General features: G+C 45.7%; 1 protein-coding gene across 1 annotated transcript; it reads left to right on the forward strand.

Annotated features, from left to right (window-relative positions):
- Window positions 1–16,642: 16,642 nt before the first annotated feature.
- Window positions 16,643–195,507, forward strand: LOC138510690 (vomeronasal type-2 receptor 26-like). The gene is made up of 4 exons (XM_069626465.1): window positions 16,643–17,026; window positions 62,433–62,669; window positions 140,105–140,228; window positions 194,603–195,507. The coding sequence occupies exons 1-4, from the start codon at window positions 16,643–16,645 to the stop codon at window positions 195,505–195,507; spliced, it is 1,650 nt and encodes a 549-aa protein (XP_069482566.1).
- The last annotated feature ends 92,851 nt before the right edge of the window (window positions 195,508–288,358 follow it).

A 288,358-nucleotide genomic window follows, 5' to 3' on the forward strand; every position in this document is an offset into this window, starting at 1 on the left:
AGGCTTACCATCCTGAATCCAGTCTTCAGCAACACCTATAAAGACAAGAAAGAACAGGTTAGCATTCCGGCATCTGAAAGGCAAAGGCTTACCTACTCTTCGTGCGCTCCGGAGGTCTTCATACTGCATTCCGGCATCTGAAAGACAAAAGCTTACCAACTCTTTGCACGCTCCGGAGGCCTTCGGCGCTGCATCCGCATCTGAAAGACAAAACAAGGTGCGTTTAAAGACATTGGGGAACTTTAATACTCACGTGCCATTACTCCTTTCCACATCTAATCCAGTGGGTATTCCGGCACCCTGCAGCCGCTCCGAACTCGTACCTGCAAAATAAAAAGACAGTTAGAGCGCATCGTGAAACAGGCAACAAGCGCTTACTCACGTGCTTCCAGGCGCTTCTATTCATCACACGGGCTCCATCTTCAACTCACTTCAGCCCGTCATCCGCCATCGCCGGAACCCTGCAAAACAAGAGACATCATTACTAAAGACTTTAAAAAGACATTTGAATGACTCGAAACTTACCGTTCGTGCAGTAAACGACGGACAGCAGTCCTCTGAAGTCAAGAGGCCTGTGCTACCTATCCAGTGAAGAAACTGGCTACAGCACCCTGCCCCGAGGCAGATGGAGAGCTTGGCATTCACTTACCTAAGGTGAGAGCGTTAACCTTTGGGGGTCTACAGGAGAGGAGAAGAGGAAAGAGATAGGGACACCCCAATAACCCCAGTTCATTAACCCCATATTTTCTATCTGCAGACATCTTACTCTACACGTCAGGCATACAGTGCACAGAGGTCCAGCCCAAAGAGCCAACCGGGTGCTACACATCACCTTTGAAGATACGGTAGTCGCCCAGTCAAGACCGGCGCCTCTGCGAGAATCAGGTGAGCGTTACAGAACGCAAAGCCTACCGCAAAACTCTCACCCAGGCGCTATGGAAACCTCGGATACTGACCCCCTAGCCCGGTTACTTGGGGAACTAAGGGCAGAAGTGCATGCAACTCGTCAGGAAACGAATGCTCTAAGAAGGGAACTAATTATTTCCAAGGAGAGAACAGACAATCTTGCTAGACAAGTGCTACAGTCACAAGCCGGACAGACCCCGTTACCCGCATCAGGGGCAAATCTTCCTTCAACATCCTCTATGAATCCAGTGCAGATCAACCTACCTGGGAATGTACCTCTGGCCCCGCCCGAGCGATTTTCTGGTGACCCAAAGAGGTTTGCAGTATTTATCAATCAGTGCCGGTTGCACTTCTTATGCCGGCCAGCAGCCTTTCCAACTGATCAAGCTAAAGTAGCTTTTGTACTTTCGTACCTTAGTGGCAATGCGGCAGACTGGTCGATCCCTCTAGTTAATCAAGATGATCCGGTTCTCCATGATTTTCAAGCCTTTCAGCTTAGTATGGAAAAACTGTTCGCAAGACATTCACAGGGGCAGGCCTTGGACAATGAGCTTCTTTCGTTGCGACAGGGTAATGAAGACCTTTTGGCTTATATTGCATCTTTCAATAGACTAATAGTGGAAACTCAATGGCCTGAGGACAAAAGGATTACGCTGTTTTATAGAGGTCTACGTGGAGAGCTCAAAGACGTTTTAGCCCAAGTAGTGAATCCCCCACAAGACTGTTCGGATTACATAGACTTGGTTGTTCAAATAGATCACAGGCTGCAGAACAGGAAGGCCGATCGTTCCAAGTTTGATGCTCGAGTATTTTCCAAACCGCCAACTCCTTCCAAAGGAGTAGACTCCGGGGAACCCATGCAAATAGGGGGTCTGAAAGGTCCTCTAACACAACGGGAGCGGGAAAGGAGGAAACAGTTGCAATTATGCCTATATTGCGGAAACTCAGGGCACTTTCTTCGAGACTGTCCGGTGAAACCTGCCAAGAAGGCAGTAGGAGCTGCAGTTACCAAAGTTACAAACTCTGAGCAGGGAAACGACCTCGCCCGACAAGAATAGAGGTCCTCTTGCCGAGCGTAAAAACCAGTTCCGTGACCTCGCATTTCGTGATACCTATGGTCCTCATGAGCCCTGATAATCCGGATCGATTACATGCAATTGAAGCTTACGTCGACAGCGGTGCCATCGGCAATTATGTGGATCATGAAATGGTTTTGAGAATGAATCTAACTCTTTGTCCCAATGGCTGTAAAGGACGTCATTACTACGGTGGATGGTACGGAGATAGCCTCCGGGCCAGTAACGCATACCACTCAAGAAGTGACGCTAGTAAGTCAAGATGGACACCATGAGAAGATCGTGTTCGATGTGATCAAGGCCCCTCAGTTTCAGATTATTCTAGGAATACCTTGGTTAGAGAAACACAATCCTCTGATCGATTGGCGAGCAAGAACGGTCCAGTTTCCAGAATGTGTCTCTACTTGTCACCCTCCACCTGGTGTTGCACTGGCCGCAATTTCTTCAGAGACTCCCCAGTTACCTCCCGAATACCTAGAATACCAAGCTGTTTTCCGGAAGGATCAGGCTAACTCTCTACCTCCTCATAGGTCTTATGACTGCCAGATAGACCTGATACCTGGATCTACTCCTCCTTGTAGTAGAATTTATGCCCTCACCGAGCCTGAGAACCTTCACCTTCGACAATACCTGGATCAATACCTGGCAAATGGGTTTATTCGTCCTTCCAAGTCCCCTGCTTCTTCAGCTTTGTTCTTCGTTCCAAAAAAGGAAGGAGACCTTAGAACTTGTATCGATTATCGCTCCCTGAACCAGATCACCGTTAAGAATAGATATCCGTTACCTTTGATCCCTGAACTCCTGGACCAAGTCAGAAAAGCATGCATATATACAAAGCTGGATCTTAGAGGAGCTTACCACTTGGTACGAGTAAAAGAGGGCGATGAATGGAAGACGGCCTTCCGCACCAAGTATGGGCTATTTGAATATCAGGTCATGCCCTTCAGACTTTGCAATGCCCCGGCCGCCTTTCAATATTTTATGAACGATGTCCTCAGAGAGCTCATAGATGTATGTGTTGTTGTTTACATTGACGACATCCTCGTTTATTCTTCATCGGAATCTGAACATCGGAAACACGTGAAAATGGTCCTCGAAAGATTGCGTCAACACAAACTTTTCGCTAAGTTGGAAAAATGTGTTTTCAACGTGACTGAAGTTGAATTCTTGGGATTCATATTATCACCTGGCGGAGTGCGTATGGATTCAAAGAAGGTCGATGCAGTTCTCAAATGGCCATCACCATCCTCCGTAAAAGGTGTGCAAAGCATGTTAGGCTTCGCTAACTTTTACCGCAGGTTTATCCCCGAGTTCTCTCGAATAGTCCAGCCCATCACTGCCTTGTTAAAGAAAAACAAACGTTTTGAATGGTCTACCGAGGCGGAACAAGCTTTCCAGGATTTGAAGACTAAATTTATCTCTGCACCAATCTTAAAACACCCTCGCCCCGAACTCCCCTACATCGTGGAAACTGATGCTTCAAGCCTTGCCATGGGGGCAGTTCTATCACAAAAGGACCCGGTAACCAATCAGTTGCATCCCGTGGCATTTTGGTCCCGCAAATTCTCGCCTCCTGAAGTCAATTACACGATTACTGACAAGGAACTTCTGGCTATCAAGTCTGCCTTTAAGGCTTGGCGGCATTATCTGCTGGGGGCCCGACACACCGTTACTGTGATTACGGATCACCGAAACCTGCAATATTTGAAAACCGCAAAAGCCCAATCCTCTAGACAACTCCGTTGGGCATTATTCTTTGCCGAGTTTGACTTCATAATTACCTATCGACCTGGTACAAAGAACGGTAAAGCCGATGCCCTTTCTCGGATGGGAGTGGAAGAACACTTGATCAACCCTAAACCTGTACCAATCATTCCTGAACAAAGAATTCTGGGTGTAATCGCCACAGAATCCATAGAGGAAGTTAAGGATAAAGCCAGGCAACTTGTAATTCCAGCAGATATACAGAATTGGCATCTGCAGGGAAAGGACTTTGCAGTAAAGGACAACTTATTGTATTTCCAAGAACGATTATACCTACCCAGCACAGATTTACAGAAAAAAGTAATCTCTTGTTATCACGACTCTTTAATGGAAGGTCATCCCGGTATAGCCAAGACCTCAGAAAAGATCAAGCGCTACTTCTGGTGGCCGTCTTGGAAAAAAGATATCAGAGACTTTATAATGTCCTGTGGAGTATGCGCCCAAAACAAGAGTCAAAAGGAAAGACCAGCAGGCCTCTTACGCCCTATTGACATCCCACCTCGCCCTTGGCATACGCTTTCTATGGACTTCATCACCGATCTACCTCCATGCTCCGGATACAATACGATTCTAGTAATCGTGGACTTATTCTCCAAGATGGCGCATTTCATTCCGCTCAAAGGCTTGCCAACAGCAGCAACTCTGGCCCGAGAATTTCTCGAAAACATCGTCCGACTGCACGGTTTTCCTTCGGTTCTAATTTCGGATCGAGGTAGTCAATTTATTTCTCATTTTTGGCGAAGTTGCTGTCGGTCGGCTCAAATTGATGTGAGACTATCGACCAGTCACCACCCTCAGACCGACGGACAAACCGAGAGGACCAATCAAACTCTGGAACAGTATTTACGCTGCATGCTGCAACAAACTGAAAAAACTTGGAAAGATATCCTTTGGATAGCCGAGTATGCCTACAATAACTCTGTCCATTCGGGAACTGGGAAAACCCCGTTTTTTCTTTTGTACGGCAGTCACCCTCGAACCTCGGAGTTGGATCCCCTCCAAGATCTTGAAACACCAGCAGTAGACTACCTGCATTCTACAATCACCCAAGCCTTTAAGGAAGCTGTTTCTCACCTTCAAAGGGCTAAAGAACAATACAAGAAAGGAGCAGATCAACATCGGAAGGAAGCCCCTCACTATCAAGTAGGGGATCAAGTCTGGTTATCCACCAAATATCTATCTCTAAAAGGGCCACGCACATTCAACCCAAGATACCTTGGTCCCTATTCCATCACTACCATAGTAAACCCAGTAGCGGTCAAGTTGGACTTGCCCCCGCACATGAAGATACATCCGGTCTTCCACGTCTCTCTATTAAAACCCGTGCAACCTCAAACCCGACTAACCAAATCTCCAAAACCTATCCTAGTGGATGGAGAACTCGAGTTTGAAGTCAAAAGCATTCTGGACTCCAAGATCTCCAAATCTAAACTATTCTACCTAATTGACTGGAAAGGCTACGGCCCCCAAGAGAGATCCTGGGAACCTGCTGAATATGTCCACGCTCCTCGCCTAATCAAAAGATTTCACCGAACATTTCCTGACAAGCCAAAACCCCCGGAGAAGCCCGGTTTGGGAGGGGCCTTGAGGGGGGGTACTGTCATGGTCTCTGCTTCCAAAAGGTCAGGGTTTTCCCAACTCCCTTGGAAGCAGATCCATAACCCAGGTTCCGAGTGCCAACCAGTCCCAATTGGGACCTTTTGGACCCAGTCCTGGCGCCAGTGGCACCAGGCTCATAAATATGCCCAGTCCCAGCGCTGGAAGCGCCGGGCTCATAATGCTTGGGTGGACTTACCTTCAGCAGACCATGCTGCTTACTTGCCTGCCAGTTGAGCCTCTGATCCTCTTCTGTTTGGAACTACTTTTCCTGTTGGGTGAGGCTGGAGCCACTCCCTAGATTCAGAACACTGGAACTCTTCTGGAAGGCAGGAACTCTTTTCTTACCAGGAACTCTTTTCTTACTTAGGCGTGGCTGTGGAAGGAGACACCTAAGCACTACAGGAGGCTATTTAAACCACACCCGGTGGATGAATCTTGCTTTGCGTTATTCTGCAACCTCTGCAGCAGAACGCTCATCGTGTCTTCTGCATCCGGTCCTGGGCCTAAGGAAAAAGGCTTACCATCCTGAATCCAGTCTTCAGCAACACCTATAAAGACAAGAAAGAACAGGTTAGCATTCCGGCATCTGAAAGGCAAAGGCTTACCATCCTGAATCCAGTCTTCAGCAACACCTATAAAGACAAGAAAGAACAGGTTAGCATTCCGGCATCTGAAAGGCAAAGGCTTACCTACTCTTCGTGCGCTCCGGAGGTCTTCATACTGCATTCCGGCATCTGAAAGACAAAAGCTTACCAACTCTTCGCACGCTCCGGAGGCCTTCGGCGCTGCATCCGCATCTGAAAGACAAAACAAGGTGCGTTTAAAGACATTGGGGAACTTTAATACTCACGTGCCATTACTCCTTTCCACATCTAATCCAGTGGGTATTCCGGCACCCTGCAGCCGCTCCGAACTCGTACCTGCAAAATAAAAAGACAGTTAGAGCGCATCGTGAAACAGGCAACAAGCGCTTACTCACGTGCTTCCAGGCGCTTCTATTCATCACACGGGCTCCATCTTCAACTCACTTCAGCCCGTCATCCGCCATCGCCGGAACCCTGCAAAACAAGAGACATCATTACTAAAGACTTTAAAAAGACATTTGAATGACTCGAAACTTACCGTTCGTGCAGTAAACGACGGACAGCAGTCCTCTGAAGTCAAGAGGCCTGTGCTACCTATCCAGTGAAGAAACTGGCTACAGCACCCTGCCCCGAGGCAGATGGAGAGCTTGGCATTCACTTACCTAAGGTGAGAGCGTTAACCTTTGGGGGTCTACAGGAGAGGAGAAGAGGAAAGAGATAGGGACACCCCAATAACCCCAGTTCATTAACCCCATATTTTCTATCTGCAGACATCTTACTCTACACGTCAGGCATACAGTGCACAGAGGTCCAGCCCAAAGAGCCAACCGGGTGCTACACATCACCTTTGAAGATACGGTAGTCGCCCAGTCAAGACCGGCGCCTCTGCGAGAATCAGGTGAGCGTTACAACTGCTGATTGCTTAAAAGTATTGTGTAGACATAAGAATCTCTCTGAGAAGGGCAAGAAAATGGAACTTATAGAAAGATTGTTAGAAAACCAAAGTCTGGGTGGTACAGAGGAATCTACCCCCCCCCCCCCAGCAAATGTAGAAAATAGTGATGGCATTGATCTGAATCAAAGTCTTGATAATGAGTCAGAAGAGGAAAGTGAACCTAATGAAGTTAGCCACTCTGAGCCTCTGTCTGCCTTACCTACTGTACCTACTGGGCCTATACCAGGTCCTACATGTAACCCTGCTTATTTTGAACTTGAAAAAATGAAGCTTGAATTAGAGTACAAACGTTTTATTGCTCAATCTGAAAGAAACCAAGAGCTAGAGTTCAGAAGAATGAATGCCCAGGCTGAGCAGAACCAAGCTGAGTTAAGACTCAGAGAAATAGAGCTTAATCATGAACTAGAAATGAAAAACTTGTCTGTGGAAAATGGTTCTCTCTCCTCTGGTTCCTCTAGGAGTTCCAGTCCCAAAAGACCCCGGATGCCTAAGGAATTAGTGGGTATGTATGAACCTAAGTTGGATGTGTTGGATTGGTTAAAAATGTTTGAGTATAATCATGGGCTCCAGGACATCACAGGGAATGAGTTACTTCCCTGGTTGTTCTCTAGGCTTCCCCCTGTTGCAACTGATGTGATAATGGAGTTGGGGGAGGTGGATAATAAGGATTATGAATATGTGAAACTAGCTTTGATAGCTAGATTTGGGAAGACCCCTTGCCAGTACCTTAAGAGGTTTAGGACCCTCAAAAAGAATGATGGTATCCCTTGGGCTACCTGGGTGAGTGAGTGTTTGAAAAACTTAGAGGGATGGATTAAGGGTTACAAGGTTAACACTTATAAGGGAATGAGAAATCTTGTAATGTTGGAGTCAATTTATGATGCCTGCTCTCCTGAGCTCAGACAGCACTTGGCTGATTCAAAGGAATTATATCCTAGAGGGCTAGCTAAGGCTGCTGACTTGTAGGTTGCCAACAGGGCTACTCACAAGGATTCAGGGGTCACTCAGAAAAAGGATGAGGGAAAGCAGCCACCAAAAGGGAACCAAGAGATTTCTAATACCTCCCAACCCAAAGAGTGCCCCAAACAACAAAATAACCAGGGTAAGCCCCAGGGTAAACCACAACAGGCTAGTGTACCTTCTGGTCACAAACCAGAAGGAGGTCAGGCCAAGCCACCCTTCCAGAGAAGATTTGGAACATGCTATCTCTGTGGGTCAACTGACCACATCAAAGGAGATCCCAGATGTAAGGGTAAACCTACAGGGATCATCACAGTCTCCTTAGCCTTCACTCCTGAAGTCCAAATGGCTAGTGCTCACTTTGAAGTATTTGCTGAAGAACCTTTGTGTCTTCAAGCAAGTGTAACAGTAGAGTCCATGGGTCTGGTTAGTGTTCAGAATAGGAGTGTTTATAACTCCATACCAGAAAACTCTAAAGTTTATTATATGGACAGTGTTCTTGTCAATGGTCAGGATACCCCTGCCAGGCGAGACTCTGGGGCCAGCAGAACAGTAGTGGATGAAAGCTTTTTCAGTCCTGAGGATGTTGCTAAGACACCCAAAGGTCCCACTAAGATGTCTGGAGGCCCTGTCCAAATGGTTCCAATTCTACCAGCCCTCATTCAGTGTAATGACATGACAGTGTTGATTCCTGAGTGTTCAGACTGAGGTGCCTGGGAGAGTCCTGTTGGGGAATGGTCTAAGAACTCTAGGAGTAGTATCCAGTACCCCCAGGCCTCCCAGTATGGAGACCCAGAACCAAACCAAATTGGCTAGAGAGGCCACCTTAAGGAGCCACTCTAAGCCTGTGGGAACCTCTATTGAGAACCCCACTACAAGCCCTGGTGTTGGTAAGTTGACCTCTGACCCAGGCAAATTTCAGGCTAACATGTTAGGGAAATGGGAGCTCCAACCAAGCTCCACCATTGTTCCCCCAGTTATAGAGTCTGTGATTCCCCCTGCTCCTGAGGAAGAGGTGGATAGACCTACTGGAACCCTAACTAGGCCTAAGAGACCTGGTAATTCTCAGTGCTGGTGGAAAACCAGAAAAGAAAAGTCTAAGGCCAAAAACCTTCAGACTGTTGGACCTTCCACAGAAGACTCCAACCCAATTCCTAGTCTTAAGGGGGAAACTCCTACAGTAGGTAAAGGTAGATCTAAGAGGAAGGGGAAGCATGCACCTTGCTTATGTCCATCCCCTCCAACCAAGAGGCCTAAAACCCAACCTTCTCCCAACAGAGAGGTGGTGAGGACCTCTGGAGGCCCCTCTAGATCTAAGGGAATCCTTTATCAGGACCCCTTGAAAAAGCCTAACGCAGGTTCAGAAGTTGTAACAACTTCTAAGGGACTGGTCAACCAGATCCCCTATAACTTTAAAAAGACTGATGTTCCTCAAAGGGTTTGTAGGTCATATAGCTTACAAAGGAAAACCTTTGATTTGACCATAGAACATAGGTCAGGGTGTCACCACCAAAATGCTGATAGTCTCTCTACGATGTATGTCATCGACTAGAGGTATAAAATTCATCCAGGAGTGGATTAAATCCTCCTGTCCCTTAGTCTGGGTGGGGGGGGAGAGTGTTAGGGAGAATTCTCTCTTTAGGCTGAATTTCCTGACCTACTGAGTCCCCCAGCAGCTTTGCTGGATTTCTGCAGTTTCCTTCAAGGTTGATAACAGTGTCTTAATAACGTTAGTAACAAAATGAGTGTCCTGAACACTGTTAAAGCACACATGTATTCCGACTCTAGGCACAAACTCACAAATCAGTATTTTTGCCACTGTCACAGTATCTGCTTTTCTACAAGGATAAGACTCTACCCACCCAGAAAATACATCAACCACCACAGGTAAGTACTGCCAATGATTGCACTGTGGCAATTTGGGGAAGTTTATTTGTAGATCTACAAATATTCCATAAGGGGGAGGGTATGTTATTTTATGGTATATTTATAAAGCCAACCAGGGCATCATGTCGCTAAAAGCAAGAATGAGGTGGGGAGAGACTAAAAGAGATATGTTTTCAACAAGTGCTGAAACAAGTAGTGCACTTCAATAGTTCTCAAGTGCGGGGAATAGAATTCCATAGCTGAGCCACAGCCACTGAGAAGGAATGGCCTCAATACGAGAGTCCTTCAAATGAGGCACAGAAACTAGACAAGAATCAGCAGACGGAGCTGATCCTGACCCTGGGGGTGGTATTCTGTGGGTGGATCACATGGGAGGGGACTCGGGTCAGGAAAACTGGGAGAACCCTCTGACCAATGTCCCTAATGATCCCTTTGTCCTAATGACCTATTGTAAAATGTAAGCCTTTGATATAAAAAAAGAACAAACCATTGGGAACTTTAAGTCCCATAATGCTGTAGGTACTGGAGCGAGGAAGAAGTCGTGCACTTCAATAGTTCTCAAGTGCGGGGAATAGAATTTCATAGCTGAGCCACAGCCACTGAGAAGGAATGGCCTCAATACGAGAGTCCTTCAAATGAGACACAGAAACTAGACAAGAATCAGCAGACGGAGCTGATCCTGACCCTGGGGGTGGTATTCTGTGGGTGGATCACATGGGAGGGGACTCGGGTCAGGAAAACTGGGAGAACCCTCTGACCAATGTCCCTAATGATCCCTTTGTCCTAATGACCTATTGTAAAATGTAAGCCTTTGATATAAAAAAAGAACAAACCATTGGGAACTTTAAGTCCCATAATGCTGTAGGTACTGGAGCGAGGAAAAGAAGCTCAGAGGTGCAGAACTGAAATGTGCAGTCTACTGTAAAACATGACATCCTAGGCATGCACCTAAAAAACGAAGCACATTTATCACCAGAAGCGAACGCCTGGGTGGCCTCCTTCCTAAAAGGAAGACTCATGAAAATCTTCTCGGACACTGCATCTGCCTCCCCACCACCATCCACTGTGGCGTCCCCCACACTCTACAATATATTCGCCCTCCCGCTCTTCAATGACCTTGACGGTCGCAACATAGCGTACACCAATTATGCTGACGACACACAGGTACTACTCCCACTAACTGGGACCTATGAAGAAGATGCAGCAGCTCTAACCAAAATGTATTCAGCCATCCAGACCTGGATGCATGCCAATGGCCTTTGCCTAAACAGAGACAAAACTGAGATCCTCCTAGTAGGTACTAGCAAAACTCTCAATAAGCTACCACCTCAATACAAAACCTTCAACATTGACAACTCCACCATTCCAGTCTCCTCGACTGTTAAAACCATAGACTCCTCACTATCCATGTCTCGACAGGTTAACACCATAAGCCCTTTCTCTCCACCGAAAATTGCCTATCCATCGCCAGAGCAACAGTAGGTACCAAACTGGACTACTGCAATGCCCTATTCCTAGGCACCTCTGCAAAAAACCTGAATAAACTTCAAGACACCCAAAACAATGCCCTCAGGGCAGCCCTGAGCATTCCCAAAAGGAAACACATCTCTCAAGCTAGGAAAGATACCCACTGGCTACCGGTTAAGGAATGCATACTATTAAAATGCATGGCCATCACACACAGATGCCTCTCATTAGATGCACCACCCTACCTATCCGAAATGATCACACTCACCTCCTCCAACAGCCCCACCAGAACCCACCTCTCCAATCAGATCTGTGTACCCACTGTCAAAAGATCGAAAGCAGGGGGTCCAGTTTTCAGCACTTCACACCAAAAAATTGGAATGCCCTGCCCACCACACTTAGAAAGGAAAATTCCTACTCCACCTTCCGGAAAACACTAAAAACCCTACTTTTCTCCTAAATGTCACTAACCAACCTGGGTATACATGCTGTTTCCTTGTAACCCCAGCAACAGCCCAATGTATGCTCTTTTTTTCTGCATCTAGCTCTTACATCTGTTTTATCCTATGTCCTCCCTACTGTTATGTTACCTATGTAAGCTAAGCAATCTGTAACAGTGCCACGATTCCCCAGGGACGCTTGTGCGCTTTATAAATGCAAATAAATAAATAAATAAAACTGTTTCTAATGAAGTCCTTTCTGTCAAACTAGCACTGATCAACCCCCAGACCCTCAACATCCACTTGATCTACCGCCCCCAAGGCCCAATCGGGACTTTTGAGGAAGACATCCACACCATATTCTCCAGCAACCTCAAAAATTCCACGCAAGTACTACTACATGGGGATCTCAACCTAGGATTCAATGACCCATCGGATCAATCTGCCTTAGAAACGGCAAACATCCTATCAGAATATGGCCTCACCCAAAGAAGCAAAACCCCACCCATAACAAAGGGAGAATACTAAATTGGGTAGCAGACTATAAGTGCCATGCCAATATCCTCTCCACCTCACCTCTACCATGGACCGACCATTACCTTCTCTCATTCACGTTATCGACCGACAGACCCCCCCCATACCAACCTCTAGGCCCCCACCCACCCAACTCTAGGACCCCACCCACCCCACACCCACCCTAACTAGAAATAAAAAGAACATGACTGCGGATAGGCTCATCCCCGCGATTCTGCCCACCCTCATCTCACTCCCTAACAACACCGATCCGGAAAGCATGGTCAATGAATACAACAAACTCATGACCTCCTCCTTAGATCAGATTGCCCCTCTCAAACCAAGACTAAGTAAGCCAAAAAAAGCACTTAAAGAAATGGTTTACTCCTTTCCTAAAAGACCTAAGGCAACAAAAAAGAAACTGTGAAGCTGCATGGAAACTACTATCATCGGAAGCCAACAAACTCAAACTCCCAAAACTCCCTTCACTCTACAAAAAAGAAATCTGCTTAGCCAAACAGGAATCCTACGACACCCGCATCTCCCAAGCTAACTCCAATATGAAAGAATTATTTACCATTCTTCAAGAACTAGAGTCTCCCATTGCAATACCTGACACCTGCACCAAAGATAAAAAATGGTGTTCAGAGATCAAAACTTGAAAACAACAGGGAAAGCTTAGAAAGCTAGAGTGCACGGTACAACCATGATCATCCTTTTAACCGTTAATGAGGGAAACGTATGGTTTTTCTAGGAAGGCAGGTATTCAAGGAGCATCATGAGTATGCTAACAAAGACACTTTTTGTTTTATGTTTAACACATGCTCCAGTATCAGGGCGTGTATTCCTCCCCAGCACCCAGAATTGTAATAAAATTTCTCTAAATAGTTATTTAGTTTTTGAGTAATTAGGTGTGCTCTGATAGATACTTCTTTTTAAAATCTCCCCTTCGGGCAGTTCCTGCGCTATAGAAGGCTGTGCACACAGACTCCTGACTATACTAGACAGTCCAAACAACTCCAAACACAACTCGCCGAGAGAGGCCATCTGAGGAGGATTATTAAAGATACATGCAAAAGAGCCAGGAACATTCCATGTTCCATCACCCTACAGCAGCATGCCAAACCTAGCGAGTCTAACACCTTCACAGCTGTGTTCAGCTTTTCACCCCTTCTCAATAAAATCAAAAGGGAAGTCAAAAAACTTTGGCCTATACTCAACACAGGTGCCTCCGACATCCCAGTCCCACGTTTCGCCCTTAAGAGACGTAACAACGTTAGAGATAAGGTTGTCAAACCCTTGATACCTAGCACATCCAGGGAAGAATCCACCCAGGGGGCCCTTTGGAATATTCCACCCATCAAGGGACACGCGCCCTGTGGCAACTGCTCCATGTGCGCTCAGACCTCCAGAACTACACAGATAGAGATTGGATGGAAAACACCATGGATACAGAACACATTCACTAACTGTAACACCAAGGGCGTTATCTATATGATAACTTGTCCTTGCAATTTGAGGTACATTGGCATGACCATTAGGCCAGTTCGCACCCGAATGACTGAACACAGATCATGTATAAGAACGAACAAACTTACTGCACCTTTAGTGTCCCATTTTTCAGCCAAAGGACACACTGCGGAGCAGTTTACGTGAACCATCATTGAGAAAGTCACACCACCCCGCAGAGGCGGCAACTACAACAATATGCTGTTCAAGAAAGAACAAATGTGGATTTATAGACTCAACACCTATTCTGAAGGATTGAATGAACAAATTCAATGGCACGAATTAGCAGTACTGTCCTGAATCTACACTCCGTACAGTACCATCAGTGCCCTGTTCCTTGATCATCTCCTTGCTCACCCCCTCTTTGTTTGAGTCTCCTTTTGAGCCTCCTTTTTTGAGCCTTGGTTTTTTCCATGAGTTCACGAGTTGTTGATGATCCTTTCATGTTCCCCTTTTCACTCTCCCCCTTTCATGGTCCCCTTTTTCACTCAACCCCCCCCCTTTTTTCACATGGTTTATACTATATTACTATTTTCGTTAATTGTTTCATTAAATATATAATTAATATATATTTTTTATATTTTTTATTCATTCACTCCTCTGCCCCTCCTCCCGTTGCCATTTGTCTGCCCCTTCACCTAGCCCTTCCCCTTGTGATCAGGCACATTGCAATAGCACCAATTGAGTCCTGCAACCTGCCGGACCATTGGCAGCCCGAGCGCGCTCCCCTTTGTTCTTGAGAGGCACTCGGGCCCTTTTTTCCGCTGCCTCCACACGCCCGAGGCGTTTCTATGGAGCCAGCTGCGTCATTACGACACTAACGCGAGCCCGTTTGACTGTGTTTTTGTGCTCTTTTTATAGGCGATGGGCCTTACTTTGCCAGAATCGTCAGTCCGGACCTGTACAGCCAGATACAGCACACGGACCACCCAGAGGCGAGCAGCAGCCCTCTTGCAGGTACGGCCCACACCCAGGCCACACAGCTTTGTCTCCACATAGCCTCTGCCATGTTTGTTTGCAGGCCACCTTACCCTCATTTGTGTTCTTTAACAGGTACGCTTGACCTGTGAGTTCGATTGCCGCTTTTTTGCATCGCCTCCTGCCTCCTACTTTGGACGCTGGCCCAGAGGTAAGGGCTCTCTAGCTCTTTATATTGGCACAACAAAACTGCACCTGCCTGGGTGTTTTACCACATAGGGGCTCACATTTTTTGCCCCCTTGGCACTCCTTACACCAATACTGTGCATGGTGCACTCACCCCACTGTTTTGACCACCATTCCTTCCCCTCGTGACCCATTCATGCACTTCCCCTCCTCTCTCCAGCGGTGAGACCCCTCACAGGTGCCCAGGCATCCTCACCTCTCCTGTAATAAATGACCCTTACAGCTCCTGCTCCACATGCTCACCCAAATGCATTAAGAGCTCCACCCCTACGCTTGCACTGATTTGTAGTTGCCAGTGTCCCTCACAAGCCCTGATTGCTTTTCCCTCTCTCCCCCCCCCCTTTTCTTTTTGTCTCCCTACAGGAGACACCAGCAATTCTCGATCTCGTTCAGCTTTTCTCTGAACCCTGCCAACCCAGTTTGAATTTACAATCACGGTCCTGATGAAGATGGCACGAATCCCTAACGACATTGAAACCGGTCGACCCCTTTCGGTCATGAGGGCTCTCATGACCCACCTCTGATCTCTTCCATACCAACAGAGAGACTTTTTTCTGAATAATATTTGCTGTAGCACACTCATCACCATCGAGTGAGCTAAACATTTTTATAAGAGCCAATTTTTAGTCCTCCAGCCCTTCGGCTGTGTTTTACTGCTCTACCCACCAGTGGTTTCTCCAGTTAAACTGTTTTTCCATCACATCCTCAGTGACCCACGGGCACCATTAAAGTTATACACTTTGGAAGGTATACAAACAGTTGACCTGCCCCGCAGGCTGTACCCACACCTCAGATCGAGCAGCCCTAAGATCTAATCCACAGCTTTGTTGAATATTGCTCAACCTTCTGGAGAATACCATTTGTTATCCTTTTTCTTTTTGGACGATCTGTGTCTGCCAACAGACACTGCCACCAGTATAGAAGGTTGAGGGACAGTACTCTCCTCTATATCTCACGCGCTACCCAGGGACAGGCACCCCAGCCAGGGCTAGGGTGTTCTTCCTTAGGGATAGGTACGCCGAATCGGGTGGCCTCCCTTTTTTTCGTGTTTGAGTGTGAGCACTCCAATTGATCCATTTGTTAGCATACTCATGATGCTCCTTGAATACCTGCCTTCCTAGAAAAACCGTTGTTGTTGTGCTACCGTTCAGAGATCAAACACGCACTAGCCAACAAAGTATCCACACTACAAAATAAAATATTCCCAAAAAAAGAATCTCTAAATGCCACACCAACACCTAAATTATCAGTGAACACCACAGAAAATCATCCCATCCGGTGTAACTTCTCTAAAGTCTCTATCCTAGAGGTGGAAAGAATTATCCTCGCCCTCAAACCAACCAATTGCCCGGGTGATCCCTGCCCAGCACAACTCATTAACTATGCGGCTCGCGACCAGTCACCTTTCATATCCAAACTCATCAACGCATCCTTTGCTACCGGCACCATCCCCACAAACATCAAAGAATCGTGGGTACTCCCACTACTAAAAAAAAAAGCACTCTTGAACCATTAAATCCCACCAACTACAGGCCAATCACTACAGTCCCGTTCCTTCTAAAAATTCTAGACAAAGTGTTAGGAGCCAGACAGTCAGGCTTCCACCCACAACATGGAACTGAGACCGCCCTCATCGATCTAAAAGCCCAAATCAAGGAGCTTAGAGACAATGGCAAATCAGCTCTACTGTAACTCCTGGACCTCTCAGCTGCTTTCGATTTGGTAGACCATACAATCCTATGTAACCTTCTCGACACAACAGCACACTTCTCTAAAGATGCCATTACATGGATCAGATCTTTCCTAAGCGGCAGAACAATGAGGGTCTTCTCGCCCTCATCAGCGGCATATCTCTTTCCTATCACCTGTGGGGTACCACAGGGGTCCTACGTCTCGCCCACACTGTACAATATCTTTACCAAGCCCCTCTTCAATGTTCTCGACCATCTTGGTATCACCTACAACAACTATGCAGATGATACTCAGATCCTCCTCGCATTTACAGGGGATTACGACAAGGATTTGGCCTTGATAAATAGAGTGTACATCATCATCCAGGCATGGATGGCCACGCACTGTCTATGCTTGAATTATGATAAAACAGAACTCATCATCCTGGGTACCCCCACTAACCTAAACAAATCAGGGCCCGCCTACACCTCCTTCTTAATTGACGGCAACCTCATTAAGGTAGCACAAGAGGTAAAAACACTAGGCTTTTACCTCGATTCCACCCTATCTTTCTCTAAACAGGTCAGCACGCTAGCATCCTCCACACCGTACACGTGCAAACTCATTAGAACCGGCAAGCCATTTCTCTCAAATAACAGCTGTACCATCCTGGCCAGAGCCCTCATCCTAACCCGCCTAGACTACTGCCGCACCCTCTACATAGGTTCCAACAAATCCATCATTACCAGAATCCAAACCCTACAAAACAACGCCCTTCAAGCAGCCTTATTTATCTCCAGAAGAGAACACATCTCTGAGAGCAGACGACAAAACAACTGGCTCCGGACTAATGACAAAATCCTACTAAAAACTGCGTCACTCACCCTAAAATCTCTTAACAATGGCGCACCCATCTACCTCTCTGAGAGGTTCTACTAACGGACATCCTTAAGACCAACTAGATCAATAAATCTGGAGTGCCTGTCCATTCCCAAATTCAACCGATCGACGATTGGTGGCAACAGCTTCCCTGCTAAAGGGGCCAAACTCGGGAATTCTATGCCTCCCTCCCTAAGAGCAGACCAACCCTATCAGAATTTCAGAACCAACACCATCTTATGGCTAAAATCCACTGACCAATAACCGCACGTCTGTCTATGTATCTGAAACACAACGCACCACACCTGCCTAATAATCACTGGACGCTAACCTCATTCTATGTATAATACCTGTAATATACTGTAAATATCTACATACCCTGCTTGTTTAATATGTATAGTGATGTATTGCTTTGTATAACTGCCTGTAACCTGTAACTTGTAACTCATTGTAATTAAGCTTTGCCTATTCTTGTACCTGCTGCACCCTGATACCCTTGGGTCTGGCGCACATTACAAATAATAAAAACAAACAAACAAACAAACAAACGCACACCTGAGCGGGACTTTACATTTTTAATGCCCCTTCAGGTGCAGGCCATGAGAAGTAGCAGACAGCAGCAATGGGTAAAGCAGAAGCAGAGTGAAGACAACGTGAGAGCCACCACTGTGTATGATGGGGGATGTAGCACAGAGAGAGTCATGTAAGTTGAAACTCAGATCTGCAGAGAACGTGCATCGGGAAGCGGTGATGTTGCAGGCTATCCCATAAGAGAGAGAAGCTCTCCTATTCTGGCATTCTACTCTGGTGTTTGTCATTAACTGGATTGTGTGAGGAGCAAGGCGGGCTACCTGTGTAGAAGACGAGGGCCGTTGGAGTGTGACTGGAGCTGTTGGGCTCCCAGGACCCGACACAAGAAGGGGCACTCTGTAATAGACCGCTGGCTGGCAGTAACCTTTTTGAATACCGAACTAATGAATTGAAGTATTTTTGCTGCAACACTAATATTGAGAGAGACCAAGGCCCTCATTCCGAGTAGGTCGGTAAGGGATACCGGGCACCGGTAAGGAGACCGGTGCCGGTAATCCCTTAGCACCCTACTACGAGGTCCCTTAGCGTGTCCCTTCCTTAAGCCTGGTCTGACCAGATGTTATGGAGGGGACCCGTTAAGGGACCTGGGTGCAAATAACTGGCTTGGCATACACCGGCCCGTTATTTGCACCCTCCCCATTCCTATTGAGCCCTAAGGGGGCTCAAATTGGAATGGGGAATGGTTCGGTGAATGGGGACTTACCGGTCCCGCCAAGGTCTGAATAGACCGGTAAATCCCCATTGCACCAAACCGGACACGGTACTGTTATTGGTGGCAGTCATGGTGCAAATAGCGCCATGAATACCCCCAACCTCGGAGTGAGGGCCCAAGTGTGGAAATGTTGTAACCAGCATTACCAAAGTAAAGAGGGGGCATGATTTGAAGAAGATAAATATAATCTTCAAAAAGGAAGATTACTTAAAATGGAAAATAACAACCAGTATTGCCTAAGCCAAAGAAAGCCAAATACAAACAAAAGAGGATACTGTTTCCCTAGTAATCTACAAAGGGGGAGACCTGAACAAGAGACATTACCAGCAGTTAATTTGTGTTGTAGAAGGCACCCAAAGATAGCAGGAGAGAAACCCTCTTTGTACAACTCATCGGGGGTGGGGGGGGGGATATAACCTGCTTTGCATGTGGCAAACAAATTAGTGGAACAATCAACATCAATGTGTATTGTATCCTAATGGAAGAAGGTTTTAACCCCACCTTATTTGTATCCTAATGGAAGAAGGTTTTACCCCCACCTTATTGTTGAAAGTGTAATACTTATTAAAGAAGCAGATTTCTTCTTTACTTTCCACATTGAGGATCTAAGCGAGGAAAGTCTGAAGCAGCGTAAACCTCAACACATGCTTGTAGTAGTGCTAGGAGTTTTATCGTGGCAGGCGTGTATACCAGGAAAGGGGCTATTAGTGGTTAGTCCTGGCAGGTTAGTGGACCAGGAAGATGATAAATGAAATACTGCAGTATGGTGGAGGGTTGTGGTGGAAAGAAATTGGCAAGTCCACTAATGTGTAATGATGAACAGTGTTGTAACCATCCTGACAAGATATTATTATTTATGAAGCTGAAATGTGAAAGTGCTCATTCTTAAAAGAAGATAAGTCATATTGAATTCTAACAAAAAGTGTGCAGAAAAAGTTATTTAGTCTTTTTAAGTAAGAGTTTGTGTAAACTTTGGACAATCATTTTGAAAAGTGATAAAACCTGTTGACCAATACTACCATCCAAATGCCAAGTAAAGGACTCAGGGAATGAAGTTTGTGTGACATTTGGAAATTGGCCATTGAAAAGAACTTTCTTGAGCAGAAATGTTATTTTTGAAAATGCTGCATTAATCCTTGGGAAGAGGATACGACCCTGGTTACAAGCATATTTGCTTGCAAAGTTTTATGTTTACATATAACTGTTATTTTGTGCTGTTAGAAGGGCCATCTAATACCTGTGTAATGGTTGTATGTATAAGTGTGAGGGGCAATATTTGAGTGTTTTCCTTCAGTCTTTGTTGGACAGGCAGGGAATTCCGTGTTATTTCATGGAAAAGTGAGGCGTTTATTTCACCCATATTGTTTAATAAAATGGCTACTTGTGAAAAAATGATCTACTTGTCTGTCTTGCATTTCTGATCCCTCACAATGCTCTTAACAACAGGTAGCCAGTGTACTTGGCGGGTACAGGAGAGATCTGGGCACACCTAGACATAAAGGTGGCAACTCTTGCTGCAGTATTCTGCAAGACCTCGAGGCGCTGCCAAAAATACACCAAAAATAAACAAGAGAGGATACACCGGAGCTCTAAATTGGGAAGTAATATAGGTGAGAATCTTATGCATAACTTTAAGTTGGAAATACCTATTCTGGAAGATTGCAATTATCTGGAGTTGGCAGAAAAAAACTCAGATATTTCTGCTCCAAGATCTTTCACAGATGAAACAGGAGAAGGAAAAGGGCCCAAACCAGGTGGCCAGAAGGCAGTAGTACAGAAAGCAGCGGCAAATGTGGCCCCACTACCAGCACCTCCGTTTTCTCCACATTCATTATAAGCCAGTTGTTACACATCCATTCTCCGGCGGCGTCAAGAAGAGACAGATCTAAACAAATCAAGATTTGGGTATCATCAGCATGGGACTAGAAGATGAGCTTGGTCGGATATAGCAATTGAACAAAACAGGGGAGAGGGCCGAATGCTCAGGGACACTGCAAGGGATTGAGTCCTATATGAAAGGAAGGATAAAAACCAAGATACAACAATACCAGAAAGGGCCGCCCTACCAGATGATCGACTAGGACGATGTGGTCAATTATATTAAACTCAGTGGCGAGGAGCACGCCGCGCCCACATGTTACCTTCCTGGTTGTTGGTCTTTTTCGCGTCTTAAGGAGCTCTCCAGCCGCTTTTCCTTTGCAGATGAGGAGCAAGTGCAAGTGGATCTTGGTCACCTGGCTTAAGACCTGCCCACTTGGTGCCTTCCTGGTTTCCGCTCTTGTTCCCCACTTAGCAAGCCTCGCCCACATGGTGTCTTCATGGTTGCCACTCTTTTTCCCCACTTAGGAAGCCTTACAGTCTATTTTTCTTTGCAGATGAGGAGAATGTACAAGTGGATCTTGGTCACCTGGCCTAAGCCCCGCCTACCTGGTGCCTTCCTGGTTGTCGCACTTTTTCCCCACTTAGCAAACCCCGACCACCTGGTGCCTTCCTGGCTGCCGCTCTTTTTCCCCACTTAGCACGCCCCGCTCACCTGGTGCCTTCCTGGTTGCCACTATTTTTCCCTACTTAAGGAGACCTCCAGCCTCTTTTCCTTTGCAGATGGGGAGCAGGTGCAAGTGGATCTTGGTCACCTGGCCTAAGTCCCACCCACCTGGTGCCTTCTTAGTTGCCACTCTTTTTCCCTACTTAAGGAGCCCTCCAGCCTCTTTTGCTTTGCAGATGGGGAACAGGTGCAAGTGGATCTTGGTCACCTGGCCTAAGCCCTGCCCACCTGGTGCCTTACTGGTTGCCGCTCTTTTTCCCTGCTTAAGGAGCCCTCCAGCCTCTTTAGCTTTGCACATGAGGAGTAGGTGCAAGTAGATCTTTGTCACCTTTCCCAAACCCTGCCCACCCGGTGCCTTCCTGGTTGCCGCTCTTCTTCCCCACTTAGCAAGCTCTGTCCACCTTGTGCCTTCCTTGTTGATGCTCGGTTTCTCCACTTAGCAATCGCCGCCCAACTGGTGTCTTCCGGGTTGCTGCATTTTTAACTACTTAACGAGCCCTCCAGCCTTTTTTCGTTTGCAGATGGGGAGCAGATGCAAGTTGACCTAGGTCACCTGGCTAAGCCCCGCCTACCTGATGCCTTCCTGGTTGCCGCTCTTTTTCCAATTTAGCAAGCCCCACCCACCTGGTCCCTTCCTGTTTGCCGCTTTTTTTCCCCACTTAGCAATGCCCGCCCAACTGCTGCCTTCCTGGTTGCGGCATTTTTCCCTAATTAAGGAGCCCCCAATCCTCTTTTCCTTTGCAGATGGGGAGCAGATACAAGTGGATATTGGTCACCTGGCCTAAGCCCCACCTACCTGGTGTCTTCCTGGTTGTCACTCTTTTACCCCACTTAGCAAGCTTTGCCCACCTTGTGCCTTACTGGTTGCGCTCTTTTTCCCTACTTAAGGATCCCTCCAGCCTCTTTTCCTTTGCAGATGGGGAGCAGGTGCAAGTGGATCTGGTCACCTGGCCTAAACCCTGCCGACCTGGTGCCTTCCTGTTTGCCACTCTTTTTCCCTAATTAAGGAGCCCTCCAGCCTCTTTAGCTTTGCACATGAGGAGTAGGTGCAAGTAGTTCTTGGTAGCCTAGCCTAAGCCCCGTCCACCTGGTGCCTTCATGGTTGCCGCTCTTTTTCCCCACTTAGCAAGCCCCGCCCACCTGGTGGCTTCCTGGTTGCTGCTCTTTTTCCCCACTTATCAAACCCTGCCCAACTGGTGCCTTCCTGGTTGCCACTCTTTTCCCCCACTTAGCAAGCCCTGCCCACATGGTGCCTTCCTGGTAGCCACTCTTTTTCCCTACTTAAGGAGCCCTCCAGTCTCTTTTCCTTTGCAGATGGGGAGCAGGTAGAAGTGGATCTTGGTCACCTGGTCTAAGCCCCACCTACCTGGTGTCTTCCTGGTTGCCACTCTTTTCCCCACTTAGCAAACCCTGCCGACCTGGTGCCTTCATGGTTGCCGCTCTTTTTCCCCACTTAGCAAACCCTGCCCAACTGGTGCCTTCCTGGTTGCCACTCTTTTTCCCTACTTAAGGAGCCCCCCAGTCTCTTTTCCTTTGCAGATGGGGAGCAGGTAGAAGTGGATCTTGGTCACCTGGCCCAAGCCCCGCCCACTGGTGCCTTCCTGGTTGTCACTCTTTTTCCCTAATTAAGGAGCCCTCCAGCCTCTTTAGCTTTGCACATGAAGAGTAGGTGCAAGTAGATCTTGGTCACCTAGCCTAAGCCCTGCCCACCTGGTGCCTTCCTGGTTGCCGCTCTTTCTCCCTACTTAAGGAGCCCTCCAGCCTCTTTAGCTTTGCACATGAGGAGTAGGTGCAAGTAGATTTTAGTCACTCAACCTAAGCCCGACCCACCTGGTGCCTTCCTGGTTGCCGCTCTTTTTCCCCACTGAGCAAGCCCCACCCACCTGGTGCCTTCCTGGTTGCTGCTCTTTTTCCCCACTTAGCAAGCCCTGCCCAACTGGTGCCTTCCTGGTTGCTGCATTTTTCCCTACTTAAGGAGCCCTTCAGCCTCTTTTCCTTTGCAGATGGGGAGTAGGTGCAAGTGGATCTTGGTCACCTGGCCTAAACCCTGCTCACCTAGTGTCTTCCTGTGTGTCACTCTTTATCCCCACTTAGCAAGCGCCTCCCACCTGGTGCCTTCCTGGTAGCCACTCTTTTTCTCTTCTTAGCAAGTTCCACCCTCCTGGTGCCTTCCTGGTAGCCACTTTTTTTCCCTACTTAAGGAGCCCTCCAGCCTTTTTTCCTTTGCAGATGGGGAGCAGGTGCAAGTGGATCTTGGTCACCTGGCCTAAGCCCCAGCCACCTAATGCCTTCCTGGTTGCCACTCTTTTTCCCTAATTAAGGAGCCCTCCAGCCTTTTTAGCTTTGCCCATGAGGAGTAGGTGCAAGTAGACCTTGGTCACATAGCACAGGCCTCGCCCACCTGGTGCCTCCCTGGTTGTCGCTCTTTTTCCCCACTTAGCAAGCCGCACCCACCTGGTGCCTTCCTAGTTGCTGCTCTTTTTCCCCACTTAGTAAGCCCTGTCCAACTGGTGCCTTCCTGATTGCAGCATTTTTCCCTACTTAAGGAGCCCTCCAGCCTCTTTTCCTTTGCAGATGGGGAGGAGGTGCAAGTGGATCTTGGTCACCTGGCCTAACCTCTGCCCACCTGGTGTCTTCCCGGTTGCCACTCTTTTCCCCACTTAGCAAGCCCCACCCACCTGGTGCCTTCCTGGTTGCCGCTCTTTTTCCCCACTTAGTAAGCCCTGCCCAACTGGTGCCTTCCTGGTTGCCGCATTTTTCCCTACTTAAGGAGCCCTCCAGCCTCTTTTCCTTTGCAGATGGGGAGGAGGTGCAAGTGGATCTTGGTCACCTGGCCTAACCTCTGCCCACCTGGTGTCTTCCCGGTTGCCACTCTTTTCCCCACTTAGCAAGCCCCACCCACCTGGTGCCTTCCTGGTTGCCGCTCTTTTTCCCCACTTAGTAAGCCCTGCCCAACTGGTGCCTTCCTGGTTGCCGCATTTTTCCCTACTTAAGGAGCCCTCCAGCCTCTTTTCCTTTGCAGATGGGGAGGAGGTGCAAGTGGATCTTGGTCACCTGGCCTAACCTCCGCCCACCTGGTGTCTTCCCGGTTGCCACTCTTTTCCCCGATTTAGCAAGCCCCGCCCAACTGCTGCCTTCCTGGTTGCCGCATTTTTCCCTAATTAAGGAGCCCTCCAGCCTCTTTTCCTTTGCAGATGGGGAGCAGATACAAGTGGATATTGGTCACCTGGCCTAAGCCCCACATACCTGGTGTCTTCCTGGTTGCCACTCTTTTACCCCACTTAGCAAGCTTCGCCCACCTTGTGCCTTACTGGTTGCGCTCTTTTTCCCTACTTAAGGATCCCTCCAGCCTCTTTTCCTTTGCAGATGGGGAGCAGGTGCAAGTGGATCTTGGTCACCTGGCCTAAACTCTGCCGACCTGGTGCCTTCCTGTTTGCCACTCTTTTTCCCTAATTAAGGAGCCCTCCAGCCTCTTTAGCTTTGCACATGAGGAGTAGGTGCAAGTAGTTCTTGGTCACCTAGCCTAAGCCCCGCCCACCTGGTGCCTTCATGGTTGCCGCTCTTTTTCCCCACTTAGAAAGCCCTGCCCACCTGGTGGCTTCCTGGTTGCTGCTCTTTTTCCCCACTTAGTAAACCCTGCCCAACTGGTGCCTTCCTAGTTGCCACTCTTTTACCCCACTTAGCAAGCCCTGCCAACATGGTGCCTTCCTGGTAGCCACTCTTTTTCCCTACTTAAGGAGCCCTCCAGTCTCTTTTCCTTTGCAGATGGAGAGCAGGTAGAAGTGGATCTTGGTCACCTGGCCTAAGCCCCACCTACCTGGTGTCTTCCTGGTTGCCACTCTTTTCCCCCACTTAGCAAGCTCTGCCCACCTTGTGCCTTACTGGTTGCGTTCTTTTTCCCTACTTAAGGATCCCTCCAACCTCTTTTCCTTTGCAGGTGGGGAGCAGGTGCAAGTGGATCTTGGTCACCTGGCCTAAACCCTGCCGACCTGGTGCCTTCATGGTTGCCACTCTTTTTCCCCACTTAGCAAACCCTGCCCAACTGGTGCCTTCCTGGTTGCCACTCTTTTTCCCCACTTAGCAAGCCCTGCCCACCTGGTGCCTTCCTGGTAGCCACTCTTTTTCCCTACTTAAGGAGCCCTCCAGTCTCTTTTCCTTTGCAGATGGGGAGCAGGTAGAAGTGGATCTTGGTCACCTGGCCTAAGCCCCGCCCAACTGGTGCCTTCCTGGTTGTCACTCTTTTTCCCTAATTAAGGAGCCCTCCAGCCTCTTTAGCTTTTCACATGAGGAGTAGGTGCAAGTAGATCTTGGTCACCTGGCCTAAGCCCCGCCCACCTGCTGCCTTCCTGGTTGCTGCTCTTTCTCCCTACTTAAGGAGCCCTCCAGCCTCTTTAGCTTTGCACATGAGGAGTAGGTGCAAGTAGATTTTAGTCAGTCAACCTAAGCCCGACCCACCTGGTGCCTTCCTTGTTGCCGCTCTTTTTCCCCACTGAGCAAGCCCCACCTACCTGGTGCCTTCCTGCTTGCTGCTCTTTTTCCCCACTTAGCAAGCCCTGCCCAACTGGTGCCTTCCTGGTTGCTGCATTTTTCCCTACTTAAAGAGCCCTTTGTCATGATCTCTGCTTCCAAAAGGTCAGGGTTTTCCCAACTCCCTTGGAAGCAGATCCATAACCCAGGTTCCGAGTGCCAAGCAGTCCCAATTGGGACCTTTTGGACCCAGTCCTGGCGCCAGTGGCACCAGGCTCATAAATATGCCCAGTCCCAGCGCTGGAAGCGCCGGGCTCATAATGCTTGGGTGGACTTACCTGCAGCAGACCATGCTGCTTACTTGCCTGCCAGTTGAGCCTCTGATCCTCTTCTGTTTGGAACTACTTTTCCTGTTGGGTGGGGCAGGAGCCACTCCCTAGATTCAGAACACTGGAACTCTTCTGGAAAGCAGGAACTCTTTTCTTTCCTAGGCGTGGCCGTGGAAGGAGACACCTAAGCACTACAGGAGGCTATTTAAACCACACCCGATGGATGAATCTTGCTTTGCGTTATTCTGCATCCTCTGCAGCAGAACGCTCATCGTGTCTTCTGCATCTGAGCCTGGGCCTAAGGAAAAAGGCTTACCATCCTGAATCTAGTTTTCAGCAACACCTATAAAGACAAGAAAGAACAGGTTAGCATTACGGTCTTCAGTGACAGCTCTTCACTTACCTGGTCCATCGGCTGTCACCAACGCCTCGCGCTGCATTCCGGCATCTGAAAGACAAAGGCTTACCTACTCTTCGTGCGCTCCGGAGGTCTTCACACTGCATTCCGGCATCTGAAAGACAAAAGCTTACCAACTCTTCGCACGCTCCGGAGGCCTTCGGCGCTGCATCCCGCATCTGAAAGACAAAACAAGGTGCGTTTAAAGACATTGGGGAACTTTAATACTCACGTGCCATTACTCCTTTCCACATCTAACCCAGTGGGTATTCCGGCACCCTGCAGCCGCTCCGAACTTGTACCTGCAAAATAAAAAGACAGTTAGAGCGCATCGTGAAGCAGGCAACAAGCGCTTACTTACGTGCTTCCAGGCGCTTCTATTCATCACACAGGCTCCATCTTCAACTCACTTCAGCCCGTCATCCGCCATCGCCGGAACCCTGCAAAACAAGAGACATCATTACTAAAGACTTTAAAGACATTAGAATTACTCGAAACTTACCGTTCGTGCAGTAAACGACGGACAGCAGTCCTCTGAAGTCAAGAGGCCTGCTCCCCTTATCCAGTGAAGAAACTGGTTACAGCACCCTGCCCCGAGGCAGATGGAGAGCACAGCGTTCACTTACCTAAGACATCTTACCCTTCGATGCACAGAGGTCCAGCCCAAAGAGCCAGCCGTGTGTTACACATCACCTTTGAAGATACGGTATACGCCCAGTCAAGACCGGTGCCTCTACGGGAATCAGGTGAGCGTTACAGAACGCAAAGCCTACCACAAAACTCCCGTCCAGGCGCTATGGAAACCTCGGATACCGACCAGCTAGCCCAGTTACTTGGGGAACTAAGGGCAGAAGTGCATGCAGCCTGTCAGGAAACGAACGCTCTAAGAAGGGAACTGACTATTTCCAAGGAGCGAACAGATGATCTCGCTAGACAATTGCTACAGTCACAAGCCGGACAGACCCCGTTACCCGCATCTGGGGGAAATCTTCCTTCTACATCCTCTATGAATCCAGTGCAGATCAACCTACCTGGGAATGTACCTCTGGCTCCGCCCGAACGATTTTCTGGTGACCCAAAGAGGTTTGCAGTATTTATCAATCAGTGCCGGTTGCATTTCTTATGCCGGCCAGCAGCCTTTCCAACTGATCAAGCTAAAGTAGCTTTCGTGCTTTCATACCTTAGTGGCAATGCGGCAGACTGGTCGATCCCTCTAGTAAATCAAGATGATCCGGTTCTCCATGATTTTCAAGCTTTTCAGCTCTGTATGGAAAAACTGTTCGCAAGACATTCACAGGGGCAGGCCTTGGACAATGAGCTTCTTTCGTTGCGACAAGGTAATCAAGACCTTTTGGCTTATATTGCGTCTTTCAACAAACTGATAGTGGAAACTCAATGGCCTGAGGACAAAAGGATTACGCTGTTTTATAAAGGTCTACGTGGAGAGCTCAAAGATGTGTTAGCCCAAGTAGTGAATCCCCCACAAGATTGTTCGGACTATATAGACTTAGTCGTTCAAATAGATCACAGACTGCAGAACAGGAAGGCCGATCGTTCCAAGTTTGATGCTCGAGTATTTTCCAAACCGCCAACTCCTTCCAAAGGAGTAGACTCCGGGGAACCCATGCAAATAGGGGGTCTGAAAGGTCCTCTAACACAAAAGGAGCGGGAAAGGAGAAAACAGTTGCAATTATGCCTCTATTGCGGAAACTCAGGGCACTTTCTTCGAGACTGTCCGGTGAAACCTGCCAAGAAGGCAGTAGGAGCTGCAGTTACCAAAGTTACAAACTCTGAGCAGGGAAACGACCTCGCCCGACAAGAATAGAGGTCCTCTTGCCGAGCGTGAAAACCAGTTCCGTGACCTCGCATTTCGTGATACCTATGGTCCTCATTAGCCCTGATAATCCGGATCGATTACATGCAATTGAAGCTTACGTCGACAGCGGTGCCATCGGCAATTATGTGGATCATGAAATGGTTTTGAGGATGAATCTAACTCTTTGTCCCAAGGCTGTAAAGGACGTCATTACTACGGTGGATGGTACGGAGATAGCCTCCGGGCCAGTAACGCATACCACTCAAGAGGTGACGCTAGTAAGTCAAGATGGACACCATGAGAAGATCGTGTTCGATGTGATCAAGGCCCCTCAGTTTCAGATTATTCTAGGAATACCTTGGTTAGAGAAACACAATCCTCTGATCGATTGGCGAGCAAGAACGGTCCAGTTTCCAGAATGTGTCTCTACTTGTCACCCTCCACCTGGTGTTGCACTGGCAGCAATTTCTTCAGAGACTCCCCAGTTACCTCACGAATATCTAGAATACCAAGATGTTTTCCGGAAGGATCAGGCTAACTCTCTACCTCCTCATAGGTCTTATGACTGCCAGATAGACCTGATACCTGGATCTACTCCTCCTTGTAGTAGAATTTATGCCCTCATCGAGCCTGAGAACCTTCACCTTCGACAATACCTGGATCAATACCTGGCAAATGGGCATTATTCTTTGCCGAGTTTGACTTCATAATTACCTATCGACCTGGTACAAAGAACGGTAAAGCTGATGCCCTTTCTCGGATGGGAGTGGAAGAACACTTGATCAACCCTAAACCTGTACCTATCATTCCCGAACAAAGAATTCTGGGTGTAATCGCCACAGAATCCATAGAGGAAGTTAAGGATAAAGCCAGGCAACTTGTAACTCCAGCAGACATACAGAATTGGCATCTGCAGGGAAAGGACTTTGCAGTAAAGGACAACTTATTGTATTTCCAAGAACGATTATACCTACCCAGCACAGATTTACAGAAAAAAGTAATCTCTTGTTATCACGATTCTTTAATGGAAGGACATCCCGGTATGGCCAAGACCTCAGAAAAGATCAAGCGCTACTTCTGGTGGCCGTCTTGGAAAAAAGATATCAGAGACTTTATAATGTCCTGTGGAGTATGCGCCCAAAACAAGAGTCAAAAGGAAAGACCAGCAGGCCTCTTACGCCCTCTTGACATCCCACCTCGCCCTTGGCATACGCTTTCTATGGACTTCATCACCGATCTACCTCCATGCTCCGGATACAATACGATTCTAGTAATCGTGGACTTATTCTCCAAGATGGCGCATTTCATTCCGCTCAAAGGCTTGCCAACAGCAGCAACTCTGGCCCGAGAATTTCTCGAAAACATCGTCCGACTGCACGGTTTTCCTTCGGTTCTAATTTCAGATCGAGGTAGTCAATTTATTTCTCATTTTTGGCGAAGTTGCTGTCGGTCGGCTCAAATTGATGTGAGACTATCGACCAGTCACCACCCTCAGACCGACGGACAAACCGAGAGGACCAATCAAACTCTGGAACAGTATTTACGCTGCATGCTGCAACAAACTGAAAAAACTTGGAAAGACATCCTTTGGATAGCCGAATATGCCTACAATAACTCTGTCCATTCGGGAACTGGGAAAACCCTGTTTTTTCTTTTGTACGGCAGTCACCCTCGAACCTCGGAGTTGGATCCCCTCCAAGATCTTGAAACACCAGCAGTAGACTACCTGCATTCTACAATCACCCAAGCCTTTAAGGAAGTTGTTTCTCACCTTCAAAGGGCTAAAGAACAATACAAGAAAGGAGCAGATCAACATCGGAAGGAAGCCCCTCAATATCAAGTAGGGGATCAAGTCTGGTTATCCACCAAATATCTACCTCTAAAAGGTCCACGCACATTCAACCCAAGATACCTTGGTCCCTATTCCATCACTACCATAGTAAACCCAGTAGCGGTCAAGTTGGACTTGCCCCCGCACATGAAGATACATCCGGTCTTCCACGTCTCTCTATTAAAACCCGTGCAACCTCAAACCCGACTAACTAAATCTCCAAAACCTATCCTAGTTGATGGAGAACTCGAGTTTGAAGTCAAAAGCATTCTGGACTCCAAGATCTCCAAATCTAAACTATTTTACCTAATTGACTGGAAAGGCTACGGCCCCCAAGAGAGATCCTGGGAACCTGCTGAATATGTCCACGCTCCTCGCCTAATCAAAAGATTTCACCGAACATTTCCTGACAAGCCAAAACCCCCGGAGAAGCCCGGTTTGGGAGGGGCCTTGAGGGGGGTGCTGTCATGATCTCTGCTTCCAAAAGGTCAGGGTTTTCCCAACTCCCTTGGAAGCAGATCCATAACCCAGGTTCCAAGTGCCAACCAGTCCCAATTGGGACCTTTTGGACCCAGTCCTGGCGCCAGTGGCACCAGGCTCATAAATATGCCCAGTCCCAGCGCTGGAAGCGCCGGGCTCATAATGCTTGGGTGGATTTACCTGCAGCAGACCATGCTGCTTACTTGCCTGCCAGTTGAGCCTCTGATCCTCTTCTGTTTGGAACTACTTTTCCTGTTGGGTGGGGCAGGAGCCACTCCCTAGATTCAGAACACTGGAACTCTTCTGGAAAGCAGGAACTCTTTTCTTTCCTAGGCGTGGCCGTGGAAGGAGACACCTAAGCACTACAGGAGGCTATTTAAACCACACCCGATGGATGAATCTTGCTTTGCGTTATTCTGCATCCTCTGCAGCAGAACGCTCATCGTGTCTTCTGCATCTGAGCCTGGGCCTAAGGAAAAAGGCTTACCATCCTGAATCTAGTTTTCAGCAACACCTATAAAGACAAGAAAGAACAGGTTAGCATTACGGTCTTCAGTGACAGCTCTTCACTTACCTGGTCCATCGGCTGTCACCAACGCCTCGCGCTGCATTCCGGCATCTGAAAGACAAAGGCTTACCTACTCTTCGTGCGCTCCGGAGGTCTTCACACTGCATTCCGGCATCTGAAAGACAAAAGCTTACCAACTCGTCGCACGCTCCGGAGGCCTTCGGCGCTGCATCCCGCATCTGAAAGACAAAACAAGGTGCGTTTAAAGACATTGGGGAACTTTAATACTCACGTGCCATTACTCCTTTCCACATCTAACCCAGTGGGTATTCCGGCACCCTGCAGCCGCTCCGAACTTGTACCTGCAAAATAAAAAGACAGTTAGAGCGCATCGTGAAGCAGGCAACAAGCGCTTACTTAGGTGCTTCCAGGCGCTTCTATTCATCACACGGGCTCCATCTTCAACTCACTTCAGCCCGTCATCCGCCATCGCCGGAACCCTGCAAAACAAGAGACATCATTACTAAAGACTTTAAAGACATTAGAATTACTCGAAACTTACCGTTCATGCAGTAAACGACGGACAGCAGTCCTCTGAAGTCAAGAGGCCTGCTCCCCTTATCCAGTGAAGAAACTGGTTACAGCACCCTGCCCCGAGGCAGATGGAGAGCACAGCGTTCACTTACCTAAGACATCTTACCCTTCGATGCACAGAGGTGCAGCCCAAAGAGCCAGCCGTGTGTTACACATCACCTTTGAAGATACGGTATACGCCCAGTCAAGACCGGTGCCTCTACGGGAATCAGGTGAGCGTTACACCCTTCAGCCTCTTTTCCTTTGCAGATGGGGAGTAGGTTCAAGTGGATCTTGGTCACATGGCCTAAACCCCGCTCACCTAGTGTCTTCCTGTGTGCCACTCTTTTTCCCCACTTAGCAAGCCCCTCCCAGCTGGTGCCTTCCTGGTAGCCACTCTTTTTCCCTACTTAGCAAGTTCCACCCTCCTGGTGCCTTCCTGGTAGCCACTTTTTTTCCCTACTTAAGGAGCCCTCCAGCCTCTTTTCCTTTGCAGATGGGGAGCAGGTGCAAGTGGATCTTGGTCACCTGGCCTAAGCCCCAGCCACCTGGTGCCTTCCTGTTTGCCACTCTTTTTCCCTAATTAAGGAGCCCACCAGCCTCTTTAGCTTTGCACATGAGGAGTAGGTGCAGGTAGTTCTTGGTCACCTAGCCTAAGCCCCGCCCACCTGGTGCCTTCATGGTTGCCGCTCTTTTTCCCCACTTAGCAAGCCCCGCCCACCTGGTGGCTTCCTGGTTGCTGCTCTTTTTCCCCACTTAGCAAACCCTGCCCAACTGGTGCCTTCCTGTTTTCCACTCTTTTCCCCCACTTAGCAAGCCCTTCCCACATGGTGCCTTCCTGGTAGCCACTCTTTTTCCCTACTTAAGGAGCCCTCCAGTCTCTTTTCCTTTGCAGATGGGGAGCAGGTGCAAGTGGATCTTGGTCACCTGGCCTAAGCCCCAGCCACCTGGTGCCTTCCTGTTTGCCACTCTTTTTCCCTAATTAAGGAGCCCACCAGCCTCTTTAGCTTTGCACATGAGGAGTAGGTGCAGGTAGTTCTTGGTCACCTAGCCTAAGCCCCGCCCACCTGGTGCCTTCATGGTTGCCGCTCTTTTTCCCCACTTAGCAAGCCCCGCCCACCTGGTGTCTTCCTGGTTGCCACTCTTTTCCCCCACTTAGCAAGCTCTGCCCACCTGGTGCCTTCCTGGTTGCCACTCTTTTTCCCCACTGAGCAAGCCCCACCCACCTGGTGCCTTCCTGGTTGCTGCTCTTTTTCCCCACTTAGCAAGCCCTGCCCAACTGGTGCCTTCCTGGTTGCTGCATTTTTCCCTACTTAAGGAGCCCTTCAGCCTCTTTTCCTTTGCAGATGGGGAGTAGGTGCAAGTGGATCTTGGTCACCTGGCCTAAACCCTGCTCACCTAGTGTCTTCCTGTGTGTCACTCTTTTTCCCCACTTAGCAAGCGCCTCCCACCTGGTGCCTTCCTGGTAGCCACTCTTTTTCCCTACTTAGCAAGTTCCACCCTCCTGGTGCCTTCCTGGTAGCCACTTTTTTTCCCTACTTAAGGAGCCCTCCAGCCTCTTTTCCTTTGCAGATGGGGAGCAGGTGCAAGTGGATCTTGGTCACCTGGCCTAAGCCCCAGCCACCTGGTGCCTTCCTGGTTGCCACTCTTTTTCCCTAATTAAGGAGCCCTCCAGCCTTTTTAGCTTTGCCCATGAGGAGTAGGTGCAAGTAGACCATGGTCACATAGCACAAGCCTCGCCCACCTGGTACCTTCCTGGTTGCCGCTCTTTTTCCCGACTTAGCAAGCCCCACCCACCTGGTGCCTTCCTGGTTGCTGCTCTTTTTCCCCACTTAGTAAGCCCTGCCCAACTGGTGCCTTCCTGGTTGCCGCATTTTTCCCTACTTAAGGAGCCCTCCAGCCTCTTTTCCTTTGCAGATAGGGAGCAGGTGCAAGTGGATCTTGGTCACCTGGCCTAAGCCCCAGCCACCTGGTGCCTTCCTGGTTGCCACTCTTTTTCCCTAATTAAGGAGCCCTCCAGCCTTTTTAGCTTTGCCCATGAGGAGTAGGTGCAAGTAGACCATGGTCACATAGCACAAGCCTCGCCCACCTGGTACCTTCCTGGTTGCCGCTCTTTTTCCCGACTTAGCAAGCCCCACCCACCTGGTGCCTTCCTGGTTGCTGCTCTTTTTCCCCACTTAGTAAGCCCTGCCCAACTGGTGCCTTCCTGGTTGCCGCATTTTTCCCTACTTAAGGAGCCCTCCAGCCTCTTTTCCTTTGCAGATGGGGAGAAGGTGCAAGTGGATCTTGGTCACCTGCCCTAACCTCCGCCCACCTGGTGTCTTCCCGGTTGCCACTCTTTTCTCCGATTTAGCAAGCACCGCCCACCTGGTACCTTCCTGGTTGCCGCTCTTTTTCACCACTTAGCAAGCTCTGCCCACTTGCTGCCTTCTTGGTAGGCACTCTTTTTCCCTACTTAAGGAGCCCTCCAGCCCCTTTTGCTTTGCAGATGGGGAGCAGGTGCAAGTGGATCTTGGTCACCTGGCCTAAGCCCCGCCCACCTGGTGCCTTACTGGTTGCCACTCTTTTTCCCTACTTAAGTAGCCCTCCAGCCTCTTTAGCTTTGCACATGAGGAGTAGGTGCAAGTAGATCTTTGTCACCTTTCCCAAACCCCGCCCACCTGGTGCCTTCCTGGTTGCCGCTCTTTTTCCCCACTTAACAAGCTCTGTCCACCTTGTGCCTTCCTTGTTGATGCTCTTTTTCTCCACTTAGCAATCGCCACCCAACTGGTGTCTTCCGGGTTGCCACATTTTTAACTACTTAACGAGCCCTCCAGACTTTTTTCGTTTGCAGATGGGGAGCAGATGCAAGTTGACCTAGGTCACCTGGCTAAGCCCTGCCTACCTGGTGCCTTCCTGGTTGCCGCTTTTTTTCCCCACTTAGCAATGCCCGCCCAACTGCTGCCTTCCTGGTTGCCGCATTTTTCCCTAATTAAGGAGCCCTCCAGCCTATTTTTCTTTGCAGATGGGGAGCAGATACAAGTGGATATTGGTCACCTGGCCTAAGCCCCACCTACCTGGTGTCTTCCTGGTTGCCACTCTTTTACCCCACTTAGGAAGTTTCGGCCACCTTACTGGTTGTGCTCTTTTTCCCTACTTAAGGATCCCTCCAGCCTCTTTTCCTTTGCAGATGGGGAGCAGGTGCAAGTGGATCTTGGTCACCTGGCCTAAACCCTGCCGACCTGGTGCCTTCCTGTTTGCCACTCTTTTTCCCTAATTAAGGAGCCCTCCAGCCTCTTTAGCTTTGCACATGAGGAGTAGGTGCAAGTAGTTGTTGGTCACCTAGCCTAAGCCCCGCCCACCTGGTGCCTTCATGGTTGCCGCTCTTTTTCCCCACTTAGAAAGCCCCGCCCACCTGGTGGCTTCCTGGTTGCTGCTGTTTTTACCCATTTAGCAAACCCTGCCCAACTGGTGCCTTCCTGGTTGCCACTCTTTTCCTCCACTTAGCAAGCCCTGCCCACATGGTGCCTTCCTGGTAGCCACTCTTTTTCCCTACTTAAGGAGCCCTCCAGTCTCTTTTCCTTTGCAGATGGGGAGCAGGTAGAAGTGGATCTTGGTCACCTGGCCTAAGCCCCACCTACCTGGTGTCTTCCTGGTTGCCACTCTTTTCCCCCACTTAGCGAGCTCTGCCCACCTTGTGCCTTACTGGTTGCGCTCTTTTTCTCTACTTAAGGATCCCTCCAACCTCTTTTTCTTTGCAGGTGGTGAGCAGGTGCAAGTGGATCTTGGCCACCTGGCCTAAACCCTGCCGACCTGGTGCCTTCATGGCTGCCGCTCTTTTTCCCCACTTAGCAAACCCTGCCCAACTGGTGCCTTCCTGGTTGCCACTCTTTTTCCCCACTTAGCAAGCCCTGCCCACCTGGTGCCTTCCTGATAGCCACTCTTTTTCCCTACTTAAGGAGCCCTCCAGTCTCTTTTCCTTTGCAGATGGGGAGCAGGTAGAAGTGGATCTTGGTCACCTGGCCTAAGCCCCGCCCAACTGGTGCCTTCCTGGTTGTCACTCTTTTTCCCTAATTAAGGAGCCCTCCAGCCTCTTTAGCTTTTCACATGAGGAGTAGGTGCAAGTAGATCTTGGTCACCTAGCCTAAGCCCCGCCCACCTGCTGCCTTCCTGGTTGCCGCTCTTTCTCCCTACTTAAGGAGCCCTCCAGCCTCTTTAGCTTTGCACATGAGGAGTAGGTGCAAGTAGATCTTGGTCACCTGCCCTAAGCTCCGCCCATCTGGTGTCTTCCCAGTTGCCACTATTTTTCCCTACTTAAGGAGCCCTCCAGCCTCTTTTCCTTATTAGATGGGGAGCAGATGCAAGTGGATCTTGGTCACCTGGCCTAAGCTCCGCCCACCTGGTACATTCCTGGTTGCCACTCTTTTTCCCTACTTAAGGAGCCCTCCAGCCTCTTTTCCTTCCTAGATCGGGAGCAGATGCTAGTGGATCTTGGTCACCTGGCCTAAGCCCCGCCCACCTGGTGTCTTCCCGGTTGCCACTTTTTTTCCCTACTTAAGGAGCCCTCCAGCCTCTTTTCCTTCCTAGATGGGGAGCAGATGCAAGTGGATCTTGGTCACCTGGCCTAAACTCTGCCCACCTGGTACCTTCCTGGTCGCCACTCGTTTTCCCTACTTAAGGAGCCCTCCAGCCTCTTTTCCTTCCTAGATCGGGAGCAGATGCAAGTGGATCTTGGTCACCTGGCCTAAGCCCCGCCCACCTGGTGTCTTCCTGGTTGCCACTCTTTTCCCCCACTTAGCAAGCCCCGCCCACCTGGTGCCTTCCTGGTAGCCACTCTTTTTCCCTACTTAAGGAGCCCTCCAGCCTCTTTTCCTTTGTAGATGGGGAGCAGGTGCAAGTGGATCTAGGTCACCTGGCCTAAGCACCACCCACCTTCTTAGCCCTGCCTCTTCCTTCCTGCTCTTACCACTTAGGTCAAGGGCATCTCTTGCACGGGCTTCCGAAATGAAGGGCAGTCGACGAAAAGGGACATTTCTGTTTGGACCTGTTCGGACCAGGAGGATCCAGGGCCTGAACCCCTGCTCAGACAGCAGGTAAGCATTCACCAACATGTTTTTACTCCCTCTGTCCCCAGAGGCCATCCCCACCAATATTGTCCCCTCATGATGTTCCCTTGTGACCCACCTTTTCGCACATAGGTGTTGCCTGTTTTTCTTGATTCTTACATCCTTACTGTACCTAGCAGCTACACTATGGAACACCCTACCACCTACACTCTGAGGTGAAAGCTCACACCTAGCCTTCAGAAAAGCTGCCAAAACTCTACTTTTGACCTAATCATGCCTCAATACGCTCATGCCTAAATTCCTGAATGCATAATGCTTTTTATTAATCACCTAAATCCTAAATGTAATGTACCACCACTGTAACTAAGCTGTAAACTTTCAAATAACAGCGCTGTGATGCCTAGGGGCTGCCCTGTGCGCTATATAAATGTAAAAAAAAAAAAAATACTGTTCATGGCCTGTTAGAATGTCATTGTATTTTCCCTTGTTCCCTCCCTTGCCTTGAAGCGCTTTGAAACACATTGTGTATAGGCACTACATAAATAAACTATCATATCATATCAATTTATCATATCATATCAGTGGAAAGGTCGAGTAGCAACTCTCACCCCGCCTTGCTCATACAGATGTACAAGAACAGAGACCAACACGTGTTAAGTGCCCTGACCAGGGCGAAAAACGGATAGAGATATGTGAAAGAAAGAAGACTCTTCGGGAAAAGAGCTCCGAAGAGGACCAACTAGAGTTTCAAGAACTTTTATTAGAAAAGGAAGAAGAGAGATACAACGATAGTTAGCAGCAACAGTGGGATCCAGGTAAGTTTGCCGGGATCAGCCTCATAGAGAAAGAAGTGTAACAGCAGATGTAATCAGAAGGGTAATTCGAGGGAAGATATCATTCAAGACAGCTAAAGGGTACAGGTCAATCGGGGATGTTGACTTCAACTTGAAAACAGCTGTTGAAATTTTAGCAGTAGTAAAAACAGAAACACAGACCACGAGAAAGTAGAAGGAGTGATACAAGCTGCATCATCAGGAGAAGAAGATAGAAAGCCAGAGGAGCCAATGGTTTCACATATTTTAGTAATCTTCTCAACAAAATATGATGGGAGAGAAGAATACAGAGACTGGGATGGCATGATAGGTTCGGAAGGGACTGTCGATAAAGAATGAAGAACTTTGAAAAGCTCTTTAGGCTGGTTAATGGAGAAGTAGGAGCATTTGGCATTAAAAATACCTTTATGACAGCTAGATAGAATTGAACACAAGCTAGTTTGTCAGCTGGATAACATTTCATGCAGCAGTTACGCTCTGCTTGCCTACATAAAAGGTGATGTACGCAAACTTGGTCTGTATACAGAGGTTGAGAGGTCCAGGACTTATGCTTAGAAGTGCTGAGAGGAGCGATGGAGTCCGCAGCTTAGGAGAAAGCTTGGGCAATAGTGTTAAGATCAATAACTGGGCCATCAGAGCAGCATGCCTCTAAATGGCTCGAGATTGCATCAGAAGAGACAGGGTGCCAAAAGCGGGGCATCCAGAGTAAGACTTAGCGACTGCTGAGGGGAGGGAATACTCCAGGAAAAAGGAATAGAAAAATTGTCAGAGTAAATAATAGGGAGGGGAGAAAAAGTCATGGTGCCAGGTTCAGGAGCACAAATAAGATTTAGTATATTACCCAAACAGGGGGTGGGACAAGATGAATGCAGTGAAAAGGTGAGCTCTTTCATGGCAAAAATAAGTATCTGGGTTTTTGAATGAGAAAGAACACTGAATTTCAACTTAAAATCACCAATAATTAGGAGCCAGGAATGTCGAAGATGCAGATCAGACACAAGCTCCAAAAATCTGTCACAAAATGTGGGGTTGGAACCAGGCGGGCAATAGAAAACTAGAAAGTGAATAGATAGAAAAACGGGCCAGTAGAGCCTCTATACGAATGTTATGATTCAAAGTCAATAGGATCCCACCAAAGAGGGAATTTGAAAATTATAGCCACGCCAACTCCAGCGCGAGAAGTAGCACAATCAAACTCCAGAATATTAAAATTGTTAGGCCGGAATTGGACTATAGGCGGAGCAGATGCTGCGTTAAACCAAGTTTTGGTGACACACAAAAAATCAGGTACATAATCACTTAAAATGTGATGGCAATGGGCGGTATGGGCCACAAGTGAATGGGCATGGAGGAGAAAGTACTTCAATACCTCAGAGGGAGAAGATAGGCCAACAACATCTGCATCCAGCAAAAATCCCCATGTCTGATCTTCACACTCTCCCCCACGTTATTCTGTAAGTAGATGACTCATCTTTGACAGTATTCCTGCACGAGCATGTTCATCCCATCTCTTTCAACGTATGCCTGCCCATGATACACTTTAGTAAGGTTTGATACTAGTATTTCTGGAGCCAATATCCAACCCTGTTCTTCTCGCCAAAGAGAGTCCTCATGTAACCAGCAGCCCTTTTTAATCCAATTGGCCTTTTCTCTTGATGGGGTGTTCTCCTGTATATAAGCCAACTCATCTATTGTTTTGTATGGAGTTGGCTCTAGTACTACTATGATTGGCAAGATGTAGGCATCACTGTCTGCTAATGCAGCTGTTAGCTGGGCTGTTCGATCAGCAACATCATCACAATAACTAATAGTCATCCAAAGACTGATGTGCTGCACATTTAACAATTGCAATCCATTCGGGCAACATTATAGCATCTACCAGTTTCATCACATATAGGCTATTTATTATGGGCATTACAGTTGACATTATGAAGTCGCTCTGTTTCCAGAGTTGGCCAAAGTCATGGGCTACGCGAAACGCATACTGAAAATCTGTGTAAATGATAACCTATTTCTGGTCTGCCAACCGACACGCCCTGGTAAGGGCCACCATTTCGATTACTTATGCTGACATCACATGAGCACATTTTCCACTCTGCACCATCTCTTATGGGGAACAAACCACATACTTTGCGTCAACCTGCCCAGTTTGATTTCTAAAACAGCACCCATCCACAAAATACTCAAGATCTGAATCGGGCAGTGTCACGTCAGAGAGGTTTGTGTGGGGCATCAGCAGGCAGTCATTTATGACGCACAATCATGAAGGGTGGAGTCATGTGGCTCTTCGTACTGTGGGGGAGGCAACAAGGGTGCTGGGTTCAAGGTGGAGCATCTAGTTAGGTCAATGTTTGGTGAATTTAGTAAAAGTATTTCGTATTTACTGGGTCATGATACAGACATATGCTGTGTTTTTGTTTTCAGTAATAATGATATCACAACATGTGGAACAGCCACTTACAGGAGTGACCCCAGTACTATGTTTTGATATGTTCCACTGGCAATGCAGCAGCCACCACCAAACGTAAATATGGCAGTGTTCCAGCTGCAACTGGATCTAACTCTTTGCTATAGTAGGCTATTGCTCTATGATGAATCCTGTGTTTCTGAGTAAGGAAACCCAGGGTGAAACCATTCCTCTCGTGGAAGGTGAAACCATTCCTCTTGTGGCTATACCTAGTAAATCCCTTCTTATAGTTAGGTAGTCCCAGGGCAGGCTCTTTCGCCAGACTTAACCTCTGGGGTTCACTGTAATGGTTCTTCCATGTTCAGATATGCATATAGCTGGAGTGATTGGACTATTTCTGCATATCTCATAATCCATTGTGAGCAGTAACTGGCAGCCCTAGAAAAGCCGGAATTTGTGTGACGATCTAAGGCTTGGGGATTTTATATAAAGTCTCACATCATGGGAGATTCTCAGCCAATATCCTTCCATGATACCATAACCCAAATAAGGTACTCTATGGGCGCACAACTGCAGCTTCTCCTTTGGCGCTTTGTGCCCTTTTTCTGCCAATGCGTTTAACAAAACTTTAGTGCCTTCCTTGCATGCCTCACATGATGGTGAAGCAATCAGTAAATTGTCAACATACTGTACACGCACTGATTTTCTTTGTAATTTTACATCACCTAGATCTTTCTTTGTGAAGAGGGGGGCATTCTGTATACCACTGGGGCAATCAGTTCCCGGTGTATTGGGCCCCCTATGACAATATGCAAATAGATACTGAGGACAAACACAGATCAACTACTGTGAAATGTGTGGCTTCTGGCGGAATAAAGAACATTATGCTAGTCGGGTTTGGCACCACTGGAAAGGAAGGCATCACCCATGCATGGACAGCCCTCAAGTCTTGAACAAAATGATAAACCTCCTTTCCTGTCTTTTTCACTGACAGAGTGTTACATAGGCTGCTGGTTGGAACTATAATCCCTTAGCTCAGCAATGACTCAATGACAAGGGTGATACCTGAATCTCCCTCAGGCTTCAAGGGGTATTAGGTAGAGCGGGGCAACTTCTTAAATGTGTCTATCTTCATTCTCACTGGCTCAGTGTCATTTATGTATCCAGCTTTGTTATCGTGGGTGGCCCACAACGAATTCAGTATAGAAGCAATCGACTCATGTAAATTCTCTGACCACTGTCCATCTTTCACTCCTAATCTTCTCTTACAGTTGCCATTACAGCTACAGCATTATCGGAGGGTACACTTAAAAACACCCCATCCAAGATGAAATATATGGTTCACCTCATTTTAAATAATACATCTCTCCCTAACAAATTTACAGGTGACATAGGACCAAGGAGAAAAGCATGCTGGTCCATAATGGGTCCCTAAGTAACTGTATGGGACTTGGTCACCAGGTGAACAATGGCCATGGCTATCTTCGTGGATATGGTGATATGTGGGAAAGTATCCATATTGAAAGCAGATATATTTGCCCCAGTATCCACTTGTCCTCTGCACCTGACATTGAACATACAGACCTTCCTGATCAACTGGGACCATAAGAGCTTCTAATATCCATTCCAGCTTTGTTTGTCAGAACCAAGTTGATCCTGCTTGACCCACTTTGCTCCTGGGAACGAAAGAATTAGCCTTCGGGAACAGAGGAATGACCCAAGGAGGGGAATCCTGCATCTGAACTTGTCCCCATTATTGTGGTATCTGAACATTATTGAGACCCACATTTACTGGCTGATATGGTCTGTGTGGGCTGAATGGACACTCATTCCTCCAATGACCCTCCTGTTTGAAATAATTGCAAGTTAAGACATTTGGCGCCACAGCTCTAGGAGTCAGCTGTTTCTGACACTGCACCCATCCTTGCTGATTCTGTGCTCCCCACACCTGCTGCTGATCAAACTGTTGTTATTGCTGCTGCAGTCCCATTTACCCTCCTTGCTGGTTCTGCTGTACCTGTTGCCCCATATGTCCCACAACCCTGCCCATGCTCCTTGGTTGTCCCCTCCCCCCTTTGAGCATGGTTGGCAGTGTAGTGTACCATCCCCTGGAGCTGTCCGTACATCTGTCCCTGAAGGCTATGCATTTGTAATGATATAAGTTTGTCCTCAAACGTTTCCTTCCTTCTCACCTAATGGCTTAGTCTTCCAGCCTATATACACACTTTTAAGCTGTGCCTGGAACTTCGTTAAGACTCCAAAAACAAACGAGTTTGCTATGCCCTCCTGAGAGGACCAATCTGGTTTGTGATACGAGAGTGCTGCGTGAACACTACATTCATCCTGTCTACATAAACAGCGGGAGTGTCAGGGATACAGGCAATCAGAGACATGGACAGGCTATGCACAGGGGAGTTATGGGCACTATTGTGGTAGAACAGGCTTCACATGGAAAGTTGCAACCATATTAAAGGCTGCTTTGCCCTATGTGCAGGAAAAAGGCACTAAAAACTACATTGCCTAGCAGCGGGCGCCAAAAGACTACAATACCCAGCATGCTTTGGGCCAATTCGGGCCAATCGGGGACCAGGAATGGCGCGGCAGCCCCAACGCGCATGCGCAGAGCCCCAAGCACGGGGCTTGCGCTTGAGACTCCACGACGAGAGGACGTGTGGACCGGAGCTCCAGCAAAATCACACGCGAGGGGCCCGCCCACCCGAGCAGCAGCCCGGCCCCTCGCCTTCACGAGATAAGTACAAGCTTAAGCCTCAAGGGGATCGAGGGGAAAGTGCAGGGGGCCATCGTTTGCTCATCCAGAGCCTCTGCACCATTACGAAAAGCTAAGTGGGCATAACTTCGGCGGCGTAGGCGCGGGTGGCATATTTTGGGAAGAATTAACCCGTGCTGGGGTTCGCATTGTTGTTGGGGTGTTTCCGCCTCCTGGAGACCACGAAGGCCCGCAAGGCGAAAACACTGGAGACACCTTACTAAATTGGTCGCACCAACGTTTACGAGGGTCTGCAGGAAGACCGCTCGTGCAATCCAGTGATGACTTTAATCACGTTCGCAGGGGTCTGCTTGCTACTAGTCCTAGGCTCAGTTGCACATAACTTGTTTTAGGTGCATTATTTTGCACAACCTGGGCCCAGGAGGCATAACGTGTATGTGTGTGTGTGTGTGTGTGTAAGTCGCATGGTGTGAATGCTGGCAAACTCAAAGGGCACATTTGAACGCTTGTCATTTCTTTTAGCTTGGACCATTGAAGACGTCACTTCACAGACGTGCTCAAAGACTCGACCACCCTTCAAGGACAGGACTCTGAAGACCAGAGCTAAGTCTGCATGCTAATTCTATTGTTGGAACTGTGTACTGGTCAGTTGACATAGGGTTAGGTAGCGTAAGGGTGAGCTTATGTGCAAATTGGTGCTCATGTAAAGAATAGCTATAAGAGCTGAGGACAGAGAAACAAAAGTGCGCAGCAATCAACCTCACCCTATAATCCCCCTGTCCTGTCCATAACCTCTACCTTACCCTCAACCCGGTTTACCTAACTTCCCCCTACCTGTCCAATCTTCGAGACCCTAACCCTCCTTCCCTGCTCTGGTCAAGGAAACCCGTGTAAGCTCTGACTTGCGGACTCCACGACCACAGCGGGTGGTTGGTACAACGTCGCTCCTGCGCCTTGGATCTGGGTATTGTGACAGGGAGATTCACCCATATTCTGCTCATAATTTGATATTTTGGCCCATTCCGTCTTTCTAGGACATACCTATACAACTGCCTTCAATAGTGCCTCCCTTGCCTGCAACAGAGCCTCTCCCATACCTGGTCAGCGACTGGCCAAGTCACTTGTTCTGTCAACAGCTGCCTCACCTCCGGTGGCATCACAATTCCCATAAGTTGGTTATCTGCCCAAAGTAGGTTTTAACATTGCACGAATGTCTTCAGTTCCTCCACAAATCATTGGGACTCCTTACTGAAATGAATTAACTCCTTTGCCAATGTTCTAAGTTCCACAGGTTTCCAGGGGATATGCACAGAGACAAAGCTCAGCTGTTTTTGCTCTCCGTCCTCATGGCCAGTGGCTCCTGCCTGAGATGAGCCCGAAAATGTTGATGATCCTGCTCGCACACTGTACCGCCACTTGTTGTAGAGGGAGCAAATGAGGGAGGCAGCCCCATATGTACTTCTGCTGTGGTAGATCCCTGGACACTCAGTCCTGGTGTCTTAGGCACAAAGGGAACGAGAGACGGCATCTCTATCAGGGGTGCCTATGCTTGTCCTCCCTCTGGCCTCGCTCCTGTGAGTGGTCTCATACTAGTGACAAATGTGGGTATATCTACTGATATTTCACTAGCCTGACCCTCTCATTCCACTTCCTCCTTCTCTATGTCCACCACCCCTTCGTGAGTTATCTGGGGGCACACGCGAACCGCCTGACCCATTCCCCTTCTGTTTCTCAGACATTTTATCCGTCCTGAGTCAGTCATTAAACTCCCTCAATAATCTAATTTTACCATCATTCCTCCTAGCCATTTCTTCCTCCAACCATGTGCCGACTGCTCCCCACTGCACCGCTGATATCTTAGAGCCTTCTGCCTCCAGGGTAAAAGAAAGACAAAACTAAAGTAATCACCGTTATGAAACAGGCAACTGTTACACCGCATGGCAGATACCCAGCCCAAAAAATCCATCACATTTCAGTGTACCCCCCTAATAACATCCCACACTGAGTTGTCCTTCCCCTTGTCCCACATGGGACACTTGTTTCATTTAATTAACTTGCATGCATGCTCACAAGCCCAGCTATATACCTCCTGAAACCCCCTTGGAGATTTGTCATCCTAGGTCCTCGAACTTTATGTATTGAACACTCATGGGAGTGCCCAGAGGGAGGTCTTCAGGATCTGGGGGTTTGCAGCATTGTCCAACAGTCAGACTTGTATTTCAACAAATGGACAGCATTTACCCAAGCCCAACCACCTGAGCCAACCCAACCTGACCTCAGGTTCACCTGGCCTTAGATCACCCCCGTAGTCAGACCCGCTTTAGAACAGGTCACTTCCATAATACAATAATAGGTATCTTTGTATCACACAGAAGTCTTTCCACTATCATTAGTTTATTACGGGCAGTCACATGATGTTCTTCTTCCCGATCAACGGCCTCGGTCTGACGACATCTGGTGTCCACTTCCTCAGGTGAGGGGCGTCAAGCCACCACCTTCTGATGCTAGCCACTGGGGAATAAAGCTCCATTGTGTCAACCGGTTTGGAACAGATGACTCCAAAGATGGCAGGTGGGTTGACTTCACAGAGTGCTCTCAAGAGTCTCTGAAAGCACTGCCTCAGCAGTCCTACAGCGCATGCTCATCAGATAGCCCTTGAGTGCAAGCAATGTACAAAGTCCATAGGTGTGGATTACCCTAGCGCTGTCTGCTGCGATTTAAAGAACACATTATAAACACTTGGGCTCATGATGGTTATAGATGATTCAGGCATTCCGTGTTTGGCGCCATATACCACAAGCGAACAAGACCTCTCCCTCCAAACAACATCATTCACCCACATATCAAGCTGCACATCATGTGGTGACTTTATGATACTGCAATGTTACTGATCCTCTCCCCTTCCCTGGTCGTTGTGAACGTTAACATCACCTAGCTCTTCCTCTTACACTTGGCCATTGGCGGGTTGCCAATTGGATAACTGCTGAGTTGTTCACATTAGTTTGAAGAAGAGCCTTTCATGGGATCACAGAAAAGGGGCGGTGCAGGAAGTCGTAGAACATGTCATCACCCTCTGACTGGTTCCTTTTGCCCTGAACAACCATGGAAGTGGGCAGGGTCAGTGACCAGGATAAATTGTCTTTCCAAATTAATGTCACATTATTTGTCTATCTTGATGGGTGTTCGGACACATTATTGGTTGTTTGAACTCATCCCTCACTTGTGAAAGTGAAGCCCCCAGTCTGACTCATGAGGGAACTGATTGAAGGATAAACACTTCTCTGAAATGTGGCATAATTAGGAGGGGTGGGTGTAAAAGATAGTGCTTCAACAGACTTAAAGCATTCTTAAGTACTTCCAGACCATTGGTTCCTTTTGAATGTTGATCCATTGAGTGTAACTGTTAACGTGCCAGCAATGGTCAAAATGTTTTGTACAAATCATGGATAGTAGCTAACAAGTCCTGAAAAGCTTGCAACTCTTGTTAGTCTTGGGAATAGGAATGCCGGCAATGCTCTTTATCATGGTCTCTGGTGGCTGCATATTTTCTTTTCTGACTTGCAAGTCTAGGCACTTAACCAATGACAAGACAACATGGCATTTAGTGGGATTGTCTGTGAGCCAGGCTTTGCAGAGACTTCAAACCACTAGACATAGGTATTTCACATGTGCTGATAATTTAATCTAAAAAAACACCAGTAAACACCTGATGGAGCGGAACACTCTCTTAAGTTAGCCGGAGCACCATGGAGTCTGACGGGAAGCTCAATGACGTGAAATACGACTATGGCAAAAAATGTTGTGTCAGATGGATCTCAGGAGTAGTACTAGAGGCTATCCTTTCTTTTAATGTTACATTTTGACAGGTGGCCACACTACCCAATTCTGGTTTTAGCCCCACCGCTTTTCCCGCACACTGCCCCTTTGATATCAAGCTAATGTAAAGTAGATATAAATTTGAACCCATCATTTTTTATTGCCCCCAAAATTGTTGATGTTTTCATATAAAATGTATATACATTTTAATATAATATTTGTATAAAAAATGTAATATACATTTTTATATAAAAATTAAATACAATTGTATGTACATTATTTATATATTTTTAATATCTGATATTAATATACCATTTTTAAATACATTCTGATATAAAATGAATGTACATTTTGACATCAAATTCAATATAATTGTGATATCAATGTTTTGACCCCGCAAAAATGTTAATCAACTCCCAGCATTTTTTATGTCATTTTTATATTAAATATATATGCATGCTATATTAACTGGATATCAAATCTCTATATAGTATAGATGATGTCATGGCATTCCAGACTGTTGACTGCCTATAAAAATAACCCAATAGTGTTGAGTTGACTGCCTTACCTAGTATCATCAAACTTTGATGTACTTTTTATATAGAGTATAAGTAGGTGTTGGCATGCAACCCACAACCTTTTGATGGCGGCCAAAATACCCCTATTCAAATTTTCTTTATGGGCAAAGTGTGTTTTCCCAGTGTCAATACAAAAGACTAAAACTATTGCCTTGGGCAATGCTTCTTTCTTTTAAATTAGCACAATCCATAGCCTTGCGAGAAAGGGCTGTTGTAGAGACATTGACCTGTTTTAGGATAGATTGATGATTCTACACCAGTCTTCCACAGCCACCTGGAGCCCCATGCTGTTTTAATGCGGCCAAGGCAGCTCAAGGCACATTTTATTTTTGTATTTATTTATTGTTTATTTGTATAGCGCGTATACACAGAGAAGTGCTTCAAAGTGCTCAAGGAGGGGGGATGGGGAACACTGGTAAAAAACAACAGTCATTCGGAGCCCTTGACTTTCTGAATGATACATGCCTACTCAGAGCAGGTTCAGTGCATAACTATGTACAAATAGTATGTATAACAGTGAAGATAACTCTTTCATGCCTGACACCATTCCTTCGTTTTACCTTACACAAATAGGGTAAAGTGAGTGGTTGGCAGGGAGTAGAGGCTGCAGATGGCACAACTGAATTCAATTTTGGCTGGACAAGTGAAGCAAAAAGCAACTGGGTACATCCAAATTTGATTATTGGCTGGACAGGTGAAAACACATGCGGCAACCGGGCAAAGTTAATTTAGTAGGAGTCCAGATGAAATAGGGTGAGTGGTGAGACATTCAATGTGTGAAGGGAGAGGGTCGTCGAGTTGATTCAGGGAACTAGCCTGCAGGGAAAATGTTAGTTGCTCCATTGGTATCACGTGACCAGAACATGTTGAGTTCACCTCAGCCTCGTGGGCGATGTTGGAGGGGTGCATTTGGTGACCCCCCAGACCAGAGAAGGCAACGGACAAGGACAGACAGGGGCTTTCGTTTGTGGGCCCTGGAGGTAGGCTGGCATTCGCCTGCCAGCTCGCCTGATTGGTCAGTAGGAATGAATGAGGGACCAATCCCAGGCGAGCCGGCAACAGGGCTGGCATAGCAGTGCTGCGGTAGACGGCATTGGCCATGATGTAGGAGGCCTGAAATGTGAATGAGATGGTGTTCGGAACACCATTCCAGCAGTGCTGCAATGTGCAACAATAAAGGTAAACACCAGATTAATCAAACCCATTGTTTCAAGTGACACGCAGCAATGCTGATGGTAATAAAGAGCAATTCAAGTTGGCGCCACAAGCGTATCAGTTAGGTCACAAATTCACCCAGAGGGCCTACCTTACATCTGTGGTGTGGCAGAGTTGGATCCATGGCCCCCAGGCCACAAGGTGGGAGGGAGCACCATCCTGCATCAGGGAAAGCGTGAAGTGAGGGGAAAGGGAGACACAGAGGGCCTAGTTCGTGGGCCTTGGAGGTAGGCTAGCATTCACCTGCCGGCTCACTGATTGGTCAATAGGAATGAATAAAGGACCAATCCCAGGTGAGCAGGCAACAGGGCGGGCACAGCAGCGCTGCAGTACACAACGTCGGCCATGATGTAAGAGGCCTGAATTCTGAATGAGATGGTGTTTGGAACACCATTCCTGCAGTGCTGCAGTGTGCAGCAACAAAGGTAAATACACCAGATGTATCAAACCCATTGTTTCAAGTGAAACACAGCAGTGCTCTGGGTAATAAAGAGCAATTCTGTTGCCACCACAACAGCATCAGATAGACCACAAATTCACCAATAGGGCCTACCTTACATCCGTGGTGTGGCAGAGATTAATCCATGGCCTTCAGGCCAAGAGGCAGGAGCAAGCCCCATCCTGCATCAGTGAAAGTGTGAATGGAACAGGGGTTGCTGTAGGGAGGGTTTTTGGTTCTACTAAGCTCTGAGATCATCTGACACAATACAGTGATTCATGGTCTCTGGAATAACAGGAATTCTATTGATTCACACAGGTATTTCTGCATTCTGCAGACCTCAGCAGGGATGGCAAGGCTTTTTTGTGCTTATGATAGAATGATGACAGGGTGATATGAAAGAGATAGAAAGCAGCAGCCCAGAGGGACCCAGATTATTTTTAGATTTTGCTAGAGTGACAGAGACCATTTTTCTGCAAAGCAAGCAGGAACAAAATGGGGTTAGGAAATATGAGGGGTTGGGGACCAGGGTAGATGCATTGTGCCTCTATGACCAGGAAACAGCAGGGGGTGGGTGTGGCAGCTGCATGTCTGTTAGGGAGAATTCTCTGTAAAGGCTAATTTCCCAAACCTAGTGAGTCCCCCAGCAGCTTTGCTGGATTTTTGGGGTTTATTTTTTTCTCCTGCCAAGAGTGAGACTCTTTTACTCCCACTCTTAGACATGATTTGAGGTGTTCCTTTGTTTTTCCATGTGTTTTATGGGCTATGGGGTCTTTTACTCCATAGGGTCTCATGTGTTTTTGATGTGGGTTATACAGCACCCTCTGTGCCGTAACCCAGGGGGTGTCGTAGCGACCCCAAACATAGACTCCATACCCTGGGACTGACTACTGTCTCCCAGGGCATGTAAAGTCACCATTGGCTTTGCTAGTCCCAAATTATGAACAGAAACCAGTACCAACCATCATATTGTGGATGTACTGGTCGGGGCAATTCGATTGCCCCGGGGTCTGTTGTTTGAGGGGGCACGTCTCCGTCCCCCCTGATCGAGTTTTGGCTGGTGGCAGTGGATACTACTTTTTATATTCGACCGCGAATATATTCCCATGGGATTTTCCCATTGTTCAAGGCAACCAACTTTAATTATTTAATTCCTATAGCCTCGAACATACCGCCGGTTTATTTATTTAATATTAATTCACTGGTTGGTATTTTTTGCCAGAACTCGATTCTAAAATGGCGTTTGTGTTCTCTTCTGTGACTCCAACCAAAGTCGAGCCCTTTCTTCCACTTTTTGGCGGGCTTCTCCACAGAAGCCTCCAAAAGTGATGCCACTCTGTCTGGGTACCACAGGGGGTCTGGGAGGGGGTTTAGGCACCCTGGACTGAGTTGCCTTGGCAACTCAAGTCGCACTCTTGTGTGATTGGCCCAAGTGGTGAGCCGGCCGGCTCACCACTTAGCCTGTTTGATTGACAGCTAGGCTGAATGAATGGGGGTTTGCTGCATAAAAGCAGGGCTTAGGGGACTGGAACTTCAGAAGTCACCACAGGACCTAAGAATCCGAGAAGGGAGAAGCTGAGCCGACCTGCAACGACGACACCACCGGTGGAGCCCTGCGGAACCGTCTCACCACTTTTTCCGACGACAGAGGGGATCTCCAGTCCGGAGAGTCTTCTTCCTTTGACTGGTGGGGATAACCAGTTTTGCCTTCTTTTCACCTTCCTGGAGTATCTCATGGCCGCCTTGCCCGTGCCAAGCACCCCGGAAACCGGAATACCACGGCTTACTACTACCGCGAAGAGAAGGGTAGTACCCTTTAACCGAAGAACTCCACGGCTGGCTTCTTCCATGGCAGTGCAACGACCTTAATCTTTCCTCCACGGCGAGACCTCCTCTTCCTCTGGACGAAACACCGACTTGCACCCGCTGCCAGGAACAAATGCCCCCGCTGGAGCTTCCTTCACACTTAAGGTACTGTGTCCCACCTGACTTCCCTTGCGACAGATCGTTCGGGTGACAGTAAAGCCTCGACTTTCTAACCTGGGCTGGCCTGGGACAACCTAGCTAACTTTTCCTGACTTTTATTTCATTCTTTGTGTGCAAACTATCTACAAGACTCTTTGGGCATATCCCCACTGGGTGAACCTGGACCCCTTCTGCTTGCTCTCTCCAAGAGTGGGCCTGGCAATTGACTTCCTTGCTCTCCAGTAGAACTCTGCCTATCCTGCCTTACTGTGGTTCTTTTAAAAGTATTGAAATTTGCATGCTTCCATAACTCTGCCTTTTTCCCTCCCTTTTTAATAACTTATTAGAGTGCCATCTTATGTTAAGCGCTCACCTCTGTCTGAAAATAAGTGGTGTTTCTCATTAAGACTTGTCTAATAAGTAATTAGGGTTGTATATATATAATAGTGACTGTGTGCTGAATTTACTTACCTCTTTGTTGCTAGTGTAATTTACAAGTGTGTCTTTAAATAAATAATTATATACTTTTACACCAAAGCTCTGGTCAGTGTTTGCTTGTGCTACTGTATCTCTGTACCTATTGTGTATACTCTATATACTGCCTAACTCTTCTGGAGGGAAGTCTGACTGCTCAGCCACAGTTACCAAGTGAATCTGTGTGGTACCGACTGCTACCAAGTGGGTTTACTGCCAAACACCTGTAGTTTTAAATCTTTTGCAGTGGTCCCTAAGGGAACTGCACAGGTTTCTGCCTAACAATGTCTTTAACCCTTAAAAAGGTGCACTTCTGATCGGTGTAGGGCCATCTCATGGGGCACATGTGGATGTTCACCTGGAGTTGACATTTCTGACAGCTGAGGCCTGCGTTGAGTCTCATGCTTGGTGACTAAATGAGTGGAACAGCGGTGCAGGCCCTGTGAGGAATTTGGGTTATCTGGAGTTAAGTGGATCCCTCTAGAGCTTTTGGCAGGCCTGGGGCTGAGGCCTGAAACCCCTACCGGGCATTGATTGGAAGTCAACCCTGGGTAGAAGAATCAAAGATATTACACTTCACACAGACCGGTTTCAGAGCTGCCTCTAGTACGAGCCATAATCTCAGGGTGCATGACACAATAATACGAGGCACCCTGGATACTGGGAGTCAGACGTAAATTATATTTGTCAATTCTACAGCAACGCTTGACAGTGTAGATTGGTCGAGACTTTGGGAGAAGATAAACAGTTGGGGCGGTGCCCATCATGGCTTATCAATATTTTGAAGGGTCTTCACCAGTATACCTAGGGAGGAGTTAGGCTTACGGAAGATGGTATGGTCCCTGCGATGGTAGATATTCATAACGGGTGAAACAAGGGTGTACCCTGGCCCCGACACTATGTAACCTTTATATGTCGGACTGGTGCTGTCCGAGGATTGAGGGTCGATCTCTGCCATGCGGACAACCTCATCCTATTAAATTACACCTTCCCGGGGGCAAAAGCTATGTTTACAGAATTGTGTATTTACGCATTTGAGAACAAATTAAGCATACATCTGGGGAAATCCAAAGTTCTGGTGGTGTCCTCAAAAAAAGGCATGAGACCTACTTTCAGCACACCCCTGGGGAATCTAGAATATGTTGCAACCTACCCATATTTTGGTTTGGACATAAGTAGCAGCAAATCATATATTCAGGTGGTGGACCCAAAGAAGAGCAAAGCCTTAAGGTCAACCCAGTTGATACTGACGTTTGCAAGGGATACAGCTTGTTTCTCCTTGGAAGGAATAATAATGTTGTATAAACAATGCTTCTGCCCAATGATGCTCTATGGGTTGGATGCCCTTGCATTGTCAGATCTTTCCTAGTGAGGTCCCGCTTGCCTCTACTCCTATGGAGGGTGTTGCAGAGCTGGCTCTCCTCCCTAGACTCACAGGGGAAGGCACCCCCTTGGGTAGAAGGGACAAATGCCCTTGATGTGTTACTGTCTCCAGAACCTCAAAATGAATATAACTTTGAAAAAGTAAACTGAAAGAGAAAACATAGTCAATAATAAAAGAGGAGACATCCCAATTCAAAGTGCAGCTAGCTGGGATATCACCTTCAATGTCTCCATTAAATCTAACCCGATGCCATTCTTTCATGAACTGTAAAAGCCTAGCACCATCAGTGAATTCATAAGGATACCTATCCTGTATATCATTACATTTGGCAGATACATCTGATTAAACAAATTAAGTGCAATTCAAAGCCCCTCCTACAATAACATTTTCAATGTTTTTATTGGCAAAACCAATAAAATAGAATGCCCTTAAGTTTACCAAGGAGATTAGCTTTTGCTGAGGCATTCAGGTTCCAAGAAGTATTTATGATCGGAAGGTTATCCAACTAGCAAATGTTAGTACTTTGAATTTCTAATGCTAAAGACTAGGAAAACTATTAGAAAGAAAGAACTTCGATTGAAACTGACTGCTACCAATAATTACCCAAAAGGCCTCCTTTTAAATCCTTTCTAGGGCGGTTAAACAAAGGAAGAATAACCTTCTAAATACCAACCCTTCCTTAGCCAAACTATTTGGAATAAAATAATGTGATAGTCTTTCAAATTAAAAAAGTGCTTATCATTCCTCAGCGATGTGGAGAAACCAATAGTATTCCAAAAACAATGTTTCAATATTCAGGTGTTAAACTCTAGCTTGCACAGATGTATGTACTGATGGTATCCACGCCAATCATCTAATATAAATTGCTGATTAATAGGTTTATTAGTTTTACAGATTGTCCAATTCCCTGCAACACCAACTTTGCAACACATTTTTAGCACAAGGATCTCTTGTGTCCCGATTATCTGGTATAAACAGTTCATCACCCATCATAGGAGCATACTTTTAGAGGTTCCATAAATTGCAACCAGATCTTATAATTTGTAATATATAGTAAATCCCACAATTTAGGATAATATCTTGATCAGTTTTCCAAATTAATTATCTGTACACTAGGACGATGTAGCATCAATCACTTCATCAATCACTTCATCAGGAAGAATCTATACCGAGGTGGACTCCCTGGCCAAGGGATACTAAGTGGAATCAGTTCCTAATGGTGACTCCACATCAGTCACACAAGGAGCAGCCAAATCAGGTAGATGCGATTCATTTATTTCAAAGAAACAGTAAAAACACATCCAAGTCTTGGCTTTGGTCAAGAAGAATAGAAAATTAGGAAAATTGTTTTTCATAATTGGAGAATATCAGATGTATGTATTTTCTTCAAAAATATTTCACCTAATGGAGATTTCACTGAATGCATTTCACCGAAAAACGAAATCTACTTTTTACTTTTTGTATTTGTTTTATTATGAGGGAGACCCCACGCAGTCCCCCCTCTCTTCTTTCTACCCTAACTTATACCCTTACCCCACACCCCATCTATTATGCTTACACATTTTCCATTTCCCCCACCATTTTCAGTGAAATAAATTCAGTGAAATCTCATTAGGTGAATGGTCTTCGAAGAAATCTGTGCTAACAGAGAATATCACCCTCCAGTGCAGAACTCTACTTGAGAAGAGCTCAGTTTTATTACATACAATTGCAGTTTCCCCCTTGACCGTGTCAAGTTGCTCTTGTTCTTTATGAAACAAATAGCTTCAATATCTTCATCTGTGAAAGTAACAGTTTGTGTTATCTCTTTGGGCTTATACTTAAACAATGATCTTAAGAATTTAATAGAACTATGTTTACTATTAGAACGCTTATGTTTTTAGATTCTTTAGACTTAATGACTTCTTTCTTCTTCTTTTGGAAAAAACAGATCATCTCAGGTTTTGGCAAGATAGAAAACGATGTATTGTACTCCATGATGAGAAGTCCTAGCATTCAAAGTAGATTTCTGTAGTTTCAGATTATCTTTAATTATATCACCTAATCACACAATAGAGTTTAAGACTACATTGTGTGCCAGAATCAAAGAAGCCCCCAAAGTATTAGTCCACCCAGACATTGTTAAAGATGAGATGAAGTTGGTAAATCCAGGATGCCTGAGCCTGACTGAAATTGATTTCTGTTATGTGTTTCCGAAACAGAGAACGAGATTTGTTTATTACATCGCCCGGAGAAGTATTAGGACCATAATCAGAAGAGAGACGGTACTCATGAAACATTGTAGAATTGCTGCTGAGTTCTAAAGACTATCTTAAGCAGGTGTTGTGGTAAGAAAATTGTTAATGGGTGCACTAATGGCCATTCGCCCTCTAATTGTTAATCCAAACCAAGAATACCTGACCCAGAATCCCCAACATTTTCCTCAGTAGGTATTTTATTTAAATATTCAATGATCAAGGGAAGAGTTCTGTTCATATTTGTGGAGGGAACGGGAGAGAATAGAATCAACCAGATCTGATGATTGAGCTGAATCTAGCAAAGGGGGCGGAGAAGCATGAGAAGTAGACTGAAATTTGATACTTACTAGAATTGGAAACACTCAGAACTAGCACTTAAATTCAAATGTGTAGATCTAGGAAAATTGAAAAAATAGAATGACTCCCCCTGGCCGTACCAATCCTCTGCATCCTACTGCACTTGCTGTGCACTTTTGCGTGCGATTTGCAAAGCACAAGCTTTTTGTAGGCAAGGCCTCCTCCAGCAGAAGGTACCATGCATCCTCCTCCAATCACAAGGCACAAGTTATCAAAGACGTCTATCAGGATACTTGTCACCAAGACAGCTGGCATCAGCAAAAGTGCCGTCCACACACCATAGCCACTGCTTCTAACTGCACTTTCCACATGCTTCGTGCATGTTTCACACAGTGCAAGCTTTTTGTAGGCACCACCTCCTCCAGCAGAACATACAGCGCAGCCTCGTTCAATCCAGTAGCATAAGCTAACAAATACACATCCAAGAATTCAAAAATTGTGAATAATCTTGATATCACAAAAGTGGAAAAAAGGGGCTCCATGCAAAAAAAATACATTTCATTCAACTTCTATTCTTTTCAAATTAAATCAGCAACAATAGGAATTCAAATTCATACATAATTTCTAGAACATATAAACAGCCGAGGCAGTCTGATAAAGAACTCATTGCACAGGGTCTAATGTCTGTCTTCTGCACAGAGACATGGGTTGTGAAATTTGTAACATAGAGGGTTGGCGTCACCCCATCTCATGTCATAGCATCAGACAAATGACGTTGCAACTCAAGTGCACGCATACGATAACATTGGCTCGGGAGCATAGCTCAGGAGCAACACGCTGACCTTGGAAACAAAAGTGCACAGAGCAGCACAGGTTAGATCCCCCGGTCTGCGCTTAGAAACCTCTGGGTATTAATAAATAGCCAATTATAATAATTATAACATGACAGAGGCACTGATTGTTAACTTCAGTTCTTAAGATCAGGGATCTCAAAGAACCAATAAAAAAGCCAAACAATGTTTTTTTATTTTTTTTTATTTGTTTTAGTTGTAGATTACTAATTTTTCAAAAGAAGAGAATCAATTACATTTAAATATGAGATGTTTCCAACAAACAATTTGGAGACCACATAAAATTGTTAACAAATCCAACATTATTGTTTTTTTTTAAATGTTAAAAGGATTTAAGACAATTATTTTAACAATAGTTTAAAAGTTGAATAGAGATCTGTTTGCATATGAGGTTGTAATTAAAAGACATGACAGATCTACACACAATACTTCAAGCTTTAAGGGATAAGAAAACAAATGTCTCTGCAGGAGTCGCAATTTGTTTAGATAACAACAGGATCATCATGTAGATTTAGTGGCAAAAGAAATGTGACTGTTGCAGTGTTTAATGATACAAGCGTCGCATTAAAGACATTTGACCAAATTATTTCTTTTAACATAATTCTGAATTGGCCAAATTGTTTGAAATAGTTATCGTTTTGCAATTGGACTAATGCCACACACTCGGTTACGATATGGTGTAATGTCTTCTGATTATTAATCATGTTGCAGAAACTGCATGTTACATCCTTGTTCAAAGATTTATTATAGCGGGCTGCTTGGGTCTTGGTAGGCCATAGATTTAATCAAACTCTTAAAATAAATAAGGCGTATCTAGGGTCAGGAAATGTCTCTAATATAATGACATTTTATGAAGAGATTGTATTTGAAAATCACCTGATCAAAATATAGAATACATATTGCATCTCTCTCAGGTCATACGTCAGTCACATTCCCATAGTTTTAATTTAGCTTTGTCTAGGAAATCAAGTAATAACTGTGAAGTGATGTCAGCATCTCTTAGAATGGTGGTGCAATAGATTTCCCATGCATGCAATGGGCTATTATTTTGGTCATTTAGAGTTGCCATTAGAACCGGAATGTGGGTGTTAGTGTTATTTGCGGTAGATATGCATTTTCTGTAGGAATATAACATTTGCCAAGCGACCACTGCGGACATTGATACCAAACCAAGGTCATATCTTATGATCGCAATAGGTATACTCTGCGGAAGGGATAACATTTTCTTCCAATAAATACCTTCAAGTAAGTCCTAGTTGGGATGATTAGATGGTAACTTAGCTTGTGCTCTGTAGGTAACCACTGAGATTACTTTTTGTTTATAGAAGATATTTGCTGGGTTGTGGGAGAATTTTTCAAATGTGTTTTGAATTAGTTTGCCTGAGGTATCATAAGGTTCATTTTCATTTTTAATTCATGTTTATATGGTAGGTCTGATATATGATTATTGACATTTTGCCCAAGATATTTATATTGGGTAACTTGGCAGAGTGTAGCTTTCACAGGAGCCCAGTTAAATCTATATTTAGACCTACTTGTCTTATGATGAAAGACCATGGCATTTGATTTCTGGGTATTTATGGTTAGATGGTTATCATTGGCATAGTTTTCCAAATCTGTGAGTTTCCTCTGTAAACCTATTGGTGTTAGATCAAGTAAAACAAGGTCATCTGCGGATAAAAGCCAGGATATCTCTCTCTTGCCAATTTTAGGTGGAAAAGAGCCGACGGTTTCGAGAGCCTTGTTAATATCCTTAATATAAAAATGAAATAACATAGTCGCTAAAATACAACCGTGTTTTAATCCTGAGCTGGTTGGGATTCTACTTGTGAACAAACCTTGACTAGTGAGTTTTACCTGTATGAAGGTGTCGGTATAAAATTGATGATTTAAATATAAAATATACAGTGGACATCCCATTTCTAAAAGTTTTTCCCATAAAAATCACGAGATACTGAGTCGAATGCTTGTTTAAAATCAATGAACGCTAAAAAGACAGTTTGCTTGGATAATATTGCTTGCTTTTTAACGGCTGAGAGAAGAGTTAGATTCAAAAAGGTTACGACTCCTTTGACGAATCCCGATTGATGGTCATCAAAAAGGTCAATCGAGATTTCGCAGGACAAGTCTCACAAAGATCTTCCGTGGGATATCTAAAAGGGAAAATGGCCTATAATTTGTGGGATTATTATTGTTCCCCCTTTTAAAAATGGAAATTATAATTGGTTCTTTCCATGACGTGGAGATCTGACCTGTTCTAATCACATTCGTATAAATGACCTCAAGAATGGCAGCACATTCATTTGGATGTGCTTGAAGAGTGGCAATCGCTAGGCCGTCGGGTTCTGAACTCCAGACAAGCTAAACTTTTCCATAAAGAGAGCAATATCTAGTTGATCAAAGATGAGTTTGCTCAGATCCGGGGTGGCGAAGGGTGATGAAAGTGTAATCGTTGTAGGAGCAGCAAACAAGGAAGTAAAGTGAATTGTCCAAGATTGTTTGCTTACAGAGATTAATAACAAGGAGGAAGTGGTGCATCCATTGCTTTTTTTGAGTAAATTCCAAATCTGGGAGGCCGATTTGCTTGCAATGGCCGCTAAAATCTTCTCTGCCTTTGCTTGTGTTTTAGTGACATTGATTTGTTTGATGGCGTTCTTATAGTTTGTTCTTAAGATACGCCTTTGTTGTGAATGAACAATCGGAAAGTATTTTCTCAAGGCTTGTCTCAAATTTGACTTGAGGGTTTGAATATGAGTGTCAAAAGTATATTTATTTTTAAAGATTAGTCGTATCAAGGAAGAAGAGGATTCAGTAATGAGTTTTAAGCAATTAGTATATTTTAAATTTTGCGTAAGGGAATTAGTGTGAAATCTGTGTCATTAAGGTTTTTAATTTAAAAAGGGACCAGATCAGGCGATTCCTCCCTTGATTAAGTGCAATAGGTTGGTTAAAGAATTCATGAGGAGCAATCATGCAAGGTATCCAGCTAACCTCTAAAATGTTATGGTCACTGGCTGTGGTTGAAACTACTCTAAACTATTTAACTCGTTTGATGGTGTTGGAAGAAATGAAGACATAATCAAGAGTTGCATGTGCAACATCTGTTGACCACGTTGCAGCTGGGGGAGTGTCTTCTGCTGTTGTACCACTGAACCTAGTGAAATTCTGTATTTTAATTAGAGCCATCCGCTTATCTGCTCTAAAGGAACACTGTTTGGTGGTAATTGTTATGCAATTGATATTAGAGTCTCCTGATATTAAAGATGTTTGAGTTTGGGCATCTAAAAGGATTAGACCCTACATTGCTTCAATATGGGATAAGAACAGATCTTCATTAATGGCTAATGGATTCCAATATACATTTAAAAGGGCAGACTGAGGGTAAAGTGGATGGTCAGAGTTTGATGTTGTTAATCTAACTAGCTGAATTCCCGGGTAAGTAGAGGTCCAGGGTTCAAGGTGAATTTGTAATTCAAGTTTGATTGCTACCAAAAGACTGGCTGCAGGACGGCCTTTAGCTAGTTTCATCACTGGAATCAAAGCGATTTTAAAGTTCAGCCATACATGTTACAGTGATCCACGTGTCCTGAAGTACTAAGACTTCATGTGTGGCTAGGGCTTCAGATTTTGAGGTAATCAAGGGAGAGAAGTCTCTCGTGTTCCACACAGCCATGGTACAGGAATGCATCTGCTGCTTGGAATGGCTCCATTAATTGGAGTAGCGATTGATGTCAAGTATGGCTTTAGAATGCCATGTACATTTGGACTGTGCACAGGGCATTAGATTGTGCTTGGATTGCAGTTGACAATGGGGAAGATTCTCAGTGTTGTCACATTTGCAGCAGAGATATAGGGGGTTGGGTTCTGATTCTTTGAGCTCTTGATGAATTTGTCGGTTATTATTAGTTTTGTGTGACCATGAGTCAAACGTGCTGAGATAAGTTGACAGTTAATGTGCAGTAATTCTCACACAACCACTTTACTGCCATCATTTACCTCAGCACTGACCACGCCTTTAGGTGACAAAAACACACAACATTTGGAATGACGGGACCAGGAAAGTCAATAAAAGGAGGCCAAAAAAAGGTTGAATGAGCTGTCACAGAACGAGGGATGATTTGGGGTTCTTTTACTGCAGAGGAAATGTTCAAAGGGGAAACGACCAAAGATTATTTGGTCAAAATAATCTTTGGTTGTTTCTCCTCTGAACATTCCAGATGTGTTTTTAGATAGATGGATTGTATTCTAATGGTTGCCTCATTTCTTCTTAAGATGTGTATGAAAAGTGTGTCTTAAACAGTAACACACAATTTATAAAACAAATAACACATTTACAAGTAGTAGAAGCAGTCCCATGCATGGGGCCTGTACAATAGCATAATGCTGGTGAGCTAGTTTATGAGGGTGTAACAAATGTGATATATAGTAGGGACAAACAAATGTAACAGAAAAAAATATATATAAGAAAAAAGGTGACTTACAAAGGTAACATTAATTTAAGGGGGGAGTGTGTCAACATAGAGAGGAGTACTATAGAATTATACAAAACCACATTATGAAATATCAGTGGAGTTGGTGGCAGTCAGGCAGGGAGGATGGGGGAGAAAGGCAGGGAGAGTTCTCTCTTTATCAAGTAAGTGAACTGTGAGCCAAGCTTTGAAGATGTCCAGTTGGGCTGGCTTAGATTGTGATGGGCAATGGGTACCATTGGCAAGTAGGGAGAATGAATGGAAGAGAAAGGAGGCACAGGGAGAGTCCTGGACAGTAAGTTTGAGTGCAGAGGAGGATCAGAAGGAATGAGATAGTTAGTAAACAGAGATATAATAATTGCTGAAGTCTGTCAGTACAGGAAGATTTCACTAGGGCCGGTCAACACTAGTAAGGGCCACGAGCTGACGGAAGGAATGAAAATTGGCCATGCAGGTTACAAAAGGTTCAGAGCAGGAGGGGGAGAAACAGGAGTGACCCTGTCTAGGGCAGGCAAAGGGTTAATTCTCTAGCTCTCTCATGCCAACTCCTCCTGCACCCATACACTGGCAAGATAATGTTCTTGAGTCAATATTGGGATATAGCACCCCTGAAAGCCAGCGGGTAGTCCATCACATGAAGAACGGCTTGGAAAACCCCAGAGCCCACAATTCCCTGAGAATTGGGAGGGAATGACATAAACACTGATGCATACTAAGGACTGCCACGGGCATTCAAGAGGCTGAAAAGTTTCAAGTGCCAGGGGCGACTGGGGCATACTCTGTGAGATTGGTCCCAGAGGGGGGAGGCCTGGTTAAACCAAGGTGAAGAACCATGCTGACATTGTATTTCCTGTTTCTACTTTATGTTGACTCCCTTTGTAATTATCACCCACAAATTAAAGGTTTGAACATTAGGTATATGGTCTTGTAGTATTTTCTGGTCCCAGGCACCTCTGTAACAAAGGTTAATTGCATTTGTAATTGTAATGCAATCAAATATGAGTAGTGTTGGAATCTATAAACAAAGAGAAACAAAGATGAATTACCATCCAGAGAGGGCCACCAATGGGTTACTCTGATCACGGGTAATACATGCCCATGCTGAGAGGCGACAGATAGGTATTTCAGCTCTTGTCTCCAGCCTGCTGCAGTGCCCCTCAGACAACTCATGATTTGTACACATCTGACTATATGCCCTTGGGGAAAGAAAAACTCCCAGATAGATTCAGCATCACCATTCATGCCATCACATCAGGCTTCCAAAGACCTGAAAAACAAGGTCCCATTGGCGTGTCCATTTACTAGTTGCATGGTGGCCATCTTAGTTCCAATTTCTCTACTAATATTTGTGCCCATAACATCCAAGGCAATCTGCAGATGTGCCAATTGACATATTTCTGTGTGTGTCAGGTTGTACTTGCTGGTATCACCCTGCTACCTGCATTACTCAAGTGACAGACTGTACCCACCACCTGGAAAAGCCCACCTTAGACAACATTATCATCTAGGAGTAGCTCTAAGAGTTGTGTAAAGATTAATTTCTTCTTTGACATACCATTATTTGGCAATCTCCGAGCTTGTCTAATTTCTTCTTATGTTATTTCCCTGGAAGTTGTTTCTGAATGCTTGTGGCTACATGTATGTTTAATTGTACTGTATTTTGTGTATGCCGTATACAGGAGATATCGATTGTTCACTTAACCTGCTCTGCAGAACTCACTCTTACCATTATTTTGAATTTTAATTGCCAGATGTCTCACCTTTGCTATTTGTTCCCTACCATTCTGTAATGCCTTATTATGTTTCATTTTTGATATGAGAAGTATGGTTTCTGTGCCATTTGTCAAGGCTCAAAACATGTCAAATAAATAAGTTATTGTTCACAAAATAAAAGTAGACATGGAATCTCAAATATAAGTGGAAGTCAAAAGTACAAGCCAGCACTTCCTTCATATGTTATTCTATGTTTCACAAGCACATGTATACCATGCTGTAATTTAAATGCAGAAACATATATCATTCACCAACTAAATGCACGTTGATAAAATGTATTTGTTTTTTTTTTTTTTAGTTAAATGACTTCCTCCAGAATATTCATTTTAAGACACCTGCTGGAGTTGAATTTGCTTTTGATGATACAGGGAGCGTACCTACGATATATGATATAGTAAACCATATATACTTTACTAATAAAACCCCTAGAAGCATTCTAGTTGGAGAATTTGACCCCTTGGCAACACCAGGTCATCAGCTTTTCATCAACGAAAGTGCCATCCAATGGAACTCTGTGGTGACAGACCACCAGCAGGTGAGCGCACAGACCTGTCTGGGATACACCGCCAACCGTGAGTCAGGTGTGGCCATCAATGTCCTGTACATCTGAGCACATTGCTCAACTCATGCAACAGAGGGCCCAATGTATGACTGCTCTCATCAAATAACTTTGGCAATACTCATATCAAAGCAATAAATACATCATAAAACCATCAGTTTCGTCAACAACATCCACCCAAAGAACACCCATAACATACATTTCCAAGCAGTAACATGCGCCATGTTTAAAAATAAAAGGCACATGCAGGGGTTGGACTACAAATTCCAAAGCTCAATGCACTTGTGCAATAGGACATTATTGCATAGGTATCTACGTTTAAAATAAATTCCCCCAAGAGTATGAATTAAGCAAACATTCACAGTGTGTGTTATTGTAAAAGAATCTAATGACAGCTTCCAGCATCTGCCTCACAGGGCAGTCCTGGAATTGTTCCAAACTGAATACAACTGCTCACTGGACAACAGGTAGTGAGTGATGACTCACACCAAAAGACTTCAATCCTAGGCCATCATCGCATGAATGCAGACAGGCCGATTGTGATGGGCAGGAGAGCTGTGTTACATTTAGCACTTTGTGATAATGTTTCTTTATCTGGGGGTCAACTATTCTGCCAAATCATTTCCAATATTTGAAACAAATATGTTACATAACCCACTTATTTGAAAGAAAACTAAAACATGATGTATGTAAATACTGATCAAAACAATCTAATCTTCACTATACCATGTGTTAAGAATAATAATCAGTGCATTGACGGCCATATTAGTTTTCAAGAAACATACTAAATACTGACTAGTCAAGCAGTTATTTGCCTCTACCCATCAGACGACGATAGGTTTATCCCATGGACTTTATTTTCGAGGCACAACATACCATTGGCAAACAATCAATATGTGCATATTAGTCTCGATTAAGCTATTATCAGTGAGCATCTTTTTCCCTGATTGACCAGCCACATGCAAGAAGTTGTTCATGGAGCCTGGTCATGTAGTTCCTTGACTGACCATTTGAAGCAGAACTTGAATAGTTATTTGAACTAATATTCAGAATAATTAAAGGTAGAAAGACACGGACTGAGGACTTACTTTAAGCTCCTTGACAGTGTTTTCTATTCTTTTTTCTGTTAGCAGTGTGTATAATGACAGATTTAGCCAATTTATTTAGGATTATGTGATGGTCGAAAAGACCAGTTTAAACTGATTGTCTCGTCTGAGTAATCCACTTGAAAATATGCACCTTATGAAGAGAAAGAACATATTTTACAATGTTCTGATTTGGAATGGATATTTTGTGTACCCTAGGTGAGGTGTTCTTACTAACATTCTGTCTCCAAATGGACAAAATGTGGGACTAAAAACAAGAGGACACCCTTGGGATACAAGCTTGGTAATTTCTTTTTACAGCTGGCATTCCAGCTGTAAAAAGAAATGGTTTGATCAGTGTACATCATCAGGAAAGGCGAGGCATGAAATCAGCCTGCCTCCATCTGGTGAAATCTCACATGTAAGGGAAAGATGATGATCAGCTATTTCATTTTGAAATACGTAGACCCCAAAAAGAGGCCACTCTGTGGCCCTGATGATCCCAATGGAAGATAGCAAAGAATTCAGTGTGATCTCCCATTCCTCCTGTCATTGATATCTGTGCCTATGTAGAGTTGAATACTTAGACGTAACATGGGTTACTCTGTATCCTTATAAGTGAAACTCCCCCCCACATGTGTGCACACTCTTGGAGAAATATACTTCCTATCACAGATCAGAAAGCAATTTACAGCATTACGTGGTAACCAGAACATCACCAACACTTTTGACTGCAGTACCATAGCCAGTGATTGGCTGCTCCTGCAATCACCCGCCCCTGCAGCTCACCGATAGGCGGCAGCCGAAGGGCAAGCCTAAGGGCCTGTCTGCGGCTGTCCGCATCGGGCAGCAAGGAGCTGAGCAGCCTGGTCTCTTCTGTAAGTACTCTTCTGCACTATATTCCAGTGCTACTAATCCACTTTTACTGACCCCGCCTCAGACTATTTGTGTACGGCCACCGTCACTATCTACACTCTACCCCGTGCTTTTAAGTATGCTAACAGCCATCTGTTTATATGTACTGCTCTGTCTCCATACCCTTGGATGGTCGATAACCAACTGTTATACAGTATATTAAGAAACTACCCATTGTACTGCATGCATTGTATCACACCACATATATGCCTCTTTTATGCACCACTATGCTACACGGCCCACCAAGCCTACTGTAACGTGATGTTTGCATTTCTGTCAAACTTATATGGCCGACCCGGCTTCCCAGTTGCTGCCCATGCATGCAACTTTAATTATGTCACTCTGTAACTAGGTATGCCTCTCACCCATTAAGACACTCTCAAATCTAGATGTTGTGCCTGCCAGCCATTTTGATACTCTCAACTCTAGGTGTTGTGCATTTTAGACATTGTGTTACTCTCAAATTTAGATGCTGTGCTTTTAGCCATTGTGATACTCTCAAATTCTAGGTGTTGTGCATTTTAGACATTGTGATACTCTCAAATCTAGATGCTGTGCTTTTTAGCCATTGTGACACTTTCGAACCTAGGTGTTGTGCATTTTTGCCATTGTGATATTCTTAAATTTAGGTGCTGTGCTTTTATCCATTTTGATACTCTCAACTCTAGGTGTTGTGCATTTTAGACATTGTGATATTCTCAAATCTAGGTGCTGTGCTTTTAGCCATTGTGACACTCTTAAACCTAGGCGTTGTGCATTTTCTAGCCATTGTGATACTCTCAAATCTATGTGGGCTAGATCACCTTACCTTACCACAGGAAACATCCTCCCTGCATAACCACTACCCACCTAACTGTTAACTCTGCATAATGTGTAGCCTATCTAGTTTCTACTGCATTATGGCTACTGCTACACTCCTTGCCACTTGGAATCAGGTCAGCCACACAGAGACCCCACTACATGCACTCGGACCCTTCTCACCTATTTCAACAGATATAGTTACCAACACTCATGTCTACACTGACTCAAAACACCATGCTCTGCTAGGACCATTAGCTTAGACCTCCCGGCCTAGTTCCACGCACGATAGAAACAACAAACTACGTGCTAGACTTAACAAACTTCACGAGACACCCAGACGACTCCTCCCTCCTACAATACGTGAGATGAAACATCATAATGGTAAGGAATGCAACGCTTCCAATATCACCCCAGCTTCAATGTACATACAAACATCCGAATCTAAGATAAAATCTAGTGCGAAAAGTACTCCTAATCTTACACATCCCAAAGAGGAAACCAAGGATCACTCCTATAAAGGAGCGCTTCTCAATGCCAGGTCACTAGTTGCACATGCCCTTGATATAGCTTATCTAATCACTGAGGCGAACTTGGACTTTATTGCAATAACCGAAACCTGGCTACACAAGGCAGCAGGACCATCACTTATGCTAGCCATCCCTGACGGTTACACTATATGTAGGCAAGACAGAGAGGGCACCCGCAGAGGCAGAATTGCCATCATTTCCAAATCGAGTCTTTCGCTAAGACTAGCCCCTGCCCAAACTCTACAATCTTGTGAAGCCCTCACTGCAAAACTCCTCATAAACAATAATCAATCCCTAACCATTCACCTAATCTATAGACCTCCAGGTCCGCTTGGGACTTTTGAAGAGGATCTGCACAAGCTACTAACCTTCAATGCCAAAACCACCTCACAATTGCTGGTACTAGGGGATTTTAACCTAGGATTTAATGACCAAGCAGATGCGCACGCCGCAACCATTGCCCACGCTATTAACTCCCTAGGACTCTCCCAAAAAGTCAACAACCCTACCCATACAAAAGGTAGAATACTAGACTGGGTCGCTTACTCAAACTGTACAGCAGTTATCTCATCTATCTCGGCATTATCATGGACTGACCATTCACTAGTGTCCTTCAACCTCCTAACCTCCCGACCATCCTCTACAGTCGTCCCCATGGCACTTTCATGCCCAACAAGAAATAAAAAGAATATGACAATAGACAATGTCATACCCGCTATTCTTCCAACATTAAATGCACTGCCTGACAACCTAGACCCCAGCATATTAGTGCATGAGTATAACAAAATCATGACTGATACTATGGACAAAATTGCCCCACTTAAAATGCGTACAAGCAAACCTAAAGCCCATCTAAATAAATGGTTTACTCCTGAACTCAAGGCCTTCGCCTCACCAAGAGAACCTTCCTACTCTGCCACCACCCAAGGCCACCAACAAGCCCCAGTCCAGCAAATTCTCTTTCACCAAAACCACCACACTAGAGATAGAAAAAATCATCCTCACCCTCAAACCATCGAATTGCAAAGGTGACATCTGCCCAGCACAGCTAATAAAAGACGCTGCCAGAGATTTATCACCGTTTATTTCCAAACTTGTCAACGCATCCTTCGCCACAGGCATCATCCCAGCTAATTTAAAACAATCCCGGGTGCTCCCGTTGCTCAAAAAGCAAATTCTTGACCCTCTCATCCCTACCAACTACCGTCCAATCACTACAGTTCCATTTCTGTTGAAAATCCTGGACAAAGTGGCATATACACAGATTCAAAAATACCTTGAACTGCATAAACTACTAGGATCTAGACAATCTGGCTTCCGCCCACTACATGGAACGGAAACAGCCCTTATCGACCTAAAGACCCAAATAGACGAATTGAGAGATCAAGGTAAGACAGCCCTCCTCCTCCTACTAGATCTCTCAGCTGCGTTTGACCTCTTGGACCACAAGGTCCTCTGCAGACACTTGGATTCTGCCGCTCACTTCTCCACCCAAGCTATGAGTTGGATAGAATCCTTTCTGAGTGAGAGAACTATGAGAGTTTTTTCCCCATTGGCAGCAGCAGACCCTATACCCATCACCTATGGAGTCCCTCAGGGATCCTGCGTCTCCCTGACTCTATACAATATATTCACCAAACCTCTGTTCGATGATCTGGACAATCTTGGTATCACCTACACTAACCATGCAGATGATACACAGATTCTCCTCCCACTTTCTGGGGATCATAGTAGGGACAGGGAGTTGGTGAATAGAGTGTACCTCATCATTCAGGCATGGATGGCTACTCATGGTCTCTGCCTGAATGATGATAAGACAGAGTTGATCATCCTGGGTACACAAGCCAATATTAACAAATTGGGCCCGGACTAGTCAGCTTTCAGCATAGATGGAAATGTTATCAAAGTCTCGAGGGAAGTAAAAACACTCAGTTTTTACCTCGATTCTACCCTGTCCTTCACTAAACAGGTCAACTCCCTAGCTTCCACTACTGCCTACACCTGTACATTGATAAGAGAGGGCAAGACCTTCCTGTCCAATACCAGCTGTCTAATCTTGGCTAGAGCCTTAATACTTTCCCGACTCAATTACTGTAATGCCCTATACAGTGGTGCCAATGCATTAGGCATAAAGAAGAGGGAGCATATCTCCTCTATTAGGCGGCAACACAAATGGCTATCCACGGACAATAAAATCCACCTAAAAATGATCTCCTTGACCCATAAGGCCCTAAATAATGCTGCTCCTAGTTACTTGACGGACAAAATAAAAAGAAAAACATCTATCAGACCCATGAGACTCGCCAATTCCAATTGCCTGATAGTACCCAGATTTAGACTTGCTAAAATTGGTGGTGCAAGCTTCCCTGTGAGAGCTGCCAAATTGTGGAATGCTTTGCCACCCAACCTAAGAGTAGACCAACCCTTCCCACACTTCAGAAGGAACTTCATCAAACACATTAACGCTAACAACGACTAGACACCTGTAATGAACCTTCACAAGTGTAGCCCTACTTAATGTACTCAGATGTGTGTAACCCTATGTTTATAACTGCTTACTCTGTATATTGCCAATTGTACATTCATGTAAATACTGCAACTGGTAATTGTACATTCATGTAATATTGTAATATTTTAAACTTATTCATGTAACATTGTAACATTGTAAGTCTCGCATATACTTGCTGCTGCGCCCGGTAACCTTTGGGTCTGGAGCGCATTATAAATAAATAAAAAAACAAACAAACAAACAAACAAACCACAACACCCACATTGGCTAAGTCTGTGTGCACGCTCATAATGAAGGGGAAAGAGCTGGGAAGCTTTGGAAAATGGTGTGCCACGGGAATGCAGGTATCAACTCAACTTGGGATATAACATCAATTTTGGCCCCATGAGCTGTGATACCATGCACTGACATGAGAATTAATCCAAAGATCTAAGGTGGAGTTCTTCCCATACCACCAGACAAACTATAGTCACTCCTGAAAATGCTGTAGCGTTGTGAGTGCTTGAGTAAGGGACACCAAGCTTTACCCACTGGACCAAGTGAAACATAGCTGATATCCCCTTTGATTCATGCCAGTGTTGTCTAAGTGTTTGATCATGGGCAATAATATCACAAGTCATGGAACAAGTAGTGCCTGCACGATGATAACCTGCTCATAACGTTGGCAACAGATCTCTTTCCATTCTCACTTATGGAAACTCCTGGATTCTAGCACCACTGGGAAATCTTTTCTCTCACAAGGCAGTACCTGAATTGTATAAAAAGGTTGAAGACAGGGTCCCTGGAATGCTTCTCCTCACCCCTTGAACATGAAGGCCTGAATAGTCAAAACAGCACAAATCCACTCGATATTTGGACAGTCCCCAGGAAGAGCAGTGATGTCTACATATGCAGAGAGATGGGACTCATTATGAGTCTGGCGGTAGCCATGCCGGTAAAAATGGTACGGCTGTTACCAGAGTAATTTTTTTTCTGGCACCCGGCAATGGGGCCTTACCGTAGTATTACGGTCACAGCAGTCCTGGTAATTGCCCATTGCCGGGCGCTGGAAAATATTACTCCCCATTCCCATTCAAGTCCCATTGGACTCAATGGGAATGTGGAGGACGGATGCACTGGCACCATTCATGAATGGTGCTGGTGCATCCGTCAAGGTCTGCGAGCGGGTGCCGTAGTTTACCGGCACTGTTGTTACCGGACCGGCATACTTGTAATGAAGCCCCTTCTCTTAAACATTAATTCAAACCTTATCCAGGTAATGTCATTTTGGATACAGGTGCTTCAACACTGGTCATGGAGCCAAATGCCTCGATGGATGTCATTGACTAATGCCAAGAAACCAATGTGCTGATGTCATTAGTGACACAACGACATAGCAACGTTAGTCACAAAGTACACTTGCAGCCATGCACAAAGTTATACAAACATACATGTGAACACACAAAGAACATGCTTACACAGTTCTGTAGGACATATACATACTTTCATACTGCAGAGTAAGCTTTCAGATGCTTATGGCAACTAACCCTATGGACCTACAGGATCATGTAAGGAAACTGGAAGGACCAAATACGACTAACCTATAAGAAACATAGCACAGTATAGAGATGCAGAAATCATAGTATAAGTATAATGAAGATCACATTAGGCGACAAGCCGTAGGACGAGAGACGAGGCAAAGCATAACTAGGCTGCACAGAACAGCAGGCCAGGGCTATCAGCCAAGGTCAGAGACAAACAACACTTCCAAACCTAAAACGACAAAGGGCCGTCTACAGAAAAACAGAAAAAATCCTCATAAATTGCAGACCAGAAAAGCTTGATTTCATGTTCCTGAACCACGCGATGCAGGCAAGCGAGACAATGGTTATTCACCTGCAGTGGTAAGATGGGCGGTTCTCAGCAACACAACCATGAAGGAAAACATGGAAGCATTAACAAGTTGCAACATTGTGGGCACTTTCACAGGCAAAAGTGGCACTGCTAACAGATACATTTGGAACACATAGTCATTCTCATCTCCTTGAAGAGGTGCACAGAGTGCTGAGAACAGAGCTGGGTCCCAGGCCTGGGGAGACCAGTTCCAGCCAATCAGGGAACAGAAATCCAGGGGTGGATGGCACAGGGCAAGGACCAATGGTAATCCTGCAACCCTGCAACAATGTAATAGATAGTTTCTTGGGGAAGGGGCAAGCCAGATACCTGACATGTAAGGGCCAATAACAAGGCATCTATAGGGGCAATCTATAAGGGATAACACCCAACTAAAAGGGCCTCCTAGGTTGTGATGCAAGGGGACAACAACATGGCCAGACACAGGCTCAGGAACGGTGATACTAGGAATTTTCGAATGTCCTGTATGATCCCTGTCAGTTTTTGTAATAAACAACAGTTCTAATTTGCCCTTGGCTGAGTCCCCCATGTGTTACTGTGGGAGGGTTTATGGGCCCTGGGAACTGAACTAGTTCACTCATAGTAACCCCCAGACCTCTGGCATACCTGAGCCAACAAGGTTATGGATAAAGTAAAGTACTAAAGCAGCCCAGGAGGCAAAAGGTCAATTTCACTATGGTCAGGATGACCTGTGGTCAGAGCATCAGAGGTTAGGGGAGTCTGGTGACTCACATGTTGTTGACTGCAGCACCCATTTGGAGCTACAGGGCATCAAAGGGAAATGTGAACAGATTCAGCAGGTGCTTCATGCCTACCTACTAGATGCTTTAACCATGGGAAGCAATGATGTTCTGTTAAGGTTTTGGTACAGCAAGAAGATTATCTGGTCAGCAGTAGTTGTGCGAAATGGACCTCCATCACTAAGCTGCATGCCACAAGCATGCAATCTGAGAATGTTTTAATTGCTGGTGCTATTTTCTGTAACCACAGAATATGTTTGCAGTGATGTACCCTAAACTATTCATGCTTTGTACAATTGAACAGTCACTTCTCTGCAAACACACCAGCAAGGAAGATGGTGATCAGTTTTTACTCAGTTTGTGTCAGATTATTAAAGGTGGAGGGTTTGCTTCATGATGCTGGTGGTTGGGAAAAGGAAAGGTGTAGCAGTAACTGTGAGTCTATAACCAGTCGTTGTCTTACACAAGCCAAAGCCTATTGTGCTAGCAATGTTTATTGAATCCTTTTATTTTTACATTGCCACATTGCTTGTCAAAGATTCTTATGTTTTCTCACAATGCACAGCTACCCCGTAATGTTCTTGAGTTCTTGAGTTCTCTCGCATGATACAGCCACCCACTAGCATTCTCAGGTGTCATGATTCTTATCACCTCTGCCTCACGGAGCCTTTCCTTCACCCTCAGGGGAGTATCTCAGACCCCTCACCCAATAGAGGCTATGGTAGGAATAGAGGTAGGGAAAAGCATATACCTATCACTGTGTATCAGTACAGAGAGCAGGCAACAAACCTCTATAGTGGGCAGCTAGTCTCCTTCATCCACACAGGACTGGTTTACTAATGTCAAATATATTTTATTGATGGTACACTGATCAAACCATTCCACTTACCCTTTTTAAATCAAAACATGCACCATATACAATATTTCAACACTTTAAATAGATGTCCCACGCCACAATATTTGCTTTCATGTTTCTGACAAGATTCTCAATAATGAACAGATGAACAGTCAAGGAATGCTCCTACACTCCCCTTTACAGTGTGATTTGTTTTATTATGAGAACTAATCAATAAAGAAACATTCCTGCTAATATTGTAACGACACATAACACATTTAATATGCAAAACATTATCAATGACTATGCAGTTAATATTGGCATTGCCTCTATGTCTATTTAAGACCAGACATCCATTACAGAAGCATGCAAGTCACTTAAAAAATAACTATCTACCTTAATAGTTCTCTCTCATATTTCCCAATGTGATATTAAACATTGGTAAAACAAGCCCTTATACTCACTACTGTACTAAGAGTGTAGCGAGATGAGTGCTGGATGCCTCGAGGCTTGTGGGATGCACAATCGAAACAATCCCAAAAATATCAAATCCAGTTGAAAATTCACCTATCAAAATTACTGTGGTTTCTTTTATTAAAAAACTGCCAAAATAGCAAGGAAATGACAATTGTATGTCAATAGGTTGCCATTGGTTCCAGCGTGCTGTTAGGGTCCTTCCAGCATCATCTGCCTCGTCAGCTCTGTCAGCTATGCGAATAGCCCATTGCCTTTGCCACTCCCTAAAGCGAATCTTTTATAGGATCAGAGCTTTGTTTTACTTAAGCCGTCTCCTCCCCTTCTAGCAGGTTTCAGACTCATTTCTTATCCAAGGCCCAAGCAGAGTGCCTTGAAGCAAGATTCCACCTTATCAGCTGAGCGAGTAGCAGTTTGTATCAAGATGCTGCCTCTCCCCTCCATCAGCCAGCAAGGTCAATGGCAAGTTGCCTAAACCTTTCATTGACATTCTCTCTGTTCCCCATTGTCTTCATATCCAGCCTTGCCCAGAAGCAATGTACTCTATTGTAGTTTCCTAAAACATCATTATTGTTTACAGGAACATGCCAAACAAACGGGACAATTGGAACACATCCAAAACCAGTGGAATACAGAACAGAAGTATTTTTATTGTAATTTGCTTGTGTGTTCCAAAACAATAGATAAGTCTGGCGCACAGACCAAACATTAAAAATGAATGAGGAATGCTATTCATTACTGCTAATGTATGTTCACTGAATAAATATATTGTAATGCAAATCACTATGTGCATGTCAGCATGCCTAACGTCTACATAGCTTGAGATATCGCTCAACCCTAGGGCTGAATAAAATACATGTCACAGGTTCTCCCACCAAGTGAAAGCAGCTGTTACGCTTCTTGGGTTCTTCCAATTGCTAACCCTGAATGTTCTGTGGTTCTCCCAGAGAGAAAAGGGTTACCTTTAACTTCTCAGAGTTTCTCACAGGGCACAGCCTCCAACTTACCTTTTTCAGTTCCCACACTGGGAATACCCTCCCCTTTTGTTTTTGTGATCTTTCATAGGAGGCATCCAACCAATAAATATCCTTGAATTGTTCACATAGTACAGCTGCCCACTAAAGTTCTCAAGCTCATTCACAGGGCACAACCTCCACTTCAGTTCTCAGGCTTTCCCATTGAGTATTTTTCAAAAGGGATTCAGCTCTTCCACAGGCTGCTGCTACTCTTAGTTGAAGTGTCTCCATGTGATGCTAATCCCTGCTGCATTAGTGCCTCATTCCGTTCCCCTTTTATTGCACCCTATAGGAAGGGAGGTTGGATGGAGCTCTCCATGCCTCCACAAGTTGGCTGCTACCTCAACACAGTCCTGCTCCCCTGGCTAACAGACTGCTCACAATAAAAGCAGGTGACTGCATGCTCGCGATGTAGATCATGGTTCATGCCCAAAGATCAGACACCTTTTGCAACAGGGGCCAGCTGCTGGCTGCATATATCGTTCCAATACTGATTCGGCAGGCTGTAGGGATGTTGGAACTTTGGCATGTCACACCTGACAACACACACTTGTGGCACAATGGCCCTAGGAAGTGCAGGGGCACCATCTATCCTCACCAGCGCTGAAGGGGGTGGTGTTGGGTACTAGGTTCCTATCAGGCTCTGTGGCATCACAGCTCTCATTCACTGTTAATATTTCCTTCTGTTAGTGGTGAATGTGATTCCTAATGACCCTCATACCCATGGTGGGGAGCTTGCTTTCTCTTCAGCTGCTTCTTCCCACTGCCCTGAACCATACAGAAGATCTCAGGACCATACCACCAACAGTCTTCCCTGGTAAAGGGCAACATAGTCCTACTGCCAGGACCATGTGTGCTGTGTAAGGGGTAGTAGAAACAACTCCCTGGTCCTCCTGACACCTTTGCCACATCAGCAGCAGTATGATGTTTCTCCTCCACCACCTCCTTAAGACATCTTGTTCTTCAAAATCTTCCTCCTCACCCTCAGGAAGATGCACCGCTTACTGCAATACCTCCACTAGTCTTAATACTAAGCCTACGCTTGATGGACCAACCCCTTGTCTGTAGCGGCACTCTTCCCCTTTTGGGAGGAGACAGATTCCCCTCATAGTATAGTTTCTGTGCCCACCCCTCCTTCCACATGAGTTACATGCCACATATTTGGGCATCCAATAGAGGCCCTTGCTCCACTTCCTCCATGGGGTGATCACAATAGGCTCTTTCACTCCTGCCCCGTTATTCAAGTTGTAGACACCACCAAAGTGCTGCCTCCTTCTCCTGAGCCCGCTCTCAATGCTCCAGCCTTCTATTCTAAATGAAAGGATCAGTAATAATTCATGGCATGGCTTATAAAAAGTCAGCAACATACAGCACAAAACACCTCTCCCCTCATCTGTCATGGGAGAATGATCCAGCTCCTGCAAATAGTAACACATCCTTGCCTCCTCCTATTCCCCTTCACACATTTTACTTTTCTTTTTCCAACCTTGCAGGGTAGGGTTTTGGGGAGTGTGGAAATCTGTAGCCACAACGTTTTGTGTCTTTTGGACTATGTGCTTTTTGGAAGGAAAGGCTACTGTCAACAATGAAGAACAGGGATTTGGTTGAGTTTGACAGCTGTGAGATGAATCCTTCCAATGAGGATTAGTGTTGTCTTGTTGGGTTCAGTTTGAGGTCCGCTTTTGACATCCATGTTTGGTTGGTACCCAAGTATTCACACAGGTGAGCAACGTCCTGTGGGCTACTGACCTTAAGGTACAGCTGAGTGTCATTAGCGTTCTTATATATGAATATGTTGGTGTCATTTTGCAGAGTTCCCAATGGTTCCATGTACACATTGAAGACAACTGGGAAGAGGATGGATGTTTGGGGGATTCCACATGGTCAAAAGAAGACTGACAGGAATTCATAATCATGAAGGCAAAAGTCTAAATAATGCAGGCACAAATGTACCATTGAACTACAGGATGTAGTTGGCATAACCTTTTACCTCTTCTACTGGTGGTATAGATGCGCCGCCATATAGACTGTTACAATATGATACCTATATAACAGGAAAGTTCATTCATATATCAAAATATCCTAAGAGTCTGCGATGAGTGTTTTCAACTGATAATTTGGTGATTAGATCAGCAGGCCCATTAGTAAAAGCAGGTAAAAGGGATGCACATGATTTTAAAGGTCTTTTTCTCTTGAGACCAGTTTTTTCTTTTTATATATTCAGGGGTTACCTCCCTCTTGATACCCCCATTTTTTCTCTGCACCCCTCTCTCCGACCCTCTCCCGCGGGAATTCAGCCTCAGCCCCTTTCCTCCACCCCATCCTCGGGATTTCACCCAAAGCCCCTTCCCTCCTCCCCTCACTCCCTAAACCAAAACACATACACACAACATGCACACATGCACACAAACACACTTATCCATTCCCCTCGCCCTCTGCCTCCTGGTCCTGCAGAGCCTGTTAGTCCCTGTGCGCAGTTGTGAATGACAGGGGCATGACAGTTCGATTTAGGAAGACCACTCTGTGCGGTCAAGGAGTGGTCGATCTAAATCAACCTTTCAGTGAAACGAGGGCTATCCCTCTCACTAAGTGTGGAAGGAAGAAGTTCAAGAGGGACGTCCTGGTCTCTAACCCAGGCCTCCCTATCACTGATACCTGCACCAGTGCTTCCTTCAGACACACTCTCACCAACATCCTCTTTGTCGTTCCCTCATCATACCTATGGACCCCTCACATGGTCTAGTCTCTCTCTGCTTTCTCCTTCTCTCCCATTAATGATGGCACACTATGGGAGGTCCTGTTGACCTTCTTCCACTCCTCCAAGACCATCATTAATGTCTATCTTAATGGCGCTGTCTTGGTCCAGTGGCCTCGGCCAAATCTTGTAGGCTTTTTCCATGTCTTATCAATATCCTCTCTTCTCCTGCTACTCTTAATAGCACCTATATGGCTCTTCTGCCAATCCTTCTTCTGCCATCTCTTTGGCACCTTCCTCCTCCTCTCTGGCTAACTTGCCACCACCTGTTATGACCTCTGTCCATTCTCATGCCCCTCTACCACTTCCAACGGGTGTACCTCAAGCCTGTACCCCTACCCGGAAGTCTTTCAAATGCGGCAACCTGCTCCACGTTGCTACTCTTGCTCCACTGTCAAACAATCCTCTGACATCTTCCACCTCCTTGCCTGACCTGGTTGTCCTTGCTCTCACTGAGACATGTTTCATGGCCGGCTCGGTCACAAGTTGTGACACTCTCTGCTCTGATGGCTACAAAATCCACTCTGTGCCCAGAACCAACCGATCCAGAGGGGAGAGCTTTCATCTTCCCGGAGTGGGTCCCTGCATCTGTCATTCCTACACAGGTCTACTCCTCCTTTGAATCCCTGGTCTGCAGGATCTTTATATCTCATGGCCTTTCTCTGACTATGGCCATCATCTAAAGGCCACCTTACCAGGCTGCCCTCTTCCTTTCAGAGTGGGCTGACCTCTCTACATCTCTCCTTGACACTACCTCTCAACTTCTTCGCCTTGGAGACCCTAACATCCACATGAATGCTTCTGATCCCTCCTCTGGGATCCTCTGAAACCTCTGTGACTGTCTCTCACTCTCTCTATTCTACCCTCTGGTCTGACACACACTGCCGGACACACCTTGGATGTTCTCATCTCTTCAGACATTCCTCTCTCTAACCCTCTCACTTTTCCTCTCTCTTGGACTGACCACTTTCTTCTTTCCTCTCACCTGACACTTTCTGTCCCCCAGGCTAAGCCCTCTGCAGCACTGCCACCTACCATCTCTGTCATTTGACCCATGATGTGTGTGTCAGTTGATGCCTTTGCCTCAACCTTCTCTGCTCCTCCTACTCCTGCGGCTGACCCACACCATGACACAACCCTCTCTAATCTGTATCTTGCCATTTACAACACTCCAGACATCCTTGCCCCTGCCATGAGAATCCATCTTAGCCTACCTTCAAGTGCACCTCTCGGTATTACTCTGACCTCCCCGCCGTGAAAGGCAAGCGCAAGTTGGCTGAGCGGAAGTGGAGGGCTTATGGTGCGTCCTCAGACAAACAGCCTGCTGCCTGCCCCAAAGGCAATAAAGACTCTCTGTCCTGTCCAAGAACTCACTTCACCACTAAAACTCAAGACATCCTACCCTGGTTCTCATCTTCCTCTCCCGCTACCGCCCTCAGCACCCCCCTGGCCACCTCTCCCTCTCCCCCTCCATTTTCCTCTTTCTCTCTGATAGCGCCTGACAATGTTTTTAGACAAGTCCGATCTATGAAAGTTTTGTCCAACCAGGTGCTCCGCTGCTCCTCCAGAACCATCAAGGACCACATTGACACCCTTACTCCAGCCTTGGCTGATTTTTGCAATCACTCGTTTGCCATTGGTGCTTTTGATTCTCTCCTCAAGCACTACCTTGCGCACCCCTTCCTTAAAAAACCCTCTGCTGATCCTACCTGTCAAGCTAACTATCGCCCGATCTCTATCACTCCTTTCCTAGCCAAGCTTCTGGAAAAGCTAGCCATCTCCCAGCTTACTCTCCGCAGTGAAACTGGTGGTTGTCTCCATGACCAACTGTCTGACTTCAGAGCAGCCAGAGGCAAATCTTCTCTCCTGAACACCTGTAAAGATCTGCTCTCCAATCACGACACCAGCACCCCTTCTGTCCTCATCCTCGTTGAACTTTCCTCTGTTTCAACACAGTCAGTCACGAAATCCTGATCAATTGACTCTGGGAGAACCTGGGCATCACAGATCAGGCCCTGGAGTGGCTGACCTCTTTTATTCTGGACTGAAGCTACCAGGCCCAACTTGGGTCCTTTCTCTCCACCACCTCTATCTCCAGATGTGGCATTCCCCAGGGCTCTAACATCTCACCCTGGCTCTTCAATCTCTACGTGTCCCCTTTGGCCCAAATAATCTCTACTTTCTGCTCTAACATTCAGTGTTAAGCGATTGACACGGAGCTCTCTTTCAGGCTCCCTACAGCCTCCTCTCCACTCTTGCACATTCCAGATTGTCTATCTGCGATTCAGTATTAATGGGCCTCCAATGATCTCTGCCTCAATGCCAGTAAGACAGAGATCCTTCTTATCAGGGTCCCCTGCTCCAGCTTTCCCTCTCTAACTCTGGCCTCTCCCCATGGGCCCTCTTCCTTCGTCTTCCTGAGATGCAAAAAGCCTTGGTGTCATCTTCCATCCTCTCCTTCTCTCCTCACATCACAGACCTTTCCAAGAAGGCCCATTACCAGCTGCACCTCCTTAGAGGTACTCTTCCTTTTCTCACTTTACCCAAGAAGCTCATTGTCTCCTGAGACCTGTTACTCTCTAGATTGTACTACTGAAACAGCCTCTTTCTTAATCTGCCTTCCTCTACTCTCCACCCTCTGCAACTACTCCAGAACAGGACTGCAAGACTTATCCTTGGCCTCAAGCCCAGGCACTGTATTTCTCCAGCCCTGAAATCCCTCTTCTGGTTCCTGGTGGCTGCAAGAATCAAGTTCAAGACCCTCTGCATGGTCCACCACGCTTTCTGGGGCCGGGGTTCGCAAAACATTCAACACTCAACACTCTCTTCCTAATACCTTCCATCTCGAGCCCTATGCTCCACTGCCTCCAACTCTCTGAGGGTCAGATGCTTCTCCAGGCAGAGAGTAGAGGTAGATCACTTCCCTCTGCTGTTGCCTCTCACTCGGACAGCCACACTGGTCCTCTCAAACTTCAGTCACACCACCTAACGTTCCGGAAGCAGCTCAAGGCCTTACTTTTCCCCTCTGTGTTCTCTCCCTCTCCCTCTCTCCCTCGCTAACCTACCTCTCTGCTGGGCCGACTGTTTGCTTGTTACCCTCAGAGTCTGGCGGTGGAACAGGCTCCTCTTTAACCAGTCTCCCCCTCACTGCCTCTGGGCCTTTCATGCACTAGGGGCTATAACTGTAACCTCTACTGTCCCCTGCCTCCTTGCACTTACGCAGAGCCACGCTGACCTAGCTGCACTTACTCAGAGCAATGCTGTCTTGATTGCCATTTCCCCTTCCAGCCCCCATGCACTTCCCCCTTCCCTTCCCCTGCACTTTGCATTACCATACTTGCACGATATGAATGATACAGAGCCTAGTAAGATTGTTTGTCTTGTCCTCCGTCTGTGTCCTCCCTTGTCTACAGGCACATTATAAATGACTTATCCTCTGCACAACCTATCACCTTCCACCCATAATTGATCCAGCACCTGGTCAAACTGTACACTCATTCCTGGTGAAGTATTAGTCCACCTTTCTTCCACCAACTGAGGTATCTTAATCATCTCAGCATTGGCAACACACTCGTACAGCTGCTTCGTCAAATCAACGTTTTATCACTTGTATTAGGGAGAATTCTCATCTGTGGCTAATTTCCCTCACCTAGTGAGTCCCCCAGCAGCTGTGCTGGACTTCTGGAGTTTATTTTTTTCCACTTGGTAAGAGTGAGAGCTTTTCCCCCACTCTTACCTGTGTTTTGCTATGTTGTTTCTACCTGTTTTTGTGATTGTGGACTCTGAAGTACACCACTTCAGTAGCCCTCTTCTTTGTGTGTGTCACACAGCACCTTCAGTGCCGTAGCACAGGGTTGTCTTCAAGACTTCCCTCGACTCCATTTCTGAGGCGACTATGTGTCCCCCAGAAAAGGGTAAAGTTACCATTAACTTTACTTAGTCAATCTACCACAGATCCAGTACACCCCATCTTCATGGAGTACTGGCAAGGGTTAACTTGTAACCCTTTTTATCTGTACCTCCTAGAGCATTGTTTTGCTCTTTTAACATTTAGACTTGGCTGGTGGCAGTGGTAGCTACCCTAACTTTTCTACCGCGATTATATTAGATAAACGTGGTACTGTTCTTGGCTATTATATTAGCCTCAAACATAAACCCGCTTTACCAAATCGTCTTTCTTTTTGCTCCTGTTGGGTTTATTCGCCATTTCTTTTTGTTAAAGTCCTTCTTGTGTCTTACTTTGCGCAGCAAACTAGGTTTGCCTTCTTTGTTCACTGTCTTTTGGCGGGCTTCTGCTCGGAAGTCCTCCTCAAGGTGCCTGGGTGTCTAGGTGGGCTGAATGTGAGGGAGGGGTGTAGTCTTCCCCTGCACAGGGTATCCTAGGAAACCCTAGTTGCACTTTGTGATGATTGGCCAGGGTAGTTGTCTGAGATGGACAACCCCCCTGCTGGGTGATCGACAGCCAGGTTGTGTGAATGTTTTTTTTTTTTCTTTCGCATAAAAGGCAGGTCTCCTGGGCTAGAAGTCAGAGAGTCACCACTGGAACTACAAGGAACCGAAGAGAAGCAGAGAGAACGATGGCTGCTGCAACTACCCCGTCCCGGTGAAGCCCTGCTGCAGTCCTGAGCTATCTTCCCTTCAACAATTTAGAGAAGATCCAGTCCATAGTCTTCTTCCCTTGAGCTTGGTGGGGATAACCAGCTCATCTTCTACAGCCAGAGGATCCTCTTCCTTGGTCGAAATCGCTGCACACTACTGTAGTGGTCTGGATAGCCACCTGAAGAGCCTCTCCTGTTTTTAAGAAGTGCACCTTTTATTCCTTGTCACTGCTGCCGGCTTCATCCCTGTGTGGTGCAGACCCCCTTCAGACGTCCTCCTTCACTATGAAGCTCCAGGAATCGTGGGTCTGCGGGAAACCAACAGGAACAACTGCCAGGGCACCAGCTGCACCATTGGAACAAGGTACTGTGTTCTCCTTGAGGAAACTGGGTGAATCCCTTTTCTTCATTTTCCACGGCTTGCCCTTGTCTCCCCTCCTTCTTATAACGTTTTCTTCCGAACATTGACAATATCGAAGTGCTTTTGGCTATGTGGAATCGTGAACTGCCTGACTGTGTGATCTTCGGCAACAGGCCCCGGTGTCTTCCGACCCTGGCTCCGGCCCTTTGACTTTTGAACTCCTGTCTCTGAGTGTTTCTCGATTCTGTCTGCGTAACCAAAATATTGCCTATGATTTTTGCCTCCAACACCCTCTGGGTATCTCAGGTGCTAAGTGTGTTTTTGCCCCGGTAGCATTTCATGACACGGCTACGCGTTTATTTAGTAGACCGAACTGTCAAAAAGTGATCACATTCGTATTCACGGTAACGTGTTTTGTTCCTAACACCGGTTCATTCAAACACAGGGTACTTACCTTGAAACTTACTGTACAAAGTGAATTTGTTAGTTGTAGTATATTTAACATGTGGTTTTTATTTGAGTTTAATAGAAGTGTTGTGTTAATAACGAATGGTTTAACAATAAATGTACTTATATTTTTTACCTGAAACCTTGAGTCAGCGTTTGCTTGAGTCACAGTAATTGTGGTCCATTTGAGTAATCTCTGCTACTGCTCATATACTCTTGAGATAAGCCTGGCTGCTCCGCCACTGCTACCACTCTGACATAGTAGCACAGGCTTGTACCAAAGGTAAAACTTGTATTGCCACCTGTAGTCTTAATTGTGTGTAGTGGTCCCTAAGGGCACTGCACAGGATTCTGCCTAACAACTTGCGCAATCTTTGCCCATCACTAACACAGATAATATGTCTGCACTCTCTATAGTAAGCCGAGGCAAGCAGTCCGCTACACAGTGCTTAGACTAGGTGTATACACCACTGAGAAATTGTACTCCTGTAAGGCTGAAGCCCAACAGTGTATTCTCATTGATACACACATATTCCTTACCCACTGGCTTGATCTGTCTTTATCACAAACGGCACACCCCACAACAAAATCTTTAAATGGTTCACTGCCCAATTACACGCTAAAGCCCTGCGCTCAATAGTCGAATATTTCTTCTAAACTTCCTGCAGGGTGCTCAAGGAAAAGCAATCACTACTTCGCAGCCATCTTCTTCTTACTCCACAGAACTCGCATCTGTTGTCAACACTGTCATATTAGAAGGATCAATCATGCTCAAAGTTGGAGCCCCAGATATTTTCTTTTTAATCTGCGCTAATACACTGTCATGCGTTTTCGTTCAATCAAAATGTATTTTCTTCCTTAGCAACTCTCCTAAAGGAGTACTCAAGGTTGCAAAGCCCTCCACAAATTTGGAGAAATATTCAGTGAGTCTTAGAAATGCCTGGAGCATATCTGTGTCATGAAGGACTGGTGCCTGGAACACAGCATCAAACACATTTGTTTTCAGCCTAATGCCTTGGGCATTTATAACATTCCATAAGTATGACACTTCCTGGATCTTAAATCTGCCATTTTCTTTCTTCACCATAACTGAAAGACCGGAGAGGGGTATCTGTACTTCTGCCCTCTATATTTTAGGGTAAAGGCAAAGAACACCCAATCCAAGGGCCTCAATCTGGCAGCAATCGACGAGCAGCCAGGCTTAAGCTTTCAGGAGGTGATGCAGGCTGGTTCTTAAGTACAGTGAATCCCCACTTCGACTTCAGCTTCTGAACAAATTGGTAAGTGAGAGGTCCCCAGATATAAAGATCTATCCCTCATTCACTCTGGCTGAGCCAGGCTGAGTCAGCCAATCACGCAGAAAGGCATTCATGCAGGCAGGCAGCCAATCAGGTTCACAGGCATTCAGACCATTCACTCCACCCAGACACCCATAACAGAGAATGTCGATTGGGGAAAGTGCCCAGCCTTTCAGCACACTACACAGCATTCATGTCAGTTTTAGTCAGGGCTGTGCCATTTATTGTGTCCCACACCCAGAAACCAGGCACCCACAACAGAGAATGTGAGTTGACTTCCAACTCCATTCACACACCTCCCAACCCTAGGGTGCATCTGCAACACACAGCCTCTGAGAAGGCTCCAGTCAATCTGACAGGAGCCAGCCCCAGAGCCATATATGGTATTTCCACCTAACAACCGGTCAGGGGGAAAGGGAACAGAGACATACATGGTGTTTCTGACCAACAACCACTCAGGAAGAAGGGACAGAGTCATGGTTTCCCAGGTCTTTGGGAAACAAGGTAAAAGGCAATAGAAACCAAGAGGCCACAGGGGCCATCTTGCCTGCCTGCAGGAATCCATTGATTCCTATGACAGGACTTGGGTGTCCCAAAATGGAGGACAATCAGAGCCACTGCCGAGTCAGCATGTAGCTGCCACCAGCCCATAGACTTCTCTATGGGCAACACACAGGTGCCCAGTGGTGTAGCCCCACCCATGGTTGCCATAAGGGTATGCATTGTGTGTTGTTCACCAAAGGATAATATGAAGAGCTGCACTGCCAGAGTTCCAGGCTTCTCTACCTCTCTCATACTCCAACAACGCTATTTCTGCACATTGTGGCTAGATGACCACGTTTATTACATCTGCCGCATGTCACACTGCTCACATGACAACACTCACTCGTCAATATATGATCATTGTCCCCACACGCAAATCATACAAATCTGTTCTTAATCCACTGAGACTCATTCAGGGACTGTTTACTAGTCTTCCATTGCATCCAGGCTCCCTTTTGAATATTCTCTGATTTTCTAAGCTCTCTCAGAGCCCAGGGGTTATTACTGCCAAATCAATTAACTTTCCCATTGGATGCATTAGTCAGTGTCACAGACAAAAGTTGCTGACTGTTCTGCCAGTTTCACCATTATCACATCTTGTTCTAAAGTGATTTACTATACCATCGCAATCTCTCCTGAAGCCTTTTATCAATGGTGCACCTCACTACCTGATCCTGTGTGAAACTATCTGCCAGGCTTCCAAAATCACAGTTCTCCACCAATCCGTGTAGTGCTACCACATACGCACTCACTTTTTCATTAAATCCTTTTGAGCATGAGTAAAACAGATGTTACTTCATCGCTATATTTATGCAAGAGCCAAACTGCTCTATTAGTGTGCCCTCAGTTGCTTGAGGCATATCTTGCGCACCTCCTGTTCTCTCTCCTATCTGTTACTACTGACGTCTGCAATTGTATTTGCTCTCCCCTCTTGCTTCTCCACAATTTTCGACTGCTTAGTCTCTGTTCTCTCCTCCTCTCGCTTCTCCTTTTCCTATCTCCTCCCCTTACTTTCTTCTATGTACTTACTCTATCAGAATTATCCCTGGACCTAATATGATAGCAACCTTGTCTGCTTCCTCCACCCTCCCATTACTGTTTTTTCCTCCCCACCCCCCCCCCCTCCAGCACTATCTGAAATGTCGTCAGGCCTAGTATGATAGTCGCTTGCTTTGTTCCTCTCCTCCCTTTCTCCACCCTCTCCCTCACCTTTTGTTCATGTTCATGAAGTTTCATGAAACCCCAGCAGAGGGTGTCATGAAACTTTGTGATCATGTTGCATTGTGTGTGCGCGCTCAGGGCCCCTCCCGCTTGTTGCCAGTTTTTGTGCTGCGCAACACGAATGATGATGAAAGAAGACACCAATGAGGTGCAGAGTTTAACACTGCTTTATTGGAGAGTCAGTTCCTTAATAGGAGTCGCTCCCTACCACCTCTGTTCTGTTCTGTATAACGGATACTGCTACCCCAGCCCCGTGCCAACCACAACCACAGCCCGGGTTTAACCCTGCACTGCTTCCGTCATCACGCAGGGAGGTCACCACCCACACGGTACGCGAGGCACAGACTGAGCAGCGGCTTTACTCCTGCTAGAGAGGTCTGCATACTGAAGAGCTGCCTGTCTTGGGTTGTAAAAGTTATGCATACAATTGTACCATCCAATAAGACAAACACAATTTTCCATAGCAAAAACATGCATTTGAGCTGTTTTCCTTCCCCACAATACATGGCTCTGTGGCCCTGAAGTAGAGGCGGACTTCCAGTGATGATTACTGGGTTGCACCACGGCATGTGTGACTTAGCTGAAATGGCTTAATATAATTGTATAGTCATCAGAAAGAAAATTAAGTGAAGAACATGCCAATTCAAGCAGTGGTTACCTTAAAGGGATGATGAGGGGTAGCATCACATTCTATAGACTCTACCCATAAACTGGAACTACTCAAAGAATCCAAGGAAAGAAGCCCCTCACTCATACCTTACAGCTGTACACACCCTGCGCCAGGTATCTGAGCATACTGCACTTGGAATGCTTTATGATATATTCATGATGTTATATTCTTTGAAAGTGAATCAATGATGCCTGAGGAACATCATGGATAATATATGTGTGTACAAGAATAGGGAGATTCTAAGGCACCCTTGAAGAAATTCAGGCCTTTATTCACAGAGCGTTTTCCTATGCTGTGTTGCCATTAAAAAATGCTTCTGGGAATTAGGTACTCAGAGAGCATTAGCTATGCTTAGGATATTGGGTATTTGAAAGAATGTTGAATCAAGCTTGGTCTTGCTATTGTTTGTGGTGTGGTACTAATTATTATTGCATGCGTGGATATCATCATAATATGTCTTTTATTCAACAATGAGTCATTTGCCCAAAAACACATAAAATGTAAACATTTACAATAGCAAAATGTAAAACACATCAGTTTGGTAAAACACATGAATAAAAATATGTATAAAACATTTGTAAAGTACAATTGGGCAAAATCGTCACAGGATAACAACATTATTAGTTCATTAAGTTCAAGTCCAGTCAATTTATGATCCACCTCTGGTAGGAGTGATATATCTCGCAGATATAAATACTGGCAGAGTGGCACGCCAAGGACGGGATGGGTTACTAGTTCCATTATTAACCATTACAATTTCCATCTTAGCAATACAAATTTACTAGGAGGTGCTTTAATAGGGGAACAAATTGTAAAAATGACGGAACACAAGAGCACAGTAACCTTTTTCTTATACCAATGCCTGTTGTGGGCCCTGTAGGAGCGATTTAATGGTAGGTGATGGGCGACGTAACAGTAAAAATTTTGAGTATGTTATGGAGATTTACTCCTTTGTACACTGTTGCTACGCACGCATAGCTCTCAACCTTTCATGGCCCTTGGGTGGGTGAAAACACTCCATTTTGTAATTGGCGTGTGAAAGCCCATTGATTCCTATGGGTGTTTAGGGAGCTTGGCGAGTGAGAGAGGTGCCTAAGTAGCGGGTAACACCTGCCAAAAGCATGAGAGTTGAGAGCGCACGTATAACACAGTTGGCACTGTACTGTAGAAAAAAAATGGTAATACCTACTGGGTTCTAGTGATGGGTAGCAATGCTGTTGTTTGTGAGTGCAGAACGCATAGATCATTGAACAGTACTTTCTCTTGGAGGCGCTTTTGATTTACAGGATATTTCACCTCTGTGTGTGTAATGGCTGTTATGCACTGTTCAATAGATGTGATAGCATTACATGCACAGTTCTTTGATGTAATTGGTGGATGCGTATGTAATACATTAACAGTAGCCAATCAGGTAGTCCTGCTGAAAGAGTACTTGAAAGGGAAGAAGGACTGGCCCTGCTTTACTGGACCACAGCTTTTGCGGTAGTTGGGGAAATCGTATGTGCTATATGCTGTCCTTCGTAATGTGCTTGCTATGGAAATGTGACTACGGTTTAGCGATTCATGTGTATGTTTGTTACGCTCACCTGGTATCCACTGGGACGCCACCCAGCCCTGGTTGGATGATTTGTACTCTCGAACCCTCTCCAGGTCCCTTGGTAAGGCATCTGGTTAAAGATGGGTCTGCAATATAGGAGAGCTGGATTCAATACCAGATAGTCTTTGTTTTCCAACATCCCATAACCTCAACTCCGTCCTGCCCCTTGGGCCTTCTCCTCACCTTAATATTGTAAAAGGTGGATTCTCTGTCCTGCTACTCATGGCATGGGTGCGTAGATGTGGGAGGGCGAGCAGAGACCAAGTTACTTCACTGGTGCAAGCCCCCCTGTGGGAATCCGGGCCTGCTGCGACTCCGTAGGTTTGCTGCTTTACATTCTTTATATGCAGTTCTTATGTTCCTCTTAGTTCGAATAATAATGTCTTGCTTCTTTCCTTTTAGGTATCGAAAGGTATTTTGGTATTGTCATGTAGTTTAAAGATGAGCATGGGCTGGTAGGCCAAAGCGCAGCATGCGATGCGCAGCGCTGTTTCGGCTTTTATATTGCTAACCTGTGTCTTTTCTCTCCGAGCGCCGTAATGTTCCAGTGATGATACTGACCAGGAGATGACTACCTAGGTAAGAATTGTGTGGCTTTCTTCATTCGGGAGGAAACGTGAGTTAACACTTACTAATGCTGTCTTTCTTTCTCCTCTTTCCAGGTTATGGTATTCCAGGATGCATGCGGTGCCGGATGATGGAGTTCGTACCTTCAGGTGAGTGGAACTGAAGTCGACGATCGATTGAAGACAGGATACTGTTCCAGGTAAGTTTCGTAGTGTTCTTTATCTCTCTGCAGGTCTTTGGTTTCAGGTAAGCTGGAATCAAAGAACTGGACACAGTGAGCATTGCGCTGGCCACAGCAGAATAACTCGAAGCGTGTTCTGCTGTTTGGGTGCGGTTTAAATAGTCTCAGGTGAAGCAGTCTAGGTAAAATAGTCCAAGGCCTGCCACACTCAAAGTACTCCAGGTAAAGTAGTCCCAGGCCTGCCACACTCAAAAGGTTAGATCGCATAGCTCAGTTCCTTGTAACTGAGCTATGTGTGTGCCTCCATGTTGGCTGAACCCCCCCAAGTTAAATAGTCCCAAGTAAATTGTCCCATTCTAATGTTGGTCTTCATGATTGTTATGAGCCTGTTGCCAAAGGCGCCAGGACTGACTCCAAGAGAGTCTTGGATGAGGTTTTAAGGCCTTTGACCTGGTCCTAACTAGAAGGCTGACTTACCAGTGAGGGCCAGGGGCAAGGGTCATGACAATGTTTCCCCTATTGCAACTAGTAATATGTTGCACTATATACACTATATACAATATACGCTGCAGACACACTTGTAGTAATGTACGGAGGACAAGCTGAGAGCAACCTCTAACAAGGAGCACACAAAAAGGTGTTTCTTTACATGTCCCTTTATCAAAATTAGAAAAAAAAACACTTTGCACAACTTTAACAAAGACGCAGACTTTCTATGACGCTTAAAATGTGTTTGTGCAGCCTGTACACAGGGCAATATGTTGGCAAAAGCTGTGCCTTTTGGGTGTGCACACATGCTACATCTGTGTGTTTTGAGGGTGGCTGCAATAGAAATCGGACTGTGCAGGAGTTGGGATTGGTCAATATGAATTTGTGGGTGTGGTGTGTAGCAGCAGATTATGCCAAAACGCCTGTTTGCCAATAGGAGTGGACATGGCTACGGGGGATGGGTGTGCCGTTCAGTAGGCGGACTATATGGTTGTTGGGCAACTCAAGGATACATTGAGTACAAGTTTACACAGAACGTTGTGCACTACCAGCACACCCTGATTTCCATAATGTCAATGTGCACTGGTATGGAATACGAGGGATGCAGTGGTTCCATGTGGGTACTTTTTGTGCCAGTTTGGTTACGCTTGTTCATCCTGACATTATTATTGTTCATTGTGGATGGACAGTTTAGGGCATGTTACCAGCATTTCACTGCAGTTGGCAATGAAGGGGGCATTTTGGCAACTCATGGAAATGTTTCCAAAATCACACTTCATTTTTTCTCGCTTTGCTCAGAGACAGATGTGGCTGCGTTCTTCCTTCTGTGGCCCACAAAAGGAGCAAGCGCGGTGCAATGGCTGTTTGCGCTTTTTTTGCGCAATGTTGACATGTTCTCCTTCCACAATGAAAACATTACGTTTCGTAGTAGGAAATGTTTTCGTTCAGATGGAGTTCATCTGACTTATGCTGGCAATTGCTGGCAATGAGATATTTCTGCGTAATATCCAAAAAGCCGTAGTGCGCTTCCTGCAAGTGTTGAAAGCATTTTCCCTGTGGATGTTCACCACTTTTAACGTTGAAAATACAAACAGCACAAAAAGGCTCTTTTCAGAGCCACTACTTCATTTGTAAATGCGTACAATGCTTTTGACGGTGTCCTGACGGTGTCCTGCTGCCCATTGTTGCCATCTCGGGTCGAAGCGCTTATAGAGTCACTGCATGCATGCTTGCATTCAACTTCTATTTTTGAACAGTGCAAGGTGGCTCTGAAAATAGACTTTTTGTTCCCCCACCTTCTGGGTTTGTAGCATTTGTCCTGTTGTTATAAGACACACCAGAAAAGCCAGCAGTGGAAGGGAGATTTGGCAAAGGGTACCAACCACAGGGATAATAAATCATACGTAGAGAGCAGGAGATGTGGGGTCGGCAAACATCATGCTTTGCTACTGTTGTACACTGACGGACCTTTGCAATTACAACATAAACTTTTATGTACTTACCAGGTTGCACTGACGTTCTGTTCACGGTAGTTGCAGTTTGCTCCTCTGCCTCTTCGTTCTTTGTTTGATTGTGCAGCAGGTGTGCGGTACCATTGATGAAGGGAAACGTCACTTCTCCTGTTGATGCTTTCCATTATGCTGCATAACCTATGCCTTTGTGCACTTTGTTGCGAAAGTACACATTTTGTACAGCTGCAGCATTTTCCCTTCCCATTGCCGCATTTGCTACTGTTTGTATATGTTTTTTGTGTTTGCTGCATGTTACCACTTTTTATGACCACCCCTCCTTTTCTGCCGCAGCTGTGCCCAATCTCTGCAAACAGATGCAGTATTCCCAAACTTTGTGCCTATTACTATAGAGCCTCCGGCTTCAGCATGTTGTACAGTACATCTTTACAAACTAAGCGTATCCTGTAAAAAAACGAATGCAATTCAGTCAAAGACACATTATTACAAGGACACTATGGTTCACTTGTGCACCTCAAACCCTATCACCTTTCCTCCAAAAACTATCATATACGAACGTTATCGGTAAAGTCCCCTATTAAAAACCTATGAAATTCACTAACAAAAAATGTTGTTAAAGGGACGTTATAGTTAAGTTGCACTTCTAAAAAACCTATGAAATTCAATGGAAAAAACATTGGTACAGGGACGTTATGGTTACAGATAAAACCTAAAAACCACAGAAAGGTATGGTACGATACACAACCATAACTCGCGCTACCACTGTGCACTGCAAGGACTAAAACCCAATCCAGTAACATGGCCTAAACTGTTCTGCTCTGCTATGAAGAATGATAATGTCCGGATGCTGGGACGTGACCAAATTGCCACAAAATGGGAGCAGGTCCACCCACTTCATGCCGCGCACTCCATACCACTTCACATCAACATGAGGAAAACCAAGATGTTCAGCCACTCCACACTGCTCTGCATACACATGGAACTAAAGGATTCACGAGTCCCCCAACATTCACACTCTGCCTCCTGAAAGACACAGCCATAGCCATAGCCCACTTCACTCCTCCTAGCAAACAGACCTTTCACCACTCTCCCTACTTGCATACCACACCCAGGAAACCTTATTGGCCAATACCCTGGGCTCCACAGTCCCATTTGGATGCCTGCAATCCTCAAAAGCCCCGGATAAGGCATGTGATGTCCGTGGACTACCACAGTGTCTGCAGACAGATCATCCAATTCAAGGGGGGGGGGGGTTAAAGAAATTAAATCCAATGTAAGGTATTTACGGTGGCTCTGAAAACACCTTTTTACATCCTTTTTGTGGCCATTTCTCTTTTTTTCTTTTTTTTTCTTACATACTTACATGAACCTCTTCAAAGCATGTCTTACATTATAGAGGAAAATGGCATTTCCAATGTTTGAGAAATAAATGCCACCCGCAGAAAAAAAAAAACTCTGAGAATTAATGTTCTCATTCTCAAAAGAGAACATCCCAACATTACACAAAAAATAAGATATGCCACTGTTCACAAGACACCTACCTGCTGGGGACAGAAGACATTGGGGCAGTTCCATAGTGCTCTAGGTGGTATGTGAGAAAATAGCACTTTTGTTCGTGGAAAACACAGCATTAGTGCCTTTTATCAAGTCCTTCAGTGCACTCTGCAAAGTTACTGCACTAATGTACCCCAAATGCAGTCATCCACAGTGCACCACAAAAACATCTGAAGTATTCAAATTGGCCATATCTCGACAAAGTACAACTACACCTTGCAAATTATGGCCAGGCATACCACACCACAAAGCCTTCACTCCCTGAAATCCAAGTTTGGCAGAAATGCCACTTATCTTTGCATACCTCTGCAGATCAGTCACAAAGCAATCTCCTACCATCCACTCACGGACTCTCTCCATCTCTGCAACCACAGCCATCAACACTACACACAGCAATGAAAAAAATGAAGACCCTCTCTTCCTATGAAGCACAACTAGAAGACCTGATTCGCTAAACCCCACAGTTCCTTTTCCATGCCAGGCATCCTAAAAAGCCCTGGATGTAGCACGCCCTATCCACCGACTACAACGGTGTCCGTGGACCCCATAACACATGGCAACCCTTCTTCTCTTTCCACTTCAATCTTTGAAGTACTTCCTCATTGGCTACTGTTAAGCAGTCACACACCCATCCACCAATCACATGCAAGAACTCTACATCTAACTCTGTCATCTCAGTTCAACACTTCAGATGTACTGTTGAACTCGCAGAGTACATGTCTCCTGTTACTCCCAAGCACCTGCATCAGAAACTACTTTAAAAATCTCCAAGATCCTGGTTTGCACATTTAGCCACACCTGCATCCATCAACACAAAGTACAGGTATGAATATTTTTTGAAAAGTACATTTCCAACTCTTTTACAAATGCATATAAACAGGGTTCCTGCCACTTACTCGGCATAACCTACTCAATAATGATACTCTCCTTTGTCCCATCTATTGACATCAAAAGGCAGTTACTTACAATGCTGTGTGCTTGGAAAGTTTTCTTTTAATTAGCATGTTCCTAGCAGTTTCAAAACACACATTTCCAATTTCAGCAGCACTGTTTATGTCTTTTGTGAAATAAAAGAAACCACATTTCAAACATTTCCACAGCACGTTTAATTGGCAGATCCTGCGTGAAACTTCAATATATTACCAAGACATGCATGCTTGCCCATATCACCCATTCTAAAGTGCAAACTGTTATTTTCTTCTTTCATTCTGTCACTTTTAAAACCACTTCTCAAACTAACAAAGCTGCACTGAAACTCCCATAATGCACCGTAAAAACAAAACCTGGATGTATGTTACTAAAGCATGCCACGTGCATGGATTGAAAAATGACAAAATCCAATGTGTTTAAAACTATTTATTTAAGCACCATTTGAAGGAAACCAAATAAATACATGTGTACATTTATAGCAGTGCTGTGTGTAATGTTTTAATTAATAAATTAAACAAAATGGAAACAATTACTCCAACATATTGCAATCGCATTCACGTACCAAGCATGCATGTGTGGGGAACTTAATGAAATTGCACACACTAACATTCTCCTTCCTAATCTGTACATGCTTCTTGGCTTCTCAATTTTTCTCTGCATACTAGGACTTGCAGTGCTCCATTTCTAATACAAATAGTGTAACAATAACTCTCAAACTTTCAAAACTCCAGCTCCTTAGGCTATACTTATCACGGGACCACCGGTCACATTGCCAACACTGCCGGTGCTCCCATGGCCCCATTCCCATACAGAGCTATGCAACTGCACACAAATAGAGAATAACATTTTCCACCTGACTTTCTAGGCCAAAATGACCTATAATGTCCTAGTGACACTGGGAAGCTAGCTGACAAACAATGATTAGAAATCTGGTGGCAAGCTGTATGCAGCAACAGCAGTGTTACAACCATACTCATAATCACGTGCAATGTTATTAACTATTCTCCCGAACAACTCCTCATACAGTGTAAAATAATGTGTCCTTGTACTACAATTACTTTTCCATTACCACCCACACCCATTAATTTTCTTCTTCCCCAATTGCAGTGAAGAACAGTCTCCTGAAAGACAGCAACACCCTTCCCATCCTACAAGATAAAAACCAGAAGGAAACTACTCTTCACATCCTACAAAGTAAGTGCACTAGTGTAGTATTCTTTCTGTTACTCATACAGTAACCCTTGGTTTCTACTTGGACTCTACCTTGTCTTTAAGGAAACAAGGGAACTCCCTGGCCTCATCTACTGCCTATACTGGTAAACTCATTAAAGCATGCAGACCCTTCCTCTCACCAGCTAGCTGCTTTATCCTAGCCAATGCACTGATCCTCTCAAAACTGGATTACTGCAATGCACTTTATGCAGGCGCTAACAAATACATCATCAATAAACTCCAAACCCTGCAAAACAACGCGCTCAGAATGGCCTTGAACCTCCCAGTCAGAGAGCACATCTCAAATGTGCGTAGAAACTACAACTGGCTAAACATTAGCGATAGGATCACCTTCAAAATTGTCACACTAACATTCAAATGCCTGAACAATACTGCCCGCCGCCATGCCTCAGGGACAGAATAAGAAGAAAAACCTCTGCACGACCAACCAGAACAGCCAATACTTTCTGCCTCCAAACCCCAAAATTCCGACTAAAAAAACAGGAGGCAATAGCTTCCCCGTGCAAGCGGCTCAGTACTGGAACACCCTACCAGTTGTACTAAGAAGGGACCAGTCCTACAACAGCTTCAGGCACCACACCCGCACTTGGCTCTGCTGCAATGACCTTTGAAACCTGAGACCATGTGCATTGTGTACTGATACCATACGCACCCATCTAATCTGTCATGTAAAATGTACATAATGTATCTTCTGTTTATAATATGTTACCCTCTATTTCTATATGTAAAAGTAAAGAATGTATATAATGTAATTACTGTATATAACATATGATACCAATATGTGATAACACTGTAATCTGTAACCTGTAACCAAGTTCTAAGTATTCTTGTTACTCTGCGCGCCCAGCTACCCAAGAGTTTTCTGGCACCCTATAAATAAACAAACAAACAGTGCAGTGTAGCGTATAGTAGCCTACAAAATTCTTTCCAAACCAACAGCATTCACTTCACTCTTACTCATTGCACCTCAGCAGGTACACTCTTTGTATTCTCATCTGAACACCAGTATCGTAACACCCACTAGTATCATGAAAACATTGTAATGTCCTTACTTATTCATGCACAGTACGCTATCTTACACACTAAACCAAGCCCTTCACACATCCACACACACAGCTACTCTTACAACCTTACCAACCAGAACTAACAGCCCATTGCACAATCGCACATCCCACTATTTATGCCTGCCCTGATATTCACACACTGCCAAAAATCAACTCTGTAGAAAAAAAATAAAAAATAGAGCAGATAAAACTAAAAGCATGCTAAATATTTGTCCACCTCTAGCAGAATTCATAGTAAATGTTCAAACAAAACAGCTAATGCAGTTACTCAGCAAAACTGAACCAGCTAGCAGTAAAAAACTATAGCGCATCTTTCAAAAAATAAAAATAAAAAGAAATGTATTAAGAAGAATAAAACTACATCTACCAATGTTAAAATAGCCACAGTTAAGCATTTCAAAAAATTAATTTGACAAAAAATGTTCCATCATAGAGTAATTCACAATCTTATAAAAACAGCAGAAGAATCAGGCTCAATCCTTAAAAATTAGTTCAGAAGACTAATCCTGGAAGCTCTCATTGACAGCGCAATGCTTCTCAAAAGACATTTTTTAAATTAATTTTAATCAGAATGAAACCACTGACAAAATTAATCAGTAAACTACTTTGAAACATGCGCAATGTCAACTTAGATCACTTTGCAAACTTCAGTGCAGGTGAGCGGATTCACACAAGCAGCACAGAACTATATTTCAATGAAGAGTCATATAAACAAGATCAGAAAAACCCAATTGCCATACATAGCAGTGGCCGAGGGTATGAAATGGTAGACGACCCCATTATGGCAGAAGAAACCCTAATTGAAAACATGTCCCCAACAAACTTACAATCAACTCTCCATTCCACCGAACCAATCCGTCCAGTCTACAAATGGCCCTGCACCTCAATGTGTAGTGTATGGAATCAATCCTTAAAATCTGTATGCCAATTCCTCAATCACTATGTGAAAGTAAAAGAGAAAATTAGAATAAAAACTTTGCAAACCATGGACTCCTGTCCAGTGCGCAATTACACTGGACTGTGAGGACATTCATTAGCCTGCATTTCAGCATCTGATTCCAAAAGTACCCTTCACCACATCAAAATGTTAGCAACACACCATTCCACTACATGGAATATTGTCCAGAGACTGTACTATGCAACAAGTCCTGCTTTAAAACTGGAACATTTTAATACAATTCTACTACATGGCACAGCCAAAAAACCCCATCAACAAACAGACCACATCCAAAGCAAATATTTTTGAAGTGAAGAAGAAATAGAAAAAAAATAGATTAGAAAATCCAGTAACTTTACAGACGAGTAGTGAAAACCTTACAAATGCCAATCTTCTAAATAGCAAAGTTTAAAAACAAATCTGCTGAAGTACCACGGAGCTGAGCAGTGAACCTCTATGCGTGTCTCTTCCTGTCCCACTACTTCACTCACGCTTGGGCACTATCCTTAGGTATCTTAACGTTGGGCTTTCCATCCTGCGTCTGAATGCAGGGGCGCTTTAATGTTCTTAGGCACTTTCACTGGATCTAGTTCCATCACTGATCCTATGGCCTGTAAGTGGAATCCAGACCAGATGTGACTCTGTAAGTAAGTCTTGGTATCAATTGGTTCTTGGCAACTGTTTTTGCTTAAAGTGTTTCTTCTTGTTACCAAAGTTTTCACTATTGTCCTTATTTTTTTGCAGGAGCGGTCTTGGTGATGCCTGGTCAAGCATTCCTAAATGCGACGCTGAGCAACATTCATGCAGGCAGGTGTTAGCGTGAGAGCGCAGCGTTGAAATATATCTAAATTGGTATTTTTCAATTGCGTGGCTATCCTGGTGTCTTTTTTCCCTTCCTCTGCAGGTGCAGTGATGTTCCAGAGCAGCGACCGTGTGGAACGCTTCGATGGAATCCTGAGATGTCTGATGCCTCCGGATACGTTTTTGTTCTCCTTTCTTGTAAAAAGATGAGGTTTTACAATCAAGTATTATAAATCTATTAGCAAACATGCGTGGTACTAAAGAGTAATGGTTCTGACATCATGGAGATGTACGTTGTATGATAAGAAACCTTGGCCCACCCACTTGGTTTGTTACATTAAGTTGTGCAGAATATGCATGGGAAGATTTTCATGATTTCCTACCCATATCAAACAAAAAACAAAACAAACATAAATATACTAACACCTGGAGAACTTTGTTCTCTAGATCCTGTTAATGTTTCAAGATATTTTCATCATCACTTCATTGCTATGCTACACTTTATTTGTAATAAAACTGTTCCTCCCCTCGGTGAAGTGCAACACTTCTTTTGGAGAAAAGAATGCCAGGCCAGAGGGCACCCCATATCCACATGCTTTTATGGATTAAAGATGCTCCTAAATTTGGTCAAGACAGTGATGCCACTGTGTTACAGTTTATCGTAAAATATGTTGCTTGTGAAATTCCATCGGAAGCAACAGTGATCTTCATGCACAAATTTTACAATTTCAAAGACACAAATGTGGCAAATATCGTCGTTGCAAATACAAAAACAAAGGGAAATACTACACCAAATGCCGCTTTGGTTTCCCTAGACCAGTTACAAAAAACAAGTCAAGTGAACAACTTCATGTCTTCAGTTAGACATAGTGTTAAAGGTTAATCACCTAAAAATACATATTACATAAAAAGAACAGAAGAAGAAAAATATATCAATGATTCCAATGCAATCATTGCCCTCTTATGGAATGCAAACATAGATGTGCAGTACATTGCAGACAATTCCACTGCAGTTGCACGATATGTTGCAGCATACTTAATCAAAGCAGAAAAAACAGAGCTCCAAGACCTCTGGAATGACCGTTCATCAGACAAAACACTGTCTCAGAAATTATACAGCTTGGGCATAAAAATGCTCTCCCATAGAGAATGTGGCTCCTGTGAAGCAGCAGATTGTTTAACCGGTACTGCTTTGTATGGAAAATCTGAAAATATAGTATGGCTAAGCCTTGGTCCTGCTAAATCTAGAAAAAGAGTTCTGAAATCATACGACGACATAGCCAAACATGATCCCAACAGCCAAGACATTTTCAAAAACAATTTGCTGGAAACATACTACCCAAACAGAAGTACCACTTTGAAAACCATGTGTCTATACCACATAGCCCAAAACTTCACATACAAAAATAATATAAAACCCAATGAAAAAAAAGGTAGATACAGAGTGTTAAATTGTGAAGGCAGCTTAGTAAAACTCGCCAAACCAAATTTAATTAATCATATCAAATTGTCATTAAAGACTCCTCAACATAAAGAATTATATTACATGTGCCTGCTACAACTCTTTAAACCATGGAGAAAAGAAGAAGAAATACTAGGTAACTATTTGCCTCATTACACGGAAGGCGGTAAACCATGGTGCTATTAGCACCATGGTTGCCGCCGGTACCATACCGGTACCACCATGGAGAAAAGGGGAATTATCACCCCATTCCAAGGTTGGCGGGGCGGTAATTCCCCCTTTCTCCATGGCCCTTCCCCATTCCCATTTTTGCCCCATAGGGCATAATGGGAATGGGGAAGGCGGTAATTACGGTACCGCAAATTGCGGTACCGTAATTAGCACCAAGGTCCCTTTGCGGGTCCCAACTTTAACGGCTGGTCTACACCAGGCATTAAGGTCGGGTCCTGCAAAGGGACCTCGTAGTAAGGCGGTAAGGGTTAACGGTCACCGGTACCCTTACCAGTGACCGTTAACCCTTACCGCCTTCCGTGTAATGAGGCCCAATGACTCCTACAAAGATGCTTTCAAAGCAAATGAAAGCACTATAACTGATGTAAACTTTACACACTACAAAACAATATTGCACAATGAACAGCAACACAAAGAAGAACTTCAGGGCCAACTAGATAAGGACACTCCTGACAGTGGTCAACCTTCTGTAACAGGAAGCCAAGAACCACTGGGACATCCACTAATAGCAAATGAGGCAGAATTAGCTATGACGGAGGTAGAAAACACCATGTGTCATTATGAAGATAAAGAAGACTTAACTATACTACAATCAAAACTAAACAATGAGCAGTGTAGCATTTTTCATGAAGTAACAAAAGAAATTGCACATGGTGTCCAACATGAAAATAAAGAATGCACCTGCCATAATTACAAACCTATACTACTGTACGTCAGTGGTGAAGCTGGTTCTGGCAAAACATTCTTAATCAAAATCATCAGCAAATTCCTTCAACAATTGACAAAAAACAAACTGTCAGCTGTTGTCACTGCCCCCACAGGTTTAGCTGCCTACAACATAGGCAGTGTCACTTTACACCGTTAACTACTCCTGCCAGTAGAACACCAACACAAATGAGACTATTACAAACTTTCTACAGAAGCTGCAATGGAACTACGCAGAGTATTAAAACAAATGAAAATGCTACTAATAGATGAAGTGAGCATGGTATCCAACCTAATATTGGCTTTGATTCACCTCAGATTACAAGAAGTACTCAAAACAAACTATGAAGAGCTCTTTGGAGGAAAACACATTATTGTTTTTGGAGATCTCTTTCAATTAACACCAGTGAAAGGTGCGCCTATTTTTAAAACCTTAGGACACAAACTCTGCCGTAAAACTGTTGGCAGCATAGGAAATGTCAACCTCTGGCAACATTTCCAATTCAGAGAATTAACAGAAAACATGCCGCAATCTGCAGATATCACTTATGCCAACATCTTAAAAAATATAACAGTTGGTGTACTATCTCAAGAAGCACAAGCAATATTGAAAATCCGGCACATTCATGCACTTTATAGCGATAATGCATGTGCTACAGATGTTATGGAACAATTAGCGCACAAAAATGTCAATTGTATGGCCTTAATGCCAACCCTTGCAAGCTGTTTCAAATTCAATGAAACAATGGAAAAAAGAAATGCAACCAATAATTGAAATTAGCTCCACAGACGTACATGGTATGACACTACCCATGTGTGAGCAAGCCACAACAAGACTAAATAGTTCAGAAAATTCAATCTCCAACACAGCTGGATTGGAAAAAAAAAATCAAATTATCCTTAAATTGTAGAGTAATGCTTAAACATAACCTTGATGTCGATCAAAGACTAGTTAATGGAGCACTGGGTACAGTTGTTGGCTTTCAAACATACCCACGTGACAATATCATTCAGTTTGTCAATATTCTCTTTGACAAACTTTCAGAAGTGAAAAGGATAGGACACTCAACAGCTCGATTCCTTCTCTTCAAAGACATGTATGTATGCAGAGAACCATTTTCTCTAACTCTTGCATACGCAGTCACCATTCATAAATCACAAGGTCTTACCCTAGACAAAGCATTGATAGACATTGGTAACACACAGGGTAATTCATAGAATTTCGCAGAAAAGTGTCGCAAGCGGCTGGCGCAGAGTGTCCGCGTGCGATTGTCTGCGCCAAGCACGTGCGCTAAAACCGATTTCCGCGCACAGCGCATTCATGGATTTTAGGCTCCCAAACCAGCCGTGGCGCAGAGTATCGCAGCGACCCTGCAGCAGCGCCAGTAACGCCCCCAAGAACGCCCTCACGCAAGGAAAAGCCATCAAAATCGCTAAATCATCGCAAAGGGCTGCGCTAACCCTGGACCAGTTTACAGGGCTGCCAAACAAGGAACGCAAAGCGGGTAACGTGCATATCAGGGGTACGCGTGAAGTTATACACGCGATTAGCCAGGGTACGTGTATTACAGGGGTGCGCGGGAACTTTTACACGCGATTTCAGCAGGGTACGTGTATTTCAGGGGTGCGCGGGAAGTTCCACATGCGAATAGCCTGGGCGCGTGTATTTCAGGGGTGCGCGGGAAGTGCCACACGCGAATAGCCTGGGCGCGTGTATTTCAGGGGTGCGCGGGAAGTTCCACACGCGAATAGCCTGGGCGCGTGTATTTCAGGGGTGCGCGGGAAGTTCCACACGCGAATAGCCTGGGCGCGTGTATTTCAGGGGTGCGCGGGAAGTTCCACACGCGAATAGCCTGGGCGCGTGTATTTCAGGGGTACGCGGGAATTATCACACGCGATTTGGTTGGGTACGTGTATTACAGGGGTACACGGGAAGTTTTACACGCGATTCGGCTGGGTACGTGTATTACAGGGGTGCGCGGGAATTCTCACATGCGATTTGGCCAGGTAGTGTATTAGAGGGGCGCGCAGGAATTATCACACGCGATTTGGCTTGGTACGTGTATTACAGGGGTGCATGGGAAGTTACACATGCGATTAGGCTGGGTGGGTCCTCACAGGTGTTCCCTGTACACCCTCGACGGCCCCTGCAGGCAGCCCACAAAACAGGGGACTACCCTGCACACCTGCTCATGTCCCCCTGCACCCCCACCCGCCAGCAGTGCAGGGGCAGCCTCCACCAGGCCCCCACCCATGTCTCCCACCACCCCCACCCCCCAGCAGTGCAGGGGCACCCTCCACCAGGCCCCCACTCATGTCTCCCACCACCCCCACCCCCCAGCATCCAGGGGCACTCTCCACCAGGCCCCCACTCATGTCTCCCACCACCCCCACCCCCCAGCAGTGCAGGGGCACCCTCCACCAGGCCCCCACTCATGTCTCCCACCACCCCCACCCCCCCGCCACCAGGGGCAGCCTCCACCAGGCCCCCACCCATGTCTCCCACCACCCCCACCCCCCAGCCACCAGGGGCACCCTCCACCAGGCTCCCACCCATGTCTCCCACCACCCCCACCCCCCAGCCACCAGGGGCACCCTCCACCAGGCCCCCACCCATGTCCCCTATCACCCCCACCCCCCCGCCACCAGGGGCACCCTCCACCAGGCTCCCACCCATGTCTCCCACCACCCCCACCCCCCAGCAGTGCAGGGGCAGCCTCCACCAGGCCCCCACTCATGTCCCCTATCACCCCCACCCCCCCGCCACCAGGGGCAGCCTCCACCAGGCCCCCACCCATGTCTCCCACCACCCCCACCCCCCCGCCACCAGGGGCAGCCTCCACCAGGCCCCCACCCATGTCTCCCACCACCCCCACCCCCCAGCCACCATGGGCACCCTCCACCAGGCCCCCACCCATGTCTCCCACCACCCCCACCCCCCTGCAGTGCAGGGGCAGCCTCCACCAGGCCCCCACTCATGTCCCCTATCACCCCCACTCCCCCGCCACCAGGGGCAGCCTCCACCAGGCCCCCACTCATGTCTCCCACCACCCCTACCCCCCAGCCACCAGGGGCACCCTCCACCAGGCTCCCACCCATGTCTCCCACCACCCCCACCCCCCAGCCACCATGGGCACCCTCCACCAGGCCCCCACCCATGTCTCCCACCACCCCCACCCCCCAGCAGTGCAGGGGCAGCCTCCACCAGGCCCCCACTCATGTCTCCCACCACCCCCACCCCCCAGCATCCAGGGGCACTCTCCACCAGGCCCCCACTCATGTCTCCCACCACCCCCACCCCCCAGCAGTGCAGGGGCACCCTCCACCAGGCCTCCACTCATGTCTCCCACCACCCCCACCCCCCCGCCACCAGGGGCAGCATCCACCAGGCCCCCACCCATGTCTCCCACCACCCCCACCCCCCAGCCACCAGGGGCACCCTCCACCAGGCTCCCACCCATGTCTCCCACCACCCCCACCCACCAGCCACCAGGGGCACCCTCCACCAGGCCCCCACCCATGTCTCCCACCACCCCCACCCCCCAGCCACCATGGGCACCCTCCACCAGGCCCCCACCCAGGTCTCCCACCACCCCCACCCCCCAGCCACCATGGGCACCCTCCACCAGGCCCCCACCCATGTCTCCCACCACCCCCACCCCCCAGCAGTGCAGGGGCAGCCTCCACCAGGCCCCCACCCATGTCTCCCACCACCCCCAGCCACCAGGGGCACCCTCCACCAGGCTCCCACCCATGTCTCCCACCACCCCCACCCCCCAGCCACCATGGGCACCCTCCACCAGGCCCCCACCCATGTCTCCCACCACCCCCACCCCCCAGCAGTGCAGGGGCAGCCTCCACCAGGCCCCCACTCATGTCTCCCACCACCCCCACCCCCCAGCATCCAGGGGCACTCTCCACCAGGCCCCCACTCATGTCTCCCACCACCCCCACCCCCCAGCAGTGCAAGGGCACCCTCCACCAGGCCCCCACTCATGTCTCCCACCACCCCCACCCCCCCGCCACCAGGGGCAGCCTCCACCAGGCCCCCACCCATGTCTCCCACCACCCCCACCCCCCAGCCACCATGGGCACCCTCCACCAGGCCCCCACCCATGTCTCCCACCACCCCCACCCCCCAGCAGTGCAGGGGCAGCCTCCACCAGGCCCCCACACATGTCTCCCAGCGTGCTACGTGTATTTCAGGGGTGCGCGGGAAGTTCCACACGCGAATAGCCTGGGCGCGTGTATTTCAGGGGTGCGCGGGAAGTTCCACACGCGAATAGCCTGGACGCGTGTATTTCAGGGGTGCGCGGGAAGTTCCACACGCGAATAGCCTGGGCGCGTGTATTTCAGGGGTGCGCGGGAAGTTCCACACGCGAATAGCCTGGGCGCGTGTATTTCAGGGGTGCGCGGGAAGTTCCACGCGCGAATAGCCTGGGCGTGTGTATTTCAGGGGTGCGCGGGAAGTTTCACACGCGAATAGCCTGGGCGCGTGTATTTCAGGGGTGCGCGGGAATTATCACACGCGATTTGGCTGGGTACGTGTATTACAGGGGTACACAGGAAGTTTTACACGCGATTAGGCTGGGTGGGTCCTCACAGGTGTTCCCTGTACACCCTCGACGGCCCCTGCAGGCAGCCCACAAAACAGGGGACTACCCTGCACACCTGCTCATGTCCCCCTGCACCCCCACCCCCCAGCAGTGCAGGGGCAGCCTCCACCAGGCCCCCACCCATGTCTCCCACTACCCCCACCCCCCAGCAGTGCAGGGGCAGCAGGCAGTCAGGCAGCAGCAGATGGCAGGTGGGAGCGTGCTCTGGGGGGCAGTAGTTCGGCCCTCCGGGCAGGAGCGTGGTATTCCGTGTGCTTACGCGTGGCCAGCTTGGTACGGAGTGATTTGGCACGTGAAAATCCTGCACGTCAGCGTGAAAACCGAGGAAAGGCCCTTAGCGCGTAAGCGCGTCAGCACGCATACGCGATTCTATTGGACCAAAGGCCCTCAGCGCGAAAGCGCGTCTGTGACGTGACCCGCACAGGTGTTTCCCACACAGCACGTGATGACAGAGCACACGTGGAAAGACTGCACGTCAGAGTGTAATCGCGTGTGATTGGTGGAAATGGCCCTACACGCAGAAGTGACAAAGCGTGTAATTGGTGGAAATGGCTCTAGCGCGTAAGTGACGCTGGACGTGTGGGCCTGTATAAAAGGTACGTGTAGAACACCATTTCCTTGTACGTGCTTTTCGTGGAGAGCGAGTGGGTGAATTCTGTACTTCTAGTCGTTTCACACGCGATTTACTTCACGGCGTTTCAAGTTGGTATTCCCTGTTACCTCTGACAGCTTTTTCTCTTTTTTCTCTTTTACTGGTTTACCTGGGCCTGTTCCCTCAAACAGTGTTCCCTTCTACTGTTGTCCTGTCTCCTCAGACAGCGTACAAATCTTCTTTTGGCGGGGGTGTTGCCAACCAAACGCGCTCCTTTTTCACGCTCTTTTACCTGGCAGACGGTGAGTCACGCACGTATCTAACATCTGTGCTTGCCCCGTGTGTAGCCTACCCCTTCAGAGGTCATTCTAGGCTGCGTGTGACACGCATACGTTCATTCTTGTGTTACTGGGTGCCACAGCGTAGTGCAGGTTTTTCTTTCTGCACACGTGGTCTAGGAGGGGTTGCGTGCACGTCATCTCCCTTTTTTGGGGCTCCTGTGCGTAGCGTGACCCGTCATCTTTCCCCAGGGGTTACAATCAGCCTTGCAAGAGCACTAGGGTACAATTACCATCTGGTACCCAACCCCTTTGACCCCCAATTGCCCAGGACAATATTTTACAGCCACTCCCATACGCACATTAACATCAGTGCCATGGCTGGGAGGCGAGGATTCCGTAAGGGTGGCAAAGGTGGAAGAGCCACAAGTGGTGGCCGTGGTGGATCCGGTAGGGGATGTGGTCGTTACTTGCAGGGTGAGCCTGTCCCCCCATGTGTGGAGGACCAGTCAAGGGCACCCATAATCCCCACCCCCCCTCCCGTTGAGGCTGATGTGGCTGACACCATCCATGCTCAGCCCTTGTTGGACCAGCCCATTGTGGCACCAGACCTGGCTGACTCCATGGCTGACTTCCAGGTCAGCAGGCCTATGACACGTGCGCTGGTGCACGTTGATGTCACCATGCCACGTGCATCTGGGGCAGCAAGGTCATCTGCTGCACCAAGTAGGCAGGGCGGAGAGGCTGCAGGGGCAGCTGCGGCTCCATCCACCCCAGCCCTCACACACCCAGCCCGGACAGTGTCGGTCCTAGTCCATGCTGCTGACATTCCCCCTGACACCATCACACTAGAGCCAATGCCTGCACCAACTCCCATGCTGAGTGTGCAATCCCACACTCCTGATACAGAGTCCACCAGGGCTCCTGCCCCTAGTGTCCAGAGCGGCGCAGGACACTCAGGATCACCACCACCTTCCAAGCGGAAGAGGAAGAGTGCTTGTCCGGCACAGGCTGATGCCCCAGACACGGCTACACAGTCCGGCCCATCCAGGAAGCCCAGCTTCACGGATGACGAACTGAATGCACTTGTCGAGTATGTGTCTGCACATGACAACAAGATGGTCATTGTTGCAGGATCCAAGACCACACCTGCACAACGCCAGGCACACTGGCAGACCGTTGCGGACATCGTAAGTGCCCTTGGAATCGTGAGGCGCACAGCCAATGATTGCTATAAGCGCTGGAATGACCTAAAGCGCAGGGCAAAGAGTAAGCTGGCCTCAAGTCATGCCGCAACTCTAGTGACTGGAGGTGGGTCTCCAGTAGTAGACATGGAACTCACTCCACATGAGTCAGTCGCTGGGACCTACGTCACGGAGGAACAGATCCAAGGCGTGGGAGATCTGGCTGATTACGAGGCATTGTCCGGTGAGTGCACATGCATGTGTGTGTCATCCATGTGCATGGTGTGTGTGAGGGCTTCTGTTTGTGTGACAGGTGAGAGTGTGTGCGCCTGAGTCGTATGGGTCAGCCATGTGCTTCATGCAATACATCCTGCGCAGCTGCATTTGGCCATAGCAGTATCCCTTCTGCCAACAGTAGACATCTAGCCCAACTGCACGCCAGTTGCCCTTGAAGTGTCACCTTGCCACAACATTGTAGCTTGATTTTTCATTGTTCATTTAGTCAGATTGTTTGCATTCCACCACTATTACTAGGCATGTCGCAGTCCTCTAGTCACATGTCTGACATGGCTATGGTAAAGTGGAGTGACTTTGTTACCTGGATATCATTTGTACAAACATGTCCCTGTGTAATTGCACCATTTCGGACTGGCAGCTCCAGGTGAAGAATCTGACCTGTTTGAATTAGAAAAGCTATTACATGCGGGAACTGGACTGAATGAATAGGTTCTGCCCTCCTCTCCATCTTCACTCAATAGCAATGGTACATGCCATCTGTGTGATGGCATGTGTGTTTCACCTGCCAATCACAGGCCAATGTGTGATGCCACTGGCAGGCAGCATGCAGAAAATGTGTTCATCTTCCATCTTGGTGTCATCAGTGTGTGCCATTTGCCTGCCCTTCATACGCAGTGAGGGTGCATGCATGGGAGGGTTTTAGTCATGTGGGACATGTGTCAAACAAGTACTGTTTCTCTTGCTTCTCAGCCCTCATTGTGTGCCATGGTGCTAATGCCTGTTTCCATTTCTTTGTTTTCATGTCTTTGCAGGGGAAGACGCACCTGATACTGCTGGGGTTGTGGAGATGGTGCAGACCCAGGAGGGGTCCGAGGGCCGACCAACCACCAGTGAGGGACGTGGTGTGGTGGTGGGTGAGAACCCACAACTGCTGCAGGTCGTGCTCTCAAGGGGTGTCTCTGGCTGCACCTCCCCCGAGCTGTACTCAGGTGTTGATTCGGATGAGACCTACGTGCCGTCGCAGGTGAGTGTTCCAGGGAGGGATTCTGTTCTGTCTCACCCACCTGCACCAGGGTCAGAACCCTCAATGGGGATGTCAGTGTTGGCAGCTACACCTTTGGTGGTTACGGATGCAGGGTCACACTCCGCGACATCTGATCCTGTTCCTGGGCCAGCAGATCAGAGGGGGAATGCAGTCCTGCAGCCTCAGGCAGTGCCGGCACAGCAAGGCGCAGTTCACCTTGCCCCAGACAGGTGTGGTACCCGCCGACGTGGTGACCGTACGCCACCTGGCAATACCGCATGGGAGCAATCCATTTACGGTATGGCAACCCAACAGGCAGCATCATCCGAGATGATGGCTCAGGCCATGGATAGGGTGGCCACTTCCATTGTCCCCCCTGAAAGGCTGATGGAGCGACTAGAGCAGGCAACCGACTCCATCTGCCAGTCACACAGGGAGGACATGTTGGGGTCCAACAGGGACAGGCGGGCGGCACTGGTGACTCTGCAGGAGGCCATCTCCATTGAGTCCCAGGGCCACAGGGAAGCCCTGAGGCAGGAGCTCCTTCACCTCAGGAAGACTCTTGTTGAGCTTGAGGCTTCAACACACCAAAGGACAGAACAGCAGCTGGAGCGTCTCACCCGTACGCTCTCAGCTGAGATGCAGGCAACGAGGGCGGAGGTCCGGGCATCCCGTGAGTTGTTGCATGGGGACCTCCGCACACTCATCCTCCAGAACCAGACCTACCACACCCGCATGCTTGCAGCCATGGAGGAGCAGACTAGGGCCTTGCGTGGGCTGCCTCCCATAGTGCAACCACCTCCGGATGCAGCTGCACAGGGTGATAATAGCGACAGCAGTGATACTCCCACAATAGGGTAGCCGTGTGGGCCATGAGCCCATGGAGGTGTTTTATTTTCCCAGGATCCACGCAGGTGGGTTCTGGTGTGCATCCTGTCCTCGGACCTTCTGGGTGGCCTCCCCAACCCCCCCGGGCCCTTCAATGGCCATTTTTGATTTTTTTTTTATTTTTATTTTTATTTTCATTTTTATTTATTTTATTCCCAATTTTTTTGGGACGATTTGTTGGCTTCCGTGGTTCCTGTGGGCATACGCTGCATTGTGGCTGGGCACATGCAGGCTTGTAATGTATTTGGTTCAGATGCTTGGGTTTGAGTCACACACACCCCTCCTGCTTCCCGTTTCCATGGGCTTGCAAAGGGTGTGCCCAAGTGACAGTGAATTACACAGTGACGTTGGACTCCCATGAGCTGTGTGGGCAGTCTGTAGTCAATACTGTGTATACATTCCTAGTGCATATTGCTGTTGTGTTGTACACTGCATGTTGCATTGATGTGTAACTCATCTTCTGTGTCTACCTCCCAATTTGCAGGTCCCTTCCTCATGTCTACACAAGGACCTCTAGTCTGGAGATGTGGTCCATGTTGGCAGCAGTGCACCTACAACTCTACATGGCGCCAACACTGCACAGTTGGTAGTGGTGGGAGTGCAGGCATTTCCAGGTGGTGAGACTACTAATATTTAACATTAGTGATGTCATGTTAATGGTAGTACGTGCTCAAGTTTGTTGTTGGTCCGGCATTACTGTGAGCATTTCAGGTGTTGCAAGTATCTAATAGGGACACTGTACATTGTGACACTAGTGTCATGTTGTGGGGATTACTTTGTTTACCTGCAAATAGCATGACATGGCACGGTGTGTGGTGTGGCGGTGCTGGGGTTGGGTTGGCTGACATGGCACTGTCCTCTTGTTGCATTTTGCAAGTGGGTATTCATTTTAGCTGCTTGAATGTGTAACTTCACAAAACTGCATTGGTGGTGTCTGTGTGGGTAGGGATGCACACATTGTGACACTTACAGGTGAACAATCTCAGGCTGATATGGTTTTCACGGTTCTTTCTCCAGACATTCAGGGTCAGTGTCAGGTTGAGTCATCATTGATTGTCAGATGGAATGTGCCAGGGCAGTGTGCACTCCACAGGGGTGTGATTTCTATGTGAAGTAATTAGCCACTAGCTGTGTACGGGCTGCCTCCCCCCGTGCCCTTTCCCCTCCCATGCGCAGCGGCTGTGCATGTGGTTGGGGATGGGGGGGCACCACCATGTCCACGGCCAGGCCCCGGCGTGTTGCAACGTTGTGCAGGACACATGCTGCCACTATGATCCTGCACACTACTGGGGGAGCGTACAACAGCTGCCCGCCAGAACGGTCAAGGGAGCGAAAGCGTGACTTCAGCACTCCGAATGTGCGCTCCACTATGCCCCGGGTTGTAATGTGGCCTGCGTTATATCTTACCTCGGGTGGCGTGGTGGGGTTCCGAATTGGCGTCATCATGTGGGGGCTGAGAGGGTAGGCACTGTCCCCTGTGGAGGTGGTGATTGGTATCATTGGTGGGGTTGTGACCTTGCTCAGTATCTGACATGCATGCATGTGCAGTGGCATTCATACTCACCAAGCAGCCATGTATCGCCATGCCGCCCAGCTTCTAGGTCCCGGCTTAGGGTGGACATTCGGTAAATGTAGCTGTCGTGGGTGGACCCGGGATAGTTGGCATATACTGAGGTGATGATTCCCTTGGCATTACATACTACCTGCACGTTGATGGAATGCCAGTGCTTGCGGTTCCTATAGATGTGCTCAGATGCCCTGGGGGGACGTAGAGCCACATGGGTGCAGTCGATGGCACCTAGCACTTTGGGGAATCGTGCCACAGCGTAGAAATCCAGGGCGGCAGCATGCCTTTCTGCAGGGGTTCTGGCCAGGTATATGTGCTTGCGGACTGATGGGCGTGCAGTGATGATGTTCAAGACCTGGTGTAGGCAGCGTGACTGGGTGGCCTGTGATACACCACCCACAATGGCACTTGTCCGCTGAAATGATCCAGTGGCTAAGAAGTGCAGTACATTGAGGACCTTCTCCAGGGGGCTGAGTGCTTGGGAGCACAGGGTGGGTGATGTGAGGTCATCCTCCCACTCACTCACCAGGTCCAGTATGATGTGTGGTGGAAACCTGTACCTCCCATGCACCTGGTCATCAGGCATCCCGAAAAGGCTGGTTCTGGGTGTGAATATTCTGGCCCTGACTATCCTCCTCCTCCTCCTCCTTTGGTAGGCCACGCCCACTGCTGCTAGGAACGGTATGTTCATCCTGGGTCTGAGCTATGTTATTTTTTTAGCGCGCAAATTAATGCGTTGCGCGTGTTGTAGGCGAGCGTGTGACCCGCGCAGCCCTGAAATCCAGTACCCAGTCCAATAGCGTGTGGAAATTCCCGCGCACACCGGGATACAGGTGCGCTGACGTACTTGCGTGTGTAAGTGTCCGCGCACACCTGATATACACGTACATAGGCCAATCGCGTGTACGCGCACTTTTGTCCAATTACACGCGATGACACCCTGACGTGCTGTCCAATTACACGCAATGAGACTCTGCCGTGCTGTCCAATTACACGCGATGACACCCTGACGTGCTGTCCAATTACACGCAATGAGACTCTGCCGTGCTGTCCAATTACACGCGATGACACTCTGACGTGCAGTCTTTCCACGTGTGCTCTGTCATCACGTGCTGTGTGGGAAACACCCGTGCGGGTCACGTCACAGACGCGCTTACGCGCTGAGGGCCTTTGGTCCAATAGATTTGCGTATGCGTGCTGACGCACTTACGCGCTAAGGGCCTTTCCTCGGTTTTCACGCTGACGTGCAGGATTTTCACGTGCCAAATCACTCCGTACCAAGCTGGCCACGCGTAAGCACACGGAAGACCACGCTCCTGCCCAGAAGGCCGAACTACTGCCCCCCAGAGCCCAGAGCACGCTCCCACCTGCCATATGCTGCTGCCTGACTGCCTGCTGCCCACGTGCACTGCCATTTGCTGCCTGCACATCAGCCAGGGGTGCTGTTGCTGTGACCACCCCTGCTGGAACCGAAGACTCCCGACTGGAATTCCATCGCTCCACAGCCCAGCCCCAGGACCCAGTTGCCCACCCACTCTTGCCTCTGGGGTTGTCATGTCGGGGCAAACACCATCTGTGACCACTGACAACCCCCGGCCAGAGAGGCAGAGGGGCACCAGCTTCAGTGCCACCGAAGTTGGTGTCCTGGTGGAGCAAGTCCTGGGGCAGTATGATGCCCTCTTCGGAAGTTCCCGCGGCGACAAGGAAGGACGGACTCGGATCTGGACTGACATCGTGACTGCCATCAACGCGGAGGGGGTGGCAGTCCGGGACTTACAACATGTCAGGAAGCGCTGGGAGGACTTCAGGTCCAGGACCCTGAACAAGGCCCGGCGCCTCTTGAAGGCAGCGGATGCCAAGGGGCGCCGGGGCCACTTGTCGGAAGAACAGATGGGGGTCCTGGAACGCATATCCCCAGCGCTCCACGTCCAGGTCCTAGAGAAGCAGACCCGTCTGGAGTCGAGCGGTGAGTGTACATGCATCCTGATTGTGAGCAGTGCGTGTGGTGATTATTCGGCATTGTGCCGGTTGCACATCTGTTTGTATGGGGTCGAGTATGGGTGGGGGTGTAAAGGGCCGTGGGTCTGACACATGCAAGGGCTGTAATGTGTGAGACATGGATGGTGCTTGTGTGTGTGGGCTTGCATGGCAAATGCAGTTGTGCGTGCACACATGTTTGGATGAATGTGTATGTAAGTAGACATGTCCGTGATGTCAGGCATGTATGTTGTTTTCGGCTGCATGTATGAGCACTGTGTACATGTGCATGTGTGTGTATTTGTCAAGGGTGCAACAGTGATGCAACATGGCTGCATGTGACAGCGGTATGTGGAAGCCTGATTGGCAGATGTGACATGGATGCCCGTCTGAACAGTGCAACACTTGGCAGAGGTGTAGACATGCATGCAAGTGTGGTGCTGTGTGTACATGTGTGGTGCACTTCCTGTGTTGCATGTGATGTCTGGCTCCCCTTTGGCTGCTGATGCTGTTGTATGTGTAGGGATGGTGGTGGCAGTTGCGATATGGCTGTGGTATGGCTCATGTGTGTGAGTTGCAATGACATGTGTGTTGGGGATTGTGATGACATGTCTGAGGTTTGCCAATGCCACTCATATGCAACTGTCATGCGTGTATGTGTCCATTGTACAGTGCCCTGATGCCTGTGTTTTGTTTCTACCTGTCTGCAGCATCAACTGATGAAGAGGGCGGAGAAGGTGCTGTGGAGCACAGCGGCGGGGATCCGACCGCCAGCCGGAGACGCAAGGCCCGGCTCCCCTCCCGTGTTGTCATCTCGTCGGGGAGTGAGGAGTCAGGTGCCGCGTCCCAGGCCGCAGCTGCCGGGAGGAGGTCCAAGAGGCGGAGGTTGCAGTTGGACTCCTCGGCAGCAGAAGGGGCAGCTGGGACCCCACAGGGCCCAACAGGGGAAGATGGCACGGAGTCATCCAGGTTGGTGGGGGGTTTGGTGGAGGAGGGGGCCGTGCAAGCACCAGAGACGGGGTCTGGAGGTGGGGATCCCACTGGTGCTAGTGGTGCAGTGCAGGACCAGGGACAGGAGGCAGCACAGGCAGCCGCGGAGGTACCTGTGTGCAATCCTGTCCCCGATCCTGTCCCTGCATCATCTTGCACCAGCAGGGATGCCTACGTCCAGACCCGTTTTCAGGCAGGGGATGAGCTGACGTCAACTGGCCTTCCTCTGCCTGCGGACGTGGCAATACAGGTCCGGGTTGAGCCTGTCCTGGCTGGTGTGGCGTTGCGTCAACGGGCCATGCGAGGTGACCTGCAGTCTTTTCATGGAGAGACTGCACGTCATCTCGAATGGCTCGTTGACCACGTCAGCCTGCTGGGACAGGTCACCCAGGCCGGATTCCTCCATCTGATGGGGCTTGCTCCGACCCCCTCCTCAACTGGACCCCCTACGCGCCAGTCGTCCTCTGTGCCATCTTCCCACCCATCAGTCACCTGGGTGCCCTGTGGAGCTGCCTCTGACGGTGCGGCCAGGCTGGTGGAGGAGGCATCCCTGCCACAGTCGGGAGTCGGAGGTCCAGCAGGGGTGGCCACATCAACAACTGCACCCCAGCCGGCGGAGGATGTGCAGGCAGCAGGAGGCAGTACAGGGGCAGAGGCAGAGCAGCGGCAGCAGCAACATGGTGGGAGACATGAAGGCTCGGGGCTTTCAACATCGGAGGGGCAGGCATCGGCCGGAGGGCAGGGGGACCCAGGACAGAGAGTGTCTTCCGTGTGGCAGCGGTTGGGCCACGCCTTAGGTGCGGAGCGGCGGCGGTCGGAAGAGGCGCGGCTCACAATGGTCAGGGCGGAGAACTCCATGCGGAGGTCCCTGAGGCGGGCCGAGTGCCTCGAGGCAATCCGCAGGGGGTTGGAGGAGGACACAGCGTCGTCCCTGCGGACCCTCGGGGCCATGGAACTGGACCGCCTCCGGGACATCGAACAGGAGTTCGATGATGCCCTGGCCCGGGACACCACGGAGTGAGCCGCTGGACTTGCCCGCCGCCTTTGTATATAGTTCTTTAGTTTTATGTTTCCTTTCTTTCTTATTATGATTTGGAGTCGACGGACACTGCTCCACTTTTTGTATATAGTTGATTTTTAGGTAGGTTTTTTAGTAGGTTTCCTTTGTTCAGTTGGGCTCATGGACCCTTGTTAGTTGTGTACATATTTATTTTTTGCATGGAGATTTTTTTACATTTCACTTTGGACATAATTTTTTTTTTTTTCTGATTTGCAGTTTTGTGTTTTTATACGGACATGCAGCTCTTTTTTCTCACATTCACATTGTAGTTAGTTTTCTTTCTTTAGCATTCTTTAATTTTTTCAAATACAATTTTGTTTGCATACTTCACTGTGTGGTATCATCTCATTGGTTTCATGCATGTCATGTTGTGTGTTTTCCCATTCAATTGCAACCATTGTGTGTGACGGACATGGGTTCATTAGCTTGATGAACATTGGGGGTGTAACATGTGATTTCCATTTCCATGTGGGTGAATGGGTTACTTGGTAGGGCTTTTTGGCTGTGGAGGCTGACCATTACGCACATGATTGGGGATTGTGAGGACCTGGTGGGGGCTGCCCATGGTGGCAGGGGGGTGGGGGTGGTGGGAGACATGAGTGGGGGCCTGGTGGAGAGTGACCCTGGTGGCTGGGGGTGGGGGTGGTGGTAGACATGAGTGGGGGCCTGGTGGAGGCTGCCCCTGCACTGCTGGGGTGTGGGGGTGGTGGGAGACATGAGTGGGGGCCTGGTGGAGGGTGACCCTGGTGGCTGGGTGGTGGGGGTGGTGGGAGACATGAGTGGGGGCCTGGTGGAGGGTGACCCTGGTGGCTGGGGGGTGGGGGTGGTGGGAGACATGAGTGGGGGCCTGGTGGAGGGTGACCCTGGTGGCTGGGGGGTGGGGGTGGTGGTAGACATGAGTGGGGGCCTGGTGGAGGCTGCCCCTGCACTGCTGGGGTGTGGGGGTGGTAGGAGACATGAGTGGGGGCCTGGTGGAGGGTGACCCTGGTGGCTGGGGGGTGGGGGTGGTGGGAGACATGAGTGGGGGCCTGCTGGAGTCTGCCCATGGTGGCAGGGGTGTGGGGGTGGTGGGTGACATGCGTGGGGGCCTGGTGGAGGGTGACCCTGGTGGCTGGGGGGTGGGGGTGGTGGTAGACATGAGTGGGGGCCTGGTGGAGGCTGCCCCTGCACTGCTGGGGTGTGGGGGTGGTGGGAGACATGAGTGGGGGCCTGGTGGAGGGTGACCCTGGGGGGTGGGGGTGGTGGGGGACATGAGTTGGACATGGGTGGGGGCCTGCTGGCAGGTGCCCCACAGTGCTGGGGGGTGGGGGTGGTGGGGGACATGAGTGGGGGCCTGGTGGAGGCTGCCCCTGCACTGCTGGGGTGTGGGGGTGGTGGGAGACATGAGTGGGGGCCTGGTGGAGGGTGACCCTGGTGGCTGGGGGGTGGGGGTGGTGGGTGACATGAGTGGGGGCCTGCTGGAGTCTGCCCATGGTGGCAGGGGGGTGGGGGTGGTGGGTGACATGAGTGGGGGCCTGGTGGAGGGTGACCCTGGTGGCTGGGGGGTGGGGGTGGTGGTAGACATGAGTGGGGGCCTGGTGGAGGGTGACCCTGGTGGCTGGGGGGTGGGGGTGGTGGGAGACATGAGTGGGGGCCTGGTGGAGGGTGACCCTGGTGGCTGGGGGGTGGGGGTGGTGGGTGACATGAGTGGGGGCCTGCTGGAGTCTGCCCATGGTGGCAGGGGGGTGGGGGTGGTGGGTGACATGAGTGGGGGCCTGGTGGAGGGTGACCCTGGTGGCTGGGGGGTGGGGGTGGTGGGAGACATGAGTGGGGGCCTGCTGGAGGGTGACCCTGGTGGCTGGGGGGTGGGGGTGGTGGGTGACATGAGTGGGGGCCTGCTGGAGTCTGCCCATGGTGGCAGGGGGGTGGGGGTGGTGGGTGACATGAGTGGGGGCCTGGTGGAGGGTGACCCTGGTGGCTGGGGGGGTGGGGGTGGTGGTAGACATGAGTGGGGGCCTGGTGGAGGGTGACCCTGGTGGCTGGGGGGTGGGGGTGGTGGGAGACATGAGTGGGGGCCTGGTGGAGGGTGACCCTGGTGGCTGGGGGGTGGGGGTGGTGGTAGACATGAGTGGGGGCCTGGTGGAGGGTGACCCTGGTGGCTGGGGGGTGGGGGTGGTGGGAGCCATGAGTGGGGGCCTGCTGGAGTCTGCCCATGGTGGCAGGGGGGTGGGGGTGGTGGGAGACATGAGTGGGGGCCTGCTGGAGTCTGCCCATGGTGGCAGGGGGGTGGGGGTGGTGGGAGACATGAGTGGGGGCCTGGTGGAGGGTGACCCTGCACTGCTGGGGTGTGGGGGTGGTGGGAGACATGATTGGGGGCCTGGTGGAGGGTGACCCTGGTGGCTGGGGGGTGGGGGTGGTGGGAGACATGAGTGGGGGCCTGGTGGAGGGTGACCCTGGTGGCTGGGGGGTGGGGGTGGTGGTAGACATGAGTGGGGGCCTGCTGGAGGGTGACCCTGGTGGCTGGGGGGTGGGGGTGGTGGGGGACATGAGTTGGACATGGGTGGGGGCCTGCTGGCAGGTGCCCCACAGTGCTGGGGGGTGGGGGTGGTCGGGGACATGAGTGGGGGCCTGGTGGAGGCTGCCCCTGCACTGCTGGGGTGTGGGGGTGGTGGGAGACATGAGTGGGGGCCTGGTGGAGGGTGACCCTGGTGGCTGGGAGGTGGGGGTGGTGGGTGACATGAGTGGGGGCCTGCTGGAGTCTGCCCATGGTGGCAGGGGCGTGGGGGTGGTGGGTGACATGAGTGGGGGCCTGGTGGAGGGTGACCCTGGTGGCTGGGGGGTGGGGGTGGTGGTAGACATGAGTGGGGGCCTGGTGGAGGGTGACCCTGGTGGCTGGGGGGTGGGGGTGGTGGGAGACATGAGTGGGGGCCTGGTGGAGGGTGACCCTGGTGGCTGGGGGGTGGGGGTGGTCGTAGACATGAGTGGGGGCCTGGTGGAGGGTGACCCTGGTGGCTGGGGGGTGGGGGTGGTGGGAGACATGAGTGGGGGCCTGCTGGAGTCTGCCCATGGTGGCAGGGGGGTGGGGGTGGTGGGCGACATGAGTTGGACATGGGTGGGGGCCTGCTGGCAGGTGCCCCACAGTGCTGGGGGGTGGGGGTGGTGGGGGACATGAGTTGGTGTTCATTAGTTCAAGGAGACATGTGCCTTTGCTGGGGGGCATGCCCATGTTGGGTGGGCTGCCTGCGGGACATGACCAGGGATGCAGGGTAGTCCCCTGTGGTGTGGGCTGCCTACAGGGGCCGTGGAGGGTGTACAGGGAACACCTGGGAGGACCCACACTGTCAAATCACATGTGGGACTCCCGGCACCCCTGAAATACACGTACCGTGCTGAAATCGCGTGTAAAACTTCCCGTGCACCCCTGAAATACACGCGCCCAGGCTATTCGCGTGTGGAACTTCCCGCGCACCCCTGAAATACACGCGCCCAGGCTATTCGCGTGTGGAACTTCCCGCGCACCCCTGAAATACACGCGCCCAGGCTATTCGCGTGTGAAACTTCCCGCGCACCCCTGAAATACACGCGCCCAGGCTATTCGCGTGTGGAACTTCCCGCGCACCCCTGAAATACACGCGCCCAGGCTATTCGCGTGTGGAACTTCCCGCGCACCCCTGAAATACACGCTCCCAGGCTATTCGCGTGTGGAACTTCCCGCGCACCCCTGAAATACACGCGCCCAGGCTATTCGCGTGTAAAACTTCCCGCGCACCCCTGAAATACACGCGCCCAGGCTATTCGCGTGTGGAACTTCCCGCGCACCCCTGAAATACACGCGCCCAGGCTATTCGCGTGTAAAACTTCCCGCGCACCCCTGAAATACACGCGCCCAGGCTATTCGCGTGTGGAACTTCCCGCGCACCCCTGAAATACACGCGCCCAGGCTATTTGCGTGTGGAACTTCCCGCGCACCCCTGAAATACACACGCCCATGCTATTCGCGTGTGGAACTTCCCGCGCACCCCTGAAATACACGCGCCCAGGCTATTCGCGTGTGGAACTTCCCGTGCACCCCTGAAATACACGTGCCCAGGCTATTCGCGTGTAAAGCTTCCCATGCACCCCTGAAATACACGCGCCCAGGCTATTCGCGTGTGGTACTTCCTGCGCACCCCTGAAATACACGCGCCCAGGCTATTCGCGTGTGGAACTTCTCACGCACCCCTGGAATACACGTAGCCCGCTCCCCCAGGCCCGATCGCGTGAGAAACTTCACGCGAACCCCTGTAATACACGTAGCCCGCTCCCCCAGGCCCGATCGGGTGAGGAACTTCACGCAAACCCCTGAAATACACGTAGCCCGCTCCCCCAGGCCCGAACGCGTGAGAAACTTCACGCGAACCCCTGAAATACACGTAGCCCGCTCCCCCAGGCCCGATCGCGTGAAAAACTTCACGCGAACCTCTGAAATACACGTAGCCCGCTCCCCCAGGCCCGATCGCGTGAAAAACTTCACGCGAACCCCTGAAATACACGTAGCCCGCTCCCCCAGGCCCGATCGCGTGAATAACTTCACGCGAACCCCTGTGATACACGTACCCTGCTGAAATCGCGTATGAGACATCCCCCGCACCCCGGTATACACGCACACGTATTTTTTCTCAGCGGGTGTCCGTGTTTGTGGGTACCCCTTTGCACGTCATTTTTCCTGGAGGGCCACAGTATAGGACATTCATCATGGCAGTATATAGGTGCTATTTGTTGGCGCACCTTTTGGCGCACATTTCGTACAGCCGCAGAGACGCTACCGCCTGCTTTCTTGTGGCGGTCGTGTTTGTGCCTGTGCGCTGGTTTGAGCGTGCGCTTTTTTCCCCTATTCTATTCCATGAATACGTGTTGTAGGCGAGCGTGTGGGCGTTCCGCGCACTTGTGCCCTGTACTTCCCCCGTGACGCCCACGTTTTGGCAAGTTGTTCCCCATTCCGAGTGTTACGCCCGTGTTCCGCCTACTTTTGTTGCGTGTGCCGCGCTATGTGCGAATTTCGCTGTGGCCTGTGCGATTTTCGCTGTGACCTGGCGCACGCTGTTAGATGGCCTGTGCGCCAACATGCGCCGTGCACTTTTTTATCGCACATCCGCTTTTTTTCTCGCGCACGGACTTCCACGAATCTACGTGCCCTGCTTTTCGTGCGATTTTCGCACTTGCACTGCGATTTTCGCTATTCCACTGCGATTCGCATGTTTTTGCCCACTTGCGCCGCGCTAATTATTCCATGAATCGGCCTGACAGTCTTTAAAGCAGGCATGAGCTACGTAGCACTATCACGCTTACGTACATTTGACAGTCTATTTCTAATCAACTTTGATGCAAGTAAAGTAAACTCTGATATTCCTTGCATTTTAGAATACAATAGACTTCGTTCACTATACACCCCCATCTAAAAACATATCCTGTTCCACAAAAAGTGGAACGTTGTAAAAGAAAACTAAATCAAACTTACTACACTTACTACAAGTACTGGAAAACAAAATCATACCTATAAATAAAATCTACCAGATTTCATACATGTGGAAACATAAATGCACTCACTGCAACAATGTGACACAAGAACAAATCCCTAATGAACGCTTTGTGTATGTATCAATACCTAATTGTGAATCCGTTCCATTTCAGCAACTTGTACAAAATGCAAACCATGGTAGATTATGTACTACCTGCAATTCGGATAATCGCTCCACCTTACTAATACAAACACATAGTAAATACGTAAACTAATGCTTCTACGTTACAATGCAGATGCTACCAAAAACAACTGCAAGCTGACTGGATTCACACATGGTCAAATATCACTTGGTAAGAAAACCTTCACAACAATAGGTATAATCTACCATGCAGGAGCCACAACCAATTCAGGGCACTACACTGCATACATAAAAAAGAAATGTGGATGGTTTGAATGTAATGATAGTACCATTACTCTAAAGCAGAGATTACCAGCAAATCTTACAAACGCTTATTTGATGTTCTTAAAACCAAAATTTGACCAAAAAATACACAGTTAGAATACGCCAATTGGTATCTAACTGTCCCAAAATTATAAATGTGTGTTAAAGTAATATAAACTGTTAGAATACTCCAAAAGCTATCTAACACTCAAAGATTCTACAACAACTAATCAGATAAATGAATACCACAAAATTAGGCCAAAAAATACACAGTTAGAATACGCCAATTGGTATCTAACTGTCCCAAAATTTAACAATATCCAAATAGGTAAATGATAACCACTACAATATATTAAAAAAATAGACAGTTAGAATACGCCAATTGGTATCTAACTGCTCCAAAATTTTATAATATCAAAACAAATGAAGAATCTGTTACTGTTCCAAAAGAAATACAACAAAGCAAAGTATAAAGCATTAGCCAGAAACAACAAGTGAACACTGAAAACAAACAAACAAATAAACTGTAGCATAACAGAAAAAGGGTTTTTTTTAAATCCAACATGGATTTTGTTTTCTCTCACAGACCCAATGATTTTAGCAACAAATACAGAAACTGAGCAAATTGCACAGTACTCTGATTTGTACTCTACTAAATATGAGGGTCGAAAAAAAATAAAAGTATATTGCTTATACAATGTAATAAGTCATTACAAAATACTAATACTAACATGCTAGTTTCTTTTATCACAGAAATGAAGAAAAAAAACATGGACTCCCATTACTAGACCAAACAGTAAGTATACAATAATAAGGACAACCATAGCAGCACATCACATCCATAGTATCTAATACCTTTGTTCCTTATACATTTGTTTTTCACCCAAAGTTATAAACAAATATGAATGTGATATGCTGCGGTGGTTGTTGCCAGGGCATAGAGTCTTGGGTGCATGGCCAAATGGCCATGCACCCAAGACTCTATGCCCTGGCAACAACCACCGCAGCATATCACATCCATAGAGTCAAACATTTCAACTATGATCTATGGGAAACTTTTAATGTCCGCGAACAATGTGAGTGTTCTTAGAACACTTTGAGCTTGCCAGCGAACAATACGGACACCGTTTTCAGGACACCCCCTACGAACATTTCAGAACAACGCAATAGTTCTTAGAACACTTTCAATTTAACAACGAACAATACGGACACCGTCCTAAGGACACCCCCTACGAACATTCCAGGACACCGGGAGTGTTCTCAAAAACGTCTTCAGAACACCCCCATCTTGTTTATTTGCGAACAATTCAGGACACCGCGAGTGTTCTTAGGACACATTCAACTTGACAGAGAACAATACGGACAGCATCCTCAAGACACCCCCTACGAACATTCCACGACACCGGGAGTGTTCTCAAAAACGTCTTCAGAACACCCACATCTTGTTTATTTGCGAAAATTTCAGGACACCGCAAGTGTTCTTAGGACACATTCAACTTGACAAAGAACAATACAGACAGCATCCTCAGGACACCCCTCAGCTTGCAGTTGTTTTTGGTACCATCTGCATTGTAACATAGAAGCATTAGTATTACGTATTTACTATGTGTTTGTATTACTAACGTGGAGCGATTATCTGAATTGCAGGTCGAACATAATCTACCATGGTTTGCATTTTGTACAAATTGCTGAAATGGAACGGATTCACAATTAGGTATTGATATATACCTAATGCGTTCTTTGGGGATTTGTTCTTGTGTCACATTGTTGCAGAGAGTGCATGTATGTTTCCACATGTATGAAATCTGGAAGATTTCATTTATAGGTATGTTTTTGTTTTCCAGTACTAATAGTAAGTACATTAGAAATTCTTGTGGATATTCCTGTGAGTTTATAGTGAATTTCACCATTCCAACACAGTAGTCCAATTGTTGTCTTATTCCATAAACACTATACGGGTTGTCAGGATTGTTTGTTGCGTTTCTGTGAAGTACTAACATTTGCAAACACAATGGGTCTGTACTGTGTAAGTAAATGTTCTCAATTGGTGGTAATTGAAATAGAATATTCATTGCTACATTTGCGTAGCAACTTACACCAACTATATTTGAGAGTTTAAATGGACCAGGTAGTTCTGTATCTGACTGCTTTTTTTGGAGTTTGTCTTCCTTCTTTGAAGATGTACCTGCTTTACTTTCCCTAATTGATTATTTTTTGCTTGTGGCACTTGATGAAGTATTACTTTCTTTTACTCACTTTGGAGTATTTTCAGTGACATCCTGTTGCTTTTCTGTTTGATTTATTTTTCTTTTATAATGTTTTTCTTTTGTGAAACAGAATATGTGTTTAGATGGGGAGTGTATAGTGAACGAAGTCCATTCTATTCTAAAATGCAAGGAATATCAGCGTTTATTTTACTTGCATCAAAGTTGATTAGAAATAGAACGTCAAGTGTACGTAAGCGTGATAATGCTACATAGTTCATGCCTTCTTTAAAGACTGTGTTACCAATGTCTATCATTGCTTTGTCTAGGGTAAGACCTTGTGATTTATGACTGGTGACTGCGTATGCAAGAGTTAGAGAAAATTGTTCTCTGCGTACATTCATGTCTTTGAAGAGAAGGAATCGAGCTCTTGAGCGTCCTATTCTTTTTACTTCTGAAAGTTTGTCAAAGAGAATATTGACAAACTGAATTTTGTTGTCACGTGGGTATGTTTGAAAGCCAACAACTGTACCCAGTGCTCCATTAACTAGTCCTTGGTCCACGTCAAGGTTACGTTTCAGCATTACTCTGCAATTTAAGGATAATTTTAATATCTTTTCCAAGCCTGCTGTGTTTGAGATTGATTTTTCTAAACTATTTAGTCTTGTTGTGGCTTGGTCACACATGGGTAGTATCATTCCATGTACATCTAGTTTGTCTGTGGCGCTAATTTCCATTATTGGTTGCATTTCTTTACTTAACATTATTTCATTGAATTTGAAACAGCTTGCAAGAGTTGGCATTAAGGCCATACAATTGACATTTTTGTGGGCTAATTGTTCCATATCATCTGTTGCACATGCATTATCACCATAAAGTGCATGAATGGGCGGGGTTTTCAATATTGCTTCTGCTTCTTTAGAAAGTATACCAACTCTGATACTTTTTAAAATGTTGGCATAAGTGAGATCTGCAGATTGGCGCATGTTTTCCGTTAATTCTCTGTATTGGAAATGTTGCAAAAGTTTGACATTTCCTATGCTGCCAACAGTTTTACGGCAGAGTTTGTGTCCTAATGTTTTAAAAATAGGCTCACCTTTTACTGGTGTCAATTGAAGAAGATCTCCGAAAACAATAATGTGTTTTCCTGCAAAGAGCTCTTCATAGTTTGTTTTGAGTACTTCTTGTAATCTGAGGTGAATCAAAGGCAACATTAGGTTGGACACCATGCTCACTTCATCTATTAGTAGCATTTTCATTTGTTTCAATACTCTGCGTAGTTCCATTGCAGCTTCTGCAGAAAGTTTGTAATAATCTAATTTGTTTTGGTGTTCTACTGGCAGGAGTAGTAATCGGTGTAAAGTGACACCACCTATGTTGTAGGCAGCTAAACCTGTGGGGGCAGTGACAACAGCTGACAGTTTGTTGTTTGTCAATTGTTGAAGGAACTTACTGATGATTTTGATTAGGAATGTTTTGCCAGAACCAGCTTCACCACTGCCATACAATAGTATAGGTTTGTAATTTTGACAGGTGCATTCTTTGTTTTCATGTTGTACACCATGTGCAATTTCTTTTGTTACTTCTTGAAAAATGCTGCATTGCTCATTGTTTAGCTTTGATTGTAGTATAGTTAAGTCTTCTTTATCTTCATACTGACACATGGTGTTTTCTACTTCTATCATAGCTAATTTTGCCTCATTTGTTATTAGTGGGTTTCTCAGTGGTTCTTGGATTCCTGTGACAGAAGGTTGACTACTGTCAGGAGTGTCCTTATCTAGTTGGGCGTGGAGTTCTTCTTCGTGTTGCTGTTCATCGTGCAACATTGTTTTGTACTGTGCAAAGTTTACATCAGTTATACTGCTTTCATTTGCCTTGAAAGCGTCTTCATATAATTCATAGTTATCTAATATTTCTTCTTCTTTTCTCCATGGTTTAAAGAGTTGTAGCAGGGACATGTAGTATACTTCTTTATGTTGAGGAGTCTTTAATGACAATTTGATATGATTAATTAAATTTGGTTTGGTGAGTTGCCTTCACAGTTTGTCACTTTGTATTTACGGTTTTGTTCATCAGGTTTTATATTATTTTTGTATGTGTAGTTTTGGGCTATGTGGTATAGACACGTGGTTTCCAAAGTGGTACTCCTGTTTGGGTAGTATGTGTCCAATAAATTGTTTTTTAAAATGTCTTGGCTGTTGGGATCATGTTTGGCTATTGTTTCTATTTCTTCGTATGATTTTAGAACTCTTTTTCTAGATTTAGCTGGACCAAGACTTAGTCATACTATATTTGCAGATTTACCATACGATGCAGTACCAGTTAATCGATCAGCTGCTTCATAGGATCCACATTCTCTATGGGACAGCATTTTTATGCCCAAGCTGTATAATTTCTGAGACACTGTTTTATCTGATGACAGGTCATTCCAGAGGTCTTGGAGCTCTGTCTTTTCTGATTTGGTTAAGTATGCTGTGACATATCGTGCAACTGCAGTAGCGTTGTCTGCAATGTACTGCACATCTATGTTTGCATTCCATAAGTGGGCAATGATTGCATTGTAATCATTGATATATTTTTCTTCTTCTTTTCTTTTTATGCAATATGTATTTTTAGGTGACTTACCTTTAACTCTATGTCTAACTGAAGACGTGAGGCTGTTCACTTGACCTGTATTTGTAACTGGTCTAGGGAAACCAAATCGGCATTTGGTGTAGTATTTCCCTTTGTTTTTGTATTTGCAACGATAATATTTGCCACATTTGTGTCTTTGGAATTGTAAAATTTTTGCATGAAGATCACTATTTGTGGATTGTGATGGAATTTCACAAGTGACATATTTTTCAATAAACTGTAAAACAGTGGCATCACTGTCTTGACCAAATTTAGGAGCATCTTTAATCCATAAAAGCATGTGGACATGTGGTGCTCCTCTCGCTTGGTATTCTTTTCTCTAAAAGAAGTGTTGCACTTCTCCAAGGGGAGGAACAGTTTTATTACAAAGTTCTCCAGGTGTTAATATATCTATGTTTGTTTTGTTTTCGTTTGATATGCGTAGGAAAGCATGTACATCTTCCCATGCATATTCTTCACATCTTAATGTAACAAACCAAATGGATGGGCCAAGGTTTCTGATCATACAACGTACATCTCCATGACGTCGAAGCCAGTACTCTTTAGTACCACGCATATTTGCTAATAGATTTGTAAGATTTGCTTGTAAAACCTCATCTTTTTGTTGAACTTTCTCTAATAATTGTGTAGCTGTCATTTTTTGAAAGTGTGATCCTGATTTTAATATGTGTTCAAATCTGTAACATAAAGTTGCTAGTTCACTTTCAAAGAGTAGGTGGAATATGTATTCGACATTTTGTCGAAATCTGGGATCTTCAGAATATATTCGTAATGAGCAATATTCTGATGCTGATATTTGAATAGGACTATCATCGTATCTTCCTCCTTTGCCAGTCGGAAAGAGTAGAGGAAAAGCACGTGCTTCTATACTTTTTTCCCATATGCTGATTGGTGATCCTTTTGTTTGACGCATTTGGTACGTTTCCAGTGCATCTTCTATGGTGTCATTAGAGTGCAATGGATGAATTGTATAATGATCTAAAGTGTTTGATATTGTAGCAGGATCTAGGAGCTCAAATTGACCAGCTTCTTGTGTCTCTTGAATTATTTCAGTTGTATCTTTCAAGTTTTCTTCAATATTAATTTCTTTGTAATATTCATTATTCTCTTTAAGATATTGCAGGGCTTCTCTAAATTTATGTAAATCTACCAGTTGTTGCCAATTTATTTTGTCTTTTGTAGGTACTCCATTTACCAAGATAATTAAAGATTGTTGCATTGGACGTTGCACTCCTAGAGTGTGCACATTTTCTTTTAGATCTAATGGTAAATACACTACTTTTCCACGATTACCTTTCACTAATGCAGAGGGAGGTAATTTTGCCGTTTTTGGTTGAAGGCGTATTATTGCTTGAAATGGGTGCACTGTTTGAATTATAATGCTCTCATATAAATTAAGTTGTTTAAGGGGTTTTGGTAGTGGATATAATTCCAAGTTATTTGTGATAGCACGTGAAGGAGTTTGGTTGTTGTCAAGTTTTGTAGTGCAGTAACTGCAAAGTATTATGGGGTCAGTTATTTCATATTTGTTTTCTGCTATAAGGTAGAGAGCTAATTCAAACCATTTAGATTCTTCATTGTCTTCTATTTTGTATGATAGGTCTACAGTTTTTGTGTTACTTGTATAAAAAGTTCTGCGGCTAAATACACACACGTGGTTTGGTACTTCAGCTGAAGTACTTTCAAATGTTAGTATTTCTTTTTTGTATGTGTGTATTGAAAGGTTGCCATGTGCAGAATTGTTACGAAGTTGGTTTACAGCTAATTCATCTTGTTAGTGGGTTTCACTTCCAAAATATTTTTTCTGGATATAGTCGATTTCTTTTAGTAGGTCTTTTGCTGTACCATGTAGAAGAATGTTATTTAAATTGGCTAGTGCTAAAGCAGGACTTTTAGCATAGTACAGTTTATAAACGAGATTTCTTATACTTGCATGATGTGTTGATATCCTTTTGATATCATGGAAGGTTGTTTTGCAAGTAGGTCCTGTAATGCAGGCCAATGAATGTCCTTGTAGTCCTGTGTACTTGCGTACTGGACAAGCATCCATATTTTGCAGTAGTTTAATTTTGATTTTGTCTTTGCTTTTCACATATTGATTGAGGAATTGGCGTAAAGACTTGAACTTTTTTTGGGAATGTTACACATTGACGTGCATGGCCATTTGTACACTAGATGTTCTGATTCAGTTGAAGGAGGAGTAAATCTATGTTTTCAGGGCATATTTTTGAAAGGAGTACTTCTTGTTCCATTATGGTATTATTAACTTTTTCATAACCTCGACCACTGCTATGTATGGCAATTGTATTTATTTGCTTTTGTTTGTACGCTTCTTCATTAAAGTATGGGTCTGTGCTTGTAGTGTGAATCCATTCACCTCCACAGATATTTAAGAAGTTATTTCTGTTGACATTTCATTTATTGAGAAGTCTTTTTTGTAATTTAGTTATTCGTTTTGTTAGTGGTTTTATTCTGTTTAACACTAAAATAAATAACTTTCTTTTGAGAAGAATTGCACTGTCTATCAACGCTTCTAAGATTACTTTTCTACGATAGGTTTGAAGTGTTGAACCTGGTTTCTCGCCTGTTTTCATAAGATTTTGAAGGACTTTGTGACAGACTACTTTGGCTAAAATACTTTTCTTGGTATGCTTACTTTGTACTATATCAAGATTTATAGAAGAAGTTTTATTTGTAGTGATAGTTGATTTACTGTTAATTGTTTTTTGGTTTGTTTTACTTTTTGATAGAGGAGGCAATGTTTTTGTACTAGAAACTTCTTCTGTTTCACTACATGACTGTATTAGATGTTGTGTTTAAACTTTTTTTTTACAAATTCTGCTATAGATGGATGTTTATGTTGGAGAGTTTTCTTTTCATTTGCTCTACTTCTGCGTTCCTTTCTACGGAGTTGCTTTTTGGTAGGCATTCTTTACGGTCTGTTGAATAAAATACAGAAGGTATGGGTTGGGGTGTTCTGGAATGCATGTGTGTTGTGTGCATGAGTGTTTGAGTAAGATGATAAAGATGTATGTAATGGTGTATGATTGTGCTTTGGGAAGTACAACTACTAGGGATGGATATTCTTGAATTAATGTGTTACTAAACTGGGGTTCAGATGACAGAAAAAAGTAAGCCAGTGATTTGGAGAAGTATAAATAGTATATCTAAAGCTATACAATTAAAACAGTTGTTTGTTCTACAACATCTAAATTCTAGCGGCCGAGTTGGGTAATTTGTGTGTCGAAAAATAGGAAGTTGTGGGCCATTCTGCCAGTAAATCACTGCTTAAGACGGGAGGATTTTTGGTCAGAATGGTGCAGAATCTCTATTTTTAGGCACAGAAATAGCATGAATTAACCTTACAGTGTGTTTGAGTAATAATTCAAATATTATGGTAACATTTTACTTACTTTTTTTCTAAAATGAGCAGTTTACTTCTTAGTTGTTCTTTGTACTTCAAATTCGGCTGCTTCTTTTCTGGAGAATGGTCTTCACTGCAATTGTAAAAGAAAGAAATTAGTAATTTGGTTTGTATATAGCACTGTTTTTAATTTAGACATAGATTTTTTACATTGAAATGCTCAGCGCCTTCCTCAAAACCATTAAAACTATCTTATGACTAACTGTAGGAAAGAAAATATCTTTACTATGGTTTGTGAAATTCATAATGTACCACTGTATACCACTATTACTGTTACTAAGCTTTTCCACGTAATAGTGAGTCAATGTCATAGCCTGCTTGTCCTATATAAAAGTAAGTAATTATATAGATTGAAAAAATTAAAACCAATTATTATTGTTTGAGATTTGATCATAGATTGTGCATGTACTTATGTTTGATCATATGTAGTCTATATATTTTATTTCAAAAATGTTGGTTTAACATTATTTGCATGTGTGTGTGTGTGTAAGAAGAAATTAAACGGTATAAAGGTTTGTAAGTCACAGTTCATTTTAGGACAATGAAAAAATGATCGTATATTCATTTTACAGATTATACAAGGTAAAAGTTGGTTATAAAATGTGTTCATGTACTGTATAGAAAATATGCATACCTGTAGTTTGTGTTCATGCATATGGATATGGACGAAGCTGCAAGTAGAAATCTTGGAGACTTGTATAGTATTTCTCGTAGATTGTGCTTGCCAATGGTATGAGACTTGTACTCTGAGAGATTCACTGTACATTTGCAGTGCTGATCTATGATGATGCACTTTCATGTACAGGTCTTGGATTTGATTGGTGGATGGTCATGTGTTTTCTTAGCTACATCCAATGAGGGAATGGTACAGAGAGTGAAGTGGAAATGGTAGAAGGGCTGTCCATGTTACGATATATTCGCAGACATGGCACTAGTTCTAGGACACCGCGTATTACATCCGGGGAATTTGGGGTGGGGAGGTATGCAAATGAGATTGAATGTAGCAAGGGATGGGTCAGTAAAGTTTAGTGAGTGTGTTGTGCTAGGAGAGGTTTTCTCAGGTATTCTTTTTGCTGAAAGAAGAACAGATAGCTATGGCTGAGTGTTTAAAAAAACAGATTGTGTGCATTTTGGGAGACTCGTGGATACATTGGTTGAAGGTGCATGCAGAAAGCTGTGGAGTATCTATAGATCTTGGATTCCCACATGTGGAAGTGCACTGGCATGGAGTGCGTGGAATGAAGTGGTTGGACTTTCTACCTCTCTGTGCAACTTTGAAGATAGAGGAACATCCAGACATAATTGCAATTCATTGTGGAGGGAACAGTTTAGGACATGTGTCTGGAATGTCTTTGCAATTTGCAATGAAAGTAGGACTTCAGAAGATCATGGACATGTTTCCAAACTCCAAAGTAATTTTTTCACGGATTGCGCAGAGACAAATGTGGCTTTGTTCTTTCTCATGTGGTCCACAAATGGAGATAGCAAGGCGTAATGTCAATAAGGCTGTTTGTGCGTTCCTAAGAGATTTCGGCATGTCCTCTTTTCACAATGAAAATATTATGTTTCGTAGTAAATACATTTTTCGCAGAGATGAAGTCCATCTTACTTATGCTGGCAATCAGATTTTTCTGAGAAATGTACAAAATGCATTGCAACCTTTTTTAGAAATACAGCATCCATTTTGAAGTAGGTGTTAAGTATTTATCATTTTTGACATACAACACCTCCCAAAGGCTCTTTTCAGAGCCTCCACTTGCTCCCAGAGAAAAATGCAATGGTTACAATAGGGTAGCACCCCAATTTTTTTTATGTTCGCAAACTGTCCGCAGACTTTTAAGATATACAAAGGGCCATGCTTTATTTATCTTCACTTCTATTTTTTAACTGTGAAAGCCGGCTCTGAAAAGAGCCTTATTTTTTTTTATTTTTTTGTTATTTTGTATTTTTTTTTGTTTTTATACACGACACACTAGGAGAGGAGGGGAAAGGAGGGTAAAGGGGGGACACCAACCACAGGGATAAGAAAGGGCGATCTGAGAGAGGAAGATATACAGTGGGTTTTATTTGGGTAGTGAGCAGGTCTTCTCGTGCTCTGAGACTATAGTCTCAAAAACACTCCAAAGTCGCTCCCCCCTGCAGAGTACCGTGTCACAGTACATACATACAACTGTGACCCTCGAAAGGTAAGGGTCATCAGAATTCTGTATGGCCTGTGAGGCAGCTTGAGGAAGATGCTGTTCCAGAGAGGTGTTCCTTGTGGTGACAGGATCAGAAACGGAGGATGAAGTAGAGGCAATCAACCTACTACACTCTTCGCAAGGTACAACCTGGCGAATGGCCCCAGTGTGGAATGAGTTCAGGTGTCGCTTCAATGGTCGTGGTCCCAAAGCTGTACGCACCATGCCTCCCACGACTGAGTACCATTTTGCACTCATTGCAGGTGACACAGTTCGCAGGAGCCTTAGGAACATTCCCATGAACGGTAAACAACCGCCACACCCAAGAATCACGCCGAGGGCGGGTAGTAGGGATTTCCTCTACCTCATTCTCGTCATCCTCTTCTTCCTCCTCTGTATCCTCACTCCTGTTCCCCTCTTCAGGCCCTTGGGGAGATGGTGGTGGTGGAGGGGGTGGGGGTGGTGCTGAGGCAGATGTAGCACCAGGTGGCAACAGTGGAGCCATGGATGTCATCGTCTTGGAGATGGAAATCTCAAAATCTGCAAAGTATGCAGCAAAATGCAGTGTGCTCTGTGGAATAGCCAGAAACACAATGAGAATGAGCTCTAGGGCGTGGTCTTTTATAGGGGTGCTTGGACGCGGTTCGCGGACATTTAGTAGCGCAACTTAACCATAACGTCCCTTTTAACAAAGTTTTTTCATTGAATATATATATCTATAGGCAAAGTGTGTTATTAATCTGCTAATAATGACAGTTATAATTGACAGTCCTGGTTAAAGCACTCTTTCAATCATATTGCTGTTACCTAAAAAATAAAACATGTTTTGGGTGCAGTTAACTATAAGCATAAACATGTTATGGATAATGCTACTTTCAAAGATGCAGTTGTTTATCTTGTTGCCACCCAGGTACTCAGTGTCAAAACAACAAGTTATTAGGTTTCCTAGGTAACATGGAACCTACTAGGGCACCAAGAGACAGTGTACATAGGGTTCAGCGATTTTTCAGTGAAGAGATTCATCCTGGACAGGAGGGAGGGCCTCTTTTTACATCAATACATACTTTTATTTGAAACTTACCTGGATTACAGGGCATCCATTACTTCAAGATGATTGAATGGCAAGTCCATACTTCGGGTTGGGCTTCCACAATGCTTGCTTCACTATTCTTGATATTTCCCTGAATGGTTATCAAACCCCAAATAACCTCCTCCAAGAACATCATGATTGCCTGTTTTACAATAAATCACAGATTAAAAAAGAGTGCTTTGAATTCTGCTGTTATCAAATTATCAGGCACTCATTTTACGTGTCTTCTCTACTGATAATCGTTCTTCAAGTATGATAGCTGAGTTGGGAGAGAATCATGTCACTGTAAGAGCTGGACTAAACATCATGCTAATATATGTTTTATATGTTGTAGATGTTTATCGCCAGCTACCATAAATTGTGTGCTGATTAGCACCACAAAAGTTAAAACCCCTTAATTTGCTCAACACACGTCAAATGTCCCACATTAGGAGTACATGTCAGCACAGAGAAATCAAGGCTAACTTGCTCCTATAAAAAGGGTTCCTATGGATTTCTTTGATTCTTCCGGATTCTGCCTGATCACAGGAAGAAGGGCCAAGAAACTAGAAATCCAACTTCTAGGAGAATACCTTCTGAATATTTTGATCCCCACTCAGAATTCAGTAATAATACCTAGAACTCAGTTCCATTAAGACCCCTAGAGAGGTGGCCTGGGCTGCATGCAATGCATGCCATGCAACGTGCAACAGGATGTCACCTCACTAGTATCAGTGGTTTAGTTTAGTTTATTTATTTGTATAGCGCTCCTGACCCAGGGGTATATGGGCGCTTAGCATCGAGTTACAGGCAAAGGAGAGGAACATTTGTACAATTGTGCAGAAATCAGTTAGTACAGAGATAGTAACAAGAAGGCATGTTAAAGGATACATTCCTACATTATGCATACATACATAGTTGGTTAATTATTGAGTAACCAAGTGATGACCTTAGTTCTGAAAGGTTGGAAGGTGGGGGTAGATTTGATATCCAGTGAAATGGTGTTCCACAGTTGTGAGGCTAAAACTGGGAAGCTGGATCCACCGGCTCTTTTATGGGAATATTTGGGCACCGTCAGTTATAGTGTATTAGAGGATCTAGTGGTTCTAGTATTCTGTTTTAGTGTGAATTTATTGGTTAGATAGGGCAGAGCTAGGTGGTTGAGAGCTTTGTAGGTAAGGCAGATGGTTTTTAGGTCGATTTTCTGTTGGATGGAGAGCCATTTGCATGAGATTCTTGTAGCCGAGATATGTTCTCTACTGGGAATATTCAGGGCGGCACAGAGTGCATTATTTTGTAGAACTTGCAATTTATTGATTACCCTTTTGTTGGCACCTACATAGAGGCTGTTACAATAATCCAGTTTGGATTGTATGAGTGCTCTGGCTAAAGTGAGGCAGTTGTTGGGGGAGATCAGAGGTCTGCAGGCCCTAATAGGTTTACCAGTGTAGCCAGTGGCTGAGGCAGTCATATTAATATTTTTGGCAAGGTTGGTATTCATGTCTAGGTAAAAACCAAGGGTTTTTACACTTTTGGCGATGGGAATGGTGTTACCATCAATGGTGAGGCTGGTGTAGCTGGGGCTGAGTTTCCAGATGGTATTAGGTGAGCCGACAAGGAGCAGTTCGGTCTTGTCATCATTTAGGCAGAGGCCATGTGTGGCCATCCATGCCTGAATGATGGAGAAGACTTTGTTAATCCGGTTGGCGTCTGAGTTGTAATTGCCCGATAAAGTGAGGTGTATCTGGGTGTCATCTGCATAATTAGTGTAGGTGACACCCAGAAGGTCCATCTTGTCAAATAGGGGCTTTGTAAATATATTATACAAGGTGGGTGAGACATAAGATCCTTGTGGGACACCGCAAGTAATGGGGATAGGATCGGCCGCTGCTAGGGGTGAGAAGACACGCATGGTCCTGTTGTCCAGGAAGGATTGGATCCAAGTGACTGCAGAATGGGAGAAGTGTGCTGCCTATGACAAGTGGTTGCACAAGATTCTGTGGTCAACCAGGTCAAAGGCTGCGGAGAGGTCGAGGAGAATAAGGATGGCAGCCCTACCTTTATCATTAAGTTCGTCTATCTGGCATTTGAGATCAACAAGGGCCGTTTCTGTCCCATGTTGAGGACGAAAGCCAGATTGACGAGTTCCTAGTAGTTGGTTTGTCTCAAGGTAATCCTGAATTTGTAAATAGGCCACTCTGTCAAGAATTCTGAGTAAGAATGGGACAGTGGTGATGGGTCTATGATTCGTGGGTATATCTGGGTCGAGAGTTTTTTTTTTTAGCAGTGGTAAGACCTAGGATTGTTTCTGATTACTTGGGACCATGTTGATGGAGAATGACAGGTTTATTAATTTGGTAATGAAGGGGGAAAGATCCCTGGCTGCATCTTTTATGATTTGTATGGGGCAGCTGTCCCCCTTACAGTTAGAGGGTTTCAAGGATGCTATAATTTTATGTACTTCAGGTCTGGTTACCTTTTTAAAAGTGAAGCCTGAACTAATGTCGGTAGGTGAAGGAGGGGTGGAACTAGAGGTAGGACCATGAGTGAGTTGTTTTCGTTTGTTTTTAATTTTAGTTTGGAGCCCTGAAATTTTGTTAGCAAGGGCATTCTGGATCCCTGTGCACCATGGTTTATCCTTTGTGCAGGTATTTGTGGGGGGAATGGGGTTTTCTAATTCCTTTAGAATGTTAAAGAGCTCCTTTGTGCTGGAGCCTGCCTGAGAGATCCTGGAATTAAGGCATTCTTTCTTAGCGCGTGTAATCTCATTTTTGTAGAGAGTAGAGATATTGGTGAGATTAGTTCGGTTATCTGCTGAAGGCACTGATTTCCATAGTGATTCAAGATTTCTTTTTTGTTGTCGAAGAAGTTTGAGCTTCGAGGTGTACCACGTATTCAGGTGCGCATTAGGTTTCCCTTTACGCATTTTTAGTGGGGCAATGATGTTGAAAGCTTTAGCCATGGAATCATTATAGACGTTGACCAGCAGGTTCAAGTCAGTTATGACTGGTAGTGCGCTCAGAATAGCGGTCACCAGGGGTATTAGGGCTTCCGCTGTGATGTTGCTCGTTTTCCTAGTTGGGCAGACCGGTGCAATAACAGGCCTTTTATGCACTAAGTTGCTAATATTAATGTTGAATGGGAGGAAGTGGTGATCCATCCAGATGAGCTGTGCGGGGTCCTTCAGGGTGATGTTGCAATTAAGGGTGGTTACCCAGTCAAGGATTCTGCCCTTCGAATGGGTGGGTTTGGAGCAGAGTTGTATGAGGCCATGCTCCTCTAATGCCATGGCCAGGGCAATGGCTGGGGTGTCGAGAGGGTCATTAAACCCAAGATTGAAGTCTCCAAGTATAATCATTTGTGCTGAAGGTTTGGAGCTTTCGGCTACTAGTGAGGTGATATCTTCCTCAAAAGAGCCAGGTGGGCCCGGGGGTCTGTAAATTAGATTCAACGTGATGGTGCTCTTAGGTGAAGTTTGTAATTTAACTGTGAGATGCTCACATGATTTGGGTGGAGGAGAGGAGGCTAGTCTAATATCAAGCAAGGACTTGAAAATGATAGCTACACCACTCCACGAGCGTTAGGTTTGTCTATTGTGAGGATGGTGTGGTTATCAGGGTTAGCTAGGGTAAGAGATGGACCTGCAGCATCATGCAACCAAGTTTTGGTCACAGTGAGAAAGTCCAAGTTGTTAGTCAGAATGATGTCGGCGACTTCAATGGAGTGGGCGACTAATGATATAACATTTAGAAGAGCTCCTTTTAGTGTAGGAGGGGTGGAGTCAGTGGCTGTTACGGTGTGATTGTTAGTCTTGTCGGGTAGTTTAGCTGGGCGTTTGCTAGTTCTGTGGTGGGTTCTGGCACCAAGTCTATTGTTACGATCGGTAGGGATGAGGGTGGTAGTTTGAGAGACAGTTAGGTCAGTAGTTATGGAGGGGCTTTAGTCAGGGGTAGGTCCGGATGCTCTCGTGTCGGTAGGGATCCGCTTGGAGCTGTCTGAGTTCTTAATGGCTGGGGCATCTGAAAAGTGTGCGAGGCCATCGGTGGGATAGGCGGATTGTGAGACCGGGGGGAAGGCTGGTGTGGAAGGCAAGAAAGGTGTGGGGCAGATGATAGGGTGATGTCTTGGGCAGGCAGGTCTTGCTAGACCCTTTTTGTAGGCTATGTAGCTGTTACCAGTGCAAGATATGTTGCTTTGCATGACACAAAAGGGGAACATGATCGCGGTAAGGCAAAGTAGCATAATGAGGACATTAGGGCCGGGGCGTCATGCAGGGGACTGGCGAATGAGGGACATCAGTGACATAGGGTAGTGCCAGATAGCAGCAAAGCCAGAGGGTTGGGCTGGTATCAAGCTGTAGCTGAGTGTTAGGCAAGCAGGGTACTGGTGAGTTAGGCACAGGTATATATAATGGGATCACCGTACCACAAATGTCTGCGATGTCTAGGCTAGGCACAGATCAGGCAAGGCATAGTCTCTAAACTAGGTACATAGGCAAGGTACAGTATGTTAGCTAGACAAATATCCAAAAGGCACAATGCAATTCAAAAGTGGTCTGGAGGCGACCATAAGGCACAACACAGTTCAAATGTGGTCTGGAAGCAACCATAAGGCACAACACAGTTCAAATGTGGTCTGGAAGCGACCATAAGGCACAACACAGTTCAAATGTGGTCTGAAAGCGACCATAAGGCACAATACAGTTCAAATGTGACTGAAGCGACCATAAGGCACAATACAGTTCAAATGTGGTCTAAAGTGACCATAAGGCACAACACAGTTCAAATGTGGTCTGGAAGCAACCATAAGGCACAACACAGTTCAAATGTGGTCTGAAAGTGTCCATAAGGCACAATACAGAGTAGTTTAGGCACTGAGCTATATGTGTAAGGTGGACAGGACCGTTGTTATAGTTAGGTGGAGAGCTAACAGCAGCCTAGACATGTGCAAGTTTAGGTCGTGGTCATAAGACTACTAGACGGGTGCAGATATAAAGCAGGCAGCAATGGCAGGGTCAAATGCAAGTTAAGCAAATACTGGGGGTGACAAGTATGACATTATGCATAATACATAGGGAGATTCGTGTGCTGCAGGGGATCCACACTATGGGTTAGTGTAGGCGTGCATACTTGTATGGATTAGATGATGAGCGTGGCCGGTCTGCCTTGCCTAAGAGACAGTTCGGGGTTACAACGGCATGCTAGGATTAAGTGAGTATCCACAAATGCGGGCTTCATATATGCAGATCTGGTAGAATAGATGTTCTAGAGCAGGTGAGTTTAACTACAGGTTCGCAAAAGCAGGGAGAAGTCAGCAGCGAAGATACAGTTGGCACTCGGGATAGGATGGTCAATGGGTAGCGGTGCTAAAGGTGCATTACCGATTGCTTACTCGTGATGTGGGGCAGGCCGCGGCCGTGCCGGTCATGCTTGCAGGTCCTCATCATTTAGGGAGGTTGTCTTCTTGTGCGGGCAGGATAGTGGGAGATACAGATTCAGCACACAACCAGTGCGCAAACAGGCGCAGAACAGTGCCTTTTCATGCGGGCCTTCTCGATGCGAGGGCCGGCTTCCGCCTTCCGGTGCGGCCTTCTGGGCAAAGTAGGTTGCTGTTACTTAGCAACAAAAGCGGGCCTCGTTTTCATGCAGAGAAGCATGTCGGCCATTTTCAGGACAGGCACTCATACGGACAAAGGCGGCATAAGTGGCTGTGATGTGCTTACAGGGTAAGTGCAGCTAGGACCACTTGTTGCACGCTTAAAGCGCTGGATTCATTCTTGTTGGCATCTCGTGGCAATTTTGGAAGGTGGTCAGGAAGCCAACAACACCATAAAGTGAAATTGGCTGACCTGTGCTCATTCTACTGACAATCTTGAAGGTGTAGAGTGGGGCTGGTGGTTGAATGACCTATCAATCCATGTCAATCTTACAGTAGGTTGCCTTTGTGAAGGCGGTCAGGGGGCAACACCCTATGTACATTCCTTAAGACGTGATCCTAAATGGGTTCTTTGAAAAGACTTGCTTTGGAATTTGACCAGATTGGCATTATGTTAATATATGTAAACACCTAGTTACATGGTTGTGTGCACCTTTTCTTTATCGATAAGGATGGCGATGCACAGGTGGAATCGAGATATTAATTGTTGTGCACCTAACATACCTGGTGGCCCCATCGCCATCATTTGCTAGCTGGCAATAAAATGTGCTGGAACTATCAGGATTCGTAATAATTTTTATAACCCCAGCTGTTAAATTGTCAATAACTGCTGGAATAGACTATGGTTGTGGAAGTAACTACACCTGACTCACTGCCTCACTTAAAATAAACCCACTGAGTATCATTACTATTTAAGTCCTCCAGTACTATTCAGGCAGACACATCTCACAAGGCACACCCTTTAATATCAGATTTGGCCAATTTCTGAGGCCACAAAATGGACTGTGTGCTGTTGAAGTAAGAACATTTTCTTCTTTCTTTTCATAAATTGTTACTTTTATACCTATGGTTGAAACATATTTACACAATATTTGTGGTGTCTGATCTAATTAGGAACATAATATTTTACATTTCAGTTCACACAAACAATTTTCTCTAAAACAATTCTTCATTCACTTTTCTTTTCCATCTTAATATTTATTATTTATACATTCCTTTTTTCTTTTTTTAAAGTACTGAACACTGACATACAGAGCTGGAAACGTTTCTTAAGGAATCCTTAAGTGAGCGATGAACTTGGAATAGTTTTATTGTGAGTTCATGCATCATTTACATTTTTTTTGAAGTGCTTAGATTTAAGGGCCTTTCTGGTGCACTCCTGATGAAGATTGCACACCAGAGACGGAAGGTCAGTATTATAAGGGAGGTCTGGACCCACTAATGTTCTAGAGGTTGACAAGAGGACAAATACCAGCAGCATACCATGATGTATGAGGTACCCTTGATGTTGTGCATAGGACAGCAGATGCTACGCATGGCGGTTTCAATAGCTGGACCTTTTCAGGAATGTTGATCAATAAATCCACATACCTCCCAATGTCATGACCAAATAAAACAGACAGAATACAGACAAAAAGGCAAAGCTTCCAAAATAACATAAACATACTATGCAGAGCCAGGACATAGAGAGCAAGTTGCCTAAAATATGCGCTTCAGCTTTTTCAATAGAGAGAATTAAATTAGCCAAACCCCAAGAAACAAGAACAACCAAAAAATAAAATAAATTTGTATCTTCCTCGATTTGCAGCATTTGAACTACCAATATAAATGAAACCCCATAAACCATAAGGTAATGTCACATAACCCATTACGGATTCTGGGGATCAAATCAAATACATTAGGACGAAGAATGGAAGAGCAACATTAGGTGTATGGAATTCTCAACCACTCCAACCAGGCCAAATATTTATGCAGGGATAGCACACCATCTGCCTGATTATTGGAATTATTGGGGATTTGTGCGTCATTCTGCCCGCAAATCCCCATTTGTCAAACAGGGATTTGCAGGCAGAATGGCGCACAAATCCCTGTTTTTGGCACAAATAATTCCATGAATTGGGCAGTAAAAGAATTAGAAACCAAAACAAGCCATAACTAATACCAATTGCTTAAAAATGTATTATAAACAATATAGAAAGTTCACATATAGACTTAAATCACAAAAGTGCACCATGGTGAATCGTAGTAGGCATGCATTCTAGAAATTATACAAACAGCCCCCAAAAGGTTTCAATAATAGCAGTAAAAAGATGTACAGTAACACATTTAAATTATTGAATGTCACATATTCACATTAAGAGAGCAATAAGATACATTATGGATCAGTGACCCACAAAATGAGTAAATATAATACAAAAAACAAAACTGAATGCAAGGACAATGAACACTAAGCATACATCTAGACACCTACAGTTTTGGCATGTTGGGGTATCCTTTCTAATATCCCTTGCCTTCTTTACGACAAACAAGAGATGTGTGTGTCATACACTCCTATTGTTAAGAAATAGCCAAAAACAATTAACCATAAGGTATTGATTTTTGGGACAATAAGAGAAAGTGTCTGTCACCCACATTTTTTCAATATTTTAAACACACCAACAACACAATGTACACTCCAGCATAACCTTAATTAGTGACCACCCACAAGTGGGCTACTCAATATAGGTCTAATGCAAAATGCTGAAAGGAGCCAATTTATGGCAATTTTAAATAGATGAATACAAATATAGGTGCTAAGACTAAGGGAATTCCTCACCAAGTCTTCCAGAGAGGGAGTAGATGCTTAAGTTTCCCAAACAGACGGAAATTGAATTTTGTAATATCCTCTCAATTAAAATATGTAACGTGTTTATTATTGAACAAATCAATCATTTCAGTGAACCAATTAAAACGATTATAATGTGTTTGAATTTTCCAATATTAAATGTGTGACGAAAAGAGCAAACCCATGCTAAGTCATATGGAAATACCTTTGCATGCAATACATAAATAATGTATTCATATTTATACAGTGCCAATGTTTGTGATCTTCCTTTACTCCTCAGTGCATAGTTCCACCAAAAGACAGACCAAAGCATAATGTCACAAATCAATGATGGTAATACCAGAAGAGACATCACCGTGGGGAGCGGAACAGATGAGAGAAAAGAGGGAATACATCAGAATACATTCAAATACATTTTGGTACTAATTCATGCATCTAGACTTGATGGTACTAGTGACTACATTGGAAGAGGGTATGGCTCACCTCAAACCTGGAGTTGATGGGGGGTCTCGACCCGCATTAGGAACACCTATGACCATCTCAGTGGACATGTGTCTCTAAACCTCTAATTCACAATAAAAGGCTGACAAACATGATGTTCAAAGGACTCAGGGGAAGCACTCCGGAGAAGCCCCCATGATGTTTTTTCTTCAGGTGGTTGGTTCCTTGTAGCAGCAATCCAAGATAACCTTCGGACTGACAATTATTATTAGCTTTGATGACCAATATCAGATGCTTTTAAGAAATTTCAATTAGGGAAGTGTTCTTGATTTCTTTATTGCAAATCGGTCTTGTGGTGAGGTAACTTGATTGTTCTTTGTGGTGAATGTGCTTGCCTTACATGTTGTTTTTCCATTGAGCAGGTGGTGGGATTGGTTCGCCTCAGAGGAATCTGGGATGATATTCCAGCCGATTATGAGCCTCCTCTTCATCTTACATTCCCTCAGCTCTTTTAGCAGGTGTAGCTTTCTTCCAAACATGATTTTTATTTCAAAGCGAACCACCTTATTTTTTATATTTTTTTTATGAGTACCTGAGTTCAGTTTCTAATTGCGGATCTGGTATTCAAACCTTTGTTGCTCTGCGTGACCCTGTTTCCAAGACCAGCGCGTTGCCCATGTGCTGTCCTCCATTCTATATGGAATAGATCATTTATTTGCCAACGAATCATAGCTCCTAATAGCTCTGCCTCTTCATGAAGATATAATAATGACTGGTGCACCTGGTGTTTGTATTCAAAAACAAAAAAAAAAAATACATTATGCGACCCAGCCCACTTATGATCGAAACATTATCGTTGTCAACAAATCACGACTGTGTCACATCCTTCCTACTTGTAATGCTTGAGTTTCACAGCCCTAATACAACATTCCTGGCTTATTCCCTCAATGTCACCAGGTTCCTCGCTCTGCCTGCAGTGAGAGCTGCCTCCCCGGGTATCGGAAAGCCGCTATAGAGGGCAGGCCCATCTGCTGTTTCTACTGTGTGCCCTGCGCAGAAGGAGAGTTTTCAAACAGCACAAGTACGTGAGTACAAACCTTGTACCCGATATTGTCAATAGAAACATATTCTAAAAGGGAAACTTAAATGTAACCTTTCTATAAAACAACTGTAAAATAAATGGATGAACGAATGAATGACTGTAGTAGTGCTTTGCAACAGGACACATGTCATGCTCAGCAGATTGACCCATTTTCCATATGTAGTATTACATTGTGTTTCGGTAAGGTACACTTTTACATGAAAGTTTTCTTGGATTAAAGTGAAAATATAGCAATTATGGAGTTAGGTCTGGAGTAACTTCAATGCATGCCCCAATTTACCAAGGTCACTTACAACTGAAATGTTAGTTTGAGATGATTCAGAAACACACCAGGGTTAAGGCAAATACATTCCTGAACCTGTCTGCCCTATATATATATATATATATATAAATATATATATATATTCAAGCATATAATGTACTGTATTTTGTATTGTTGGTCAGAGCGCTCTCGAAGGAGCAGAGTCCTCTGCATGCATATATCTTTATACACACTTTATTCTCCTCACAACCATTCTCCTGGCCTCAATCCCTACTGGTGTGTGTCCTTATTATTTGTCGACAATTGTATTTTGGGGGATGAGAGCCTTCAAGGATCTGTCACCCATTATGTAAATCTTTGATGTGATGCAATCCATGTTTGTACTTTTAGTCGCCTTATATCACATGTTTGTAAATATTTGGTTTTTAATCTTTGCAATTTTGCTAACTGTAAAAATTTGCTTTCATGTATGCAATGTCTGTAAATACACATGTAAATGAAACCCTGAAACTCACCCATAATGTGCCCAGATACCTATGGGTTTGGTGCGCTATATAAATTAATAAACAAACAAATTGACAAACAATTGTTAATATATATATATAAATATATTTATATACAGCTGTCTTCCCATCTATATGTGGGGAATCACATATAGAAAGAGGCTTACGGTACAGTCTCTTTCAACTATTGTTGAATGATTACTCTCTTTATAACTCAAAAATAGACTAAACACTTACAGGCCGATTCATGGAATTAATGTGCGCTGAAATTGCCAGCGCAAGCGTGCGAATCGCAGGGCCAGTGCGAAAATCGCAGTGAAACCGGTGCACATCGATTCATGGAAGTCTGTGTAAATCCCAGGATGTGCGCCAAAATTCTGCGTGGCGCACACTGGCGCACACGTCTCCAAACAGTGTGCGCTACGCACACAGCGAAAACGCACATAGCGTGGCGCACACAACAAAAGTAGGAGGAAGAGGAGGCGTGACACGCGGAATGGGGAACAACGCTTGAAAATGTGGGCATCACGGGGGAAGTACGGGAGGCCAATGCGCGGAACGCCCACACGCACGTTCGAAAACACGTATTCATGGATTCGAACGGGGCTAACGCGTGCGCCAAAAAAGACGCTCTAATCCGGAAACACGTACGCTAGCAGGAAGCAGGCGTACGTGGACCTGCGCAGCATAAAAGTGCGTGCAAACAACAAACAAGCTCAGACGCCAGGATGAATATACCTTTCCTAGCAGCAGTGGTTGTGGGATACCGCAGGAGGAGGAGGATAGTGAGGCCCAGAATTTTCACACCCAGAACCAGCCTTTTTGGGATGCCTGATGACCAGGTGTATGGGAGGTACAGGTTTCCACCTCACATAATACTCGACCTGGTGAGTGAGTGGGCGGATTACCTCACATCACCCACCCTGTGCTCCCAAGCACTCAGCCCCCTGGAGAAGTTCCTCAATGTACTGCACTTCTTGGCCACTGGATCATTTCAGCGGACAAGTGCTATAGTGGGGGGGGGGTGTCACAGGCCACACAGTCACGCTGCCTACACCAGGTCTTGGCCATCATGACTGCACGCCCACCAGTCCGCAGGCACATATACCTGCCCAGAACACCGGAAGAAAGGCAGGCTGCCGTCCAGGATTTCTACGGGGTGGCACAATTCCCCAAAGTCCTAGGTGCCATTGATTGCACCCATGTGGCTCTACGTCCCCCCACGGCATCAGAGCACATCTATAGAAACCGCAAGCACTGGCATTCCATCAATGTCCAGGTAATATGTGATGCCAAGGGAATCATCACCTCAGTATATGCCAACTATCCAGGGTCCACCGACGACAGTTTTATTTACAGAATGTCAACCCTAAACCCGGGACCTAGAAGCTGGGCGTCATGGCGATACATGGCTGCTCGCAGAGTATAAATGCCACAGCACATGCATGCATGTCAGATACTGAGTAATGTCACAAACCCACTAATGATACCCATCACCACCTCCCCAGGGGACAGTGCCTACCCTCTGAGCACCCACATGATGACGCCAATTCAGAACCCCACCACGCCACCCGAGGTAAGATACAACACAGCCCACATTGCAACCCGGGGCATAGTGGAGCACACATTCGGAGTGCTCAAGTCACGCTTTCGCTCCCTTGACCGTTCTGGCGGGCAGCTGTTATACGCTCCCCCAGTAGTGTGCAGGATCATAGTGGCAGCATGTGTCCTGCACAACGTTGCAACACGCCGGGGCCTGCCCGTGGACATGGTGCTGCCCCCACATCCCCAACCACATGCACAGCCGCTGCGCATGGGAGGGGAAAGGGCACAGGGTGAGGCAGCCCGTACGCAACTGGTGGCTAATTACATCAGCAAAAATCACACCCCTGTGGAGTGCACACAGCCCTGGCACATACCATCTGACAATCAATGATGATGACATAAGGGACAGTCAACTGTCACAACTATACCAGCCTGAGATTGTTCACCTGGAAGTGTTACATTGTGTGCATCCCTACCTACACAAACACCACCAATGCTGTGTCATCAACAGACACACTTCTATGCTGCTAAATTCATTACCCCCTTGCAAAATACAACATGACAACAGTGCCATGTCACCCAACCCCTCCCCAGCACCACCACCCAACACACCATGGCATGTCATGCTATGTGAGAGCAAACAAAGCAATCCCCAAAACCTGACACAAGTGTCACAAAGTACAGTGTCCCTAATAAAAACTGGCCACACACAATATGCTCCCAGTAATGTAGAACTAACAACACACATGACCAAATACTTACCAACAATACAATGCAGCTACACAACCTCAAACTTAGCATAAACATGACAGTACTAAGTTAAAGTAGTGGTAGTCTTACAACCTGATTATGCCAGCACATCGCCCCCTTCCAACTGTACAGTGTTGCTGCCACGCAAATGTGTAAGTGCACTGCTTACAACATGAACTCCATCTCCAAAGTAGACGGCCTTGTGAAGACATGAGGAATGAACCTGCAAATTAGGAGGAAGACATGGATGCACAAGCACATATCAATACACCATGCAGTGTACAATACAACAACAATATCCACTAGGAATGTATACACAGTATTGACTACAGACTGCCCACACAGCTCATGGGAGTCCAACGTCACTGTGTAAGTCACTGTCACTTGGGCACACCCTTTGCAAGCCCATGGAAACGGGAAGGAGGAGGGGTGTGTGTCTCACGAACCCAAGCATCTAACCCAAACTCAGGACAAGCCTGTATGTGCCCAGCCGGAATACAGTGGATGCCCACGGGAGCCACACAAGGCAACACACTGTAAAAAAAAATAAAAAAATTCTAAAATCAAAAATAAAAAATGGGCATGTGGAGGTCTGGGGGGGGGACACCCAGGAGGTCCGAAGACAGGGTGCGCACCAACAGCCACCTGTGTGGATGTTGGGAAAAAAAAAAAACACCCCCATGGGCTCATGGCCTGCCAATGTGGGAGAACTGCTGCTGTCGCTCTCATCACCATCTGCCGCTGCCACAGGAGGTGGTGGTGCTATGGGAGGCAGCCCACGCAAAGCCCTGGTATGGTCCTCCATGGCAGCAAGCATGCGGGTGTGGAAGGTCTCGTTCTGGAGGATTGTAGTGCGGAGATCCCCATGCACCACCTGACGTGATGCCCGGATCTCCTCCCGAGTTGCCTGCATCTCAGCTGAGAGCGAACGTGTGAGCCGCTCCAGCTGCTGTTCTGTCCTCAAGTTAGTGGAAGCCTCAAGGTCAACAAGAGTCTCCCTGAGGTGATGGAGTTCTACCCTCAGGGCTTCCCGGTGGCCCTGGGACTCTATTGATATCGATTGGCGTAGAGTCTCCAGTGCCGACCCGTCTGTCCCTGTTGGATGCCAACATGTCCTCCCTGTGTGATTGGCAAATGGAGCCTGTTGCCTGCTGTAGTTGCTCCATCTGCCTTTTAGGGGGGACAATGGAAGTGGCCACCCTCTCCATTGATGCTGCCTGTTGGGTTGCCATACCGTACATGGATTGTTCCCATGCGGTATTGCCTGGTGGCGTACGGCCACCACGTCAGCGGGCACCACACCTGTTTGGGGCAAGGCGGTCTGCGCTTTGCTGTGCCGGCACTGACTGAGGCTGCAGGACTGCGTTCCCCCTCTGATCTGCTGGCCCAGGAACAGGATCAGATGTTGTGGAGTGTGACCCTGTATCCGTAACCGCCAAAGGCAGACTTACCAACACTGACATCCCCATAGAGGGTTCTACCCCTGCGACAAAATAGGCATGTGCCACACACTGCAACACATCCAGTGTACAAAAATACAGTGATTGCAGGCCGATGTACACATCAATGGTTGTGCACTTCAACATGACAGGAAACAACTATCATGTTCCACATTCAAACAAGCCCCAAATATTTATGTGATCAGGCCAATACTCAATCAGCCTGAATGGTCAAATCATTCACCTAACAAGGTAACACATGTGGGCCAATGCGGGGTTCATCAATGACAGAAGCATGTCACAAATGTGACAATAGGTCTTAGGAATGCGTAGCAAAAGTGGGAGAATTGAAACAATCAGCCTGAACGAACACTGAAAAATACAAACAATGTTGTTGCAAGATGCCACTTCAAGGGCAACTGCCGTAATGTTGCGCTAAATTACTACTGTGGGCAGAAGGGATACTGTCACACCCAAATCCAAGGCCGCTGAATGTTGTGGATGAAGCACATGCGTGACCCATACCACTCAGGCACACACACCCTCACCTGGCACTCAATCAGAACCTGTCACCCAAACAACATACACATGCATTACTCACACATGCATGGGCACTCACCGGACGATGCATCATAATCAGGTAGTTCTCCCACACCTTAGATCTGTTCCTCTGTGACGAAGGCCCCAGCAACAGACTCATGTTCAGTGAGTTTGTTGTCCTCTTGTGGAGACCCACCGCCAGTCACCAGAGTAGCGGCATGATTTGAGGCCAGCTTGTTGTTTGCTCCACTTGTAGCAATCATCAGCTGTGCGCCTCACAAATCCAAGGGCACTTATGCGGTCGGCGATGATCTGCCAGTGTGCCTTATGTTGACCAGTTGTGGTCTTGGACCCTGCAGTCACCAGCATTTCGTGGCTATGTGCCGACACATAGGACACAAGTGCATCAAGTTCAGCCTCATTAAAGCAAGGCTTCCTTGAGGTACCGGGGTGTGTAGCCATGTCTGGGGTCTCAGCCTGTCGTGCCAGAGCACCCTTCTTCCTCTTCTTTAAAGGTGGAGCAGAGCCAGAGTGGCTTACGCCGCTCTGGTCAGTAGGGGCAGAATCAGCGGTGGACTTGGTAGTAGGAGTGTGGGAATGCACAATGACCATAGGTCTTGATGCAGGCATTGATTGCAGGGTAATGTTGGCAGGGGGAATGTCAGTTTGATGGAGAGTCAGAGTTGGGGTGGATGGAGCTGCAGCTATCCCTGCAGCCTCCCCACCCTGCATAGTTGGGGCAGCAGATGACATAGCTGCCCCAGATCCACGTGGCTTGGTGACAACAACTTGCACCGCCACACGTGGCCTAGACTTGCTGACCTGGAAGTCAGCCAGGGAGTCATCCTGTGCCAGGTCAGGTGCCACAATGGGCAGGTCCAGCAGGGGCTGAGCTGGGATGGTGTCAGCCACATTTCCCTCAAACATGGGTGGGGCATGGGTGTCCCTGATTGTTCCTCCACACATGGGGGTACAAGGGAACCCTGCAAACCCCGGCATGTCCCCTACCGCGCTCACCACGCCCACCTTTTTAAGGTCGGCCACCTTTGCCTCCCTTACCACTTGGTCGCCTCCCAACCATGACACTGATGTTGTTGTGCGTATGGAAGTTGCAGTAAACTATTGTCCTAGGCAATTGGGGATCAAAGGGGTAGGATACTAGATGGAATTCGTACCCTAGTGCTCTAACAAGGCTGTCTGTGACCCCTGGGGGAAGATGACAGGTCACGCAACGCACAGGCAGCCCAAAATCAAAAATGAACGTGCACGCAACCCCTCGTAGATCACATGCGTGAAAAAATGAACCCGCACTACGCTGTGGCACCCAGAAACAGAAAAATAAGCATACGCGTAAAACTCGCAGACTACAATGACCTCTGAAGGGGAACGCGACACACGGGGCAAGCACAGTTGCTAAGTACGTGCGGAACTCACCGTCTGCCTGGAAAAAGAATGTGAAAAATACGCACGTGTGCGCGTTGTCAACACCCTCGCCAAAAGAAGAATTGTACGCTGTCTGAGGAGACAGGACAAAAGGAGAAGTGAACTCTGTTTGAGGAAACAGGTCCAACAAAAATTCAGAAAAGAGCTGTCAGAGGTAACAGGGAGTACAAACTAGAAACGCTGTGAAGTAATCGCGTGTGAACCGACAAGAAATACAGATTTCACCAACTCCCTCTCCACGAAAAGCACGTACAAGGAAATGGCGTCCTACATGTAGCTTTTAAACCGGCCCACACGTACACGTCAGATACGCGTGTACGCAGGCGCTTTCCTCCAATTACACGTGATGACACTCGGACGTGCAGTTTTTCCACGTGTGCTCTGTCATCACGTGCTATGAGGGAAACACCCGCGCGCGTAATGTAACTTACGCGCTTACGCACGAAGGGCCTTTGGTCCAATGAAATCGCGTGCGTGTGCTGATGCACTTACGCGCTAAGGCCCTTTCCTCGAATTACACGCTGACGTGCAATTTTTTCACGTGCCAAATCACTCCATATCAAGCTGGCCACGCAAAAACACACGGAAGACCACGCTCCTGCCCAGAAGGACGTATTACTGCCCCCCAGAGCCCCGAGCATGCTCCCACCTGCCATCTGCTGCTGTCTGACTGCCTGCTGCCCACCTGCCCTGCCATTTGCTGCTTGCACGTCAGCCAGGGGTGTAGTTGCAGTGACCACCCCTGCTGGAACCGAAGACTCCCGACTGGGATTCCATTGCTCCACAGCCCAGCCCCAGGACCCAGTTGCCCACCCACTCCTGCCTCTGGGGTTGTAATGTCCAGCACAACACCATCTGGCAGCACTGGCAACCCACAGCCAGAGAGGCCGAGGGCCACCAGCTTCACTGCCACCAAAGTTGGTGTCCTGGTGGAGCAAGTCCTGGGGCAGTATGATGCCCTCTTTGGAAGGTCGCGTGCCGACAATGAAGGACGGAGCAGGATCTGGATGGACATCATAACTGCCATCAACGCGGTAATTCTATGAATTACCCCCTTAAACTTCTCAGTTTTGCCATGTGCAGCTCATACTCACATTTATGGGTCTTCTGAGGGTGTTCGGCATTGAATCTCCTCTAGCTGTCTTCTCCATCATCATCACCCAGCTGTGCATTCTGTGGGACCGAGCAGGGCTTATTGTCAACGAAGATACCTGCAGATAACTCTTCCGCTCCCACAAATAGCACTTACTGTCAGAGGGGGGAAGGGAAGGAATCCTTGATAGTCAGAAAAATGCCTAGATAAACATCATGTGCTACCAAGTGTGAAGGAGGTCCCAATAAGCCACACTAGCATAAAAAACAATACTCAATAATGGAGTACTCAAAGTGCACGGCAAAGCCCATCTGTTATTTGTTAATTTCCCGGGCCACGTCTTGTACATCCCTCCTGTCGTATTAGCAACCTACTGATCCCTGAGTGGATCCCTGCTCTGTCATTCCTACACGGGCCTATTCCTCGTTTGAATGCCTGGTCTGCAAGCTCTCGATCTCTCTTGGCCACTCTATCACTGTGGCCACCATCTACAGGCCACCTGGCCAGGTTGCCATTTTCCTCTCTGAGTGGGCTGACCTTTCTTCCTCCATCCTTGCTTCTACCTCTCAACTTCATCTCATTTTAGACCTAAACATCCACTTGGATGCTTCTAGCCCCTACTTGGTGCTCTTTTGTGACCTCTACAACGCTATCTCTCTCTCTCTCTCTCTCTGTCTATTCTATCCTGTGGCCTGACACACTCTGCAGGGCACACCCTGGATATTCTGATGGTATGTAGTGATTATATGGAATCCCAAAATAGCTAATGCAAATACAAAACAATGAAAACAAAAATAACGAATTTGGGGAAAAAAATAAAAATGGGGTTGGGAGTGGGAATAGTGGTTTTGGGGGTGGTGGAAAAGTATTAGGTAAAAAATGGGGGACTTTTGGTAGGAACCCCTCAAAATCAACGAAAAAGGAGTTTGTTATTTTGGTATTAGTGGTTTTGTATTCGTTGTAATTGCATTAGTTATTTTGGGATTCGATGAAATCATATGTAACCATTCTGATCTCCTCAAACCTACCCCTTTCCAACCCCCTCACCTCTCCTCTCTCTTGGACTGACACACTTTCTTCTCTACTCTCACCTGTCGCTCTCTGCCTCTCAGGCTAAGCTGCCCCCAGCACTGCTATCCACCTTCTCAGTCATCTGGCCCATGAAGCATGTGTCATTGGAGGCTTTCATCGCTACTGCACCTTTGGCTGACTCACACTCTGACAACTTTCCAACAATCATCTCTCTATCTCTAACACTCTTGATGTCCTTTCCCCTGTCATGAGCATCCGTTTGAAGCCTGCATCCAAGTGCAACTCTTTGTACGATTCTGAATTTACCACCCTTAAGCGCAAGTGTATGGTGGCAGAGAGGAAGTGGAGAGCATCAGGCATATCCTCTGACAACCTGCCTGCCGCCTGCTCCAAAGGCAATACAGACTCCCTGTCCTCTCTAAGAAGAGAGCCTACATCCAAGCCCGCGTCGGGGAAGCCTCTACCAGCTCAGCCAAACTTTTCAAAATCTGCAAGGAAATGGCCAATTCTGCTGCAGTCTCTAGCGCTCCTGTTTGCTCGCAGGCCATTTGCATGGCCTTGGCATGTCATTTCACCACTAAAACTCAGGACTTCCTGCCCATGCTCTCTTCCTCTACCTCCTGTTTCTTTCCCTCTAGTATTGCAAGCCCTTCTCCAGCCGTGTGTCCTCTTCCTTTCTCCTTCTTCCCTCTGTTCACTCCCGACAATGTTTCTCGACAAGTCCGATCTATGAAATTCTCTTCCAAGCAGGTGCTCCCCTGCTCCTCTAGAACCATTAAGGACCACATCAACACCCTTGCTCCAGCCTTGGCTGATTTCTGCAATCACTCTTTTGCCACTGGAACCTTTCCCTCCCCCATAAGCACTCCTTTGTGCACTCCCTTCTTAAGAAGTCTTCTGCTGATCCTTCATCGCCTGATCTCCATTACTCCTTTCCATGGCAAACGCCTGGAAAAGCTGGTCATCTTCCAGCTTAAGCTACATACTAAATCTGTTGTTTGTCTCTATGACCACCAGTCTGACTTCAGAGCAGGCAGAAGCACAAAACTGTTCACCTGCATACCTGTGAAGACTTGCTCTCCAATATTGACTCTAACCTTCCCTCTGTCCTCATTCTCCTTGATCTATCCTGTGCTTTTCGACACGGTCAACAACGCCATCCTGCTCAACCATCTCTGAGACAACCTGGGTATCTCTGGTCAGGCCCCTGGCTGTTTGTCCTCCTTTCCCAACTTGGGTCTTTCCTCTCTTCTATCTCTCTCTCTACTTATGGTGTTACCCATGGGTCTAACCTCTCTCCCTGGCTATTTTACCACTACCACGCATGTCTGGCTCACCGCAACTCTACCTTCTGCTCTGACTTTCAGTGTTATTCGGATAATAACCAGCTCTCCTTCAGGCTCCCCTCAGCCTCTACTGCTCCTTCTATCAAACCAGACTGTGCGCAATTCAGGAATTGTGTGCCTCCATCGATCTCTGCCATAATTCCAGTAAGACTGAGATCCTCAGTGTGGTCAATTGGACATTGCAACAGAAAACAACTAGACTTTTATCCATAATTCGTATGGCATTGGAGAAGCTTGTAAAACTTCAAAATAGTAGAAAAGTAAATCCTATTCATCCATACAGCACGATAATTAAATTGGCTAAAACAATAAAAAATGCTGAACTAAGAAAATTAAAAGCAGCCTCTCCATGCTACTCGGATTTTCTTAAAAGAAAAATGTCATATGTAATGCATATAGAATGCATATAGAAATAAATGTATAAATCATATGCGCTATTTATACAATGCGATCAACCAGACAATGATACTTAATTTGTGTCGCAATGATAGACGCTCCACCTGGGCTCTGCTCAGGTCGGACTCCCCAACTGGCATCCTTTAACAAACATCTCACATTACATCTGAGGTATGGACGCAATTATTTAAGCGCAATTTTGAACTACCACATAGACTTTTGTAATAAAGTGACTGCGTCTTTAAACACGACATCAGTCAACTTTAAGGGGTGGTCTATTGAGGAAATTGTGATAGTCATTGGGTCTTTGAATAAATCTAAGGCACTAATGGAATTCCGCCGTGTGTCATCAAACGGAATCCGCCTTTGTGGGCAGTGATCCTGAAAGTGCAGTTCGGTAACATCTTAGAAATAGCTATAATACCTGCCTCTTGGGTGAATTCTATAGTGGTCCCGATTTATAAAAAGGGAAAGAGAACAGACCCTTCCAACTTTCAGCCCATAGCCCTGATTGATGCGGTTGCAAAAGTACTTTCAATCTTGCTACTACAAGAACTCCAGGCCCATATTAGACTTAAAAAATTCTTGTCTCGCTTCCAAATTGGTTTCGAGCCAGAATGGGCACAACCCTAAACGCATAAATCTTGGACCATCTTCCTGCCAAATGAAAACTCATTAATACTGGCCCCTTGTATATGGCATCAGTAGACCTCACTGCAGCCTTCAATTGTGTAGTGCGTGCAAAGTTGTGGTATAAGTTGGAACGCATGGGTATTATATGAAAAACTGGGACTAATGTTCCTAGAGAGAAACCCACCGTCAGTGGCAAAGTTCTATGATTTCATGGTAGTTCTGTGATAGGAATTTGGGCTTACACCGGGTAATTTAGAACTTCAATTGTCATATGTCAAAAAACACTTCTTTGAAATTGACTGGTGTAAAACTCTTGATCCGATCTCGGAAATGAAACTCTATAGTGAAGCTGCAAGGCTCTCAACAAAGTGGATGCCCCGGAGGATATATATAGTGCAATTTCCGTGCAACAAAATCCAGGACGTATACTTACGCTTTAAGCTAAATCAGATGTATACACATGAAAGAACCATGAATTGGGGCCCTAATTCTGGAGAAGAGGCTATCACGGGGTGCCGATTCTGCAATGAGGCGGAACAGAAAGAGACGCTCAAACATCTTGTAATCTATTGCAAATACTTTGATAAGATGCGTATAATTACCTTGGGGCTTGACACAATAGGAACCACGCTGTCAGCCAGGGAATGGCTTGGGGTTGCTTGCATGTGGGGATCTTCAACAAAGATCATACTGTCCTTATCAACTTTTCTTGTGATGATAAATGAGGAATTGGATCAGAAATGGTGTCTCAAGAGTGAAGCACAGGAGGTACTTTCTCCAAACTGTTGAATAGACATTAATGTTGTATATTGTTGTAAAATAGGCTAATGATCATCTCTCTTTATTGAGTGTTAGAAGCAATCTTAGGGGTTCAGAAACAGTGATAGGTATATGCTGGACATACATCGCCGACCCTGTGTTTTAAAAGTAATTGTGGTTGAGAAACTGTATAATGGATGAAATTGAATAGGAATGAATTTACGAATGTGGTTGTAAAGTGAATGCCTTTTTTGTTCTTTTCTTCATAGTATTGATTTTTTTTAATTCTATTATGGAGTAGTGTGATAAGAAGCCTTTTTATTTCCATTAATGTTGTTTTTAACTTCAAATGTTGGATTTGTAATGTTAAAGTTGTAAAAGTTTGTTGAACAAACTAATGAGCAATGAAAAAAATAAAAAGAAGGTCCTTCATTTTGTCTTTGGCATTATTCAAGAGTGAAGCCCGCCTCTGGCTCCAGGGTGTCTGGTGGGGGCAGGAAGCGAGAAATGTGCCTGAAACTCTGTGTGCTTAGTCTCCTAGGAGACAGAAATGCACTCTTAGGTGATTGGCCGGCTGGCTGTCCGGTAAGAACAGCCACCCTGCTGGGTGACTGACAGCTAGGCTGGAATGAATGGGAGAAACCTGCATAAAAGGTGAGGCTTTTTGGCTTGGAAGGCAGAGTCGACCACTGGAGGAAGGAATCCAAAGAAGAAGTTGGAAGAGACACCTGCTGCAATTCCTGGACCATTGGTTTGCCTGGTGAAGCCCTACTGTTGTGCCAAAACTCTGAATTTGTTTTGACTAGAGATACCCTGACAGGATGACTTTTCACCTTGAGTTGGTGGGACCAATCAACTCCACAGTAAGCCACCTGGACATCCTCTCAAAGCTGGTTTTATTTTCACTGCAGTTACGGCTGGAAACCGTAGAGCCAGGGAGAAGAACACCAGATCGTGTGCCTTGCTTTTCAGTTGGCCAAAAGATCCACAAAGATCCTCTGGCCTCCCAGGAAGCAGGACTCAACAGAGTGCTGGACTCCAGATCCAAGGAAAACCCATCTCAACAGCCAAGAGTCAGCGGTGGTGCTATTTGCTGAGATGCGAGGAGCTGAATAGAAGTTGACCCTTTTCTGTCGCCGACCATCCCGTTGCAGTGCAGGAGACCTCCAGACATCCTCCCTCTTGTTCCCACGACTGAGGCCCAGAAACACAGGATTTGCAGAGCTGCACAGGAACAGCAGTTAGCCAAAGCTGTTTTCATCTAACCAAAGGTAATGTGAAGTCTAAGAGAATTTGTTGTGTAACATCACTTGTTCTCAGTGGAGACTTGTCTTGGTAGCTTCTGTAGAGTTGCTATCAGCTTCTTTACCTCACAAGCCTAATCAGCTTGTGGCCCTACTTTGATTTCTTCTTATTCTACAAAGACTTCTAAAACATTGTGCAAGGCTTTTACCTACCTGCAAGCGGTGATTCAGCTCTTGACTTTTGTCCAATTGACTTTGGCCTGGCCTGGCTCCCTGAATAATTCTTCTTCCCTCTGACTCTGTGTTTAGCCCTCCTTCCAGGAAGGGGTTAACTTGCTTTGCTTTGGGGGTTACCAAAGGTACGTACCTTCTTCAGAATATTTGTGAGATGTCTTGTTTTATTCTAATCCTTTTCTGTGACATACTCCTAGGTATTGCCCGAAATGCAACAGTGATATATTAATGTCCACAATGTCCTAACTATTGAAGTCACCTGAGGGTATAGGAAGTGTCTGTGTGCCATCCCAAATCAGTATTTGCTGATTTAGGTAAACTCAGAGTGTGTATTTTGGAGTGCATATGTGTGTTACTATTATATTGCCCCCTTCTGAAGAAGGATTACTCAAACTGACTGTTAAATAAATTAATAATTGTTTAATCAATAAACCTTGGGCCTCATCATGACTTTGGCAGTAGCCCTTGAATGCGGTGGTAGTGCTGTTACCGCCGCATTTAAAAGTCTGCCAAATCATGGCTTCGGCTGATTTCCCCCCGCTCTGAGCTGGGGGGAATCCGCCCAAAAATTGCAGAATGGGGAATTCCCGAATGGGCTCAATGGGGAATGGGCAATACCCGTTCCACCAAAACCATGATCCGGCGCTATTAGCGCCGGTGGGTTTGGCGGTAGGGCTATTAACACCAGCGCTATTAGCGCCGCCGTTACCGCCCAACTCGTGATGAGGCCCCTTGTGTGCAAGAATTTATTTGAATACTTGTCTCTGTGAATCTCTGTGTAACTCCCCTACAGCTCACATTGACCCCTCTTGAGATAAGCCTGGCTGCTCAACACAATAGCAAACTGTGTAGTACAGACGTATACCAAAGTTTGGGTTCCTATTGTCAGGAGGTCAGGGTTGTTGTAGTGCAACCAAAGGGTACTGCATACAATCTTGCCTAACACTAATGGCAGACGGTGAGGATCTAGTGTAGAGTTGTTAAACTAAGTATTTACTTTGCTTTTGTTCAACTTAAAACCTTCACAAGGCCATGCTCCACTAGAAAAGCAATTGTAACATGCCAAATGTGGATAACTTCAGTCAGGCAGCCCTGATCATTTTAACAGTAGAGCAATTGAAAGAAATGTGTACGGTCAGGAATGATAAGGGAAAGAAAAAAGAATTGATTGCAAGATTGTTGAATCATCACAGTCTGGGTAGTAGTCCTGTCACACATACTAACCCAGAAAATGTGGAAAATGTTATTGAGGATGATAATTCAGAGTCTAACTCTAATGTCTTAGAAGAGTCAGAAGAGGGAGAGGAGTCCCAGAAAGGGAGCCCCTCTTTGCCTCAACAGACCCATTTGCCTTAACATTTAGCCACTGGGACCCCACAAGGTCCATCACTGAGTCCACAATGTGTGTCTCTTGAGAGAATGAGACTTGAGTTGGAATTCAAAAGACTATGGGCCTCATTACACGGACGGTGGTGAACCAAGGTGCTATTAGCACCTTGGTCCATGCCGGTAAAATACCGGCACCGCCTTGGTGGAAAGGTGAATTACCGCCCCATTCCAAGGTTGGTGGGGCGGTAATTCCCCCTTCCCCCATTGCCCTTCCCCATTCCCATTTTTGCCCCATAGGGCTCTATGGGACTGGGGAAGGCGGTAATTACGGTACCGCAAATTGCGGTACCGTAATTAGCTCCCTGGTCCCTTTGCGGGTTGGTTTTTAACGCCTGCAAAAAGCAGGCGTTGAATCCCCCAACCCGCAAAGGGACCTCGTAGTAAGGCGGTAAGGGTGTACCGGTACCGGTAAAATACCGGTACCTGGTAAACCCTTACCGCCTACCGTGTAATGAGGCCTTATAAATCCAAGCTGAAACCAAACATCAGGACATCAAACTTAGGGAACTAGAAATGCAGCATGCTCTTGATATGTAGAAATTGTCTCTTGAAAATGTTTCTATCCTAGAGTACTCTAGGTCTTCCAGTCCAAAGAGGCCTTGCATGCCCAAAGAAGCAGTGAGTATGTATGATATGAAACTTGATATTTTGGATTGGTTTGGTGCTTTTGAATACAATTATGGGATTCAGGGTTTCACAGGGAAACAGTTGATTTCTTGCCTTTGTCTAGGCTCCCCCAGGTTGCAACTGATGCTGAAATGTAGGTGGGCGAACTTGAAAGATTGGAGTGTGAAAATGTAAAGCTAGCTTTGACAGCTAGATTTGGGAAAACTCCTTCCCAGTACCTTAAGAGGTTTAGGACCCTCGAAAAGACTGATGGGCACCCCTTGGGCTACCTGGGAGTGAGAATGTTTGAAAAATTTAGATGGTTGGGTTGAGGGTTACAGAGTGACCTCCTTTGAAGGAATGATAAATCTATCTTTGTTGGAGTCTATTTGATGCCTGCTCTCCTGAGCTGAGTCAGCACTTGGCTGACTCATACGAGATTGTTCCCAAGAAGCTAGCAAAGGCTGCTGACTTGTGGGCTGCCATCAGGGCCACTCACAAGGATTCTGGGGCCAAACACAAAAAGGATGAGGGAAAACAGCACTAGAAAGATGACAAAGAGAATTCTAAATCCTCCCATCATAAAGAGCGCCACAAACATAAGAAGCGTAAGTCGTATGAGAAACCAGGTCAGTCTAGTGAAGCACCTGGTGTCAAACCAGAGTTAGGTCAGCAGAAACCCTCATTCCAGAAAAATGTGGTAAATGTTATGCTTGTGGGTCTACTGATCATGTGAAAGTGGATCCCAGATGTAAGGGTAAACCTTCAGGGGTCCACACTGCCTCCTTAGCCTTCATCGCTGAGCCCACACAAGTAGAGGGTGTTTGGAAAACTCTGCTGTTTCGCTGTTGTTTTGCTGGAATCTGCCGGGCACATACTGCTGAAGGAACTGACAGTGTCGAAAGTGCACCGGCAGCTACCAGCCATGAACGAGCTGTAAGCCCCGCCATGCCCACCAGGAAGCGGGAGCTTGCAGCTCACCCCAGCAGCCCTTGCGGTGTTGAGCCCACGCAAGTAGAGAGCGTTTGGAAAACTCTGCTGTTTCACTGTTTGCTGGGGCTGGACTAGTTAGGGCGCATTCTCGCCCGACTGGATTTACCCAGCACATCTGAAACGTCCATCACCATCAGCAGCACATTGTCAGGGACTGCCCAAAAAATGGAGGAGGAAATGCTTCCCCAGCGAAGCAGACATCTCCGCCTCACAGAACAGGAGTTGCGTTCAAGGCACCCCAGCCATCCTACCCCAGGTTCCCTTGCCACGGTCACTTCCGCCCATACTCCACAAACAGGTAAGAACGAGGGAGTCAGACGGAGGTGGCAGAGGAATTGTTGCACCGGACAAAGCCGAAAGAGACGGTGGTAAAGGACTTAAAAAAAAGTGCAAGGCGCCAATGGTGTCACCCGCCCTGACTTCCCCACTGGCGAAAAATGCACCGAGGGAGGCAGAAATCCAGTCCATAGATCCTCATGGCCCCCAGTAAATGGGACCCTGGGGGAGATTCCCGATCAGGATTTAACTACACCTATGGGTGACAAGGCAGAGCCTCCACATATCTCCCTGGAGACTGTTAATGGAGATCAACAAGGCGACGATCTGAGGAGTGAATTATTAACTGAGGGGCACAACAGGCCAGGCAGTTCAGGGTCATGGGTGGATCAGCTTGTCAACATTGAGGTCCACCCGAATCCTGAGACCCCGGTCCTCGCCACCCCGGTGAAGGATATCTCCCAGGGTGGGACTGCTGCCCGGAAGTGTATGGCGCAGGTGCCCCACCTAAGCCCCCTCCATTGGACCACGACAAGGAAGGCAATATGGAATGGCCCGTTGAACTAGAGTTGGAGCAAGATCAATACCAATCAATGGAAGAAAATAAAGACCCTCCTGATAATTCAAATGACTCCCTAGACTTGCATACCCCAGAACGGGGAGGCTCCAGCCCCCAGAGGGACGCTCCCACAGCCTGTCAATATCCGAAGAAAGTCTCTAAAACAGGCTATAAAGCTTCCATTGCACAACCAAATCAAGGAAAAAATTGCAGAAAAGAAGCAAGCAAATCCAAACATGACAGAGGCAGAGGGAGACAGAAATGAGATGATCAGGAGTTTGCCCTATCCAGTACATTGCAAACATTCTTCAAGAAAAAAATACTGTTTGGAAGAAGTAAATTTAATACGCAAATCTCAGATGCAGAACTGATTGAGGGAGTCGAATCCTTGGCTACTGCTGAAGAGATAATCCAGTATCCTCAGTTTCTGAACAAGGACGATAAGGTCCAAGGACCTGCGTCATGATGACGGGTCAGAGAAAAATCACTACCTTTGATAACCCCACTACCGCTGAGGTAACAACTCAGTCACCTCAGCCCCCGAACAAGGATGATAAGCACCAAGGAAACCAACAACTACAGGACCCGCCTCAATATCACGAGTCAGAGAAATTTCGCTCCCTTTCCCTGGTTATCCCCGCTTCAGCACCGTAAACATGGCATTATGGGAAGGCGGAGGCAACGAAGTAAATGGAACAGGGCAGAAAATCTTATCAGAATGGGCTGAGACAGTTGGATTTGGAATTGAAAGATTGCACCACTGATCTAATACAAAAAAGAATAGTGGAAGGCTAACTCACCGATAGCCTAATTAATAAAAATACATTGGATCCTTCACATAAACCCTCACAGGACTCCTTGTCAACGACCGAGGGGATTGACAATTTAAAAAAAAGAGCCACAAAATACAATACTCTGGAACAGTGCAGATGTCATGGGAAAAGATTCACATTTGATTCCCTGCCCGTAGAAGAGAAATCTTATGAATGAATGCCGTCTAATCGACGCCAGAGAGAGATCTCCTCACCACTAATTAAAGATACAGCAGAAAAAAAACCTGACTTAATGGCGATCATGTCCACAGTGACGATTGCGTTGACCCCATTCTGTAAACTATATGAATTGCTCCATGAAACCATGGTGGATCACACTTCCCTCATGACCACGCTGCACACCAAGATGTCCCTGTTGGATGTTCTTACGGGGAAGAAGAAGGCGGAATACACACCAACTGGGCTCAAAATTATCTACAGGGATGTGGCTGTACAAACAGATCCAACTATAGAGAAGCCTCCCATTTTAAAGGGGAAAGGTAAATACTCCCAAACGGAAGCAGAACATGTTGGGAGTCAAAGGGTGGTGATGGAGCCAGTAATCAATATAACTAACCCAAAGATTAATTTGAACATCTGTGCTCCAAAAGCAGACGATTGGACGAGATAAAGAAACAACAAAAGAAAAAAGGAATTAGTATCACTGAAAGTAGCTACGGATTCTAATTTACACCGAAGTTCCAAGTCTAATCAAGAGAAGGGAAAATCCGACTGAGTTTCCTATGGAATTTTCTCAAAATCTCTTTATGGCACCCGAGGCAAAGGAAAGATTAAGGATGTGGAGGGAAGCTGCTGCAAAGAAGGCAACTTAGATACCATTGGCAAAACCATTCTAAGTAAATCTTCTATAGGGCTCAGAGGAGACAGGCGAGAAGAGTACTTCTCTCAAAAAATTACAGGTAAATAAAGGCCGGAAGACGAGCAGGACTCACCAAGGACAATAAGTGGAGGATAAGACAAATCACTAGATCTAATGGACCCGCACCATGAAGACATGCACAAACAAGCACGGCATAACAATGAGAGACCGAGAGGATCAATCACTGATACAAGGACTTTTAAGTTGCAAAGAATTATCTCAAAAAAAGACAACTTAATCCTAAACCAGAGAACTCTCCTGAAAATGTGTGATCACATACCTACACTAAGGCACTTACTCTCGGACGACTTAAAAATAGTCGAACCAGTGAACGAAGACTGTAAAGACGCATCATATCTTCACATAACTTTACCCAAAGTGAAGCAATTAATGTGGAAAGCAGTAACTCACTTCCGTTATCTGGGGTTCGAACTCACCGAGGTGAGTAGGACAGTACCAAAAAATCTACAGAACGACCATTAACACTCCTGGGAAAGTACAGTCAGGTGTGACTCCACCTCTGAAAATGACAGGCTATTGAAAACTGATATAGGGGAAAGGGAAGAAACAAGACGAGAGGTGCAATTTAATAGGAAAATTGAGATTGCCCCAAAGAGGACGCAAGGTAACAGCCCACATACGAGAATGACCCAAAAACTACACCCAAATGACAAGGAAGAACAGAAAGTAGAAGAACCCAAGAGCGACAGATATCCAAAAGGGCCATTAGCCCTCATCGAGATCACTTTCAAACATGACACAGAAGAAACAAAAAGAAAGAGAGCTGAAGTCCAGGAGGACCTTAGAATCCAAATCGCAAACAATGAGCAGGGAGAAACAAAGAAGTGGACATGGATCTCCAGAGCGGTGGAGAATCATAAAGAGATCTAGCCACTAAATGACAGTGTGAATGGATGGAAAGGGCATTTGCGATTCCATGCAGAGAGTATCATCACCACAGAGCCACTAGTATTTGGCTCCAGGAATACGCATGGCTTTTCCTACCTTACAACTTCATTGGATGTGAATTTGGAAAACTTTGATGTATTAAGCCTCCAAGAGACATGGTTAAAAGACAAACTGTGCTTCAATGGGTACGATATTGCCTATGTACCGGCTAAAAAAGGCAAGAAAGGAAGACCCTCAGCAGGCCTCCTGATAGCCATCCGCTCGGGCAGCGGCCTCCAGCGAAGGAAGTCCATATTATGTCCAGAGGGGAGCCAAGCCATCCTAGTGTCAAAAGAGTGGGCAGACGGCTTGAATAAAAAAATCTCAACAGGAATCAATCCTCCTGGTTAATACATATTGGAATCCCGCCACTATAACAACTTCAGTCTATCTCAAAATGATGGAGACCTTCCTAGTAGAAGCACAAGAGGCGCATAGCATTGATCATTTAATTATCACAGGCAGTCTCAATGCCCTTTGCCTGGAAGAAAAAACGTCCCTTGTCCAAAGTAGAACAATGTCAAGTGAACAAGCTAGAGGCTGCAAATGGAATCTCCTAATGGAATCCAACAACTTGCACAATCTACATCGTCTAAAAGATTCCACTAAACCCCTATGCCCGACAAGTTAGACCAAGAAAAGTCTTGGTCTAACTTTGGCCCACACCTTCGTCTCCCGTGAATTTCTTCCTCAGATACAAAGCGTTACAATAATTAAAACAAAGAATAGTGGCCATTAAATCCAGCTTGTCACCTGGAAATCACCCATATTAACAGTAGACTTCATGCCTCCTGACCTTGAAGCTTGCAACAATAACACTAGGGTGACACTTAATGAGAAAGCAATCAAGGCTCTTACAGAGAAATACGTAGTGGCCTCCGACCTAGAGGCACAGGGGAGGCATGAAGACATAGATCACCTCCCTCTACTAACTATGAACAAGCTAGTAAATCCATGGCATACCGTCCCGCCCAAGCACAACTTCTAGAAAAGAAGTAAGAAAGGGAAAAAAGTGGGCAAAGAAGTGACTTGATCCAATTTTGATAAAAGAGTCGAAGGAGCAGGAGACACTATACAAAAATTGGCTTTGTCTCCAACGAGACAGTATATATCAAGCGGATGCCGCGGAGATGCTGCGAACCCTGATTGGGAAGAGATCAAGGGATTTCTGGGTTCTGATTAGAACTTGTACCAACAAAGTCAACTCAAACTTGGAGAACAACGTAGCGGAGCATGCTTGGATTGACCACTTCACAGACTTATACAAAAAACTACCAGGCACTTATCCAATGATTTGTAATAAAAGGGAAAGCAGATGGGAGATTCCAACAGATACTACAACCATCTCCCATACGATCAAGAATTTAAATAATTCTAGGGCGGCCAGCCCAGATGGTATTATGAATCTGGAACTCAAAAAATACCCGGAAGCTTGGGCATTTTTCGCAAGCAGAGTATTCAAGAAATGCATAGAAACAAGTGAGGTCCCAACATCCTGGACGAAAGCAGATGTGGTTCCCATCTACAAGAAAGGGGCTAGAGATGTCCCTGGACATTATCGGCCTATAGCGCTTTAGGATATGCTGGGAAAAATCTTTGGCTCCTTCGCCTTGGAAAACCTTCAAAAATGGAGGAAAGAATCTAACTGCTTGGACCCCCTGCAGGCTGGCTTTGTGAAGGGCATGGGCACGACAGTTAATATTCTCTTGCTGAGCGCTCTTAAATCCAAGGTCTTGGAAGGAAAGCCAGTGGTACACTTAGTATTTGCAGACCTGGTCCACGCCTTTGATCGGGTTAATAGAGAAAAGCTCTGGCACAAACTGAACCATCATAGTTGTCCTGAATCAATCCTTGTACCAATCAAATCACTCTATACTTCAACACCTATCAGAGTGAGATTGAACAAAGCAGGCCTCCTGTCCAAAGAGATACCAACGGCCAGAGGAGTCAAAGAGGGATGTCCGCTAACCCCAGCCTTGTGTAATGCCTATACATCGGATTACAAGGACTCACAGAATGGACTCCGAACATGTCCCCCCACAATAGGCAATTCAGCAATATTGAGAATTCTCTACGCGGATGACATAATCCTTATTGATCAGACTGTGGTGGGTCTCCAAAGACAACTTTCCAACCTCATTCTGTACCTAAACGACAATAACCTGGAACTAAACAAAGACAAAACAAAAAGCATGACACTTAGTAAATGTGCATCTGCCCAAAAGCCTTTAAAGCTTTTTGCTGAGAGATGCAAGCTAGAGACGGTTAAATGTTTTAAGTATTTGGAAATTATGCTAAATAACAGCAAGAGCAAATATCCAATGCAGGAATTTTTGGAGGGAAAAATCCCTTCTTTGGTTGCTCAATCCAAAGTCATCAACCGGAAGTTTGGCCGCTTTTCTCTACAGCCGATAATTGATTTCTTGAAAGCTAAAATAGTTCCCACTATAACGTATGGAGTTGAAGCCATGCCACTTCTGCCTGATATGCTTTGGAAGAAAATAGAAGGTCGGATTTGGAGGCGTGTCTTGAATCTGCCCCAATCGACGCCAATGGCATTAATTCATAGAGAACTGGGCACATCATCCATTAAAGCAATCGTAGAAAATAATGGACTTATGCTTCATAGGACAACCTTAGAAGAACCCCGTAAATTCCTGTTTAACATCATAAACATCGAAATGGAGGAAAAAAAACAATAAAACTCTCATTGAATGGAAACAAAATAACAGGACCATTCAGGAGTGGATAAGCAGTTCGGAAGAAGAGCTAATCCAGAATCCTCAAAAGGTTAAGACATTCCTTCAAGATCTAGAAAACTCAATGAAATTCCATCTTATCTATTGAAATGCCTAAATCCACGTCTTTGGGAACATTTCTTGAGGATCAGATTAAACTTGATGAACACCAACAAAGATTTGAGCGATAAGAGGCCTCTCAAAGTCAAACCTTTGCTGATTCTGCAAGACCACTACCCTTGTGGAAACCACCAAACATCTCTTGTTATCGTGCCTGGGCCTAAAAAGAGAATGACACCTTTGGCTAAGTCACCTTATGGAAGACGCCTATACTTACGAGGAACAAGAATGGTGGTATCGCCTGATAGGAGGTGAAAAAATTAACTGGGTGATAGCCGTTGTCGGCATCTTCGAACAAATAGGCCTGATAGAGAACAACATACAGGAAATGTTGCCATAGGCGAAGCCCTGTGGAGAACTGGAAAATTTGCTGGAGGCCCTGTCCATATGATTCCAATACTACCAGCTCTCATCTAATGCAACAATATGACTGTAAGAATACCTGTCAGTGTTCAGAGTGGGGTGCCTGGGAGAGTCCTGCTGGGGAATGACTTAAAAACTCTTGGAGTTGTATGAAGCAGCCCCAGGCCTCCCAGTAAAAGGAGGCAGGAACAGACTAGGAAGGCCAGAAAGCTCACCTTAGATGACTCTCAGTGGTTTGTTACAGAGGAACCTATAACACCCAGTCCACAGGAAGGACACACTTCTACTTCCAGGAAGAAAGAGACAAAGGGTAAACCCAAGATCTCAGGATACCAGAAGAGTAGCACTCCTGTTCACAAAACCAGGACATCCCCCGAGAGGACAGTACAAGCGCTGTGCCCCCTCCACCAGCTGAGGCTGAGTGCCAGGTCCAACCAGAAGATGGTGAATCAGCTACTGATGACCCAGAGCTGGAAGAAGACCTTCCCCCTATTGGAGATCTGGATCCTAAAGACCATCCTGAGCAGCAGACTTTGCTTGCAGAAGGTGGCCCCTGTAGGGCAGACTTCAGCAGAGGTCAAAGAGAGTCAAAGAGAGTGTCTTACTCTTGAAGGACTTTGCCAACAGGCAGCAGCTTCTCAGCTGGAAGGGCAAGAGTCCGGGAACCACAGGTTGTACTGGGAGGATGGCTTCCTCTACAGTGAACCTATTGAGTCTACCCCAGGAGACTACAGAAGATGCCTAGTGCCCCAGGGGGTGAGACCCCAGTTTCTACAGTTAGCCCATGAAATTCCTTTAGCTGGTCACTTAAGTTTTAATAAGAGAAGGAAGGGATTTCTCTGTATTTCTACTGGTCCAAGATGGGGTTTGATGTAGATTAATTCTGCAGAAGCTGTCACACTTGTCAGACATCTGGCAAGAGTGGAGCCAAAAACGTGGCACCTTTTGGTGCTTCTCCCAATTATGAGAGTCCCTTTTGAGATGGTAGGAATCGGCATTTCTGGTCCTTTAGTCCCTCCCACATCTTCAGGAAACTGATTTATATTGGTTGTGGTAGACCATGCTACCAGGTATCCTGAAACTATATCTATGAGGACTGTTACTGCTCAGGCAGTGGCTAAGGCCCACCTTGGTATTTTTATCAGAGTAGGTTTTCCTAAGGAGGTTATCTCAGACAAGGGGACCAATTATATGTCCCAATACATGCAAGCAATGTGGAAAAACTGTGGAGTGACCTACACGTTCTCTACAGCCTACCATTCCTAGACCAATGGGTTGGTGGAGAGGTTTAATAGAACTATGAAGAACATGACAGGTGCTTTAGAAGAACCCCTTAGAAGAAAGTGGAACCTCTACTGTCAGGCCTTTTCTTTGTTTATAGACAAGTCCCTCAAGAAGGGGTTGCCTTCAGCCCCTTTGAGCTCCTCTATGGTCATCCGGTTAGAGGTCCATTGGCCCTAATCAAGGAGGGGTTGGAGAGTGCTCCTTCCCACAAGCCAGTGAGAGTCACTGACTATGGGTTAGGTCTTCGAATGAGAATGACACACATGATGACAGAAGCTTCTGATAACTTGAAAGCAGGTGTCATGATCATTTACAGGGTTTCTGGTTTAGGTTCAGGAGTCTGGGCCAGGAGGGAGTCTTGGTACAGATCTGTAGGGTCTAGATGGGTTTTAGCATGGCAAACATGGCATTCTCTCATTCCCCAGTACCAAGGTGACAATGGGCTCCCATAGAGATTCAATTATGTTCTAATCCCCATAAGATGGCCGCCCTGTGGATCACTGTTTAAGTTGTCCTAGAGAACCAGATATTGGGCATAGGGGACTATAAAAGTCCTGCCTCCACAGAAACACGCGCTCCGTGTTAATTCCGCTGACAGCGGTGAACCGCTACCGGCGCTCAGCTCAAAGACCTGCAGAATAATAGAAAAAAGTCATGTTATGAACTTATTTCAGTCACAGAAAATTCACAGACCATAGACTTAAACTTACCTGACCAAAGTTTCTGCAGCTGCAGTTCTCCGACAGGTGACATCTTCATCCGTAGTCCCGCAGTTCAATTAACAGTATTTATCCAGGGCCGCAGCTGCATTTTGAGATCTTCCGATCTCCGAAAACCTGCAAAGACAAAGGTACCATAGTTTAGAGCTTTTTCCTCACATTCCAATGCCAAGCTTCACAAAAGAAAGCCATAGCTTCATAACGAAGACACGCTGTGCCACGCGCCTTACCGGAATTATGCACGCATACTTACCTCAAAAGAAAACCCATAGCTGGGTACCAAAGGCACTCCGTTCTGCGTGCTTTCACTAAAAGTAAGCGCACATACTTACCTCAAGAGAAGACTTCATGTTTTTTCCTCGACAACGCCCAAGCTCCTTCAGTGAAAGTTTTTTCTTCTTAAAACCTGAAAAAGAAAGAGAGAATTGTTAAAAGACAGCAAGATAGATCTCTCTGGAATGTTTTCTCTCGGAGACTTCAGTGCTTTTCTTTCTGACTTTGACTTCTTTCAACAATAAAAGCACTAACCTTCAGAGGCTTTTCCCGTTTAACACCATCATTGCCGTCTGAGCCTCAACACCTATGCACCCCTGTGTGAAAGCAGGACAGAGAGCTCCCTAACAACAAAACACAGGTGAGGAGAGTGTGGGCATTGGGAGTAAAAAAGGGGAGCCAGTCAGGGTGGGAAAACAGGCGAGAGCCCTAGTAGAATTACCATTTATATTGATTACAGTTCCCCCTTTCCTGTTTTCTTTCTCTCCTTTATGGCAGGGGAAAATCCTAAATATCCAGTATAGCAGATCAACAGGGCTTTGAATCATTTACGCTCCTGCAGAGACAAAGTAAGCATTACAGCAGGTCAGGCTCTGGTTAAACATTGGCATGACCAGACGGCCAACATGGTTGAATTTACTCAAGACCAGCTAGTTCTAGTTATGGTACCTACAAGGCAGAGGGCCTTGCAGGACAAATGGATTGGACCATTCAAAATTGTGGGCACACTTGGAGAGGTCAATTATTTGGTGGACTTAGGCAATCCCAAGGAGGCCCCCAGGGTCTTTCACAGCAACAACCTTAATGCCTATGTTTCTAGACCAGAACTGGGAGCTTTGCTTCTAGCCTATACTCAGGAGTAGGAGGAGAGTGAGCCTTTACCTGACCTCCTCAAAGGACAACCTTTAGATGGAAAGATAGAAGGAGTTAATTTCTCTTCTGATCTGAAACTGGAACAACAGGAGGAATGTAAAACTCTGTTAAATCAGTTTGCCCCTCTGTTTTCACTATCACCAGACTTGACCACGTGTGGCCAGCATGGGATACTCACTGGTGACTGTCTCCCTGTCAAAATAGGGGTTACAGGATGTCAGACCATGTAAGAACCCACATAACGGAAGAGGTCAAGAAGATGCTTGATCCTGGGTTAATAGAGCCATCTACAAGCCCATGGGCTAGTCCTGTTGTACTAGTGCCAAAGGCAGGATCCAAGCAGTTGAGATTCTAAGTGGACTATAGAGCTCTTAATGCAGTCACCACGACTGGTGCCCATCCTTTATGTAGGACACATGAGCTGGTGGACAAACTTGGTTCAGCCAAGTACCTCAGTACATTTGACCTAACCTCAGGCTATTGGCAAATAGCTTTTACAGACCATGCCAAGGAGAAGAACAAGTTACTCACCAACTGGTAACGTTCTTTTCACTGGATGATCCTCCAACGTATTCCTCATCTTTGATATTCTTATCCAGCTTCAGCTGCATTGGAAAAAAATGTTTTGGTAGAGGGCGCCGTGCATCGAAGGTGTTGAATCGATGTCCCTTGAAGGCCTCCGTCGATGGTGACGTCATCAGGTGTACAAGTAGAACGCGCAGTGCCCGTTGGCCTCAGTTCTGTTTCCCCCCTCCTGTTTGTGTTGGTTGTTAGTGTAGGCAGACGGAAGGCAGTCCTGCGAGAGCTAAAGTAGTAACAACATAGGAAATTCTACAGAGGAGTAGGATGGAAGGGCGATGAGGAATACATTGGAGGAACATTCAGTCAAAAGAATTGTTGGTAAGTAACTTGTTCTTCGATTGGATTGTGTCCTCCAACGTATTCCTCATATTTGGTTTACTCCCAAAGCAGTATGCAGAATTTGGTGGAGGGAGTAGAAATTGAAATTTGTCAGCATCTTACAAGGCTGAATACAGTTCCACCTTCCCAAAGGCAACATCCTTAGAGTGGGAAGCATCTAGACAGTAATACCTGGTAAATGTATGCAGCGAAGACCAAGTTGCTGCGTCACAAATTGATTTTATAGGAACGCCCCTTTGCAGGGCTGCCGAAGAGGCTATGCCTCTGGTGGAATGAGCCCTCAAGCCTTCTGGTGGGTCTTTGCCTGCCAATTTGTAACATTCGGAGGTGCCAAGTATAATCCACCTCCAGTCTTCCAGTACACCCAATAAAGAGTTGGTCATCTACTCTGACATTGGAGAGCCTAAGATGTAAAAGCTTAAAGCTCTTCTAGGGTCCAACCTATGGAGCCTTTCCTCCTCTTTACTAGGATGCGGCGGGGGTAGAACGCTGGCAGAATAATTTTCTGATTTAAGTGGAAATTAGAAACAACCTTAGGTAAGAAGGAGGGTTTTATTTTCAACACAACCCTGTCCTTATGGAACACGTTATAGGGTGGCCTGGTAGAAAAAGTACCTGCAACTCACTCGCTCTACTTGCAGATGTCAATGCGACCAATAATATGGTTTTGAAGGTTAACGACCTCAATAGGCATGTGTGCAGGGGTTCAAATGGGGCACACGTTAAAAACGTTAGAACCAAATTAAGGTCCGAAACTGGGACTTGAAAAGAAGAAGGTGGGCACACATTTGTGAGCCCTTTTAGGAATTGAATCACCAAGGGAATTTTAAAGTAGGAACACTCTTCCGAAGAATGCTTAAAGATGGAAAGCACTGCCAGGTAACCTTTGATGGTCCCATCATTGAGACCTTTGTGTGCCAATGATAAGAGGAAAGATAACACCTCTGGAATTGAGCATAGAAAAGGAGCAACATTCTTATCCCTGCACCATTCACAAAACTTGTTCTAACGGCGTCGATACAGACATTTTGTTGCTGGCCTTCTTGCCGAAAGCAGCACCTCCATGACATCATCCAAAAGGTCCCAATCCTTGTATCTCAGCCTTTCAGAAACCAAGCGTGAAGGTTGAGAGTGTTGAACTCTGGATGGGAACCAGTCCCTCCCTTTGTGAAAGAATATCCTCTCTCTGCGGAAGACGAATCGGAGGACAGATGGACATGTCCAGAAGGTCCGGGTACCACGTTCTCCTGGCCCAATCCAGTGCAATTAGGATCATGCGGCTTCCGAACCATCTCAACCTCTTGATACTTGAGGAATCACAGGGATTGGAGGGAACGCGTATAGTAGTGGGAAATCTCAATCCACCATGAACACATCTCCTAGAGCTCCTCTCGTAGGATATTCCCTTGAGCAATAGCTTTCGCACTTCCAGTTGAACCCGTTTGCAAATAGGTCTACTTGAGTGGTCCCCCAAAGCGCCCGCCATGGTGTTTTCCTCCCCAGCCAGGTGAACTACCAATAAGGAGATTCCTTCCTGAATTGCGCAGTACCAGAACTGCATTGCCTCTATACATAGAGGTAGTGACCCAACACACCATCTTGTGTTGAGGTAATGCATGGCCACTGTGTTATCCGTCATTATCAGGAAATGTTTTCCCCTGATCGAGAGCAGGAAGGCCTTCAGCGCTAGTCTGATTGCCTTCAGCTCCAAAAGGTTGATGTGTAGTTTGGACTCTGATGGAGACCAACGACCGCTGACTGTCAGATCGTTGGCATGGCCTCCCCACCCCATGAGTGAGGCGTCTGTCACTACTGTAACCTCCGGCCATGGCTGCCAAAAATGTTCTCACTTCAGAATCCTGTCTTCGCAGGTCCACCACAGAAGATCCTGTGCGGCCCTGCCTAGCAACCTCAAGAAATCATAGGCCAGAAGATTCTGGGCACTCTGAAATTTGGAGACCATCTGCAGAATGTCTTGAGCCCTCATCTCGGGTGGCGAGCTCTTCCCCAAGGATGTGTCTAATACAGCTCCGATGTACTGGAGCTGCTGGGAAGGTGTCATAAGTGACCTCTTGAAATTGAGGGAGAAGTCCAGTCATTGAAGGGAGTGGCAGGTGACTTTCAGGTGATCCAGGGCTTGCTCGAGAGAACGCGCCCTGATCAGTCAAGTGTCCAAGTAGGGGTAAATGTGAATCCCCCTCTCGTGAGATACGCTGCCACCACCAACATCAGTTTGGTGAAGACCCTCAGGCGGAGGTCAACCCGAATGGGAGTACTCAAAACTAATAGTGCGAGACGCCAACGGCGAACCACAGGTATTTTCTGTGCTTGAGATGGATAGGCACATGAAAATAAGCCTCCTGAAGGTCCAATGACACCAACCAATCCTGAAGTTGAAGGGCCTGAAGGATATGAGAAAGAGTGACCATCTCGTGTCCTTCCTGAGGAAATTGTTCCATCTTGGACTTATTTCAAGTCCAAGATGGGTCTCAGTCCGCTGTCTTTCTTGGGGATACGAAAATATGGGCAATACCAACCCTTGTTCCTCTCCACTACAGGTACCTGTTCTATCACCCCTTTCTCTAGCAGGGTTAATATCTCCTGCTGTAGGAGCAGATTTGGAATTGTCAAAGAGTGCTTCCCTGATGGATTGTTGTGAGGCTGCGTTAAGAGTGGAAGGCAGTAACCTTGGGCTATTGTTTCCAGAGCCCAGGAAGTAATCTCTCGCCATTCTTACAAATGCTGAGACAGCCTGCCTCCCACTGGTGTTTCGTGACGCAAGCCCTCAAAGCGTATGCTGCAGCTGCTGATGGCAAGGAAGCTGGAGCTGACTTTGCACTCTTACCTCATCCACCACCAGGGATTTTCCTTTGGCTTCTTTGACTGGCCATTCCTCTCGCCTTTCCAAATGAGGAGTAGTAATGATAGGATCCTCCCCTCCAAGATTGTCCTCATAAACGTAAAAAAGCGGAGGTTGTCTAACAGCAGCCCCTAAAGATTTGGCAGCTGCTTTTGAGGTCTGAAACCTCTCAAGGCTCTCGTCAGCCTTGCTGCCAAAAAGGTGAGACCCGTCAAATGGCATGTTTAGAAGACGGGACTGCACATCTGGTTCGAAACCCGACTTCTGCAACCATGCAAATCTGCACATAACTGTGCTTGCAGCCATGGACCTGCTGACGCTGTCTGCAGTGTCCAACCGAGACTGAAGGGATTCCTGCATGACCCTCTTTCCATCTCTAACGAAAGCTAGGAAACGCTCCCTTTCCTCCCCTTCTCCTATGTGCTCCGCTGCCATAGAGATGCACTCCCACAGAGTGTATGAAAATTTGGCTAAGGCACACGTGGGGTTGGCCAATTTCAAGGCCATACTGCTAGCTGAAAATACCTTGCGTGCCCATCCATCGACACGCTTGTTGTCCCTATCTGGAGGGATGGTAGGGTATGCCACTTTGTTAGATGTAGCTGTGGCTGCCTGGACCACCAGACTCTCGGGAGTGGGGTGTTTGGACAGATAGCCGGGGCCACTACACTAGGGTGGTATTTTCTAGTGAGGGACTTATCCACAGCAGGGACAGAATCCGGGGACTCCCAATTTTTGGCCATCCTATTTTGCCAGGCCATGTCAAAGGGTAAGACTGGGTCAGTAGGTGGACCTTGGTCTAGGATGTCTGTAAGATCATCCTGAACAAACTGAGCTGGTGGTTTTCCCCAACCTAAATAGTCTACCACTTTTGACATCAGGTGTCTATAAGAAGAATCAGCATGTTCCCCTGGTTCTGGTTTGCCAAACTCAGTCTCTGGCGATGTATCTACACCACTGACATTGTGCAGTCCTGCTTTCTTCAGATATAAGGCACTCTGGCACATTTGGAGTACCAAACTCCAGGCCAAAAGGAACCTCATCTTCCTCAGATCTTTCCTCTTCTTCAAAAATTGAAGACAATAATTTAAAATACTCCTTCGTGGGTAAAGGAGTGAAAGATTTTTCAGGAATTGGAGTTTTTGTGGTAGGCTTTGGTTTTGCAGCTTTTTCCTTTACTGCAACCTGATCAGAAGGCTGAGTTGAAGGCTTAGAAATCTTCGGCACCGATGCTTTGGTGTCAACGGGCGTCGCTGACGTTGATGTAAATGTCACTGATGGCGTCGAGGCCTCGACAACAACCTTCGAAGATTTTGTCACAGGAGAATGTGGAGTCTTAGATGGCATTGAAGACTTTGAGCGCTCGTCTAGACTCGAGTGACTCTTTTTCATCAGGGACCCGAAAGGTTCTCGATGGGACTTTCGATCACCCGGGCTCGAGGGCGCGCAAGTGTCGGAACGGGAAAGCTCTCGGCTGGCTTCCGAGGAAGTCGCGGACCGAGGCTTGGGCTTTTCAAAAACTTCAAGCATTTTCAGTCCAAATGCCTCCCACTCTTCAGAGTAAGAATGTTTTGTGGGGCATCTGAATTTTCTATGAGATTCGTCTGATGACGTTGAAGATTGCGACCGGTGGTGTCGCTTATTCGTTCTCCTCGTCGAAGATGACGAGTGTCGGGAGTCACTTCGGGATCTCAACCTTTTTTCTTCATTCTTGCGTCGAGGAGAATGAACTCCAGATTCGACGGTTGAGGATCGGTCGGCTTTTTTTGTTTTACGACCCACCTGTAATTTCCCCTTCCTCTCTAACAGAGCTTTACCCATCATCGCCTGACACTTAGAGCAGGCCTCCGTGTCATGGTCTTCTTCCAAGCACCACAGGCAAGATCGATGCAAGTGATCTTTGAACTTCATTCCTTGCACTTCTTAAACCACAAGAGAGGGATAGTTGGGGTCGATGATGAGGATATCTTCATATGATTTTCTACAAAGAACAAAACTGCATAGCAGATAAAAGTAACGAGGTGCACCGAATCTCTGAAGCAACACGTTGTGCAGAAAAACAGAACTGAGGCCAACGGGCAGGCGCGTGCTACTTGTACACCAGATGATGTCACCCTAGATGGAGGCCTTCGAGGGACATTGACTCGACGCCTTCGATGCACGGCGCCCTTTGCCACGAAAATGTTTGCAATGCAGCCGAAGCTGGACGAGAATATCAAAGATGAGGAATACATTGGAGGACACAATCCATTCGAAAACTGCATTTTCAACTCTCTACCAGTTTAAGGTAATGCCTTTTGGACTAAAGAATGCACATGCTACATTCCAAAGGTTGGTGAATCATGTTCTGAATGGGATGGAGGACTTCTGCATGGTGTATTTGGATGGCATTTAGTGTTCAGCCTTACCTGAAGAAAACATATTGACCACTTGGGATATGTATTGCAGGCTCTTGAGCAAGCCAATCTGACCATAAAGGCAAGTAAATGTCAAATTGGTCAGAGTAAAATGGTCTACCTTGGACACTTGGACATAAGTTAGAAGGAGGAGGTAAAATAAGGCAATTGCCTAGCAAGGTACATGCTGTACAATACTGGATCACCCCTACTGCTCAAACCCAAGTGAGAGCCTTTTTGGTCTCATGGGTTACTATAGGAACTTCATTGAGAACTATGGAACCATAGCATCTCCCTTCAATGTGATCTCCGTACCCAAATTCCCCAAGAAGGTCAAGTGGAATGAGGAGTGCAATAAGGCATTTCAAGGAACTTATCAAGCTCCAGTCTTAAGAGCTTTTGACTACAACCAATCCTACAACCAATCCTTTATTGTACAAACTGATGTTTTCAATACAGCTATAGATGCAGTTCAGAGTCAGCTGCATGAGAAAGGCAGGGAAAACCCAATCTGCTTCATCAGTAGAAAACTGGAGGACCCTGAAACAAGATGGGCAACCATAGAACATGAATGGTTTGCCATTGTGTGGTCTTTGAAGAAGTTTAGACCATACTTGTATAGATCTACTTTTGTAATTCAAACAGGGCACCAACCCTTGAGATAGTTAATGCGGATGAAGGGGAAAATCCAAAATTGTCAATCAGCCTCCAGGGATTTGATTCTAACATAGAACACAGGTCAAGGTGTAAACCCCAAAATGCTGATGGTTTCTCCAGAAAGTATGACCGACATATCATATCAAGGAGATTCATCCAGGGGTGGATTACATCCTGCTGTCCCTTAGTCTGGGGTAGAAAGAGTGTTAGGGAGAATTCTCAGAGATGTGCTAATTCCTCTCTACCTTAGAGGCCTGCAGCAACTTAGCTGGATTTTAGGACTTCTAATTTCTAACCTGCAGAGGGAGACCCTTTTCCCACTCTCTCATGTATTTTTAATGTGACTTGAACACTGTGTTTCTTTTGGTTGTGGAGTCTACAAACTCCATAGGCATCATCGTTTACATTGTGCCACACAGCCCCTTCAGTGCAGTGGCAGAGGGAAGTCTTTTCAGATTTCCCCAAGGTTTAAATACCTTCTCTTGGATAAACTACTGTTTCAAAGAGCAGTGAAGTGAAATTGACTTTACTTATATTTGTAACTTTCTAGAGCCAGCACACACTATCTTATAATAGGGTGCTGGAGGGGTTACTTAGTATCCCATTTGTTTAGTTTCTCATGTAACCTTTTTATATTACCCTTGTGATGCTGCCCCTTTCAGGGTTCAGCACACGGCGTAGTGACGTTGCACTCCGCCGCGTGCACTATAAATAAACAAGGCTTTCCAGGCCGCATCAGAGTGACCGGGAGCCCGAACTGCACACAACGGTCTCTGACTGTGCCTGTGGCGGGAGGGGACTCACCGGAACACAGATGACTGCTGCCGACCTGCAACAGTGGTGACGAGATCCAATTAACAACCAGGCACAGCGGTGACAAGGCAGTGAATATTTTCCCTCATTTGGGGTCAATATTCATTGTTTTCATGCCGCACAGAGGGGACGGCCAACGCGGCTCGGTGGCCTTTTTAGTTATTAGGCCTGGGATGGTTGCGGCCCTGTAAAAGGGTGCCTGTGTATGATCCAGCCTAAAATTTTGGACATATCAGCAGCTAACAGCTGTCACTGCCTGCACTGCACATCGGGCGGTCTTTTTTTGGTGTTTTGGAGTGCAGAGCTCGTTGAGTTGAGGTGAAGTGCTGAGGGAGGCCTGCTGTGTTCTTTGTTGGTCTCCTAGAACTACCCAGCTCAATTCGTGGAGTCACTGTGGTGCCACAAAAGTTTCCTGTGGTTTTCAATTTTACCCTGCCTGAGCTTTGGACTGGTGTGCAGTCTATGGCCCCCAATGTTTGTTTTCTGGACATTGGTGGGGGTGAAGCACAAAGGAGCCTGCTATACCATCTGTGAGAGGACTGTCTTGGTGAGTTGTGGCCCCATCTGTGAACTGGGTGGGGTGCCTGTGCGCTCACGGCCATGAGTGCCCAAGAAGACCAAGCAGGGCCTGCACCTGTGCCTCCGCCCCCAGTGCCCCAACCACTGGCCCTGATATGGCCACCTGGGGTGCTACAACCAATTCCTGAGTTTAACATCTCGGGTAACCCGTCCAGCCTGGGGCCCAGATGGAAAATGTGGATCGATTGGCTGGATATGTACTTTTGAGCTACCATGGAAACAAATGATGACTCTAAGCTGGCAACCTTGTTGTACTCTGTTGGGTACTGCGGTACATGAAGTCTTTCAATCCCTTCAGACCTCTGACATAATATAAAATGTGGCGAAGGCTGCTCTACACAATTATTTCTTGCCCCTCGTGAATGTGGACTATGAGCGCTTCGTGATGAGGTCTACCCTCCAAAAGGACGATGAAACACTGGACAACTTCTATGGTCGCCTGCGCCGGCTGTCAGTGTCATGTGCCTGGGACAACCCTGACACAATGATCAGGGACCAGCTGATCCAGGGGTGTGCATCTGGCAAGCTATGCAGACAGGTGCTGCGGGAGCCCGGCATCACCCTGCCCCATATTCTTGAGCTGGGTCGGTGCCAGGAGGTCTCTGAAGTGAGGGCATCCGGGATGGAAGCTGGGGTGAGTCTGGCAAAGCAGAAGAGGTGTGTGTTATAGGCCATGGCACAGGTGGCAGTGGTGCCAGGAAACCAGGGGACTGGTGGCAGGTCAGGGGACTTGTGTCTGAAATGTGGGTATGACTTTCCCCATCCTGCCGAGTGCCCGGCTGCGGGGAAAGTGTGTGGCCGCTGTGGTCTGGCCGACCACTATGCCTGTATGTGCAGGGCCCCACTGCCACTGGTGGTTCTGAGAGGTTCAGTCCGGTCTGGTTATTTTCAGCAGTCAAGCCCGCCCAATGTTGCTCAGGTGGCCCGGGGAGAAGAGGGTGCCCAGCTCGAAGAGGATGAAGAGGAATAGGAGGAGAACATTTTCTTTTTGTCCAGTGTGGGGGTCCTGCACTCTAAGAACAGGCACCAGCCTAGATGTCTGGTAACAGTGAATGAGTCATCAGTCCCTGTACTAGTAGACACTGGAGCCCCATAAACGCCATGGCGAGACAACATTATGATGCCATGCAGTGCCCCTCACAGCTGGCCGCCACCAAGGCATGAATCTTCATGTTTGGGGTGTTGCGGCCAATTCCACTTGAGGGGGCCTTCGTGGCTGACGTGGGGCATGGGAACTCTCAGATAAGAGCTTGCTTCTTAGTTACAACTGTGAGCAGCAACACCCTGCTGAGCTGCACGGCTGCAGAATCGCTGGGGATTGTCAGTTTTGCATACTCCGTGTATGTAGAATACATCCAAATGTTGTTGGACAAATACTCCCGGCTGTTTGACAGGATTGGGCAGATGGCAGGCGACCCCATAAGACTACACATTGATGAGTCGATTCAGCCCATCGCTCTGAAACATCGACGTGTGCCATTCCACCTGTGGGACTTAGTCGACTGTGAGCTTAACAATCTGGTCAGTCTCGACATCATTGAGAAAGTTGAGGGCCCGACCCGTGGGTGTCCCCCATCGTCATTGCCAGGAAGCCGAAGCAGCCAGACTCAGTGAGGATATGTGTGGACATGCAGCTTCCCAACAAAGCCATCAAGAGAGAGCAGTATTTGACACCCACCATCAATGATATCATCACAGAGCAGCAGGGTGCCCGTTTCTTCTCAAAGTTGGACCTGAGAGCCGGATACCACAAGGTGGTGCTGCACCCTGACTCGTGGTACATCACCATGTTCACCACCCATCGGGGGTTCTACCGCTATAAGAGACTTAGTTTTGGGGTGTCTTCCACAGCAGAGGTGTTTCAGAACATTATCCGTGGAGCCCTTGCTGACCTGGATGGCGTCCTCAACATAAGTGATGAGATTTTAGTCTTAGCCAAGTCGGAAGCGAAGCTCCTGCATAAGTTGGCAAAGACGTTCGAGCGGCTCCAGTCGCTTGGTATAACCTTACACTGCAACAAGTGCGAGTTCCTCAAAACCACCATCGAATTATTTGGGTTCATGTTTAAGGAGGGAGGCGTGTCACCTGACCCGTGCAAGGTTAAAGACATTGTGGAGGCGCAACCACCAGAGAATGTGCCGGAGGTGCAAAGTTTTCTCGGCTTGGTCACTGACTGTGGCCATTTCATTAAGAACTTGGCCTTGTGGTCGGAGCCCTTGCGGCTCCTCACAAAGAAGGATGTCATGTGGCAGTGGGAGACACTGGAGCAAGCAGCATTTGAAGACACCAAGAGTGCCCTAACAGCTGAAGATACCATGGCCTTCTTTGACCCGCCCTACAGTCAGAAATTGTGGTTGACACCAGTCCGTTTGGCCTGGGGGCAGTGCTAACCCTAGTGGACGCCAATCTAGGTGTCCGTCCGGTGGTGTACGCCAGCAATGCCCTCTTGGAAACCAAGCAACGGTACTCTGAGATTGAGCAGGAGGCCCTGGCAGTCCTGTGGGCTGTCGGCACGTCAGGCTCTATGTCCTGGGGCGGCCAGTGATAGTGGTCACCGACCATAAGCCCCTACTGCCCATCCTGGCAGGCTCATCTTCAAAGCCCCCTGCGAGGATTGAGCAGTGGATGCTGGCGTTACTGGAGTATGGGGTCTCACTTTTATACCAGCCTGGGAGCAACAATGCACCCGATTATCTGTCTCACCATCCAAGAGGGGCCCTGGAAGAGCAGGCAGACAGCTGTGCACAGGAGGCCAATGCGCACGTTCAACTGGAGGTGGAGGCGGCAACTCCCAACTTGGTGCCGCTGAACGATCTAGAATTGAACTGAAGTTGGTGGTTCAGCAAGGATCATGGAATGCTGTGCTGGACACTCTGGCCCTGCGGACGCAGGAGGCCAAAGTCACCCTGGAACAACTGTGGAAGGTGAGAGATGAACTGACATTCTCTGATGCTGGCCTTCTACTTAGGGGCGACCGGATCTTGGTCCTGCAGGTGAAAATACAGCAGGTTATTGAGCTGGCCCACCAGGGACACCAGGGCGCAGCCAAAACAAAGGACTGGTTGCACCAGAAGGTCTAGTTTCCAGAGTTGGAGAGGAGGGTGGAAGAGTTTGTTACGTCATGTGTATGGTGTCAGGCGGCGCCACCAGCCCAAAAGGAGCCGGTCATAGAGACAATGCCGCGTGGCACAAGACCGTGGGAGGTGGTCCATACAGACTTTGGCTCCACAACCTAAGGCACACATTTCCTGGTAGTGGTGGATAAGTGGTCCAGGTACCCTGAGGTGGAGTTCATCGAGTCGGTGGCCTTTGAAAATGTGGTGATGGTGGTGGAGAGTATCTTGGCCACTCATGAGCTCCCCAGGGTACTGTGCTCAGACAACGGAGTGTCATTCTAAGGTGAGAGCTTAGCCAAGCTGATGGAGGACTATAGAATCCACCGCAGGAAGGTCAATCCGTTGTGACCCAGGGCAGAACAGGAGAACCTTCGGAGGGGACTCAGGCCTCAGCAGTTTGCTCCCGGGGATGAGGTGCTGGTAAGGATCCAGCACCCTCATGGGAAGTTGTCATTGACATATGAGCCAGGGACGATGGACGTGGTGGCTGTGAAGGGGTCCATGGTGACAGACTCAGACGGAACTGCATCTTTCACTCGCAACGCCAGCTTCTTTAAGAGAATGGGGGAACCTCGGGCAGAGGTGACCCAAAGCCAGGACATGATGGAGGTTGCAGATGAGGGTGGGGCATGGCCCCTTCCCCAAGCTCTCCAGCCCGAATGAGTACCTCAGAGGAAGTTCCTTTCCGGGAGGCTGGCAGGAGGTACCCCCTAAGGACAGGGTGAGGGAAACCTGTTTACCTCAGTGACTATGTACTGGAGTCCTGATCCAGGAGCAACATCCCGGGATGCCACAGTTGGTGCTGGGGTCCGGGTGCTTGTCATTGAAGGGGTCTTTTGTGGGTTTTGGTTTACAGTGTGTTAAGTAAAGTAGTGTTAAGATGTGCATTGTTGTCCTCATGAAAAAGGAGGAGTGTGGTGCTGCCCCTTTAAGAGTTCAGCACGCGGCAGAGTGACGTTGCACTCCGCCGCATGCACTATAGATAAATGGGGCTTTCCCGGCCACATCAGTGTGACCGGGGAGCCCGAACTGCACACAACGTTCTCCGACTGTGTCTGTGGCGGGAGGGGGCTCACGGGAACACCGATGACTGCTGCTGACCTGCAACAACCCTTTCCTTGATGAATGGCTGGTGGAAGTGATTTACTTTTAACTACCGTGGGGCTTATTTACCTTGGGCTGCATTTGCAGTAAAGCACCCAAGGGTGCCTTTTTTTGTCAAAATGCCCCCGGCCTTCTTTTTTTGCCATTTCTTTGTGGAAAGGTCCTTCTTGAGATTTACTCTCCGTGTCAAACCAGGTTTGGTCCCTTTGTTCGGTTTGTCTTCGGCAAGATTCACAAGTGAAGCCCGCCTCTGGCTCCAGGGGGTCTGGTAGGAGCAGAAAGCAAGGGTGGTGCCCGAAACAGTCTATGCTTAGTCTCCTAGGAGACAGAAATAACTCTTAGTTGATTAGTCGGCTTGCTGTCCGGCAAGGACAGCCACCTTCTGTGTGACTGACAGCTAGGCTGGAATGAATGGAAGAAACCTGCATAAAAGGCGAGGCTTTTTGGCTTGAAAGGCAGAGTCGACCACTGGAAGAAGGAATCCGAAGAACTTGAAAGAGACGACTGCTGCAACTCCTGTACCGTCGGTTTGCCATGTGAAGCCAGGCTGCTGTGCTGAAGCTCCAAATTCGTTTTGACTAGATAAGCCCTGAAAGGACAACTTCTCCCCTTGAGTTGGTGAGCCAAATCAACTCCAAAGTAAGCCACCTGGACATCCTCTCAAAGCTGGTTGAATTTCCACTGCAGTTACTGCTGGAAACCGTAGAGCCAGGGGGCGGAACACCAGTTTTGTGTGTTGCTTTTATGTTGGCCAAGAGCGCCAGGAAGATCCTCTGGACTCCCAGGAAGCAGGACTGACCAAGCCTGAGCCACCTCAACTGAGTGCTGGACCCCAGCTGCAAGGAAAGTCCATCTCAACAGCCAAGTGTCTGCAGTGGTGCTATTTGCCGAGACGAGAGGAGCTGAAACCGTGAAGATCCACTGATTTGAAGTAGGCTCTTTTCTTTCGCTGACTGTCCCGTTGCAGTGCAGGAGACCTCCAGACATCCTCCCTCTTGTCCCCACGACTAAGGCCCAGGAGCAGAGGATCTGCAGAGCTGCACAGGAACAGCAGCCAGCCAATGCCCTTTTCTTCTAACCAAAGATAATGTAAAGTATAAGAGAACTTACCCCTTGTTGTGCAACCTCACTTGTTCTCAGTGGAGACTTGTCTTGGTTGCTTCTGTAGAGTTGCTATCAGCTTCTTCACCTCACAAGCCTAATCAGCTTGTGGCCCTACTTTGATTTCTTCTTATTCTGCAAATACTTCTAAAACATTTGTCAAGACTTTTACCTACCTGCAAGAAGTGATTCAGCTCACCTTGACTTTTGGCCAATTGACTTTGGCCTGGCCTGGCTTCCTGAATTACTATTCTTCCCTCTGACTCTGTATTTAGCCCGCCTTCCAGGATTGGGTTAACTTACTTTGCATTGGGGGTTAACAAAAGTACTTACCTGCTTCAGAATATGTGTGAGATCTCTTGTTTTATTCTAATAATCCTTTTCTTTGACATACTCCTAGGTATTGCCCTAAATGCAGCAGTGATATATTAATGTCCACAGTGTCCTAACTATTGCAGTCACCTGAGGGTATAGGAAGTGTCTGTGTGCCATCCCAAATGGGTATTTTCTGATTTATGGAGTGTGTATTTTGGAGTGTATTTGTGTGTTAATATTATATTGCCCCCTTCTGAAGAAGGCTTACCCAAACTGACTGTTAAATACATGAATAATTGTTTAATCAAGAAACCTTGTGTTTAAGAGTGTATTTGAATACTTATCACTGTGAATCTCTGTGTAACTCCCCTACAGCTCACATAGACCCCTCTTTAGCTAAGCCTGGCTGCTCAAACGCTATCAACCTGTGTAGTACATACCTATACCAAAGTTTGGGTTCCTATTGCCAGTAGGTCAGGGTTTTGTAGTACACCCAAAGGGTACTACATATAATCTTGTCTAACACCGCCCACCCTGGGCCCTTTACCTGCTCCTTCCAGTGAGGCTAAGAACCTTGGGGTAATCTTTGACTCCACCCTTCCCTTCTCTCCTCACATCTCTGACGTCTCTAAGAAGTCACACTATCAGCTGCACCTCCTGAGAGGTATTCTTCCTTTTCTCACTTTCCCCCAGAAGCTCACTGTCTCCAGAGCCATGTTCCTCTCTAGGCTGGACTACAGCAACAGCCTCTTTCTAAATATGCCTGCCTCTACTCTTTGCCCTCTTAAACTTATGCAGAACAGGACTGCAAGACTTGTCCTTGGCCTCAAGCACAGGAATTGTATCTCTCCAGCCCTGAAATCTCTCCACTTTCTCCCTGTGGCTACGAGGATCAAGTTAAAGACCTTCTGCATCATCCACAAGGATTTCCGGGGCTGGGGACCACAATACATCCAACTTTCTCTTCCTAAGTATCTTCCATCTCGAGCCCTGTGCTCATCTACCCCCAACTCTCTGAGGGTCAGATGCTTTTCTAGGCTGCGAGTGGGGGTTAGATCTCTGTCCTCGGCTGGGGCCTCCTTCTGGAACAGCCTCCCTGCCAGGGCCGGTCTTTGTGTCAGGCAGGTCAGACGGCTGCCTGACGTCAGTCAGCTTTTAGGGGGCGCCGTACCAGCAGTCTGCTAGTCTGCATTTCATTAAAAAAAAGAAGTTAAAAGTACATTTGTGAAATAATTATCTTTCACTGTTTACTGCACCTTTTTATGACACACACACTGGCTGTGCCACGTGGCAGCACGCAATGGGAAGGTTTGCCCCGTGTCTGAGCCTCAAGTACTTAGTTAATTCACAGTTTTCAGTTAAATTACATGAAAATATTTGTTAAAAGCGAAGAAAGTGTACCCTTCAATGAAACTAAATGGTTCAAGGAAGCTTCAGCTCAATTGAACTCCCAGCGACCTTCCTTGGGAGTGAAGAAAAATTATGTTAAAATGGGGCCGAACCATGAAACCAATCAGGCACTTCCTTAATAACATTGGGTAGAAGGATGCCCTCCCCTCTGCCCCAGGGCTTCCAGAACTTCAGCCACGTCTTTCTTTGTTGTCACAGGTATCTCGAGGTAAATAAGCAAAAAGCACAATACAAAATAGAAAGCAGCAAACATTCCTCACTTCACAAATCGGGCAAATGCAAGAAACAGCCATTAATCACATGCAGAAAAAAAGTAGAGTTGCTCTGAGTGCTAAATAAGTATGCGTCAGTTAAAATTTGTAAGAGGAGTTACTGCTTTGCTGTTTGTTTCCAATCTTAAAAAAGAAACACTCGCCAGAAGGAAGGCACTAGCTGGCAAGCCATCGCATGTCACATGTGATGCCTTCACACAGCTCTAGAAGTTCAAGCCATCTGCACTCGCATTTCTGTAGTTGTCGTTTTCTATTTCCCATATGTGTGGATCTGCAAACATATGCCTAACAAGACAGTACCGACTAATTTCACATGACGGGACACGGTCATAATTTCGTGGCTTTAATTTCGCGGACAAGCTTTCAGCGTCTCTCATTACTCTGTACTGAAGCCAGCCGAGACCACTAGCTCGGCAAGGCAGTGTGGACATTGAACATGGGGAGTGGAGGAAATGGAAAGGGAGCAGGGTCACGGAGAGGGAGCAGGGTCTTGGTTAATGACGGAACAGATGGTGGTTGACAGACCATTGGGGAGGGCAGTGACTGCGAGAATAAGTGGAACTAAGTCATGTTCCATGGAAAAGTGGCCTGTGGATGCATAACCCTGATCCCTCATGAAAGCTTAATACGTTTGATTTTGTGGCATGAGACTCCTCTATGCCAGCAGTCATTCATCATGGCTGCTGAATCTTCAGTTGACACCGTAGGTCTCAACAAACTTGGTCGGCCTACCACCACCAGTCATACAGGGGGCCAGTCTGAGTGGCGAGCGCATGCAAGCAGAGGCAGCAGTCTTTCTCTGCAATATTTTATCTCCAGCAGCCACATTCATTTTTATATAAATTATAATGCATTGCTTGCACTGCAGTCTCAGCTCAGGGCTGCAAATAGCGACATATGTTGCTTCATTTCACTTCCCCGGGTGGTGCTGGCACCATACAGCCAGGCCCAATGCCTGGGCACGTGCCCTCCTCCAGCTCATGTTCTGCACAGTGCATTGACTGGCACAGGGGGATTGATGAGGGCTGGGCAGACTGCCCTTCCTTGACCTGCTCTCCCTGTCTGTGTCCGTTGGCAGTGACATGGAAATTGCGGATGAAACTGATCGGATCAAGGACCAGCCACAGCCAGACCCAGTGAGCCAGAGCCTGCCTTTGCCATCTTGACCTTGGGTGCCGAGTGCTTCTCCCTGATGATCAATAAAAGGTAAGTGTAAGTATTGTACCCTAAATTCTATCCACTATCAAGGGGTGCCAAGATGCAGCAGTTCGCTTTGCTTACCTTAAGGTTGAAATGGTGTCAATAGGGTGCCGTGGCCGAATGCTGTGTCTCGCCTTTGCCTATACTACAGTCTTTGCATATTTGCTCCAGGCATCTAATGTATGTCCTTTTGCCTTCACCATGAGGTTTTGAAGAACCTGCCCCGGACATTCACAGGTTTTGTCTCCCCCTTTCCCTTGGACAGCGGGACTGCTGGACGTAGCCCGCGAGCACTACCATTCAGTATGAAGGAAACAGTTGGCACACACGTTTTCATGAATCTACCTCGAATTGTGATAGCACTTCAAAGTTTGAATCCCCGGCAGGGTAGACCTGCCCTATTCTAATGTTGATACATTTGGTACCATTAACATGGGATTTAATTATATCCTTTATTATAGCGCTTCATAGTGGGAGGAATTCACCATGATGCGCTATATAAAAAAGTGGTATATTATTTTGGAAGGATCAACAACGGTCAAACATTTAATCTTGCAGTTCATATGGAAAGGGTCTGCCCTTCAGCAATCGAAGGAACAGTGAGTTTGTTTAAACATCAAGTGCAACCAAAAAAGCAGACAAATTGCAATAAACCTACCAGTCTCCTTAAACCAAAGTTGTTTTTGGGAAGTGCCACAGGCCCTCAAAGCTGAGCCACTTTAATCATCTACTTTGGATCCATTAGACTCTGACCGTGAATCGTGTTTGATTTCAAGCAATGCGTATGTCCTTTGACTGATGCATAAGGTTAATGGGGTAGAGGCCAAAAACATTTTATCATTGCATCATACAGCAAAATTATTAAATTCAACTTAAGCAGCACATTTGGTGCACATTTAACCTCGGCTCACATTCCTTCAGAAGACTCACTTTAGCAATAGCAAGGGTGTGAGCAGTTGAATATTAAGAATTCTTCAAGCACAAAAGCCTCCTGCCCCACACTCGTATAAGTACTAAATGGGTTACAAGGCATGTAACGTGTTGCGTGTAGGAATGCACTAACAGCCTTTCAAGTGGGGCAATTTATAAGTGATGGCTCATTCAACAAGCCATTGTTTGTATACAGTATGTGCTTAACATTTCAGTCTTAAGAACTGAACATGGGGCATTTTCATTCACCAGGCCAGCACAAGTATCAGTTAGCTGATCAAACCTATGCATTCTGCAAAGAGAATGAACGTGCCACACAGACAAGTGTAAAACTATTTTCTTTCATTTCATGTCTCTTTATTTGATACACCAATATTACGTTTTAGTTACATATGGTGCATCCCTGGAGAGGTTAACTGACATTTGTTTGCTTAAGTATTGTAGTGCCTGCTTTGGACTAAATGCATCAGCTTAGCATCAAAGGACTTTTCATTTTCTAAACAAGCCAGAGCCAGCCAAGGCCTAGCAGGCACACCAGAAGGCAACCCAATGTGACTTGGCACCTTGATTAGGAAAGCAGGGTTTATTGTGTCACTGTGCAGACCATAGACCATGGCAAATCAGTGCAGTGATATGTGTGCAGCAATGATTTGTGCACTGCCCAAGTCACCACCCTGTTGGTTAATGGTGTCTATGTGACGCTCCCGCATGTTTCAGCACATATACCTGTTGTTGTCCGATGTGCCCAATGTCCATACTATAGCACACTGGAATGTTTTGTGTATGTGACTCTGACGAGCATGCCATACTGTGACCACATGTAAACACATAAAGCAATCAAAGAAGTTGCTTCAAATTGTACATCCACACGGCCAAACACCCTTTCTACACTGCCATGACATGATTTTCACTTGCTGCATGTCAGCACTAATAAGAGATGCTAATTCCAGCTCTTTTAGATCATGGGCCTGCTCTTTTTTGACGAAATAACCCCTGAGGCCTGCGTAATAGTGAGGAGGTGGTGGCTGAGGACCCTTTACAAAGCATTAGAAACCAGTTTTGTTTAATACGCTTCATCAGTTTATTACTAATCAGGTCAAGTTTGTAAGAGGTACAATCCTTTCTGTGTAGCCTTTCTGTGCATTGGTTATTGTGTCTCTCTTGTGCGGTATCCTGTCCTGTCTGTAGATATAATTCCCAAAAGATGTTTCTGTATTGGGTTGGGCATGCCCACAGTGAGACCCAACCCTTCCTCATCTAAAATTCTTCAGAAAAAAGAAGCAAAAGAGCCCTTGTACTATGTTTGAGTGGCTGATGTTGCAGGCATTTAATACTCGCATGCAACAATTTAAGGTGTCCAAATGAGCATGTATGGTTCATGGTTACCAACATTTTAATGTTAGGGTGAGTTTTGTGAACCATGATGTGAACACCAATCCATGCATAGGTAATGCATTTAGAGATTCACACATACAATCCTTTTATCACAGACTTGTTTATCAAATGTAGAGATCTCTGATCAAAGTGATAGTCCTGAAATGCTCTGTGATTTAATGCAAAGTATACAGGAATCCTCATTGATGCTATTTGTCCCTTTTCCCACTCTCAGAGAGGTATTTTGAAAGAGTACAATAAGAGTGTACCAGACTGTCCATCTTGGAATGATAACCTACTATCAGAAAATTATTCATATGGTTAGTGTAGTATTGCCCCTTGTGAAATACATGTGAGGTGGCACAAACAGAACACCTGCAACACAGGGCCAGTGGTCAGTGGGCCCTCAGACCCCGGCAGGCTGGTTACACCACAGTGTGCCAGTACAGACAGTTTGAAACTGCATTCAGGCAAGGCCTTCCCTAAGAGCAGGTGACAGAAAAAACATTTTACTTGTGCAGCAACAGTTGTGTTTTCACATTAGAATTCTTCTGTAATGTACTTGAATTACAATGTAATGAAACTAGCTTCATTTATATAGCAATTATTTATTCATATTGAGGAGGGCTTTTGTCGCGCGACAGAGGTGTTGTTTGGGAGTGACATGAGCCAGTCAGGGGTGAGGTGGTTGGGGAGAGGCAACAATGCTTCCCGCCTGAGGTGCAATCTGGTGTAAGACCAGCCCTGCTCCCTGCCTCTCTCAAACTTGAGCACGACCACCTAAGGTTCTGGAAGCTACTCAAGACCTTTTTGCTGCCGCTTTCTCTTTCCCTCTTCCTTGCTGATGTCCCTGTCTGCTGTGCATACTGCTTACCTGGCCACCCTCTGTATTTACGGCACTAGGATCCTGCATGACTGGTTGCCTTTGCACTGACTCCGGGCCTCCCAACCACTTAAGCACTTAAGAGATGGTATCTGCAACCCTACAGTTCCATGACTCTCTGCACTTACGAGCCACTTCCCGTGTGCACTTACTAGTTATGAACCACTTCCCGGCTGCACTTACTTGGTACTTTGCACTCTCCCCACCCACCCTGGCACTTCTTCCCCTCCCACCCCCTGTACTTGTGCGATCTAATTGTTAAATGGCATGTTGGGTTGCTTTAGCTAGGAATCCATCCATTACAAATTTTAAGAAACCTAGATAAGAATGAAACAGTTTGGCCTCTTGAAAGTTGGACATTGTTTAAGGGCCTTAGAAACTTCCATGGAGGTACGAATAACAAATCCTGATGCTGTGAATGTCAAGCTTCGACGCCAAGATTGAATCGATACTCAAGCAAAGCGACAAAGCTAAAAATTGACTCTAGATCTTATGTAATCCTCTGAAGAACTGATGAGATTGATAAAGTCTTATTTTGACGGATTGGATGAATTGTGCTCTTAAATTGTGTATATGTGAAAGGTTTGTAATAAACCAAACATTTTTAAAAATAGTATATATTCTGCAGTGCTGCCTTTCCTCTGCAATCAGACTAGGTCCAGCTTTACTCTCTTCTTTTTACCTCATAATATACTGTGATGTCACTGTTCCTCTCAGTGGAGGAGCTCCCTCTGGCCCCTTCTATATATATATATATATATATATATATATAAACCACACTCTATTGCCACGTGGTCTTTTACAGTCCTCACACTAACCATCAACTCACTCCATGCAGTCTCCCCTGTTGTTTTGTCCTGCAAAAGAGCCCTTACATCTATACGTTCTCCTGAGAAGCTCTGAAGAGGGGTCCCGTCAACAGCCTGCACAATTTGGGAGCAGCGCCCCACTTCAAGGAGCAGACGGACCTTTTCCAAAAAAGGCACTTGCGAACCTCTTCAGATCGTGCACAGTAACTGACTGAAGACGGGCGCTGCACTCCAGGATGCATGACGGGGGCACACCCGACCTCCCGGAGAGTCTGGGATATGTAGGGGTCACCAAACTGTAAAGGAATATTGACCCAAAAGCTGTCACAAAAAAGGATCCAATCGGCTAAATAATCACTGCACCTTTTTTCAAGGATAAACAAGGTTTATTACATGCAAACGTTCTCAGGCAGTCCTGTAGAACTGAAATGAACTGACACAGCTAACGTCCTCCTTCTTTCCATAGTTTATCAGTCTATGTTGAGAGAAAAGTAAATATTAGATCAGTTGGATAGCACTAAGGCATGTACCACTGAAAATGGCTGAACTGCAAGTGGCAAGCAATTGCAAAAAGGATTTTAAGTTAAATGCATAATATTTTTTTTCATTATTATAGTCATTTGGTTATCATCTAACCTTTGACAAGTTGAACAGACAATAAACAAAAATAAAATATCATCAAAAGAAACATTAAAAGATACGTAACATAAACATCTGGTTGGCTACTAGCTTTTTGATAAGTGAGCCACAGAAGAAAAATGCCAACGAATAATACTCAGATGGGAAAACATCGGCAGAATATAAAATGAATCATTAAAACCTTACATGCATAACAAATTGGTACACATGTGTTACATGATTAAAATGTAGAGGTGGAGAAAAGTTACAAAAATGTATTCAAGTTGCAAGGATCTAAAGTATCCTGTTATAGCAATGACCAATGTGGTTATGCGACCAGCTAAGCCAAGTTGCCAAGTTGCCAAAACTCTTAGTTAAAATATACAGTGCAAAATGATAAGTAACGATAACAATGGATTTCTCGATTCTTGAAGAGTGCTGAACAGCGACACAAATGTTATAGACTCCCCACTACAAAGGGAATAGCAAGAAAGAATTTCTCTAGTTGTAATTAGTTTGCAACGAAAGCGAATGAAATTGCATATGATTGAGTGATGGGAATAGATTGTTAAAAAGCGTAAAATTATTTTAGCAGCTTTATAGTCTGTTTTTAAGTGTTTCAGCAAGACATAAAAATGTATAGTGTTAATTGTTGATGCCCAATCTAGTCTGAAGAGTGTTTTTTTACATCATCTGGATTTGTTAGTAGGTATCCAAGAGAGAGACCTAGATCAGCAAGTATAGACAAGCATGCTCCTGAAAAAAGGGCTTGTTGAGTTAGATGACTAGCACGTTTGTTAGTTATAATGTTTTTAAGATCTGTATAAAGACAAACATTTGTTTCAGAGGACATGATTTTAGAATAAAGGTACAAGTGTCTCTATAGAGGACTGAAATCTCTGCACTGGCTCCCAGTGGCTGCGAGGATAAGTTCAAAACCCTCTGCATTGTCCACAAGGCCTTCTGGGGCCGCAATACCTTCAACTCTCTCTCCCCAAATATCTTCCTTCCCGAGCTCTTCGCTCATCCGCCTCCAACTCCCTCAGAGTCAGTCGCTTCTCCAAGCAACAAGTTGGTGGTAGATCTCTCTCTTCGGCAGGGGCCTCCCCCTGGAAGTAGAACCATCTCCGGGTCCGGAAGCACCTCAAAACCTTCCTCTTTGCTTCTGCTTTCTCTCCCCCACTCCCCTGCTGAATTCCTGGTTGAAACTGCACTGGTTACCTGGCCACCCTTTCTGATCCTGGGCCCAGGCCCCGCCAGTTGCCCACCTGCACTGCCTCCCTGGCAACCCCCACACCTGGGGACTGTTGTTCTGTATCCCTACAATCCCACTACCAGCACTTATGTCTGCTCTCACATTGCACTTGCCACCATCTGGCCGTTCTATTATCTTATTCATTCCACTATCCCATGTATTGCACTTTCCCCTCTCCCTCCCCCACGCACTTTTCCATTTCCCCCTTCCCATGCACTGGCGCGATTTGAATGACACCTGGTCTAGTAAGATCGTTGTCTGTCTTTCCCTCTGTTCCAGCTCCCTTGCCTCATCGCGCCTCGAAACACTTGTGTATAGGCGCGTTATAAATGCCATATCATATCATATCATAGCGTTCTAGATTTTAGGGAATGGAGGCCAAGGTTATATTGCATAATGGCATCTGGAGTACTATTGGGAACGAAAAATATTCTATCCAGAAGTTGGCCTCAATTTGAGGAATTAGTTCAAGGACCCAGATAGGTAATATCTCTATGGCATATAACAATTGCGGAATTAGTTTCCCCTCACAGAATTTTACAAGAAGGATCATGGAATATCTCCCATATTTGGAATCAATACGCAGTAATTGATTACCTATGTCTGCTCCCTGAGAGGTCAACCATTCTTTTAATTCCGATTTAGATTCATGTGCATGGATCGGGAAACCTAAGTATTTAAAATTGATCACTCAATCCAAAGCTTCATTGTCTACATGCCAGCAAAATGTTTGGTTATGTTTATTAGATTTAGTTATACTGGGCATAACTTTAGTTTTAATCGAATCTACTAGGAGATCATAAGCTACTGCAAGATCAACAAAAGCTCTAAGTAAGCTCTGTAATCCTACTGGAATGGTATAAAAATAAAGAAATCATCTGTGTAGGCTAACCAGCTGATTTATGATTGCCAATTTTCAGGGTGGAAAGAGATGCTTCATTTAAGAATGTTCCTATATCACATAAGTACAGCATAATAAGCTTGCTGCAAGTACACAACCTTGCCTTACTCCTTTAGTGGTTTTCATTTTTTATTAGCTATGGTACCAGAGCGGTCTTGTTGTATTTTTAAATGAGTATTGGTGGGAAGGGCTATTATTTAACAAAGAAGAATGTAAGCAATTACCCATTTATGTACATTGTCCACAATATATTTCAATCAATAGCGGCTGAGAGATCTGTCGTTGCCACAAATAAAGACTCGTTTTCCTTAGTCTGTACTTGGGATATAAGTGTTGTTAAGATCAAACCATTTAGAGATGTATACCGAATGGAAGGAGGAGGGTTAAACTTATTGGTTTGGGAATGTGATCACATGCGCAATGCCATCCACATTAGTAACACAAAGTAAACGTTTTTCAAATCTTTAGTCGTCAAAACACATATATATCATTAGCACAGTTGTGTTTAATTAATTTCTGTACAGCCAACATGGTATTAATGATACAATTCCGGCTACCTGTTTTGATCATCATTAATTGGCCATCAAAGGCAGGAATATGTAGATCTGCTATGGGAACATCAGGAACGAGAGAAGGTCAGCCAGGGCTTTAAGTGGGGTAAGAAATCGAAGGGGGGGGCCTCATTTGGGGGCGTGGCTTGTGGGAGGGGCGTGGCCTAAAAAGTAGGCAAACCGTAGGGTATACAAACAAATATATATAAATGTTATATATTTGTGTGCGTGCCTTACTGTGGTGTGTGTACTGTGCAAGCCATCTTTTCTAAACATAGAGATATGTAACATATTTCTATGTTTATAAAAGATGGCTTGCACAGTACACAAACCATAGTAAGGTACGCACAGAAATATATAACATTTATATATATGTGTGTGCATACCCTACGGTTTGCCTAGTTTTCAGGCCATCTTTTTTTTTTAAAGATTTCGGGTTTATAAAAGATGGCTTTGAAAGTACACAATTCAAGCCATCTTTTATAAAGCTTTGACTACGGACAAAATTGTCCGTCGGCAAAGCTTTATAAAAGATGGCTTGAAATGTGTACTTTCAAAGCCATCTTTTATAAACGTCGAGGAATCCCCAGGTTCGCCGAGGGTTAAAGACGCCTCGGCAACCTGGGGAAACAAAGGGACAGTAACTGCCTCTGGTGACCTCTCGCGTGAGGGGTCACCAGAGGCAGTTACCATGACTGACGGAAGTGGCAGCCAGGCACAGCGTCGCTGTGGTTGGCTGCCACTTCTGTCAGCTCGCCTCTCTTCATGGCAGGCGCATCTCCCGTCGCGGCTGCGGCCGCGACGGGATAATGCATTCCGCCAATGTTGCGGTTGGACGTGGGCCCTGGCAGGGCCCCGGCTCAGTCTCACTTTTTTGGAGACTGCCAGGGCCTGGCCCCGGCAGGCCCCGGCCCACTTTAAGCACTGAGGTCAGCTGAGACATGTTTATAAACGGTGATCTAATCGTTTTTGTGGAACACGCTTGTGAATTTGTGCTACTATTGTGCAAAGAATCTTTTTGTTTTATTTACTCATTTTCCTTAAAAAAGGCTTTTATCATTTCTCTCAACGGCTTTTGGGTCGTATAGAACACTTTCCAGCAAAACTGACAGCTTGTGAGGGACTGTCGCATGCAAATTGTTCAAATAGCTTTTTATAATTTGGCAGTTGGTTATGTACAGTGAGACCCAAGAGTATTCTCACTCCAGCAGCAGCCCATTTTCTGTTGGCAGCTGAGGGACTTGATGAAAGTGATGATCCAAATGGTTTCTGTCCTGACTGCAAAGTCATCCAATGGGCATTTGAGTTGATAATTGGGTTACAGGGGCAACATATGGTTTGAATTTGAAAGTGGGATGAACATTTTGAGGAATGTTGATTTAGAGAAAAAGCATACCATGCTGTTAAAATGTCTAAATTAGAAGTAGATTTCGTATGTTGATTCAGTTGCGCATCTATAATGTTTGAGCGCTCGTTAACTTCAGATGTTGAGTCATTTTGCAAATTCAGTGGCATAGAAACGGTATCAAAAGTGCAAGGAATTTGGTGAAGATTTTATTGAACCAGCATGGAATGTCGACTTGCTGGTAGCGCGGTACCAGCCCGAGGAAGTTCTGTTGTACTAGTTGGAAAGAGAACAGCTTTTGAGGACGTGTAGAATCTGGTACAAGGCACCACTTCCTTGTTAGTGCAAGGGATATGATTAGGCTGGCAAACAGGTGGGACAAAAGGCTTGCTGGAGTTTTTGTTGAAAGAATTATGAACTGGTTTAGATGGAATAGGAAGATCTCTCTTTTTATTTATTAGTTGTTTCTTTTTTTGCAGCATGCAGATAAAGTTCTTAGAGGTCTGTCGAGTTTTATTGGGCCTGATAAGATTTTTATTTTTCTGCTGATGTTTTCTTTCTTCTTCTTCTTAATTATCGGAGGCGTGGGCGGACCCACACAGGCGCTTCCCCATCCTATAGGATGATGTGCGCCGTAACCACTAATTATTATTTAGCTCCATTTAAAATCACAACTCCTCCCACCTCCCCGTCTGCCTCACAAAATCCAACATCACACTACTCCTCCTCCTGCCTCTCTCCCCATCACCTCCCAGCAAAGCCCTCCCGCTCAGCTCAGCCACACCCAACGCAGTCAACCGAACCCTCATCAATTCTCTCTCTGAAACATGTCTCTCACACCTAATCAAAAAATGTCCCACCGTTTCAGGCACCCCACACACTGCACAGTCCCTTGATTCACGCTTCCCTATTCGAAATAGACAGTCATTCGGCCCCAGATTACCTATCCTCAACCGATTCAGCATCACCTCCTCCCCTTCCTCCATTCTCAACTCCCTGCATCCACCTTCACCGACACTTTCCCACGAACACCGAACATCCACCTGCCCTTCACCCCACTCACCCATCTCTCCTGCCACTCATCCAGGACCCGTCTCACCATCACAGCCTTCACCTCATCCACACTCAAAGGCAACCTCACATCAACCGCTCCCCTCCTCATACCCTCACCCGCCGCCAGATCCACCAACTCATTTCCCAAAATGCCACTGTGACTGGGAACCCACGCCAACTGTTTTTTTTCAACAGCAATCCTTGAAGTATTTGGGTGATTCTGTGTGATTGAGTCAACCCAATTCAGATGGATGCAACCAGTTCCATCATTATTGGGGATTCTTTTAGATGGATCAACCAAATCAACAGTTCAAGTTTGCAACTTCATTAGGCATTCAGACAATGGCGTACAAAGACGCTTAGGCTTGCAACCCTTAAAGGAGGACAAATCAGAGAACCCAGGGATAGGCAACACGGCAGTCAAGGTGGATGCTTCAGGTTCTATAATCGGAATCTCAGCAGTCAAGTAAATTTTTGCAGATTCAAAGGTTTTGGGTATTTGATGATCAAGCCGTTTAATATGATTGATCACAGTCGAATATATTTTCACATTTCGAATTTAAATACCAATGATTGCAGTAAAACAGAATGAGTCTTGGTTTCTGATTTTAAGAACTCAGAGTGAGACTAAGATTGCAAGCACTTGGTTAATTTCCCTTTAGAGCATCAGGTGTAGAGAAGTCGTCTGGTCCAGAAGGATATTTTAACGCTGCAGATACACGCCTGGAAGGAGAAATGGTAGATTAAAAGGAGGAAAATGAAGAAACCAAAGCAACTTCAAGTCTGTTATGAAGTTCATTATGGGGTTCCATGAGAGATGAATGAAATACTGTGGATGCAGGCACGGGAGCAGCGTTAGCATTTGATTTTTAATATGATGGGAAAAAAGGTGTTGATTGGTGCTTACTTCACACATTTATCTCCTACTCCAGTTGGAGTCGCATTGTGCTGTTGAATGCTGGTTAAGGCGATATGAGAGGGATTCAGTGCAATGTCCATTAATACACTCTCGGAAGGAGAAACGGGAGACTGCGATAGTGGAAGCCCGACCGTGCGCAGCATATCTTGATCAGAGATAGGTAGTTCTGATGGAAAGGTGGGGGGCAAGTCTGTGCCAGGCAGAATGCCGCTCCTTAAAAGCATGTTAAAAATGTGTGATTGAATAATAATTAACGACACAGATAAAATGCGAAAAATTAGGAAAAGGGCTATGGATCTGGTAGAACATGGCAAAACCCGCAACCACACTCTCGTAAATCCCAAATATAAGTAAAGATTTGTTTTAGTGTATTCGTTTCCACATGAGATCGACCATTAAAACAAGGGAAGCAATTGACTGACCTCCTTGTAGACGAAAGTGTTGTTACACAAACTGATTTCTTCCAAGAGTTGTGTGTTCTCGCAAGGTTTTGAAGGAAGTCAGTCTTAAGGGGACAGGGATGCAAAAACGCAGTGCATTCAGCTTACGCCACAGAGAGCACACACGCGGATAGACAGCAGCGAGGTTTCCCCTGGGAAGTTTCAAACACGACTGAACACGTTGCTGAAACACTTCACCATATCTCTTTCTAAATAAATGAATAGAGTGACGTGTGTCCTCAGGCTCTGATTATGGTACTGTGCTAAAGAGCCAGATGATACTCTTTACCTAGAAATTCAATTAGGGCTGTATGAAATATCCTAAAGTCGAAAATATGCTGACACATGTTCTATTAGATGAATTTTAATGTCAAATAATTGCATTGGAAATATGTCTGTGAGTGTATAATGCTGTTCCTGTTCCTACAATGATTCAGTTCTTTAATGTTGTTTAACTGTATTGTTTTGTTAATCCATAGATATGGAAACCTGCATAAGATGCCCTTCGGACCAGTGGCCCAATGTAATGAGAGATGGCTGCATTCAGAAGACTGTCATTTTCCTCTCATACAGTGATAGCCTCGGCATGAGTTTGGCTTTCATAGCTATTGCATTATCCATAGCTTCAGCTGGAGTCCTTGGAATCTTTCTCCGACACCGAACAACATGCATAGTGAAGGCCAACAACCGATCTCTCAGCTACACACTCCTCATCTCCCTAATGTTGGCTTTTCTCTGCTCCCTCTTATTCATTGGACAACCTATGTCATTGACCTGTCTTATCCAACAGATTGCATTTGGGATTATTTTCACTGTTTCTGTGTCTAGCGTGTTGGCAAAAACCATCACTGTTTTCATTGCCTTTAATGCCACCAAACCTGGGAGTAGATTAAGCACATGGCTTGGAAACCAGGTGTCTGTCTCTATAGTCCTTGTGTGCACCCTGGGAGAAGTAGTAATATGTATTTCTTGGCTGCTCACCAATCCCCCTCACCCACACACTGACCTCCACTCTCAAATTGGGAAGATTATCCTGCAGTGTGAAGCAGGCTCTGTAGCTGCCTACTATTCTGTGATTGGTTACATGGGCTTGTTGGCCTTTGCCAGCTTTGTTGTGGCTTTCCTTGTAAGGAACCTCCCTGACAGATTCAACGAGGCCAAGATCATCACATTCAGCATGCTGGTGTTCGGCAGTGTCTGGGTCTCCTTCATCCCAGCCTATCTCAGTACTAATGGAAGTTACATGGTCGCCGTGGAGATCTTCGCCATGCTGGCTTCCAGTGCTGGACTGCTGGGGTGTATATTCATTCCAAAATGTTACATCATTCTTCTTATGCCGGATTTGAACACAAGAGAAACTTTTACAGTGAGGAATCCCTTGTAGTCACAGAAAGGACAATGCTTTTATTTTATTACTGATTTTTATTGGGGCAATGTTACCTGAGACTGCGGGCCGACCCTTTTGCAGTGAGCGGTGCCGTTACTGACAGGTTCAGCCTGCCGCTAAGGGTAATATTGCCATTAACACCCACGAAAAAAACAAAACTTACCTTTTCTGCCGGACCCGGCACCACGTCGTGGTTCATAGTGTCTGTTTTCAATGGTGATAACTGTGAAGTCATCAACATTGAAAACAGACTCTGGAAATCATGGCACGGCCCTGGGCCAGACAGAAAAGTTAGGTTTCTTATTATTTTAAATACACTCTTTGCACCCATGTAGGTAATTGCATGGGTGCTAACCAGGAAAAGGGAGGAGCGGGGAAGGGAAGGGGGTATTGGCCAGCAGCACCCAGGTTTGTACTAAACAATACAGCCAGTGTAAGGCGTTATTATATATATCTTAATCCACCTTAATTCTCATATGAGGGCTATGGATCGCCTACTAATCAACCAAAGTTACTGTAGTAATTACTAACTCTTAATCTGATAAAGGACAATGTTAATCAGCTCAGCAGCCATGTCTGAAGGTCCAGCCATAGTTGCACAAGTAAGTGAAGTGCCCAGTCAGCTGAGAAATATGGAAAAAGGAACTACAAGAAATCTAACAATAAGCTTTGATTTGAAAAGTAAAATTGGTGTATTATATTTCAATAAAAGAATCTGGAGCATTAAACCTGATACCACTTTTTCCATTCAAATGTTTCCATTGTTTGTATTTTAATATGGTATTTTCATCACTCTTGTGTGCTTTGATCCCAAGACTAGGCGTATCAACCTTCTTGCTTTTTGTGTTTCATTCCTTGTGAATGATTAGTGCTGTTCTTGATCCCCCTGCACACTCATGGATTATCATGCAATTTGAGTCCATACTTGTAATCAAGGCACACCAGAATCATAGCCATGGAAAGGTTAGGCTGGAACTTATATCGTACACATTAAGGCTTCCTGCCAGTCAATATCACGTTTTGCTCATATTGAATTTTAGGGATCTATGCGATTACTGCGCTGCCCGCAACTGCAATGCTGAAAATGCCGACGGCAGTTACGGCGCGGCACAGTGATCATATGCCTTCTTTCCCTGGCCTGCATTACCCCTCCCAACCCCCCACCCCACTTACCTTTAGGGCAGCACACTTCTGTGTGTGCCGCCCACACTCTGTGATCCCTGTGGTGTCAGCTCCTCCCACTAACGTGTTTTTCTTTTTTCTTTTTTTTACATGTCCCCCGCTTTCCGAAATAGTAAGCGGTGGACACCCCCGTAACCCCTGACCCCCATTACTGCACCCAGGAAGAGCGGGAGACACCCCCGCAACTCCCGCTCTGCTTGGGCGCAGTAAATGTCACCCTCATTTTGTGTGCTTCCAAAGTCGCAGTGACTGCAGGGGCGCACAAATGAGAGTGACATTTTTGTATAATACCAATTTTAGGCAATGATTTTGCAATACAAGTGCAATTTTTGTGTTGATTTTGAAACAGTTGTTTGCGTTGGGACTAAAATATTGTATCATTGTGCATACAGTCTCATTATTTTTAGTGTGGTCATAGTACCTGCAGAATTGATAGTGGCTGCCTTCCCGTGCCACACATTTTCATCTCTATGTCTTTCTATGCAATACTGTTTCCCATGCTCTTTTTCTTTGCCTCTCTACCTCTCATCTTTCTTTATGTCCGTGTCCATTTCTCTCATTCTTCCCATTTTTCTTTCTTTGTATTGACTCACTTTTAAATATTCTGCATACTTTGCTGTCAATCCCCCCACACTACTTTCTCTGAAAATCAGATTAAACTCTTACCATTGCTGTTGAAGCTCACAAATAATATATTGGTGCCAAGCCAACCCTCAGAATACCTTGGCTAATGCTGTGCAAAAGCAATTGAAATTCACAAGTTGAGGCGGTACACGAAAATTAAAACTGTGCCATGGGTTCTTGTGCCATCCCTAAGTTCAGGCTACTGGACATAAACTGTCACTGGGCCTCAACACAAGCTTGCCGGTCCGGGAACTACGGTACCGGTAAGCTTGCCGGTACTGTAGTTCCCGGATCGGCAAACAGCGAGTGCTGCTAGCGGGCACGTGTGAGCCACCAGGTCGCACCTGGCGGGTGGGACGGCACCCGCTTGCAGAACATGACGGTTGCACCAGCACCTTTATTAAGGTTGCCGGCGCTACCGTCCTCCCCATTCCCATTTAGCCCTACGAGGCTGAAATGGGAATGGGAAATGACAAATACAGGCACCGGGCAATGGTTAATTACCGGGCCCAGCAGGGCCGGAATACCCTGGTAATTGCCCATTAGCGGGTGCCAGTATTTTCATGAGTCTGGCAGCAGCTGTGCCGATTTTACTGGCACGGCTACCGCCAAACTCGTAATGAGGCCCACTGTGCCTGGACATAACGCTTGAAATGGCAACATTTAACATGAAATTGTACTTTGTATAACCAACTGGCATTTAAAACTCTAGATTTTGGAATTGTCACCTTTTTGTGATTTAACATGCTGAGTGTTGCATGCGTTTTGCATGTTAGAACAGCGCATTGTGCATGCTTGCCTTCAAAACCAAAGGATCACACCGCCTTTATTGAGTAGCTTCAGTTCCCTTGGGCGTTAAATCCCTTCCCATCCTGCAAGCCTGTTAACTGCCAGACTCCGAGTGAGCCAGAGGCAGCAGGATAGTAAGTGCCTTAGAAAAATACAGAGATGTCCTCCTTTGCTTTTGTAGAAATATACCGCCCAGCCATTTTCTCTGAAAGTTAGGTTGATGTCTTTTCTTTTAAATTTCACCCCTCAATCATACATGTGTGCCATTTCAACCTTTAGAAGACCTGTCAGACTGGTCAAATGAATATAAGCAAAACACTGCAGAATTAAAATCGGGAGGTAGTTATGATATGATATATGATATGGAATTTGTAACGTGCCTATACACAAGTTTTTCATGACGCAACAAGGCAAGGAAGGGGGAACAGAGGGAGGACAGAGACAGCGATCTTACTAGGCCAAGTGACATAGAGATCACACAATTGCAGGGAAGGGTTTGGGGGGGAAGTGCCAGGGGAAAGGGGAGGGAGCAGTGCTGTACATTGGATCAAAACAATAACAAGAAGTACAGCCAGCAGGTGGTAGGTGTGAGAGGAAGTGCACCTGCAGTATTAGCTTTTCTGCAGCCTGTGGTCCAGCGGTGGTGTGGAGGAGCAGGTGGAGGCCTCTTCTCTAGTCCACACCCCTTCAACACCATCCTATTGGAGTAGCAGATGAAGGGCTCCCATTGGGAATTCATGCATGAGTTTATGTTACATGTCCATAACACGCTGTTTGTAGGAAAGGCGATATGCACTCAGACAGCCATTCAGAAGATATCCTCACGTTGAGACAATAGAGGGAAGTTGCCCAAATGCAAGGCAGCAGCTCTGGGAATCATGAATGAACGCTAAACAAACAACAAACAAAAAAGACAAAAAAAGACAAAAGCCTCACCACAGTAATATGACAATATAAAGAAGACATACAAGCCTAAGTTGTAACAATATGAAAATACTTATGACTGATGTAAATATGTTGTAACGCAAGTTAGATGAAGCATATAAAAGTTTGCTAAAAAGAGGTGTATGTATAATGTATAGGGCGGCCATTGGAAGAACATGGATGACAGCTTGTGTTAAAGAATAAACCCAGCTATCTCAAAAACAAGACAAGGATCGTAAATTGAAGAATTCATGAAGAACCTGTTTCATATGCAAAATAAAGGAGTCATGCAGGCTATTTCAAGAGTGGGGCGCAAGGCACAGAGAGGGGTAAATGAATAGATGACGTGCATGAGAAATATTTCTGCTAAGATTAAGGGGGCAAAGACATTTGCTGATGCCAAGTATTAATCAACCACAAAGTCAAAAGCCTGTGTGAGGTGGAGTGAACACGTCTCTAAAGCCCAGAAAGGGTAATGGCACCCTGGTTAATTAAATTGAATAGCAGACATTTAGAGGCAGAAATTGACAAAACGGTGGACTCCTGACACATGATGAAGAACTCAAAACAAAGGCTATTCATTAGAGCTTCTAGTTAAGATAGTGGTGTGCTCACACTCCCTCGAATAACCCAGAACAGTGAGCAGACTACGAAGTAATTTACAAACGATAGACCTTGGCTAAGGATCAGGTCGATGACATACAAGGGACTAATTGGGAAAAAAAGAACAAGTTGACCCAGCTTGAACACCTAGGTTTCACTTTGTACACGTGCTGTGAAAAGAAGTCGAAAGTCCAAGGTTGGGTAGGGTTGCCAACAAATCAAAGGGCCTGCCATGCACTTTCATGTACAAAATTGCAGTTATTAGCTGCCTGACATATTTATTTAATTTAATTGGTGTTTTATAACGCGCCTAATATCATACAAGAGTTCGGTTTCTAAGCGTGGATCCGGGATTCAAATCTCTGTTGCTCTGCGTGCTTCCAAGACCAGCGCATTTCCCCTATGTTATCCTCTTTGGACTCTGTTATAATCAGTATGTGACGTGCGTAGAAGTAGCTCAGGTTGTGACATACAGACAAGGGGCATCCAATGAGATATTAACCCTTACATAATTCTCTAAGTAGATATGTTCCCCTAATTCTACACCTTCATGCGTTAGAGTTTTGTGAACTACCACGTAGGATGACATCACAAGTGACGTACGTAACAGTATATAAACACTATATATAAGCAAAATGATGTGTGAATATTGAGCATCTATTCTGATAACTGTATTTCGCCCTTCTTTCTTTCATTGAGGTTAAAGCAGTATTTTACCATCTTCCTCTGGTCTGTCTGAATATTTGGTCTGGACTAATTATTGGTAATCCCACCTAGCACAAAGAAGTCGCTTAAAGGTGCTAGAGCACAGTGGGATAATTTGCTGCTTTTGTATCTGATCCAAAATAACCTCTGCAAAAATAAATATGTGAAAAAAGGCCATGCAATCATACTCCTTATATGGTGCAACATTTGCAGTGAACATAACACCCACCACAACATAGTGTATGTGATCGAGGTCCCTAGTCAATGCAGGGAATTCACTATTGGAAAGTTACAAATACATTGACAAATATTAATATCAACCTAGAAAGATTCATGGGGTTCATGTTGCTTGAAAAAACATTATTTTGATTAACAATGATTTTTCTCCAACTAATTAGTCTTCCCAACGTATTCTAGCACAAGCATAGATATATAAACATACTCCTCTACTAGAATATGTGGGAACATGCTGAGTAGTGGAAGAAAAAAAAACATTCGGCTTCATTACGAGTTTGCTAGTAAATTAGCATTAAAGCCACTGATTTATTGTCAAATGTGTTTAGCATCACTGGCACTCATGTACTGCCCTTAATTGCAAAGTCTCTTAACACGAGAATGTGTTCCCTTGGCTGTTCCAGGTAGTGGGATATATAAACAGCAATAATGTACACAATCAATATTTGTTCAAGTTGCTGTTATTGTTTATTTAATGCATTTATGTTCATATAACCCTGTATTTGTTCAATGGGACGCTGCGGGTGTCCCATTGACTTAGGGAAACTCCTTTACAAAGATGGCCACCATAGAAAGCAAAGGTGGGGCTCGGTGTGGAGCCCCTCTTCCCTTTCCATGGTGGCCTGTGGGACACCAGGAGAAAGAGCAGATGCTGCAGTGGGACTTGCTGCTGCCGGAAAAAAAGGGGACAGGGGAGAGGGGCAGGATAATAAAAGGGAACAGAGGGTAAGGCAAGATGGCAACGGTGAAGCCGGCAATCAGGCGGCTTGGAACGCAGGCTTGTTACCGGCGGTTTAAGCCTGCGTGGCTAATCATCTGATTGGCTGGCTCCCCCTGGGCGAGTGCTAACGGGAATGGAACAAACACTTGGCTGTGAGATGGGACTTGAGTCCATACAGGGTGCATTTATATGCACCTGTGCAGCCTGTGCTCTGGCTTCTAGGACGCAAGAGTTAGTTCTTTTGATGGGGATGCTGGTGTTCCTGTGCTAAATAGAGTAGGTCCTGTTCTTAGCCTATTATAAATATTGTGTAATCCCTATGTTTTGTATTAATTTAACTTTTAACATACAATAGGTGCCAATGTATTAAGAACAATCTGTTTTCTATAGTATACGACAATGTTTTATACTTGTATGTCAGATGTTTCATTCGGGCGTCATCTAATTCAGGGGAACGTTTCACCTACCCCAAACCATGCATGCACAATTATCCTTTATTTAATAAAGTTCTTTTTATGAATCTGGGACCCTCAATTTAACAGTATGGATTTGGTACAGCCTTCCTTATACCTCCTCTGCAAACACGGTTGCAGAGGAGGTATATATTTATTAACATAATATGAATAATCAAGTCAATTGAAGGATAAATAAGTTATACTTCCTTGCTAATGATGAAAAAGAATCAACACACTATTCACCTCCGTTTTCAATGCTATAGCTGCAGAGCTAGAGACTGGTATAACCCAATCACCACCACGTGTATGTTTTGTTTACCCTGGGTGCACATGCACTATTGATTACAAATTCATGAGATTACAGGATCAGATTTTCATTTGTTAAAAAAAAGCTAATTAATTGAAAACATCCCTGCCAATCCATGTCTCTCTGCTTCTCCTTTATCGCAAGTAGCTACCACCCCGCAACTCAATAGACACATCTGAATTTCAACAGCATTAAAATATATAACTCAATTGCAGCAACCTACTGGACCTTCCTATATGAAAATGGTGTGTAGAAAAGAAAATGTACGTTCCACATGTAGGTATGCTAGATTCCCTTCAGTGATGTGTCTATTTAATAACAGTGCAAAAGCATAGCTTTCTCACTTTCAATGGGCAACTTAAAAAAAATTGAAAATGGTTAGCAATGAATCACCTGTACAGAAACAGGTGGACGCCTTTTCCTTAGCTCGCACCCCCTCACCGCTGTCATACTGGAACAGCAGGAGAAGGGATATATGTGGGACACCATATGTTATGCATATACTGCATTGAGTGTATGAGAGACTTTATGCACTCAGACAGCCATATAGAATGTACTCTCGCACTGAAAGTGTCGAAGGATGCCGCATGGAAGGATGTCAGCACACACCTATGAAACATCATGGAACGTTAAGTGAAATCTGACGAGGGGCAGAGTGATGACATGAAGAATATATGTGAACCTATGCTGAAACTATGTGAAAATACATAAGAGTGACGAGGTAACTGAAGCACCAAGAGAAATATGCACCTTATGCTAAAGTAATCATGAAAACAAAGAAGATGAAAAAAACGTTCTGCCCAATAACTGCAAATATGTAGTAATGCAAAATAGATGAGACAAGTATAGGCTTGCTATAGAGGAATATATAATGTAAAAAGGACAGCCATGACAGTAAAATGGATGCTAGCTCATGTCGCATTCAACCAAGCTACCTCAGAAATAATACTGCAGAATAATTGAATCAAATAACAGTAAATAAAAGGCTTACATTGAGAAATTTGTGGTCTCTTCACATGTGACTCAGATGTCCAAGACAAGGGCTACTCTTTAGAGCGTCAGATGAAGATAGTGGTGTGCTCACACTCCCTCAAATGTTCCAGGACAGTGCATCGTCTGCAAGGTCAACTACAGACGGAAGACTTTGGCTTCTAGTTGACCGATGAAGGATGATGGAGTAATTGAGAGAATGAGGAGTAATCTGACTTATTCAAAGCACCTACGTTTTGTTTCATGTACATGCTGCTAAAAAGCCAAAAGTCCAAGGATGGGATAGCATGCCAAACAATCAGGGAGTTTAAGGGGCATCCTAACATGCAATGTTGCATAGACCAAACTGCTATTATTTTGTCCGCTATAATCAGTACTATACGCGTTTAGATGTAGCTCATAGCATGTCCTACAGATAAGGGGCATCCAATGATGTATTCATTCTTATATGTTCTATATGTATATATGTTCCCTTAACCAATCCCGTCCTTTAATAGGTTCATGATTTGCCACGTAGGATGAGGTCATAGATGATGTATATTGAGGTTTAAGACCTCTGTTTAATCAAGCTAAGGTGTGAGTGTACATGCATCAGTCCGATGCCTGTAAGTTCTCCCTGCTTTATAAAATGAGAATAAAGTAGTACTTTGCCACATTCCTACAGTCTGTCCTGTTATTTGGTCAGAGATCTTTTTTTTTTGTAATTCCATCTAGCACAAAAGGTGCTAGAACAGATTTTGGTAGCGGTGCGGATGGTTGCGGTCCAATCGACGTATGCCAGATCTAGACTCCTGGATGTTTGCCTGCTCCTGCTATTAGTCAGAAGACAGCAGAGCTTCCTGTAGAGATCGGTGCGCAGAGTCGCAATCAAGAACAGTTGGTTGTCAGGTGTCCCTTTGGACGGAAGGCAAACTGGTGTCTTGAGGGGGAGTCGATGCCGAGCGACTCGAGCTGAGTCACAGATGTAAGTAGAACAACGAAGATGGCAAAAATAGGCGGGGATTGTTATTGTAAATAATACATATAAAAGTAAAGGATTTTTGAGAGATTAGGAAGAGAAAAAGTCGATACTTCGATTCCTGGCTCCAAGGAGGAGGGGGGAAGAAGGTTTTTCACTAAAGTAAAGACTACAAATAGGGGTGTTAAGGATTCCTGAGGCAGGGTCTGCAGGCGAGTGCATATTAAACTCCAAAAAGGAGTATAAGGCTGAGAAGAGATACATTTACTAAAAATAGTAAAGGAAGGCATGCATGGTAAAATTAAAAAAGCGGGGCTATGAAAATGTCAATATAAAGCTTTTTTTGTGCCTAGACTAATAAATATAAAACAACCATTTGGACAAAGAGATTGACATTAATCAGGAGGGTAAAAATCAAAGGAAGTTAATATATAAATAAAGAAGAGAGTCGTATAATACTAATAATATAAGAACGAGATAACAAACATTGAGAGACAGTGTAAACAAAGGAGCAAACAGAACAGCTTTGTATAGATTTTTAAATAAAAAAGTAAGTAGTAAAATATTTTGTGGCGGATAATAATGAGTTATTGATGGTGCCTGCGCCAATTGATCGGTGTGGTATATTTGATCAAATAAAGAATCGAATAAAAGGACGGGTAAGTATTGACCATCGAAACCGACTTGTCATCATGGGGGACAATCCTCTTTTACATCTGTGCAGGACATTGCCAAGATTCACAGCAAAGATAAGGAAATATCACTCGGAATGAGTCTGAGGCACGACTAATAATACATTCATGCCGTGGCCTCAGGCGGGTTCTCTGTCAAAAACCATATTGCGGCATATGACAACATACCTGCATGCAATCTATAAGGGAAAACATTTGCAGAAAAGGCTAACCATTTTAGAATTATGGAAGATGCATTAGAGTGAGAAAGGTAATCCAGCTGAGAGAGAGATGATGCATAATCAGCATAGGAAGGATAAAACACCTTTGGCACACCTTTCCCCTCCTGAACATAAGAGTGTAGACACAGAGGAGAAGGGATTTTACCCTTTAAAGGAACTAAAAGCAGTGGCGGTGTATGTTACTCCAACATATGCACCCCCCGCTTATAACAGCGAGGAAAATGGGACGAGAGCAAAAGCAGTGAAAATAAAGATATATCAACATGCGATGAAAGTAAATAGCGTGGTGAGAGAAAGGACTGGCAAGACAGACAAATGGAGATGGAGCAAGAAGCAAGGAAACAGAAAGAAATAAAGGATAAAGTTAAGGGAATAACAATAGCACAGAATGAATGGAAGACAGGATACATATTACTTAATTTAGCCAAGGGCATTGATGGGGTTTGAGAAAGAGAGGAATGGAAAAGAAAGAGAAGGATGAGGAACAAGTGTACAAAGAACAGAGGGATAATGATTGAAAGTGAAGGGAAGAAAAAAGAAAATATGAAGCATGATTGTGAAGTGAAGTGGCGTTTGGGAGTTACTCACTTTGCCCTGCTGACTTGGACTGGTGATTGCCTATGAGCGATTAACCTGGATGATAGCTCGGCGTGCAGCAGGAGTGGTCTGCCCACAACTTCAAAAGAGCTGGACCAGCGCAAATGCGCGTGCAATTGTGTAGAGTGGTTTGGCAAGTGAAGAGGAGTTTGGGAGTTCAGGAGTTGGTGAGTTGTCTGTTGTTCGCTATTTCTGCCTTGTGTTAGCTAAGTATCTCCAGAATTACAGGGAGTTTCCAAATTTACCAAGAAAAATAAAAACCTTAAAAAAAATTCCTAACCCATCCTGAGGGGTATTGATGTGGGTGCCTGACACTCTTTCTAAGACTCAGAGCGTTGCGAGGGGTGACTGCAGGCCGAGAGCCTTGGAACCCCTTGCTGCACGCTTGATTTGAAAACAGAGATCGCATAGCGGGTTGTTTATCATCTGCACTCCTACTTAGGTATCGTGGTTGCAGTGTTTCGCAGCACAATTGAGCCCCAACAAGAGGCCTCAGAGCCAATTCTCACTCCTAAAACTACAGAGAACACAAGTACGGAGAGAAAAAACACAAATTATATGAAATGATTTAAATCTCACAGGGGATGAAAGTGGTGTTCCGTGCAGTCCAGGGGAAAACATTACACTGGTGGCTGTGTCTACGGGCAAGGACACATTACTAGATATTACCCCCCTTATGAACCTTGGTTCAGCCACCAAGGAGACAGAGAGGTGCTTGTTTTCCTCTCTATCTGCATGCTCTGGGGGAGGTGCAGCAGTTCAAAACTCTTGGCACAATTTGTCACCCTCCATCCAAGGAGGGGGCCCGCAGGTCACTCTGGGGGCTAAGAGAATATGGCAACTCAAATGCAGGACCTCAACAGTGAACAGGACTTGTGTGCACCTCTCATTTGATTTTAAATCTAACCACTGGATACTTCTCCACCCTAACATTCTCTATGAAGAGGATGCCAAGGTCATGCTGCATCCCCATAAGTTCTCTGGAAACCTCAACATCTCCGGACCCTCAATTATACAAAATCTGGTTGAAAAGTCTCTGACCCAGATCAAGGGGTCTGAAGATCACAGAAATGATTTGAGAGTGGAAAAAGAATGTTGTAAAATGAAACCTGTATTTAATTTAGAGTGTACTGGGGGACATGAATCAGTACCTGAGTTACCAGTGGTTGATGAACTATCCTTCCCGGTTTTATCATACCTTTTGGACTCAATGGACCGAGGGTATGATGTTCTTAATTTTGAGCTGCGTGAGGTTTGTCTAATACTTAAAGATCTATGTGCTAAAGTTAATTTTATTGAAGGTTTTATTACGGCAACTAACGGGAAGACTAATGTGTATGAGAAAAAACCTGATGAACGGAGTCCCCAAGCCCTCTTTTATCCTGCCCCAATTGACCCTGTAGAGTACTGTGATGTGTGGTTGTCGGCACTCTTGCAAGGTGAAAATACTCTGAATGGGGGGAGGGGGGTACAGCCACCTACTGAAGTAGAGGACTTATTGTCGCTAGAGGAATCAAACCAGATACACCAAACAGTATTACTATTGGGGGAGACAGCACCTGTACTGTGGGAGGAGGCAGGGGCACCTGGTCTTAAAAGTTGTATGGTTGAAGGTCCAACACTCTCCTAACATACATCAGGTCAAAGGTGCAAGGGTTCAGAGATTAAGGGCAACAATCAAACTAAGGTGAAAAACTGCAAGACCTTTGAGAAGCGTTGAAATAACGGTTCAAGAAAGTTTTTGTGGTAGTAATGGGTAAAGGTAGATGAGTTGGCTGGCAGCTCTTGTAGACCACCTAAAGGGTTAAAGCAGGAAAAAGAAAAAAAGAAGAAAAGTAATGGGTCTGTAAGTCGTAAAAAGGGTGTTCTCTTTAGTGCAGATTCTATTCCAAAAGGCCAGGAAACTATGACACGCTTCATGCTACCCATTGCCAAGAAAAATTACGTTTTACTGTATCGTGCTTCATGAAGCATTTCTGTTTGTTTAAGAATTGAACCAGGTGCCGCTGGAACGGCAGAGTTCTTTTCAGAGCCTTTGCAGCAGGAAGGCTTTGAAGAAAGAGATCGGAGTTTGTGGCACTCGTAAATGGCGAGAAGGAAGAGGAGGAGCGCGCCTACATAACGCCCAGCTACGCGGAGCGGAGCGTAGCGGAGTGTGGTGAGTGTTTCCTGTGTTCCCTGGCGTTCCCCCGGCGTCTCCCTGCGGTCCCGGCGTTTTGATCTTGTGTGGACGCGCAGAACTGGAACCCACCGTCCGCAAACTTTCAACTTGCACCAAAGAAAACAGACGCGCCTCCCGGTAAGCCAAAGACATTGCCAACCTGCTCTATTTCCAAATCCGACATGGCGCAGAAAGAGGTAGGGGCCTGCACGGGGGAGGGGGGCGTTAATCCAATCCTCACCGAACCACACAGAACCTTGCGTAGCAAGGCAAAGGGCTTTCCCCAAGGAGACCTGACTTTGACAAAGCTTTCTCCCCTGGTGGTGGCTGGCAGCAGTAAAAAAGGCGTAATGAACGGAGGTGATACCGGCCAGAGGAGTGTGGGCGGAACTCACCTGGCAGATGGACAAAAGCTACCCCTCCAGAGACCGGCCTCCGCCCTGCAAGCATCATCACCGCCGAGGACGAACTTAACCAAAAATAAAACAACGGACCAGAGCTCCGCCTTGGCGAGAGGTTTCCCAATGAGAGACACCGAAGGGTGTGTCCCATCGGACCTTGCTCTGTCCCCATGCCCTGATACCGGGGGACCTGCCGTACGGATCCAGGCAGATGCGGAGTCCGAGAGTCCCCCGCCGGCAACGTGCCTTTACCCTCGAATTATAACAGATGGGGGTCCTTTCACAAGAACAGACGATGAGCAGCCTCTAGACCACACGACGCCTGCCTGTTCTCAAACCAACATAACACTGTATAAAAGGGCAGGAAAACCAAATCCGAGTCGGGACATAATCAGTACCTTTGCCCGTGTCATGAAGCGACCAGCCACAGAAAACGCAAAAACCAATGCGAACAGCTCGATTCGTCTAGTCGATTCTCTTACAAACCTAACCAACGACAGCGGTGATGGGCCAGACCTGAATTCTTCAGGTCAGATAGAGCCATCAGAGTCATTAAAGTCCCATAAACAAGGTAGCATCAAAAGGAAGTATATAAAACCCCTAAAAAGAAAAAAGATTCAGACACAGAGGTCAGAAAACCCCAAAAACTCGGAAGCAAGTCCCACATCACAGAAACAAAAAAAGAGAATCGGAAAAAACTCTACCAAATTTAACACGGGACAACAAAATAATGGGGCTGAGACACAAGAAAAGATCCCACCAGATGCTAAGCCAAATGCATTCCACACGTACTTTAGGAAGCAACAATCAAAACGAAAAATGGAAATAGACGATGAAATTACAGATGCAGAGATTCTAGAGGTGATCGAAGGTTCCTTGCCAGCCTTTAAATCTAGACGAACCTCAACAGGGCAGGAACACCATATACAAAGTGTAAACAAGGAATCAACCAAACCAGACCTCGAGACATTCAGTCTGTCAATTAGTGATTCTGACAATACCCAATGCAACGTCAATATAACGACCAAAGATGTTAGCTCCCCAAAAACGGTCCAAACTGATGGACAGAATCCTACCATTTCCATCGACCTTACCGGCGACCAGCACAACCCCTCTACTTTTCAAAGGGGGGTTGCAACCGGATCTGAAGCCTCTCCGTCCCAAACAATTCAGGAGCCGCCACCCATTCGATCCACACGTGACATGATGAGCAGAAACTGGAATCTTCATGAAAACGTCACAAGCGTGATCGACAAAAGTCAACCGAAAGAGTCTCACCAAATCGAAGGAAAGGAAACGGAAAGAACAAGTTCCTATGAGTCAAAAACAATTCGTCCACCCAATACGAGCGACCAATTATGGGCAAAAAACTACATCCAATTGCAGCAAAATAGAGGTCAACTCATTAAGCATGCCAGAGAACGCACCTCGTCGGAGCTCAAGTCTCCGCCCCAAGAGCAAGATCGCGAAGAGGAGGAATCCAGATTAACCGAACCATTAAGTGGCAATCCTTCCTGTACACCTGTCGAGCTAAACTCTAGCCAGGGTTGTCCAGAACACTCCGGTAAAACACAGAAGACATAGTGAAATTTTGATGGATACTCAAAGACCTTCTCCAACAAAAAAACAAGATCTGACGACGATCATGTCAGCTTTAACCATAGCCCTTGCACCATTTTGCAAATTATACGAATCACTAAATGACGTGTCTAAGGACAACACGGCCATTCTATGCAGATTGCAATCCAAGATAGATTTCCTGGAAGGTTTCATTACTGCGTTTGAAGATAGGCATAACAAGAGATGGGAAGAACAGGAAAGGTTCTACCTAAACCTAGTAAAGAATCAACCAGCAAGACAAGGGCCGGAAACGTTGGCAAAAATACAAAAAGAAACTGCCTCACAGACAATGCCAATATCTGACGCAGGTCAGCCTGAACTAACTCGCAGCAATTGCCCCTATATCCACTCAAACGAAGTATGAGAAATTAAAACATTGAACAAACAGACAAGGGCAACCACAAAGAAAAAGGCGGGCCTGCCGCCCTCCAACATGATTCCAAATGGCAACCGACCTACCGTCAAAACAGACCCAGCCTAAGTAAACACACGGATGACGACAGAAGCTGAGAGAACAAAACCACCTAGTAGCCTTGCAAACGTAAACCACGATGCCATCGAGAATCTGGACTTACATGCACAATCCCCAAAATCTCCTAGAACCATAGATGAATTTGTTAGATCGAGCCCTCTAATGGATCTCTCGATATACGAAGATCCGGAAGGCAATGATGCCGAAAACATGAGTCTTGAGCTTCATAAAAGTGACCTGGTGCGTCCCCTGACAGCAATCCCTGATGGGAAAACTGACGCAAAAAGCAGAGGGGACCAAAAGGAGGGGGCCACCGCCCTGAAGCGCTCGAAGTTATCTTGGTCCGAGACACCAAAGCTCCAAAACAAACCTTCTAAGGGAGATACCAACGCTTCCCCTCGACCATCACCAAAAGACGAACCCAGGTCAAACCCAACTCCCCGCAACCTGGAGAGCTCAGGAAATGGAAAAAATTCCAAAAGAGAAGTCAGAGTGTTCAAAATAGAACAGACCTCAAGTCAATCGAAATTCATGATTCTGAACAGGAAAACGGTTCTTCATACCCTGCGCAAGATCAGATGCCTTGATCATCTGAAATCGGATGACTTTCCATTAATCAAACCATATCATCGTGACCAAAAAGCAAAGAGTTATATACATATCTACATCTCCTCATTAAAAGCGATGCCAGAAACGGCATACTTGGAACTAAAGAAAGCTGGTTTTACCTTAACAGAAATAAAGACGGCACGGTACGAAAAGACAAACGAAGGTAGATTGAGTGAACAAGTCAAGATACGCCCTCAAGGAGTTAGCCGGACCAATCATTACAACAGGAAATTAGTAAAAGACAACGACGGTAAACAGAGTGGTTGGACCAGTGGCGAGAGAAGCTATGCCCCGCACGCACGTCCCAGAAGCGAGTCGCGCTCCGGTCGGAAAACGGTACGCCACGATGCAGATATGCGATGCCACTTGGAAACAAAACGACCCACTAATGAACGACGGGAAGACAGAAACATCACGAAAACAACCTACGAGAAACAGTATGGCGAAGACAACCGTCAAAAAGGCCTATGGTCGTGGCTAAAAAGTTCGCTCAAAAGGCATAATGAGACATAGCAATTAGAAAGCAGCCATCGGCAGATCTTATCCGCACCTAACAATACCAACTTAAAGAACTTGCCCAATCTGATCTCGATGGCTTCATGGAATACCAGAGGGCATTCACACCTGGCAAACCCGGACAATCTAAACCTGGGGGCATACAATATAGTATGCCTCCAAGATCACTGGCTGATGGAGAAACCTCTGCTGGACGATTTCGAAATAGCGTTCTCCCCTGCGTCAAAAGGCATCCTGGGCCGTCCATCCTCTGGCCTATTAATTGCAGTAAAAGCTAGATCGGGAATCTCCTTAAAGAAAACACTGAAGACGTCGCAAGATAGCTTAGCCATACAAACTGAATGGGAAGAAGCGAGTGATCATTCAAACTCAACTGCAAGAGAAAACCTGGTACTTATCACGGTCTACTGGAACCCGGCGCAAAGTTCCACTGAAGACTTTTGCACTCAAGTTGCTAATACAATTGACAACATCATATCAGATGCACCAGATTCCCACATAATATTATGTGGCGATCTAAACGCAAACTGCAACGACAAGCGTGAACATCTGGTCTCATCGTCCAAAACTCCAGCCGAAAAAAGAGGACGCTCATGGCTGTCACTGATGAGATCGCGTAATCTTCACGACGTTTCGAGGCTCAACTCCTGGAAGATCGGGAAACTAACAGATACAAAGCATGGCTCAGATCCCACCGACACGAAATGTATCAAAGAGATGTGGAAGAAATGCTCCAGGTCCTAAGCTCAAAAAAGTGTGGAGACTTTTGGGCTCTCATCAGGAAATCTGATAATAAAATACCCGTGCACATGGCCAATACAGTGTCCAAAACCCAGTGGGTCAACCATTTCGGAAACCTGTTCGAAACTTCGGCCCATATCCTGCCAGCCCAAAACAGGAGCACTTCGCAGACCTGGATTAACCTATCTTCCAAAGATGATATAAAGGAGATCATTCTCAAACTGAAAAAATCAAGAGCACCAGGACCTGACGGCCTTTCCAATATCGATCTTAAACAAAACCCTGAGCAATGGTCAATCTTGATCAGCGCTATTTTCACTCAATGCGCCAGGACTCGGACCATCCCACCCTCATGGACAAACGTGGTGGTCGTCCCGATTTTCAAACGAGGGAACAGAGAAGATCCAGAAAACTATCGACCAATTGCTCTTCTAGACATAATTGGAAAGATATTCGCCTCCTTGCTCCTGAGTCACTTCAGGAATTGGGCAAATCAATCACCGGCGTATGACCCCTTCCAACTGGGTTTCTTAAAAGGGGGAGCACGTCTGCCAATATTCTTCTTCTCAACATCTTAAAAGCTAGGGTCAAACAGGGCGCACCAACTCTCTTTTTGGCCTTTGTGGATCTGTCCCAGGCTTTTGACAGAGTCGACAGGCAAAAGCTCTGGAACAAACTGGAAAAATGGAAGTGCCCACCCGAAATACTAGACCCAGTGATGGCTCTTCACACCAACACCAAACTAAGAATCCGACTAAATAATCAAGGTCTTCTGTCAAGAGAGATATCCGTAGAGAGAGGGGTCAAGCAAGGCTGCCCGATGGCCCCCCAATTATTCATCACCTTTTTAGGAGACATGAAAGATACAGAACGGGCATTAAGATGGCACCACCGAAGCTGGGTAACAAGCACATATCACGTCTCATGTATGCCGACGATCTAATTCTATTAGATCAAACTCAGATCGGACTCCAACGCCAACTATCCAACGTGGCTCTGTACATGGGAGAGAACAACATGAAAATCAACAAAGAGAAATCAAAAATAGTGATAATTGGAAAAGGTGCTAAAAAGATCAATCCACATTTCACATGGATTATGGACTCAATTCCTATCGAGGTGGTTACCAGCATTAAGTACCTAGGGGTACACATCGACCGTTCAGCTAGGGAGGCCACGATGCAACAAGCCCTGCGGGACAAAGCGCGCAACCTCGCAGCCCAAATGAAAACAGTTAACAACAGATTTGGTAAATTTTCACTCAAACCAGCGATCGAATTTTACAAAGGAAAAGTGGTGCCCACACTTACATACGGTATGGGAGCAACTTTGACCATACCAAACAGCATCTGGCGCAGATTAGAAAGTTTGATTTGGAAATCAGTTCTAGGTCTACCAAATTCCACCTCGATGGATCTCATCAGACGAGACTTGGGCCTACAGTCGTTAGAAACAACGGTGATGTTACACGCTCTCACTCTCTTCAGAAACACCTTAATACCAGACAGAAAACTTAAAATGAAAGCTATCAGACATAGCATGCTCAGTCGAAGATCTTAAGCATAATCCGGAAAGAGTAAAAAGAAAGTTAAAGGAACTTGATTGGATCCTGACTCTATCGAAAGCTCAAACAAACAAACTGACTACGAATCTACCACCTACCTTTAACAGACTCAACGTACCTATACCATACTGTTCTAAGTTTCCAAGCCAACAGCTAAGAAAATTCTTCATGCGAGCTCGTTTCAACCTCCTGCTGACGAGAGAAATTTTAGCAATCAGATCCAGTTCAACTGACACTATCTGTCGCCTTTGCCACAATTCCACTACGACAGAATCAATCAAACATCTCTTACTTAGATGTCCTAAGGTGAGAAAAATTCGAGCCACCTATCTGTCGACACTGGTCTGCGAACACACATCTTTTGGAGAGGAAGAAGAACTTACGTGGTGGAACAGGTTAATGTCGGGAGAAAAAACCAGATGGACAATTGCGACTGTCAAAATCCTGGAGTCTGCCTTTGAAATGATCAGTTCCAGTTCACAAACCACGAGCGAGAGTAAAATCTCCGAAGCCACCACTCCATCACAATAATGTTGATAAGGGAGATCAAGCTTCCTTTGGTATCTTCTCCGCGTTTGGATTCCTACGTCCGCTTGAGCCTTACCAACTTCATCTAAACATTACATTGACCTGGAAGTGGTAACCCCGTTCTCACCAGGAATCTGACATACCTACATGAAAGCTCGAGGCGCATCTCATTAAGGGTTGCTGTCCCTCTCAACTGTTTGTAAAAATTCTTTTCATTGAATTGTAAACAAATAAATAAAAAAAAAAAAAAAAAAAATTACGTTTTTAAATTAAGTAATATTTCTGCACACCCAAGTGTCCTAAGTTGTGAAGAGCACAAAGATGGCCTTGGCTCTGAAGGTGGGGATAATAGGCCAGAGCAAAGCTGGATTAGAGTAGGTGGGGTAAATGTCATACTATGACCACACCAAAATGCGTATACTATTTTTTTTTTTTATTGAATATAGTTGCATTACAGCAACTTTTTCAGTTTTATACATATTACAAAAATCCATTCTTTCATAAATAAGAGCAATAAATCAATAAAGCAACCATTTACAATTACAATTACAACCATCTTCCAAGTCAAAATTTCACAATTTAAGAGTGTTGGCAATTTAACATGATGTATATCAGTCATTCCATGTTTAGAGATTTTAAAAAATTGATGGTAGCAATCCTTATGCCCATACATTCAGTTGCAGCCAGAGCGACCCATCTGTTACTTGGGTCTATTTGTGCAAAATACACAACATATTTGGCAAAGTGAATGTTTCTTAAACTCAAAAGTTCCGGGGCTATGCACTCCAATAATAAATGTTGCAAGGTTTCAACAATTGATATGTTTTGACAAAACCTGCACCAATTGAGGTCTGATGTGATTTGTCTCCTTCTTAGTTTAACTTCCTTAGTAGGCCAGATATTAAACCGCAGCCTCAGGATATCAGATCTAATAGCAGAGGAAGGAGCCAAGCACAAGTACGAGGCAGTGACTTTATAAGCTTTAGGTCCAAATATTGCAGGATCAAAATCTTTATAGGTTAAACACTTTACTCGGGTCTCAATCCAGTCCGTCATGTGGACTTTCTTCTTTGCTCTCTCTGGCTGAACTAATAAAAGGCTCAGTGAAATATCAGCCTTTACCATGATAGAGAGAACATTTGAGGACCACTGTTTCGGGAACATTTCTGCTGAGTTTAGCATGTAACTGGAGATAGATGACAAGGCAGAGTTGTCTTGTGTTGAAAGCAAACATTTAAGAAATAATGCGCATAAGCGCCAATTATGTTGGGCAATTAATGAAATTAAGCCCAATTCATAACGCATCATCACCCCAGGAATACATTGTGGTAAATGCAGAATGGCTCACCAAAATTTAGCTTCTAATTGATTAAGAAATCCAGTTGGTAAGATTTGCGTTTCCAGACCATAAAGAATAGTTGGGACAACATTTTAATTCCAAAACAGAAGGGCTGCTTTGAGTGAGAATTTGCCATACTTGGATACAATTATTCGAGTCTGACAAATTGCCATAGTTAGCTTCTGTTTAATTTTATTCAGCTGTGAATTTAATGTAGGACAACCGTCAAAAATAACACCCAAATAAACATAGTTTGGAACTATCTTTATGGGAATTGTCTCAATTTGCCACTCTAACAAATGCTTGCGTAAACCTTGCGTATACTATAATGGGAGCACACAGCAGTACGAAACAGCATCCCAGAGCAGTCAAGATAACCTGGTTGCTCCTCCGATGAAGGCCTTCCCTATCTTTATGTCCCTGGAGGATAAAAGAAAGGCTATTATGCATAGACCAGCGGAAATGGCCCATGCATCTAGAGTATCTAAGCCAAGGCCGCAGTTGCAGTGTGATGAAGGGGCACCGAGAATAGATCTCAGTGAGCGGAAAGAGAAAAGAGAAACAACTAAAGGGAAGGTGGAGGAGGATTTGAACTATGTCTACCTAGCCCGCATATTTGAAGAATACAACAATAGCCCCCTAAATCGGGAGCATATTTTGAGTGCGTTCCCTGAAATCTTAGGTTTACGGTTGATTACCTCCATCGACATTTAGCAAGTTGTGTTTGTAGATGAAGATAGTTTGAATATAGTAAACATCTGTCTAAGATTTAGACTGGTCAAAAAGGCAATTTTAGCAGAGTAAGAATTGTTGTTATCACTAGGTTATGAAATTATGAATTTATGGAAACCTTAGAGGAGGAAGACCCAAAAATTGGATAGTGAGTACAGGGAGGAAACATCTTAAACTGAAGATCAATCTGTGCAATACATCGGGGCTGAAGTCACAGAATTATTGGAATAAAAAGACTGAGGGAAACAGTGACCCTAGTATGACTGGACTAGGATTGTACAATTGCTGCATAATGGTAGAGAGCCTTCATCATGAGTGGCTTTCATGTCTATTCTGTCTCGGAACTCCAGGGGGTTCACCAAACTATCAAAGAACGAGTAACAGTTGAGAACTTTCCCCGTAGTGTGTCTCCAAGAAATACTTATATGTGAATTGCCCATCATGGATGGGTATGAGGTACTTGCAATAAATGCCGAACAAGGCACAAGAGGCCGCCCATGTGGTGGGCTGCTAACAGCAATAAAGCACAATCAGGGCATTGAGGGGAAAATAATTAAAACAGCAAGAAAATAAATGCTGCTCACACTACTTTCCTGAGACCACAAAAGGCGGATAAGTTCTCTTAAGTGTCTCCTGTCCAACATGTACTATAATCCCGACCGTGTATCACTGGATGGTTTTATTAACTATTTTTGATCTTATGTTTGGGGAAACACCTGAAGAAGGTGCTTATGTTATTCTGGTTGGGGATTTTAACTGAGAATATTTGGATGAAGGGTGATACCAGGTGTCAAGTCGAGGGAGGGTGGCAGCTAAAAAAAAACTACATAACGGAAGGCTGATTCATCAAGTTATCTCCCCCAAAATTCTCCTGTCACAAGGCGCTTTGCCACTCCACAATACACTATATCTTTATGTCATCAGGGGTGGCTCTTTAGACGTGCAGATGTCGCCATTGAGCGTCCACGCAATGATGATATACCAGACCTTGGTTCTATGTCTGGTAATAGAATAGGGTAGAGGTTCGGCATTGTCAGTTAATCCAAGGAACCACCGTGTTCGCTGGCAGTGCAAAATTGCAGCTAGATTTAATGGTCTTATTGAAATAAAGCTCCTAGAGAAACCTACTTGACTGGACAGTCGAACAGAGTTTGAGCCTCTAGTTCGATGAACAATGGGAAAGCTCACTACCTCTAGATAGATGGTGAAAGGAGCCCTTTCAAATCCACATAGACATGCATTTGACAGAGAGGTAATGTCACGTAAGAAAGAATTACGAAATAATATTAGATTATTGACGAAAGAAAATCTGGTTCAAATACAACACATAAACACCATGAAATTGAAGCATAAAAACTGGATCTGCGGTCATAGGTTTATGATGACCATAAAGGACGCAGAGAAAATGTTGGATTGCATAGTGAGTGGTGGGCCAGATGATTTCTGGTGATTAATAACGTCAGATGGGATGGATCCATATTTGCAAATGCAACCCATGTCAGAAAAATCCTGGGTAGAATATTTTGGGAACTTAAACAAGGCAGGGGCAGTTAGTGCCTCTGGCTCGTATTCAACCAATTGGATTGGGGCTGCATTTTGGGACTTGGATGATATAACATCTCTGATTAAGGCTAGCAAATACTCAAACAACCGAGGCCTAACGGGTTATCAGCTATGATGTTTAAATCAGACCCGAGGTTGTGGGCAGGGATTTTTCTGCCCTTTCTAATAATGTCCTGATACTAAAAGCGATCCCCTCATCATGGAAGTTGGCAACTGTGGTCGTGATTTTCAAGGGAGGTGATAGATTATCACCTTTTAAATATAAGCCTATTTCTTTATTGAATTTGTCAAACATGATTTTTTCGAAACTACTATTGAAGGAATTGACCACGTGGTCTTTAAAAATTAACTAATGTGGAACCTTACCAAGCAGGTTTTAAGAAAGGAATGGCTACTGACTCCCGGGTGCTGGAGCAAAAGCAATCTCAATATTTAGCTGTTTTGGACCTCAGCGAGGCATTCGATGGGGTGAATTGGGAGATGCTCTGGGTGAAAATATATGAATGTGGGAGCCCACTGGCATTAATTGACATCCTTTCAGCTCTGTACAGAGACATGAAAATAAGGGTGATACTAGACACAAAGGGGCGTCAACTACATACTGGATAGATACAACCCGAGGCTTATACCAAGGGTGTGTCTTGGCACCTTTTTTGTTTAGCTTCTATATAAAGAATATGGGTGTCAGTTGGGAAGGGATACGATCTAACCCCTCACTTTTAGGTCAACCTAAAATTCGATATTTAAACTATGCAGACAATATCATTCTAATCGATAAGACACCAATTGGTCTGCAACGTGCTTTAGATAAAGTAAGTTAATTCCTGGTAGATCTGGACTTCAAGCTAAATGTATCCAAATCAAAGGTACTGTTCTTGCATGCCTCAAGGGACAAATGGAGGTAATTTAAATGGTTTGTAGATGGTCAGCCACTGGAAGTGATGGAAGAATTTAAATACCTGGGTAATTTGGAATACTCAGGGAAGTCAATAGTGGATGTGAACAAAAGGTACAACTTAAGATATATGACCATAAGTCTGGTCGTTTTTCCACACTCTACAAACAGAAGATGCTTTCAAAATGGATTTGTGGTGTGCAACATCTGAAAGCATTAGCAGACTGGTCAAGGTTGGATGCTCTTCTGTGGAAGAGGGTACTCCACCTTCCAAGCTCGGTTCGATGGCAGCAATAAGGAAACAACTGGAGCTGCTGCCCTTGGATTCTTTATTGGAATGGACAGTGTTGCAAACGTATGCGCTTATCTTGAACCCCCAAGGGCATCTATGCACACTATGCACTCTTTGCAAGAGTTATGCAAAAGAGTAGGTTGCTACTACCAAAATGAATTGGAAACACTGAGGCATCTAACTGTTGATTGCCAAATTTTGGAGAAGATGCAACATGAAAAATGGAATCGATGTATTAGGAATGTGGGGTTTGGTCTGCTGATCAACTATGGATTTGTATTTTAAACTTAAATAAAATAGAAAGTGTTTTTAAATTGAATGGCTTAAATTGATGGTGCTTTTCTTCTGTCTAGGAAATTTTACATTGTTATAACTAAGTGTGTAAATCTATAATGAAAATGATTTGATGTGTTTATGCTGTGTGAAAGATTATGATGTATAACCATAACACCCAATAAGTAAATAAAATATGAGGCAAGTAAAGAAAATGAGAGATTAGAAGAGAAGAAATGAGAAGAGATAAATCTCCAAGAAAACATAGGTTGCAAAGAAGGTGAGACGAAGATGAATTGAGGGAGATGCGAAGAGAATAATTAATTAATAGGAGTAGGGGATTAAAAGATGATGAGTTAGAATATCTATGTCATAAGAGCATAGAGTTTATTGATGCACAAGCATGATTGGAGGAAAAGAGAGGGTTATAACAGCCCCTTAAGGAGCTGCAAGGAATGCCGAGGTCAGCATGGGCTGATGAGCAGGAAACAGAAGATATTGTGCAAAGACTTGGGAATTTATATAGGCAAATAAGGGATAACAATGGGAATAAAGCCCAAGAGAATGCAGTGGGATCTCTATTAAGGGGAACTGAAGGAAGATTTTATGACATCATAAAAGACGAGTATGGAACGTTTTCTTTAAATAGATTAGATCTCAATGACGGGGAGAAGCACAACTGCCATACGAGCTGGGGCATAATTATGAGGACGAAGAAAGGGAGGAGAATTAGAGGGCACGAAGAGAGGGCACATGCAGGTTTTCAAAAGAGTTAAGTGTAGAAAAAGGGGTACAATGGTCAGACTTGGGGGACCCTAAAGAAAAAACACCAGTACCAACACTATACTAAGCAACCACAAGAAAGACTGTGCAGTACAGGGGATGTATCCCATCCTTATGTAAGCAGATTGAGGTAATGTATGTATGTATGAATTTTAGTTTTGTATAGCGCTGGTAGCCCGCGGGCATCAGGGCGCTTTGAGACAAAAACACACAATGACATAACACAAACGCAGCCTAGCCTAACCCAGGTGTAAGATGCACCCTTGGCATCCTTACACGCTGTAAGAGAGGAAGTCCGAGAATTCCTACTAAAAGATAAGTGTCTTAAGGCGTTTCCTAAAGGCCAGGTGGTTTTCCTCCATTCTCAAGGTCTCAGGAAGTCTGCACATTTGAGGAGCCAGTAACACGAAAGCTCTCCCCAGACCTGATTTTAGTCTGTGTTTGGGAATAACCAGCAGTCCAGTACCCATTCATCTCAGACTTCTTTGTGGCGTGTAAGGAACTATACAGTTCTTTAGATACCCAGGGGCCTTGCCATATATGCACTTATGAACGAGCGTAAGAGATTTAAAACTTATCCGCTCGCCCATTTTTAGCCAATGCAGTGACCTTCTCTGGTCTGTTACATGATCCCCTCTTTTCAAATTTTTGATCATTCTGACTGCGTCATTCTGAATCACTTGGCATCTCGCCAGATCTTTCGCAGTAGCGCCAATCATCAGAGCATTCCCGTAGTCCAGCCTGGACAGAATGATGGCTCTGGCTATGGTGGCCAGGTTCGTTTCATTCAGGAATGGTTTTACTGCTCTTATTCACTTAAGGTAATAGGCTGTGTTTTTTATGAGATAATTGGTCTGTGCTTCAGAATTAACCTCTGCATTAACCATCATACCCAAAGTTTTGACCTGTGGCGAAACTTTTATAATGGCGTCCTTTATCTTAAAAAACTTATATTCGCCTCCTAGATTGGATAGCTGCCGATTAGAGCCGAAAGTCATCAGTTCAGTTTTTGCGTTGTTTAGGCACATGCAATTGGATTGCATCCATTCATCTATCATGGCATATATCTTCCCTATTGAGGCACTATCTTCCTCATGGTTTCCACTCAGCTCAACAATGAGGTGTGTGTCGTCTGCGTAGTTTGTAAAAAACACCCCGGCCTTGACCAGGATGCTACATAGTGCCCTCATATATATATTGAAGAGCATGGGGGACAGGCTTGCCCCCTGTGGGACCACGAAGAGTATAGGGCAGGAGTCTGAGAACGTATTATCCCAGTGAATCCGCGCCTGGCGGTCTGAGAGAAAGGAAATCAGCCACCTTATAGATTTTTCTGAGCAACCAACGTTTTCTTTAAGGGCTTTAATGAGAAGCTGGTGATCAACTAGATCAAAAGCTGTGCTCAAGTCAAGCAGCATTAGCATCCCTATTTTGTTTCAAATCGACCAGCCCCAGCATGTGGTTTTGGAGATCTAACATCGCCGTTTCGGTGCTGTGGGATGCTCTGAAACCCGATTGCTGTTGGTGAAGAGCATTTTGTTCTTCCACATATAATTGCAGTTGTTGTGTGGCTAATTTATCTAGAACTTTGAGTACAAAGTTTGAGTTGGTTATAGGGCGAAGATTGGCCGGGTCTTTAGGGTCTAAGCCCGCCTTCTTTATTAATGTCATTACCAGGAAGGAGACAAATGGGCGAGACTAGCCCCGCCTGGAAGACGAGGAGTGTAGGCAAGTATGATTATAGACCAGGATTTTCACAATTCCCATTATTGGAGAAAGGGGGAGTGTTAGGACAGTTTTTCTGAGGTCCAACTAAGGGCTTAGTAAAACCATACAACTTAGACAGTACAAGACCCCACTCTTAGTATAAGGCTGTACCACCTGAGTATATGATAGTGTAGACAGAGCATCCAGGCTTATCCTAGGAGGGATATTCAATAGAAACCAGCAGTATTACACAAAATAAAGGTTTATAATAAGTTAAGTCTTGGGGTAAGTACTGATCATAGAGTCATAAACACATTTATAAAAAAAACACCACTATGCTTGAAGGTACACAGACCAAAGCATATCACCTTATTCAGAATACCTAAAAGTAATTTTAGGGAAGGTGAACCTTGCATATTCAGTATAGGCCACACCTATTCTTGGGGGGAAAAAAACATTAGTTACTTTTACATTACTTTCTGTAATGCAGGGATAGTAGACCTTAGCAGTTGTACCGATGCGTTCAGCAAATAAATCACATAGTAAACCAACCGGAAAGTATACTTTTCTGAACAGTGGAACACTCATTTAAGGAAAGTGGTAACATATAACTCCATTTATGATAACACACAGTTATACTAGGTGAGTAAGACCTTGGTGTAATATACACTTACATTTGCTTTTCAGCTCAGTGGAACACAGTATTATACCAATTTTGGATGCACCAGGCAGACCAAGGCCAGCTACACCCAAAGGAACACTTTTCAAGAATGACACACAGCTAAAAAGCTTAAAAGGAGCTAACATGCAACTTAAGGGTAAGTATAACCTACGGCAGACTTACTCTGGACAGGCTAACAGCAAGTCAGGGGAAGCAAGACCCAATTGGGTCACTCATACATTTGTATTCTAACAGGAATAGTAACATGAAAACTAACAGCATTCCTTTTAGGAAGAGGGGGGCCAATTCACAGGTGAGTAAATTAACCTACTTTTTGTTAGAATGGTGAAATAGTTTCTAAGGAAAGTAAGACTTTAAATATATATAAGTAAGAACTTTTTTAACTGTTCACTCTCAGAGTTACAGGTACCAACTAACTCTTTCACAAGTAAGTACTTTTCAACACGTGTTATACTTTTCCAGACAGAATCTTTTACTTATCTAGTCCTTCTCTATTCTATTTCATAGGTTCACTTAGGGGCAAAAGAGGGACCATAGGGATCTAGGTGCCTGCTGTAGGCAGGGTGAGATAGACTTCTGTTTCAGGCAAAAGTCAAGAGTTCCAGTGGAAGACTGTTCAAACAAGTAAGTAGTGCACCTTAAACTAAGTTAGGGTCCAGGGACTTCAAGACACCCTAGGAGGATTCCAGCAGTGGGCCTGGGTAAACTGGATGAGAGGCCTCCCAATCACAGAAAACACCCCCTCACGCTTTACAGAAATCACAAAGGCTTAAGGTAAGTAAATAATAGAGCTAACACAGTACCTCAACACATAAAAAGAGTTGCAGCAAAAAAATTACAGGATGTGCAGCAAAAACCCAGTTGGTGGATCCTTTGTCCATAAGGTGGGAGGCAGGACTGTGTAAGGTCATTAGCAGGATGGATTGTGGGAGAGGGCTCCAGGTAAGAGTGTCCTTGTGGCTGGATGCGACTCTGTGGTTTTGATGGCCCTTTCAGGAGTCAGAAGACTGAATATTGCCAGTCAGATCCTCGTAGTTTGCAAGGTCTAGCAGTCTGATGAGGGGAATTTTCAGACTTGATTCATGCCTTTGGAGGTTCAGCTGGAAGCCCACAAAGTTTCAGTAAAATTCAGATCGGGGAAATGATCAAAAAAGGACAAGGAACCCTGAAATGGTGAAAAAATAAGACAGGGGCTATTTTGGTAAAATGAGCGCCAATGGGTGCCTTTACTGGGGCTTGCGAAATACCCCCAGTAAAGGTGCACCAAATTAGTTTAAAGGTTCACTTCAACCAGCCATTAAAGGTAAGCTCTTTCCAGTAACATACATTTTACAGTTAACATGAGAAAGGGGATACTGTCAAGCCTGCTACCCCGTGGCGCCTCTGGAACCGATGGACCCTCTGCCACTAACAGGCCATTACAATGTCCCAGAACATGCAGCAGCACACTAGTTGTTTGCCATCATGGCCACTGCCAGAATTAATAATTTCATTCAGATCCTCCGGCGCAGTGCTTTGCAACCCTTTTGTTCACTCCAGGGGTAAGACACTATTGTAGGGGTTTCCTTTGTGTTTCCCCATGCCTGCTTGCTGCCTTCATTACTTGCTTGCATTCCTTCCCTCTTTTGTATGTGTTTTTTTCCCTCAGGGTTCCCCGTTGTTTCATTTGGTTCTCAGCCCTCGCCCTCCATTGCTCCTGTGCCCTCCTTCAGTTTGCTGGGTTCCCGGTCTCCCGCTTACCTGGTTCTCCTTTTCTGGGATTCCGGTATCTCGCTTACCTCGTTCTCGTTTTCTGTGTTTGGGAATCTCGGCACCAGTTTTCTTCACCTCAAGGATCTTATCCCTGACTCACGACTACCTTGTTCGTCCAGATATTTATCTAGAACTGCATTTTGGATCCTCACCACACTGCAACTGTCCAGGGGTTTTTCTGCCTATATAGGCTTTTCCGCTGCATGGCTGTTCTGGGGAAGGAGCCGCTAGTCCCCCTGTGTCTCAGCCAGACATAGTGGCTTCCCTCCGAGACAGGCCTTACCTTGTCAAGGGAAGAAAGACAACTAAAAAGAAGAAGGAATAAGAAAGGAGCAAAGAATGTTTCCCCCTCTTCGAGTCTGTGTTCGTTATACCATGCCACTCATTAGAGACATCCAGGAGGCGGAACAGGGAGCGGTGGTGTTCTTCAAACTGGACTTACACAGGGCTTACCATCTCCTACGTATCAGAACAGGTGATGAATGGAAGACTGCCTTCCGGACCCCTATCAGGCATTATGAGTACCGAGTGATGCCCTTCACCATATGTCGAATGGGGGTTTTCAGTGGACGTCTAGCCCTGACCCTTCGTTATACTATTAGTAGTAGTTTCCCTTGGGCTTAAAATCAATGGGAGGTTAGTTTTCTTGTACATCCTTTTAAACTTACACAACACAAAGAGTGTAACACATGGTACTAACAAGTTTTTATGTTTGTTTTAATTGTAGAATGTTTTGAAATGCATTATACTTCTAATATGCAACACGTTGAATGTTACTACGTGACGAAAACAAAGAGTGTCCTGAAGACAGCACCAATGGGAAATGCAAATAATATGAATTAGGCTGTATTTCAATAATTGTATATTGGTTCTAGAAACACATGTCAAGTGTTGACACATTTACCCTATCTCGAAAAGGGAGTCTTATAAAGGCACAGAATTGATTGAATTAACAACTTTCTGTATTGATTAACAAAACTTAATGGTTTGGCGTGATGCATAGATACCACAATGAGGTGGTGTCTAATACTTATGATATAGATTAGTACATTTTGTTCAGATTTTTAAACAGATGTCTATAGTGATTGTGTTTTGTAAATATTAAAATATGAATTTTTTGGAAATCCTTGTTTCCTCACCTTAATTCATGTTGAGTAGGTGGTTGTGTAAGTGTCAGTAGGATGTTGAATACAACTTAAAATGTCTGAAGGGAGGAAGATATTTTTGTGGATATTTTGTTGTATACTCAATGCTTTATTCCTCCTCCACACAGCTCTTAAAAAGAGGATGTTACAGCTCTTTATAGCTGACGGATGGCTCCATTACTTGCCTGCATTCCTTCCCTCTTTTGTATGTGGTTTTTTGCCCTTGGGGTTGCCCGTTGGTTCATTCGGTTGTCAGCCCTCCCTCTCATTTGCTCCTGTGCTCTCCTTCAGTTTGCTGGGTTCATGGTCTCCCGCTAACCTGGTTCTCCTTTTCTGGGATTCCGGTCTCTCACTTACCTGGTTCTCCTTTTCCAGGATTGGGAATATCGGCACCCGTTTTCTATGCCTCAAGGATCTCATCCCTGACTCATGAATATTTATCTGGAACTGCCTGGTGGATGTTGGATCCTCACCACCCCGCAACCTTGCAGGGGTTGTTCTGCCTGTATAGGCTTTTCCCCTGCCTGGCTGTCCCGGGCAAAGGGCCACTAGTCCACCTGTCCCTCAGGCAGATATAGTGGCTTCTCTCCGAGATAGGCCTTACCTTTTCAAGGAAAGAAAGACAACTAAAAAGAAGAAGGATAAGAAAGGAGCAAAGAAGGGTCCCCTTCTTTAAGTCGGGAAGGAACAGGTGAGAAGCTTGGGAACCTTTTTGATGCCGGTGACAGTATTGACAGATACATTGTATCTCCTCAGCACTCCACATAAGCACTCTCACCTAATAAAATGTAAAAGGGATCCAAAGATCCTGTCTACCCTTGGGAACAGTAGTTCTCACAAGGTTAGCCAGAGAAAGTTAAAAGGGGAGCCCCAAGAGCAACCCAGCAACAATAGGCAGTATAATGTCAAAAGTTGTCAAAGAGGATACAATTAAAAAGACACTTTGGAGAGTCTTAAAAATGACACCCATATAAAGAGTAAAAAACTGTGCGTGTGGAAAAATGTTCCCACTCAGTGAGGTATAGGGAAAAATAATCTACCAGTCCAGCAAAATGTTCTAGGGTTGACACAGGTCTCAAAGATGTATAATTGGCATGAAAATCCTACCTAACCAGGAGGAAGACGACAATATATACAGTGGCCAGAGATGGATAAAGGCAATTTAAGAAGTAAATTGCTGAGTATGACTTCTGGTGTGAGAAAATTAATGTATGAGTTAGAGAGAAGGACATCAAGAATGATGCTAGCTATAAGTGACATAAAAGGCTTGCTATCAGCTATCATAAGGCAGAGAGCGAACATCACAAGCAGGATGCACAGGTGTGACTGCACAAAACACAACACACAATGGAATGCCATTTAATAATTGTAGAGCAGACTATGGCGGGTGCTCAGAGTGCAATATCGCGATACGTCAGACATAGTATCAATTATGACTAGGAAAATGGGAGAGGATGAATATCCTGTTGCTTATATTCAATATGCGTCAGGAGACTTGTGAACCGTGGAATAAAATGGTAGCATTATTTTCCCACATTTTGTGCCAGAGACTGCCTGAGCCAATGCATCGACAATTGAAGAAACAGCTGGGAATGGAAGGGAAGCCATTGCCAACAATACACTTAACAATCGAGCATCACTGCTGATTATTGCAAGAGAAGAATAAAAAGAAAAGTGAGAAAACAAAGCAGGAGGAAGCGAAGTTAGTCCAATAGAAGTTGTCAAAAGTAGCCCTGCAGGCAGCGATATTGACAAGTAATGGAGGAGAGGGTGACACAGGAGATGCTTTCAGTGTAGCAAAATAACATAGGGTATCGTACAGATGGAAGTGGGTACAACTTTGGCCAACCGGAAGCGCAAGCGAGCCTAGAGGAGTAGGAAGAGGTGGGTTTTGAAACCTTCAGGAAAGAGGATGATTTAATGGCAGATATCTGAAGCAATGCCGGATGTGCTGAAGAATAGGACATACAGCTAGAACATGAAGAAGCTGAGGAGGCATGCAACAGAACTGGCAAGCTTCAAGAGGGGGGATGGCTTAGGCTCCACAATATAATGCAGAATGACAGAAATATTATGCCCAGGATCACATGCAGACTCAGACATATGCACCACAACCCCAACAAATGCAGCCAGCACTGCTGCAAATGCAATTACCACAAGTGCAACCACAGCAAATACCAATGTAAGCACAAAAGGTACAATCACAGCAAGCACAGACAAAGCAGGCTATGATACCACAATGGAGCATGACCCCAGGAACCCACCAAGCACCCGCACCCAAATTGTGGTGTGTGACTGTGATATGAGGAAATCTTTTCACAGGTACGGGATGAATTCATACCCAGAATAGGACTGCCCACAGAGTGACCCGATGTGACACCAGACCCCCAAGAGGAACCAGGGGCCAGGGTTACGCTAGGAGGCAAGACATTTTAATTTCTTATAGACTCTGGAACCCCTTGTTCCTGTGTCTGTGATGGAAAATACCCAATGTCAGGTACTGCCGTGAATGCTCAGGGATTCTTTGAGGCGATTAATTTAGTTCCTTTCACAGACAAATTGCCAATCTCTATAGGAAAATACGATATGTCAATGGCATTACTATATTCTAGGCAGACACCAGTTAACATATTAGGACATGAACTGATGACAACGCTTAACATGACAAAGAAATAGTGTGTTCTACTCCAGGGATACCTTATATAAATGTGGGAGAGTGTATGTTAGCCTTTACAGGCCAGAAGGCATTATGAGGATTTCCTTTAGATCCAGAGGTATGTTTGTATGGAGTGACTGTTTTATCATCATGGTTACCCAGATTTATAGATACAATATTGAGAATAACTGATAAATTCCTGTTTAGAACAGAGATTCCCATGGATAATGAGGAATGGGCAGATTATCCCCTTAGAGTTAGAAGACACAGTGGTCAGAGAAGAAAGGAAGATGTTTCAATGGACAGAAGATGAAGGAAGAGGATGGAGAACAGTGATAGCCCTCAGTGAAGGATGAAGGCTCACATATTTGACAGACAAAGAACTGTTCCAAGGACTATTCAAATGATGAACTGGTGTTTTTTTTATAAGTCTCACTTATTGGTTTAAAGTAGAGAATATAGAAATACTGCAGAGAATGACGTTGGTAAAAAGTATACCATCATTCTTCCAGGAGGACTTAGAGGAAGTGCTAATGATTTTATGGACCACATGGTGTGGGACTATTAAAATGGATAAGAGCAGTTAAATCACACTAAAACCAGGACCACTTTTTTCCATGAGCAAATCAATATTCCAAGTCCAGAGAGGCGGGTGAACGTTTATTTGAGACTATTTCCGCTTTAATGAAGCAAGGGATATTAGTGTGATTGGATTCATCATGTAACATGGCTGTGTATCCCGTGAGGAAATCAAAGGAGGGGGGCCGTGGAGATTTATACATGACCTTCGCCCCTAAACAATATAGTTGAAGCAGAGTTTCCCAGTTCCAAATCCCGCAACAATACTTTGTAACATCCAGGGCTGGACTGGAAACCCAAAGAGGCCCTGGAATTAATTTTCAAAGTGGCCCCAAATTACACATTTACAGCAAGCCCAACCCTTTTCCTATGGGAAAATGTGGAAATAAAATAAGTGTACCAAACACAAGCGGCCCGGGGTACAGAGGTCTACTGAGAAATCCAAGTTCCCTATAGGCCATCCCACCACTGCCCTGACTTTCAGTGCCTCCGAATAGCTAATTTTAAGGCTATGTTCATTGTCCGCCAGGCCTATTGCTGCTATTGACATCATAAAGAGGTGTTCAACCTGTCCTGCCAGCAGATCACTTCACTAAACTGCAAATCTATGAATAATTTCAGAAAGGCCAAGCAGAATTTTCTTAGCAGGGTCAGCCAACCTATATTATTTTTTTATTTTGAGTGCACCCTCTGTGAAATGCAATAACTTTGTAGCCCCACAATATGTATGGTGGAGAAAGGGGTACACTGATCCATAACACCCTAAAACATTCAGTTCTGGGAAGTGCAAGAGGTTAATGCAGGGACCCAGGACCTCAGCAAGGTGACCAGTGAGTGCATGTATCTGAGACAGTCGATTGCCTGCTTCCGCAATATATATATACATACAGGTGCTTTATGAAGTATGGGATTTATGAAGCATACATCTAGCTAGGAAGAAACAAAGCTCTGTACCCACTTGTTTCCTGGTAGAGTGTGGGGGATGCAGAGCTGCTGGGATGGGGAGAAGGAGCAGAAGGGGCTGCATGGAGGGGGAGATTTAGGGGGACACATGGCATATGTTCACTCTCCAGGTTTAGAGTAAACAGGAGCGTTACCATCTCAGATTTATTCCTCAAATATTTCTCCAACTAACCCTTTATAGGACTCGGGTCATTAGAATTGGAGCGTGGAGAAGCACCTGTGCAGAAATATGTTGATCAGACTTAATAGCCCGCAATAATAGATTGTGTGACTTTCAATAGCAGTGCAATCTGTGTGGCATTTGATAACAGGATGCTTGGGAAAGGTAATTTTTGAATTCCACTTTATGGCAATGTCCTTGGCTAATGATGTTTGCAATTGCTGAATTTGAATTATATTTCATTTGTGTCCTCACAGCTGATTTCCCTAATCGATGAAGGGAGGGGGGTCTTATTGTATTTATCTGCCTCTGTAACAACTAATGGAAGTTCCTGCTGAGATCAGCTGTTGGTTGTCACTTATTAACTTTTATTTTCAGTTACAAAAGCCAATAGAAAGCCACAAGCGCGCCTCACATTTGCGGTAACATCATAAACCCAATCCTGGGTGGGATTAGCTGGCGCTGAACTGTACATGTTCATGGCCCCTCGGTCAGCCCGTTTATTTAAAACAGTGAAACAGGGTTCAAACAATGTGGGGCACAATTGTGCTATCAATAAAATGAAAGCAATGGCAAACATGGGAGACACTTGTCACACACGCGAGGGCATGCAACCCTCGGTAGCACACATGTCCAGTGCGGGCACACTGACAGAGTGGGCGTTTTGTGATCACTGCCCAGGCATGGCTGTAGACTGCAGAAAACCAAGTGCATGGCTTCCAAATATTCTGACTGGTTTTTGCTGCTAACACGTAAACGAAGCAACATCACAGAACAGAACCAACTCCTGGACGCCCCAATCATATTACGTTTCTTGGCACAAGTGGGTTGTTAGTGCAGCAAAATTGTTTTAACACAGCACATTATAGCAAGTCATAACCCACTGAGCAGCAGAACAACTCGGTTGACTGTCCAACTCCCTGTGTGCTATGTAACAGGGCAAGGCATTATGGGAAGTTGGCCTGCTTTTCTGTGACTGTGACACAGTGCTCTGCAATCATTCTCTGCTACAGACTGCTTGCCTCCAGCTCTTGGCGTCTCTTCACCGAGAGTACTCCGAGGGTGAGGCTGCACCTTTCTACGGGCATTGTAAAATGAAGGCAGAGCCTGTTAGAACACTAATGTTATTTGTATTACACGGATTACTAAGAGTCAGAGCAAGGCACAGGCTTCTGTCATCCTCTCTTCTCATACTATAAATCGGACCATAAGCACATTTGTGCACGTATGCCGGATAACGTGCCCCCTTTTTAAGTGACAGTGCAGCTGTGTAACCTCCTTTAGTTGCAGACTGTGGGGTCCTAACCTCCCCTTCCCCAGCCACACATATAGCTGATATGTTTGTGCATCCCTGCAAATGTGTCGGGCTGGTACTGCCAACATTAGCCTGCCCAATTTTTGTGTAATGCCCCAATGAAGACAGGAGTCAGGAGGCTTGTAACTGGCGGTTTATTCTCTCATAAGATTAGTGCACCTTGGTTATCAGGTGCGTGTTCAAATAACAGCTGTGACAAAGGCCTAACATGGCCTGGAGGATAAATTCACAGAGTCCGTGTCATTGAAAGGTCCCTCGGCCTCTTTCTCGAAGGAGCCAGCTGGACGCACCCTGTTGCTTCCTCGGCTCTTCCCGTAATGCGCGCGAAGCACGCGGGGGCGGAGCTAAGGCTTGCGGCGAGATCTCGCAAGAGTGTGAGCTCTCGCGATATCTCTACACATCTCCCTTTTTCAATGTGCAGCGGAATCACTGTAAAACATAGTCATTGTATCTCACCGGTCTTCTGTGTTCTCGTCTGGGCCGATCACTATTCCCGGCACAGTTCTCCTGTTGCTCCTGTTCGGGATCTGCAGTCGGTGCTTCCAGTTCACGTTCGGTTTCCACCCTCTCTCTGTCGTCTCCTTCTGGTTCTCGTTCTTCTCCTGTTCCATCGTCTCTTTCAGTTTCCCTTTGTGATCTCTCCGGAGTCCTCGCTCTTTCCGTATTCTTCTGATATAATGCCACTCTTTCGAGGTTCCACGCTCGCCCGTCTTCTGTGCGAACAAGATTTGTCCCTTTGTGGGTTACTCTGGTGGGTCGGCTAAACCGAGACCCCGTGACCTGATCTTTCTTCGGTAGTCTTATTTTAACCAAATCTCCTTTTCCTATGTCGGATGCTTGCCTAGTTCTTCTTCTCTGATCATTCCATGATTTCATGCGCGCCTTGCTGCTTTTGATTCTCCATACAACTTCTGCCATGTCTACCGCTTCGTCTTCTCGTATTTTCGATAACCATGGTGGAATGAGCGTGGATGCCGCACTCAACATTTTGAATGGGGATATCTGTGTGATCCCGTTTGGAGTGAGTCTGTGGGCCGCTATGGCCTCCTTAGTGGTTTTGAGCGGTTCCATACCCGAAGCTGTGGCCAATTGGATGGCGCCTTTTATGAATCTGTTGGCCCTTTCCACAAGACCGTTTGCCTGGGGGTGATATAGGGCCGCTTTCTTCTGTTTAATGTGGTTTCTTTTTAAGAATTCTTCCATGTCCTTAGAGACTAGTTGCACCCCGTTGTCTGTAACCACTTCCTTGGGGAGGCCTTCTCTCTGAAAATTTTCTGTAAGTACTTCTATAACTGTCGCTGTCGTTATGTTTGGGACAAACTGTGCCTCCACCCATTTGGATAGGTAGTCGACCAGTACTATGCCGTACCGATGTTCAGGTGCCATTGCTTCCAAAGGCCCTATGAATTCGATGCCTACCTTTGACCACACGGCCTCTGGTATTTCTGTGGGTATTAGGGGTGCTTGGCGGACTTTAAGTCTGTTGTCGCTGTTGAGGCATTCATGGCAACGTTCTACCATGGATCGAATTTCCTGGTCCATGGATGGCCACCAGTAGGCCTCTCTTACTCTGCGACGGGTCATCGTGTTTCCCATGTGACCCGCATGGGCTCTACATAGTATAGTTCTTCTAATTCCAGTGGGGGGGATAATCTGATTGGTTCTCATAATTATCCCATCCATTTCAGATAGTTCGTCTGAGACCTTCCAATAGGGTCTCATGCCCTCGGACAACGTTCTTTCCGATGGCCAACCTTCCTTGATCCATTTGCGAATCATGGCCATGGTGTGGTCTTTCCCATCTTCCTCTTCCCAATGTCTCTCACTGAGTTCTAGGTAATCTGGTGTTCTCAAGTCCGTGATGGATGCAACAATGCATTCTCCATGCAGGAACGTGGTGGCTTTATCCTTACCCTCCGGCAGCCTCGACATGCAATCAGCTTGCAAATTTTTCCAACCTGAGATGTGTTGGATCTCAAACGTGTACTCTTGCAGTTTGGCTGCAATGCGTGCCAACCTGGGTGTGGATACTTTAGTGCCTCCCGGGCTGAGCATATGAATGAGGGGCTTATGATCCGTCACGAGCTTGAATTTTGTGCCCCATACGTATGTCCTGAAATGTTCGACCGCCCATGCGCAGGCCAACATTTCTTTTTCAATGGTGGAGTAGTTCTGTTCGGCTTCTGATAATTGTCATGATCTCTGCTTCCAAAAGGTCAGGGTTTTCCCAACTCCCTTGGAAGCAGATCCATAACCCAGGTTCCGAGTGCCAACCAGTCCCAATTGGGACCTTTTGGACCCAGTCCTGGCGCCAGTGGCACCAGGCTCATAAATATGCCCAGTCCCAGCGCTGGAAGCGCCGGGCTCATTATGCTTGGGTGGACTTACCTGCAGCAGACCATGCTGCTTACTTGCCTGCCAGTTGAGCCTCTGATCCTCTTCTGTTTGGAACTACTTTTCCTGTTGGGTGGGGCAGGAGCCACTCCCTAGATTCAGAACACTGGAACTCCTCTGGAAAGCAGGAACTCTTTTCTTACCTAGGCGTGGCTGTGGAAGGAGACACCTAAGCACTACAGGAGGCTATTTAAACCACACCCGATGGATGAATCTTGCTTTGCGTTATTCTGCATCCTCTGCAGCAGAACGCTCATCGTGTCTTCTGCATCTGATCCTGGGCCTAAGGAAAAAGGCTTACCATCCTGAATCCAGTCTTCAGCAACACCTATAAAGACAAGAAAGAACAGGTTAGCATTACGGTCTTCAGTGACAGCTCTTCACTTACCTGGTCAATCGGCTGTCACCAACGCCTCGCGCTGCTTTCCGGCATCTGAAAGACAAAGGCTTACCTACTCTTCGTGCGCTCCGGAGGTCTCCACACTGCATTCCGGCATCTGAAAGACAAAAGCTTACCAACTCTTCGCACACTCCGGAGGCCTTCGGCGCTGCATCCCACATCTGAAAGACAAAACAAGGTGCGTTTAAAGACATTGGGGAACTTTAATACTCACGTGCCATTACTCCTTTCCACATCTAACCCAGTGGGTATTCCGGCACCCTGCAGCCGCTCCGAACTTGTACCTGCAAAATAAAAAGACAGTTAGAGCGCATTGTGAAGCAGGCAACAAGCGCTTACTTACGTGCTTCCAGGCGCTTCTATTCATCACACGGGCTCCATCTTCAACTCACTTCAGCCCGTCATCCGCCATCGCCGGAACCCTGCAAAACAAGAAACATCATTACTAAAGACTTTAAAGACATTAGAATTACTCGAAACTTACCGTTCGTGCAGTAAACGACGGACAGCAGTCTTCTGAAGTCAAGAGGCCTGCTCCCCTTATCCAGTGAAGAAACTGGTTACAGCACCCTGCCCCGAGGCAGATGGAGAGCACGGTGTTCACTTACCTAAGGTGAGAGCGTTAACCTTTGGGGTTCTCCAGGAGAAGAGAAAGGGAAGAAGAGAGAGACATTAAATAACCCAGTTCCTTAATCCCATATTTTCTATCTGCAGACAGCTTACCCTTCAAGTGAGACATACAGTGCACAGAGGTCCAGCCCAAGAGCCAGCCGTGTGTTACACATCACCTTTGCAGATACGGTATACGCCCAGTCAAGACCGGCGCCTCTACGGGAATCAGGTGAGCATTACAATAATGCCTTCAATGCGAAAGCCACCACATGGTCTGTGTCACCTTTCTTTTGTGTGAGTACCGCTCCTAGTCCATATGCACTGGCATCTGTGGTGACAATTGTTTCCCACGCCGGATTAAATGGTTGCAGGCACGGTGCATCTATGATATGTTGCTTTATGTTCTCCAACGCCATCTTATGGGGTTCTTGCCATATAAATTCCGAGCCCTTTTTGAGTATGTCGCAAAGGGGTGCCGTGGTCTCAAAAACTTGGGTAAAAACTTTGCATAATACTCGGCCAATCCAAGAAATGACCGTACTTCCTCTTTGCTGGTGGGTTCCGGTGCTTTAATGATTGCCTGCATGAGATTTTGTTTGGGGCTGATGCCTTTTTCTGAAATTTTGTACCCCAAGTATTCAACTTCTTTCACCCGGAACAAACATTTTTCATGATGTAATCGCACACCTGCTTCTTGTAGCTTGTTTAGGACAATTCTCAACGTGGTATCGTGCGTTTGTTCATCCTCCGCATACACCAGAATGTCGTCCTGGAAGTAAACCACATTTTTAACTTTCCGTAGCAGGACACCCATCATGCGTTGGAACGCTGAAGCCGCTGATGACAACCCAAATGGCATTTTGGTGAATTGGTATGTGCCAAATGGAGTGATGAATGCCGTGAGGGGTTTCGACTCTTCATGTAGTTGTATTTGGTTTGCAGTATTTATCAATCAGTGCCGGTTGCATTTCTTATGCCGGCCAGCAGCCTTTCCAACTGATCAAGCTAAAGTAGCTTTCGTGCTTTCGTACCTTAGTGGCAATGCAGCAGACTGGTCGATCCCTCTAGTAAATCAAGATGATCCGGTCCTCCATGATTTTCAAGCTTTTCAGCTCAGTATGGAAAAACTGTTCGCAAGACATTCACAGGGGCAGGCCTTGGACAATGAGCTTCTTTCGTTGCGACAAGGTAATCAAGACATTTTGGCTTATATTGCGTCTTTCAACAGACTGATAGTGGAAACTCAATGGCCTGAGGACAAAAGGATTACGCTGTTTTTATAGAGGTCTACGTGGAGAGCTCAAAGATGTGTTAGCCCAAGTAGTGAATCCCCCACAAGATTGTTCGGACTATATAGACTTAGTCGTTCAAATAGATCACAGACTGCAGAACAGGAAGGCCGATCGTTCCAAGTTTGATGCTCGAGTATTTTCCAAACCGCCAACTCCTTCCAAAGGAGTAGACTCCGGGGAACCCATGCAAATAGGGGGTCTGAAAGGTCCTCTAACACAAAAGGAGCGGGAAAGGAGAAAACAGTTGCAATTATGCCTCTATTGCGGAAACTCAGGGCACTTTCTTCGAGACTGTCCGGTGAAATCTGCCAAGAAGGCAGTAGGAGCTGCAGTTACCAAAGTTACAAACTCTGAGCAGGGAAACGACCTCGCCCGACAAGAATAGAGGTCCTCTTGCCGAGCGTGAAAACCAGTTCCGTGATCTCGCATTTCGTGATACCTATGGTCCTCGTTAGCCCTGATAATCCGGATCGATTACATGCAATTGAAGCTTACGTCGACAGCGGTGCCATCGGCAATTATGTGGATCATGAAATGGTTTTGAGGATGAATCTAACTCTTTGTCCCAAGGCTGTAAAGGACGTCATTACTACGGTGGATGGTACGGAGATAGCCTCCGGGCCAGTAACGCATACCACTCAAGAGGTGACGCTAGTAAGTCAAGATGGACACCATGAGAAGATTGTGTTCGATGTGATCAAGGCCCCTCAGTTTCAGATTATTCTAGGAATACCTTGGTTAGAGAAACACAATCCTCTGTTCGATTGGCGAGCAAGAACGGTCCAGTTTCCAGAATGTGTCTCTACTTGTCACCCTCCACCTGGTGTTGCACTGGCAGCAATTTCTTCAGAGACTCCCCAGTTACCTCCCGAATACCTAGAATACCAAGATGTTTTCCGGAAGGATCAGGCTAACTCTCTACCTCCTCATAGGTCTTATGACTGCCAGATAGACCTGATACCTGGATCTACTCATCTTTGTAGTAGAATTTATGCCCTCACCAAGCCTGAGAACCTTCACCTTCGACAATACCTGGATCAATACCTGGCAAATGGGTTTATTCGTCCTTCCAAGTCCCCTGCTTCCTCAGCTTTGTTCTTCGTTCCAAAAAAAGAAGGGGACCTTAGAACTTGTATAGATTATCGCGCCCTGAACCAGATCACCGTTAAGAATAGATATCCGTTACCTTTGATCCCTGAACTCCTGGACCAAGTCAGAAAAGCATGCATATATACAAAGCTGGATCTTAGAGGAGCTTACCACTTGGTACGAGTAAAAGAGGGCGATGAATGGAAGACGGCCTTCCGCACCAAGTATGGACTATTTGAATATCAGGTCATGCCCTTCGGACTTTGCAATTCCCCGGCCGCCTTTCAATATTTTATGAACGATGTCCTCAGAGAGCTCATAGATGTGTGTGTTGTTGTTTACATTGACGACATCCTCGTTTATTCTTCATCGGAATCTGAACATCAGAAACACGTGAAAATGGTCCTCGAAAGATTGCGTCAACACAAACTTTTCGCTAAGTTGGAAAAATGTGTTTTCAACGTGACTGAAGTTGAATTCTTGGGATTCATATTATCACCTGGCGGAGTGCGTATGGATTCAAAGAAGGCCGATGCAGTTCTCAAATGGCCATCACCATCCTCCGTAAAAGGTGTGCAAAGCATGTTAGGCTTCGCTAACTTTTACAGCAGGTTTATCCCCGAATTCTCTCGAATAGTCTGGCCCATCACTGCCTTGTTAAAGAAAAACAAAAGTTTTGAATGGTCTACCGAGGCGGAACAAGCTTTCCAGGATTTGAAGACTAAATTTATCTCTGCACCAATCTTAAAACACCCTTGCCCCGAACTTCCCTACATCGTGGAAACTGATGCTTCAAGCCTTGCCATGGGGGCAGTTCTATCACAAAAGGACCCGGTAAACAATCAGTTGCATCCCGTGGCATTTTGGTCCCGCAAATTCTCGCCTCCTGAAATCAATTACACGATTACTGAAAAGGAACTTCTGGCTATCAAGTCTGCCCTTAAGGCTTGGCGGCATTATCTTCTGGGGGCCCGACACACCGTTACTGTGATTACGGATCACCGAAACCTGCAATATTTGAAAACCGCAAAAGCCCAATCCTCTAGACAACTCCGTTGGGCATTATTCTTTGCCGAGTTTGACTTCATAATTACCTATCGACCTGGTACAAAGAACGGTAAAGCTGATGCCCTTTCTCGGATGGGAGTGGAAGAACACTTGATCAACCCTAAACCTGTACCAATCATTCCCGAACAAAGAATTCTGGGTGTAATCGCCACAGAATCCATAGAGGAAGTTAAGGATAAGGCCAGGCAACTTGTAACTCCAGCAGACATACAGAATTGGCATCTGCAGGGAAAGGACTTTGCAGTAAAGGACAACTTATTGTATTTCCAAGAACGATTATACCTACCCAGCACAGATTTACAGAAAAAAGTAATCTCTTGTTATCACGATTCTTTAATGGAAGGACATCCCGGTATGGCCAAGACCTCAGAAAAGATCAAGCGCTACTTCTGGTGGCCGTCTTGGAAAAAAGATATCAGAGACTTTATAATGTCCTGTGGAGTATGTGCCCAAAACAAGAGTCAAAAGGAAAGACCAGCAGGCCTCTTACGCCCTATTGACATCCCACCTCGCCCTTGGCATGCGCTTTCTATGGACTTCATCACCGATCTACCTCCATGCTCCGGATACAATACGATTCTAGTAATCGTGGACTTATTCTCCAAGATGGCGCATTTCATTCCGCTCAAAGGCTTGCCAACAGCAGCAACTCTGGCCCGAGAATTTCTCGAAAACATCGTCCGACTGCACGGTTTTCCTTCGGTTCTAATTTCGGATCGAGGTAGTTAATTTATTTCTCATTTTTGGCGAAGTTGCTGTCGGTTGGCTCAAATTGATGTGAGACTATCGACCAGTCACCACCCTCAGACCGACGGACAAACCGAGAGGACCAATCAAACTCTGGAACAGTATTTACGCTGCATGCTGCAACAAACTGAAAAAACTTGGAAAGACATCCTTTGGATAGCCGAATATGCCTACAATAACTCTGTCCATTCGGGAACTGGGAAAACCCCGTTTTTTCTTTTGTACGGCAGTCACCCTCGAACCTCGGAGTTGGATCCCCTCCAAGATCTTGAAACACCAGCAGTAGACTACCTGCATTCTACAATCACCCAAGCCTTTAAGGAAGCTGTTTCTCACCTTCAAAGGGCTAAAGAACAATACAAGAAAGGAGCAGATCAACATCGGAAGGAAGCCCCTCAGTATCAAGTAGGGGATCAAGTCTGGTTATCCACCAAATATCTACCTCTAAAAGGGCCACGCACATTCAACCCAAGATACCTTGGTCCCTATTCCATCACTACCATAGTAAACCCAGTAGCGGTCAAGTTGGACTTGCCCCCGCACATGAAGATACATCCGGTCTTCCACGTCTCTCTATTAAAACCCGTGCAACCTCAAACCCGACTAACTAAATCTCCAAAACCTATCCTAGTTGATGGAGAACTCGAGTTTGAAGTCAAAAGCATTCTGGACTCCAAGATCTCCAAATCTAAACTATTTTACCTAATTGACTGGAAAGGCTACGGCCCCCAAGAGAGATCCTGGGAACCTGCTGAATATGTCCACGCTCCTCGCTTAATCAAAAGATTTCACCGAACATTTCCTGACAAGCCAAAACCCCTGGAGAAGCCCGGTTTGGGAGGGGCCTTGAGGGGGGGTACTGTCATGATCTCTGCTTCCAAAAGGTCAGGGTTTTCCCAACTCCCTTGGAAGCAGATCCATAACCCAGGTTCCGAGTGCCAACCAGTCCCAATTGGGACCTTTTGGACCCAGTCCTGGCGCCAGTGGCACCAGGCTCATAAATATGCCCAGTCCCAGCGCTGGAAGCGCCGGGCTCATAATGCTTGGGTGGACTTACCTGCAGCAGACCATGCTGCTTACTTGCCTGCCAGTTGAGCCTCTGATCCTCTTCTGTTTGGAACTACTTTTCCTGTTGGGTGGGGCAGGAGCCACTCCCTAGATTCAGAACACTGGAACTCTTCTGGAAAGCAGGAACTCTTTTCTTACCTAGGCGTGGCTGTGGAAGGAGACACCTAAGCACTACAGGAGGCTATTTAAACCACACCCGATGGATGAATCTTGCTTTGCGTTATTCTGCATCCTCTGCAGCAGAACGCTCATCGTGTCTTCTGCATCTGATCCTGGGCCTAAGGAAAAAGGCTTACCATCCTGAATCCAGTCTTCAGCAACACCTATAAAGACAAGAAAGAACAGGTTAGCATTACGGTCTTCAGTGACAGCTCTTCACTTACCTGGTCCATCGGCTGTCACCAACGCCTCGCGCTGCATTCCGGCATCTGAAAGACAAAGGCTTACCTACTCTTCGTGCGCTCCGGAGGTCTTCACACTGCATTCCGGCATCTGAAAGACAAAAGCTTACCAACTCTTCGCACACTCCGGAGGCCTTCGGCGCTGCATCCAGCATCTGAAAGACAAAACAAGGTGCGTTTAAAGACATTGGGGAACTTTAATACTCACGTGCCATTACTCCTTTCCACATCTAACCCAGTGGGTATTCCGGCACCCTGCAGCCGCTCTGAACTTGTACCTGCAAAATAAAAAGACAGTTAGAGCGCATCGTGAAGCAGGCAACAAGCGCTTACTTACGTGCTTCCAGGCGCTTCTATTCATCACACAGGCTCCATCTTCAACTCACTTCAGCCCGTCATCCGCCATCGCCGGAACCCTGCAAAACAAGAAACATCATTACTAAAGACTTTAAAGACATTAGAATTACTCGAAACTTACCGTTCGTGCAGTAAACGACAGACAGCAGTCTTCTGAAGTCAAGAGGCCTGCTCCCTTTCTCCAGTGAAGAAACTGGTTACAGCACCCTGCCCCGAGGCAGATGGAGAGCACGGCGTTCACTTACCTAAGGTGAGAGCGTTAACCTTTGGGGTTCTCCAGGAGAAGAGAAAGGGAAGAAGAGAGAGACATTCAATAACCCAGTTCCTTAATCCCATATTTTCTATCTGCAGACATCTTACCCTTCAAGTCAGACATACAGTGCACAGAGGTCCAGCCCAAAGAGCCAGCCGTGTGTTACACATCACCTTTGCAGATACGGTATACGCCCAGTCAAGACCGGCGCCTCTACGGGAATCAGGTGAGCGTTACAATAATGCCTTCGATGCGAAAGCCACCACATGGTCTGTGTCACCTTTCTTTTGTGTGAGTACCGCTCCTAGTCCATATGCACTGGCATCTGTGGTGACAATTGTTTCCCACGCCGGATTAAATGGTTGCAGGCACGGTGCATCTATGATATGTTGCTTTATGTTCTCCAACGCCATCTTATGGGGTTCTTGCCATATAAATTCCGAGCCCTTTTTGAGTATGTCGCGAAGGGGTGCCGTGGTCTCAGAAAACTTGGGTATAAACTTCGCATAATACTCGGCCAATCCAAGAAATGACCGTACTTCCTCTTTGCTGGTGGGTTCCGGTGCTTTAATGATTGCCTGCATGAGATTTTGTTTGGGGCTGATGCCTTTTTCTGAAATTTTGTACCCCAAGTATTCAACTTCTTTCACCCGGAACAAACATTTTTCATGACGTAATCGCACACCTGCTTCTTGTAGCTTGTTTAGGACAATTCTCAACGTGGTATCGTGCGTTTGTTCATCCTCCGCATACACCAGAATGTCATCCCGAAAGTAAACCACATTTTTAACTTTCCGTAGCAGGACACCCATCATGCGTTGGAACGCTGATGCCGCTGATGACAACCCAAATGGCATTTTGGTGAATTGGTATGTGCCAAATGGAGTGATGAATGCCGTGAGGGGTTTCGACTCTTCATGTAGTTGTATTTGGTGGTATGCATTCCTCATGTCTAATTTCGAGAATATTTTGGCTTCTTTCATCAAGATAATGAGTTTGTTTATGCTTGGAAGGGGGTAATTATCTGTGATGACTTCCAAGTTTAGACTGCGCAGGTCTATGCACACTCTGAGTTCCTGTGATTGGGGTTTCTTTATTAGCACGACGGGGCTCAGCCATTCGGACGCTTCGGTTTCTTCGATAACCCCCTCCGTTTACATCTTTTCAAGCTGACAACTCAGGATGTCCCTCGCCGTGGCTGGCACTGGCCTCACGCGGTGCTTTACACGGACTGGATTTATTCTGAGCACTATTTTGTGAAAAAAAACGTTAATGTGCCCCGGCTCCTCCGAGAAAAGTGTTGGGTAGTCGCTTTTGACGACCGGTCCGCTCGTCACCCTGACCGACAGGACCTGATCTTCGGTGCTGGGATCCAGTCTGATTTTCAGCTTGTCTTGGTCATCCCAACCTAGCACTGCTGGACCTTCGTGACTGAAGTAGACTCGGGTCGTGGTTTCCCTTCCTTTGAATTCTACTTTGCCCTTGATGTATCCTAAAAGTTCGACCGACGCCCCTCCAAATACAGTGGGTTGATGCCTCGTCGTTAACACTTGCACCTTTTCTTTTCCCACCATGTCTTTGTAAGTTCGAAGAGGTATGATTGTTAGGGCCAAACCGGAATCTGCCATGACCCTTGTTTCCATGCCATCAATTTTTATCGTGCAGTGAGGCTTCTCTCTCCTTGCTCTTGTGCTGTTTACCATAATGACTGTGGGTCTTCCTTCATCCTCTGATGAAGATTTTTTCTCCGTATTTCGGTCAGCATTGAGACTGGAGACTTTCTTGTTTCTCCACCGACACACGATTGAGAAATGTCTGATGCGTTTGCATATGGAGCATTCTTTGTCTCTGGCTGGGCACTCCCTGTCGAACGCTAAGTGTTTCGTGCTAAGGGGTTCTTTCCTGTTCCCTTTAACCTTCTCTCGTGTCAGTTGCTGGCCTTTCTTTTTTTGTGTGAAAGCCCACTGCTTGTATTTCTGCGGAACTCTGGGCCCCTGTAAGCTCCTTTCGTCTTCCCGCCGTTTCTTCGACCGCCCTGGCGATTTTAATCGCTTTCTCCAACTGCAGTTCCTTTTCGACAATGAACTTATCTTGGACTTTCCGACTGTTAGTGTGAACAACCAACATGTCGCATATGAGGCTCTCTGCATTGTTGCCAAAACTGCACAGCGCTGCCAATTCCCTCAGTTTGGTGACATAGTCGTCGACTGGTTCAGCCATCTCTTGTTTTCGAGTGTAAAACCGTATCCTGTGGAGCACTGTGTTCTCTTTGCTGGCAAATCTTTTTATGATTCTCCTGACCGCCTCCTTGAATACATCGTCATCATCGTCATCCACCGGCATCGGGGTCAGACTCTCGAAAACTCTTTGTCCTTCCACTCCCAATGCATTGAGTAGCATGGCCCTGCGCCTCGCCGCTGAAAACCCTGCTCCTCCTAGAGCCTCCACATATGTTGTGAATAGGGGTTGCCATTGTGGCCACGGGATGGCAGGCCTACCTGGAGTTTGTAGAAACGGTGGCAGTGGCGTAGCCCCTTGCATGGTCCTCCGTGTGTTTTGGTGGTGATCCTCGTCGCCAATTTATGTTGTGTAATGCCTCAATGAAGACAGGAGTCAGGAGGCTTGTAACTGGCGGTTTATTCTCTCATAAGATTAGTGCACCTTGGTTATCAGGTGCGTGTTCAAATAACAGCTGTGACAAAGGCCTAACATGGCCTGGAGGATAAATTCACAGAGTCTGTGTCGATTGAAAGGTCCCTCGGCCTCTTTCTCGAAGGAGCCGGCTGGACGCACCCTGTTGCGTCCTCGCCTCTTCCCGTAATGCGCGCAAAGCGCGCCGGGGCGGAGCTAGGGCTCGCGGCGAGATCTCGCGAGAGTGTGAGCTCTCGCGATATCTCTACACCGATGCACACACACAAACGTACAACTGCGAAGCACAGAAGATGACAGGAAGAGCCCCTGCCCGCCCCCACCCTTCCTCACGCCCCAACAGGCTTAAACCGGTCTCTGTGGAAACTGCTCGCCATCCGCAGCATCAACCGTAGTGCCCAGGCAATACTTTTAAAATAGGTCTGAGGCTCGGACCTGCAATCTTTCCGCGCCAGGCTGGTCATGCATCTGCACCTGCGCAATTGTACGGCAAGTGCGCTTCCCTAATGATTGATGCCTGGTGCTCTGCTCTCCACAATGCGCAGGCGTGAGCGCCAAATGGCCAAATCCATGGGAAGAGCAGTAAACCATATGCTGGCTGGCAGTGGCCTGGGACACGTCATGTGATGTTCCCCCTCCCTGGCCCTTAGTGCACTATGTGAAGCAAAACATGATGATTTTGTTTACCTATGTATCCTCCCCACCAAAGAAAAGAGGCCTTATGTCCCTGAGGCCTACCGGGGAAACTCCCTGTGTCCTGGTGGGCCTGTCCAGGCCTGGGTGTAACCAACAGGTCATCATGACAGGAGTTGTGTTCGGACAGATTGAAGTGCGCTATGTGTAGGTCAACTCGCGAGCCAGTGGGGCCCTGCTAAGTGGACCGAAATGAAATATTATGATGGTCTGTTGCCGACCGCGATCTGTCGCTTTTCTGTCAAAGTAAGGAACAGACCTGGTTAGGGTATGTCTCATTGTAGGATTTGTGCTGAGCCAATGTTATACCGTGGCCATTCATGTGTCCTGCTTCACGTGTAGGCTTTGGTCAGGGAAAGGCTGCAACTGCTGGATGTTTAAAGGTCAGTGCTGGGTTCAACTTAGATGGCGTGTCGTCATTATTAAGCAAGATTGAATCATCATCAGCGGTGTAAGTTGAAAAGTTCAGTCGGCCTTGTCACTAATGCACAAGGAGCCCCTTAGTGAAAGGCTCATTTCATGAGTGTTAGACAACGGGTCGGGGCAAGAGATGGCAGTTACTGGCTTCAAAAGAGGAGGCAACTCTTTGAATTCATGAATTCATGAATGGGCAATTCATGCAAGTTAGGTAGGTTGGGAATGAACTGCCTTGCTTTGCTACTATTATGATTCTTTGGCATAGTCTGATTCTTTGTTTTCTTTCCTAGAGACACCTCTTTAGGTGGATGGCAACTCAGCTTACGCTTTTTCATTTTAGGTCCTACAAAAAAGGGGGGGACATTGTTTTGTGATGGGAAAATGCAAAGGACTTTGTGGTTGTGGACTCTTTGTGAAACAACTTCAATGAGCTTGGTTTTGCCTTCTCTAGTTGTTCATTGTTTGGAGGGAGTAATAAGGTAGTATCAGCAAAGGGGATAGATTTTGCGCTCGTTATGGCTGCCTTATTAATCAAAGGCTCGAGGATGGAGTCAGTGGCACCGTTGGAAGCCAGAAGCAGAGGCACAGCTATTGACTCATTGGTGACTTTGGCGGTCATTCCGAGGTTGGAGCTAAGGGATGAACGATGATGGCAAAGGATTACCAGCATCGCTTACCGCTCCGGGCTATTCCGACCAGCCAAACCGCTATTAGCAGCATCGGAAATAACGGTGCCTCTAATAGTGGCATGGGCACGGGCACGCGGGCCATCATACCGGCAATAGCGGCATGCCGTAAACTGGAGGAGATCACAAGTGAAGCGGACATGCAAATACCGGCATCATGAAGTTATTAAAAGTGGTTTCCGGCATGTGTAAATACCAGCATCTCTGACCAACCGTTAAACGCCATGTGCCGTGTTCCCAACTGCCACAGGTGCACACCATCAGCACAGGTAGAGGCAATGGAGTCTGGGCCTGACCAAAAGGAGCACACCCACACACCACACCCCTTTCCACACCAAGATCAATCCAATAGTAGCATCAACACTTCAGCTGGAGGACATGCATGCATTGCAACACCAGCAATAACACCAACAGCAGGCACCACACAAGAGACACAGCAGGAGAAGGAGGGTGAGACAGGCCCAGCATGCCTCACCAGTGCAGCCAGCCTGACAACTCATGCAGCCTCCAATCCCAAACATCAGAGCCAGTCCCTCCAACCCAACCCCGCAGTACAACCACACCCTGTACCGTCTGGACCCGGACACTATCAACACCATTGTGGACATGTATACGATTGTCAGCCTCATTGAAATACGCACCGCCATTCCCCCTCTACTGAAGGAAGTGTTGGTGCTCCACTTCCTTTCCACAGCCACCTACCAGCACACAGTGTGGTACTTGCATGGCATATCACCACCCTCATTCACTTGCATCCTGAATCAAGTGCTGGATGCCCTCGTCAAACACGCAATGGAATATATATCCCTATCACGGACTCCCCAGGAGATTCTTAAAACAAAAGGTGGCCTCCATGTCATGGAGGTGGTTTACCACAATCGCAAACTATACCACTACAAACAGGTGCAGATGGAAGGCGACGCAAGCAAGATCATCACACATTGTTGTGCCCGATATCCCGGATCAACCACAGGAATACTGCATGTCACCATGGGTAAAATCAGCGCAGAATGCCTAACATTGCAGAGCCTACTGCCAATGCTCCCCATCAGAAAATCCTACAGAACACAACACATCACTAAATTTACACAGCTGTATACGTACAGAATGCATGAGCTACAATATGGCAGAGCACACCGTGTATCATCTTGAAGATGCAATCCACACCATTATTCCATGGCACAGGACACATTGAGGGCCTAAAAATGACGTCCATACAACCAGGGACATGTGCATGTGACCGACGATAATCTGCCAACATGTGTGACTAGTACAGCTGTCCATCATCAATCGACTGACATATAGCTTTTAATGCCTCCCATGCAGGTGACAGTGCCTATCCCTTGATGCCGTGGCTCATCACCTCTGTCCGAAACACACAGAACAGGCATAAGGAGGTCTACAATCGATCCCACACCCTTACCCGTGTGGTCATTGACCAGACCTTTGGCCTGTTCAAGGCATGGTTTTGCTGCCTTAGGCCGTCAGGTGGGGCACTCCTCTACAGGCATGAGAAGGTGGCCAAGACCATCATGGCATGTGTTATGCTGCCCAACATGTTTATCCGACGCAACGTGCCCCTGACCACTGACATTGAACTGCTACCACCTGGTCATGATGAAGTGGCTGCACATAATTGTGGTGCAGATGCACAGGAGGTATATGCTGTGCGTCAGTCAGTGATTGCACAATATTACTGACAGACATGGCTGGAGAGGGTGACATGATATTCTGACAGAGGCCACTGGGTGTGTGGGTATATGCACACTATGCACTGTATATGAATAAATGACACATGCGCAATGATGAATGTCCACTCAGGTCTTGCTTTTGACACAACAGGTGTATTAAAACCCTCCATCACCTTCAGCCCCCACACCCTCCCCCCCACAACTCACACACACACACCTTCACACCCTCAAGCTCCCCGCACAACTCCCCCACACATGTCCCATCAAGTCTCCAATGCCTACATGAGGCTGCCAGACTGTCAATTCGCACTCCCTGGACACAGTGGTGGCATGTCTTGCCGGCACAGGGTGCGTGCTGACCTGCACAGCAGGCTCATCTTGGTCGAGCTAGATGATGACGGTGTGGCCGTTTGCTCGAATTGGGTAGCAAGACAACCTGCCTCCATGGCATCAGCTATGCAGCCTAGTACCAGGCGGCAAGTGTTTTTGGCAAATATTTTGCCCATGGAGGCGGTGTTCTCAGAGATGGACCTGCTTAGAGAGGCGATGTTCTTCCGCCACTCCTGCCAAGCCAGTGTGTTGTCCTCAACAAACTGCCGCACAAGGGCAGTCAGCTGTTCTGCACGCTGTGGTCCTGCTGGTGAACCTGTGGAGGTTGATTGTTCCTGGCTGTCCTGCTCAGCCTCAATACTCGGCCATATAGGACTGAAGTGCCCTTCCATTTGCTCCTGACCAGACTGCTCCGGGGTGGTGGCGTGTTCTGTTTCAAGGGATGATATTTGGGGTGATGACGGTGGACTGGTCGTGTGGAACAGATCTGATGCATCGTCCTCGACGGTCACCAATACCTCTTCCTGTGGGTCCTCCACAGCCTGGGGTGCTGTGGCTGCCACCTCCCCAGCCAAACTAGACTCCTCAGAGTGTGGTGCCTCGGGTGATTCCTCAGGCTGGGCAATGGGTGTTGGTGCTTTGTGATGTCATCTTTGATGTCCTGGGTGTTAGTGTTAGCAGTGCACGGTGGCGCGAGTTATGGTTGCTTATGTTACCATAACTGCCGAATTTCAGGGTTTTTTCAGTTCTACTTTGAACCATATCATCCCTTTAACAAAGTTTTTTCACTGAATTTCATAGGTTTTTAGTAGCGCAACTTAACCATAACGTCCCTTTAACAAAGTTTTTTCACTGATATATATATATATATATATATATATATATATATATATATGTGGTCAATTGTGAAAAGATCAATTGTGACCCTTTAAATTCGGTCAATTGTTCCTTCGAACAATTGTAAACGAACAATTTGGGTAATACCACACAAGCCAACACACCAAAGCACTTTGCTTGACCCCACAAGTGTTTGAGGCTCATATGCAGGATGGGAGGAGTCAAAGTCTGAAGCCCAGCGAGAGGCACACAGCTGCCAAGAACCTCTATCGAACTAGCAATGCCCAGACATAAGGCACTGCCCAACCTGAATCCAATGCCTTTCAATAACACAAAAGACACTGAAACTAGCAATGCTAAGGAATAAGAAACTGCCCAACCTGAATTCAATACCTTTCAACAACAGGAAGGACCCTGGAACAAGCAATGCTCAGGCTTAAGACCCTGCCCAGCCTGAATCCAACTCCTTTCAATAACAGAGAAGACACCGGAGCTTTCAATGTTTAGGCATAAGACACTGCCAAACTGCAATTCAATACCTTTCAATGTCTGAAATGACTCTGAACTAGCAATGCTCAGGTATGTGACTCTGCCCAACCAGAATCCAGTACCTTTCAATAACAGAATGGAGAGTGGTACTTGCAATGCTAAGAAATAAGAGACTGCCAAACTGGAATTCAATACCATTCAATGTCAGAAAGGACCCTTAACTAGCAATGCGCAGGCATAAGATACTGCTTAACCTGAATAGAATAACCCTCAATAACAAAAAGGACCATGGAGCTAGCAATGCTTAGGCATAGGACACTGCCCAACCAGAATCCAGAAGTTTTCAATGACAGACAGGACCCTGAACTAGCAATGCTCTGGCATAAGACAATCCCGTAGCTGAAACCAATAGCTTGCAGTCACCAAAAACATACTGGAAATAGCAGTTCTCGGGCATAAGACACTGCCCAACCTGAATCAAATACCTTTCAATAACAGAAAGCACCATGAAACTAGCAATGGTCAGGCATAAGACACTGAACAGCATGTATCAAATTCATTTCAATAACAGAAGGGCACTGGAAATAGGAATTTCAATGGCATAAAATAATTCCCAACGAGAATCCAATACCCTTCAATAACAGAAAAACACTGGAACTAGCAATGTTTAGGCACAAGACACTGCCCAACCTGAATCCAATAACCTTCAATGTTAGTAAAGACTCTCAACTAGAAATGATAAGGCATAAGACACTGCCCAACCAGAATCCAATACCTTTCAATGACAGAAAGGACCCTGAAACTAGCAATGCTCAGACATAAGACACTGCACAACCTGAATCCAATGTCTATCAACCACAGAAAGAATAGTGGAACTAGCAATGCTCAGGCATAAGACACTGCCCAACATGAATCCTAAACCTATCAATAACAGAAAGAACACTCGAATTAGCAATGCTCAGCCATAAGACGCTGCACAACCTGAATCAAATGCCTTTCAATAACAGAAATAACCCTGGATCTAGAAATGCCCAGGCATATGACTGTCCCCGAACTGAATCCAATACCATCCTGTGACCAGAAAGGATACTGGAATTAGCAATGCTCAGCCATAAGACACTGCCCAACCTAAATCAAATGCCTTTCAATAACAGAAAGAACACTGGAGCTAACAATGCTCAGGCATAAGACGCTGCACAACCTGAATCAAATGCCTTTCAATGACAGAATGGACACTGGAATTAGCAATGCTCAGGCATAAGACACTGCTCAACTGAAATCCAATGCCTTTCAATGACAGAAGGCAGCATGAAACTAGCAGTGCTCAGGGATAAGACACTGAACAGCCTGAATCAAATTCATTTCAATAACAGAAAGGACACAGGAGCAAGCAATGCTTAGGCATGGGACACTGCCCAACCAGAATCCAATGCCTTTCAATAACATAAATGACCCTGGATCTAGCAATGCTTAGGCATAAGACACTGCACAACCTGAATCCAGTACCTTTCAATAACAGAAAAGACCTTGAAACTAGCAATGCAGAGGCATAAGACACTGCCCAACCTGAATCTAATACCGTTCAATAACAGAAATGGCCCTGGAATTAGCAATGCTCAGGCATAAGATACTGCCCAAAATGAATCCAATCCTTTGAATAACAGAACACACCCTGGAACTAGCAATGCTCAGGCATAAGATACTGTACAACCTGAATCCAATGCCTTTCAATAACAAAAAGGACCCTGGAGCTAGCAATGCTCAGGCATAAGACACTGCACAACCTGAATCCAATGCCTATCAACGACAGAAAGTACACTAGAATTAGCGATGCTCAGGCATAAGACACTGCCCAACATGAATGCTAAACCTTTCAATAACAGAAAGCACCCTGGAACTAGCAATGTTTAGGCATAAGGCACCACAAAGACTGAATCCAAAAACATTTCAACCATAGAAAGGAACATGAAACTAACTATACTCAGCCATAAGACACTGCCCAACCTGAATCCAAAACCTTTCAGTGAGCAGAAAGGACACTGAAATTAGCAATGCTCAGACATAAGACACTATTTAACCTGAATCAAATGCCTTTCAATAACAGAAAGAACCCTGGAGCTAACAATGCTCTGGCATAAGATGCTGCACAACCTGAATCAAATGCCTTTCAATAACAGAAACAACCCTGGAACTAGCAATGCTCATGCATAAGACACCGCACAACCTGAATCAAATGCCTTTCAATAACAGAACAAACCCTGGAGCTAGCAATGCTCAGGCATAATCCATTGCAAAACCTGAATCCAATGCATTGCAATAACAGAAATTCCACTGGAACTAACAATGCTCGGGCATAAAACACTGCCCAACCTGCATCTAGTGCCTTTCAATTACACTAAGGACCATGGAACTATCAATGTTTAGGCATAAGACACCGCACAGATTGAATCCAAAAACATTTAAATCACAGAAAACCCCTGACTCTAACTATGCTCTGGCATAAGACACTGACCAACCTCCAATACTGTTCAGTGACCAAGAAGTAAACTGGATCTAGCAATGCTCAGACATAAAACACTTCACAACCTGAATCCAAAGTCTTTCAATAACAGAAAGGATCCAGGAACTAGCAATACTCAGGCATAAGACACTGCACAGCCTGAATCAAATACATTTTAATAACAGAACGGAAACTGGAAATAGCAGTGCTCAGGCATAAGACACTGCCCAACCTGAATGCAATACCTTTCAATAACAGAAATCACCATGAAACAAGCAATGCTCAGGCATATGACACTGAACGGCCAGAATGAAATTAATTTCAATAACAGAAAGGACACTGGAAATAGCAATGCTCAGGCATAAAACACTCCCCAACCAGAATCCAATACATTTCAATAACAGAAAGGACACTGGAAGTAGCAATGTTTAGGCACAAGACACTGCACAGACTGAATCCAAAAACATTTCAATCACATAAAAGACCCTGAACTAGCAATGTTCGAGCATAATAAACTGCCCAAAATGAATCCAATAACCTTCAAAGACAGAAAGGATAGTGGAACGAGAAATTCTGATGTATAAGACACTGCCCAACCAGAATTCAAGACCTTTCAAGAAGAGAAAGTACCATGAAACTAGAAATGCTCAGACATAAAACTCTGCCCAACCTTGACTGGAAATAGCCCTTTGAGTGTACGTATACGTGACAGAGTACATAACTCATACCTTATTTGAAGACGGTGCTGCCAATGTCAATCAATGCTTGATCTATTGTTAGACCTTGTGATTTGTGAATAGTTACTGCATATGCAAGAAACAGAGATACTTTTTACATGTCTTTGGAAAGAAGGAATCGTGCTGTTGAGCATCCTATCCTTTTAACTTCTTAAAGTTTGTCAAAGTGGTTGTTGACAAACTGAATTTTGTTGTCATTTGGATAAATCTGGAAGCCAACAACTGTTCCAACTGCTCCATTAACTAAACCTTGCTACACATCAAGGTTACGTTTCAGAATTACTCTACAGTTTAAACACAATGTTAACATTTTCTCCAAACCAGCTGTGTTGGAGATACAGTTTTCTAAGCTATTCACTCGTGCTGTTGCTTGTTGACACATGGGGAGTAGCATACCATGCACTTCTAGTTTGTCTGTGGAGTTAAATGCACTATTGGTTGCATTTCTTTTTTAACATTGTCGCATTGAACTGCGTACAACTTGCTAGGGTTCGCATTAAGGAAATACATTTATGATTTGTGTGTGCTAATTGTTACATGACATCATGAGCAGAGATGTCAATCCCATATAGCTCATGGATCAGTCTACTTTTTAAAATAGATTTTGCATCTTTAGAAAGAAGACCAATCCTAATGCCTTTTAAACTGTAAGCATAGGTGAGGTCTGCAGACTGATATCATCAATGCCTGACGCTGTGGGCGTATCGACAGGGTTATTCGAACCCTGGGGGTCTGCAAATTCCCCTTCCTCCTCACCTGATGAAGATGAGAAGTCCAACTTCTTTCCGCGGAATCAATGAGTGAAAGTCCTCCTCTCCTTGTGTAGATAGGGTCGACCTCGGGAGGAAGCCACCGCGACCCTTTGGGAATGAATCGGCGGTGACTCCCCCCCGCGACAGTCAAGTGAGGCAAGGTGAAAAGCCTTACGGCACAAAAACCCCTTCGGAGTGTAGATATCCGATGCAGCGGAACGAGAGGATACACCAAGACCAGCTGGAATATGGGAGACCGGAATGCCGGCAGGTAGGGCTCAGTAAAGGCGAGTTGAGAGAACGGCACAAAATGTAATCAAAGGGGGGGGGGAGCCAGAGAGAGAAACTCAAAAGAGGCAAGGCAGGAGAGGAGAAGGGATATGAGCAATCCACGCGCCCAAGAGAAACAACGGGGCGCAGGCAAGAGAGAGAAGAGAAGACAACGGAAAGAGAGAGGTAAGAGAGAGGTAAGCAGAGGAAAATAGGACAGGAGCGGAACACCGCCAAGCGAGAGAACTGTGGAGCGCTAGCAACGAAGAGGATACAGAAGTTGCAACGCGCCGAGCCGCCGAGCGTAAACAGGGAAGTACACTCGGCAGCGGCCATGATGGAAAGGACTAGACCGCTAACAGCGCTTGGGAGCACAACGTGGCGGCACGGTTGGACGGCCGCCGTATTTCCACCTCTTCCATAAACGCCAGGAACCTGCGGTTGTGACAACTGATGCATGTTTTGAGTAAGTTATCTGTATTGGAAATGTTGCCATAGATTTACATTTCCTATGTTGCCAAGTGTGTTGTGGCATTGTTTGTGTCCTAAGGTTTTAAAAATAGGTTCACATTTCACTGGTGTTATTTGTAGGAGATCTCCAAAAACAATAATGTGTTTTCCTCCAACGAGTTCTTCGTAGTCCGTTTTAAGCACTTCTTGTAATCTGAGATGAATTAAGGCCAACATTAGGTTGGAGACCATGCTCACCTCCTCTCATTAGGAGCATTTACATTTGTTTTAGAATTATGCATAGTTCAATAGCAGCTTCTGTTGATAGAGTGTAGTACTCTAATTTGTTTTGGTGTTCTACTGGAAGGAGCAGTAGTTGGTGTAAAGTAACAACTCCTATGTTGTAGGCAGCTAAACCTATGGGGGCTGTTACAACAGCTGAAATCTTATTGTTTGTTGACTGTTGGAGGAATTTGCTGATGATTTTTTTATTAAGAATGTTTTGCTTGAACCATTTTCACCACTTACATAGAGGCGTACAGGTTTATAATTTTGACAGCTCCAAGTTTTACTTTCATGCTGAAAACCGTGTTAAATTTATTTAGTCACCTCTAGGAAAATGCTAAACTGCTCATCATTAAATCGTTGTTTGAGCAGTGTCAAGTTTTCTTCTGATTGCTCATATTGATACATGGTGTTTTCTACTTCTATAATGGCTAATTCTGCTTCATTTACTATAAGTGGCTCTCCAAGTGGTTCTTGGCTTCCTGAAACAGAAGGTTGACTGCCCTCAGGAGTGTCTTCATTTAGTTGTGCTTGAACTTCGTCCTCTTCTTGGCGTTCATTGTTCAACATGGTTTTGCACTGTTTGAAATTGACATTTGTTATACTGATTGCATTTGCACTGACAGCAGCTTCAAATGAGTCATGGGTGCTCAATAAATCCTTTTCTTTACTCCATGGTTTAACAAGTTGGAGTAGGGACATGTAGTACAGTTCTCTATGTTGAGGAGTTTTAAATGATAGCTTTATATGATTAATTAGGTTGGGTTTGGTACATTTAATGAGGCTGCCTTCACAAGTTTTAACTATGTATTTTCCATTTTTTTCATCTGGTTTAATATTATTATTGTAGGAGAAAGGTTGGGCTATGTGGTATAGGTACATGTTTTCCAAAGCAGTACTTCTGCTTGGGTAGCTTGTGTCTAATCAATTGTTTTTCAAAATGTCCTGGCTGTTGAGATCATTTGTGGCTATTGTTTCTATGTCTTGGTATGATTTCAGCACTCTTATTCTGGATGCAGAAGGACCAAGGCTTAGTCAGACTCATTACAAGTTTGGAGGTAGCCATGGTGCTATTAGCACCATGGCTGTCTCCAAAATCGTGTCCGGGTCCAGGTTCCTTGAATGAGGAATTACCAGGTTATTCTAACCTTGGAGGACCCGGTAATTCCTCATTCAATAAGCCTATCCCCATTCCTATTTGAGCCCCCATAGGGATCAATGGGAATGGGGATGGAGCTAATAATGGGCCCCTTAATAACAGGCCCATTATTAGCTCCCTGGCCCCCTTGTGGGACCCGCAAAGGAAGTCTGGTCTGACCAGACGTTCTGAGCAGTTCCCACAAGGGAACCTCCTAATATGCCGGAATGAATTTACCGGCACCGAAACCCATTCCGCCCATCTCGTAATGAGACCATATGTATTCAAGTTTTGCAATCTAAGGCTGTGCCTGCTAAACGGTCTGTAGCTGTGTAGCATCCACATTCTCTATGGGAGAGTATTTCTATGCTGCAGCTGTACAATTTTTGTGCCAGTGTTTTGTCACATGATATGTCATCCAGAGTTCTTTTAGATCTGCTTTGGTTAGGTAGGCTGTGACATATCTTGCAACAGCAGTGGAATTATCTGCAATGTATTGTGTATCTATGTTTGCATTCCACAAGAGGGCAATGATTGCATTGTAATCATTGATGTACTTTGAAACTTTGTTTCTTTTATTGGAATATGTGTTTTTATGCAATTTGCCTTTTACAATGTGGGCCTCATCACAAGTTGGGCGGAAATGCCGGTGCTATTAGCGCCAGCGCTAATAGCCTTATCCGCCGAACCCCCCAGCGTAATAGCGCCGGGTCACAGGTTCGGCGGAAGGGGTATTGCCCATTCCCCATTGAGACCATTCGGGAATTCCCCATTCCCCATCTCAATGGGGAAGTTTCGTGCTCATACCACCAGCAAATTTCCCGCCGGCGGTAAGAGCATGAACTTTCTGCGGATTTCCCCCCAGCCCAGCCCCCAGCTCAAACTACTTTGCCACAAATGCTTTTTTGTAATTCAGAAGGAGGCAATTGTTCTGTTTTGGTTTGGAGGCGTATTACAGCTTGAAATGAGTGCACTGTTTGTATTATAATGCTCTCATACACATTAAGCTGTTGGAGAGATTTTTGGAAGTGGGAATATTTCCAAGTTATTAGTGATAGCCTGGCATTTGGTTATTATCAAGCTTTGTATTGCATTATGTGCAAAGTATTGATGGGTAATAATTTTGGATTTTTTTTCTGATATAAGATAGAGAGCTCATTGGAACCATTGGGATTCCTCATTGTCTTCTATTGTGTACGTTATATCTACAGTTGTGGTGCTCTTTTTATAAAAGGTTATGTGACAACAAACATATACTTGGTTTGGTACTTCAGCAGATGTGCTTTTAAACTTTGCTTTTTTTACTTGTTTATTAGAAGATTGACAATTGTAAGGTTTTAACTTCTCTTCTCTAGAGTTACTGGATTCTAAGTGATATTCACTTCCAAAATATTTGCTTTGGATGTGGTCTATTTGTTGAAGGAGTTCTTTTGCTGTGCAATGTAGGAGAATGTTATTAAAATGTTGCAGTTTGTAAGCAGGACTTTTTGCATAGTACAGTCTGTGGACAAGATTCTGTATAGTGGAATGGTGTGTTGCTAACATTTTGATGTGGTGGAAGGTACTTTTGCAGGCAGGTCCTGAAATGCAGGCTAATTAATGTCCATGCAGTACAGTGTAATTGCACACTGGACAGGAGATCATGGTTTGCAAAGTTTTTCTTCTAATGTTCTCTTTTACTTTCACATAGTATTTGAGAAATTGGTGTAAAGATTTGAACAATTGTTTCTGTATGTTACTCATTGAGGTGCAGGGCCATGTGTAGACTGGACAGATTGGTTCGATGGAAGGAGAGTTTATTGTAGGTTTGCTGGGGAAATGTTTTCAGTGAAGGTTTCTTCTGCCATAATGGTGTTGTCTACCATTTCATACCCCCGACCACTGCTATGTATGGCAAATGGGTTTTTCTGCCCTTGTTTATATGCCTCTTCGTTAAACTATGGCTATATGCTGCTTGTGTGAATCCAGTCACCTGCACAGAATTCGAAAATAGTGCGTGAGCACAGGTGACGCGCTGCTCAGGTTTAAATCATATGTAGCTTGTTGATAACTGTGACTAAATCTTTCAACAGAATAATGAACAGAGAAGAGTCCAACCAGATCAATATTCAAAGTTTTATGAAAAATGATGGCCCAACAGCAGAAGCCAACACGTGTTTCGACCGATTCTCGGTCCTTTTCAAGGCCGGGCCTTATAAACTGTGCATTAATACAAAAAGCATAACAAGGATAACAAACATAAAATGAATATTAACATGATATCACAAAAATCCCATTAAAACAAAACACAATGTAGGAAGGGAAAAGGGGATATTCAGAGTGAGAGATTGTCAGGCATAGAAAACAATATCACATACAACATTGTTGTAGTTGATATAAATGTAAAGAAAAGATCCATGACTATACCATTTTGAAATCATGACCAAATAATCAAATTAACACCATACAACATCATTGTTTCAAATCGTATTTGTAAACGTTCAAGTACATCAACACATGTAACACAGCAGAAGACAGAAATTGAAATGAAGATAAAAAAATGAAGAGAGAGAAAACAAATATAAAAAAACAAAAAATATATAAGCATTAGATTAGGATACTGTGATTCTCAAAATGTAAACATGAAACATTCCTGAGAACACTTTCATTGGTCACAAACCCAGTCACTGAGACATGCAATTGGGGCAAACTAGGAATAGAGTGTATACAGTTGAGTGAATCCATTCCAAGGTTAGGTCATCTGACCGCCATGCAGTCCCAAGAACAAGCTAAACTAAGAAGGATTACAGAAAGAGAGAATCGATGGACTAGTCCTTGAGCTCAATGTCACGTGAAAGAACCATTGTTCATAATAAACACCATCACCAGTGTAAAAAGAACAAAAGTATAACATGCAAAAAGTTTCAATCCGTTTACTCCAATTCAATTGTTAGATACATGATGTAAAAGACACCTACTTCTGAAAATTAAAACCTACCACAGGTAATCTGTTGCCTCGCCACTGATTAAGAAGTTGGCAAAAAGGGATGATAATATGTTTTGATGTTGTAGCAATGCTAGAGTTGAATAAACCAGACAAATAACACAACGTCATGTTAAACTGAGCTGGTATAATATAATGTATTGAAAAATATACAAAATATATAAAATGCATCTCCTGAGCCATATTACATACAAATCCAAGTAACTGAATATACCATTGTTTGGAAATTATTCCTCTACAAGTTACAGCACATCACAAACAAGAAAAATGTGAAACCCTGTCTCACCAGGTATACAATTAACAAGATGCAGAAACGCAACTAGTACTGAATATTACTGTACAGAGAACAATACCAATTTACCCTGTTCCCTAGTTGCACGTCTTGGTGTATGAGTCAGAGGCACAGAAGTTTGCAACTGTATCTATGTTGACATTGTGCATGTTTCAAAGCAATTTTTGTAGTTTACTAATTTATTTTGTTAGTGGTTTCATTCTGGTTAAAATTAATACAAAAATATTTTTTTGAGGAGCATTGCACTGTCAATTAGATCTTCCAGGATTAGTCTTCTGCAGTCATTTGTATGGGTTGAGCGTGATTTCTCTGCTGTTTTTAGAAGATTGGGAAGTACTCTACGGTGGTACATATTTTGTAAAATTATTGTTTTGGAATGCTTAACTGTGGCTACATTAATATTGGTAGATCTAGTTTTATCCTTCTTAATACAGCACTTTTTATTTTTACTTTTTTGGAAGATTGGCCGTAGTCTTTTTGCTGCTAGTTGGTCCAGTTTTGTTGACTGGCTGTATTATCTGTTTTGTTTTAACATTTGCTATGAATTCTGCTAGTGATGGATGAGTATTTTGCATGCTTTTAGTTTTATCTGCTCTATTTTTGGTTGTTTTCTATGGAGTTGGTTTTTGGTAGGCATTCTGTTCTCTCTGTTGGAGAAAAAAGCAAAGTGGGTGTTTATAAGTTGTGCAATGTATTTGCATGCTTTGTGAATGAGTCTGTGAATACCAGGGGTGGCATAAATAGAGGGCTGTGTGATTGTGCAATAGATCTGATTGAGAAGGTTGTAAGAGTAGCTGTGTGTGTACTGTGCATGAATAAGTAAGGACATTATGTTGTTTTCACGATACTAGTGGGTGTTATGATACTGGTGTTCAGATGAGAATACAAAGAGTGTACCTGCTGAGGTGCAATGAGTAAGAGTCAAGTCAAACCTGTTGGTTTGGATAGAATTGTGTAGGCTACTATATGGATACACTGCACTACATGAGTAACAGATAGAATACTACTACACTAGTGCACTTACTTTGTAGGATGTGAAGAGTAGTTTTCTTTCTGTTTTTATCTTCTAGGAGAGACGTAGCTGTCTTTCAGCAGTCTGTTCGTCACTGCAATTGGGAAAGAAGAAAGTTAGTGGGTATGTTTGGTAATGGCAAAATAATTGCAGTACAAGAAGACATTATTTTACACTGTAGGAGGTGTTGTTGAGAAGAACAGTTAGTAACATTGCATGTGATTACAAGTATGGTTGTACCACTGCTGTTGCTGCAGACAGGCTGCCACAAGATTCCTAATAATTGTTTGACAGCTAGCTTCCCAGTGTCACTAGGACATTAAAGGTCATGTTGGCTTGGAAAGTCAGGTGTTGGAGATTGTTAGTCTCTATTTGCGTGCAGTTGCATAGCACTGTATGGGAATGGGGACATGGGAGCACCAGCAGCACTGGTAATGGGGCCGGTGGTCCTGTGATAAGTATAGCCTACAGGGCTGTAGTTTAGAAAGTGTGAGAGTTATTGTGCACTATTTTTGAATTATAAATGGAGTACTGCAAGTTCTAGTATGCAAAGAAAAATAGAGAAGCCAAGAAGCATGTACAGATTAGAAAAGAGCATGTTTGTGTGTGCAATTTCATTAACGTTACCACACATGCATGCTTGGTATGTGAGTGCTAATGCAATATGTTGGGGAAATTGTTTCCATTTTCTTTCATTTATTTATAAAATATTACACACAGCACTGCTGGAAATGTAGCCATGCATTTATTTGGTTTCCTTCAAATGGAGCTGAAATGAATAGTTTTAAACACACATTTCAATTCATGTGCATGGCATGCCTTAGTAACATACAAACAGTTTTCATTTTGAGTGTGCATTGCTATAGTTTTAGTGGAGCTTTGTTAGAGGGAGACGTGATTTTAAAAGTGACAGAATGAAAGGAGAAAATAACAGTTTGCACAAGCATTCATGTTGTGGTGATATTTTGAAGTTTCACATAGTATCTGGCACATAAACATGCTGTGGAAAAGTTTCAAATGTGCTGCTGAAATTGAAATATGTGTTTTGAAACTGTTATGAAAGTGCTCATTAAAAGAAAACATTCTAAACACACAGCACTGTAAGTAACTGCCACTTGCAAAGAGTGAAGTGGAAAGGGAAGAAAGGCTGCCCTTTGTTGCGGGGTCCGTGGACACTGCAGTAGTCCACAGACAGGGCATGCTACATTCAGGTCTTTTTGGGATGCATTGAAAGGGGACTGTGGGGATTAGCCAATCAGGTGTTATGGTTGTGCTTTACAGTAAGACAGGGTATTAATTTTTTTCATTGCTGTGTGTAGTGAAGATGGTTGTGGTTGCAGAGATGGAGAGAATCAGTGTGTGGAAGGTGGAAGATTGCTTTATGACTGATCTGTAAAGGTATGCAGAGATAAGTTGCATTTCAGCCAACTTTGGATTTGAGGGAGTGGAGGCTTTGTGGTGTGATGTGCCTGGCCGCAATTTGCAAGGTGTCTATTCTCTTTGTGGAGAGGTCTGGCCACTATTAATGCTCCAGATGTTCATTTGGTGCACTGTGGAGGACTGCCTTTGGGGTGAGTTTTCAGAGTGCACTGAACTTGCTAAATGCACTAATGCTGCTTTTTCCATGTGCAAAGGTGCTATTTTCTCACATACCATGTAGAGCACTATGGCACTGCCCCAATGTCTTCTGTCCTCAGCAAGATGCAGGAAGGTGTCTTGTGAACAGAGGCCTATATTCTTATGTGTGCAGTGTTGGGATGTTCTCCTTTGAGATTTAGAACATTAATTTAAAAAACTTAAAAAAGCCACTTAAAGAGAGCCACCATGAAAGAGTAGATGCCTTACCGTGGGTTTAATTTCTCTCCCTACCCACTTCAATTAGATGATTTGTCCGTGGACACCGCGGTAGTCCGCGGACAGCGCCTCATACATCTGGGGCCTTTGAGGATTACAGGCATGGAAATGAGACTGCGGAGCGCAGGGGATTGGCTAATAAGGTTTCCTTGGTGTGGTATGCAAGGAGAGAGTGTGGCACAAGGTCTGTTTGCTGAGATGAGTGATGGCTGGAAGCTTAGACACGTGTCTGGGGTTGCTGTTGGCACTCTTGTTCAGAGGTGAATTGCTTAGCATTTCGGTGCTGTACTGCCCTAGGGCAGGACAAAGCCTGATATGTTTTAGATATTTCTCCTCTGTGAAAGATATTAAGCTAAAGACTCAGAGTAAGTCTCTCGTAACCTGGACTAATGTCCGTCAGAGGGACTCCAGGACCCCCTTGTTTTTTTGTCTTTCAGCAGAGTGTGTGGATTTTGGAGGACTCATGGATCCATTGGTTGCAGGTGTATGCAAACAGTGTGAGGTGGCTGAAAATATTGGATTTCATGATGTTCATGTGCAATGGTATGGAGTGGGTGGACTTTCTCCTATTTTGTATCAATTTGGTCACACTGCATCATCCGGACATTATCATTGATCATTGTGGAGGGAACAGTTTAGGCCATGTCATTGGAATTTCACTGCAGTTTGCAATGAAGGAGAGATTTGGGAAAATTATGGACATGTTCCGGAACTCCCAACTAATGTTTCTCGTACTGCTCATAGACAGATGTGGCTGTGCTCTAGTTCATTTGGTCCGCAAATGGACAAAGCGAGGTGCAATGTCAACAAGGCTGTTTGTGCATTTTTGAGAGATGTTGGCATGACGTCTTTCGATAATGAAAATATTAAGGGTGTGATTCACAGAACATATTTCTATAGCATTGTACCATTATAAAACACTTCCATGAATCAGGCCCAGTTCATTGCACCAATATTCTCCACACGGATGGAGTACATCTTACTGATGCTGTTAATCAGCTTTTTTGAAAATATCCTAAATGCTTTGCAGCCCTTTTTGCAAATATAGCAAGCATTTTGCAATAGGTGTTGCCTACTTTACTTTAAAACTTGAAAAACACTTTTAAAAACTAAAAATACAAAAAAAGGTTATTTTCAGAGCCACCACTTTCTAAAGCAAAAGAGTGCAATGGTTCAGATTCTACCACCACCTACTTTTTTTTAGATGTCCACGGACTACTGCGCTGTCTGCGGACTTCGCAGGCTGTGGAGGGGCATGCACCTTTCTGTTGGTACTTCTATTTTTGGACTGTGAAAGGTGGCTCTGAAAAGAACTGTTTTATGATTTTATTTGCTTTTTTACACAGGTCAGCTAAAGTAGGGTAGTGAAGGGGCACCAACTACAGGGATGAAGGGGCAGGTGGAGAGAGCAAGATGTTGGGTGGGCCTTACTTAGGTAGGGGCACTGTTTCTCGTGCTCCCGGACCACAGCCTTGAAAGCACTTCAAAGCTGCTCCCCCCTACAGAGTAGTGTGTCAAAGTGCTTACAGAGCACAGTTACCCTCGAGAGATAAGGGTCGACTGCATCATGTATGGCCTGCAAGGCATCCGCAGGGATCTTCTGCCCAACAGGAGTGTCTCTTGTGGTGGCAGAAGCAGATGATGAGGATGTGACACTGGATGTCAACCTGCTTACCCCTTCAAAAGGTACCACACACAAACTGCTGCCTTGTGGTTGGACCTTGGAATTTGCCACATGGTGGTGGTCCCATAGTTATTCATCCCAGGCTTTCCACATTTGAGTATAACACTCACCTTGGGTACTCTCCCAACAGTGGTAAATGGCCTCCACCCCAAGACTCATGCTGGCAGCTAGTGACAGGGATTTCCACTACCTCATCCTCTTTGTTTTCCTGATCCCCCTCTGGATCAGCATGCCTGATCCCCTCTCCAGGCCCTGCAGATGATGATTGTGGTGGTGGTGATGAGGCAGATGCAGCAGCCATGGATGCCATTCTATAGCAAAAGCACAAAACCAGAAACAGCAATCTGCAGCAAGTGCCCAGTCCTGGTCAGCCAGAAACACAATGAGGAGCAGCAGTGGGGTGTGGCCTTTTATAGGGGTGATGTCTGCAGACTGCACAACTGTCCATGGACACTTTGAGCCCCAGGTAGGCTCAAAAAGTTGTAAAATTCGCTAGATTGACCAGAGCATGGTCTGGGACTACTTCAAGGGTGAGGGTTCAGCTTAAAACACCCTGAATCAGCCAAAAATGCACTTTTCAACTGTCCAGGGGTAAGGACAGTGACAGCGGATACTCCTGATGCTCAGCGCAGGTGTGGTCACATGGTGATATCCGCAGGCGTCCGCGGACAGGACGGCTGTCCATAGGACACCTATTGCGTGGGATGCGTTGTGTGCATGCGCCTAGGTGTTCGTAGGACAGGAGTAGTGCCACCGAAATAATTAAAAGTGCAACACATGCGGGCAGACAGCTCCGGACAGGCGCAGTGTTCGGGGGCACAGGGGATCAAATGCGCATGTGTCCAAATGTCTGTAGGACAGGGGTGGGACCCCCAAACTAATGAAAAGTGTCTCACAACTTTACAGACATCTCCGGACAGGCACAGTGTTTGTAGGACACATGGGATCAGAAGTGCATGCGCCCAGGTGTCCGCAGAACAGGGGTGCGACCCATGAACTAATTAGAAGTGCATTAGTACTTTACGGAAATCTCTGGACAGGTGCAGTGTTCGTAGGGTACAGGGGATTGGATGCACATGTGTCCAGGTTTCGCGGTACAGTGATGGGACCTCTGAACGAATTAAAAGTGTGTCACAACTTTACGCACTTCTGCAGACAGAAGCAGTGTTCGGAGGGCACAGGGAAACAAATGTGCATGCACCGAGGTGACTGCAGGACAGGGGTGGGACCCCCGAACTAATTAAAAGTGTGTCACGACTTTATGGGCATCTGCAGACAGAAGCAGTGTTCAGAGGGCACAGGGGATCGGATGTGTTCAGGTGACCGTCTGACAGGGTTGGGCCCCCAAACTATATGAAGGTGCATCATAACTTTGCAGAAATGTCTGGACAGGCACACCGTTCGGGGGCACCTCCATTTTGGTTGCAGGCAGCCCACTCAGTCGCGCTGACCGCTGTCTCCACACGGGGATTAAAAAAAAAAAACACACACACACACACACCAACACTACATATATAGATATTTATTATCACACCGAAATACACTCAATTAGGAAAGGAAAGGGATAGCATAATGGGAAACATATATGGGGGATTTGGGGTTTTACACAGATTGTTCATGAGGGGAGGAAGGGTTTGAGATTTCATTGTAGCATCGTTGATTGAAGGAACTTGGTGGGGATGATTGGCTGGGACAGGGGGAAGGGGCACAGGTACAAGTGAGGCAGTGGTATCGAATATTGTCCATAATATGACTTTTAACAAAAGTCATTAACTGTGCAAAATTAGCGTTCAGTTCATCCATTTATGCAGACAGACTTAATAGTGTATTTGCAGCATTTGGACTTTGGGGCGGTCTGCGATCATCATCTCGCTGATTTGGTGGTAATTTTTAGCCACTTTTGTTCATTTGCACTATGTAATGTTAAACAGAAAATCATGTTATAGTGACATGAAAATCAATTTACATTATTGTTTCCACTTTAAAAATTGTATTATGTACCATTAGAGTTAATTCCATCACTCATTTCATCATGGGAGACATTTTCTCCTAACCACTCTGGGGTGCTTGCCATTTCTGTATAAAAAAATAATAATACTGCTATTTCTCACAAGTCATGTAGATACAACAAACTCTAGTGTTACAGGAACAAATATAATGTACTTACTACTTTTTATAAGGGTTTCTTCTGAGTAGTTTGAAGTTGCTTCTGAGAGTTGCTGCTTCTGAGTGTGTATGCAAGGTTGCACTGAGGGTAGGATGCACAGTTCACTTTGTGCTTGGTGCATTCCATTATGTTGCACAACTTCTGAAATTGTACTTCTGGTTTCATAAGTACACAATTTGTATATATATTTAAATTTTGAATGTGGTACATATATCTGTTTTACTTTAAAGTACATGTGTTTGTGTGCTGCAGGATATAATAATGTAAGGTGACCCCTGTGCTTTTGGGCAGTGTGAATGCTGTCCGAGACTGCGTACAGTCGCAGAGTCGCAGAGTCAGCGGACTCTGTGGCTATCATGTTCGTGGCAGGGGTGGCAGTATGATGTAAGGGACATATAGACAAATTAAGGGTAATCCTGCTGAAAACACATGAAATTCAGTGAAAACACTTTGATAAAGGGATGTTATGGTTAAGTTGCACTAATAAAAAACTTTCAAATTCAGTTGAAAATCTTTGTTAAAGGGATATTAGGGTTACAAGTAAAATTGAAAAACCCCACAAATTCATCAGTTATGATAAGCTAAACAACCATAACTCGCAAAACAGCAATACACTGCTTAGACTAACACCCAGGACATCAAAGATAACATCACTAATGTCATTAGTCAAGGACACCCAGCGTGCTACAAGTCGGTTCTACTCCCTTCAGTTTAATGTTATAACATATCGTATCATCTCTAAAATGTGTGGGGCCTTGTGTCCAAAAGTTCATCAGAGTTCCGCCCAATTTTGTGCGATGGGAAAAGGTTATTGGAGGGCTTCTGGGGTACAATGAAGAGTTTCAAAGGGTAAAGGAAAAGTTATCCTAGCTATTAAAAGAGTCCCCCATTTTGGAATGCTTGTTCAATCAAGCAATGGTAAAGCCAAACTGTTACAAACGTTTTTAAAAGTTACCAAACGTTTAAAAGGGAGTTAGAGGTTCAGGTAAGTACTGTTACAGCCCCCCCATACTCTGATTCTTCTCAAGATTTGGCAGGTCTTCAAAATAGGGTTCAAGGTTGCTTTTTCCACCTTCAACTACAGTCCTTGATGCCTAGGGGCTGCACGTTCAAGCACTTCTCTGGTCTGTGACAAATGGTGGGGCACAGTCTTCAGGATGGAGAATGTAGAAGAACTCAATGCAGGACCCCTCTAAGTGCAGGACTGGATGCAGGAGACCTGATTTGGAGTGACAGCCACCGATGCACAGCGACGCAGGCAGACACAATTGTCATGGTCGGACTTCGTCTACTATCTTGGGTCCCCTTGATGCTACGATAACAAACATTGGCAGAGATGAGTCATATACCACCAGCTATCGCTCCACAAAGTTGCAGACCTCATCATGGAATGGCACCGTCTGCTGTCTGGAAGCCCAAACTCTGATCTGGGTAGCCACTGGGTGATCTAGGGGACATTCTGAGGGCTCTTCTTTGCAGGACTTTGAGCTGAAGTTGAGAGTGGATGTTCCCTCCACTTCAAGGGTGTAGGGGAGGACTGGTCCAGGAGACCCCTCTCACCTGCGTTTTCTCCCCAGGTGAGGGCTATGGCTCATTGGGCGTTCCCTCGTGCCACCCGGGCCCAGGTGGTGGAGGGCTCACCCGCTGGAGACATTGCCCACACGTATCGAGTGCCCACACGTATTGATTGCCACACAAATTTAGCTAGGCCCAGAAACCATTTTTTGCCCGGTAAAGATGGTGTGAGCTCAGCGCACTGTAGCGCGGCCCCCACCCTTGGAGAGTCACATCCCTGTTGCCGCAGCACCCTGGCAGATCCGCTGCGAGCACGTTCCCACGAACAAGACGGACATGAGCTAGCGAAATACGCTGACATTGTAACAGTTCACCTCCCGCAGTGTATTATCACTATCAGCATGACCCGGCCAGCAGGCCTGAACAATGAGAAGAAAGGTAACATGGTCATTTGATGGCAGACAGTCTTTATACATATGTATATATTAATGTAAAGACCACTTGCAAAGTATGCTTTCTTCCACAAAATCTCGTATAGTACAAACGCCTGTAGAATGTATTAAAATGAGAGAGCATGCTCCCATGATATAAGCAATGACGAGCCCACACCATTGCAGGTGGATGCTAATAATAAAGGAACGCTCCAGGGATCTGTTTGTTGCGTGGATCACTGGGCAACCTACCTCCCATGGTTTTGCGCCATAACTAAGCTAATGCTGCTAGAGTACACGAGAAAGCGAATGCAACTATACTATGAACTCATGTAAAGGATGCGCGAGAATGCACTTATCATGTGTGTATGTCTAAGCCCCTTATGTGCCACCACCGTCACGTACAGTGGCGGGTCGTTTTCTATGTACTCCACCGACCCAACTACTACCTCATTTACTGCGAATGTATATGCAAGTAACTAAAATACTGTAACTGCTAGAACATAATATACAAATATGGTGCTCGGACTGGGTATAATCGAGACACATCCAGCAAAGTTAAATGCATGTTTTAAAGTGATTTTGAATAAGTATTATAGAAAGTGTTCAAATGTTTGTGATGTCTTTACCTACATTCGGCAACACACGAGGGAGATACCTTTGTGAATGCGTACAAGGCCATTCCCACCTCCCCCGACTAGACTGGAGCCACTTCAAAGATTTGTAGCCCCCACTGCAGCACCCAAGGCCGCGGCCAGCCACCTGCATTATTTACAGCACAGCAGTAAACCTTTGTCTAAACTCAAGCGCCCCCTCGTAACCCCCACAACCCACCGGACCATCTTAGACTTATGGCCCTGTGCAATCAGGACACCCAACACTTTGACAACACGCAGCGGAACATCCATAACAACTTCTAACAAGACAGAAAGACCTGTACCGCCCGTCCCAGGCCCCGAAGCTTAGCCCCTCGACCTATGGCCCCGGTCAACAGGACACGGGTAACCAGGCCTCGATATATTACCTCCAGACCCCTCACAAGGTGCATTCCTCCTGTGTTGCATTAACCTATACAATAACCTATTGGAAGATTTACTAAAGAGAATAACACTGTAAATGACTGAATGACTGCGGTGTGCATGGCCGAGGGCAAGCAAGTCAGGAAAGGCATTCATCTCTGCCCCAGACCGCATTGGCACACCAACACCGCCCGGATGAACTCAAGCTGACCTGCCAGGCCCAGCCCAACCCACGAGGGTGACCAGTGACGTCCTTCAGCCAAGACCAACCACGCCGCAGCAGCACCTATAGTTAGTCGTCGCCACCCAATCCCAATGAACTTGTGCCCCCTATAGTATGTAGGTTTTGATGACGTTTTTTGTAAATATATACGCCTGTCTTTGCTATTGTCGGGCAGAGCGCTCTCGGAGGTTGCAGAGTTCTTTGCATGCCCTATTCTGATTGATAAACTCCCATTTACGCTCACCCGCACTCTGTCTTGGCCTTATTCCCATCCTGGGAGAGTCCTTCATTGTCTCTCATTGCGGGGAGGATCGTGCTGTTTGGGGACGCTTGCTTTCAGTGGTGACCCCGATAGCGTGATTTTTATTTCCTCCTAACTCCTTATAACCGTCCCCTTTTGGCACGAGAATCTCCGGTCGAAAAGGGATACGCACAGTGAGCCGGCTCCGGGAGGCTGCCCGCCAACGGCGACCGGTAAACTAAGAAGTGCGCACTCAATAGAGAGAGGGTACGGGATCCCGGTTGAAAAATCCCCTTTGAGTACCGCTCGCCGGAGCCGGGGCTGACTGTTGAGCTGACGGCGACACTGCCTGGACGGACCCAGTTTCGGAGACTATCGGTTCAAGACGGGCACGTGAGTACTGAGTGCGAGCGATTGTAAGGGGAGCGGGGAGAGAAGTGTAGGACAGGTAACGAAGAGGGGGGTACGCAGATCTACTAAGGATCATCTTGAACTTTCCTTGCTTTTTCTTTGCATATGGCCATTAGGATTACGAGGTGAATAAGAGATAAGAGTGACGGGAACCTAGCTCCGAAAGGGGGTGGAAGGCGGCGCCGCATAGTGCTATCTTGACTAGTACTGGGAATATATGAAGAAGTGGAATATGAAATAAAAGTGTTCAGCAAAAGGGGACACTGAGAGTACATTAGTGACCGCTATTACTTTTTTCCTTTTTTTTTCCTTAAGGGTAGGGGGAGAATAAAGAACTGTGATCAGCACAAACTTAGGGAGACAGTAAGAGAAGAAGAGTCCTACTAGAAAGGGGGGAAAACAGGTTAATATCTATATATATATGCGCATCCAGATATTCAAATAAGACGAACAGGGACAGCCGGCTAGGGAGGAAAGGGAGGGCAGCTTGAATGGTGAATTGAGTAGTGCCAAGAGGTGTGTGCACCTCGTATGTGCTAGAAGACATGTTGATGTTGTGAATGTGTGAAGTGGTTATAAATGTGTAATAATTAAATGGTCATGGTAAGTGTGGTCGGATAGAAGTTTTTTTTTCCCTTCTAAGACAACGTCACTATAGTGAAGTGAGTGAATACCTTTTTGATTTCCAGGCCGACATTGTCAAAATAAAGGATTGGTTGCTCTTGTATGTGCCCCCCAAAGAGAACAGAATAGACATTGTGTACGGCCAGTTTTGCATTGTGCAGTCGGGAAGGAGGAGGGCCCAAAGGGAGCCAGCATTGAATGTGAAGTAAAATATAAAGAATAACATTGATACTGCATTTACATTGTAGTTGCAAACACACAGAGACACACCAGCACTAGGAGGGCACAGAGATGGGGGCTGAAACACCCTTATCACATATTTGTAAGAATCTCCCGGGATACGTGGAGCGGATTAAAAAATATCACGACCAATGGGTGACCGAGCTAAAGGGGGAGGGGTTGCCTCAGATTTGGCCCGAGGGAGGGTCATTTGATAAAAGTGTTCTGGATACGGTGGCCACATGCATTTTTCTCAAATACAAAGGAAAACAGCTGCAGAATAGGAGGGAAATATTAGATCTTTGGAGGTTATTTGAAGAAGTACCACCGCCTAAAACACCAGCATTAAATCCTGATCTCCCGTCTACCACAGACAATCCACTACTAATACAGAGAGATGTCAAAGAAGTGTCAAGTGTAGCGCCACCAGTAGAGGTAATAAGTTTGTACCCGATATTAAAGAAGCCTGTGCCCGCAGAGGGGTACAGTGACCCCACTTACATACCTCCCCCAAAAGATACTACACCCCACCGGCCCACGGCACCTCCGCCATATGAAAGCACGAGAGAGCGAGCCCAGGCAGGCACACAAAGGGTAGATATAGAGAAGCTCACAGATGATCTAGAGTCAAGACTGTCGATAGCAAAAGATGAGCTCTCAAGGATAAAAGACATATGCGAACGAACTGCATTAGATGCAACTAGATCAGGGCGTACATCCAGAGCACCAGCTGAACATAGAAAGCCCGAAGAGGGGTGGAAAAAGGGCGAGATCCTGTTTAGAATTGAGGAAGAACCAACGCAAATAATAGAAGTAGGGTCCCGAGAGGGAGATGTTGTAAACGAAGAAAGGCTTGGGGGAATTAGAGAGGAATTGCTGTGTGATATAAGGGACGAGTTAGAAGAAAGCGACAGGTTGAGCATGGCGATGGGAGGGGGAAGCGAGGGGGAGGAAGGTACGTGTTCAATGAGAACCCTGGACGATGAATGGACGGGGCTATTAAGGAACAGAGTGGGGAAAATGGCATCACTGGGAACATCAGCAGCCAAAATGGGCCCGGATGGGACGACGAAAGGAAAGCTACAGCTCCCGTTGATACACAGGGGAGGAGGGAGGCCTAACTATATCCCATGGGCGCAGATGGATAAAGCCAATTTATTAAAACTATTGCCCCCGTTATCAGGAGGAGCAAGTAAGTGGATATATGCCTTTGAGAAACATACTGCTGGGGTACACCTAGCTATAGGAGATGTGAAAAGTCTGCTCGTGTCAGCAGTGGGCGATCAGGCTGAAAGAGTATGGGTAAAAGCCGGTTTCCCGGGAGTAACGTTAGACTGTGACCGCCATGATGGGGCATCCTTTAACACAGTGCGTGCCAGGGTGTGGGATGCCTTACGCGAAACATTCCCAGACACACCGGACTTACAGTCAGTGATGCAGTGTACCATGAATGACGGGGAGGAGGCTATGGATTACATTTTTCGGGTCCAAGAGATGTGGAGAGCAGAAACGGGCACGCCCTGGTATCAATCGACATCTTTATTTTATTTTATTATAAAGAGAGGGCTCCCAAAGGAAGTGCAGAAGACGCTTGACAAGATAGCAGGTATTGAAGCAAAGGGATGGCCAGAAATTCAGAGCATAATAGTACATCATTGTAAACGAATTAAGGAAAGGGAGAAGGAGGTGGCGCAGAAAAGATTGGCAGACGAGGCGAAGTTAGTACAGACAAAGTTAGTGAAGGTTGCAGCAGCAGTAGCCGCGCTCCCACACAGTAGGGAGGGAGATGATGAGGAGGAGGGGCTGATAGCACTCCAAGGAAGGGTGGCAACTAATTGGGCGGGAACAGCACAGCGGCAGTGGACTGAGCAGGAGCAAGGTGGAGGTCCGCAGTGGCAAGAGTGGACCCCTCGAGGGGGGCGAGGTGGGTACAGGGGCCGGAGAGGAGGCGGACAAGGGTACGGGGGAATGGGAGGAAATGGATGGCAGGGGCCCCCAGGGGAGTTGCTGGAACTGTGGACGATGGGGGCATTACTCCAGGGAGTGTAGAAGTAGACAAAACAATGGCTTCCAAGAGGAGGAGAATTATGGTCATCCACACCCAGGGAGCCCATATGGTCTCCCAATGGGACAGCAGCAACTAAGAAACCCCGGCCAGGGTACCACGGGCCAGCAACAGGGACCCCAGTATAGGACACAGAACCACCCACAAAACAATGACAGTATGCAATACACACCAGGTAACCCTGTCGCGACAACAGCAAACGGGGCCCCCGCACCAGCACCTTACAGTGGCATGTCAGTGGTTTCAGGGAGTGTTTTTAATGAGGGAGGGGCGATGAGATACCCCGCATAGGACAGCCCACAGAGAACACTTGCGTGTCCAGTTTTATCCACCACCTACAATGCAGCAGAGGAACCATTGGTAGAGGCGCAGATAGGAGACAAGCAGTTTATATTCATGGTTGATTCGGGAGCGGAGAAATCATGTGTCAGAGAGGGCCGATTCCCGTTATCTAACAGGAAGTTAGAGACGCAGGGGTTCTCTGGGGCTGTAATTGAAGTTCCTTACACAGAAGCTTTGGATGTAACAGTGGGGGGTAAGACTGTGAAGGCACCATTATTGTATTACGAACATTCCCCAATAAACTTGCTAGGGAGGGATCTTCTGAGCAAACTCAACCTGACCATATCATTTACCGAGAGAGGAATAGTGTGTTCTACACCTGGGATATGCCCCTTGCGTGCGATGTTGGTAGTGCAAGCCTACACAACCACACAGGAAATACGAGGGCTGCCACAAAACGAGGAAATGTTTATCCAAGGGCTAAAGACTCTGGCCCTCATAATTCCCGAGCTAGGAGGCATGGACTGGAGGATTCCGGCGGAGTTCCTCTTCCGCCCCATAGTGTGTCCCAACACAGCACCGGGATCAGTGGTATCATTAGACTTGCACGCTGTACAAGTGTCAGCAAAAAGGATCGCTGTGATTGGAGTGGACGAGGAAGGGTGTGAGTGGCGCACAGTGCTGTGCACAAACGCCAACATCGCCCTACGAGAGGTAACAGATGAGGATCTCTTTTCAGACACGGAAGGGGATGGTGAGATAGTAATGGAAATAGCGATGCCCTGTGATATTTTAATACAAGCAAGGGAGACCCCCGTCCAATTGATGACAGTGGTAGGAGCACCACCGTCATTTTTTGATGACGACATGAGGCTCGTACCAAACAACTTATGGACAACAGGCCCCCTTGATGTGGGACTGTTGCATGGAGTACAACCTGTGGTAATAAAACTAAAGCAAGGAGCAATTTTACCGCGAGTTAAACAGTATCCTTTGTCTCGTGAAGCTGAAGAAGGGATAAAAGAAACAATAAATGCCCTACTAGCACAAGGGATAATAGTGCCTTCAAGCTCCCCATGTAACACCTGTATTTATCCAATCAAAAAAGCAAAAGGGGGGTCTTGGAGGATGATACAGGACTTACGCCCCCTCAATGATGTAATTCAGAAGGAGTTCCCTCTAGTCCCGAACCCTGCATCAATTCTATGCAGCATCCCGAAAGAGGCATCACATTTTACAGTAGTAGACTTGAAGAACGCATTTTTCTCTATACCCCTGGCTGAAGAGAGTAGATACCTTACCGCCTTCACACTGGGGGGTAAAAGATACGAACATTGCAGATTACCACAGGGATACTGCGAGAGCCCGAGCATCTTCAACCGCGTATTACATGAAGACCTAGGAAACCTATCAGTTGAGAGCACCATTATTCAGTACGTAGACGATCTACTAGTATGCGCACAAAACGAAGAGAAATGCAGAACAGATTCCATAACATTACTGACTTTGCTGGCCAACAAGGGGTACAAAGTGGACAAGGGAAAGCTACAGTACTGTCTGACAGAGGTCCTGTACCTAGGACAGCTGATTTCAAGAGATGGGAAAAGAATAATACCAGACAGAGTAGAAGCCATAAGATCAGTATGAGAACCCACAACAGTAAAGGACATGCAAAAATTCCTGGGAATGTGCAATTACTGCCGAGCATGGATATTAGATTATGCGGCATAAACCAGGCCCCTATTACAAGCATTAAAGGTAGCCCAACAGGAGAACAGGAAGATGGAATGGACGGAAGAGATGAGCTCCTCTTTCCAAACATTAAAAGATTTGATTTCAAGCGCCCCAGTACTCGCAAACCCTGATTATGGACGCGAATTTTACCTATTCTCGCACTGCAAAGAAACTCTCATGACAGCAGTGCTGACTCAAAAAATGTCCTTAGGACACAAGCCACTGGCTTACTATAGTGGTACTTTAGATGCCGTGCTGCAGGGCCATTTCGCGTGCGAGCAATCACTCGCTGCAGCCGCGTTCGCGATTGAAAAAAGTGCCACAATAGTAATGGGTTGCCCTGTGACATTGTTTGTGGAACATTCATTATTTGCAATACTCGAGAGATCAAAAAGCACACTGACCACACAGCGGGCGACCGCCTACGAGATTATATTGTCCAGTGCCAACATCCATATAGTGAGATGCAAGACAGTGAACCCCGCCACATTTATTACAGAAGCGTGCACACTGGAAGACATGCAGAACCACGATTGCGCAACCTACACAGGAGAGAGAGGGGAGGACACAGTGGTGTGTGAGAACGCTCTAAGCGAGGGGGAACTGTATTTTGTGGATGGGTCCGCATCAATTGACGTGGACACGGGAGAAAAACACGTTGGCATGGCAGTAGTGAGGTTAGAAGACGGTGAGTATGAAACACTGGTACAATACCGCCTCCCATCACATTACTCCGCACAGGCAGCAGAACTGATTGTGCTCATAGAAGCACTACATGCAGCAAAGGGTTGTGCAGTGACAATATACACAGACTCAGCTTACATGACAACTACAGTACATGGAGGCCTAGCAAGATGTGGGCGTAGGGGATTTAGGCGGGCAGACGGAACACCAGTACAGCATGCAGAATTGTTGAAAGATTTAATTGAGGCCCTGCAAAACCCTACAGCAGTAGCAATAGTAAAGTGCCAAGCACATACATCCAACACAGATGCTGTGTCTTTAGGGAACGCGGCAGCGGACGCTGCCGCCAAGGAGGCTTCCTATTTTCAGAAAAATGATACAGGTGAGTACATACTTAAGCACAAAAGAAACGAAGAACCCCCAGAGGGATATAATATGATGCCCATACCACAAATAATAGAATTGCAGGAAGGAGCCAGTGCAGAGGAAAAATTAATGTGGACGAAGCGAGGGTGCAGCAAGTCAGGAACAGACCTGCTGTGGCGGCAAAATAACTCGGGGAAAGTGGTAATGCCAATACAGCTATTAGAGATTGCATTTCAACAGCTACACTTCCCTGCACATAACACCAAACAGCACATCGCAGCAGAAATACAGGAAGAATGGTTCGTGCCCTGTCTCCAGGAGCATGTGTCTCGATTGGCAATGGAATGTACAACATGCCAAATATACAATTCAGGAATGACATTACGCACTCTCCGGGGAACAATTCCTAAACCCATTGGCCCATTCAAGGAACTACATATAGATTACGCAGACATGGGAGAAAGGTGTAATGGCGCACGGTACATGATCGTGGTTGTGTGCCCATTTTCAAGGTGGGTGGAAGCAGGACCTTGCGCACGACCTGATGCCAAGAGCGCCGCCAAGTTCCTAGTAAGGGAAGTGTTCCCGCGCTGGGGAATTTGCGACGTGATTCGCTCAGACAACGGCACTCATTTTGTGAATGAGCTTTTTAAGGAAGTCACTACATTATTGGGAATAAAACATAAATTATGTTCAATTTATCATCCTCAAAGTAATGGCGTAGTGGAAAAGATGAACGGACTGTTGAAGGGCAGGTTATCAAAACTATGCTTCTCATTAAAAAAGAATTGGGTTTACTGCCTACCCCTTGCGCTATTTGAATTAAGAAATCAGCCAAGCAAGGACCACCATTTGTCCTCGTACGAGATCGTGACTGGGAGACGGATGAACACAGCACACTCGTCACTGCGCGTACACTCAGACGCTCACAGAAGCGCCGCTATATTGGGAGATGAGTTCACAGATTATTTAAGGAAATTGACAAGGGCAGCGCGCGTGATATCAAAGCAACTCTCCCCACCCTTCACTAGAGAAGAGGGAAATGTAACAGGCGCTGTCACGGAGCCAGGGCAACAGCTACAGCTAATGCCAGGCGACTGGATTTATGTCAGAAGCTTTGTGCGTCGGTGGAATGCACCACGATTCCATGGCCCATACGAAGTAATATTTTGCACGGCCACGGCAGTAAAGGTCAAAGGCTTGAGGTACTGGGTGCACTTGACCGACGTACGGAAGGCATATAGCAACGTACAAGAGGAGGTAGATGAGGAGGCACAGACAACAGCAAACGATGCAACTGAGCAGAATGTCTGAATATGAATTTGTGTGTGTGTGTGTTGGTACTGGACTTGAATAAGAGAATAACTGATAAGGATAATTAAGAAAAAAAAAAAATGTGTCGTCTCTTTTTATCTTGTTGATTTGTATATACTTAATGAAATGACCAAATTATGGCCTGTATAAACCCTTGTCTGTGGATACCCATCCCCGTATCCCCACCCGCTCCCATTCCCCGTCAAATATATATTGGCACGGATGGTGCTAGCAAAATGTTTACATTCATGCACTTAATGCACTTTTATATCTTAAAACAGGAGCTTCCATGGCATCTAACGGGCAGCCTGCAACGGATAGAATTAGTAGAATGAGAGAATTAGTACATGAGAGATGCAGATATTCGTATGAGTGTGGATTATCTGTATGCATCACATTGTTTTTTATGATAATGTTTGGTCTGGTTACATATTGGTTTGTAGCATTCATCTCTATCGAGATGAACGAGGGGGGAGGGATTAACAGCACTACTGGGCCCAATACAACTACAAGGGCCAATACAAGGGAAGGTGATTTTTTGAGATGGGACGGAACTAAACTTGTATGGGGGTATCATACCACACCATCCAGTGCTGTCATCATACAAAGAAAAAAAACCACAAGGTGGAATGCAGAACAACACAGTGTCTCCACCAGGGGTATTTAATAACAATGCCCACAGTTTAAATGACCGAAACCCGTCTGCCATATCGTGGTTGTATAACACCCCCACCAGCCAGCCTGCCCCCATACTAAACAACTACCTGCCAGATAACGTCAGGAAGGAAGAGGAAAAGCTGCTAGCCATACACAAAATATTATATGATGCATGGGCCAAGGGGGGCAGGAATGAGAAAGGGGGGTCCATTTTGTCCCTTGCCCACGGAGTTGGGAAGTATATGAGGAATAAGAACAACAGACGGAAGAGGGAAGCAGGGAGGAGGAAGTATGATGAGTACTATGGGCTAGGTCTAGATAAGATGGAAGACCCACGACACCCCCACCAAACAAATAAGTGGTATGCAGATATGAGTGCCACAGCTAAACAAACAACAAACGAGAGCTGTTATGTTTGCTCCCTCATCCCTCACGCATCAGGTACACCCAAAGTACTGTTACCCAAAGAGTTGCAAATTATAGATGCCCAATGTCTCCTTCATCTCACGTTATGCAGAATTAAGAACACCTTCCAGGCACATGAAGTGACTTTTCAAATGCTGCAGAACGAGAAAACGTGCTACCCAAAACCGTCAGGGGTTGTATGTCTGAAAGAACCATTTTTTGTAATTGAAGGGACACTTTTTTCTGATAACAAGTGGAAGAACGAAGAAGTAATGTGTAAAGCTGAAGCACTGAGGGGTGTGGCACTGGAGAAATTGCAATGGATAGAAGAAACGTGCACACCCGTATGGAAGGAACACATTTCAGTTAACTTGGGTTACGCCCATCGAAAAGCCTTTCAAGCTGCAGAGTGAAATAGACTATGAACTGTGTTTTAAAGGAGAAGGAAGAACCCCCATGGGAATAAACAAGAGCTGCAACAAGACCCTCACCATCCCAGATCTAAGAAAAGGGACTGCGGCCCTCATGGACACGTACTGGGTATGCGGCAACCAGGCATACCTACACCTCCCCCCGTCATGGAGTGGCAGCTGCTCAATGGCCACTCTGCACTCAGCCCTAATGGTGATACCCGAAAGCCACATCGATGGGAGCAAAAGGACACAGGAACGCATGCAGCAAAGTGTGGCTCAACCAACTTCAGAGTCACAAATGTATGTCCTGTCTTCCGGAAGCAAGGGAGAGGTGCTGACCCGTAACAGATGAGCATCAAATTATATATCAAAGCCATCATCAGAACTATTGGCTCAGATCCCAGACAAATATCGATTATTCAGCTCAGCAGAAACATTTTTTGCCTCGCTCGTATCAAGTGTCCAAGCAAGGGCTAATGCAAAATGGCTCCAGATAACCCGTTGGGAATTAATTCAGCTGGCAAACGACACTGAAGAAGGTTTTAACATAATAAAGGTCGAACTAAGAGCCTTGCGACTGATGACCATGCAAAACAGGTATGTCCTGGACCTGTTGACGGCGATGGACGGCGGTGTTTGCCGAAAAATAGGAAGTGCCTGCTGCACTTTCGTACCTTCTGAAGACGCAGAGAACGGCTCCCTGTCCCATGTGATCGAAGCAGTCCACAACCTAGGAGAAAAAATGAAGATGGAAGGCGGAGCAGAAGATAGTACATGGTTCGATAACATCTTTTCCTGGGTCCCCTCATGGCTTGGAACAACTGTGAAATTTTTGATGCCAGCTGTGGTGTTCCTCCTTTTGATTTTCTGCCTGTGCCAGGTGGGTCTTCGATTCTGTGCTAACGCAGTACCAAATGGTGCAATGATGATGGTGACAATGGGCAACTCACACGGTACAATAAAAACGATGCAAGAAGCACAAGTACAAACAGGGGTAGACAACACACCCAGGTACCAACTGGTGCCCATGTACCACGACAAGGATATTATAGATAAGCTGTGGCACCCCACCATCAAAGAGCCCCGCATACTAGAATGGTACGAGGAAGTTTGGGTAGATTTGGAGGGAGATGGTGGGTGTATATATCTCACGTGTACTCCAGATGAATACGCCAGGAGAGGTGAGAGCTTAAGGGGGGTGTGCAGAGCATGGATGCCTATCAAAGGAACTCCTGCATGGGATGAGGCAGTGATGGACGAAGCAGAATGTAGGAGGATAGAGGATTTAAAGAATTTGTTACTTAAGTAACGAAAGGGGGGAAATGTAGGGGAGGACTGGTCCAGGAGACCCCTCTCGCCTGCGTTTTCTCCCCAGGTGAGGCGAAGGCTGCCAAGACATGAGAACAGAGGCCCGCTCTGCGCTACCCCACCTCCCCCGACTAGACTGGAGCCACTTCAAAGATTTGTAGCCCCCACTGCAGCACCCAAGGCCGCGGCCAGCCACCTGCATTATTTACAGCACAGCAGTAAACCTTTGTCTAAACTCAAGCGCCCCCTCGTAAACCCCACAACCCACCGGACCATCTTAGACTTATGGCCCTGTGCAATCAGGACACCCAACACTTTGACAACACGCAGCGGAACATCCATAACAACTTCTAACAAGACAGAAAGACCTGTACCGCCCGTCCCAGGCCCCGAAGCTTAGCCCCTCGACCTATGGCCCCGGTCAACAGGACACGGGTAACCAGGCCTCGATATATTACCTCCAGACCCCTCACAAGGTGCATTCCTCCTGTGTTGCATTAACCTATACAATAACCTATTGGAAGATTTACTAAAGAGAATAACACTGTAAATGACTGAATGACTGCGGTGTGCATGGCCGAGGGCAAGCAAGTCAGGAAAGGCATTCATCCCTGCCCCAGACCGCATTGGCACACCAACACCGCCCGGATGAACTCAAGCCGACCTGCCAGGCCCAGCCCAACCCACGAGGGTGACCAGTGACGTCCTTCAGCCAAGACCAACCACGCCGCAGCAGCACCTATAGTTAGTCGTCGCCACCCAATCCCAATGAACTTGTGCCCCCTATAGTATGTAGGTTTTGATGACGTTTTTTGTAAATATATACGCCTGTCTTTGCTATTGTCGGGCAGAGCGCTCTCGGAGGTTGCAGAGTTCTTTGCATGCCCTATTCTGATTGATAAACTCCCATTTATGCTCACCCGCACTCTGTCTTGGCCTTATTCCCATCCTGGGAGAGTCCTTCATTGTCTCTCATTGCGGGGAGGATCGTGCTGTTTGGGGACGCTTGCTTTCAAGGGTCAGAGCTCCTTCACAGGATTTTTGAAGATCCTCCACAAGACAGGGCTCTTTCAGGACAGCAGCAGAAGTTGGTTGCCAGGCCTTCTTCCATCGGGTCCAAGATCTCCTTACACATCTTGCAGCAGGAAAGGTTTCTTCCAGGATCTCCCTATAATGGGCGAAGGGGTTCTCTTCTTATCCAAAAGCCAGGAAAGAGCTGAAACTCCCACTAGCCAATCAAAGATCTGGCACACATACACACACACCGGCAGTGGCCCAATCAGGACCACTGGTGGCACAGCTCATGTATACCATTCAGACACACTGAAACCAGTTTGTGGATTGGGACCAGAGAGTCCCAAACCACTTCCTGGCACTTAACACACATGGCTCTGCAGCAGCCCGTGAAAAGCCTCTGCTTTCCAGGCCACTGGAAGTCCATATAAGGATTTTCCTGTACTCACAAGTCAGGAAGAAGTTGGTAAATATATGGCCAAGGGACAAAAGCAAACTGTGTGGCAAGATCATGTTTGGACACTATGCACTGTAGGTAGCCAAATGTGGTAAACGTGGTAAGGCTAAATCAAAATACACAAACAATAGTAAAAAGTAACTGCTGCCACAGCTTGCCCCTTAGGCACACATAAAGTAACACAAAATCCTCTGAAATTTAGTCTAGGGGAAAATAAAAAATGTTTCCCATTGCACTGCATTGTAAATTGTATTGTACAAAGTTACCAAAAGAGGCAACACAGTTACAAGACTAAGGTGAAGTTTAAGGCTTCACTGCACTGTAAAAAGAGCAGGTCAGATTCAAAAATAAAAAGCTTGGAGGAGGGTTCTGTAAAGAGAAATCTTTCCTAACAGTCACTTACTTTTCATTGGTGCACGCCATTTCCACTTCCATGATCGTCTCACTTTTGGATGCCATACGTTTCGCTTCTGTGTCTGCTGCTTGATTTCCGCGTGAGATCAAATCTTTCCCCTTGGTTAGGGCGGCGCATTTCATGACCGCTATGCCCACTGGGAGCTGTAGTGCCTTACTCAGCCTGTCCAATAAGGCTGCGTGCTGCACTGGTGTGCCGTCCACTCGGAGGTAGCCGCCCTTTTCCAGCGTGCTAAGCCTGCGTGCACTGTTGACGTCACATAGGCAGAGTCACTGTACACCGTTACTTCCTGGTCTGTGTGATTCTCATTGGAGAGTATCAGTGCCAATAATTCTGCAGCCTGTGCTGAATAGTGAGATGGTATGCATGCACTGAGAAGCACTTAAAACTCTCCATTCGCTGTGTACTGTATTACAGCAATGCCTGTGTATCTTTGCCCATCACTTTGGTCGATCCTCGAAGACCCATCAATAAAGACGATCTCTCCTCCTGCCAAGGCATTTTCTTTCACTCTGGGGATTTAATCATAGAATTCTTCATCGTTCACGCAGTGATGTATTGGCTCTCTCTCAGTGACTGGTTCCGCGATGAACGTAGCTGGGTTTACTATCTTACATCAGACTATTTTGATCGATGGGTTTGATATGATCACTTCATAAGCAGAAGCTCTCTGAGATGTCAGTGTGCCCTTTCTCTAGAATGGCAAATAGAGAGTGCTCGACGTACAACGTCATGGAGCATCCCATTACACTGGTTGAAGCCTTCTCTATGGCAAACGCTGCGGCAGCTAAAATTTGTTTGCATGGGACGTGGTTTCTCATTACTGGGTCCAGATTCCCACTGTAGTGTGCTAGGGGCTTGTACCCCAAGGAGGTTCTTTGAGCGAGTACTGCAGTCATGCCACTGCCATTTGTGTGTGAAAACAGGTAAAATTCCTCTGCATAATTGGAAGCTGTACAAATTGCTCTCTTGAGTTCAGCAAACCCTTCCTCCATGGCTTCAGACCATTCAATCTTTTCCTTTGTCACTTGGGCCTTCTTTAGGGCCTGAAGAAAAGGCCCTAAAGTATAGGAGCTGTAATCGAAAACCTATGCCCTAACATAGTTGCACAGACCTAGAAAACTCTGCATGTGCTTTATCGTGTGTGGCTTAGCTGTGTTCAATATGGCTTCAGCTCTTTGTGGGGTAATTTTCTTTCCTTCACGTGAGATCAGTTGGCCTATGTACAGCACTTCTTGTTGACAATATTGTAACTTTTCCTTGTCAACTTTAGATCCTTTCTCAGCCAATATAGTAAATAGCTGAACAGAATTGTGCCTGCAATGTTCTTCTGTAATGCTTCAAATCAGGATGTCATCCACATATTGTAAGATGACACTTTCTAGTGTAATATTGCTCAAATCCATTTGCAGGACGCATTCATCTGAACATGAATGACGTCAGATCTTGTGAGTCACAGTGCAACGGGATTGAGAAAAATGCAATTTTCAAGTCAATCACCATGAAATATTTTGCCTCAACAGGTATATTACATAGAATTGTAGAAGGGTTAGGGACTAAAGGGAACTTGGCCTCAACAATATCATTTATTGGCCTTAAATCCAGGATTAAACGCCAAGACCCTCCCTTTGATTTTTTGACAGGATACACTGACGTATTACATGGTGACTCTGACATCACTAAGATACCCTGGTCCATCATGTCAGAAATTATCTTAGAAATCCCTTCATCTGCCTCTCTGAACATGGAATACTGTCGGGATTTTAGTAGAATTGCTCCTGGTTTTAGTTTAATTTTCACTTCTTCCGACCCTTTCAAAAGGCCTACAGCATAGGGACCGGTAGTCCACAATGAGACAGGCACTTTAGCTATATCGTCATCAAAATATTCAGGACGTTTTAGTGCCAACATCATTTTCTGAGGTAACTCTCTTTTGATCATCTTTACCAGAAAGGTGAGGCTTATTTCTACCATTGTCTCTCCCATTTCTGCTTGTTCTTCAAACAGATCATCATCGGTGACGTCAGTCACGCGATATCCTTCTTCAATGGCGATAATTGCGCACCATTGTCTGCCCTCATCATCATTTCCGTGAACCAACACCAATTCCCCTCGCACTGCAGCTGCGTGTATCATCAAGGGAAATACTTGTCCCTCCTCCTCATGCATTGGTATCCTAGGTCTGAATAGGAACTGATCAGGGGTTCTCATTATTTTGTGTGCAAGGCCTGGCAATCCCGTTATAAGCACATGCATGCCATATGCGAACATTTCTGGTTCTAATGGTACTGCCCTCATGGCTATGTGTCCTTAGTATGCTTTAATCATTTCACATACATTTGAGTAGTGCATTCCTGGAGTGGAGCATACCATGCCTTCCTCCGTGAACAAAATTGTCATGTTCAACTTTGTCATTAGGTCTCGACCCAAAATGTTTACTGGGGTCTGACGTGAGTATAGTAAGGGTACATTCATTTTGCTCTCTCCTATGGAGACTCGGAGTGTGTTTGTAAAGGGAACTCGACTGTGAGCTCCTGTGAAACTCTGAGTATCTATGGCCTCGCCAGACAAGGAAAACTTGCCTTCCCGTATGCTCGAGCGTGTTTCACCTGTGTCTATTAGCAAGGAATAATCTTTACCCCCTATAACGAGATCCACCCTAGGTTCCCTGTGAGGGTCTGGTGTCACTGATAGGATAGAGCACATCAGGGTTCCCAGTGAGCTGTCCTAGTTCATATACAAGTTTGGCCCACTGTGCACTTGTCGATTTTCCCCATTCCCATTGTTGCTTCCCCTTCCCGGGTTTTGGGTCTGACCTTTGCTCATTGCCTGTGACACTTGCAACATTGCCTGTTGGGATTGTCCTTGTGGAAAATTGCCCATGCTCTGAGGTTGCACTCCTTGTTGCACTCCTGGTGCTTGTTGTTGCACTGTGTGATTCTGTGCAATGCCCTGTTGTAAAACTGCAGGTGGATTCGCCATGCCTGCTCCCATTCCTTGGCCGTTCTGCATCATGCCTTGATTTCTGCATGTGCGCGCCAAGTGCCCTATCATTCCGCACAGCCAATATACTGGCGGTGGTTGGATTATTTGCCCATTTGACATATCCGGGTTTCCATTTTGCAAGTTTTGAAAGCCACCTTGATTATTTTGGAAGCCTCCCTGGCTGCTCTACCATCCTCTTCCCCTAAATCTTCTTCCCCGTGGGTAAAATCCTACGTTACCCTGATTATTCTGTTGGGGACTAGCTACCTGCTGTATGGTTTGTTCAGCTGCGCTAGTTAGCAGGGCTCCTTCAAGAGCATACTTTGATAGTTTTTTCTGCACCAATTTCTCTTGCTCACCTTTTCGAGTTGCTTCCTTCTTGCAATTCTTTTCCTATAATAGTCTACAATAATGTGCAATCATTAACTGTATTTCAGGTTTAGCCTCAACTGCTACCAATTTCTTGAGTTGTTTTTGTACCAGTTCTGGCAATCCTTCGCACAATATATGGTAAAACATAGGTATAGATTTTGTCCAAGATTCATGCGTTTCGAGCACCCACACGACTTGGATCTTCAGACTACTTCTTTTTTCGAGTCATTATAGCTCCCATGTCGGAAGTATCTGGGTAAAGTACTCATAGCGCTTTCCATACTGCTGCTCTGCAATTGTTAAATGGTGCTCCATCATGTGCGATATTGATTGTGGTTACACAAGGGTACCCTGCCCATGCCCACACATTGTCTGCTCTCTCACCAGGTATGGCGATTAGGACACCCTTAATGTCCCCTATGGCTAACGTGTATTCCCGTCATTTTTTCTAACTCATGTATCCACTTTCCGGTGTTGGAAGCTTATTTTTTCAAGTTTTCCCGATCCATGTGTGGCCATGGAATATATTGTCGTCTTACTCCCCCCTTCTCTAGTAGCAGAAACTGGAATGCATAGCCATATTTTTCTTCTCTCATTGTTTTCCTGTCTATTGCAGGGGTAATATTCCTGCATCGCCGTCTACCTGGCAATGTCCCTAGTCTGTCTACATAGGGCGGTGAAGACACTCCCCTCTGACCATAATATACTTCTTCATATCTGTCAGACTGCATGGCTGACTATGATGCCCTCTTTGCAGACTCGCTAGTGTCTGACCATCGTATTCCTTTTTCCCTTGGGAGTCGTATTTTGCCTCCCTTCTTCATTTTCCTCACGCTCCTCTCTTTCGGAGTCGGACATTGTTCCCAAGTCATGCAACTCTGTGTATCCTCTTTATTCCTACTTATTTCTAGCCTAACCAGGGATAGGTCGCTATTCCCTCTACTTCGGGTGACATCCTCAGTGTCATACAGTTGAGTGCTTTCCAAGCGCTCGTCTTCCCTCTATCCTTGGGATATTTGTTCTAGCCCCATTTCATCATATATTTTATCGATTGTTTCTCTGATACTTCTGGTGTTGAAGTCATCGTCAATATTCGCACTAGACGTACCTGGTACGAATCGTCCGTAGGAAAGAATTCTTCAATGTCTTCCCAGTCTATAACTGGATTGGGTTTTTTAACTTCCCTCTCCAAATATTGAAGATCACATGCTCTTTGTCTTCGCTTACGTTCAATATCGTCATCAAATTCTTAGCGCTTCCTTGCCTCTTCTCTGACCCTGTCTTCTTCCTTTCTCTTTTCATTTCCACGTTCATCTGCCCTTCGTATTTCCTCATCTCTTTGTCTCCTTATTCTTTTCTCACTTATCCTTTGCTCTTCTTTTAATCTTTGCTGTTTCTGTCTGTCTTGATCGTAGGCTGTTCATGGGTTGCAATCAAGCTGTTTTTCTTGCTCCTCGCGATACAGCTGCTCTCGCCTTTGTATGCCTTTCCTTCTTATCCTTTCGTCTCTTAATTCCTTTTCTTTCCCCTTTCTCTGTGTCTCATCTAACCTCTCCTTTTGTCTTGCATTCTTGCATCAACATCAATGCTGTTACCATCGAATTTCAATAAAATGTGTCCTCCCATCCATTCGTCTTTCGCGAATGCTATCTCATCAGTTCTGTCTCCTTGTTGAGAGTTGCACTTGTCTGTGCCTGATCTTTCCTTTCATCGTCGCGCCTCCCCTTGTCCCTTGGGACTGTGGAGGTAATATTATTGTCCTTATCCCTCCATTGATTTTCGTCACTACTATGTGTAGGTGACTCATATGCAGGGTTGCTGTACCATGTGGCTACTTTACGTTCCCTCTTTGGGTATAATCCTTCATCCTTACTTCATTAAACTTTTGTTTCGGGTGGGGCAGGTGGCACGGTAGGCGTCTCACCCCCCTCACTGCATACATTAAGTATTCAATAAGTTGGCGGCTCTTCCTCCTTTGCCTGTTCATACATTTTCCACAATGCAAGAACAGAAAGGCGTTTTTCTAACTTCTTGCCTGTATATGTGACGTGCAAATATGTCGTCATATGTTGTAAGACGGCTTTAGATAAAGACCAATTTTGTGGCCATGGCATAAACATCTTGTGGCCAGTACATTTAACCCACTTGGTGCTATATTTCTTTAGCTTGGCTGCGTGCTTTGGTAATTGCTTGCATAAGTGTGCTAATGGAGATATGTCTTACAAGCTTAAATCTGTTCCCTTTCCTCTTGTATAACACTTATCAATGCTTTCGTGTGGTTTAAACAACTTGTGACAATATGAGCGAGCATCAAACACTGCAAGCTCAATCCAAATTTTCACGAAAAAATGTAACATATTCCAATTTGTTCAAAAACATCAATTCATGTGCGATTCCATCTCAGCTATTGAATCATGCAAATTTGCAATCAGTTGTCTTAAAAAAAAAATCACATATGACGTCACAACAAAACATGTACGACAGACACTTCACAGACTAGAGGGACACCAGCTGGATACAAATATCTCTGCCTCTAATCATTACCCCTTCATGGAGTGTAAACGTATCCCTGTCACGACGTCTTTAAACGTTGTGGTAGCCTAATTGTTCCCTATTATGTGGGACTCTGGGTACACGTTTCTTCTAGCCGCTATATTTAAAGTGTAGGAATAAAGCGAATCCTCTCACTTCTCGGGTGTCTGCCCCGGTAACCTCTCTCTTCTCGGGTGTCCTCCCCGGTAATCTTTATTTATTTAATCATTCTCGAGTCATTGTCCCCTTATAAATATACAGTCTTCTCTACTTCTAACTATATTTTGTTTTCCCTCCTCCCTTCGTTACCTTTGTTCCCTTTACTTGTTCTAAAGCATGCACTGTTTGCCAAAGCACTACATTTTTCTTCACTTACCATTTGCATGGTTCGCCTCTGGATTCTCGGGATCATCACCTTCGTTACCGCCTTGTTCAGTTTTTCACCCGATCAGCTGCCAGAAAAATGAGAAGGTATGTGTTGGGAAAACGGGTCCCTTCAGGCCCTGACTGCAGTCCTTTCCTTACGCTACCATTGTCTACAGGGAGCTTCACAGTCTACTCAGCCGAATGGCAAAGAACTTGTGATATTGCCGAAGACCTAGAGTTACTTTATGTCGACGGTCAATAGGTGTCTTACTTCAATCAATAATCGATAGTCGATAAACCATCCTCTGCTACCAAGTGTACCGAGAGACCTCCTGCCGGCCCATAGAGTCTGGGTTTGCTCCGCAGTACTTTAAGATGAGATAGTTACACCTTGAGATGGATGGGGGTGCAGATTTTCTTACTCCAACACCAATCAATAAGGACAACTCAATGGTTTGGCAAAGGGGAGTCTGTTTAATGACAAGTACAAAAAACAGGGAAACATGGAAATCGACAGTGGTGCAACAGCCCATCTCGCTTCAACTCCATCGATCTTCATACAAAACATAACTTTTATACTCAAAACGCGTCATAATCTGACGTGTAACACTCAAAAGTTAACATGCAATTCTATTGGTTGGCAAAAGGTAACTTTAATATAGGTGCTATATCTGTATATGGCAAGGGAGTGTGGAGATTGGGTAAACACTGTCAGGTGGGCATCTAAGCCCTTCCTTAAAAAATGACTACTGTAGACGTCACTAAAAGTACAACATCTCATTGGTTCTACTAACTATAGGACCCTAGATTATTTGGTCCATTATTTGTGATTGGGTTGGCATCAATCCCATGCATAAATCTTTACTTTCCCCCAATTCACCCTGCCTTCCTTCAATCAATCATCCCTTTATGGGCGATGTGTCAATTAGTTCACTGTGGTTGGCCTTGAAACTGCATCTTCTGTCTGGAAAAAGTTCTGATATCTCTGTCTGGGCCGGTGCCAAGCATAGGTGTGAAAATGTGCATCTTCTCGCTCGGCTGGTCACGTGTTAGCACACCATGGATTTGCCTCTTTTCTTTCAATTTGTGCATTTGATTTTCGTTTCACCCTGCCACCTGCCTTCGCCTTCTTATCTCGTTCCGTCAGTGGCAGGATATTCTGTTCTTAGCTCCAATTAAAAGTAGCTACTGTTCAGAGATTCTATTGATATGGCCTTGGCTTCCCCAGCACAAGCTGCCCCTGTCGAGTTTCGATTCAGCCTTTTTCCTTGTGTTACTAAAATGTGAAACTTCTTGTGTTTGGCCTTTAATAACCTGGTTGGTTCTGCTTTTCATGCAAAGTGGACTTGCACTTGTATAACATGCTTCATTTTGAGGTAGATTGTGTACAATGGCGCTTGCCGCTCTATTCTTCTACTTAGTATAGCAAGCTGTACTGTTTTCTTAAGATTTCTTGCGGTTACAAGCATGTACAGGCGTTAGCTGGTTGAATATCTTCATCCTGCTTACAGTTTAAGCTTCCTTGTATTCTAACATTGCTTTCTTCTTATAGGTTCATGATATCATTATTCATGGTGTTTCATCTCTTTGTGTCATCCTTGGGTCGTCATATCTTCTATGGGTACGTTAGTCCAGGCCCTCGTGACATCACTGTTCGTCTTCCATTAAGGATTTTCTGGTTTCTTTCTGTACAGTACTTAAGCAATCTTCATTTCGTTTCATTTGCTGGTAGGGTTTTCTTAATGGGTA

The sequence above is a fragment of the Ambystoma mexicanum genome, chromosome 6p (genome assembly GCF_040938575.1).
Source record: "Ambystoma mexicanum isolate Mex_15411 chromosome 6p, UKY_AmexF1_1, whole genome shotgun sequence".
In the NCBI taxonomy this organism is placed as follows: Eukaryota; Metazoa; Chordata; class Amphibia; order Caudata; family Ambystomatidae; genus Ambystoma; species Ambystoma mexicanum.

Coding starts and splice junctions, on each gene's coding strand:
- LOC138510690 (XM_069626465.1), top strand. CDS start 16,643: ATGAGGGTCTTCTCGCCCTCATCAGCGGCATATCTCTTTCCTATCACC. Junction 17,027..62,432: donor TCATTAAGGTAGCACAAGAG/GTAAAAACACTA, acceptor TTTTTTTTTTAG/TTAAATGACTTCCTCCAGAA. Junction 140,229..194,602: donor AGAGTTTTCAAACAGCACAA/GTACGTGAGTAC, acceptor GTTAATCCATAG/ATATGGAAACCTGCATAAGA.